Source organism: Tympanuchus pallidicinctus, unplaced genomic scaffold (assembly GCF_026119805.1).
Source record: "Tympanuchus pallidicinctus isolate F22 unplaced genomic scaffold, pur_lepc_1.0 scaffold49, whole genome shotgun sequence".
NCBI lineage: Eukaryota > Metazoa > Chordata > Aves > Galliformes > Phasianidae > Tympanuchus > Tympanuchus pallidicinctus.
In genome coordinates this window covers 439,367-676,288 of record NW_026294768.1, presented here as the reverse complement: position 1 = coordinate 676,288, position 236,922 = coordinate 439,367, and the positions used below count along the sequence as shown (strand labels likewise).

The 236,922-nt window shown below is 39.2% G+C and overlaps 1 protein-coding gene and 2 long non-coding RNA genes across 4 annotated transcripts; 1 reads left to right on the top strand and 2 right to left on the bottom strand.

Annotated features, from left to right (window-relative positions):
* Nucleotides 1-20,832: 20,832 nt before the first annotated feature.
* On the bottom strand, nt 20,833-147,446 carry GLRA2 (glycine receptor alpha 2). Of its 2 annotated transcripts, none has more exons than XM_052703154.1 (9): nt 146,978-147,446; nt 144,621-144,754; nt 126,658-126,725; nt 119,702-119,925; nt 105,639-105,721; nt 104,254-104,391; nt 101,330-101,544; nt 48,483-48,632; nt 20,833-21,851 (listed from the first exon to the last, which is right to left on the bottom strand). In XM_052703154.1, exons 1-9 carry the CDS (start codon nt 147,043-147,045, stop codon nt 21,573-21,575), a joined length of 1,359 nt encoding a protein of 452 aa, XP_052559114.1. In that variant the 5' UTR covers nt 147,046-147,446; the 3' UTR covers nt 20,833-21,572. The 2 variants fall into 2 exon arrangements, with proteins under 2 accessions (XP_052559114.1, XP_052559113.1); XM_052703153.1 differs by lacking the exon at nt 126,658-126,725 and adding an exon at nt 126,822-126,889 and having other exon boundaries at nt 146,978-147,443.
* Nucleotides 147,447-168,946: 21,500 nt separating this feature from the next.
* On the top strand, nt 168,947-187,066 carry LOC128090684 (uncharacterized). The gene is made up of 4 exons (XR_008211058.1): nt 168,947-169,040; nt 169,324-169,391; nt 182,995-183,184; nt 186,676-187,066. It is a non-coding gene; the product is annotated as an uncharacterized LOC128090684 (long non-coding RNA).
* A 12,816-nt stretch (nt 187,067-199,882) lies between these two features.
* On the bottom strand, nt 199,883-201,550 carry LOC128090680 (uncharacterized). Its single transcript, XR_008211056.1, has 4 exons — nt 201,525-201,550; nt 201,407-201,446; nt 201,193-201,335; nt 199,883-200,519 (listed from the first exon to the last, which is right to left on the bottom strand). It is a non-coding gene; the product is annotated as an uncharacterized LOC128090680 (long non-coding RNA).
* Nucleotides 201,551-236,922: the final 35,372 nt, after the last annotated feature.

Genomic DNA, 236,922 nt, shown 5'->3' with positions numbered 1-236,922 from the left:
TTTACAAGTCTTATCCTTATTGCCTTATTGCAGGTGATGTGCATTGATTTACATCACCCTTGTGCTGGAATCCCTTATCAATCTGTTCTGAATCTGAGCAAATCTTATCTTGTAAACTGTACTGAGCTTCTGTTTGCACCATACTGCAATTATAAAAAAATAAAAATAAAAATCTACAAATCTGTATTTGCCACAGGAAGAAAAAAAAGGCAGGTTTAACTTTACTCCTCTTGTCTTGAAACCGTACGAAGGGTTCAGAGGGTTTCTATGATGATCTTTTCTGAGAGTGTTTATCAATAGTGTAGATAAAGGCGATTTGATCTCACACAGAATGAAGCCAAAAGCACAAATTCCAGAAGAGTCATTGCTCAGTTATGACCTCAGACAGAGGTGTGGAGGGGCTGGCTGGACTGCGCCTTTGTTAGCCCACACCTAATTGCACTGCATGCCCTGGAACACCTTCCCTGTGATGCAGGACTCAGTGGTGCTTTGTAGACTCCAGGCTGTGCAGGCCTCGGGTGCCTCCATGTCCCAGCCTGCAAAGAAGTGGACATCGGTGGCTACATGTAGTGCTGAAACGACAGCACAGTTGTGCTTTTCCCAGCGTGAAGTGACAGAGTCATTCCCAACAGTGCTGCTGTTGGTTCGATGTTTGCAACCGTACTCTTCCACCACGGCCAAATGCCACCTAGTGATTAAAGCAGGGGTTGCACATAATCACAATTTTGTAGAGCACGCAAGAAACTCCTCCTAGAGCAATTCTTGAAGAGATCAAATTTATCACTGTGATTTGAGAATTCTATTATAAAAGTCTTATCTATGCTAACTATAAGTTAATCAATCTTTAATTCCCTAATTGGAGCATCATGCAGTTGCAAAGAATCAGTTTATTATGATGAGATGCCTTTTTCCAAAGACAACATTTCTCATTCAGTGTTGACAATCGTTTATATAAACATTATACACAGTGAGCATTTTTCAGGCTATCCAGCTGTCTAGCATGTTATGTCTTCCACACACATAACACAGGTCACATTTTGCCACTCCTGAATAGCCACACAAAATACTTTCACTAGAGATCATGACATTCCTGTTGGTTTAGGTCTGGGTTATTTTTTGTGTTTTAAAAATACTCGCTTTTTCCTAATGTTGTGCAACCTGTTTGCAGAACGAAAGCAGAACCTGTTCTACAGAGACACATTTCTTTGCTTTCTCTGGTACGACTTCACACCAACAACTTTCATTTCAGAGCTACCACACCATTAAGCTCTGCATGTTCATAGCTAGTTATCTACTGCCTGATGGTACTCAGAAGCTAGGAGTATCTCCCACAGGGCTTACCCCATGGTTGTGGTGTCTGCCTTCACAGGAAGCAATATGGGAGCCTACAAGGCCTGCAAGGTGCTGAACCACCTTTGGGAGCAGTGCCCATAGGTAGGCTGTGCTGATGAAGCAGATAATGTAACTTTTCCTCCCGTATGTAGCTTCCTATGACACTTTACTGGTCATGACTAAATGCTTGCCTTGACCTAGCCTGAAATACAAATTTAATGTGCCCTGCATGACTAATGCAACATTAGCAGATCCAGTGCCTCTCCAGGCATAAAATATCATCCTTAACCTTGGCTTTGCATGAGATTTGTTTATGTGAACTGCACCTAGTTAAACTTGCATCTTTACTTGCTTGGTCACTCTCAATGCATCATAGTTCCTGATATAATTTCCTGTCTCTCTGCACTCATTTCTCTTGTGCTGACCCACAGAAATTTGTTGAGAAAGGGAATTTTTCATCCACCTTTGTATGAAATTGAACTCTGAATGGTAAAGATTGTAAACAAAAATAACAGTTTCTGAAAATAATCCAATACTCAGAATGCAACAGATGGTCTCCAGACACAAAAGAAAGTGCATGACCTGAAAGTCATAAACTCCTCAATTAAAGAAACAAGAGTGAGAAACATGATTGTTCAAGAATTTTTTTTTATGTTTACACAATTATATGGAAAAACAAACAAAAAGAAAAACAGACTTTGTGACTAAATTTTTTTATGCAATATTCTCTGGTGTCAGTGGAGTTCCAGGAGAAAATTTTTTGGCCTTTCATTTTAATTATGTGAATGTGCTGGTGCAGAAATAGAAAATTAGTTAAAGCTGACCAGTATAGAGCATGTGTATTTACCTGTTCTTTGCCAACTTTTTTTGTTTTGTTTTGTGAGGACATCTGTGCACAAGACTGAAAGGCCATTTTGATAAAAACTGCTGGAATGCAGGTATACCCTTAAACAATTCAGTAAAAAGCTTAGCAAGGAAAAACACCCTTTTGAAAGGACTCAAACATCATTTATAAGGGAGCTGATCTTACCCAGTAGATTTATAAGCTGATAATTAGCCAGAAACACGAAGGTCCATCATTCGGTAATTTGATGAATAAAGGCTGCCAACCAAAATCTCTTGGCACAGCGCATCAACCTGCAGAGCTTACTACAGATGGTATAACAGTGCCTGACCATCTGATTAAGTCAGGAAGTGCTGATGAAAAAGCAGTATGAGCTCCAGACAATATTTCCTAATTCTTCAAAAGCTTTAGAAATGAACAGTAGATCTCCATATCCTCCACCATGAATTTCAGGAGATGGAGAAAAACTCGGTCCCAGGCCAGTGTTAGAAGCAAAACACAGCATAAAACAACAAAATTACATATGTATTATTTAACGCCATTACTGGAGAGGATGAAGTGGTGAGGAAAAAAGCTACTATAAGAGGATGAAGTGGAATCCCAGAGCATTTATAGTATCCATCTTCCCTGTGGCACAAACTGGCACACATACAGCTAGCTGTTATTTCTTGCAATTTGTACAATTCAAAGCTGTTTTTCACCCCTTCTTAAAAGGCCTACCCAGCGGTCTTTACTCAAAGGAAAACTGTAAATAATAGCTACTGCATGTTAGATCTCCATTCACTCAATAATACACAGCTAAGATGTGTGATGAAAATCGCAGTTCTCCAAGTCCGTGTAGCAGTGCTGTGGGCATTGCAGATGCTACAGCTTTGCGGAGTTACAGGGTACCACTTGTGTGCATAAACACTGACTGGGTAGAAATACACAGTGATAAAGAAGCACATCTTTTCTCTTTCCAAGCAGAACCACACCAAACCACGCTCTGGGCTTCATTCAGCCATTCACCTCAGGGTGAACACTGGCTCTTAACTCAAGATATATTGCTGTGAGCTTACTCAAGGCAAGACAGTAAAATAACCAAAATCAGCCACCCTGGCTATAGGCAAGCTGGCTGCATCAGTTTGGAAAAGCAAAGGTAGCTGTGTGGCTTCCAGGGCCATCTTCTCCTTCTGGGAAGGAGGCAGTGAGAGGATTTCTCTGTTATTAAGAAACCTCAACCAGCAGAAAAATGGAGGCGTGGGTTGTTATAACAAGCCAAGACACCCCGTATATGAAAAGCCCCAGCCCAGTCAACTCTCCAACACATCTTGTAATAAGAGGATGGCGGCGTATCACATATAACACACCACATATGCCTTTTCCTGTCAGACTATGAGGAAGATAGGTGTAGAATATCCCGAGTTAGAAAGGACGTATAAGGATCATCAGGTACAACTCCAGTATTTTCCAAATAAGGAAAAATAATCTATAGTCAGCAATCTAACCTAAGAACTAGAGACCTGAAGTCAGTGCAATACTCAAATTATGGACCACTCCACAGAAGCTGATGGCTGCCAAAGGACATGAGAGATATATCAAAAATGCTTTTTTTTGCAGTATTCAGGATGAATCCCAGTGAAAAATGGAGGACTGATAACTCTTCTGGATGTTGCTGGAGTATGAAAGGTAAGAATGATGTCTGTTGTTCATGTTCCACAGAATTTCCTAAGAGGGGGCTATCAGCAAAATGTTAACCTTCTGAATACCATAATGATCTATAAATATTAAATAATCTCTTATGAGTTTTCTTCTTTTTTTTTTTTTCATTTGGAAAGTTTCTATCAAGAAAAGACTATTTCTTTATTATTATTATTATTTTTAGATTTATTTCAAGGTAATTGAAACTAATGTTTGTTACTCTGCTGCCATCACATATGGAACACACGACTGCTGCAGTGACACCATCTGTTCTGAATTAAATTTAATGCGTGTTTCATACATGCAGAAGAAAATGATGCACTAACTACATTATTTGGCAGAGCTCATGAACCATCATTTTAGCTGTGCTTTAACATATTTTTGGGCATTAGAGATAGCTTAATTATAAAGGTTAGGAGTAGTTCCACAGGCAGGATTAAAATGAATTAAGGATTGAACTAAAATCTAAGATTATTTTTCTTAGTATGTGCCTTTCCCAAATGACATCAATTGCATTTTCTAAGGGTTTATAAATTAAACACATTGATTAGAAATTAAAATTAATTCATATTAGTATGCCAGAGCACAAAACATCCAATGTACAAATTCTTTTTGGTTCTCTTTGTCTCCCTGGCAGAAGCACATGGAACTATATCTTTTTCTTTCTACAAAGCAGCAACATTATGAAAGTGCTCCTTCTTCCACCTCCCTGACAATCCCATTTTAGTCAGAAAACAGGAAGGCTGTGAGCTACACAAGCACTCTCACATTACCTGATCTCTTACATACGGAATCAATGCCCTGTTACAGGGACTGTAAAGAATGGTGCTATTTTCAGCACAGTGCAGAGTCTCTAGAAAGTTTAGGAGAAATTTTAGAAGGAAGGTTTTCACACAGAGGGTGGTGACACACTGGAACAGGTTGCCCAAGGAGGCTGTGGATGCCCCATCCCTGGAGGCATTCAAGACCAGGCTGGATGTGGCTCTGGGCAGCCTGGTCTGGTGGTTGGCGACCCTGCACATAGCAGGGAGGTTGAAACTGGATGATCATTATGGTTCTTTTCAACTCAGGCTACTCTATAATTCTATGATTCCAATACACATCAAACCTGCAGAAGCCCTCTGAAGGCAGTATTTTCCTGTGTTGCATGTCCTTTGGAAGGAGCAATAGTCACTTGTAAGTGTAACAGTAGAGTTGGTTTCCTCAGTTGGTTTCCTGTTTCCTCAAACATCCTCAAATATCTATTTTCTCTCTCAGCAGAGATGAGGTCATACAGGTATGAACACTGGCCATTTCAAGGGCCATGTCTCTGCTGCCATTCTGAGTCATGACTACAGAAAAAGCCTGTAAGAGCTTGCATGTACCAACAGCACTTGGCGTGCAGCAGATAAACCTGCAAAAGAAAAATCTGGTAATGTTGATAGTGATGACAGTGAATCAACCTTCTTTGTCTGCCTAAGGCTGAAATCAAAGATAAATCTACAAGAAGAGACTTCTATGGTATGTCACCTCTGCATCACCTTGGGATCTTTCCTTGCTCTCCAGGAGCCACAGCAATTGCTCCTAGCACAAGGGAATTAAAGGTTGACTCTTCCAAAAAAAGAACAGATTTTTACTGAAAGGTAATTTTCAAATGTAGAAATTTGAAACGAGTGTTGATCAGAAAACGATAAAAACGAGTGTTGATCAGAAACATTATTTTGAAAATCTTAAGATACTTGCTGTATCTACTCCAGTGGGAAAGAAAAAGAGGAAGAAAAAGGTGACTACTGATGTAGGGGTTGTTTTCAGGAGAAGCAAGGCTTAGCAGAAGCTGTTTGGCAGGAATGGTGCTATAAAACCCCACATAGCCATGAGCTGCTTTAGGAAACCAGGCAGCTGTCTATCCGGGTAGTCTTGTGACTCCTGCTCCTTTAGCACTGATTTGAAATGCATATAATGGTTATTTATTTTTAATGTTTTCCCCTCAAGGTGTCACTGCAGGGTAGACTTTAGGCTATTTACAAACCTCAGCTGTATACTTTCATTCCTAAAAGCATTTGGCTTTCTTTGAAATGCAACCTCAGCTACAAACACTTTGAGTAAACACCACATGGATTGGAGGTAATGCAGCATCTCCATAATGGCAGTCTAACTTAAATTACTCTTCTTTGGTTTTCCTTTTCTTCATCTTTGTGTAACTCACCTGGGAAGAGGCGTGAATGGCTAAGGCATCAGATTTAAGTCCATTCAGAAGCAGCTGTCTTGCTGGTACCAGAAAAATACATATTTGGGATACCAACTGTCATTCCCACCTCTGCAGAAAGGCTTCTACCTGCAGTAGTGTCCCATTGAAAGACCTTTCTGGGAATCATGTAGTTTTCTGTACAAGGCTTGAATCCAAGTAACTGTTAGCACTTCCTGACACTTTACCTGGCATCTTACATGCTGAAAGGAGTACAGAACAACAAAGGCCTACTTAAAGTGCTTGCTACCTTGTTAAACAGCAATCGGGAGGGATTCTTTTTATTATTTGTTCTAAAATGGTGCAATAGTAGTATGTGAAATATGAGTATCCACTGGGGAGATAAAAGGGTGATTTTTTAAATCTGTTTTCTGTTGCTTAAAAATAATAATTCCTGATCTTGACTTTTATATATCTCAGGGTATTTTGAATGTGTACCTCACCATCACACTTGGTTGCAGCTAGCCAGTAAGTTCAAGGTTCATAAGCACCACTTTTTAGGATATCAAGCTTAAAAAATAACCAGTAGACGAACTAGGGTAATTTCTCCTACTGTGACTCAGATTCAGCAGTATCACTCATCTACTCATGAAATAGTTGCAGAAATGAGTGAGATGATGTAAGCATACTGCATTAAAGAGTTAATACTTTGTATAAGCATGAAAGAGGATGGCTAGAACCTAATAACATTTGGGTTGGTATCTTCTTGTAATGCATCCAGCCACTAGTGGTGAGTGTCTTCTTCCCAAAGAGTATCTGGCAAACAATGCAAAAATTGCAAGTAATTTACACTTGAAAATAATGTTCACTTCAGTCTTAGCAGATACGAGATCACGGTGGATCTGATGAACCACCTCATCTTATCATTGGCTCATCTTAGCCTGGAGTGTTTTATGCATGTCAAGTGTAAATATGTCTTATTGGGAGCAGATAGCTCTCCGTGATAGTCCTCATCATTTCACTTCTGTCTTGTAGAAATTTTGATTCCAGATTTTTCTTGATTTTCTTTTTTTTTTTTTTTGCTGTCTCATCTGCTTAGCCAAGTATTTAATCAAACATCCTTAAAAAGAAAACCAAGAATTGAGTCAGCAAGGGGCTTCTACATTTCCTCTTCCTCCACCTTTATTTTGTATCTTGCCCTCCATCTCCTTCTTGTGACGTTTTCCTGTTGCTGACAACAACAATGTACCAACATTTCCATTTTTGCTGTCTGCAGCAGAACATCAGAGCTACCTCTCAGAAAACAAACTGGGCCACAGTGGATATTATGAAGAGATCCTAAATTAAAGCATGCCTGGCTGAAATATATAGAGATATGCAATTAGGGGCCATTAAGCTGAGCATCTCTACTTGTGATGCAGTTGTGATGATGTTTTAAGTCAGCCTCTGCAGTATAATTAAATTCACTAACTAGATCAAGAGGATGTTATAAGGATGATAATTCAATCACTCAGAAGTTAGAAAATACCGGCGTTTATGTTTCATCTGTGATCCAAAGAGTGTATTAAGCAAGTCTCCTATTACTTTCTTTCAAATATATTTGAAGATCCCCTTCATAAAACAAAATCTAGATCCACAAGCAGAGCTTGGGAGCTAAGTGTGGGGCTGAAATCCTCTTGTGACTATCCTAGCCTATCAGGATATGTATGATTAATGAGAAGTTGCTCAAACCAGTGAGTTCACAGCACTGCTCACACTCTGATACCAGAAAGGAAAAAGAAAGCCGCCTCTCTGCTGCTGCACTCTTAAAATAACTTTGCTTTTTTTCTGTAGGACTGGTCTATTTCGTTAAAGAAATCATCTCCTGCATCAACATCATCCAAATCATCAACAGAGAAATTGTGATTTCTCTGTTAATGAACCCTCACCAGGAATTTTCCCTCTGCCTTTGTCATGGAGTGATCTAAATCAATCTATGCCTGTGACAGGGGGCTGCAGGCCCATAGGCCCTTTCAGCCCAAAAATGGGAAGGGAGAAGAGGAAGGGTAAGGAGATGGGAGTTGGACTTCAAAACAAAACAGTGGCAACGATCTAAGGAGGAATTAATTTTACTAAAAATGTTATTGGAATGCAAGATGATACAATATAATACAACATAATTGTAATTGAGGCTGATAAATCAAATAAAATGAGAGAGAGAGTGTCCGAAACCAAAAGCCTTACGTTGAATTGAAGGCGCGTGGCTGGGGAGCACACCCACATGAAATCATGACAGCCTTTATGCATGCTGGCACCTTCCATTGCAAGTGAACTTCACAGCTGTCATTTACCACTGGGATTCTGAGAAATTTTATTGCTGCCTAACAAAAGGATAGAGATGAGGAGAGCACACTCCATGGTGTGCAGATCCTCGACTAGCCCAGAGTGGATAGTTTGGAAAGGCATCCACTATGATACCAAGACAGTGGCTATGTGCATGGCGTTCAGAAGAAAATAATTGCAGATTACTACTGCTGAATCCACAAAGGTTATGTCTACACAGCAGCGAGAGATGTAATTGTTGCATATGTTAGCACATCCAAGTAGGCTTAACCTCTCTAATTCAATTACAGTAGCAAGCTCAAGCAATTCAATAACATACAAGCTCAAACTCAGAAGCAACAACAGTGAAATTATAACCAAGGAGCCTTCCTCTCCATGAAGTTACCTGGGCAGCCAAGGTCTCAGATGACTTGGACACCTTGAAGATGTCATGTGCGTTGTTGTCACCATGCCTGTCAACAAAAATAAAGCTAGCTCATTTGTGTGCTACAGCCCATTCCTTGAGTTTCGTCACAGATATAAGTAGCAGCATGCCTTAAGAGTATAGTATATCTATTCGTCTGTCCCTGGCTGTATCATAGTCAATAATCAAATGTGAGCCTTGATAATCAATTAGACAAATTGTGATTTAATTTCGTCAGGCACAGATGCACCTGATCTTAGTAAGATATAACTATGTGAAAAATATGAGGATTCTACATTATTACTTTATCAAGATCAGTACAGATAACTAGAATGAATTTATTCTTTCGGAATTAAACCAAAAATAAGTTAAAAGTATTCACTTGCAAGTAGAAAAAATGTCCAAACCCATGAAAACTCAATATTTCTCCGGAGAGAAAATGTGCTGTATTTTTTAAAATAAAATTCATCTGAGTATACTGCTTCTGGACAGCAGGGGTACAAAGTTAGGAAGGTTTTTCATTTCAGAAAATAGAGGCAGACCACTGAATTACTCAGACTCATTCAGCTCTTCAGCATTCATTAAGCTGCAAATGTTGAGGTTCAGAGAACTCAGCAGTCACCTTGTAGTCTAGGATGTATAATTGCTCTATCCAATTTTATTTGCCCTGCTTAATGCAGTATGTCAATTCATGACATATTGATTCAACTTATGGAAGTAATTTTTTTTTCCAGCTCATTTAAATTATAGTTTAGACTGAACATCTTGAAGATGTCTATAAATTATGTCAGCTTTCAGTGAGACTACGTTCAAAAATACAATTCAAATAAAAAGTGCTAACCAATTTTTTTTAATTATTGATTTAAGCCTACCGTTTCTGGAAAATGTAATTACCAAAGTTGAATTTGGCCAGATCCACAGATGATTATATGGATTCAAGTATTAATAGAAGGAACTCTCTCTCCTAGATCAATGGTGGAAATGTATTCTTCAGTAGTGCCTGCAAAGTAGAAGTCCAGTAGTGATTCAGAGTATTTGTCCTTCTAACCATCCCCCAAAGGACAGAAAGCATCACTTACTTTCTGGACCCTTTCCAACATGGTATCTCATTGAAACATTGACTGGAGTGATGCTCTTTAAGTGAAGAAGGATCAATTTGGATTTTAAGCTGAAATGAGTGTCTGCATAAGCGCTTGCTTATAAATACATTTTATACCTTCCCAACTTCTCTCTTCTCATCTTTTCCTGTTCAGGCCAACACAAAATAAAGCAGTAAAGGAGAGGTCTTCTAGGGAGACTTTCACGGTACAGTCACTCCTGGAAGCTTCTCCATCAGCCTCAAACCTGTGAAGCAGAGGATAAAGTCCCAGACACTGGCACTAGAAAGTGAGGATAACTGCGATTATTTGCATCACTATTGCTTGTTGCCCTAGAAGGAGGTGACTTCTGAGAACACCTGAGGATTCAGGTATTTTACAAAATTTCTTCTATTGACCTTACTATCAGATGACTTTGCCACACCATCAGGTTAAAAAGTTGTAGTCTGAAAGTTTCTATTGCAATATTTTTGTGCTACTAAAACACAAATGCTTTTGTCTTTAATGAAAACTGTAATACTCCTGAAGGTTAAATTTATTAGTTCTAAAAGATTTCATCACTGATCAAATAAAAATTTTTGCTGATACATTCTTGAAGGATAGCATTAAGTTTGTAGGATAATTTGAAAAGTTATGTGCAGGATTGTGAAATGGTTTCAGGGTAACCTCAAACTCATGTTTTTGAATTACTGCAGAAATCACTGTGGGAGTCTTTGCTTCCATTACGAATCTTCAGCCTTCTTTCTATCTAACATGAAAATGAGAGGCTCCGAAAGCCTTTCTTTCACAAATAATTTGGGTATGTTGGAAGCACCCCTTCCAGTAGAAGCTGTTAGTTTTTCATTGGTTTGCATTGCTGAGCTATTAGTGGGTTCAGAAGTGACTCAGGACAGGTGAGGGACCCAACTGTTCTCTTTGTGCTTGGCTTGCCCAGCCTTCGCCAGACTCAGCAGTGAGCAGATCAGTAGTCTTTAGACAAGGATTTGAAGGTTGACAAGGAGAATTAGAATGGAAGAAAATGTCAGGGCATGGGGATTATTTGCTGATAAAAGAAGATCTGTATTGATTCAGGGCTGTTCAACAACAGCAGCACTCCTTGCAAAACCAAGATGCTGAGATCGGTGCGTTTTCAGGACTTCATATTTGAGATCTTTTCCCTTTGAAAACCGTAATACTGGGAAATAGATTTTTGCGAAGAGCTGAGATAAAGTTGATGTGATTTCTATGGGGATTTCCCTGCAATGAAAGGAAACCCATGGTACTGTGCTGCTTGGTCCCAGGTCAGGAAAGAGGGCCCAGCTGGTCAGGAACTCGGGTCATGTCCTGCTGTGCCTTCAGCCAAGGAGAAACAGCTTGCAGCCCATGTGGCACTCTGGGGCAAGCAGTACATACAGCATTAACAACCATCAGGACCCAATGACCTGTCAGTGCGGGTTTGGCAGAACTGCCTGAACCACCCCAGCATCTGCTGGGAGCGTGTAGGGACAGCTTGCCCTTACACTTTCTTTTTTTTCCTGTTGTTTCCTTGTTAAGGTGAATTCTAAAGTCCCTTAAAAGTTTCCCACTGCAGAGTGCAACACACTATGTATTCAGGGGCTTCACACCCTTGGGAAAAGGCCAGGAATTGCTATCTGGGAGAAAAGGGATTTTGCATTACAAGTCAATGACTGGGAAAAATTCCAGGTGAAAGAGTTGGTTTGACTATAATATGTAAGGCAGAGATTTACAAAAGCACTTAATAATTTGAGTGCCTCACTTCTTGTGAGAAATCTTTGAGGCCTTATGTTCAGAGAATAAGTGCTTGGCATTTCCTGAAAATTATGTCTCCGTTAACACACTTCAAGTGGTGCATGAAGAAGGGGAGCTATTGAAAATCACAAGGCCAAGATGTTCTTCACCAACTTAAAATGGTCAGACAAAACATGTTGTCACGCTGAGACACAGCTCTTCAAGGATTTTGAACATTTTTTCTCTTTCTCTGAAAGAGAGATTAAATAACGATGTATCTGAAATCTTACACTGCACTTCAGTTGTGTCATGAAAGATGGAATTCCTATTTGATATTAATGGAGCAGGTGAAACGTGAAATGATATTTCTTTAATCTTTAATGAAATTTCTGGTTTTAGCATTTAGCTCGTCTGTTCAGTGACACAGAAGAGCTAATAATATCACTGTTTTTGAAGGATTTATTCACTACAGGCAGCCTGATTTTCTGAATCTGTAGGAGGCTGCTTAGGTGCTCCAATGATGCATGAAAATAATAATAAAAAAAAAATTCTGTGTCCTTGAAGCCCAGTAAGTAGAGTTAGAAAGGTATAATTAAGAAAGAAAAAAATCTCCCAATAAGCCACCACCCTGGAACAGTAACGCAGTAGTTCAGGAAATAACAGTTCTTCAGGAATTAAAGAGAGTATTGGCTTCTCAAGGAGCTCTATAACTCGGATAAACACCTATACATTCAACAACAAAACAGTGAAGGGTGCTTCCTCTAGCATACTGTTTCTTTGCCGAACTACATCACTGATTTGAAAATGAACAGTCGTTTTTGTGAAACATCGCGAAATGAGAAAGGTTACTAACAAAGCCGCAAAATATAGGAGGAGGAAGTAAACTTTTCTCATGAGGGGTAGGATGTATAAAATAAAAAATACTGTGAAACACCGAAAGTTTTCTTTCAGTTTTGTTGATGCCTGCCTGCTTCTCTATTGCATCTCCAGGTGGATGGAGATGAAATGGCCTCTGGAAAAGCCTCTTGGCTGAAGAGCAAAATGATGGAGTAGATGCAAGAGGACATTCTCTGGTCATGTGGTAGGCTCTCATGGCTACACAACCCAAATCCTCACCATGAACAGCTTTGAGGAGAAAGGGAGCAAATGGGGCAGAGAAAAATGGACACAACCTCCCATGAGTCCATCAGATGGCTCCATAGACTCTTTCAAAGCTCTATATTCACTGATATACACCCAGTGTCCTTTATCCAGCGCAGCATCTTTGGTATGAAGTAAGGTGTATGACCTCTTGAAGTTATCCCCATTTGATTTTCCATGATTGTAACCCAAACTTTTCCCTTTTTTTAAAAAAAAAAAATATTTATTTATTTATTTTTATTTAGGTTTCTTTGTAGAGGGGAGGCTGACCTTAAAACAGAGGAATATTGCAGAGTTATCCAACACATGAAATTATATTTCCAAAAATCAGAGATGTTCTCCAGTACTCATTAAAGCTAGCCAGAAGTGGAACTAATATAAACCTTGGCCATTCTCCCAGCAGTGTGTCCTAATAATAGAAATGCCCCTCTGACTGAGTAGCTGATACTGGGGTTCTGCCAAGTGATTTCCATTAAAAAGAGCCATTGGTGACAGACGCCCAGTACAATATCATTGGTGGAGTTCTGCTTGTCTTTCTTAGTGCACCGCTGGCATGAGCAAGAGATCCATTTTCCATTTTCCATGTCCTGTTTTCAGTTTTCTTTCTGTAATTAGCACTTTCCTGATGTCTCTGCTCTTCATGAGGTCTCTCCAAAGCCTGCTTCTCCCTACTTTCCAGTTACACTATATCTGTGCACAAACACTACAAACAAATTCACCCTCTCACCTTTGTAGTAGCTCATAGGAAGCCTTCCAATCCTATGTGACTGAGCTGGGGAGCAGGGCTGTATGCAACCCAATGCTGGTGGGTAAGTTTTTTCCATATCTATTATTTTACAAGGGTCTCTTCTTCCATCTAGCCTAGAGGAAAAACTGCTGGTGAAATTAAGGGCAGCTAGTAAACCTATCAGGTTGTAGTGGCTAGAGATGAAAGATATGCACAAAGAGGTCACAAAAGCCACTGTTACTTGGCCATATTGCCATTTAGCCACTGTTAGAAAGCACCACTGTAAACACAAAGGATCCAAAAACTTCTAAAAAGTGATTTGCACACACTATGATAACAGTATTCAAACGGCTGTAATATATGTCATTTTGAACTACTCCAAGGATCAAAGCTGTTCACAGCTTAATCTAGATATTCTCGGACCTGTGCATTTCTGCAAGGCAAGACTCCTTGTTCTTTAGAAGAAACCCGGGAAGTTGGGTGGCTTTTCCAGACATTGGTGCCATAGGGAACCTCCTTGACCATGTCTGGGGTTTTTGGAACCTGTCTGTGTCATTGTGGCTCCTTTGCCAGCAAAAGGTGCAGGGAAAGGCTGAAGAGCTCATCATTCATTTTTTTCCCTTCTATTTTACAAATATCAGCTCAGATTTTAATTTGCAAAGGAGATGTACCTCAATAGTACTCCCAATCACATTTTATGCCAGGCTTTTCTGATGTGACCCAAAAACCTTATCAGAGAGCACTGGGCAGAATGCCTGCTTAGCAAAACTCACCGCAGATACGTCTGAGTGCTGCCATTTGCAGGATACCAGGTCCATGCCTAGTAGATGACATATGTGTTTAATCCAGGGCAGTATATTAGCAGATCAGACTTAGATTAATCAGGCTGAAGATAACTTTTGGATCTTTTCCACAATTAGGTCAGAGATAAATATGGTAGATTGTTATGCGCCACAACACAAGCAAGCACTGGGCAGCAGGTGAAATTTTCAGGGACATCAGCCAACGAGATACTGTGATGAGATTAAGGGGAGCAAAGTCAATAGCGTCTGTGTGTATCTGAATGTGTGTGCACAAATGTGATTTGAGCTTTTGAATATAAAGAAACCATTAATTAACACTGAAATTTTCTCAGCTGTTATGGCACCAAATATGCAAATATCCTTTATGCTAAAATATCCTTTTATATTTCCTTAGTGTTGTAAAACAGGTCCTTCCCACTGATACTGATAGAGAAAGCTGGAGCTAGAATAGCAACACAGCTGTTCAAGGGGAAGTCCTTAGTTTTGAGGCTCAGTAATGCTTGAAAAACAGCAAACAAAAGGGAATTAGAACCTTTAAAATGCAGTTAGCATGTCCAATGTAAAATGTGACAGTGAATATTCGTGGGACAATTTTCTGCAAATTAAAAATTGAGCTAAGGGTAATAAATCAAAGGAAATATTTAAAAGCTCTCTAGCCTCTACTAGTGCTCCTTGGAAAAGGCTTCTAAAGTACTATCCTACACACAGATTCTGATGAGAGAAAAGTTTGATTAAAATATTAAAATGTATTTAGGAAATTTTTCAATTTTGTGCTCACTTACTACACTTGCAACACCTGGAGGGCAAGTGGTGAAACCTCCATTACACTAATTCAAAGAAAAAAGATCACTGGTCTCCAAAGTGAAAAGCAGATGCACTGTAACAGTGGAAAGCTGAGATTGTGCTGAGATCTTGCTCACAATGAAGCTTTCTAAAGGATTCTTCACCTTCAAACTGCAATGGTTAGGATTACATCAGTTCAAAGGTCAGTACAGAAGTTTTTACTTGAGTTGCAATAAGAAAACAAAATAAAACAAAGCAAGAAAGAAACATGTATATATACATACATTATTTTTTTTTTGCTTTGCTCCTTTAGTGCTTCCGTTTGCTTCCGTTAGTGGACAATTCTGATACTTTTCCAAGCAGGGAACATACTTTCAGGGTCCTGTAGCACTGCATGTGATACATATGAAAGGGGAACTCAACTTTCCTGTGGCAGGCAGCTCCTGCAGATAAAAGCCTTTTAAAGTTAATGCCTTGGTAATAGTCCTTCTCCTCAACCATCCTCTGAAGAGCATCATTGGCAAGTACAGTTAAGTCCCACACTTTTCTCAGAAGATGGTTCCCACTAGTTTATTACCAGAAAATTATACTCATTCTCCTTTTTCAAAGGTTAACTAGCTCATCACAGGTATTTATCAATTCTGTTCTTGTTGGCCTCCCCCAAAAGCAGCAATCCATGTCTGTCCTTCATACTTCAAGCGATGGTCTAGAGTACACCTTTCTCCACACAGTGGCAGTCTTCTTACAGACTCTCAAGCCTCTTCATACCATTTCTGCCTGCTAACGCAGAGAGAGAGGAGGTAGTAGTGTCTCCACTGTGAAATAAATGTCTAGTGCTCTCATCTTCTCAGTGGAAAACGCTTGTTAAATGCTCTCTCTGGCTCTACACACAACATTCTTATTTGGAGCTTGTGTCCTATCAGGCATTTTGCAGTGGAACCCTCAGTTTTATTAGCAGGACTGTACCCAGGACAAGAGTGAAAGTAAATATGTATTTTAGAATCAACTCTTCTTTGATGAATTGTCCTCCTTCCTATTAGGATTATCTGGAGGGAGTTCAGCTCCTGGCCTCACCTCTGCTTTGCTTTTGGCTCTTTCTTGTCCATTTCTCATCTCTGATAGTGGCCTTTCTTCCATTCCCCCTGACAGGTTTTGCTCAGGGATGCTGTGCTGAATTGATACATGCACTGACTGACTTTTTCCCTGACCTGCTGATTGACAGCACTCTGGAGCAACCCACTGAACATCTGGGGGTGGGATAGGCTGAGTGTGCTGACAAAGTTTTCTCCAAGCTGTCACCCCACAGCACGCTTAGATTCAGAATATGCTGCAAGCCTCAGAGGCCTTATGAACGGCATGTCCTAGGTTTGGTCCTCAGGAGCACAGTGAAAATCTGTGTATGTGGCCTTTCTCCCCCACCAAACACTGGTGTTGCATCTTCCCTTCTCTGTTCTCACTGCCCCACCCTGGAGCCACGGTGTTCTGTGTAATGACCATTAAAGTTGTTTTCCAAGGGCATATCCAGATTGCTCTGGATTGTTCCCTCTCAGGGGCCATGTAAGGCAGACAAAGGGCACTTGAAGCTCAAAGACGAGAATTTCCCAGGACCAAAAGTGCAAAGATGGCATTGATTCTGCTACAGTGTTGTCAAGATTAGCATTCTGAGTAGCCTGGGGGAAAATGAATCCGTTTTCCCTGGATCCATTTTAATTCATTTGCCAAAGAAAAGGCAAAGCAGAAATTTGTGGAACTTTCACCTTTGTGTCAATGCACTGTCACTAAGAGCTACTAAGGAACATATTCCCCCTCTGGGCCCTCAGATGTTGCATAGCTTTTCACAGACAGCGGAAAGAGGAGCAATGGCTCCAGCTGCCATCATCCTAGAACTTTGCTAAAAGTCAGATTCAGATCTTTTCGTTAGCAGAAAAAGCTGTGGTTTTGAATCAGTTATATAGCTGTTCAGATGACGAGAGAGGATTTTATATCATTTGTATCAGTAAAAACATAGTGTTTAGCACAAGTAAAACACTGTCAGGATCCCCAGAATTCACTTCTTTTTCATTTATACTGCCTCATGGGCTTTCTCCATAGCAAGAATATTAATTGAGCACTTTTGTTTCAGTGGGAACTCATGGAACTAAATGTACGCTTTTCACTAAGTCAGTTTTCTTAATTATTACCTGAGATGCATGTTTTGACTCAAATTTCTATTCTTCCTTAGAGATACTGAAAAGAGCTAATCCACTCTGAATATTTTCCCTCCTAGATTATTTCTGCTGCTTAGCATTGGAAACTTATCCTTCATTAGGGAATGATCTGGAAGCTGGTGAAGTCAACGAAGCACTTAAAATTTTTTTTTTCCTTCAGATTTCAGTCAGCACTGCATTGGAATTAGAAGCAAATTGGCTATATAAGTTTGTCTGAAACTGGTGAAACTGCTCCTGTTCTGCTGTTTAGCCCTAAATGTGATGACATTTCACATTTTCCATGCAAAAGTAGGAGAAGTATCTTCAAATTGCATAAATATCTTCCTTTTCTCTTCCTGTCAAGCCAGAGAAGATTAATTTTTAAAGTAAAATCTGTAGGGGGCATTTATGGAGAAAGCGTGACTGCTCAGATTACTCTTCTAGGCAGGAGTTCCTTCAGGCAGCCTTGGTTTTGGCATTCCAGTTCTCAAAAAAAGTTTAAGACATGAACTTCTACGTCAAAAAACATTAGAATAAATTACCTTGAAGGTCTGGAAGAAGCTGTTATTTTTTAAGATATTGGATTACAGATAATGAAAATGAATAGATTCATTAAAATATTTCCATGCTATTTTTTGTAATGGTGATCTCATCCTATAACTTTCGTTTCTTTGTACCTTGCTGTTTTCTAATTTTAAAGAATAAGGATTAGAAAGCTATACATATTCTCTTTATGCCCGCACATTAAATTTATTTCTCTCTGTATTTAGAAATATATTTCTAAACATAGAAATGTCAATATTGTGCTGAGTCAGATCTTTTGAATATATTCATGAATTGTAGAATCATAGAATCATTTCAGTTAGAAGGATCCATTTAAGGTCACCTAGTCCAACTCCCTGCAATGAGCAGGGATAGCTACAGCTACATCTGGGTGCTCAGAGCCCAGTCAGCCTGACCTTGACTGCCTCCGGGGATGGGGCATCCATCACCTCTCTAGGCAACCTTTGCCAGTGCTTCCCCAATCTTATAAAACACTTCTTCCTTATATCCAAACTAAACCTCTCCTCTTTTAGTTTGAAACCATTTCCCCTTGTCCTAACACCACAGACCCTGCTAAAGATGCTGTCCCCTTCTTTCTTATAGCTTCCCTTTAGATACTGAAAGGAAATGTGACTTCAGGTGATGCAGAACCCTGATGCTGAGATTAGGATACTACTTCAGCACAGTGAGAGTCCTTTGCAGGAAACACCAATGTCTGCAATTGCACAGATTACTTCCACGTTCCTCCAGAATGTTTTCAGTAACATCACTTATTTAAGGCTGTAAGTTTTGGCTGCTGCCTCACCTTTGCTCAGCAGCTCCTGGGCCACCAATATCAATAACAGGTTTGAAGAAAGATGAAGGGCTCTGGCAGTTCAGCCTGCAGTAGCTAAATATAATTTTCCCATCAGTTCTTTCCTGTTGCCTATTTCCTACTGCATCTCATGCTGGGGAAGAAGTGAAGCAGGGCAAGAAAGTCACAGTGCCTGTGGAGGAGTGGGGTTGGCCTTTACTCCTCGATTCTGCAGCAGGAGAAAAAAATCTGTCCCCAGAGGCATCATATATCCCTGGATTTCCCCCCCAACAGTTATAAATTGTCAGTAACTCATGTGAGACTCTAAAAGCTTCTATTGCTATAACACCTATGACCTATGATTCAGAGCATCATAAGTGATGGCTCTGAAGCCTGAAAAAAACATGGAGAAAAAGTACAGAGAAGCAAAAAGAGATCTCTCATATTGCACATTTTTGACACTTTCCTTCTATGGCAATGAGATTTTTCTTAAAGATTTTTTTTTTATTGATTTGGCTTTATCATAGTGCATGACAGCATCTATCCAGTAGAAGATGACTTAATCTTTTTCCTCAAGTACTGAACCAGTCAAGTCCAGCCAGTCACAACAGCATGCCAAAGAGCTGACCTGATGCTACAGTCTTGAAGACCTGCTTTAAAGACATGTTTTCTTGATAAATTAGAAGTCATTATCATTGTTTTACAGCTAAATGTGAGTAGTTTAAATGTCTCAGGGATTCATTTTGTCTTACTAGCTAGAATTTTGTCCTGCAGCTTTGCCAGTGCATTTGCACACTCTTCAGAATTAATCCTGTATCTCCTTCCTTCCATCCTACTGTATTTTCTACTTCACAGACTTTTTGTTTGGGACCTATTTTCTAAGCCATTCTTTTTCCTCTTACATTAGTGACTTGAAATGGAACTACTCTGTTATTTTAATCTACTACTTCTCTGAGTGCGAGATGACTGCTTTCTTCAGTCCTTACTTCTCTGGTAAATCTACTCAGCATTCATTTAGGAAAGCTGTGTCCTTCTGCAAGGCAACCTACCATTGTTATTTGACTTTTTATCTGAAGGCAGTTTTGCAGCCAGTTTAAATCTTCTTGGTGCCAGTCATGCTCTTTGAGGGAAAGTTCTCTGATACCAGCCTGCTATCAAATCCCCTCTGAGTGAGATGGTTCAGAGGAACATTGCACAGCACAACAAAGAACTCTTCTGTATCATGATGAGTGTTATCAGCATACCTCAAACTTGATCAGCAGAATGTATTTTAGCAAACTATTTAGTTGATGCTTATAGCCATGTGCTGCAAAGTCCACATCTGGATTCACAGTCTCAAAGACATGAAGCAAGCTATTGCAATTCAGTCAGAAGTGCAAGTGATGGGGATGTTCACAGATGAGTAGGGTAAGGGTAATGTATACAACTTTGGCTTTCTGTCATAAATTTACATAACTGCTTGGGAATTAGCGTGTCAAGACCTCTAGATTCCCTCCCTAGTTATAAGAGGTACAGCTGGTGGAAGCTGCTCAGGTTGGACTCAGCCTTGCATGACTTGTGGAATATGTCACATTCTAGCTGCACTTTTGAGACATTCGTTGACATCATCCCAGGGACATCAGCATTTCTTTTACTGTAGGATTGATACAAAATTAGGCAAAGTAGACCAGATCAGCAGAAGATTGCTTTTGACCATCTTGTTCTTGACAGAGCAGTGGAACAGTGGAAGAGCTGGGCAGTGGAACAGTGGAAGAGTGAGAACAGTTCTATTGCAAATGAAGAAAAGAGCATAGGAAATGATAGTAGCACATTTAGCTTTATTGGAATTGAACAAATACCTTTTATTTTTCTTAATAAACCCTTTTACAGCAAGTGTAAAATTTTAATGTTTGATTCATTTTATGTTACAGGTTGTCTTCTTCTGTGTAAGCAAAAATACCATCTTTTTTTTTTTTTTAAGTTTTATTTTCTACTTTAAAACATGTAGCAAGGATTTGAATAATGCAGATCCGGCACCAAAAGGTAACAGGTTCTGAAAATCACAGTACAGTTTTAAAATTCTTAGGTTAATTATGATATTTAAAATGATAGCCACTTTGAATAAAGATATAAATTAGAAGTCTGTAAACAAGTTGTGTTTACCTATAGAGCTATTGATCGCAGCTACAATGAGAGCAATAATAGAAACTCAATGCTAAACTGAGCTACACCTTTGAGGAACCAAGTTCTTACTACGTAGTGTGGTACAGGGTAGCACAATAGGTAAAATACAATTTGGCACCTCAAGTTGCATGTAAAATTAGCAGAAATAAAATGAAGTAAGTGCACTGTTTTCCAGCAAAAATAAACTGGGCAGTTTCACTGGTTTTGGAGTGTCAACTATCAAATAAATTACACAACACACAAGTTCAACCCCAAAATTACAATTCTAGTAAAGCAAGATAATATTAAAATGCACACCCACAAGGATAGTAAAGTATAAATCTATTTGTTTTTGTTTTTCCTCTCCTTTGTCAGTAGAAATAATTTACAACCCACAAAAGGACTCCTTGGTGAAACCACTAACTACAGACATGGTCATGGAATGTAGCTCAGTAGACTTGTTTCAAATAGAAAGGCAACATTATCCTGAAAAAGTTTGGTCCTCTTATAACTCACTGCACTGTAGCCACCACAGTCTCTTGGTAGATGTTTTAGGAGCACTGTTTGTTTTCTGATTCTCTTTTGTTTCAAGCAATAATATCTTGGTGATAAAGTTGAGTAAAATTTGGCCCCTTTTACAGATGTCTGGTCAATGCTGAATCTGGCAGAAGAACACTGACAGTATATAAGGGGAACTCTTATTGACTGGTCTCAGGTATATTGTTTCATGCAATCAATTTTCCTTCTATAATTCTTTTCCTTTTTCATTTTCTCTTCAGAGTCCTGAGGGGAAAAAGAAACCCTTTATCCAAATAACAGAGAGACATTTCATTGCTTATTTACATGTGGTTCACTTTGGCTGACAAATCCTGGCACACCAGTTTCCTACTTCTTGTGAATGTCCTCATGACGTATAATTTTGTATGTAATCCAGTAAAAGATGTTGAAAATGAGGAAGGCGAGTGGGAATGCAGCACGAGATATTGTATCAATCCTTTTTGCACGGTCAACAAACTTCTTTTTGATGGAATCTGAATCCTTTGGTGGTGCTGGAGGTGGGTTTGGTGGAGTAGCCTTGACTGCTGCGCCGTCTTTGACTTGGAGACAGTGACCCATGCCATAGCCACTGAAATTGAATCGACTGTCACGAGCAACCTCATCTTCCTGGGAGAGAAAGAAGACAAATGAGAGACACAATCACCTGTCTGTCAAGCATGCCATACACTTGAGAAGTTGAGATGCACCCCTCCAAAGCACCTAAGTAAAACAGCTGATTAATAGAAAATACAGGTTTAAGAGACAAGTAATTAAAGCTCAAGCAATAAGGCAAGGAAATAAGGGGACTGCCAATGTTTGTGAACCTGAGCTTTTCTCTGTGACCAAGCCAACCAAGTCAAGTAGCCAGTTGTATCTCAGCTCCATGACTTCACAGATTCTTCATTTCCTTGGACTTGCTGCAGCAAGCAGACCTAGTTATGTTGGCAGCAGAGTGTCTGCTCTGGCAGTGTTGATTTGAATGGTCCGGGCATCCAGGGGCCAAAGCTCATGGAAGAGAATATCTCTGGCCAGTCTAACTGCAGTCTTGCACTTCCATCCCAGATCTACAAAACAAGGATTGATCATATCGTCCCCCATGCTCATAGGAATGCTCTGAGAATCAATACTTTGAAGGACACTGAATGCTTGGATTTAGAGGTAACAGGAAGTTAGGTGCAATACTGCAAGCTAACATAGAGCCACCTTGCAGAACTCCTTTCTTTCTCTTGTCTAAACAGGTAATAATTGGTTTTAGAAAGATGAGTATCTAGGACTTAACTTCATCATCATGACTGTATGATGAAAAGTCTGAGGCTGTTTATGCTGGTAAAATCTCACAGCCACATCTCCTGTCTGATGACACAGTAATATAAGAGTTAACAGCCACTTGAAGCCCTCCATAAAGGAAACAAAACCGGTTTTATTCTTTTTTATTTTGGCATCCAGCAGCATGCCCTAAACACTTTCTCCTTCACTGACAAATACTTCATTGTTGAATTTAAATGACCTCTTCTTGAGATCACAAGCAGCTCACTCACTTGGAATACTCCCTCATATTTCTCACTAACCCAAACCTTCTGATCGTAACAGAGAATAAGAGAGTGCAAGAAAAAAACATCAGAGCTGTAATATACTGAATAAAGAGCATGTTTGCTGAATTTGGGATAGGGATTGACAACAATTTACTCCAAACCAGGATGTAAATAATTGCTCCTTCATAGCAGCACTGCTTTCAATAATTTCATTTTTCTCTCTTCTTGTCTATAGCACTGGATTTAGCTATATCATCAGGTTTACTCTCCTTACTTCAGAGCTAACATGCAAATGAGAATAACCAGAGGTGAGATCCAAAAATATCAAATGAGGATATTTTTCAATTCACTTTGAGGTGAATTGAGTGCTTATGGAAGGAGAATAAGCAATAAACAGTGCTTTTGAGACCTTGTCACTTCAGGCTAAAGACTATTCTACAATTTACCCATGAACAGGTGCATTACTGTAAGGCTGTTTGAGCACCTATCCAGGATTCATATCTCTTTCATCTCCGAAGACCACCATCATTAAGAAAAAGAAGTTTAGACTTCTCCTATTTCAATTTTATCTATATACAGTTTGCAGTTCCTCTGTGAAAAAACCCAAATTCTGCTTGTCTAGATGCTTATAAATATATAGACTATTCTAAGGATAAAGCCACTGATACCTAAGTTCTGGATAGATTTATGCAAGACTTCTCTTGCATGATTCAACAACACCACAAAGTCCTCCAAAAATACAGGGAGCTGCCTTCACTGCACTTTCCCTTTTTACTGAATTTGAAGGATAAAATGCACACCCAGGAGATGAATGGTGATTAAAAAGATAACAGATTTTGAGCAGCTGTGTTACCATATGTACTTTATTCACCTTTTTTAAAGTTTGATTTCTGTTACTAGGGAGGGACCTATGGGGTAAGTAAAATATACTTTGAACCTCATGCAGGATTTGGAAAGCCAGACTTCCATGCCTGCTGAACCACAGCTTTATTTTGAGGGGCTGAGCAGTTCATCTTCAATATTACAGCCCTATTTTTGAGCTTACATTATTGTAACCCTAGTGAGAAGTCATTTAAGATTAGGGAAAATTACCTTTAAATTGTATGCTACCAGTTCTTCAGCATAAAACCTTTAGTAGTAAAAAGCCATCTGTTTCCCAACAGTATTCAGAGCCTTACATTTCCTCCCAGCAGACGGTTGACTGTATCAGTTCTGTCTCTTAAAATCCAGAGGAAAGTTTCCCCATGCTACCTTTCTATTTAGGACTTTCATAGATGCCAATTTACATTGGATACAAGAGGTACAGTATTCTTCTGGGATATGAGGAGTGTGTGCTCAGCTGCTTTTTCTGCTTGAGCAGATTTCAATTTCCTTCTCCCTGATGAAAGTTTGAATCAGCTTGTACCTACTCTCCCAACATGCTGGTGTTTGCTGGTTGCAAAAAGTGTGCATATCAGTAGCTTTTATATTTACCAGAAAAATTCATTACAAAGCCTAAATAACTAATGAAGGAAATAGTCCTGAGTTTCCACTCGGCTACCTTTTTCCAACAGAAAATTGGTAATAGTAGCACCTAGACTCCTCTTGTGCAGGGGGTTGGATGAGAAGATCTCCAGATGTCCCTTCCAACCTCAAACATGCTGTGATTCTGTGATTTATGTCCTTCTGTAAGCAAGTAAAACCACAGCCCTTACAAAGCACAGCTGGTGGCCCTCAGCTCCATCCCCATCTCATGGTTTTCAACAGTAAGGCCCTCCAGGTGTTGAAGTGGCTTTGCAGTCTGACACTTGTTAGCCCTCTAAGCATTGCTAGCATCTGCATTCTCACTGACAACGCCTGACACCATCAGGGCTCTCCCATCTGACCGGCATAACCTGAAAGACCTCAATGTAGTGAGGAGGATATGTTTCCAGCGCTATTGGAGTGAGATGTATGTTCTGTCAGTCCCCTAAGCCCTTGAACCTGCTCCACCCAAAACAAAGCAGGAAGGAGTGAAAGACTTCCTCTCTGCTGCTCAAAGAAAGAGAGATGGAATAAACCCTAGCACTGGAACCTCAGGGTCCATGCTGCTTACAGGTTTTCTCACTCTGGTGTGGACAAAATGGGCAACTTTTCTTCAAAATATAACTTCTCCACTGAAATCTAGCACTACACACTGTGGTCATTAGCCATGTGGTGATACCTCATGGCCCCAGGAACAATTAAATACCCAATGTGGTTTATTTTAGCAATACAAATATGGTTAAAGAGAGTATACTTAAAGCACTTTTTATTACTGCAAAGCTACAATGTGACATTTCCGAGTATCTTCCAATATTCTGTCATACATAAAAGATTTTTGGGAGGAGTCGCGGAAATAGGATACCAAGTTTAGTTTCTTTGACAAAGAGAACCTTTTTTTTTTTTCATGTTTTAGTGTGTGAGATGAAGAATTGACCTCAGGCACTTTCCCTTAACAGCCTTCTTTTGCCTGGAGGCTTGGGGAACTACTGGGCATACTACCTCAGGTACTTTACAACATGGATACAGAATCGCTCTTCATTCCCAAGATCATATTCAGTTTCCACAGTCTCAAATACCCCACTGTGTAGTCTCATCTGAAGACAGTCTTCTGTTTGTATTTTTCACTGGCTTAGTCACTGGTAAAAGTGCAAACCTCATTGCAAACATTTCTATCTTTGTTTTCATCAGTCGACACACATACAACATTCATTTTAAACAAAACAGCATCTTGCTTGCTTCAATTCTGGGTTATTTGTGTTTTTACAGATTTTGAAACTGAAACCAAAGAGTGGTTAGAAGCCACTGAAACCAGAGTGGCAGAATCCCAGCTATTAAATTGACTTAATCCTTCTAAAGGAATGTGAAATAGTCTTGCATAATACATACCCACAACTCAATCTGCCCTTGATAAAGACCTGGGGAAAAGAGTCACAAGTTGGATGAAAAACAATAAATAAATAAATAGTAAAATGAAAAGGTTCTTTTACTATTTTTCTCTCAGATGTTCACATTCCTGAGTGTATTATAATTATCTTCTGAAAAGCTAATAACATTTCCTGGGAACAGGGCAAATGCTTCCTACAAACACATTTTCAACACCACCTAAATAGAGTTATGTGTATTATCTTATGGTGTTATACTGAACATATTTAGATGTTGCCTTTAAACAATTTTCCTCAAGATAGAATTTTTTTTTTTTTTCCCAAATTGTTAATTTCCTTTTGTAAATTGAATCGTTTTCATTTGCTCTGCAATGTGATGGCACTAGATTCTTTTGCCTTGGCTTTACAATTGACAACATCTAAATCTAGGGTTTGATATGGTTTTCCTATTCATCTTCCATTTTTGTAAATCTTTAATTTCTACTCCATCATGACCGGAGTGTAATTTAAACCATCAAATTCAGGCCAAAGCAATCAAGAATGGGAAAAACAGTTTAGACAATCAGCCAATTCCCTGCCTTGCATGCATCACTTTCTCTACAATGTTCTTTGTCCAGACCACTTTTAAATATTGTTAGCACTGACTCATTTTAACAATGAGGAAAATGAGAGAGAGGCTGGTTTCAAACAGTGTATTTAACTTTCTGATGTGATTTGTTCTTTTAATTTTGCTACTCTTTTTGCAACATATGGTGGGCAAACAATTTAAATGACTATCTAGTTTAATCAAATTTCAAGGACTTAGAAGATTAATTTTAGGTGTAGGGTAGAAAACATCAGGGAAACTTTCCTTTTGGCATTCATAAACACAAAGTTAGAAAACCACAATAAATTTAGACTTGAACACAAAATGGAATCAACAGAAATCAGACAGCAACATAACTTTGGAGAATTTGTTCCTAGATAATCTTTATGATTTTTTAACACCTCTCATCTCTCAGCACCTTACAAAATTCACAGGGTGGTTTTGCAAAGACAGTCTTGCTTACATGAATTCAGTTCTCAGGAGTCAGTGAGTATGTGGAGGAAAGTAGTTCAAATGAGAAGCATGGCTGGGTTTTCAAATCCTTGTTGGTTCCCACATAAGATTCTAACAAAACTAAGTTGTCAGGAGACAAGAAGGAAGGTCCTTTCATGGATTAACCATTAAAAAGCAATAACAGAGTCTGGAAGTGAAAAATCAGTTTTATAACAGAAATTTTCTGGAGAGGTTCTCCTAAGCATCTGCACTAGAGCTAGGAATATGGAAGAGATTTTAAAATAATCTGAGGAAAAGGTTCCCAAGTAAAGGCGGCTGGAAAAAAAAAGGCTATTCAGAGTGGACAAATATCAACCAAACAGAAGGATATCTAATACTTAGTGACTATGTAACAAAATTGTAGTAGATAAAGTGCAAGCTAAAGTGCATTGCAAAAAACCCTTTTAGACATAGACAGTAATATGCTCAGAAAATTGGCTCCTTCTTGGGTGATCACTGTGGGAATTACCACAGAGGTGAACGAAAACATCAGTCCACTGCTAAGTGGAAGTCAGACAACAAGCAAACAAATCAGAAAATCTTTGCCACTTCATCCACCCATGTTGAGGCCAGTCTTTAAAAATGAGGAGCATTTCTGGTCATCCAAAAAAAGGAAAGACATGACAGAATTAGACAAAGTGCCAGGAGGAGCAGCAATAATGATAAAAGACTTTTTATGCATGAGGAGATGCAAAGTAGTTGAGGTCTCTTCAGCGCAGAAAAACCGTGCTTTAGAGATGGAGGATAATCACAGAAGTCATAAAATCATTGTGAAAATTAATAAATGGAGAGAAAATGAATAGGTAAAGGTATTTCTTTTATTTTCTTTCTTTCTCTCCTGTGCAGGAAATAGGAATACAATGACACAATGAAGGAGAAAGGGAGAATTTATTTTTCAGAGGAAACTGTCTTTCATTTACCTGTGTAAATCATTGTGTGAAATGTTTCAGGGGATGAAAACAGGACAATGGCAAAGATTCACTAATTATAGGCTAACGTGTGGATATTGAATATGTAACCTTAGCTCATGCAAAAGTACATCCTCAATTGCTTATTTTCAGAAGATAGAAAAGACCTTCTGGATTTTGTATGGAGCTTTGAAATACGACTTTTCTAAACATCCATGCCTGGCCACTTCTGGAAGAGAAGCCACTCATTTTCACCCTGTATAACATGGCTTAGAATTCAGATCTTCCATCTCTTAGTAACATACAGGGAGCTGGAGATAGTATTGAAATGTCCTGCATTTCCACTAATTTGTAGTACTTTGAGTGTCATTTTTCTTCTCTTCACATGGTTGTGCCTTCAGGCTAACTCTTGCTGATGCAGAGATGACATTCCCATAGCAAATCTATGTGCTGCAGTTCTTCAGAGGGTATGGTGGGAAATAAGGATGGAGCAAGTTCTGCTGGCATTTGGCAGTAAAGCTGTCATCGACAGATTTCTCTGGTTTGTTCCTTCCTTAAAACTGCATGATCTCAGTTCACCTATGCCAAATGCTGTTTCCTCTCCTCCAGACAACAGAGAAGCAGAAAGTGATGTAAAACTATCACTTTGTCACCTCAATCCTGCCCAAAGTACAGATCAAACAGAGCCCAAAATTTGCCCTAAGAACTCTTTTTTCCTAAATATTCATCTATGTGTTTCATCAAAAACATAAATGGTCTTTGGCTGACCCTACAGAGTGATGTTGCCCCATCAGCATTCTGTGTGCCATAATGGTGGCTATCACAGTGGCAGCCCTTTTTCTCTCTCTTAATACCAATTTTTCCAGTTCAGCGAGGCTTCTTTTTTCTCTCATTTGGACACTTGTGCCTTATAAAATCTAAGTAAAATAGGCATTTCATAGTAATTGGCATCATTTTAATTAATGGAAGAGAAATTGGTCATTGTCTTCAGTAAAGGTTTCCAATTGACAAATTTAGGTTTGTTTTACAAAACTGTGCCTAATCATACCTCCTATCTCCAATAAAGAGCAGAAGAATCTATGAAGCATGACTGATTTACTTACTCTTTCTGTAAGAACAGCAAGTGAACTGTTGTTAATAGAATAATGAAATGGTAGTTAATGTGGCTTTGCCCTGAACATTATCCAGCTGAAAGAGTAACATAACTTAAACATGCTGCGGAGCAAAAACATTTTCCTGCCTTGGAATATCTGTAAGTGGTATTTAAGTTTTTCAAGAAATTCTTTAATAATTGAGATTATTCAGTCAGTAAGGATGATAAGTTTATTATTAAAAAAAAAAAAGGTTTTCCTTCTTTTTTGGTACAGCAAGACTTGTTTCTCTCAATTGTGTAAATGAAGTTAATATAAATTTCTTATTCAACTTCATGTTTTATATATAATATGATTAATATTTTAATTGTGAGGAAGGGAGGGAGAATTAGAGGAACTGCTGTTTCGCAAAGCATCATAGATGTTGCGATAGAGAATTATAGCTCCTAAATAAGAGCAGAGGTATTCCTAACAGAAAAACTGCCTCGGTTTACCTGATTTTTAAATGGCAGTGTACAAACTCAGTGCTTTGTGTTGTACAGCCTGCATATTAAATCCTCCGAGGACAGTGGCATTTGAAGGCTGCTTTAAGTTAGCTCTCCTGCCAGTCCCCTTCTAATGACAGCAAAGGCTGACCGGTTCAGCAGTGGGAATGTCACATCAGTCTGTTTTACATCAGACAAATGCATAGTAATGACCTAGATTTTAGGATAATCTGCTTTGACCAGAAGGCTGGTGGATACAGGGCAACCAGTTTGTCACCCTGTCAATGAGCAAGGCTGAGTAAACTGCAAAGCCAGAGCTCAAATGTGAGGCTACTCTGACATTTTACCCAGCTGTGAGACAGCCCCATCAAAGCACAGGAGGGAGGGCAGTAGGGTGCTGTGGGTGGGGGAAAGCACGAGGAGTGTTGGATGGAAAGCGGGGAGAAAAGAAGCACTGAGCAGCCATTGCTTTTGCTACCACAGCACACAAGAGAGCTGAGTTCACAGCCCCCAGCTGTGGGCGGGGGGTACCTGAGTGCCTGCTTCCCCAGGAGTTTCCCCTGAGGCTTTCCTGGTGCTTTTCTTCAAGCAGATTTAAATTTTCTGGGGGGAAGATGATGGTTTCTATTACACTTCTGGGAAATTTCTCACTGCTGACTGCCTCAGCTGAAATACTTTTAAAATCACTTTTTTTAGAGCACCCCTGTGCCCTGACCTCAGCATCTCAGTGTGTTATTTATTGAACAGCTGAGATTAAGAAAGAAAAAGGAAAAAATAAACAAGTGTATATCTGTGTACAAGGCCTAGAAATGACTCTTAAGTGATCTGATTTATGCAGGTTGCCCTCCAGAACAAAATGGAGCACTAGCGACTTCTTCAGGCTTTGGTTTCAATTCCCCCAGCTCCTCAGTTTTTGCAGACAGGCAAACAGTCAGCCTGCAGCAGGGACAGCGTGTTCCACCCTTCCTGCCTGGGTTGGTGTTAGAGACAAAGTACTGCTGCCTGTGCCCATGACTGAGGGTTAGCAGCAGCATCTCACTTGGTGTATGCTTAGAGTGGGAAGCACCTGCAGAATTGTGCGGAGGAAAGGGGAGGAGAGGCTCTTTCTGCAGCCCTGCATGAAGTGGATAAGAGTAACAGGAAGGAAAAAAGTAAAAGGTAAAGGAAATAGAAAGGGAAAGGAAAGGGGAAAGATGGGGAAAGATGGGGAAAGACAAGAAAAGAGGCCTTCTTTCTCTTTCTGTGGATGCATTCTTTCCTATGAGCCCTTTGCGACCAGCACAAGCCTCAGCAAACACTTGGAGGGATTGCTAGTGCTTTCTCAGACAGATTTCTTGCATTTAATTTATGCAAATACCACACAAAACAAATTAAATATTGCAAATTATATTAATAATTTAAATTCTGTAGCTAAAATTAGTTAGGAATATCTGCATCATCTTGAAATGTTCACATGCAAATTTTATAAGTTTTGTTATTTTTTTTCGCTGAGAAAACAAACCAACTGATAAATCAATGCCTTCCTTTCCCAGTTATCAGTTCTTAGCATGGGCTCCTAATAACAAATGTTTTTGGGGTGGGTTTTCTTTTCTTATCTTCCATTACACAAATTATCCATCCTGGATTTGCATATAATTTTGTTCTTGTTAGCCAAGATCGCAATCTGCATTTCTCTAGCTGTTTTCACATAGCTCAGAAGCGTGACTGGGTTAAACAAAGCACTTGCCAGCTACCTGCACTCCAGACTTTGTTACTGAAATTAAATTGTTGTGTCTTAGAAACATCTTGACTGTTTGAATATATTAGAAATTTGCTTCACAAATCCACTTTCATAGTTTCACTTTGTTTTTCCTCTTCAAGGGTTATTCTACAAAGGTCTGATATTATTTATTTATTCACAGCAAAAAAACCATTCATCATGAGGTAAAAATCAATGGTATTCAATACTATAACAACTTGATAGTACAATCTTTACACAGATGGTTTATTTTTTCCTCATCTGGTTAGTAATAAATCCCCAAATCCTACAAGGCCATTGGAAATATTCATCCAATAGAAGAGAAATAAGATTTCATTTAAAATGAGGTAGGTAGCTTTTCTTCTGCTGTATTAAGCACAGAATTACATATATATGCACACATTTTATTGGTATGAGTACATATAAATGCATGTGTGCATTCTACTTAATTTAGTTCTCTAATGCCTTTTGCATTGGCTAAAGGAATCTATTAGTAAGAAATGCACAAAGCTAAGGTTGATATTTTCCAGCTTAAAGTTAGGAGCTCTCACCAGAGCATTTCTCAAGCTACAGCCTCCATTTTGCAAACTTTTCTACTAGCTTCCCCTTCAAATGTGACTGTGGTCCTCAGAAGCAAAGATACAGGATACACAACCAAGGGTCATTAAACCTTCCCAATTCTCTGCCATGAACAGGCTCACTGGTGGGATGCTGGCACCTCTCCAGAAAGACCATCTGCCCAGACCGGTAGCTAAGCAATAGATTGCCTAGTTGTGGACTTTTATTACTTGGCAAAACTGATTAAAAGATAAGCTAAAATAGTAGATATATAACAGTATATAAAAGGCGATGGCGGATGAAATGTGGCAGAATTACTATAGTGTGAGGAAAAGGTATCCTTGGGAGAGGATCTCAGTTGTTCATCTGAACTCAAGTCTTGCTCAAGATGACTAAAAAACATGCATGAAGTGCCCCATTAATTTAACTAGAAGAAAGAGTACAACAATAACATCACTTTTCAAAGACAAAGAAACAAACGGAATCACTAAAACCTGTCATTTCAGCAGCCTTCCCCAGATGTGTATATTGCATGCTTCATCTTCTATGTGTTTTGAACAATAAATTCTAAATCAGTGTTTCCAATGCTTATCTTTGGGTGCACTGAAGAGGTCGGGACTCACTTTGAGAGACTATGGCCACTTGATATCAAGGTGCTACTTTCAATATCAGCTTCAAGGGATAACACCTGGGGGAGGAAGGGTTTTGCACAGAAAATGTGCCCCTTAGTCAGAGCACAAAGCGATGCAGGAGACCCCGCAGACAAAGGCAACACAGGTTTCTACCTCACTGGACCTCCAGCAGGCTTGTGAATACCAGGTAGGAATGCTCTGCCAGGATCAAGCAACATGGTGGCTCATTCTCAATGAGTGAACATCAACCTGACTTGTTTGTCCTCTGAACTGAAAACATGGCTGTTGTCTTAAAACCACTAGTGAGAAATACAAACAAATTAATTAAGGAAATTATTTTTATAGCCAATCTCAGGTTGTCTCCTTCCTCCTACAGCTGTCACTTCTCTGTGATTCCTTTTCCACTTTTTTCTACTATAAATTTTGAATCATTAATTCCTGGTTCTGCTCCTGCCTAGTTTCTCTCTGATGCTTTCATCCTTGCTGATTTCCAAACATGTGACCTCCATCTTCTACTTACAACATTCGGTTCCTTCCTCAGCCCCTGTCTGCTCTGGCCTCTGCAGAGCTTTCTGGGCTCTACAAATAAATTCTCTTCCTTGAGAGAAAAGACAAATCATTAAAATAGAGCTCAACCTTGCCAACACCACTTCTGACCTGAGAGGTTTTATTCGACCTTTTAAGAACAATCAGGAAATGGTTTACTTTTTAAAAATAGCTTACTTCCCCCTATATATATGTACACAGAGCTTCTAATTGCTCAGAGAGATTCCAATACCACAAAGTATTTTGAAATGTATCACTATGCGTTTATCCTCCTGTTCACAATGCACAAGCTGTGATACCAGTGTGGAAACCTGGAGATCACTGAGCAAGTTGTCACAAGGAGCTTTCTGTGCCTTTGTTCTGTATGTCTAGGGCTTGCAACAGGAATCAAATGGAGGCTTCAGAAAATGAATATAATAATTTCAGCAAAATCCAAAAGTGAGATTTTCCTTTCATTCTTGGTTTAATGTTCAGCAAAGAGAGTTATCATTTGTGCATTCTACATGTTGTTCCAGCCTACAGAAAAATCAATAATGAGGAAAAGTGTTCAAATAGCAATAGATTAGAGATTTGGCATGCTCTAGAGTACTCCAATGACAAGTCCAATCACAGCAGTACAATCTGCTTCTCCTTATATGTGCTAAATTTATAGCACTGTGCTAATTTCTAAATCAATTTACACACCACCTACAGAAAAAAATACTCAACAGAAAAGTAATATTTGGACTTCGTGATTTATCTTTAGCAAACAGTTCGTACTTGTAAATGTATCTCCAATTACTCTCCACTCTCTTTTTAGAGAAAATAGTTTAGAAATCATTAACACTGATTATGTTCTTTTTTAAAAAAAAACAAAAGAATATCTCTGATAAAAAGTGTCCTGCGATTCAGGTGTTATTTCCCTAAATTATTGTTCATTCATGTCTGACTAGAATTTTGAGAATATATGACAGACTGAAAGGTGGTCAGACTTCCATCTGGAGTCTGGACACCAGGACAATAGAAGAACACTGTTTTTTAGCTGTATTACAAATAATATATTAAAATGAACCTCTCCTGTGGAGAGGAAATTTTGCTATACAAGAAAGTTTAACTGTGCCTTCTCTTCAGCTGTCATTCAATTTATCTTTATAGAAAATACCACCTTCTCTTACAACATCATAAACACACCTACAATACATGTTCTCCCCACAATTTGGAAAGGAACGAAAATATAGAACAAGACCATGGCCTATAGAACAAGACCAAGCCTGCACAACACCGGAAACATCCTTCTCCTCAAACTTGGCTACTGAAACACTGAAGCATAGGAAGACAGAAAGCTGAGCCATGCATGCTCTGTTCAATGGCTATTGGGGGTCTCTACAAGTCTTCATCAGCATTGTGGTAGGATGGTTTACTGAAGATCCAAGAGCTTGCTCATATGTAGTGTCACTGCATGACATCATGCTGAATGATATCTTATCATCAGATGAAGGGCTGAGTTACCCTTCTCTGGATTTGAGGGAAGAAAATATTTCAAAGAATGAGACTACTGAAGCACCTCCTGAGGGGAAATCTGTGTAGAGGATATTTTAAATGTGTTTGCTGCATTTAAATAGATGGTTTCAGCTTGCCAGTCTCGGAATGGCTCCTAAAATAAACATCAGTATAAAAAATAAGGCTATTTGTTTTGGATGATTAAGAGAATCTGACTCATATATCTGGGGTGTGGCAATTCCAATCATATCTTCATTTTAATTTACAGGCAAAGAAATAAACGAGGCTTCGTTACTGTTTGTGCTGCTGGTACAGTGTATTTGGGATAATAATCTATGGTATTAGTAAATTGACTCACTGGACTGCCCTTGATCACGTTCCATTTTCTGTTTAGTGGGGCCTTCTCGAACAGCTATATATAACCAGGAATTAAAAAAGGAGAGACAGCTTTCTCTTAGATCATTACAAGATGATGTTGTGTTCAGTTTTCCTCTTGCTTCAAAGGTTGCAAATGATGTGATCTTTCCACCATCACAGATAATATATAGCTGCTGTTTGGCTTGTCACCTCCTCATGCAGAAATCCAATACTCCCCTCTTGTCACATATTCGTCTCAGATGCATGTTCTATTGCAGAGCCCCAAATTAAACACTTACTGTATGCCTTCCTGCCAGTTTTCAAGTCTTGGCTTGTGTGGTTCTTCTCTGTCAAAACCCGTTAGCAATCCACATGAGCACTTGCAGTAAATATACAATCTCCTGATTGTAATTAAAATGCTGCATGCTTTTCTATTCAATAAAGGAAACTGTTGTGCATCTTAATCCGTAGCTCTGCTCTTCTGCCACAGTTTTTAAATGTCTGATCACTGAACTAGTTGCACAGGCAGGTTGTTTTGAGGCTGTATCACACATCTATTAGTTTTATATATCTCAAAATAAGTATTGGGCTAATTTTGGCTCTACATGATTGTGTTGAAAAATTGTTTTCTCAGTCCAGGCAGATCTTAAAATTAGGACTGACCTCTACAAGGGCTGGAGGATGAAGGGGCAGTTCTCTGGAATAGGAAAAGATGAGAGCAGAGGCTCAGAGAGCAGACAGCTCAGCAGGAGATCAGCACACGTTACAACATATAAACTTGTGTAGCTGTATTTTAGCAGCACATCTGCAGCTGTGCTATTGATGAGGAAAGGGGAACTGCAGAGCCTTGGGGACAGAAAGAACCTATTGTTATTCCTGTCCAGAAGGGTAAATAATTGTTCAGAGTCTTTTTTACTGACCTTTGTTCCAGGAGAGCTTGTGAGTCAAGGAGAATTACAGGGTGTAAATCAGAAATACTCACTTACAGGTCAGCACATTCACCAAGAGATATAATTCAGCTCACAGTCTCCCCGTGGAACAATCCCTCACAAATCTCTTTTAAACTCCTGCCTGATGTATCAGGCACATTACAGAAGGAACTATTTAAGAGCGCTGATTAATATTTTCAGCCACTGTAAATCTCCCAGCATCCTGCCTGGTTCTGCCTGTGCCAGCTGGCCCTCGAGAACCCCTCTTGCTCCTGTCCTCTACCATCCTCCAATTCTGTGTGTGTAGTTAAACAATAGAAGTGGAATCAATAACTGGCCAGCCCACACAGCCATCTCTACATTGTAATGCTTTAAACATGCAAAGAGGCTAAAGTCTAAGCCTCTTTACTTCAAATGCCACTGGCAGAAGAGATCCCTGAGTTCATACAAATCTGGTACCAGTTCCTAAGAGATCTTGACTTTCATGTGGAAGACAAGAAGAGAGGACTTGTGGGGAAGGAAAGGCCAACCTTCACATTGCAACATGTCCTGCCAATCAGTCTGGAGTGACCCACCTTGAGATTACAGGTGTCTATCTTAGGCAAAGACAGCCCAGAGCTTGCACAAGAGGCAAGGAATGCTACACCCCAAAAACGTTCTTTCTACTTTCACTCTGATGGATAGTACCTCTCCTACAGGTGAGCTAGTTCATGTTTAATAGCTGAAGGAGATGTTTGACAGACTCATGAGAGTTGGGTTAGGCAGCAAAGAACACATAGCTGTGACAGGGGAAAAGTGAGACTGAAAGCACTGGCTGAGATGCCATGTGCAGTAAAGTCATCTGTTAGCAACACATGGTGTGGGAAAAATATTTGGGAAATAACAACTGTTAGCATCAAATCCAGCAATGAAAATATCATGTCATGCTACAAGTCAGATATTCAACTGCAGCTGTACAAATACCCACAGGATAACTCAGCATAAAAAAGGGGGAAGAAGTAACTGAAGAGAGCAGGGTGACAAATCACTGGTCCACACTTGTCAGTAAAAAAAAATTCCAACAGGTTATTTCTGCAACAAGATAACGCAATATAAGCCACAAGGGAAAATGAACAAAGATCAAAGAGCTAATAAGAGACAGACAACACATGCAACCCCAACCCCCAGTATCTGGAAGTAATAAAAGAACCACAGCATCTTAAATGAGCTCTCTGTATTTTGGGAAATACATCTTTTGTACAAACTTGGGGAAAAAAAAGAGTATTTACAGTTAGAAAGCAAGACATCATTTTTTATGCTTGCAAAAATTACCCTCCTTGGAATTTGTATTATTCTCTCTCACACTCCTACATGGTTCCTATGAAAAAGTACATTAATATCTCACAGTGTGAGTATCCAGCACAGGTAACAGTAAGGGCAGAATAATAAAAGACCAGCTCATTAGTGACAAATACAGAACTGACTCTGCTACAGCTCATGACAGACAAATCTAGGACATCTCTAAAATAAGGAGCAAAATGACAGTGCTCAAAAACATTAAAAAAAAAAAAAAAAAAAAAAGAATTATAACAACTAGCTAATTGATTTGTTTTTCTGTAGGATCTGAAGCCAACTTAAAAGATAAAGGCATGGTACAACAGACGTGACTTAGTGTTTCATTATATATTTTTTTTAATTGTGGGAGCACACAATTCTGTTTTCCCCCTTTGCATTTTCTTCAATCCTTGAATGGACTAAGGACCACTAATAGCTCACCAACCGCCATCTGAGAAAAGTGGAATGGTGAGATGAGCCACGGCTTACGCTGAAGTCCTCAAGTGTGCTAAAATTGTTCCTGCTCTTGTTTGTATTGTTTTATGAACACAAATATATCAGAGCAAGGAAGAAAATGCAAATACAGAATATGCCTCATATAATTAGTGCTTCTCCTTTTTCTTTTGGCTCCATTCTCTTACAGGCAAACCAAACCAAACTCTGTATTACTTTGTTTATTACAAATACTAACTGTATCCTCTAAATATGCATTGCAATTTGCAAAACCATTAGCAATCCTATTGCCTTTCATCTTATATGTAGCTTTGGTTATTCTTACTTCTTCATTAACCTCAAAAAAGTTATTTCTCCAGTGCCAGTGCCCTTTTCAGTCCACACAATCCTCGCTGTTCCAATGGCCACACGTACTTCTAGTTGCACAAAAGCTGAGGAGGTAATAGTAACAACTCATAGCAAGTTTATGAAAAGTGTTTTAATAATTTATAAATCATCACAATTGAACTGATTGCTCTATCCATAAATAGTAAAGGCTACTCGTCACAAAAATACCTCCTCTGGCTTAGAAAGACTTTGAGTTGCAAAGTCCTAGGGCCCGAGAAGAAGTATTGAGGACATGTCCTCCTTCCGCATTGACCTCAGGGCCTCCTCCTTCAGCAGCAATCACAGAAAGCATCCTGCATTAGACAGAGCATGTCCTAACATAACATGCCTTTCTGTTGTTATCTTGTGGATCTTGCCACAGTGAAGTAGCTGTTTGCTAAATAGCTCCCTCATCTGTTATAAAGATCTATTATTTCTACCCTTACTCAGAAAACAGATTTTTTTATAGCATGGTAAGAGGCTTGACTATTGCCAAGTTGACAGGGTAAGCTGAAAACAAGTGCTACAATGAAGTACACATTGACTAGGCTGAAAAGCTGAAAAGCAGATTTGAAAACTGGGTTGGGTTGGGTGAGCAACTAAGCTAACTTTGGTAGGCCAGGGCTGAGAAGAAACAAAACAAACAAACAAAAGCAATCCGTAAGCTATGATACTTTTGAAGAAAGTAAGTAACAGAGAAAAAAAATAAGAATCAACAAATACATGTTAGTTTTGTGTGGGAAATCATTACTAGTAATGCTGGTGAGGCTCCCTGGATAGAGTGAGATGCATGTTAATAGGCTTAGAGATAGAACTAAAATGAATAAACTCAGGCAACCTGAAGCCCAGGCATGACAGGACATACCAGCATATGAGAGCCTGGGGAAAACTGGCAATTACAAGGTAGACAGGCACAAATGAGATCCAGTGACCTGTGCAGGAATTACAATGAAAGGGAGAATAATATCTAAAGTATGTTATGCCACCTCTGCTTTTTCCCTTTAGACACAAGCACTTACATATACAAATGCCTGTGGAAGGACCTGTCTGCTAGAGTATTATCGGACTTTATGGTCTAATAAAAAAGCAGCAGTTGAATAGCTGCCTAATTTGCCGCTGTCTCTCTGTAAAAGATAGGACAAGAACTTGAAAAACTTGAAGAAAGGCAATTTTATTCTGCGAAAGCCTCAGGAGGGCTACAGAAAATACTGATGCAGTTTGTGTGGAATACTTATTCATTGTTAGCACCTTCATTGCATATGCAATTAAACACATGGTAGCACACATTTACAACCTAATTAATGTAATTAGGTACAAAACAGTTAAAAAATAGTATTAGACCTCAATATTATTGGACTTGAAGACCATGAATGAGGCCATACTTTAGTTTTTTCAGTCATATCTACTGTACAACTTTTGCCTGTGATAAAGAAAGCTAGCGTAATTTAACAGAAGGTAGCTAAATGTAGGTCTTGGAGAGTTTGTGCTAGAGAGTGTCAGGGCTACCTCAATGCAGCTACTGATGTGAGGCTGAAGAGAAAACACACAACTTGCTTTCCTGAATAAAGTTTAAGAGCTCACAGTTGTGCAACTCAGATAATCCCTAATGAACACAGTTTGTGATCTCCACTCTTAATTAGCTATTCATTTGACAGATGAAGATTACAGAGCACCCAAAGGCAAGTCTCTGTAACCAGCCAGCCTGGGAAGGCTGAACAGAAAACAAACAAGCCAGTAGTAGGCAGACAACTTCCATGTGACTAGCAGAGAGAATCACTTCAGAAAACTTTACAGACAGCAAGGTGAAGAGAGTGAGGTGAAATCAAAGACTTCCTGCCTCCTTGGATTTCTGTGATGATATCATAGAGAATTTAAAACCTTGGCACAGTGGCAGAATAGCTACATTTAAGCAAGTGAATTGTACGTGTGTACGTACAAATGCAGACACAGTGTTTATGTGTTTTCAAAATTATACATATAGGATAGAAGTTTAATGATTCAAAGAGTTATGCAACCCCTCAAATGAAAGTTCCAGGCTTGATGCAGAAATTCAAAGCTACAATTCTGAACTTCTGTTGGTCCACATGTTTAGGTAATCACAGCAGCCTTTCCTGACCTTTCCAATCTGTTAACCTAAGAGCTAAAAACATTCTGGCATTCAGTATGCCAGATAAACAAAGCCAAACACTGGAAAACCAAGCTTACCAATAAGAACACCAAGAACACCAGCAGTCCTTCTTGGCATTAATCTTGAAAGTAAAGAAGTGTTGGGTGGGCAGAACAAGGGCTGTGCCATCTCTGAAATGTCATGAGAACATCCCAGTAGCAGAGAATGAATGGGTAAATTCTTAGTGATCTTTGGCAGGACTTGGCAAGGAGTTTTCAAATGCTTCTGGTTTGAAATGGATGAGGATTTGGGGCAGGCAGCAAGCGCTCAGACTATTTGTGCCTTCCACTGTATCTCTTCCTAGACCCTTCCTTGAGCAGTAGCAAAGAAAGTTTCATTTCCTACCACCCTCTCCTAGTTGGACAGTTACTTCTTTTCTGCAAGATGAGAGATTAGTGTTACTGAAAAGACGATAAAGAACAAACAACAACAAAAAGCCATTTGTGAGAAGTACCCAAATACAGATCACCATGTTTACGCTAAATATAATTTTTCTCTAGCAGTGGGTCAAATGAAATTAATATCTCTGATCATTACATCAAACTAAAAATGCCAGTAACTGTCCCTGAGCAATCAGTTTGCTATAAGTAATGATTATTACCTTTAAAAAGGAATTACAGTCTAGTTTAAAAAAAAAAAAAAAAAAAAAAAGTGTGAGAGAGAGAAAGAGATAAATAATGTACTTCAACACCACTTTTCTAGAAGTACTATAAAAACTGGATTTTACTGGAACCCATTAAGATTTTCAGACCTTGAAACAGCATGAGGTTTCAACAGTCTATTTAATACAATTTGGTTTTGCACAATGTCATTTGGACAACATCATTACAGAATGCTTCACAATTAATTACATTCAAATAGCAGCTTCTATCCCCAGTGGAGAACAGGATTAATTGGGTCAAATGTAAATATGCGTTTCGTGGATCCTACTGAACACTTGCCCATCTCACCAATTTACCATGTAATTTGATGCAACTGGTGTGTTATGCTCTGGAGATGCACAGAGCAAGCACGGTTGCAAGTTAGATTGGAAATACACTGATACAGCAGTGTTGATATTCTTAGCCAATATTGTGTTTGGCTGTAAAAGTATGACCCTTTCATTCTCTTGCAGAAACACTAATCTGTATTTATTCATGTTGAAATTCTTTTCTGTTGAATTTAAAACTTAGGATGGAATTCAGAACTGATATAAAGTATTGTGATCAGCAAGGGATCAGAAGTTGTTCCCCTCCCTGATATCTTTACCTTCCCCTTGGGAAGAAAACTAACCATACCTTCAGTGAGAAACCCTGAGATTAGAGCCTTGTTTGGTCTGGATTCTGGGCAGAAAAAGACTAAATATAAGCTACCCGTGTGGGATGAACAAAGTAGCCAACATGGGACAAAATTTGGCCCCCTGTTGGCAAACCTCTTTTCATGACCAAAACCTTGGGACTATGATGTTTTTTTATTGCTCTATGGAGTCTCAGGAAGGGACAATTTAAGTATACTCCTTCAGTCTTTTTCGGTTTTGATCATCAAATGTTTTTTCAACATTTTTTTCACAGAATTTTTCATGAAATAAGGTAGCCCAGAAAATACTCAATGAAAGAATCACTGTATCTATAATAATCCAGAAAACAGAAGTTTGTGCTTACGTCAGATAGCTTTTGAAAAAAACACATCTTGTTGCTTTAAAGCATCAAAAATAAGAACACTAATTCCTGTCTCTTTTTTTAGCTTCCTCTGCCCTATTTTCGGTTTGCACTCTCCCCTAGGTATAATAAAAAATGAGACATTTGCACCCAGCCGGGGAGTACCTTTCATGAGCTGGAAAACTGCAGAGTTCATTTCTGGCATATTTCCTGCTGTTCTTGAGTGACTATCAGGACAAACTCACTCCAGTGAATTGCAAACTTCAGTCCCCAAGGCTTGTCAGTTCCAACCTGATCTTTTCAGCCACTGCATGCTGAGTAGGTACAAGAGCGGACTTGGAGCTTCTAAAGCAAGAGTAACACTACTGAGCAAACAATAAAACTCTATCAGGTACACCTTCAGGCTTCTCTAGTCTTATCAGTCCCAGGTGGCACAGCATACAGCTATTTCATAGTTCCAAATCTGAAATCTTGAGACTATTATTCTGCAGCTCCTTTGAACTTAGTTCTCTGACCCTTATGTCCTATTCATATCCTAATATTAAGGAATCATGTATTTTCAGGCTGGTCAGTGTGAGTCTTTATGGTGCATAATGTCCTGGCTGCTGTTTTTTGGAGCAGCACCTGGTCCCTCCAGTATGATTATCTTTCCCTTTCTTCCAAAGGATACTCTGTGTTGCCCCGTTCTGATCATTTCAATAGATACTAAGATTCATCATTTTGCAGTCTTACCAACTTCCCATTGGTTCTCCGCTTATCTGGTGCCCACTACTTATAGTCTGCCTTTAATTATAGAATGTTTAATGCACCCAATATCTGAGACCTAATAGGGTCTCTGAGTTCTCTCCTTGAAAGTATGGCTGTCCTTTTTTTACTCTATGTCTTAGTTTCAAGTGAAAAGAAAACAAAACAAACAACAAAACACAGTTCATCATCATATATCATCTGAAGCTATATTACCATTAATCACAAATACTTGTTCTTTGTGAGTTTTCCTAGCTTCCCTTCTCCTACACAAGAGAAACTTGAATTCCACTTTTCACAAACTTATAAACTTCACAAACTTATAAACATTCCCTTACAATCAAACAAACAAACTAGTTCTCTATTCCACTTTGCCTCTTTGTCTGCATTTGTTTTTTACTGGAAAATCTCCATTTCCAGTAAGCTTAGTCTGTTCTGCTGATTACACAGCGGATTCCCAAGGCTGAACACCTTCTTTCCCTACAGATTACTCTTCATTTTAGGACTCACTGTGAGTCTTGGCTCGTGCCCAGAGCTAGTCTAAAGATTTCTATCAAGGTGTTCTTCTAGTTCAAAATGATGCTTTTGTTTAAATATTTGAACTCCCTAGGCAATTCCATTCAATAAATAATGAAGATACTTAGACCTATGTTAACTAGGGTCATTACTAGCCTATTCATGCTCACAGTACAAAGGCAAACAAGGACATTCAGATGAAGCTGCAAGGAGACACAGCAACACGTTGAAATGTATTGTGCCTATTATTTAACTGGTTCTGTGCAGTCGTACAGACTACTTCTTCAAGCTAAATTATCATTTTGGTTTCTTTACCTTCTGCTGTATTTTTTTTCCATGCATTTACATGAAAGTGCTGGTGTAGTTGCCCTGGAGAAAGGAAAGTAACCGCAATATCTTGAGGGTGTTTATCTACAGCAAAAACTACCTGCTCTTTAATCTGCTAAGTAAGCAAGATGTCAGAGAGAGTGGAAGCCATTCAGGCTTGGATTCCTATTTTTCACAATGAAGCTTGTGTGTTAGAGCTTGCTCTGTGTGCACCAAAAATAGCTCAGCAAGAAGGGCTTTCCTTGAGCACTTCCATTATTCACATGATGCGGCATCTTACATAACGCACACCCTGCACGTTATCCCACCGAGTGCTGTACACACAGATGCTAGCGGACAAAAATTTCCATTGGGGACAGTAGTACCAAGTGTTTTAAAGGCAAAGGCAGGCTGTGATTTTCTTAGCTGACAGGTCTGGAAAATAAAAAATAGTCTGGGTTTCTGACAGTGGGATTTCAGTGCGATTAAAATGACAGCCTTTGAAAATCACAGTTGTTCAATATGTATTTCTTCTCCCTTTCAAAGATGGAAATATTTCATCACCTAGATGTGGCAGCATTTTTTTGGTGGCTACCTGCCTGCCCATGGGCAGGCTCTGTCCAGAGATCAGCAGTTCTCTTGACCATTTGGCCAGGTACCTCCTCCTTCGCTTAGCAGAGTTATCTTTTGCCATTGTAATCACTAAGTCTCAGTCCCAGCTCTGTCATTTGAAAACACCATTTGTGCCTCCCTCTGCTAATCTGCATGCATCTGAGCCCCCCTGGTTGCAGCACTGTTATTTGTATTGCTCCATGTTCCCTACACATGAGATTAAATTCTGTCACAGCCTCCAGCTGCACAATTTTTTTGTTCAAGCTGCCAAGTATTGCTTTTAACACTAACATTCCCAAACTTAACCCCCACTCTTGGTCATAGTGTAATTCAGGAAATCATATTTGAGACACTGGTATAAATACTCATGGACTGTGACTCATTTTGACTACTGATCATGTAACATAATAATTACTGTTTTCCAAAAGAGATGATAGAGGCTGTGTAAATAGAGCTCTGCTTCACTAGAAACCCATCATTTTGAAAAATAACCAAATCTTCTGTGATTATTACAAATAATATTTTAAAAAGAAGTTGTTTTTCTTCAGATGATCTGGCACTAAGCAAATTTAGACTTTAATATAGTGCAACTGTATTACATCCTCCATTCCACCAGAGTCATGGCTTTTGCAGGCTGCACTCTCCCTACACAAAAAGTAATATCATATTGTACAGCAAATCAACAACCGTTTATTTCAGCAGTGAGATATGGCTACTGTTGAGTGCATTTCATTGTGAGCAGGAAGACTACACAGATCTTTAGGATGAGCACTGAATATTTCCTCCAGCAGAAACAGTATGGAGAATGCAGATAGGCTGAAGGGCTGAGGATACAGAGTTTCATTCCTTATGGAAAGTGGCAACAGGTCCTGAACTGGACAACAGTTCAGTTGTTTCTAACGCAGGGATGGGTCAATTGTTCAGCTGTAATTACAAATTTTGGACAGTCAGCAGTACAACCTAAACTTTCCTGGAGAAGCATTAACCTTCCTGACTTCTGATAGTCTCAGATTTCTCGTGCTTTCATACAATGCTGAGGAGGTCACACCACCATGAGGAACACAACACAGCAGTAACAATAATGAAAGCAGGGATGAAGGCTTACAATACTGAGAACAGTTTTGAGGATCAATCTGCTTAATTCAGGAATCTTGACCTGGCATGTCTTGGTGTCTATTTCTTCAAACTAGCTCTGAATAATGCAGTGTAAGTACTAAACGACCTCCCTTTTCTTCTGTGTCTTCTTGACTGTGCCAGTCATTCACCTTTTTTGTGACTTTTAGGTTTGCATTCTCCATAAGCCCTTAGCTTAGTAAGCAATAACTCAGGGAGCCACAAACCCTGCTTGGGAGGTGTCTTGTGGGACCACGGGATGTATTCCTTTCTGCAGATAAATGTCCTTCTCTTGAGCAGAAAAGTACCAAGCTTCATCTATGACAACACTGCTCCAGGAATCTCCACCTTACTAGAGCAAATCACTTTCGTGGTGGGAGTTCTCTAGGGGAAATCAACTCCAGATACCATTTTCAGATCTCAGGATTTTGCAGCAAAAATAGTACAGAGATGTAGTCCCTCTTTGTGTAGTGCTGGATGTGTGTGTAATACACGATATTAAGAAGTAGAAGTGATATTTCCACCAGTTTTCTGCAGTCAGAGAGTAGCTGGGTTTTAAATGAACCTAGCTGGACTAGTAGCACTATGTGACTGATCAGACAGACAATAGCAAGTCTTTGTTTGTACTGTTTTTTTTGGAGTTATGACATCAGCTTCCCAGTGGCAGCATAGTAATATCGGCTTTATCCCTAAAACTTTCGTGCTTATGTTCATTTTTGCCTATGGGTAAATGTGATTATTTCTACAGTAGAAAGAATGCAGAAATGAAGACTCTCTTCTGCTGTTTGCTATTGTTGCTCTTTAAGTGAATGATTTATTGCGTTGCAAGCCCTCTAACATAATTTTGCAGTGTAACAGGATCTGTGTTATTTGCTTTGATTTTGAAAGCCAGTAATTCCCCTAGAAGTGAAAAAAATCCACTAAAATAATCTACATCTTATAATCACATAACTTTACAAACCTTGATCAAAGTAAGAGGCCTATTACAGCTCAAAAGCTATTTGGGCAATGATGTTTTAGTTTTGGAAAACCAGGCCCTGAAAAATTTAAATTCTAGTCCTTTTTTATTTGAACAAATGGATTTCATTTCTCTGCCACCAGTAGCAAGCAATGAGGAGAACACTAAGCTTGTTTCTCTCTCCATCACTGATTTTATTACTTCCACAACTCACCCATAATCTGGATCTATCAGTGGCTATCATATTGCTTCAGATCTACTACACATCACACTGTGTACAGAATTTCAGCCCCATGGCTCTTCTCAAAACAAGTTGGAAAAAAACAGTGAAATACATTTTTTTTCTTCATACTCCACTAGACAATGTTCAGGACGTGACAAGAAGGTACACCACAGGTCGACAGTTGAGAAATAAATACCATACCAGTAAAATGCATTTCATTATATGTACCTAGTTTGGTTGGAATGCAGTCATCTGAAAGATGACACAGTGTGGTATTTTCTATGTCAAAGCACTTCCTATGCTCCTGCACCACACTTGGTCCCCTAACTCCCATCCTCCCCATATATATACAGGGCCAGGGTACAGAATACACATACACTTTCCTTAGGTTTGGAGAAGAAACAGCACAATCCAACCATGGAAAAAAGCAATCATAAGGACGGGCTACAATAACATGCAACATGAAATTGCTGTTCATGCTGGGGACAGTACTCCATATATTGTGTGGGATATTTAGAAAAGAGAGTGCAAGAGGCTACTGGCGATGTCATGAAAATCATCCATTCTGCTGATTTATGACATCATTGCACATACTAAAGCTCTCTCTTGCTTTCTCTTTCTTACTACAGTTTTACCCTCAAACTTGAATTGCCGATCTGATTCACTGTCCCGTAAGCTGATGACTCTTTTCTTTGCAAGCCATTCATGCGCCTCACGGAATCGACGCTTTCATTCCCAAAAGTCATAGTCTGTGCCTGTCCCCAGAGTGTCAGCATACATAGCAGCAGCAAGAATAAGAACAGCACAGTGGCAACACAACAACACATACATAACACGCAAAGAGAAGAATTGGCTCAGTTAGAGAAGACCGTCATGCAAAACAATGTGAACCACTTTCAAGGCAAAACAGAGAAAATCGTGAAATACAAACTCAAGTAAAGAGACGCAGAAAATGCTTTAAAAAGTGCTCAATATCATCATTCCCTATTTCAAAATTTGTGCAACCAGATTCACAGAAAAAATAATAGAAACCCTGTGCAAAAGGATAAGTGTATCTTACACCAAAAGAGTGTTATCCAGTGCTTAATTAGGGAATCGTCCATTTTGTGTAGAATCAACTGACTTGCTTGAGTGGTCTCTTCAGATGATCAAGTTTCAAGTATCTTGCCCTTAATAGTCACCAAAATAATCATTCTGACGGTAGGTGAATGACTAACCAAAACCAAACCATAATCAAAATCTCATAATTTTCAAGTGACATTGTTGCCATACTATTACTTACCAGTAGTGGCGTCTTGGCAACTAGTTCACTTCTGAAGAAGACATCATACCCAAAACTGAAATTACAGACTCCATACATCATCTTCTGCTGTTGCATCGTTACTGGAAACAAAGGTTTCTAGTGGCAGTGTATCTGCCATGTGTGCCTACAGACAGGCAAGCATTTCTATTCCCTCTCAGAATCTGAATCAGAATCTCAATTCATCTGACAACAGCATTAAATCTGAGGACAGTACTGGATTGCTTCCCAGAGCATCCATCAAATATTCCATTAGCTACAGAATAATTATTAGACAGACCTGTCAAAACACAAATGCCCTATGCCATTCTTGTTATTGCTAAAGTAAGGATACCATTATTAGCAACTTGAAACTCGCATGTGACTCAAGTGAATATTTACTTTGCCTAGCAATTGTTTCTGCGGAGATACAAGCCTAAATGTTTCTGCTGATACTGAATTCCAGTGAAACAAATACAGGAAGGATGCTATAGCTGTGGGAATTCATCATAAATTGACTAAAATTCAGTTTGATGTCTATTCTTGCCTTTTCTTTTAAGAAATAAGAAATCAGGAAACACTGACAGACTTCTTAAAAATATTTCCAGACTGATTTCGACATTAAAAACAAGCCTCTCTTCTACATTTCGGTTGGTATAAAATTATATAATCATAATCCTCACAAAACATTCTTTTGTTAAAAAACTGAAGTTAGTACCAGTAATAACATGTGAAGTTGCCCTAATCCTTTTCTTTTTTCCCAGTGGTTAGGTTTGCTGATTTCAGGAGGGAAATACATTGCTCAGTGCTGGTTTAGAAGTGAGGGCAGAACTGCTCATCACACCTACAGGGGACTATGTTAGAGAATCTCCAATTTTAGCAAGAAAAGACACTAGAAAAGACAGGTCTTAAGCATATGCTTATGTTAGCATTTCTGGATGAATTCAGAGAAATAATAATGCTAGTATGCTGTCTGTATCATTGTGTCCTGTTGTTCCTTATCTGTTAGTTGGCGCCATATAATAACAGTATTTGGGGATTAGAAGAAAACCTGAGGTCAGTCTAGCCTAAATAGCTAATAAGTGTATGGGTAAAGGTACAGCTGCCTCATCAATTTTGAGAATAAAATTTTTGGAATCAGTGACCAGTCTATTGACATTTATTGATGTCTTTATGAACTGTAAATAAAGCCAGCAGATAATTTTCAACATCTTCTTTAAGAATAAATCACAAAAAATCAACATTATAAAGACACTGTCCATCGAGGGCAAGAACTGAGGTGAGAAATCAACCTATATGTCAAATATGCTGTCAGGGTAAAGTTGGGCACCTAGAGTAAAGGGCAACTATACCTTGTTTTGTCTTCTTTGTCTTCTTCGAAGCCTCAGAAACTCCTTGTGCTGCCGTGAAACAAAGTTGACTGCTGCATATTCCAGTAATGCAGCAAAGACAAAGAGAAGGCACACGGCCATCCAGATGTCAATAGCTTTTACGTAGGAGACCTAGAAAGGAGTAGAACACAGCATATTTTGCATTCCAAACTTCTTCATAAACTGATGTGAAAAAGTAAGCACATTTCTGCATGTCATGAGATTCAATTGTTTAATGATGTGGGGCTTTTTGTTTTGGTTTCTTTTGCTCGTTTTGGTTTGTTCCCTTATGTGTGGCCACATGTACAAACAATACACAAATTACGAGCAACTGCCTTGCACAAGAGAATCAGAGTTTGTCTAACAATCACAGCTCCTCTTATATGCCCCAAACCCCAGTTTATCAGAAAGAATATGAATATAAGATCTATTGAAAAACTACCCTAGAACAGTTATATTTATTGCCTTTTTTTTTCCTCTTTCATGGAACAATATTATATCCATCATCATATTAATTGGCTACATTTGCTATCAATAACCTGAAAGTAAACTCTGTGTACTGTATCTTAACAATTGATCTAACTTCATTGATATATGTGCTATTAAATATTCAGTCACAATCACTTGATCTTTATCCAATAACTCTATAAGTAAAAATAAAGCTTCACAGGCATTATCTAGAGTAGAAATATCTAAGTACTATATGTCTTTGTTATAGTACAAGCCAATTCTGATTTGAGTTGTCCACAATAAAATCAGATGTATTAAGCATTGTAACGCCACAAGATTTTTTGTCACATTACTCACAGCAGGCCAAGTATCAACCAATTAATGAGCTGCACACTATCCATATCAAAGGTATGTCGGCCTCCACAGCTACGTTTGGTCTCTGTCTTTCTTTGTAGTCTTACAGTTTTTAAGCAAAGATCTTATGATTAGGAAACAGCAGGATATCGCTTCTGCTTATCAGGTACTCTATCCAGGGTGGAATTATAATTATCTGACTTTTGTGTTTGCAAAGTACATGTGAGCTAGATACCTAAACTCCTTTGATATAAATAAATCAAGGAATGAAGAGCAGTAGGCATTTCTAGGATGCAGTACATCTGAGCTGTTTTAGATGTGTACTTCAGGATGAGATGACTAACACCTACTAGCATTTTTTGTCTTCAGGTTGGTATGTATGAGCTTAGAACCTCATGATCTCAGCATAGATGTGTGGGGCTTTACGCAGCTGTCTAAATAAAAGCATCACATACTTCCATCAGGAACTTAGCCATCATTTCCTAATCCAGCAGAGCACAGATCTCTGTTATCAAACAAGCTGGCTCTCTGAAGATGGTTCACATACCCAAAGCATCTCAAAAGTCATCATCACACTACTGAATTAAGATAAGAAAGATGGACAGCACTAAACTCTGAAAAACTATAATAAATAGGTATATGATGTCAGTGTAGTACTCTGCGGAGCAAACAGTTCAATGCTGTCAACATACACAAGACTCAGACATGACAGAAGAGAACAGTGTGTTCTGAATCTTCTAGTCCAATATATAGTAGACACAGTCTCCACCAGAGGAGACTCTCCTCTCACCGTAAGATGTTTTGCACACTCTACTAAAAATGATCTTGCTTTCATGCTCATGGCTACCATTTAATGATGAAGAGAAGTACCTCTATCTCTGCAGATTTTTGCTCATTATCACCATGTGCTGGAATTGCACTGTATTTTTAAAGACTGTAGAACACTTTTTGTTAACGCGTAATGAAATACACTGCACTATGTGCTCCAGCAAGCAATATGAGAGGAGAAAGTAACATTCGAAACCTTGCAGGAAAGATACACAGCTCCATTTTGCAGATTCTGAACACTGAACAGGATATTTCATAGGAGTCAAGAAATGCTATTCACCCTGCTTTAGGGAAGCACACACTGCTGCCAGACTATAGTCCATCTCTGCACTGTAGTTGGTGCCCACTGCAAGGTTCATAGGATCACATGCCCAGGCTGAGATAAAGAGGAGCATTTAGCAGGCAAAGGTGATACTATGGATCTGTGCCTTTCAATTAGATTCACCGCAGGCATGCAGTTTTCTCTCACAAGCACAGAAAAATCTTACAAGTTACTTCTTGACTGAGCAGCTGTGAAACCCAATGAAAACTCTGCAATATCCAAGACATTCTGTGCCACAGGCTGAAGCTCAGTAGGAATCAACTCACTGTAATTTCTGTAAAATGCAGCTGAGTTTATGATGTTTGTTACCTTCCTTGAAGGGGAAGCTTGTTTTCCTTTATGAATGCCTTGAGGAGACATAATAGACATGCATAAACAGCTGGACTGTGATGCCAGAGAAAGCACAATGCAGGGAGCTGAAACCATGAGAATCAGCATTTGTAACTGCAAATCCTGTCCTGGTGGGTTCATAGCAGTGATGGCAAAATAAAAAAGGGAACCGTGAGTTAGACTTCCAGCCACTGACAGCACTGCCATAAATGGCATCCACATTGCTGAGCTAGATGGATTATTTTAACTCCAGGCTGCTGGTCTGGGATCACGATATACTTGGCAGGTATGTAGCTTGTTTTACTGTTTAGTCATTGCTGCACCAGAGAACAGCTTTAAGCAAGCAAACAATGAAATTATTTTCAACAACGCTATAAAAACGGAAATATGTAAATTCTATAATAAATGAAATCTAACTCCTTCAATTCAAATTATTTTTTTATGATTTTATTTGTATGTCCTTGATATGTCCAAAATTCTGCTGCTAAAAGCCTAGAAGTCTATGCAGCACTCTGAAGCAAGGCTTATTTCTAGCCATTCCTGTGCCTGGAAAACTGTGGATCTTTCACATTAAGGAAGTCTTCCTCTGGTGTACATTTCCAGGGAAGAATTAAAGTGGGTGACCAGATTTAGAATGAACACTTTGGTATCTAGAACATGAACAAAGTAAAAAATCTGGGTCTCTCTCTGCTCTAGATGAATGTCACCTATCTTCCTCCCATCTGGAAAGGGCCACAGCCACCAGACCACTTACCTTTGAAGTGGGCTTCAACCAGTCACCCCTGCTGAAACTGCTACACTTTGTATGAAAACACATGGAAATACGTAAGTTTAGGAACTGGAAACAGAGCGTTCTCTTCTGAGATGTAAATCTTAACCTCTGGAACATTAAATCATCCTCTATCTCTGTCCCAAACACATGCAGGAACTGAGAGGGCCCTATCATAGAGAATTTCATGGTGGCTGCACAATTTCCTCTGGGATATGAGCACCGAAAGGTTGTGAATTTGATCTGCACACTCCAGGTGAATGCTATAACCAATTGCCTACCAGATGCTGCTGCTTCTCACTGCAGCTTCTCACATGTGAATGAAATGCCCTTTTCTGGGAACTTCTCAGTATTTCCCACTTATCTCCACAGGAAACTCTACTCAGCAGGCTCTGCACTGTATCTCACTCCTAGATGCTTATTTCTCCTTTGCACTGTAGAAAGAACATTTCACATCTAATTTTCAGTTAAAAAATACTGCTGAGTGACACACTCTTAGAAGCTGGGGTCTGCACAGTCAAGTGCTTTGTGATATCACTGGCACTTTCATTGCTTTGACAGGTTCTTCCAGCAAGTCCAAAGAGAGTTAGCGCACTGTTAGCAGCTATAATTTTTCCCAGATTACAATCTAGCTTGATATATCCAACCAAAAAGCTAACATCATGTGCTTCAGTAAGGACCTCATTGAACAATACTGCATCTCCAGCTTCCTTAACTATCTGCTTGATACAGAACTACAATGGTAAGAAAAACCTTGAATCACTTCTGTAAGGTTGTATCTCAATGTAACCCTGATAGTACACTGGCTCCATTTACTTTGCAGTAGTTTGAGAAACAGTTGTTTGGAAAATTGGTGCCATTCAGCATTGTCACATTTATAAAGCATATTAAGACTTCCTTGCCCTTTTCTTTCTTTAAATAGCTGCTCTGTTTATTTTATTCATTTATTTATTTATTTATTTATTTATTTATTTATTTATTTGGAGGAAGATGTGGTTAGTTAGGGATATTTAGTGGCTCCTACTAATAAAAACATGAATTATTCCAATTATTCAGTTGCTCTAAATACTTTAAAGTCAGATGTTGAGGATATTTTTCAGAGTGAATCTGTCTGCATCGTGAGTCAAGCTTGATAAGATTGAGCACAGTAAATGTTACAAAGAGACTCCCTTCCCTTCACGTTTTTCCCCATTTCTTATTCTGCCATGTCCACTGTGTAAATAAAAGAACAGTTGGTGCTCTGTAAAGCACTGCTGCATCTCCAATGACCTCATTGAAGTTCCTGGAAACAAAAGCCAAAGGATTACATTGTTCGTGAAGATCTTGAAAAGATTAAATCTTCCACTCTTCCAGGACCTTTAATTGTAACACTGTGAATCTCTCACGGCTTCTCTATACTTTCCAAATATAGACATGTGTCAAAAACAGAATGAAGCACTCTTCTGTGGAAAGAAGCTGAGGGAAAACACGGTCATGAGTCCTGCAATTCGGCAGCTGTCATTTGTTGACATTTGTGAGTCAACCGAAATGTGAGCTCTATTTCTGCTGCAGCAGAAGCCTCTAGATACAACTGCTTTATCTCTCTGATCCAGTTTAACAGGTGTGAAACAGGAATAAAGACAATTCCATTCTCTCCCACTGTTCTACACTGAGAAAATAAATTCAATAATCAATGTAAAGTGTTCAGAATGTGAAAAGAATCATACATTCACTCATTTTGTTTGATAGGATCTGACAAAAAGAATCTTCGAGATGTGATATGAAGACCAAGCCCTGTATTTTGTACAAGGCAATGACATCAACAGTGGGATCGAGCACACTCTCAGCAAGTTTGTGGGTAACACCAAGCTGTGGGGTGTAGTCAACACATCAGAGGGATAGGATGCCACCCAAATGGACCTAGACAGGTTTCAGCAGTGGGCCCAGGTGAACCTCATGAGGTTCAACAAAGCCAAGTACAAGGTCTTGCACCTTGGTTGAGACAATTCTCATTACCAATACAAACTGGGGGATGAAACAATTGAGCATAGCCCTGCCAAAAAAAGATCTGAGTACCGGTGAGTGGGAAGCTGGACATGAGCCAGCAGTGTGCTCTCACAGATGAGAAAGCCAACCATATCCTGGGCTGCATCAAAAGATATGTGGCCAGAAGGGTGAGGGAGGTGATCCTGCCCTTCTACCCTGTGCTGGTGAGATATCACCTGGAGTACTGCATCCTGATGTGGAGTCCACAGTGCAGGAGAGACATGGACCTGTTGGAGCATGTCCAAAGGAGGAGCACAAAAATGATCCAAGGAATACCTCTTCTACGAGGACAGGCTGAGAGAGTTGGGGCTGTTCAGCCTGGAGAAGAGAAGGCTCTGGAGATACTTGATAGCGGACTTTTAGTATCTAAAGAACGGCTGTAAGAAAGAAGGGGACAGACTCTTCAGCAGGATATATTGTGACAGGACAAGGGGAAGTGGTTTCAAACTAAAAGAGGAGGCATTCAGAATGGATACAATATGGGTGGTGAAGCATTGGCACAGATTGCCCAGAGAGATGGTGGATGTCTTGTCTGTGAAGACATCCAAGGTCAGACTGGATGGGGCTCTGAGTACCCTAACGGAGCTGTAGGTGTCCCTGCTCATTGCAGGGGGTTGGACTAGGTGGCCTTTTAATGTCCCTTTCAACTCAAATGATGCTATGATTGTGCAATTTTTCAAATAAGAATTTTTTTTGCTACTGGGAAATCTACAATTTTGAAATACATTTCTCCTATGTATTAGAAGAATTTGTTGGAAAAAGAGTCGGAGAAGTTTTCAGATTAAAAATGTAGAAAGTGAAGAAAGTAATTAAAAAAAAAAACAAAACAATCTGAAATAAGAATTAAGTAAAAATTCCTTCCAATACTAGAAATTGATGTTAAATTTCATTTTAGTTTTTCGAATCAAAGAACTTTTGTGAAATTACGTTATCACAAAACTTGAATTGATAAAGAAATAGATAGCTCTTTCTAACATATCAGTTTAATATAGCTGAAGCTGGAAGCACCAGCCCTGCTTTTGCCACATTTCACAGGCAGAAAAGTTTCTAAATGAAGAACATGTTGTCTGTATCTTCTTTTTCTTTCACTGTTTTTATGCATCTTTCTCTTCAAGCAAACGTTTCACTACCATGAAATATCATCATATGTCACATGATAACAAAAATTCATTTCAGAAAATGTGAATTACTTTTCCAGTCCTAAACTTTCAGGAATTTTGTACTATTCTGTTGTTGCAATGCTTTCTGGATCATTATCCTTTACACCCTTTGAATTTAAAGGGTGATAGTCATTGTGCAATACCTTGTCTGATGAGATCAGCAAGAATTTCTAGCTAGTGAATAGCATGGGATAAAAGAGTCTATCAACTTTAAAATCAATGGGATAGAACTCCCTGTAAGAAAATCTTCATGAAGAATTCAAGCAAGACAGCTGCCCATCATGGCTGCCTTTCAGACCTGTACTCAAAGGCATAGGATTCTGGAGGACAGTAAGAAGACAGATCATCAGTTTTGCTGCTGGGACCTCCCTCTTCTACATTCAGTGATAAACAAGCATGCCTGGAAATCCAGGAAAAGTCCTCCAGGCCAAAATAATATGCCTTCCTTTATTTACCTTCTCTGTGGAACAACTGTGTGTTCAGAGAATGATAGAAACTAGGCCAATTTTTCCTGTCTTGTTCAGTCTTCGGCTCTAAGCCAGAGAGTACCTTGAGTTAGGAATTGGAGCTCTGCCTGTGCTTGGGAATGAGTTCATGAGCTGCAGAAGCTGTTTGACCTCTTCTACTTCATCAAAAATAAGGCAGAAGGTGAGAACAGATCAGTAGCAGGAAGAGAATGAGACCATCTTTGTGATGCTTACACCCACTGCAACACACTAATTAGCAACAGGTTTTACTGCAGAAAGGAGTACTGCAGAGACCCTAGAAGATCAGTGTGGGGAATGGAAGAGGAGAGAACGTTAATAAAAGCTGACATCTGTCAAACTGAGACTCGTGGTAACTGTTTTTTTTTTTTCTCATCTTCAAGACTTCAGCATTCACATTCTTTCACTTATGTACTTTGTAATGAGAAAGTTTCAGCCATCAGAACATTAACTATTGGGTAAATGGAAAATAAGCATTTGTACTCTGGGCCTGGTTTAAACAGGTTCACTGATGAATGAACCCTGTGGAAGGTGTAGGTGTCTGTACTGGCTCTGGCTGGGATGGAGTTAATTTTCTTCACAGTAGCTCATGTGGTGTTATATTTCAGATCTATGGAGAAAAATATTGATAAAACATTGATGTTTTCGTTATTACTGAGTAGTGCTTGCACTGAATCAAGGACTTCTAAGCTTCTTACACTGCCCTGCCAGTAAGGATTCTGGCAGTGCACAAAAGTTAGGAGGGGATAACACCAGCACAGCTACCCAAGCTGGTCAAAGGGACATTCTGTACTTCATGATATTATGCTCAGAAATAAATGCTGAGGGAGGAGTCTGTAAGGCTCTCATTGCTTAGGGACTGGCTGAACGTCAGTCAGAGGGTAGTCAGCAATTGGGTTTTCTTTTTCTTTTTACATATGTGAAATGGGAAAATCAAGTCCCAGATGTTCCACTCAGGAAGCCAGCTACTAGTCAAATACCTGGTCAGAGAAGCTCACAGAAGTTTGGTTGGCTTGTTGGATGAATGAAAAGAAAATGGCAGTGATCAGTGAATGTGAAACACTCTTCTCCCAGTTATTTTAACAAAACAACTCTACTAATTGAGTTTAATTGAATAATTGAATATAATGCCTTGTATGAATATTAATGAATACATTTAATTGAATAAAATATCTTGTTCAATTCTATTTTTTTTTTTCAGAAACATCTTCCTCACCTTCCATTTTGAAATAAAAGGTGGAAAACTTTGAAAACAATAAACAAACAAGAAATATGTAAACTAGATAACATTTAATTTCAAAATCTTTACACTCTCCCTCCATTATTCAAATTCCATCTGAAACTATCCACCAAACTCATCAGGAATTCTTAAGTCATTTCAGTCACCCAAAATTGCCTTTCTTCAGTCAATAAACTATTCATCCAATTTTTTTTTGCTCTTTTCTGTCACAGGTTCTGCCAAGTCATGAGATACTAAACCTCTTGCCTACCACTGATGCAGAACTAAATGTTGACTGTATTCTAGGCACAAAAATATGGAAATATGGAAATGATGTTTTTTTAACGATGGTAAGGGAGTTAAGGTTTTACTAAGGTGCTGGGGAGGGGCCAGAGGAGGTGATCACAGATGAACAAAAAAAGTTCAATAATATGGCCAATAGTTATTTTAGTGCTGCTTACCATCCCAAAGAACCACAGACCAGGTATTTATTTGTGAGTGGTAAATGACACCACTACACATTCTACTCCCCTGCAAAAGAGAAAGCAAAGTGCTTTTACCTTCTGTGAGAGTGGGCCTGGCTGCTGAGACACTACAGGTATTTGACACATTCAGAACCTCTCCAACATAAGGTTGACAGTTGATTCAGATGACATGAGATTGTATGATAGTGCAGTGTAGTGCACTATCTGCTGGAAGTGATAAAGGAGTACAGAACAGCAACTGCACACTGGAGACCCTTATTTCTTTAAACTGTGTAGCTATATTTTACATGACATATTACAAAAAAGTAAACTAGTGTTCCAGGTAAAGACAAGCTATTCTAGAGAGGCAATAAAATATTTTGTTTTATCATGAGTTGTATCTATACATACTGTATGATCTTTCTTTTCAAACAGCATATTTCCACATTTGGAAAATGTAATTCCATAAATACAGAATCAGTTATCAGCTCAGTGAAGCAAGATTGTTTGTTTTTCTTCCCCAAGGGCACATGAAGTATTGGCATATTCATCATGTGTCATTTTCTGTGATCTTATGGTGTAGTTCCCTCTATTTCCCATTCCTGGCAATTCATTCTTTCTGTACAGGAATTTTAGACAAGATGCACCATTTCCACTTCAAAGACTCTTTACTTCCTTGAAAATAGTGTGACTATTTTTTTCAGACAGCAAGAAAAATATACAAAATTATACAACAAACAAACAAACAAACAAACAAACAAACCAGCACAAAAACAAAAACCCTGAACAACAGCTTAAGGTATTTTTTCAAACTCAACAGTTTGCAGCTGAGAAAACAGAGGCTTGTGGTGTGCACAGATAACGATGTTGGCAGTCAGTTTGGGATTAAACTGGTGATTTCATTATGCAGTGATGATGCAGGAACTGGCTGGTGTCTCCTAGTGGGAATGAAGCAACACTCTTATTGGAATTTTGACTATGGTCAAAAGAACAACCTTGCAAAAAAGTGTCCAACTTTGTGTTGCATCATTTTCCACCAAGATTACACTAAGCTGGGAATGTCAGTTGCATTAAGGCCAGCTCAGGCTGCTAAATAAATGGTTAACTGAAAAGCTAATATGGGAAAAAATGAGTTATTTGGAAACAAGAGGTTCTGGTGACCCTGCTGTGTTGAGTTTATACCTCCACAACAAAGTCGGAGTGGAACTGGGAGTGAACGGATCCACATCATCATCTGCAAAGTACAGACACGTAGGACTGGTTACTTCTGACTTATCATGCCCTTGCAATCCATGAAAGAGAGAGAGACAAAAGTACAGTTTCTTCTGTTCATAATCAATTAGGACTTCTGTATCTACGAGGGTATTTCTGATTCTTCTCATTGCCCCAGTTCTGAAAAACACACTGAGCAAAAACAAGTCAGGGGGTTCCATCTCTCCCATCTACTCAGTCACATCCTGAACACTATGTGGAAAGAGGAAACTTTGGTGCTTGTCACTCTCCAGCCTGTTTGTCTCACTCTGCACTCTTGGTGAAAAGGCTTCTGGTTTAACAGGCCCAAAATACCGTGCTTTGGTAGTTGGGGTGTAGAACAAAGGCAGCCAACCCTCACCCTGATGTCACAGCAGGAGGTGATACAGTTCTATCAGATCTCGGACAAACCAGTAAAATCCACAGTTTGTGCCTAAGCTGCCTAAGACCTGCAATATCAAGCAGTTCTATCCACTGATATCCCACACAGTCTCTGCTCTTTTCCTCAGTCTCATTCTGTGTGATTTGTTTGGTTTGGTTTGGTTTTCTGTAATCAGGAAAACAATATTGAATGAGAACTTACAGCTATCTGACTAAGTCATTTTCCTTCCAAAGCAACCAGTTTTACAATAAAGCCTTCTTTAGAAAAAGGCAAAACTTTCTGCCCCCACCAAAATACATGGGACTCTCTGCATCCATGGACTCCCCAGAGATTGCTGCAGCATCTCAGCACCCCAACAGTTAAAACTTCAAGTTTGGCTTATGAATAAAGAAGGGCCAAAAAGTAAGTTTGTGTTGCCAGAAATAATGTAAATAATATGAATATTTGTGACATTTCTTGTGTATGCACAAAAAACTAAAAACATATCAGTGGAGCAATGGTGATCAGTTTATGAAGGTGACAAATAAAGATTGATGTCTCTGCTGCAAGGAAGCAGCTTCTTATTTCTAAGTAACTGAAGGAAATTTATCACACAAACACCCCTGGATCCAGCTGAATCGGTGCAAATTGAGAACTATGTGTGGCCAGACTGAGACATGGGCAAATAAGCATAAACGCAACTTTTGTAGATACATGACAATGCTGGTCTCAGGTCACATTTTCAATAAAAACTTCTGGTTCTTCCTTTCTGGTTAAATCAAAAGAAAGTATTTTTTTAATGTCATCAAATGCTCACTTGTCTTCTTGGACTCCAAGTGGTAAATTCTCTAGTGCATGCAAGCATGGATAAAAAAAAAATCACCAAGGGAAAAATTGAGGAAGATTAAAGTGGAGATACTAAACCATGATTGTATCATAGCTGGCAAGAGCTTCTTGTGGGATTTTGAAACAAAGTCATGAAATTCATTAACAGAGTACAATGCTGATACTTACCAAAGAAATATTTATGTTTAAGATTCATTTGAAATAAGAAGGTGATATGGTAGGTGTCTGAATACAGCTAGAGCATCTTGCATGGACATGCCAGGTTCTCTATTGTAATTACAGTTTTCTGAAAGATTTTTTGTTCGTTTGTTTTTCAAATAGATCATTCAAATGGAGTATTAACTCAGGTTCAGAAAACCCTTTCTGTTTCCTCTCTAGATCTCAAAATGCCTCAGTCACCTCAGGTGAAATATAATTGTCATTCAGCACAGCCACAGCCATTTCAGTTGCAATTATTACATCTGCCACCTGATTAGGAAGAATTGCACCAAATTCTATTATTCTCTGACCTTTGAAGAGTTAACTGACTCAGTACATGACCGTTATAAAATAATATTCACAATGTTATTTTTGCAGCAAGAGGAAGGAATCCCTTCCTTTCACACAAAACCAGATAAGAAGTATGCAGCTGATTGACGCCACTGTGGCTACTACGATTGCTACCAAGAACATTGGGATCTGTGCATACGTACCCATAATTTTTTAATTGGATACTGCAAAAATTATTCTAATGCTCAAGTAAGTGCAGAACATACTACAGTGTCCCCTCCACACAGTATTTCCTACTTTAGTAGGAAATCCTTTAGTTAGAGAAAATTGCCTTACCAACGCTAAATACATCAGTCAAAAACAACTGAGAATGGCATGGTTTATTACATTACTCAGTTTCCACATATGCTTCTTTCTTGACTATTTCTTCATCACTTATTTACAGTTTCTGAGCCACATATCATTCTTAATGAATCTTCAGAGTCTGTATTCTGCATTTCTATTTTCATCTGATCAAATTGAAATGGAGAGCAGACACTTCTTGTGCGTGTAGATAGTTTAAGCAACAAGTAACTAATAATGGTGCAACAAGCCAATATATATATACAGTTCACCAAACTATTCACTTTCTATTACCTTTTTTCTATTCACTTTTTTTTTTTTTAAAAAAAAAAAAGGATTTTGAATTAAAAATAAGTCTCCCTAAAAGTAGATCCCAAAGACGACATTGAAGAAAACACAGGCTCAAGAAAGATAACACAGCCCAATTCCAATTGTAAGTGGAAGTGAGTCATATTTCATGTATAGTAAAGCACTTAAGGAAGTGTAGAATTGAAAGAGGATGTACAATGGGAATAATAGAATATGACAAAGGTGAAAATGCGTGCAGAAAGAAATTGATGGTCTAAATATTAATAAGTAGAAAGAAAGAAAATGGGATGAAGAGTTCAGGTTAAAGGAAAGGAGGAGGAGTACAAATAGAGGAGGATTTACAGCAGCATTTAGCAAGTTTCAAACAATGACATTTTTTTTCTCTCTAAACTTCGGCTGTATTTTTTTCCAATGGATTCCTCCAAGGCAGGACTTGCTTGATTCACACTGCCAGCTCCAGACAGGAGATAGGGATCCTCCAGGCAACCTACCCTATGCCATCAGAAGAAAAAAATCTGAGTCTGAAGGTTCACATTATACAAGGTTCTGTGATAGAAGCAGCCTCAAACAGCAGGTTTGAAGCTACTGACAAATACCTTCTTTCCTGTTTTTCCCTGTTTTCATTCTTTGGAATTCAGTGATCCTTTAAACAAGATTTATCAGTCCTTTCCATTGTAAGATGTCTGACCAACCATCTCCTGAATTACAGTATTTGTCCACTTGGGAAAGACCAGATAAGGAATGAAAAATCAGGAAAAAAACAGCACAGGAGCCATTATTGCAGGTTCCCTTTTAAGTTCTTCTGGACCCATCAGGAACACTTGTGACGACTCACCAGATTATTCAAGCACAGAATCCTGGTGTTCAGATGGAACCACCTATGTTCCGTTTTGTGCTCATTGTCTCTTGTCCTGGCACCATCAAAAAATACCTGGCTTGATCCTCTTTGCATCCTTCTTTCAGGTGTTTGTACACATTGATGAGATTTCTTCCCGACATGCTGAGCCACCTCTTCTTCAAGCTGAACAATTCCAGCTCTTAATCTCTCCTCATGGGAGCTTGTATTTCAAACCTTTGACCATCTTGGTGGCCCTCCATTGGAATTCGAAGTACATGCACGTCTCTTTTGTACTGAGCTGCCCAGAACTCAGCACTCCAGCTGCAGCCTCACCGGTACTGAGTAGAGGGACAGAATCACCTTTCTGGACCTGCTGGTAATATTTTCCAGCAGCAAGGTTATGCTGCTTGCTCATGTTCATCTTGGTGTTCTCCAGGACCCCCAGGTCCTTTTCTGCAGAACTTCTTTCCACCTGGGTGGCTCCCATTATGTCTCAGTGCCTGGAGTTTTTCCTCCTAAGCTGCAGGACTCTTGTTGAACTTTATGAGGTTTTTGTTTATCCACTTCTCTATCCTATCAAGCTTCAGAAGAGACCTTGTGACCTTTCATGCTTGCTTTCTGCTGCTTATAATTTGTAATAGCTTACTGACAATCTTCTGACAACGTAATTCAGAATAAAATTGCCTCCTCATCAATTCAAGAGACAAAATATTTTGTTGATTCACAGGCCTCCAAATTCTCAGACTTTGCTTCCAAGTGTAGTCATGTTTTGTTTGCAGCTATTGTGTTCTTCATAGAATTTCATTTTCACCTGACCTGTAAATCCACTTATTTTCTGAATTATACTGTAATGTTAGATTGTATCCAGGACTGTAATATGAAGAGCTTTGTTCAAAACCTTGCCATTGCTCAGGGAGGCTGAGTGAAGTAATTTTCAGCCACAACATATATCACACAGTTAGAAATCTAGTGCAAATATATATTTTAAAAAAGCAACAGCAAGGCACATCATTGCTTCTCACAGAAAGATGTTAGTGCAGATGCCTTCTAGTCAGGCATTCTTGTGTTTGGGGCACATTTATTTTCACTTCTTGGCTTAGGTCTGAGGCGAAGTACTGGAATTTCATAACACATGGCTCCTTTTTCTGAAGGTTATTTGATTGCTTATCCTAAAATCCAATGTTTACTCTTACAAAACCCTCTTTGTTCCTCATCCATTCTCTAATTCCAGAGTAGGTGCATTTGTTCTGCACTGTCTGCAGCTATTGTTAAAACATTTCAAAACTCTCCAAGGAGCAGAAAATCAAAGCTGCACATGGCTGAGCACTAGAAGTGCCACAGCACTCAGTACCAGTGGCTGAGGCAGCTTAGAGTGTGGGTGGAGAGCTGTAAGCAGGATCATGTAGACACATCTCAGAAAGACCGCCTGGAGGTGCAAAGCACTGCAGGATAAGTAAAGAGAATGGTTTTCATGTGACTCTGATGCCACATGATGCCATGTCAAGAATTGTTGAAGTCCATTGTCCCATAGCAGGGAAAGTCTTGCTGGCTGCTTGCAGAGTGACTTCATGATACTGACAAATGAGTGCTCACCTGACAAACAGGCTGCAGAAATCCTTTAAAGAGCTAGAAAGTCCATATCCACTGAGCATATCACCACTGCCCAGTGAATATTCACAGTGAAGATTGTTCATCTTTGCTGGAAGTAGGGAAAGTATCATTTTTGGTTCTGTTATTTCTATCTGCAACTTTTGCATGGGATATATTGGGTTATGTCCTCCCTGAAAGCACAGCACTAAAATGAATGTCATCACAGAATCACAGAATCACAGAATCACCCGGGTTGGAAGGGACCTCAAGGATCATGTAGTTCCAACCCCCCTGCCTAGCAGGGCCACCAAACATACACATTCAGATAAGATTGCCCAGAACCCCGTCCAACCTGGCCTTAAACACATCCAAGGACGGGGCATAAGTCATAAGTCCCTTTACTTCATGGTTTCATGCATTCCTGATTTGTGTCACATGCAGTGTCTGCAGAATACTGAATGGTAGACGTAAAGCTATCTGCGAGGAGGGGACATCCTCAGGGATTGTGTTCAAACAGAGAAGCTTCAAAAGGCCTAAAGATATGGGGTCTGGAGAAACTGCATGGAGAAGACAGACACACCTCAGAGGTGATGGACACAGTAATTCCCTAACACCCAGAGGGGACCAAAAATATGCCATCCTGGTTTCAACTGAGACAGTGCTGGGCCCTTGGCATGGGGCCCAAAGAGTCGAGATAACAATAACTCTGTCCAGAACATGTTAAAACAAAATTCTTGTAAGTGCTACAGTAATTGATAGTTGATGATCACAGTGTTATTTCCTTCTATTTTCAGAGATTTTTCTGAGTTATTTATCTGATTATCTGCTCCAAGGCAGGATAGTTCTGAGTGTCAGGAGATGTGCAATGATATGGGCAGGCATCTAGAACAGTGTGCACCTCCAGTGTTTTGGAACCTCACTCCCAAACAACTGCAGAATACTGAAAAACTTGTAGAATATTTGGAAAAGACGTTCAGTAACCCTAGCAATTATGGAGGCACAAATTACCGCAATGTGCTGGGGCCTAACCCATGCCTACCAAGCTATGTTCAATGCTATTCAGCACTCTAAAGCGAAAGAGGTCTCTAGATTTGATGACAGCGCAACGGTCCCTGCAGTTGTTGCAACCCTTGCAACAGACCTTGCAGTTCAACCAGCACTGAACCAATCAGTGTCAGAATCAGTCACCCCTACACAGAAGAAAAAAAAAACTGGCTGCAAAAGTCATTTCATTTAGTGAGGACAGAAATTCCTACTAAAATGAGGATGGAAGAAGGAGATGAGGATGAAACAGGGTCATCACAAGGATGCAGGAGGTAGAGTCAGAACTCACAGCGATCCAACACTTAACTCTGAATGAGCTACAAAATATGCCAAAAGACTTCAGTCATCATCCAGGTGGGCATATTGCCCCCTTGCTGCCCTGATGCTGGAATAACAGGATACTCAACTTAATGAGTTAGGATCCCTTTCTAGACAAAAGTAATTGGAAAAGGGACAGAAGCTTTCATTCTGTGGAGCTGACTCTTGTGAGCCATGAAGGTAAGATATTCCTTCAAGGAAGATCTGGCATGTTTCCTAGACAAGTAGACCACCATGGAGAAAGGTATTCAGTGTCTGAGGGAATTAGATGTGCTGGAGGTGCTGTTGTTTTACCTGCGTGACCATAGAGAGGATATGAGTAAGTGGGATGGAAAATCCACTTCAACCCTAGAGGCGTAGGTATGAGATTTACAAGGAACAACAATTGAAAAAGGAGATTCTTCCAGGAAAATAGCTATTCAGTTTCCATTGGACAATCTCAAAATCAGAGAATATGGTCTGATCCTATTTCTGAGGTTGATAATGAGCCTTCTGGATTGCAGTCGTGAGAAGTGAGTGACAAATACAATAACCAGGACAAGAGGGGACCTGCCTCCTGCCAGGTGGAGAAAAGGAACAGTCAAGTTTATTGGATTATGTGGTCTCAGTGGTCTGGCACAACAGAACCACAGAAACATGAGGCTCTAGTGAGCATCAATGTGCAGTGCAATATAACGCCATCAAGTTAGGCTCAGTCTTATGTAGTCGTTTTGAATTTTCTTTATGTAAAAAAAAAAGAAAAAGAAAGACAATATTGAAAGATTATTGAATTATTGAAAGATGATTAAATAAGCATGAGGAATTCTGAAGTTTAGAAAAACTTTTAATATCTTGGGACACCCTGCTACAAGCAAAAGATACAGGTCTATTCACTCCAGATCTTAGGTTGATTCAGTGTCCTGACATAGACACTATTTCATGAGACAAAGACACTCAGCACCCTTTAGCAGACTGCCCTGCCTTTCATGTGTCAGGCACTGAGTTGGAGGGCGTTTCCTCTGGTACTCCTCTCTGCACTCCCAGGGCTTCAGAGCAAGAAGCAAAAGCCAGCTTGCTCACCAAGAGCATAATTTGTTGCTGCCCTGCAATGTCCCCATAAAGGAATTGCCTAGCAGCTCAGGGGTCTCTCACAGGGATTGTTCCTTTAGTGGAAGCCATCTAACATGGACTTTGCACAAGCCAAATTTTTCCAGATCAAGCAGGGTGTGTGTCAAAGGCAGGAGAGGAAAAAAAAAAAAAAAAACCAGCTTTTCTAATTTGGGGGAAATTCTGACCTGTTCAGTTGAGTCATGTGGCATGGAATAACTTAAAAGAAGCTGCAAAACTCAGCCAGCCCACGCAAGGGAAGAAAACAACCTGTATATAAATAACAACCTATATAACTTTTCCCCTGTTGCTTCTATAACAACGTAGAGATGAACAAAGCTTTGAAGTGAGTCATGCTAACTCGATTTCTCTCTGTCTCTTTGTCTCTGTCTCTCTTTTTCTTTCTGAATGCTATAAGGAAGTTTAGAAAACACATTGGTCATAACTTCAAGTCATGAAGATGATGATCAAATTATAACTATTTTAGGAGATTTTAATAAACTGATAGTTAGTAAGTAGTTAATTCCAGCTGCACAATTGGGAATGAACAAATATTTTCTTTAAGGCTGGGTGGAGCCATTAGACAGCCTGATCTAGTGAGAGGCAACCCTGACCACTGCAGGGTGTTGGAACTGGGTGGGCTTTAGGGTCCCTTGCATCACACGCCGTTCTACAATTCTATGACTCTTTAAATCATTTTGCAGGCATCTGCCTTTCTAATAAGTCTAAGGTAGTTTCTTTCCAGTACTACAGTGCTACAGTTTATTCTATCATGAATCGTTTCCTGCTACTAGCATAAATGACTACACAAGGAGCACACACCCACATCCTTTATACCCATTCTGTTATTACAAGCTCCATTTCCATTATTCTATTCTATCACTCAGCAGAATCAACACATAATATAGAGTTTTGACTCCTATTAGATTAAAAGAATAGTGTGACAGTCCTGTATAGAAGCCCAGACTGCGCTGCTCTGTTGTTACACAACATTTGCATTCAACGTTAATAACTGTCGCTTTTGAAAAGTCCTCTCTCTTAAATACCGACCCCGCTAGCAAGTTGCTGAGAAGAGTGACACATGGCTAGAAATACAAAGAGACACACTTCATTTTATATTTAAGAACTATCTTTACATCTGATAAGTTAATAATAGATGCCAGAAATTTCAGTAACACTTGCCCTATCATTGCTAATTAGACCTGTTGTGAAGTACTTGCCTGGCTAGTGAACCCTGGTAAACATTTCTCACATGAACTGACATTTACACACTTGAAATTAAGCTTGAAATGAAAAAGAAAACAAACAGAGAAGTCAGACAAGTGTTCTTCATGGAGCAGTGCATGTTTGCATAGAGTAGACTGTACCTAACAATACTCAAAGACTGCAAAAAAAAGCTCTCAGTATTTTTCTGCTGTTTTTATCTTAATGAAGAGTCTTAAACATAATCCACCAAAGAGTATATCAATGCAAGGAAATATTGCCTTCTCCATTTTACAGATAGGAAAGCTAAGGTGTGCCTACAGAGCCACATTTCCACTGTAGAAGCCAGTGGTAGAGCAGTAAACAAAATACAAATCTTTTGGCTTAGAGTCCATGCCTTAGTGTCCAGATCACCCTTCACACTTGCCTTTGAGAGGAATTCACTCTCTAACCACTCCACAGAACTGCCTAAATCTACAAGAACATTTCAGGGATGATTTGGCATCACCATCCCTCTACAAATTGGATTTTGCCAAAGATGTTTATTTGAATAGGTGTTGAGCGTGTTAGGAAGAGAATGAGAGAATGATAGAGAAGAATATTAGATTAATAATATCCGTTCCTTGACTGTTGAAGGCAGCATGTTTTGGACATAAGAAACAGTGAAGAGAAATTTTAAAAAGAAAGAATTTGTTTCTTTTTTAGTAGGTTATACTCAGAGTTGAAGTGTCTTTCTTTTCCCAGTATATGCAGCTGCAGGAGAGATATTGCTTAAGTTTCTAATGTTTCTAATACAATGTTTATTTTGTAAACATATTTGTCAAGTTTGCAACACTTTTGCTGCCTGAAGGGTGCCTTGAACCTCATCTTATTCCAACAGCCATGATTTTGATTGCACATCAGGAAACTTAAGTGCAGGAAACTCCTACACAAAATCACTTTAAAGCGTGGAAATTAAAATACAAAGGCTACTTCTTTAACATGCTTCTTGTGAACCAGTGTAGCCAAAGCCTCTCTGAAATATGTGGGCAGAAGGGGTGAAGGGGAGTACAGATTCTTAGCCATAGCTCCACATGTCAAAGACACAAATATAAGAATAAATGGTGTTAATATGGGAGATGAGCTAACAAAAAGATTGTCTGAAGCCTCCTATTTCTGACAAATCCACATACGCTTTAACACCCATAGCTGCCAACAAGCTACAGAAGAGCTTAGAAAAAGCCACGAGGTCTGGTTCTCCAAGAAACATGTCCTCAGTATCCCTTTCATACACATCCCACCAAATATTCCCACCCATATGATACTAACATGAGTTTACCACTGTGAGATGTGCGCACAACATCCTCAGGCAAAGATTTCTTATCCTTGAAGAATATATTCAAGCCTCCCAGCAGCTTCTCCTGCACAGAGTGGTCTCCATAGAGGATCTGCTGAGCTCTTGAAGAGCCCTTTACATTTTTTTTTTCTGAGGGCTGTTAATTTAATTCTCAAAATATCTTTAGAAAGGCTTCAGGCCAGTGTTCTTTATGGCATTGATATTGCAATGCAGCAGGTGCACTAACACTGATTTTCCATTGCTACAATAAAAGCTCACAATCTTATTCCTGTGGAAAATGTCTCCTTTCTCACAGGACTAGTGAGTTTTCATGACTGCGTTAAGACTGATTGCCTGTGAAGTTGCATTCTATTTCCTCCAATGTTCTTTCTTTCACCTGACACAATGTTTACATCTCCACCTTTCTTAACAACCCAGTTCCACTAAGTTTTTACTCTTTTCTGATGACAGTACAAAGGAATAAAAATTATCAAAATGATGAGTGTTCATCTTTCCACTCTGTCCAATACCCCTTTTATCGTAAACAGTTAAAAGATCTGGGTGCTTACACCCAATAACAAGTTCAAATACTTTTCTTCTGCTCAACTGCTGTTTAACTTTAGAGACAACCTAAATTCAGTGGGTCCTTCTTTACTTGTCTTCAAAATCTTCTGGGCAGCTGAGTTCTGCTCATGCCCAGATATCTCCAGCTATGCATGGGGAGGTATCTAACTCCAACCTGGGTCCAAATATGATTTTGGAGTTGTAGTGAGAACATACTGAAAGAGTGCAGTGGGCACTTATTCAGTGTCCACCTAACACATGCTAACAATTTCAGATGTTTTACAAAAGACCTTCATAACTGCAGAAAATTTAAAGTAAAGCATAGCCAACATTTCCATAGGAGGCTTTGTGGTACCAGCATTAATCAAAGAAGAAAATATGTCTTCCATACCTTACCAAGCCTGAGAGAATACTGATGCACCTCTTTTGCCTCCCATGGTACCTATACCAGGCCATGGAGGCCATGGACAGTGTTGGGAAGACGAAGGGCTTTAAAGCTCAAATTGGAGTTTTCTGCTACACAGAAAGGAAAGCAAGATTCACAGATTTTGCAGTGAGGAAAAAGAGAAAAGGAGTCATCAGTTAGATATGGTATGTTGTCATTAAATGACCATAAAGAAGTGACTTTTCTGGTTAGAATGTTATTCCCTCTATCCGTTTTGAAATTATGATACTCTTATTTATGGCCAGAAGAACCGTCTTCATCAATGCGAATGATGGAAGTAGGATTCCGCTCACCATCAGAACAGACAGGTAGACCCTGTGTAGACTTCAATCCATCTACATTAGCTGTTTATTGGCTGTAGGAATTAATTTTCTCTCTAGAGATATTAATTTCCACCCACTGAAGAGGGAACATAGATAAAGAATAACCACTGGCCAAATAAACCTAAGCCACGTTCAGGATTCTGTGGTGGGATGGGAATTTGAGAAATATAATGAAGAAGAATAGAATTAAGGTGATTTGGTGTTTAACCTAGAAACTGCAAAAACATAAGGTTCCCTGAGTTATTGTATCCTCTTTCTTGATGCAGTCTTCTAACTGGAGAAATCATTCTCTTGTTTTAAACTAGTTAGGCTAGTGAATTTCAAGGCTTGACAAACATGGTCAAAACATAGTTTAGAAAAAACCTTCAACTCTGTAATTTATATTAAATATTACTGTTCAATCATTGAATTCCCTGTGGTAATTATACTATGTTTAGGCCTGGGGATTTTTTAATCAGTGTTTTCCTGTAGCTTGGGTGTGATTCCTGCAGAAGCCTTGTAATAACCAAATAACTAGGACAGCCTAATCTAATAATTTGTGCATGAATAGGATGTTCAGAGGGATTATTAAAGTTATTTTCTCACTAAAATGTTATCAGCTTAGAAAGCCAAGCTGTTCCAGGCCTATGACTTTCCATTGCGACAATGTTTAATACAGTTGTATGAATCAGGCTGCAGCTGCATATGTTAATGCCATTTATTCCATTGATTTTCCCTTTTGAAAGCATCCCTACTACTCTAATTTTCACTTAAATAAATGTTAACAGCCAAAATAATGTTGCTTAAGTGGCAAATATTTTCTTAAACTGAAAGCTGGAATATTTTTCTGGAATAAAGCTATTTTCAAGGCTTGGATATGCTTTAATTTGACAGAATTATTTATTAACTTTGGACATGAGGCCTACACAATTTCTTCCTGTTTTAATAGCATTGTACTTCACTCCTCTTTGAACAGTTAATTTAAATGGCTCCACAGGTAGAACCTTATCAATTTTGCACACCAAATTGGAATTCAATCCCTTCATATTAATTTCCCTGCAATATAAAAACAGAGATAAGAAAGAAAGGCAAAAAATAAAATGAACTAGCATGAATGCAAGTAGCATTACTCAGACATTTTGTTCTACCAGAGCAATCTGAATTTCAAAGCCACCTCCTACACATACACTCAAATGCAACATTTTGAAATACAATACTTTCTCAGATATTGCATTCATTGTCATACAGTTTATTGCTAACTATGAAGTATTTTGATACAGAAAGCAAAACTACATTGGTACTTTTCTGCTCTAATGGTTTATTATGGACACTGAAAGAAACACCTAATTCACAACAAATTCAACCAAAAGCACAAGAAAGGGGAAGAGATAAAGATATAGGAAGACAAATGTCAAATATTATTCAGTGGCTTGGGCTGTGATATGCACAGTATGCCATGACTCCACAGTCATACGTGACTCATATTTCTCATTTGAATGACAATTATTCTTAGCTTAATTGTAACACTGTATTCATGATCTTTTCAGTGAATTATCTCAGAATTTTTTTAAGTATCAGAGCTCACTGTCTTTAATCAACTAGTGAGATCATAGAATAAAATTGGGACAAACCTTAGTGACACTGAAGAAAAGGCTTAGGCTGCTGTTTGTTTATTCGTTTCTTAGCCTTTATTATTCCAGAAATAATGTTTACCTAAGAAAAATTCAAATAAAGAGCTGCATTCTAAGGGTTGGTTATATCTGAATGTTGGGTCATTATTTCCAGTGTTATGCAAAGCTTCTTTTTCAACAGGGATGCTATCAGATGTGGTAGGGAAACCAAAGATGTTGCCAAGACCATGGGGCCTCCAACAAGTCTTCGTAGTCCTGACCATCCTCATTTGGGTGCTCAGACAGTCTTTCTCTACTCATGAGCCCAGATTTACTGTGTGAGATCGAGTCTGTGTCTTCATTTAGGCTGTGTTACAGGTAGACTGTGCCCAGCCAAGTCTTCTGCCTAGACCCTGGGTTTGTGTTGTAGTTAGCTCTGCAGCCAGCTCTGCTTCCAATTGTCTGAACTGGCCATCTGGGCTTCTTGGGTGGACCTTGGAATAATCTGGGATCTCTTCCTCGCCTCCAGTTCTCTCTCTCCTGCCAGGTGAATCCCAGCCCTTGCTCATTATCTCACCTCAGCTGGGACTGTCATTGCTGTATTCACTGGGTCATTCATTCATGACCCAGTCTGTGCCATAGGTGCCCTTTCTCCCCTGGCTTCTTCTCCCTAATGCAGCAGCCCAAATTAAGCTTCTCCCTAGCAGATATCATTGTGCTATTACTTCTACTACCATGGTCATTTATGATTTATTTCATTTTTTGTGGGTCTTTCACACTGCTATGGATTTGGATTTGTCTCTGAAGACAATTACTGTGTAACAGTATATTGCTAGCACCAGTATGAAAGCTACAGAGCTTTCAGATAGTGATCTTGTGAAATCTCAACTCCACTGAAATATTCATTTTGGATGTTAATTTTATACATGTTTTTTTTTTTTTTTTTGTTGTTTTTTTTTTTTTTTAATCAAACCTGATGAGGAAAGACAAAAAAGGTAATAAATACTTAGTAATTCAAGACGGTGGATAAAAGCTGCTGATACAAGACTACGAAGCTTCAAGACGTCCTTCCCATTCTAGATCTATCCAGAAATATCAGACTTCACAGAATTCCCTGAACTTTAGTGTTGCTAGAGTTTGGGTAACAGATCTAAACAGGTAGGAATGAGAGGACAGAAGGCTTATTTGGGGCAATTTCTGATATTCTCTTCCATATCTGCTTCCATCATTCTACGTATGTATCCCGGCTTTCTACAGTCACAAACAATGAGTGACTCTCTGCTTACTGGAATAGTCTTATCTGCTTCTAATATTGTTGTTTTTTGTTGAGGTTGTTGTAATGGAACATATTTGATCCCAGTAATCCAGAAAAAATACCTGAAAAGTTGAAAATGGCTTTACAGTTTTAAGAATTATATTTTAGTATTACATGCCACTTTAGCAATCGTGGTCTTCAAATTATTACTCTGAAGCACTGGATTCCTGTATTATGCTTCTCAAAACAAGAGGATACAAACCCTTATATGATATAATTAATTAGTTCGGGTGGCTTTTGAAATGAACAATATTGAAATCAGAATGAAATTCAAGAGAACAGGAAAAAGAGATGAACTAATGAGTCCCCCTCAAATGGGGATACAATCTCATAAATGGGCATACAAGGAGTAGGGATGACCATTTATATCATGTATAATCTTTGCTTTAACTGAGCAGTTGAACAACAGCACAGAAGTGGAACATTACCAGTATGTTAGGAATATGACCATTGTGTTACTAAATGTACATTTTCTGTCATGAATTTGAGTAGAATATAGGTAGGCCCCCCAAAAGAACTGTTTTCAATCCTTATTTACGTTTTCCAGTGACCTTATGGTGACAGAAACTTCTACTGTCAGGTAGAAACTCTTTGCTTTACTCTTCTACTAAACTTCTGCATGTGCACAGCAGGGATTTTTCTCTTTGGTTTCATGAGCCTGACACAAAATACATGTGTGGAAAAATGCCTTAGCTGCAACTTTTAAGAATCTACTGTGGTTTCTTTACATGACCTTACATCATCTGATGAACAGCTCACTGAAGTTCACTTTTGATCGACATCACTGCCATTTCTAGGCTCATCTTCATTCATGAATAATGTCAGAATCTCCTCTATCCATTTCTACTCTTAGCTAATAGCGTGACACTCGTGGCTTGTGGGTGGACCATAATTGCCTCCAGTGACAAATACAACATAATATGCGCATCAATTCTTTGGTCCTGCCAAGACAAGTGAAACAACATAATGCTACCTTGGCTTCTGAGAAAGACTGATGCTATGGTAATTTGCCACATGAAGCATGCTTAGGAAGACCCTTTATCTGCAACATATGGGAACAAACTAAAGTCTCCAGCAATATGCAGTCTCCACATAAACATTCATTGAAACCTTGAATCAGTGCCCAGTTGCACTGTAGAACTCCAGCTCCACCATTCATGCGCTCCAAAGAAACACACATTGTTAAATCAGGACGAAGAAGGAGTACTAAGCACCTGACAGGAGAAATTCTCAACAGAGAGAGCAAGGTGACTTCTAGTAAGTGGACATAACTGCAGTTTTCCCTTGAAAACTACTTTACGTTTACGTACTTTACGTTTTCAATAAATAATGACATTCTGAGAAATTTAATTCACAGTTGTATATAAGTACACAATTTCAAACCAAACCAAATATTTTCCATGTAAAACACCTAATTACTCTGCCAAAATGAGATATGAAGAACTTGAATCCCTCTTAATCTATATTTGGCCAGCAGGAATACATGCTAAACCATTTAACCACATCCTGTGTTCCACCAGAACTGCAGATTCTAAGAACCTGTATGCTACATATAAGGATTATGACATCATGGGCTATAGAAAAACTTCGACCCACTTTATACTCCTTGCACCAAGACCCAGTGGGATGAGTCTTGCAGATATGGGGCCTGTGCAGATGTGTTTGGCCATTCTCAAACTTGCTTGACCAAGTAAAGCAGAATTCTTGTGCCCATTATCAAAAGTCTTTTTCTCACTTGAAAAATGAAATCCAGCTTATAGATGTGATGCATTGGAATTACTCATTGGTCAGCAAGCCAGACTAAAGTACTGACACACAGGCCTTTCCATCTGGGTAGAAAGGGCCATCATGAAACATGATCTGAGAAGGTGCACATCCATTCTCCTCCACGCAAATCAAGCAGGAGGGCAAGGTGCATGCTCTGTTGGCACACAGCTACTGTCTGTGAGCAGTCTGTTCACCCTTTTCTCTGTCAGAAAGCCCAGGAATGTGGTGGTAAATTAAGGTTCTTATAAGTTGTGATCCCCTGGACTCTTCAACATCCAGAGGTGTAGAAGGCAAAGACAGTGTGTTAAACTGTCTGTAAAATCCCCTTCTAGCCTAGGTGTGCACGGAACAGCAAGCACAAGCTCCTATACAATGTCACAATTTCACACTGCCATGTTTCAGGAACATGCATTTTCCCTTGCGGCTAGTGATTTGAAAATAGTTGAAAAGCATTTGTGTTGTGTTCAGTCTCCTAATTTTCACATCAGGGAAGAATGTCATCATTCTGCTGTGGTTACGGCTAGAGATGAGAGGAAGAATGCAGTGGAAATACTAGAAAATCACCTGTCATCTTCATCGGCATGTTGTGCAATAACACATCAAGCCAATCACTGTTCTGTGGTGCATTCTCTCATCACAAGACGAGGATTTTGTTTGAGCATCAAAAGATATGGCTGTACAGGCATACTTGTGGCTGTCCCTCCTCACCCTTCTTCCTTTCCCTTTTAGGCAGTGTCAAACTTGTCAGGCAAATGGGAAAGCAATGGTGTCACTTGAGAATGGGCAAACTTGCTGCCGTGTCACAGAGTGTTTTTTTGAAGGTTTATTCTTTCCAGTTGGTAATGTTTGAGAAACAAAGCCATAATTTTTAGTGGAATAGTGATGAAAGTCTAGAAAATTCCTTCCCTTGTATTCTTTCATGGTGCAACACAACTTGAACGTCAATGATATCAGCCACTTTATTTTCTAAAGTACAGCAGACAGCTCCTCACTTAAAATTTTTTTTCTGTCTGTATTATTAAACTCACATTTTAGAAGGATTCTTTCAAAGAAGCAAGCTTCATTTTATTATGAGGACAATAGAATGAAAAGTGCCCTTGCAGAAGTTTTTTTCTAAAAAAGCCTGATAAATTTATAGCATTCACATTAAAGTACCTTTGAAATACCAAGGTTCGCAGGCAAAATAAAAGCATTCTCTCAGTTTCTTCAACAAAAGGGTAATCACATTAAGATTCACAGCAGGCCTTCTAAGTCTTTAGTTTTTTACAGAACGGCATGCTGAAACATAAGATCAATCATGATGGTATTGCTGCATAATTTGCATATGGCTTTGTGAGATGTATGCTGCATTTAGTGCAAGAATTTTAATATGACTTATGTTTTCAATGTGGCTGAGTTGAGAAAAGAGAATGAGTATGTCAGCTCCATTATTTCCATACAAAGATAAGAGAAACAGGCCAATATTAATTACTCATATCCTGAGAAAAGCAGCTTATTTAATTTTTACATGCCTGATTCAGTGCTTTTTATTTTATGAAAAACGTCTGTCTACCTGGAATCCTTATTTAAATTATGACATTCTTACCCTGATGCTGAAGTTAAAACAATACAACACTAACAAAAGCACATGATAATCTGCTGTAATTTTGCTAGTTATCGCATTTGTTTATTGCCATTTTCTAGAGTGAATTTTAAGAAAATTGCAGACAGTCAGACTACGGAAGAGTGTATGTTCAAGAATCAATATAAGCTAAATTTCAAGAAACTAAAATTGGTGACACCTCTATGTCTGACATTCATTTCCAGTTCATTCTCATTAACACCACCCGGACAGAAGATTGCCTGTCAGTTCCATCATTTGGTGGCATACACACTTGATTTACATACTCCCTTAAAATGGCATCTAGTTTACCACAGTCTGATGACTGATGCCACTGACTGGCCAACAGTGTTCAACATTATCTGATAAAAGCTGCCTCACTGTCAATTGTTTGATCATAATTAACTGACATGATGGTCATCTGACATGAGGTCAGGTTCCTCAGAAGAGTCAGTCACACAGAGCATTGTGTCAGCTAATTTGATTTTTGACTTCTATACTCAAAGGAAAACTGATGCCTCATGAAGACAATACCTACAAAGTTTCTCCCATCTGTCCTTTACATGTTAAAAACTTTCAGACTGTCTAACATACATTCAAGACCAGTCTAATCAGCACACTACTGAATATACAGTAAAAATATGCAACATGTCTGAATGGGAATTATGGCAAAGAAGAACATTATATACACTGCAACAATTAAGAGTCCCAGTTTATGAAGTAAAAACACCTATAAAAAACGATTCTAGATTTCAATTTTTTTTTTTTTTTAGCCAGTTTAACAAGGGAAAGATTCCTGCACTGTTGTACATGTCCATCCTGCATATATATATGCCTGTATCTCTGCCAGTTCTCATCAAAGAACCTCAAAGAAATCAAGCAATTTGACAGCAGGAGAAAAAATCAAATCCCCAAAGCTATTGAATCAGAAAAGAGACCTAGATCTGTTTGTCATCCAAAGGACAGTTGTACAGGAAGTATAGCAAATCCTTGGCTCCCTGGCTTGCCAACCAGCACATGTATGGCTCAGTAAGAACACAGATATATCTGGACTGGACAGGATATTCTATACTGAGTAAATCCAACACTGCAGATATGGGAAAGAGCTAGGAAGGCAATTTGAAACAGATTTTCTTATAGGAGACACTCTCAAAAATAATAATTAAAAAAAAAATCCTGAAAAAAACCTAAGACTCTTAAAATCTCCATTAACATCTAAAAAGTAGTAAAGATACAAATATGCTTCTAGCTGATCATTCAAAGCCACGTAAGGAGTCATTCAGATCTTTAAAATGAAACAAACTGAACACTACTGAATGGATAGCTTTCATCCTACTGTTTGCAAAAATAATAACATGAAGCTTGCCTCTTTCAAAGAATCCTTCCTACCTGTCTAGCACCAAAGAAGAGAGGGAATTTTCTAGACTTCCATCACTATCCCACGAAAAATTACAAATTTTTTTCTAACACATTCTCAACTACAAATCCCTTAAAAAATTCCTCAAAAATTTTCTAGCATCTTCCTCCCATCACCTCTAGCTGTAACCACAGTAGAATGATGACATGCTTCCCTGATGTGAAAATGAGAAGGATAAACACAATACAAATGTATTTCAACTATTTTCAAATCACTAGCTGCAAGGGAAAATGCGTGTTCCTGAAACACGGCAGTGTGAAACTGTGATATTGGGTAGGTGCTTGTACTCACTACGCTGTGCAGACCTAGGCTGGGAAGGGATTATACAGGATTTCAATGCACTGCCTTTGCTACTACACCTCTGGGTGTTGAAGGCATCTCCTAGCCCTTCCATCTCTGTATTTACTTCATTTTCATTTTTGAGGTATGACTATTGTATATATATATATATATTTCTTTTAATTCTTGAGGTTAAAGAAGAACATTCTGCATATAGCGTAAATCATAAACTGGTGAAAGAAGAAGGGTTCCAAGAAAAGTTTCCAAATAGTTGTCCTTTAATTTGTATAAAAAACATGATTTAATCAACGCTGATGTCTGGAATAGCCAGAATGTGGTACCCAAAATTTATTTTTAATTTTACTGTGTCTTAAATATTTGAATACACAGGAGAGAAACATAAAACAAGGCCTATCTTTTTATCATATCTATCGAATTTCATAACTTTGTAATGGAAAATGCTTGTAAATATAAGATAAAACACAGGAGAAAACATGAATTAGCCCTTCTACATTTTTGTGTCAATCATATTTTAATAGGACAGAAGAATATACATACTTTGCATGTGTGTAGACATTCAAGAAGTGAGGCTTTTTCTGGCCTTCCTGTCTCATGGTGTTAAACAAATCTGCAATACCTTGTTCTCTAGTTCCATACTATTCCTGTTCTACAAGGTGATCAGACCAGACATACCTGGCCACAAGTGTTTAAGGAGCAGAAAAACTTCATCAGATTTAAGAAGACTCATGATCTAAGAATACTTCTGACTGTGAGTACAAGATGATGAGGAACAATACCAAATATGCTCACTATGTTCTTTTGGGCAACATTATTCATCTGATCTTTCCATCCAACAGAAAAAATGCTTTAGAGCTCTCACCATGATGGGCTACTGCATAGAGAACCCAGCCTTTTGTCCAAATCTAAGCTCTCCTCACTCCACTATTACTTTCAGTAATGCCAAGTGAAATAACACATTTTTTTGCATCTTGACTGCACATCTATGTTTGAATGGATTTACTCCAGTTTCACAACCTTCTTCTGGACCATCACATAAACACACATATCTTGGGCCACGTGGTGGGAAAACATCCACAGTATCTAGAACACATGTCTAGTCTTTATTAATAGGGGAGGCTGAAACACAGACAAGAATGTACGGATTATGTTTTCTATCAGAGCCTTCTCGCATGTAGGACATTGGTAATGCTACATGGCAGCTATAACAAAGCATCACAACAACACTCTGGGTCTTAAGATCTTACAGAGCTAGAAGGCAGGATGATCATCTCCATAATGAGATAGGCCTCAGCTCCATGGGACATGCTTTAGGTTCTGCAGTGTAAAAACACATGGAGAAGAGGAAATGAAGAAGCCTCTTGTTTGAAGTAAGTTGTGACTGACCTCTTCATCTCCCATTTGAAGCTTGGAAAATCAAAGTTTATGGAGTCCAGTGACTTGAGCAGAATCATTTGGTTTGCAACACACAGAGCTGGTCTCAGACATATGGATGACTTTTCAACAGACACAGCAGATTTTATATGACAGGTGCAGCAAATCCATTTTCAGGAGATGCCCTCACCCAGCTGTGTGCCACATGCTTATTAGGTCTGACATCACCTCTATTGCCTATTGTAATCTGCCTCGTTCTGGACTTGAGCCATGCTTTACAACCTCAGAGAAGCTGGGAATAAAGCCTGTATCCGAAAACATTCAACCCAAGGAATTCTTATATTCCTCACACATGGAGGAATTTTTTGTTTTGTACCTCACAGTGAAGAGTTGTCCCTAATTAGCAGTAACAATATGTTACTTCAATTCCCGAACAAAAAAACATCAGAAAAAGAAGTAAATTTTGACAGGGATTTACTGTGAACACCCTTGAACCCCCAGATTGCAGACTGCTGGGTTCAGGGCCATTTCTGAAGAAGCATTTGTTCTCCACTGGCTGATCAGTGCTGAAGCACCTCCATTGAGCCTTCCTTTTCTCCTTCTCAACTAATTAATACCTGCAGTGGGGAGTAAGCTGAATCAACCTGGGATTCATCCTGACTCCCACTGTCCAATCCCTGTTATGTAACTACCTCTGTTGACTTTTTCTCTGCTACTCACAGACAACCCCTTTTCCCAGTCTCCATTCATTTGCTGATTCCCTGCTGTGCTCAAACTCTCTTCAGATGCTGAACAGTCCAGAAAAAGGCTCCTGATTTTCAAGGAGCAATGCAGAGTGAGCAGGGATTCCTCCAAATGGCATTACATGCGTCCTCCTTCCAGTCCCTGCAGCTGAGCATACATGCTTGCCATTCTCATTTGGCTACTCCTTCCATATTAACATGCAGCAGATGTTTGATGTTTCACTCAGCACTAACTAGAGATGCATATTGTTTAAATTTGCTTTAGTGAATTCCCAACATTTTCAAAGTATTTTTTATATATTTTAATACTTCACCGTTATTCAACATAGAACAATTGAAAACTCTGTCTCAGAGATAGTTCAAAAAGTCTACAATATATGTACTGAAACGTGAATTTTCTCTTCTGAGACAAAGTGATTTGACTGACTGTACAACCTACTGAAGGACTGCCTTGGCTGGTCAGTTCTTTAATACAAAACCTGCTGTCATTGCAGGTTTGGTCAGAGCTGCTCCATGATATGATTCCAGTGTCACCCAGCAGGAGTTCAGTCAACGCTGATGACAGCCACACAGCCAAAATTTCTAGCACTGTTTTTAGCAGCCAAGACCTAAAATCCACTGCAACTCAGCAGAATGCAAATGAATAACAGCCCCATGATGGGCTACAGTTTTAAAAGAACATGGTTGGATGAGGTAAGTTCAGTTTTTTTAAAGCAGTTGATGTTTCTGATAATAATTCATTTGGGGGCAATCAGAGACCATTTACAAGCATAATTTGGATAGAAAACATAACAACCCATAGAACAAGCTAAAGGACAACAAAGAAGCCTCTGAAGCCTTTCTCCCTTTGAGGTGACTCTCTGCTCTTCCCCCCCTCCCTCCCCCCCTCCATCCCATAGGTCTGACCCATAACAGGCTCTGGTACCTGTCTTGGGGTCTGTCTCACTAGCTCAGCTCTCAGCTGATTCTTTGGGATCATGAAGGGGAAGACAAGGAATTCAAGAGGATGAAAGTCACACTAAGGTATAGGAGCATGTGCTTCTCTCAAATCTTTGTCTCTTGCATTGCCACTCTACCCTTCTGATAGCAACAGTCAGCAATTATATGTCTTTCCAGAATAGCTTTAACTTTCAACTAGAAAGAATTTCAGCTTACTTGACACTTAAGTGTGGCAAGGCATTGGAACGGGCTGCCTTGGGAAGTGCTGGAGTCTCATCCCTGGAGATAACCAAGAAATGTATAAATGTGGCACTGAGGGACATGGTTAGAGGTGAAATTGTTAGTATTAGGTGATGGCTGGAAATGATGTTCTCATGGTCTTTTTCCACCTCAGTGACTCTGTTATTCTGCTATGGCTCAGTACTCCTTTTGCAATCTGAAAGGCTGTCACTTCCACTGTTGTACCCAACTTCTGTACTGACACATGCAGCACTCAAGCTTTCTCTTCCAGAATGATGTCTGAGTTCTAGGAACCAAAATAAACTCCATGGTAAATATTTATTTTGATTCTAAGTGTGTAAGAAAAGGTATGAAGTGTTGCTAAGGTCATTATCTGTAATCAGGAGGAAATACTCAAATGTCCTTATGTATCTTTTCTATTCTTAATTCATTAACAGAGAGCCAAGTCAGCAGTAGATATTCAGTTTGATTTTGTCATTTTCTTGAGAGGGGGCAAAGTGTAACTTTTACTCTTCAGTTTTCATTAGGACTTGTACACTTATAAACATTCATATATGCAATTGTCCTAATGGATCTGAGAAGGCACAGACCTGTCTGACAAGCAGAAAAATGTGACTGATGCTGCTCCTAATGCTCACATAAGATCCTGCCTCTCTTATGGTGTTTTCTTCCTCAATTCTTGCAATTAGCTTCCCTCGTTCTTCAGACGTGGGAATGCATCAGCTAAATTTTTTTTTCACACCTTTATAAAAGTCACAACCAAAAGCAGAAGGACTTCTGCCCTTGAACAGGAAGGAGGACAGGCATGTAATAAAATACTTGCTCCTTTTCTCTAACAGATGATGTCACCAATTATTCTTGTCCCTTCACACAAAGCCTCATTTTCTCAGTAAATTTTAATTACTATAATCTAAACCTTGGTTTTTGTTGTCATCTTAGCTACCTGCAGTAGATAAGTTGTCTTCTTAGGCATTTCATGAGAGTGGGCAGGACTGACTTCTTATGCACACTAAAAATATTTGCTCTCATAATGCCATGGAAGGTTCTATCTGTAAGAGGATTAATTAAACCATGGCTGTGAATATACAGATATCACTGTTCTCAACTGCAGAGTGCACCTGCAGCCTCAAACAAACAGCACAGCACAATGATTCAGTGCCTCCAGAAAACCCTGTCTCTTGATCTAACAGCCAGCTTCTCTGTCTGGGTCCCATTTGGCTGGCTCTGAAATGGATGGGTAATTCAAGGGAGCAAGAGACCTCATCACAGCTTTGTGTCCTTCAGGCAGGATTGAGTCCTAGCACACAGCAGGCAGTAGAGAATGCATCATACCCATCCACAGACCGAAAGGTGCTGAGAGATGTCTGTTAGAGACTTCCCAAACATGGCCTACAGGAGGTTGCATCTCACAGGACAGGATTAAATCCATACTTCACTAAGGAGGACTGCAAATAACTTAGCAAATTGGGAATACCACCATATGTATATCATCCTAGGAACAGGTGTCTTTGTAACTATCACAACATGTTAATAGAAACAGATTTTTTTAATAATGATTTTGCAACAGCAGGATGCAGAGCAGAGAGCTGTTGTTTCACTGTCAACTTGGTCAGCATGTAAGCACGTTATTTCACTCGTATGAAGCTCTGAAGTTACCTTCTGTGATGAATAACCTAAAACAGCTCCAATAATCCATCAGCCATTTTCCTTTTGAAGTTCAGGGCTCCTGCAGACCTGGGCAAGGCCATGAGGACCTAACAATAACAGTGGTAACTAATACTTGTGTAAATTGCAGTTCCATTCCCTGAAAAGGCTGAAATGGCAACAACAAAATGGGGTATAAACCAACCTCAGGACAAAACATTAAGGGATACACTGATCTTGCAGTGGCTTCACTGAAATTGTGCTACACTGAATTTCTGTTACATTTCTACTAAACTTTCTGTCTTGCTTTAGAAAGAAGTATGGGCAAGGCAAGCAGGCTGTTAGCCCATGAAGTTCCAGGGATTTGTTATGATAGCAGTAAGTGTCATTCACTCACTAGCCATCAGTTAACTATTCAGATGAACCCAGAGGGTTCACTCTATATTTCCTAGGGCGCCCTGAAGCAGAAGGGTCTCCTGTCCTGTCTTCGCTTCTCTCTCCTCTTCCTGGTCAAAGCCAGGCTTGCAAGCAGGAGACCTTCAGGGACCAAGCTGAGGTACCACAAAACTATTCAGCAGTGAGATGCAGAGAGAAGGAAAAAGACTTAGACACCCAACTGTTTTCTTGGTGCAGAAACAATCATCCTCCTTCAGATTCAGATGATGCAGTCTATTTCTTCTGTCAGCACTGAGAGAACCTGGAAAGAGCCAGAGATTGAATAGTGCCCAGCCTACAGTTCATCAGCAGCAGTGTTGCACTGCCACTGAAGAGCTCTGCTATTCTCCAGACTGACAGCCAGGCATGTTCCTGTTCTCTTATTGACCAAGGTAGGTGAAGACTGAGACATAAAGGTTGCACAGTCGTGTTCTACATGATTCAGGAATAAATATACACCAGCTGAGAGACTTACTTCCCAGTGGCTGCCTATTGTAGGAGATAGGAACAGTGCCAAGAGACTGGGAGGAGAGAAGGAAGAGAGGAAAAGATAGAAGTTTTTCTCTATTACACTGCCAGTAAGAATGCACACGGACCCCTAGATAGCATGAGCCATTTGCATTTGATTTTAGATATCATTATGAAATTTACAATATGTTGATGTGGTAAGGAAGATATCTTTTCAGAAATGCAAATAAATTCTCTGTTGATTTGCCACTACACCTTTCCCATATCTAGTCATCATTGCAAAATAAATGCAAAACACATTAGATAGGAATTCAGTGGTGAAAGTTTTCTACTATAATTTACAAATCACTTGGGTGTATTTCTAGGCCTGTGCCTCTGCACCACTGATTGTTTGATCCCGGTATCCATACAGAACAGGTATATGGTAAAATAGTCTTTCCATTCTCATTCACAACTGACACACCCATGGGCAGAATCAGTCCCTTTGCATAGCATCTATATGTAGTTCATGGATGAATGTTTGTCCACTGTAAGTTTTTTGGGAGCTGCTGCTCTTCAAAACACGTTTCCTTAAGTGTGATCCATATACATGTGATAGTATAAAACTACAAATTCTATCTTGAAAATATTTGCAGTTTGATATTTTTGTTATTATTCTACCATTTTAAAACACAATGGTGATCTGTCCACATTTTGATAAGGCACTGTAGAGGAAGAAGGTCATAAAGTAAAATAGCTGGCAAAATTATGGTTACTGTACTAGCTGCAGATATGTATGATGACAGGGAGTAATTTCATATAACTGCAGCATCTTTTCAGCTATACATTTGTCTTGTTATTTCTGCAATAAGTGGAGAGGATCAGACATCTGTGTAATTCAGCTCATCTATTTGATTCGTTTATATTCAGTTGGTTTAGTTTACCCCCACTCAGAGTTAAAATCAGACGCAGTGATCCCAATTTCCCTAGTTTTTGCTTCAGCCTGCTAGTTACCCTGTAATCATAAAATGTCATCCTGACACTGGAAAACTTCTCTGAATTTGATGAACTGGTATTTTCAAGTAAAAATTAAGTCTGTGCTAAAAATCCCTCAATAACTAATTCTTCAACAAAGACCTTAGGCATTCAGCTACTCTGATGAATCCTGAGCATCCCTTGGACCTCTATGCACTGCTGGAGAGTACAGAGTAGTTAATGTCAGCACTTTCCTGCTGCTTCTCCAAAAACCAAAAATGCTGGGTAAGTTTAGCAAGTTAGCTGTGACAAACACACTAGAAGGTGAAGATCTCAAGAGGCACAGGTGCATTCCCATGCATCTCCCAGAAAGAACTAAAGGAATTGCCTCTCTTATGTTGCCTCTTTTACTGTGTTTAAATTCTGCTTATTTGCCTAGCCTGTCAAGGAGAAGTGAACATCCCATGGAGAGAAGCCTTTTTCAAAGCAATCACACCTCCATATCTGGTCACAGAAGGAAGCCCTCTGAGAATGTTTTTCACAGCATCCCGGCAAGTCTAGATGAAGAGTGCTTGTATGTGTGGGAAGAGAGATAGGAGGGTGAAGAATGTGTGACTGTTTGAAAGGATTTGTATAAATATGTTCATTTCAAGTTCTTTCCTAGGGGTGCCATAAACAGTACAAGGATGGATTCATTTGTATGTTGTTTTTTTTTTAAGTGAGGCTTTGTTTTTGTGTGAATCCACCAATATACTGATTACAAACTAACAGCATCAGAAACAACAGTTAAAGGAAGAAGTTTGCAAGACACTTTCCTCAAATTCCATTCTAACACTCATAGAACCATAGAGTCTCAGAATGGCTTGAGTAGAATGGGACTCTTAAAGGCTATCTAGTCCAACTCCTCTGCCATGTAGGGACACCTACAGCTTGATCAGGGTGCTCAGAGCCCCATCCAGCCTGACCTTGAGTGTCTCCAAGGATGGGGTATCCACTATTCAAATCCTAGTTGCATTGCTTGTATCTTTTGTTATATCTGCCATTTATTACTGACTACTAGTAGCAATGGTGAAATAGCAATGGTGAAAAAGGTCTTCTACAGAGGCTTCTTGTGATGTAGTGAACCTGCACAACACCCTTGATAAAATTTTCAGAAAAGAGGAATGCTCTCTGCAATTGGGAAAGCATGCACTTGTAAAAAGTAATCTCAGTCCTGGTTTAATCTCATCACAGTGCAATTCTTGCACTTCAATCCATTTTGAGAGTCTAAATTAGAAATATTCTGATTTAACACCAAATTCATAGAAAAAAATGACGTCTTAAAATCTTAATAATTGCATCTGAAAAGCAAGGTGCAATGGTTTGTAAATCACTGCTAGTTTTAGGGCTAAAAAATAAAAATAACCCACTGAAACATACCTAAAAAAGCAAAGATTTTCACGTGATGGATATATCAGAAACTAGTTAGAGTTCCATAGAATCATTTTCCTTAATCAGAAGAACTTCCTGTTGATTTAGAATCCCATTATGTTCAGAGTCTAGAAATAACCAAGACAGAACATTGTAGGGACATAATAAATCACATAAGGAGGAGTTCAGGTGAATGATGTTGAAATGTTGTAGCAGCTTCTCTTTAGTGTTCTCATAGCATTGGAAATGGCAACAACACACACAAAAGTGTACTTTTGCCACTTTTCAGTTTGGAATAAAACAAAATCATTCAATGAAGAAGCTCTGCTGTGTAGTTGCTGGAGTCTAGTTTATTTCCTTGTACTCCAGCAATTTCCATGGGTCTTTCTCTCAGCTTAGACGACATTTCATGAGATGCAATCTCTTGCAATGAGGATGTATTGCATTATGGAAGACAATATAGCATCTCAAATGTCAGGAAAGGACACACAAGAAAGAGGAGTATGATGCAAGTGATTCCCAATTTTCCAGAAAACCTGCAATAAATGTATCCAAATGGAAACACATCAAGCTTTATCTGGATGTTTTGATTTTGAATCTACAGAAGAAAAAAAGATCTCTAAATTTTCCAGTAAAAGATTTTATCTACAGATGTAATTAATAATATAAAAAAAGAAAATATTATGTAATCAAAATAAATGTAAATTAGCCAGAGGATTCTTGTCAGTTCAAAGGAATAAATTCAGCCTCCTCTTTATGGAACTGATCTCAGATGCATAGTATGTGCTTGCATCATGCACATGAGAGATCCATCAATCTCATGATATGAAAGAATTTATCCAAGGAAGTTCAGCTTTTTGTTTACTCTAAGAATTTGGAATCTCTCTAAATAGCCTGCTGGATGCACTAAAGCAAAAGACTCAATTAAATATATTAGATTCTGAAACACACTTGTAACCTTGTTCATGCGCTGAACTCTAAATACGTTTACACAAAAATAGCAAGTACATTCTGATCCCAGTGGGAAACTGGCTCTGGCATTATGGACTAGACTCGAGCACTGGTCTCAGCACTGAGGAAGATCCAGTCTCCTGAGCTGGAGACTGACATGTGCCATGCATTTTCCTCTCCTTCCTACAAAGACATGAAATAACAACAAAATCCACAAAAGCCTGAACATCCAAAACATGAATAAATGTAACTCAGAGAGTAAGAAACATTATATAAATTGCCCATGCCTAGCAGATCTGTGCACAAATGGAATAGTGCCACTGGTATATCACTCAAATAGTATAAAAAATCAATATCAGTTCCAGTAAGCATGCAATGACACCAACTTCTATACAGATGAATTTGAAAGGATTAGATGATGACAATATATTCTTGACATGCTTAATCATTGTTATCTAGAAATACTTGCACTGAAGAAATGTCAAATATAAGCCCTTTCCTTGAATTTCCTCTTAGAAGGCACAAGACTGTGCACAAATTTATCCTGATAATTGATTTTTTTAATTCACTCTGAAGTTACACGTCTACTCTTTAATTTACTTTTACTTTGTATCTCTTCAATTTTCTTTTCAAATTTACAGCTCCAGGAGTCAAACAGTGTCCTCGTGACTGTGCATTTCTTTGACTGTAAAAATGGTACTGCAGACTGACTTACATCCTGTGGTCAGCCCCACTAGCTCTATGCAGGGCCTTAGAATCATCTCCTGTAATACATTTGTCTTAAAGATTAACAGATATGTAATGCTCTGCAAGGAAATAATAATTTGGTTACCACCTCACCCACACTTCATTCATCCTAGTCTGTGTCCACATTGCATGTGAAAAAGAATGAGGAAAAAATGTATTTATTTTCCTAAATGCAGCAAGTTTGACCTTAATCATACTAAAATAATATATAAAGGTAAAAATATTTTTATATAGCCACTTGTCTAGGCAAAAAAAGAATAATAATAATTCCGAAAAAGCTTAATGCATCAAATTTTTTCGTATGATGATGCATATTTTACAGTGTTCACTGTGCGTTTGGGATGGGATTTCCCTTGAATAACTTCAGACATCCGACTTTCTTGCTAGTCACCTTGGCTCCCCTTGTCAACTTGCAGAAAGAAGAATTTGAAATAAGCAATTCATCTGACCTATCCTGTATACCTGCCTGGGTGCCAAAAGACATGCTGTGGAGGTGTCCCTTCCTCTCTTTTGAATAGAAAGGCAGCCTAAAATAACTTTCACCTACCTAAGCATGGGCAGATGAATCTCACTTTGGGGGTTTATGAGTTCAATATTTTTGTTCTGATTTAAAGCTGGTTGTGAAATACAGATGTGCAGAGCAAAGTAGTCATGGTTACTGTAAGTGGAAAAAATTGTTATGTTTTTCTCTAGAAAACTTCAGATATGCAAATATCTAACATAATTTCTTTCCACTATGATTTGTTTTAGTCTTTCCTCATTCTGCTACTATAAAACAAAGTTGAAAATACTCCTTTATTCATATTCTTTGCACACAACTACATATGAATAATTTCACTGTATATATATCACTAGTAGATTTTAAGTAATAGCTGTTAGAGCATTGTGATCTATTTCCTCCTCTCTGTTTCTCTTGCCTTCATATGATGAGCATATTTTTTACATTTCCTGTATTTTTTTATTTTATATAGTGGGAAAAGAAACACTTCATATTATTACAGTTTCTCAAATACAAAATCAAATTAATGTCCTTTTATTTTTACTATTTTTAAGGCTGCTTACTTTAATTAATGCCATAAATGATAACCATTGCCTTTCTGGCTTTGCTTATGAAGAACATTTCCTTCTCTCAAGCTAATGTTGCCACTGGCACAATAAGGTCTCATAATTAAACCCATAAACTTCTCTTTTATGTGTTTCACCTTAATCCATATTCTTTATTTTTGGTGCTAGAGATATGAGTTCTTATGAATTTTTATTTCACTACACCCATTACACATCAACCATAACAGTTTGCCTGGTTGGGGTTCTAAAGTGTTTGAACAAACACGCTCCTCTGAGCTTCCCTAGACTCTATCACTATTTAACTGTCCAAATGGACAGGCCATTTTTCACCATATATTCTTACAGTACTCATAAGTTACCACTCAATTTCATCTCACATTTCCATTTGGATTTCAATTTAGTTCTCAGCACACCTCCTTATTCCACAGTGATGGAAGCTTTCAGTGTCCTCTTTTTTGTCCATGATTGCACTCTTATATTTCTTTGCAAGTTCTCTGTAAGTGTCCTCCCACTGAGTATTAACCACTTATAATCAGTTGGGTTTCCAGAAAGTGGTAGCTCGGTCTACATTCTATGAAACAAACACAGACTATAACAAATGTTTTCTTTTTTACTAGTACTAAGTAAGCTACAACCATTGAAAAGCTAACAATTTTTATAGCTGTGATACCTCAACTACCAAACAAGATAAGTCTGGTTTATAAATACCCTTTATGGCATTAAAGTAGGAATAGAAAACTACATTTGAAAAAAGCTTGTATGTATATGTATATTTATATATTTACATAGAAGAGAGGTAACTTGAAGGAGAATGAGAAATCCAGAAACACAAAGTGTCAGATGGAAGAAACACTGGTAAAACTATAAACAATGTCAGCAACAGTATAAATAGGACCACTGGGCAATTTCAAATCACATGGTTTTGAAGAAAACCCAAAATCAGGTCACATGCCTGTAAGAGGAGTCACCGTGCCTCTCTCCAAAAGTGGTTCTGAAAAGGGGAATGACAACAGAGCATCAGTTATGTGAAACTGTGAGTAAAAGTTGAATATGACTGCTCAGACTACACACAGAACAGAGAAGAAGGAAAGCCATATTAAGAGCTTCTGCAGTAGTGTAGTTGTGGCTGCTATATTTAATATTGTATGTTGTCACAATGAAGAGGAAACAAGGTTGAAAGCTGAAGAAAATGTTTTACAAGTGAGAGACGTAAGAAACTCAATCTGTTTAATATACCAAACAAAAAAAGAGATCACAAGATTGCCCAGTTTCATAATTGGATTTCTTGAATAAGAACAGACATTGGGTCTAAGAAGGCTTTGTAGGCCAAAAGAGAAACGCACAGCAAGAAACACTCTGGAAGTTTAACTTCTCTCTGGAAGTTTACCTGCCAGAGCATCACAGTCTCTAAATATGTTTATCTTAAAAACTGAAAGTATTTGTGTAGCTGAAATAAACATCCAAATATCATTTTCAAAACAAGGCTGGATTCCTTTCTTTAAAATATCCCTGAGCCAGATATACAGCATCTACAGAACCCAGCAATTAGATTTCAGAAAAACAAACACACCTAAATGCTTATTTGAAATGGTCATTTTGTCACTTTTTACCTTCTGGACTTGGAAATGAAAAAATCATCTGTGATTTCTAGAAGCCCATGAAGCATATCAAAATAGAAACAAGTGGTAATTGTAGCTTCACATGCTGGCTACAGCGAGCACAGCTGAAGCTCACTAGCAGGCAGAGCAGTATTGATCTCTTCTCCTCAGAACATTTCAGTGCCTGAGCCTGCTCCTGCGGCTGAAGAAGGGTTTTAATTAGAACAGTTTTCCTCTGAATCCTTAATATTACTAAATAAACTTGAAAAGTGTCTACCAGTATCTCACTAAATGATAGATACAAATGAATGAGGTTCTTCCGTTCCTTGAGATTTTTAACATTTTGGAAATGTCTTTTGAATTAGAATAAAAATGAAAATGTTAAAAAAAAAAAAAGTCTCAGATCACAAGATTTATTTTATTAAATTATATCAACTGAACCATTTTCATTATTTCCATGCTCATGTCAAACTTTTCTGATATTTTTATTGGTGAGTTTTCCATTTCCAAGTAACAAGGCATTTTTGATATGAAAAAATATGTTGTGGAGAAATGCAGCAGTGGTCATTGTAAGTCAACAGAAATCACTTAGGAAATTTTTTGAATATATGAGAACATTATTTTTAAGTACCTTTTACATAGCTTCAAATGATTTTTTTATTTTTTTTTTAAACAGAAGTCAGTTCCTCAGAGAAAATGCATGGCCCCATCTAAAATGTATAACACTGTTGGAGCACAGACCTAACACAGTGTGTACAACATAGACAAAGAGGAACTGGGAAGATAGATATTATTTGTTGAAGCTGAAAATAGCTGAATTTGATTTTAAGCTGAAAATGTTATTGCTGAAAATTTAGTTGTCTTTCAGAATGACTTCCCAAAGGATTATGAATTACAAAAAAATCATGAGGCCAATGGACAGCTCTGGCAAGCATATATTTTAAAAGCCTGTTTCAGAGATAACAAAGTTGCAGGATAAGAGATGTTTGCACTCTGTGATCAGGAGCTGCTTTTCACGCTGCCTTTTCTTAACTAAGATGGGGGTACATCTGGAAGAAGTCAAGCATCATTGTGGAAACAATGAACGAAAGTGGCCAAATGGCTTGCCATGAAGTGCATTACCCACATTCCGGCAATCCCGATTCTTGCAATTAGATATGTCTTTCAGTTTGGGAAAGGCTTTTACTCATAAATGTAAGAAACAAATCAGCTCTTCCAGCTGCATTCACTGAGACCTCTTTACCTTTAAACAATTCACCATGAAATCCTTTGCCAAGATACAATCTTGCCTGGAATCGTGTGTTAGTAAAAACTTTTTTGACTGGTTGCAAAATGTCTGTCTCCTGTTCCAGCCAATGTAGAAAGAGATAAGTGGTCACCTCTAAACTTGGTAGTTGGCACATATTCTAGTTTGAACAACGTCATGTTTATTCCCTTTCTAACAGAGCATCGGAATACTGTAGAAAGTAAACAGTTAACACTTCTCATTTATCAAAAAGACAATGCCACCCACTTGTAAAATCAACACTGCACCATTACTAATGAATGGCAAATATACCAACTTTAGAGAGAATAATTAACCAATTGAGAAAATAATTACGCATTATTCTTCCCACTCACTAGATGGGACAGATAAAGAAAACAAGATGTAAAAAAGACCACATTGCTCTTCTGTGACACATAAAAGCAAGGTTATCTTTGTTTTCATATCCAGGGATAGATATATGCATAACTAATTCGTTCTGTGCTGCTTTCTTTGAGGCATAACCCTGTCATCTTTGACTTTGGGGAGCCTTGGTAAGAAATAGCAGCGATCATACCCGAGTTTCTAAATGTTTCAATTTAAGTCATTCTCAATGACAGCATTTCTTTTAATTCAGAGTAGATTCTGATTCTGCTAGGAGGTTCAGGAGACAGCAAAACAGCCAACATCTCATAAAATAAATCCTGTCAGACAACTACAGCTTATTTAAAAAAGCAAGCAAACAATTTGATTGTTTGGGAAAGCAACAGAATGCGCTGTCCAACTCTGTGAGTTTTTGTCATAATCCTGATGTTTGGGTTTCCTACGTTCCTTAACTGTTTTTTTTCCTTCCCAATCTTCAACTGTTTTTCATCTACTTTTTGATGCACAGAGCACACTCAGTCAATGCAGATAGGGATGTGTTACTCTCATTGCTGTCCATGAACACTGACATGGAAAATTAAGAGATGTTTTCAAGTTGTTCTTACCCCACAAATGGACAGGCAACAGTACCTCCTGTCTACAGATACATTTTAAATGTAGCACTGTTCATCATGTTAAGATACAAAAGTCCTTAAAGTGTTTTGATTGCCAATAAACACAGGAAAGATTACGTACTTCTGCAGAACAGAGATTAAAAAAACGAAATCATTTATATCAGTTAAATACTTTAAATGATTTTTTAATGTCTCAGCAGACCATTTTTAATAGAAACATTTTCTCCTGCATATGACAGATACTGATATGTTCTCATTATATACACCATTACTGGTAATTATTTAGAATATAACCTGTGCTATTGCTGTGAAAACATGTATAGGCAAACATTCATTATATGTTGTCTTTTTTTCATAACTTACATTTTCTGCTGTGATTTAGTCACTAAAGTTTCTCTCCAGACTCATTAAAAATTTGGATTCATTTTTCCAGAGCCTAAACCTTTGGTAGAATATATACTTGTGGTGCTATTTACATGAGGTTGGACATGAGGAAACATATACTTCTCATAAACAGGTATGTCTAACACAGGATAAAGCTTCTGTGGATCAAAGCTCTGCTCTCACACTCCCTTCTCTTTGAGACAAGACATTCCCATTAACCCTTCTAGGCTTCTAGTAAGAAAAAATAAGGAGAAGAAGAAGTTACTTCATCAAGGTTTTTAACTTTACTACTAAGGACCTGTGAATAATGATGTATTCTAGCATACATGACTGTATTTCTATGCCTTAAAAACAAATTATACTCTTTTCTTGCCAATGGCTAGTTTTAAATTGTTTCATTTCAAAAGCTGGTATTACCATGACAAACAGTAGAATACCTCACTACTTGCAAATTAAAGCCATAGTTATGTAATATCACAGGTATAAAAAGAAGATACTAAGTCATTTAATAGTTCCTCCTCCTGCAGAGGTTTGTTGCATCCATGAAGAAAAGTAGAATCATAGAATCACAGAATCATTAAGGTTGGAAAAGATAGAAAAGACCTCTAAGGCCATCTAGTCCAATTGTGAGCCCATTCCTACTACGTTGGCTAACCTCGTCCCTCAGTGCCACATCCACATGTTCCTTGAACACCTCCAGGGACAGTGACCCCACCTCCTCCCTAGGAAGCCTGTGCCACTGCCTCATCACTCTTTCAGAGAAGAAATGTTTCCTCATGTCCAACCTGATGTAAATAGCTTCTCTCTATTTACTTTTTTTTTTCCTTTTTTCCCTGTGGAGGGGAAGAGCTAACACTCCTACACACCATATATATACATATATGTATATATACAAAAATCCAAATAGAAACATTTCCCACATGAAAGAAAGTCTTTTCATTCAAGCTTTTATATTTACATTACAATCCAAATGAAAGTTTGGGAGACTAAAAAGTCAATGGCCCAGCTGCCACAAAGCAGTGTGCAGTTTGCAGTACTGTTCAGACTAGAAGGTACATAGGGTCCAGGAGGCCCCAACAACACTATATCAAATTGAATTCTAAAAGAAGATTTTCACAAGCAGTACTTCTAGATGATCTAATGGAGTCAAGGCCTGAGATGATATGAAATGATTGAGCCACAGTAGTGCATGTCACTGCCTCAGAGCATGCTTGCAATGCTTATCTATGAGAAAGAGCAGCACTGCACGCTCCTTAGAGAGCTGCTAAAAGCTGCTATAACATCCTCGAGGGTATAGGAACAAAGCTGGAGAGCCCCTGCTTCATACCAAGATTATGAAACAACCAGCAGAGTGATGCACACAGCAACTCCAGCTCTTCTCTGACGCATGAAACTAGCTCTGCTCAACGCCAGCCGTCCCAGATGACTGCATTATGAAACCTCTCCAAGAAGTGCCAGGAGTACTCAAACTACATCCCAGAGGTATTCTAACACATCAAATATTTTTTTCTGTCACGCACGTTGGCAACTACTCTTTCTGTAGTACAGTAAATAACACTATCTTCACTATACAGGAAAGTAAATTATGAAGTTTAGACTAGTAGAAAGGAAAAAATGATTGAATTAATCAGTCTTTTGTTTTTGACCTTCACAGAGTAAAATCTGTTATAGAACTTAATGCATTAATATTTATCCAGTCAGTATTTCCTCAATTGACTTTGCACAGAATCAAAGGCCGCATTGAACTTCATTGGAAATTATATGTAAACAGTTTGAGACCCAATGATTGACCAGTACATCTTTTCTCTGTGACCAAGAGAAATAGAGTTATGTGGTCTTTTCTAGGTGCTCTGGGTAATATCTAAATCCTTTTTCCTCCCACTCTCTTCCAATTCTTGCAAGATGCACAGTGCTACTCTCTTTTGTCTTCTTAGCCTTGCAGCCATCCCTAGTCTTTGGTCTCACAGAACTGGAAGTCGTTGTGGAATGGAAGAAAAATTTTCTTCCCATGAAGAATGCACGACAACAGCACACATACCTGTGCCAAAGCATATCCACCTATAGTTTTAACTGAGGTACTGCTCCCAGTGAAGTTGTAACTGCACAGGCCAGCCATGTAAGTATCTACCTAGATCTTAAAGGAGCAAGCCTTGAAGAAAGGGAAAATGTCTTTTACAAACTGATGTGAGTGGCAGAAGCAGAGAAGTTTCATCAGGCCCAAGGATTTATTATCAAGCTGATACTAACATGGCCACATTGCTATTGATGTTCTATCTGGTACAACACCTTCTATCGCCTCCTTGTATCACATCTTCCCCTGCAGTTCACACTCTCTTTTGCACTCAAGCACATATGCATCTTGAGAAAAAACTACTGGTATAAAATATAAGCGGAAAGAAGAAAAAAAAAAAAATTACCTATGTAAAAATGTAGAAGAGTATCAGAAAATATTTATTTTGAGACATGAGGTGTGAGTAGGTCTTTTTAAACAATTTGACAGGAATTTATAGTATTCTGTGGCATTGATTTCTTTTTTTTTTTTTTTTTTTTGGTACATAAATCTGTATTGAGGGACTATCAGTAGTTTAAAATGAATAAATGTCTTCAGTAAGTCACAGCAAGAAAACACATACTAATGTACGACTCTTGTTTTACTTTGGAATATCTGTTGAAAAAGTGCTTCAGACTATGTGAGTTCCTTTGTTAAGCAGTATAGAAGAAATCGCTTTATCCAAATTCAAATACTGTATGGAATTTAACAAAGGATATTGAAAATACTGTCTGAATATAAGATTTAGTTTTATCCAGTTTTGCCAAGCTCAGATAAAAAATAAAAAGAAAAGAAAAGAAAAAAAACACAAGAATAGCTAAAGCAGCTTTCATTATTCTCTTAATAGAAATAAAAGAAGGAAGAATATACATTATATTAGGAATATAATGGGATGGAACAGAAAGCTGTATGAGAACACTGCAAGTGACCGAAGCAAATGGCCATGTAGATTTTCCTGTAGGCACATGATTGAAGAGCAAATCCTCCTGTTTACCTGACTATACAGCCTGACTTCCTAAGGACTTAGATGACATGACACATTTTATTGCAAGGAAAAAGAAGAAAACTGACAGCCATTAGGTCGTCACACTAGATATTAGGAAGAAATTCCTTAGAGTGAGGGTGGTGAGGCACTGGAACAGGTTGCCTAGTGAGGATGTGGATGGTCCCTCCCTGGAAGCATTTGAGACTAGGCTGGAGAGGGCTGTGAGCAACCTGATTTAGTGAGAAGTGTCCCTGCCTATCACAGAGGGGTTGGAACTAGATGCTCCTAAAGGTACCTTCCAACCCAAACAATTCTATGATTCTGTGTTCTCCAAGAACTTTTTTCTAAATCCACTCGAGATCCCTGAACAGATTTTTAGAAAGTGGAGACTTGTTTGCAGTTTCCCCTCAGAAACAATAAACATGTTTCATAAAGCAAGCATATTAAATACCGTGGCACTGTTTTAGGACCATCATGCATCCAACATGATATTGTAAATAGCTAATAAGGTTGGCCTAATTCTTTAAGCAGTAAGTCAAGCACTCAGATACCCTTTTACATATTAACATATCTCATGATCATTAAATTACTTCTGAATTTCCTCCTCAGACCCTGAAACTAAAGAAGAATGACCTGTTAAAAGTTCCTTCCATTCAGTTTATCATTGTTTCTTAACATACTGCTGCACCAAAATCTGTCATGCTATCACCATAGACACTTCCTCTGACAGCAAAAGAACAAAGGACAATATAACCACTAAGAAGAGTAAGAAGAGCATCTGTTCCTTTTTCTTTATTGTTATTTCTTATTTGTTTCCTTTTTTCCTTTTTTTTTTTTTTTTTTTTTTTTTTCCTATTAACACATTATTTTAACTTTATTTCAAAATAGAAGAAATGATGTACTCTTGGAATTTCTTTACTTGATAACTTTTGGCAGTAAATAAAGGAGAGGTTACATTCTGAGACTGGTCTGCCAGAAGACAGAGAATCTTGAAAAGACTCCAAGGACTCCAAAAATGGCAGGGATAGTGAATGACACATAAAGTAATAACTTACTGCCAAAGGGGATGGACTGTGATGCCTTTGGTTTTGCAAGTCTCTGCATCTATTAGAATACAGTGCTTTTATTACAATTGGTAATGCACTCAGTGATCCGAAGCAAAATGAAGTGAATGGAAGGCCTGCCAGTGGTTTCAGTGAGTTCTGAATGAGATTTTTTTCTACACCAATTGCTGCAACGGCATACTACAGATCTGTTTTGTGATGCCCAGAAGTTCTTCAGATCATGCTTTGAAAAATACAAGCTGCCATGTTTGTGCAGTCAGATCCTTCCAGAAAACACTATATTCAAGGATGTGCAGAATTCTGCATGGATATATAGCAGATTTTTATTTATTTATTTATTTATTTTTGCAAAGGTCAAGTCCAGCAAGGCAGCTCCAGGGCTCATGCATAGGACTTGCAGACAAAGCTCAGAGTTTCTCAGTTTCATTGTGAATACAAATACACAGCCAAGCTGACAACCACCATCCAGGATTTTTGCTCCTTTGGTCAGTCAGCAAAAGTTACTGCACAGACATTAGTCTAGCCAAATTTCTAGGTGGAAAATGATGGCTTGAACAGAGGAATCCAGACACAGACTATCAGATGTGGGTAGGGCTTATAAATGTGAATTTGGAGGAAGGAGAATTGGCCAGAGAAACCATGTCATTTTGGATCAGTGTTCCTGATTGTCTGCGGACTGGATTGACCAATTGGAGGGAAGGTAGTAGCCCAGTTTTCTAGATGAGTTTCTTATCACCTCTTAACATGGCCACTGATGGTAATTCTGGCCATGTGAACACTCACCAGTTTTCTGTAATAAACACACAATAACTTAGTTTCTATAAAAGAGGTTGAGACCGTGGTGAAGGATTCTCTGCAGCTATTCTTTGTATAGAAGATCAGTACTTCATGCCCATGAAGGAAACAGAACTTGATATTGTTTACCTTATGATAAAAAGTAGAAAAGAACATTTATGTTTTCTGAAACATGCACTGCAGCTCCTGCCTCCTACATTAGTAGTTTGCTGGGACTCTAAACTCTTGCATGATTTATTTCTGTCTTTTTTAAGAAAGAAATCAACTCTGTAGAAAAATAAATGAAAAAAAAACCCAACAAAACAACATAGTGATTTTTTCACTAGTTTGTTATTACCAGAATTTGACCCTGTATTTGTAGGCAGAATTACAAACGCTATGAAGATAATAACTGCACAGAAGGACTATGAAAATTTATCACAGAAATATAATCACATTTCATTTGAAAGAAGCTATCTAGATTTTTCTCTTCAGTGTGTGCAAACACAAATACCAGCTGGAGTTACATGAGTTTCTCTGATAGTAATGCGTACTATTTATTTCCATGGAAAGTACAACAGCTAAAAAGAGTACCATAACACTGCTTGACAGAGAAAATTCTCAGATATAAAACACTGTTTTTCAACATAGTCACCATCAAGAGCCATGCATTTTCACCAGTGAACAGGCATGCCACACTTGTAACAATCTGTACCAGTGGAGATGACCCACTGCCATTGTCACCACTGCTGAAATGCCCATCCATCACTGTGCTCACATTCAGTGGTTGGTCTCCAGAAATGTTCAGCAAGTGTCAATGAATGTCAGTGGGTGCCATTTTTTCAAGAATTTAATGACACACCTTTGCTTCCATGTCAGATGCCATTTTGGAAGATTGCTGCATCTCTCACATGGCAGCAACATGTAATGGGATACTGTTGGGAAAGTTCAGCCTCTACTGCCATACCACCAGTATCTCCCTCTGACATCATGAGTCAACACAGTAAAACAGGAGGCGTGACATTCGGAGCTGCCCCTGTATTTTCATTCTCTCATTAACTTTCAGTTTCTTTCCTTTTCTTTTCAGCAGTCTTGAACTTACATTTAATTTTCAATATCTGGAAGCCTAATATCTATGCTTCTGTGACCTAACATTATGAAAAGCTGTGTATCAAAATGAATATTGGTTTTTAATATGAAAAAAAGTGATTTCAAGGAAGTAGAACTTTATCACATCATGTCATGTTGAGGTTGAGAACAATGTGTGGGTAATTACTTCTAAAATGTTCCACTTGCGTCATTTTGATAGTAACTCAGAAACTGACCAAAAAAAACTAACAATGATTCTTCTGAGCACAATTCTTCTTCACTTTTTTTTTTCTTTAACATAAAGGAATTACTCATAAAATTGGTAGATGTTGATGCTTTGCTTTTGTTTTAGTTATTTGCTTATTTATTTTTGGTAAAGTTCTAACAAAATAGTTGAGAAGAAAGAAGAAAGAATACCCTTAATTTATCAGCTTGGCATGAGCCAGTGAGTAAATTCAGGGTAAGTTTAAGTTCTATAAATATGTGTTAATTGTGTGTTAATAAGAATAGGACACAAGGTAGAATGGGGAAGAACTCAGCTCTTGTAATCAAATATAGTCTGTTCTCACAGAGCAGTTGCATCTGTTTTTTCCGTACTCTTGCAAAAATAACCATCCTGTCATGTCTGATTCTCTTAGATATTCATGCTTGGAGCAATTTTAAAATGAATGTTTTATTGACAGCCCAACTTCCTGCGTCTTGGCAGTATGTAGACAGAACTTAGATAAACACTGCTTTTAAGGAGCCATTTGGGGACTTCAGATTCAACACTATTTTGAAGTAATTATTTTCATATTTTTATTTCTAAATGCATTTCAGGTGGACAGATTTTATTAAGAAATACAATTTTTGTACTAAGCTACAGATAGGGCTTTAAAATTGCTGTGTTCTTGCAACAGCAACAGCAAGAAAAACATTCTCCTTCCTTTTGTAAGGAATTGGATACTGCTGACAGTATACAGCAGGGACCTGTATACAGACATGGGTGTTCTACTTAAATGTGTACAGAAAGTTTATTTTGAAGTGTTGGTTCATGTTGGTCCCAAGATTCTTCAGACACGGCTTTGGTTGAATTCACAGAGTGGAAATGCAATAATGAGGTGCAGCCCCAGTGAAATAAATGTGCTGGGCTCTCTTATGGGGTACATGTCTTCTGACAAAGGAACAGCAGAGAAAACTAGGAGAGGATGGGATAGGGCCAGAACGTCACCTCTGACAGATGAGATAAATCTATTTAATTTTGAAGATAGAGAAGGACATCTCCAATAATCAAACTGCTACAGTCAACATATTCTGGATCTTCACATTTCTTCTACTCAGAAGAAGCCCAGAAACTTATCCAGAGAATGCTTTTCAACTCAAACAAGACAGAATTCAGGAAGGATAAATGTTTCATCTGGATCAAAGGCATAAGATGAAGTATTTCTAAATTATCTTTATGGATATGCTATCACTGCAGAGCTTCTTAGTAGGGTATGTTTTCTCTGTTGGAAATGTGAGTGGAAAGCTCCACTACAGTGATTGTACCACTTCTAATTCTCAAGTCAGTTAATTTGGAAGAAAGCTGGAATGTATAATATTTGGAAGAAATCATGGAATCAAGTTGTACCATCTAGACACAGTCTTCAGTGACTATGAGCTTGCTATCTACAGATCCTGCATGGTTCTTGCCAAGATTCTCTCTTTGTTGACTTTCTTCTCAGAGTGTTCATTTGGTAATATTGACAGAACAAATGTTAAGAAAGTTTAAATTTGAAATTCAGTGTTAATATACAAAATATTTTTAGTTTTTCATGGAAAATTATACATAGTTCCAAGTGAACAAGTGAAGCTGAACCAACTGTTGTAGACACCGGATTTTTAAGTGATACTTTCTCAATACCAACAGAAGAGTAACACAATCTGTGCAGTTTTTAAAGCTGGTCTATATATGCTCAATTTTAACAAACTACAGTACTTGGAATCAGACTGAATATGATACAGAGGGTAAAGCAGAAAAAACACAGCATGCCGTTTGGAATTGATTGTATGCAATACAAGCATTCAACATTTGTGCTTTCCTTACAGTTAGCATAGTTTTATGATCCCAGTCCTTGTGATTCTGGGCAGCTGAAAAGAGGATCATATCTCATGACTCCACAGACCATTGTTAACTGATCTACCTATGAGTTCTCTTCCAGAAAACTGCACAAAACCTGAGCATGCAATATAAATTCCACTGGGAATGCTATTGACAGAAGCATTAAAATGTGCCCATGCTGAACAGTGTTTCTATGTTGTCTAATCAAATAATATATTCTGTAATCTGTATTCTCATCTACAGCAGCTGTTCTGTATTAAAAAGACCAGAAAATTCAAGTGAGAGGATATTTTTGTGTGTAGACTGAAGTGCAGGCATCACTTGAATAAGAACATGGATTGATCCTACCGCGAAGCAGAGAAAGACATCAGGACTTCTCTGAAAATACTGTCCAGAGATATCTTTTAGGTGTATATATGTCACATATATGTATTTTATATATATATGTATGTATGTTTATATATCAATCTGATTGAGATTCATAACTAACCATGCCATGATATTTGGGAGTCTAACAGTCCAGAAAAGATTAGACAAAGTCCCCAGCCAGATAAAATGTTCAGTTTTCAGGAAAGTGATTTCAAAAATCCAGATAAGTACCTAGATACTTCAGAAAGTCTATTCTATATCCTGATGCCTAAGTGACAAAGCTAGCAGTGAATCATTAAAAATCCATAGCTTTGAGCCCTCTGGCTATCCCATAAACCAACAGAAAACACTAATCCAAATGCAATGGTATTGCAACAGTTTAGCATCACATTGACAGTACTTTTTCAGTTATTCTTATTAGATATTCTTACATAGATTGTTGAGAAACTTCAAAATTACTGTAATTTTTCTTGGTGATAACAAACCAGTGGTACAAAATAATTGCCTTACTTTTGGAAGGGAAGCTCTCGATCCTGAACTTTGAGTGGTCATTGTCAAAACTGTAGTGATACCCAATGCGACTCTTGCTGGAGCAGCATCCATGTTGATCCAGAAAGAAACCCAGGACAAAATGACAATCAGCAGGCTAGGAATGTACATCTGGATTAAATAGTATCCCATCTGACGCTCCAAATGAAACTTGACTTCAATGCATGTAAACTTTCCTAGAACATGAAATTACTTTCATAAATGCTTTTTGCACAGTTTTATCCTGCTTTCTGAACATAAACTACGTGTGAACGTAAAGCTATGAGTCAGCTACTTGTTGAGCTTAAGAGTGGGAGGGACACGGAGTCCCTGAAACAGACTGTACTCAATTCTTTACATTATCTGAGAAAACAAGTATTTGTACAGTTGTTTCACCTCTAGAAAAAAGGATGTTGTTTTTTCTTCCTAAAATTTAACAAGATTTTGTTTTACTCAAATACAAAGTTTAATGTTAAAAGACAACAGAATTTTGCTCTTTTAATTGCATTAGATAAAGCAAACGTAATTAAATGAATTGTAAAAAATTAGTCTTAATGTCCTATAGTAGATTAAAATCCTTTTCATTCTGATCACATCATTTACTTGAGCCTGCGGGTTACTCCTTCTAGCGGAATCAATTCAAAGCTGACTGAGTTTCACCAAAAATCTAACTCTAGGAAACACCCAAGAATCTCTTGTGGGAGGTAAGTGATCCTTCATATAATAAATACCTACTTTGCAAGAGTGGAGGAAGACAGAATTTTAAGAAAGTAGAGATAGCCATGCTGTGGGGAATGCAATGTCCTGAGTTGCAGCAGCTCACCGGCCATTAATCCAATCACTTTTTGCTGCTCTCCAAAATGGTGTGCCTTGGCTGGGGTTTTAGTTCTACGAAAGCTCACACTCAATGCTAACCCAAATAAACGAACATCTGTCATTTGTGAAACATCATACTAATTATTTCAAAGACCCTCTGTTGTGTTAGTTGGGCAAAAGCACTGACATGCATTGCTCCTTCCTCACGATTTGTGGATGAAAGGCAAATTTTTCTCTCTCTTTTTTTTTTTTTTTCTTTGTGATAAACATACTTTTCTGTCGATGTACAAAGCTGAGTGGCAGGTTCAGACAGGCATGAGAGTTGGCACAAAGTACAATACAGTGGAAATTTGGCAAATTGAGGAGGGGAGAAAAATTGAATACTCTGGAAAGACAGACGTTGTGATATCAGTGAACTGACCCATCATCCCAAAGACAGACTAAGACTCTGAGACCTGTGCAGTGATACATCAGGACTGCCAAAACAGAAGGGATCTGGTCTTTTAAAAGATGGGGTTCCAGCCATGATTGTGATGGTGTTAGAATAGCCCAAGCTGTGGAACACTCTCCACATTCCAATGGCATAACCTGGGCAGAGCTCCTTGCAGCATGGGTGGGATGAGAAAGCTGAATAATGTAGCTTTCATCTATATTTTGATTTCACCTCAAACCTGAAGGAGCATACCTCAGAAAAGACAGCAATAAACACACGTAGGTGAAATTTTATTTCATCTGAATCCTGCTCTTCATTTCCCTTTTTCAGGGTACATTCTTCAAGATTTAGTTAATTATTCACATATTTTGTTCAAATACACAAAGTGGGAGCTACTAACTGACATTTTTATCATCCGTGGGGAATCTCAATGAGTACATAAGAAAACAATTGCACATGCTCTCCTTTCTCTCTTACTTCACACTGCAAAATGGCTACCTGGGAGTCAGCAACTAGAAAAGCAGATTAATACATTTATTCAGAGCTTGAATCATGTGGCAGGAGACAGCTGAACTTTGCAATGGCCACATTGCAAGTACTTTAATTATGTTGATTGGAATTTACTCCCAATTATCCCTTTAAAATTTGAGAAAAAAAATAAAGTAGTAATAACACTCCTGATTTCCACGTATTTTGGACTGTGGAACCAAAAAAAAATCCTTTGCTGACACTTTGGGATCCCAAATGAGAAGTTGCATTAATAACAAAAGTAATTTTCTCTTCATGAGAAAGAAATGTGACTTTATTTTGGACAGGAGAAGAACATCTCATGTTGTTTTATTTCACAGAGTGAAACAAATGTCTTTGATGCAAGTGAACTGGCCCTTATGCTGAAATAATGAAAAAAAAAAAAAAAAAAGATTTTAGATGACAGGGATTATATCTAATCCTAGGAAGCATCCAGCAAACTGTTCTCTGTCCTTACTAATTATACTCCAAGCAGATAAATCCAAATTTAACAGACCTCTCCCTGCTAGTATAGCTACAGAAAGAAAACACACTTGAAACTTTTCAGAAAGTAAAGTAGGAAAACAAGGTTATTAAACAACTTTCCAACATTTTCTGTTTGCACTCTATTCAGATCAGCAGTGAAAGCATTGCCATTTCAAATACTACATCTCTGAAGTTAAACCTCATACAAAAGTTGGTGAAAAGTTGGTATTTTTCCTCACTGGCATTTTAATACAATGAAAAAATAAATCAAGCTAAAAAATTACTACTTTAAAACTGATTTATCAATATTAAAGAGGATATTTAGTTTGTTCTAAAATCTTCATTTTGAGGAAATCAGACTGACAAGATTTTTACAATTTTAGGACTCTGAAACCATAATGATTTTAAAGATTTTAGAATATTAGAGCATGTTTATTAGAGTATCCTTAATGATGTTTAAGGAAATTTGGGGAGAAAAACAAAAACCATTCAAGCAAATGAAAATAAAAAGGATATATTTTTCAGATTTAAAATATTTGTGGCTGAATCCAATTTTAATTTAAAAATAGATGTTGTTGTTGTTTTAATTTTACCCCTCTTTTCCCAGTTCACAGAGAAAAAAAAAAGCAAACAAAAAACCAAACAACAACAGAATAATGCTTACCAGTGTTGTAATGTTTTGTGCAATAACCAAGTTCTTTATCTTCTTTCAAAATAAACTGTGGCAAGGTTAAACCTTCTGCAACTTGCACAGGTCCATCACTCAGCCACTCGAAAATCAGATCATTCATGGTGTAGCCAACTACAACAAAGAAATCAGATTCATTACAAAGTAATGAAAACCTTGAAGGCAAGAATTACTATGGCTTACAAATATGTCAGTTATTCCAGTAAAAGTTAGCTATAATTTTAAGCCTTCTGATTAACTACAGCACAATTGCAATTAGTTGCTTGTTACTAATATTGCATTACTGCTATGTTAAAAGCAACAAATAAGTAAGGTAATTAACTTCTGAAATAGTGTCTTGGTTTGCCACTAAAAATAATATTTATGACCCATGAAAGATACTATTTACAAATGAGTTAGCATTTTTCTTTGCCTATGTATCAGCCAGCATTTTGCTTACTTTTTATCGTTCTTTGACTGTATAGTTGTTGGGCAGAACAAAACCAGGATTTCTAGAATAGGTGATAGTGCAGGTTTTGTAAACCTGTGATGTACCGGAGAGGTGTGAAGCTGTAGAGAGAAGCTTGGACTTTCTGAAGTATCTTTGCAACTGCAGTTTCCACACAGCTAAGAGGAAACTAAACAATCTGTGTCCAAGCTCCAGCCTCAAATACAAGTAGTAACCTTGACTTGCAGCTCATACTTATATAGATAAACCCATTATCTCTTCCCCACAAAACAAAACAAAACCAAAATAAAAATTCAAAAAACAAGGTGGTTTGACACATACTGTCTGTGCAAAGGACAAGAGGCAGTGGGCATATGTTGGCATGCATGAGGTTCCCCCTAGACACCAGGCAGCATTTCTGTGTTGGAGATGATGGAGCACTAACACAGGCTTCCCAGAGAGACACTGAAGTCTCCTTGGAGATTTCCAAAAGCCACCTGGACAAGGGCCTGGCATCCTGCTCTGGGTTGTACCAGATGAACTCAAAGATCTCTTCCAATCATTCTATGATTCTGTGAAATCTTTTTTCAAAAGACCGTGACTCGTCTTGATCAAACATAACATCCCTGGCTGTGACCTACTTGTTCTTACTTTCTTGAGATTTGTTTTCTCGGGTATGGCACTGCTGTGGTTATTCCTGGAAGTGACACAGCCCTGATTGGATAGGTGGGAGAATAAAGAAAGGAGCTGGAACAGCATGGAGTAAGGAACAACACTTCAGTTAAAATACTTTTTCTCCAGGAGTACCCCTTACAAAAGAGGAATATTGATTCTGACCACACACATATAGCAATGTAAATACTATCAAACCACCAAAATTATGGTAAAACTTGTTTTGTTTTGTTTTTACTAGGCAAAGCAATCGGACACTCACAGCTCTCTAGCTGCATTGTGCATGTCTGTACATCCATAGGAAAATTCTTCAAGTCCATGGGACATGATAAGGTTAAAGTAAGCCTAAAATTGGAGGGAAAAAAAAAAAAAAAAAAAAAACACTTGTTAGAAATATACAGATTTTATTCAAAGCCCCATATTTATACTTTGAAGGATCAAGGCCAAATCTTAGAGCCTCAGAAGATGGACTCCTCATCCCCTCTTAGGTTTTAAGGACAAAAGAGACTGTGAAGATAGAGCGTGTAAAGCAAAACAGGCTCTCACTGGCTGCACTGGCTGGACAGAACAGAGGCAGAGGCAAGATAGCAAGAGATGCTCCCCACTAATGTACCACTGAATGAATAACAGTGAACCTAAATAATGCAAAACCTAAAATGACTGATTTTGAGACATACATTTTTAGGTTTTGTTTTGGAACAGCAAAGGAAGAAAACATAAAAATCAAGGGGTTTCTTCAACAGGGAGTGCTTTTTTGTGTATGAGAGCCAGTTCCAACCCTTCATTCTTACTTCTTAGCCATTAAAAGAAAACAACAACAAAAACAACAACAAATACATTAAAAGCCACAATCACATTGCATTAAAAGATAGAGAGTTCAGGAACAACACAGTAAGCCTAAAGGAGCGTTATCATAAAGATTAAATTTCTCCTTATTTTTCATCTGTTTTGTCCCAGATAAGGCATAATTTTACTTGGACAGGCATACGCTTATTGTTTCTTTCCTTTCTTTTTTTTTCTTTCTCTCATTATTTTGGGTTTAGTTTACTTTTCTACATTTGATTAAAATTTATGTTTCAAGTCTTCTTCTCCACTGTTTTCTTCTTGTTTCCATGGGGAGAAGGAAATGCTTTTAATAAACAAGATATTGGGTTGACAGACTTACAAATAACTATCTTCTTTGAAAAAAGTACAGAAAAAAATATTAAGAGTTTGGTTTAAGTTATATTTAAAGAATACATGTATTATTTCAGATTACTTTCAACACTTCAACACAAAGAAAGCAAATAAACAAAAACCTCAGTGTTCACTTGTCATCAAGTACAAGAACTAAATTGTCTCACTTGAAAGTACACTGAAGCATTAATATGGTACAATGAGAAGACGTTTTTAATTATGCCAGTGAACAAATGTGCCAGCTGCTAATCTGGAAATTGTGTTGTCACAAAGTCAAATGTAATTTATATGGAGACATATCTCACTCAACTCTGTCCCCTGTAGTGATTTTGTTCTCCTCAAGTCATTCGTGTTTCTCAGTACATACACAATCTAGTTCAGTCTGTTTCTTTACCATGAGAATTTTATGGGAAGGCCTGACTGTACTTTTTAGTCTTACCATCCTGCAATCAAATCACTATGATAAGAAGATGATATTTAGGTAACTACAATCAAAGTGTAATCATTTTGATAAAAAATCCTACTACTCATCTCTGTGCTTTTGCTTATCCATGAGCTACATAGAGAATGTACCATTCTTGTCCTATCGACACAGGTTTCAGTGCGCAGAATGTCAATATCAGGAAATCAGAAATTGGTTATTAGTGGCACTAAAGTGCATTGTGATGAAGAAAATCACCCAGCAGTCCTCTCTACATCACAGTAAATAAACTCTTACTTAACCTTTGAGAGCACTTAGCATAAGCATTAAAAATATAAGCCATCTAGGGGGAAAAAAAAAAGAAGAACACATTTAGTAGAGGTATGAATGCCTTTGGAAACATGCCCCTTACCACTGTAAATATTTTAAGTGTCCTGCAAATGTTAATTGGCCTCATTTTACTAGTTTCCTGGATTAAAGATTGAACTATTTAAATTGCTAATCCCCAGTAGTGACAAAAGACTGCTTCTGCTTTTTTTTTTTAATTTGAAATGTTGACATACCAAACTCCCTTCCTTCTTTGCAGTCATACTCTGAAAATGGGTTAGATTTTTGAAGTTCACTTCAAGTATGTCTTTATGCAAATGATTTTCTAAAGAGATGCAAAATACATCATTATATTCTGAAGAAGATATAACCTATACACTGTTTAGATTTTACTGACCATCAGTCGTGGACTGTACACTCACTGTGTTTCCTCTCCCCTTCATCCCTTTTCTCCACTCCAGAACCCTCAAGAAATCTGAGGGTTTAACTATATACATGGGCAGGGGTATCCAATCTATTAGTTCAGTATGAAACTCATGAGTAATCAAGTGCTTCCAAGTTTCTCAAGGATGAAGTGATCTATTTCCCCTGGTGGCTAGATGGATGTGTCAATTATTCATCTGGAGGTGAGTTGAGGAAATGAGCATTATGCTGTTTCACACAAAGGTCGACATCTCTTCTTTCTCTCCCTAAGCAACGACGTCTTTCAAAAAGCCTAAATTATTCTCTGCTTACCCACACAATTGGAAAATAACTTTTATTCAATGATTGTTGAGGCAAGCACAAGAGATCATGCCCTTTTAACTTGTTCTTCATCTCAGCATAGTAGTCACTCATAGTTAGCATCTTTTCTTCTGTAATCCCTTTTATTGGGATTAACAAAAGTATTAAATTCAGCACTTATTGCCTGGTAAACCTACTGATTTTCTACAGGATCATTACAATCTAATGTTTGGCTACTGGAGTCTGAAGTAGCTCAAATGAAGTCCATGGTGGTGGGGCCATAGCATAGGGTTCATAGCAGTTGACTCTTACATAGTAAAAACATCATTCTGCAATTTTTTTTACCAAATCCATTGCCATGTCACTACTTGTACATTTACTCCAATAGGGAAAGAGGATCAGAAATGGTTAGGCAGCTGTAGCTACCCACACTGCCTATAACAACGTCATTGACAGAAAATATATTTAAAAAAAAAAAAAAAAAAAAAGAATGAATGTCTCACACTTACTTGGCAAATTCAAGAGGAGCCCCTGGAGATTTGGTACAAAGTGCAATTTTAACTGGCAATTACATTGATGAATACTGTAATCATTAATACATCAGAAGAAACTGCTATAGAACAATTACTTTTCAGCACCCCGCTATCAAGGCAGTTGAGATGTACAAACAACATGTTTTGTAACCATCCCCTGTTACTCAGGCTTGGGTTACACAGGTAGCTCAGGAGGAGAGCTCTGGGGCTTAACAGAGCAGACAGGGACCAGAAGAGAATTGCTGAGCTGGGGATCCTTCTGTTTACATCAGGCACAGTGCCAGGTCCAGCAGGACACCCTGCAGGCAAAGCCAAGTGACTCCCGGCTTTCCCTCATCCATCCCAATGTCAAGGAAGAACTGAGCCCTGGGATTTGAACAGAACAAAATGCAGAAGCGGAGCCAGAAAGCAGAAAGTGAAAAATTAGCCATCACTGTGACAAAATAATAATGAAAAAGAAACCACTACTGAGCAATACTGTAGCAGAGGCAGGGCTGTAATTCAAATACTCTAGGGACCTACTTTGTGAGGTTTCTTTCATATGTTAGGTCTGTCCTTCTGAGCAGCATCTCTTGACTCCTGTAATGCCTTCAAGGTACCAAGGGCACCGCTGGTATTTCTTCACCTAGCATTTCACTCAAGATCCCCTCTTTCATCCCTGGGTTTTACCAGAACATCCTGAGAAATTGTTCAGACCCGGGCTGTGGGCCTGTCTCTCTTCCCACCCCAGCTCAGCATCATTCATTTCTGATCACTTCAGAAAGATACCTTATCAGTATCATTCAAAGTTCTGTGTTTCCTACTTCTGCAAGCAGGGGGACAGCAGTTCTGAAAGCTGTGGCTTATGTTACTGTAGAAGCCAGAATAATGCATCCTGTCCACCCCACATCTCTCCCTTTCTGTATTCATCCATTTTAAAACCCCAGCCTCTTTCCTCTGCATCCTAATTTATTGCTGCCCTTCTCTTTCCCCTTGTTCTGTTTTTATCCCAGTTCCTGCCACATCCCACCCCCAGCTTTCTTTGGAGTACTAAGGCATGGGGTCAGTCCTTGTTTTGACACATAATTGCCAAAGTAGCACCATCAGTGAAGATTACTCAGACGGACTCTTTTCATACCAATAAATAAATGAATAACATAAATCAATAATTCTTCAATATTTGTGAGCAGATTATTCTCAACATCATCTCCAGTCTCTTTCTTCATCTCAGAGTTTTTGAATACTAATGCTTATCATCATAATATTGAATATCTGTGGCTCCAGCCACAGGTATTACTTCTCTGATAATCCCCAAATGCTAGAAAAAGTTTAGAACGTTATGCATATAAACTTCTTGTGAATGGTCAGAAACGTAAAACTGAAGTAAAGAACTGCCAGTACTGGGTTAGGCCCTTAGGGAACTGGGTTTACATGTTACATAATCCAATATTTACTTTCATTTTTTTAGAAATGTAAGAAAATATCTCATTTGAGCTACAATTGCCTGATCCACAGCAAATATTAAACTGTACTCCAACGCACTTCATGCTTACAAGCAGCTAACAGCTGGTGTGCTGTGACTCCCCCAGAACCTCATTTGATCTATGCAATAGCTCTCCCCCAGAAAGAAGGCCTTTATCCCACAAGATAGTCTGGATCTCCAAGCACCAGGTGTCTGACAAGAAGGGAAATGACATTTTCATGAAAAAACCTGCAAGTGTTTGTGAGCAGGTTATGGTACACCAGCTGCCTCTGTATCGTTTTTCCTAATGAGAAAATACTGGGATCAGACTCTGGAATTTCAGAGGTACTGCTGGAAATGTAAATAATGCATATTAGGGCACAAGTCTTTCCTATCTCCTACAAAAGGCATGATTGGCTCCTCACACATGAAAAGCAGCAAAAGCCTCACCATGAGTGGGCATGATATGAAAAATAACTCTTGGGTTCTATTCTTATCCCTTCATTCTTTCAAGTGACACCCATCCACAGCTTAGTTGGTGGGACGGGAGTTGGTGTTAGAAACAACATCTTATCTTCTTTTTTTTTTTTTTTCTTTTCTTTTTTTTTTTTTTTCTTTTTTTTTTCCTTCAGAAGATTAGACTTTTGATTCTTACAGCTGTTGAAATAACATAAAAATATTGCCTAAGCACAGGCAGGCAAAGTTCCCCATTAACTGGCAGGGGAGATGGAGTTGCACAGCAACCATGACAGCATTGCATGACACAGGAGCAAATGCCATTCAGACTAGTGGCACTGAAATAGGCAGCAGAATGTAAAATCTCTTTATATCCTTCCCATCCCCCTCTCCTGGGGATCTTGATCTGTGCCTGAAAGGGGAGCACACACACTGCTCATACATCAGAAAGCAAAAAAAATAAATCCCAGTGACATTCCTCTTTTAAAGGGCTTTTCATTTTGTAGTTCGTCTCATTATTTTTTCAGAGACCTGACTCATCATTTTGAATGTCAATTCTGGTAATTTTCACAGTCTACAGGCTTTGTCCTGTTAAACGGAACAGTCAAACTGTCTGTTTTTTCCCTTATGTTTGAGGAGCCCTGGAATCCCTCTCTAATGTTTGTCATGTTCTGCAGCTTCATTTCTGACAGATGGGAATGGGCTGAAGTTGAGCTTAGAGGAGATGTGGAGCATTGGCAACTACTGTGAGAAGAGATGCAGGCTGGAGTAACATGTTCTGTGTTTAGGATCGTGTTGTCTCTCCCTCCAGTGTTTTACTTTGCTTCGTGCACTGCTTAAAACAGGAGCTGGCAAACAAATGAACAGAGTGGTGGATTCTTATTATGGGCATCCCACTTCTCACTGTAATGCCAGCATTGTCTGTAGGTACGCAATGCCAGCACATGAGTTGCCAGCAAATGATTTCCCAATTTATGTTCAAGCAAATCTGAGGAATTAAACTCAAGTATGATTTTATGTAGCAGCTAAATTCTGAATTCCATTAAAAATGCAGTTTAATCTCTCCTTTCCCTCTGTTATTTTCTATATTAATTTTCCTGCAGTGTGTGCTTAGTGTGCTGTTTCTTTCCCTCTGGCATGATGACATCCTTGTTCAAGTCATATATTGTAATGCAATTGGCAAAAGACCTCCATCTCTGTGAGGATATTACAGGAAAACACACTTTTTATGCCATTCAATTAGAAACGGATCCTGAACCTACATTTTTTCTGTCAAAAATTTAACTGCTCTAATGTACATTCAATAGATAAATGGTTACCAGCAGTCAAAGACAGACATCATTGTTACCTGGAAGGAGAGCAGGTGTGCAGATACATCGCTTGCTATGCAATCCTATTGGATTCAGAAGTAACCCCTGCCAATTTTTATTTTTATTTTTAATCCTGTCAGCCAAGAACAACTGTGTGTATACAAATCATTTTCCAAAAACAATTCCCACTTTCTTTAACTTGGAAAAATAAAGCTTTCTCTTTGTGTATTTGAGCCCCGTGCATTTGAGATGCAAGAATATAGGGCTATAGAAGGTAACATCTTGGGCCATCAAATCTGATAATCCATGAACACATGTAGGCGTTTCATCTAATCCATTTTGAAACTGACCACGGCAAGGTGTGAGGAGCGGCTGAGGTCCCTCCGTTTGCTCAGCGCAGAGCAGAGGAGCTGAGGGGAGGCCTGACGGCGGCTGCAGCTCCTCACAGGGAGCGGAGGGGCAGCGCTGAGCTCTGCTCTGTGTGACAGCGACAGGGCCCGAGGGAACGGCGTGGAGCTGCGTCAGGGGAGGGCGGCTGGGGGTCAGGGAAAGGGGCTGCAGCACAGCGCGGTGGGCACGGCCCCAGCTTGTCGCAGCTCAAGAAGCATTTGAGCTGAAGAGTTGCTATGTAGAGCCAAGGCTTGGACTCGATGACCCGCGTGGGTCCTTTCCAACTCGGGATATTGTGTTCTGTGATTCTGTTTAAGGATACCTTGTTCCTCTCTATGCCCACCACTATTTCTATTGGAATACTGTTTGGGAATTCAAAGCATAGATGAGTGGAAACACTGTAACTTCCAGTTTAAATTTCCTTCTGACCAGTGTAGAGCTATTTGTTGATGCCAGTTGTCCTGGCAGCATTTCCTTCAGTTCGAGTAGCTCTTCTGTTGTGTTCATATTTACTTCACACCCAGTGTTTTTTATGTAAGCTAGGGACATGCACAGCATTAAAGGAATTAGTGAGGTAGTGCATGTTCAAGTATAATGTTCATATCCCTACATTGCTTTAAACGTCCGATGAAGCGAATATGCAGCTAACTTTATGTCATTAAAATGTAAATTATTCTTTCCTTAAGCAAGATGATCAATAGGATTTTGACAATGGCTGTGCTAGTTGCATAACAATACACCTGTATTAGGCTTTATTATTTATTTAGGAGGTTTTATTATTCTTTATGCAAAACAGGTACTTTAGGCACAACAGAAAAATAAAGGTATTGGAAAAACAGAGCTAGATCCTCAGTATGGATTTGTACCTAAGCTGTGAGGAAGTGAAAGATGAGAATGGGTGATGGGAGGGCGCAGTTGAGAAGCTGTTGGGAAACCATCCCAAAGGATGAGAAGCATCTCAGCACATTAAATTAAAAGACCACAAACCGAAGGGATATGGTGGTGGATTAGAGGCAGGAAAAAGGGCAAGAAGAAAAAAGATGTGTGAATAGTAGGCAGATAATAATAAGTCAACGACGCAGAATTCAACTGTAACAAGAATGGCTGCTTTTCACATAAAAGGCTGCAGTATTTTAGCCTCTGAAAGCATTGTTATTATTGTAATCATGCCCATGGGAAGACAAATTTGTCAAACTCACTGTATTCACATAGCATGCAGTTACAATTTGGGAAGTCACTATGTCCCAGTGTACAGTTTAGTAAAGTCTAGTGATAATTGCACTATTTGTTATACAAAGTCTGTAAGGCCTCTGCATTTATATATTATAGCAGCCAAATCCAAAACTACTTTATTTTTGTGCTCTATTTCAGCTAGTAGTTCAGCATTGCTTATTATTAAAATCATTTTTTATATACATAGACATAGATCACTCCAAAAGTAATGCCTCTTATTTATTTCCATGAAAATTACAGCAGCTAAAAAGAGTGCAATAACACTATTTGATAGAGCAAAATCTCAGATAGAAAACACCATTTTTCAACACAATCACCTCCATGAGCATTGTCACCAGTGATAAACAGGAGCCTGAGTGCTGTGCTTGTAACAGTCTGCACCAGAGGAGGTGACTCACTGTTGCTGTCGCCACAGCTGAAATGCACCACCCACTCCTCACTGTGCTCACATTCACTGGTCGGTCTCTATAAACATTCAGCAAGTGTCGATGAATGTCAGTGGGTGCTGTTTTTACAGCAGAGGAGCCCCTCTGCTGCCATCTGTCATATGGCAACAAAATGTACCAGGATGTTGGCGGGAAGATTCAACCTCTACTGCCATACCACCAACTTCTGCCTCCAACATTGTGGGCCAGTATAATGAAACAGAAGACATTACTTTTGGAGCAATCCTCGTATTTTCTTAAGTGTGGAAAAGTTATTTTAATGCATATGAAGATTCTTTTTTGTTTGCTTTTAGAAGATCAGGGAAATGAGCATGGACTTGTTTTGCCATTGGTATAATAAATAATGTTCTATGAATATGTTCTTGTGCTGATTAAGATTCAGTTCCAAGGGAAAAGCTTCACCTTCATCAGTGCTGTTTTATAGGAGTTGAGAAAATAAATATGAATGTGAGCTAGGAGAGGGGTTCTTACCTAGCAAACAGACATACCAATCATGGTAACAGTCTCTCTTCTCCCTCTCTTCTAATCTGTCACATGGAAAGACAACGCTGATAGTAAAGTCCAAATCCTCTTAAATACCAACACTAGATTGCAAATAAAACTGAAGTCATCAAAGTTAAGCACAGGATGTGTGCAGAACTGCGGAACATAACATTTTCTACCACTCTGTTAGACTAGACTGTGTCACGCTGTTGTTGATTTTCACACAACAATGTAATTAGGTGTAAATGCCTTATTGGGTAGCTGATATGGGTTATACTCTGAAATTATTGTAGATAACCCTTGCCTGAATTTACTGTAACAAGGCAAAAGATTTTTTGGTATCGCTAAAAATCTAAGATATGGACATATACATTTTTTTTCAGGAATATTATAGAATTTCTTTCCCACAAGTAGTCTATTGTGAAGAGAAAGCCTGTGTTAATTATGTTTCTTTTAAGTTTGCTTTGCATTTCATAGAATCATCAAGATTGGAAAAGACATCCTAGATCATCTAGTCCAGCTGTCCAACAACCACCAATATTTCCTGACTAAACTATGTCCCTTAGTACAACATCTAAATGTTTCTTGAACATCTCCAGGGACAGTGACTCCATTACCTCTCTGTTCCAGTGCCTCACCACTTTTTCCATGAAGAAGTTTTTCCTAATACCCAACTTGAACCTGCCAAATGAGAAGGGAAAGAATCTTCTATCCCACAGGGCAAAGAGCACAGTGACAAAGCACTTGACAAAGAAGACTAGAAAGCACAGGACTTTTGCTCAGAAAAGCTGAACAATACAAGTGCTATATATTATTTCTGATGATTTACATGAGGGGTATGGTTACCATAACTTTTAATATAACCTAAGATGGCATGTAGAGTAATGGGCATCTAAGGAGGTTAGTGTTCTGTGAATTGGCACTACTGCCACAGAACAAAGATTCAATTTTGGTAACTTGAGTAATGTGGCACAAGAGACGGTATTGCAAGTAAATGTGCTGTCTTCAGGCAGGAGACGGCTGTTGGATGTGGCAGCTCATCCCCTCATCTACTTGTTGTCATATGGAGGTCCAGTGATCACCTCCAGAACAGCTGCAGAAAGAGACCAGTGCAACAGCTTGTATTTCCTGTTTCATGGTGTCCAACCAAACAGTGCTGCTCTCTGGTAGATACAGCTTTCATCCATAATAACATTTAACTACCAAATCTGGGTCAAGAGTTGAAACATAGAGAAGCAGTTTCCTAAATTACTGCAAAATTTAATATGCTGTGAAAATAAATGAAGACCAAAAAAATGATACTCTGAAAGACTTGGGGAATTTCTTCCTAGGTATTTAATTGTTCTTGGAATATAACGAAGAAAAATAATTTGTGAATTTGTTCAAATCAACTCCCTAAAATTCCACATGATTCTCTCATCAAACTACGAAAAACATTTTCTAAATTCTTTACATGTTTTAAAAATGTGAACTAATCTGTTTTGTAACTCTTTCTGGCTAAATGGAGTGTCCCTACATTTCAGAGGACAGCCTCTCTTTTATATGACTACTGGGAATACAAGGTGCTTAGTGGAGCAGCTGATAGAAAAAAAAATAGTTTCAGCCTCTTTATCTTCCTGGCTAGTATAACGCAGGTGCAATGCCATGGATCAGTGCTACAGTACTGCCTTCTGCATCAAGATCATATGACTAAGATGCACTGAAAATATTAAAAGGAGAGGGAGGCAATGAATGTATAATAGAAAAAAAAAAAAAAAAACACCTTCCACTTTCCATCCACTTTGCTAAAATAAGCTTTTCAGCAGATGCTAATGTTCTGGCAGCCTGAAATGAGTTTGTGGGAATCGGGTACCACAAATGTGTGTCTCAAAAAGAAGGCAAAGCCTCCTATGAGGGTCTTTAGCATTTTGCTGGTGTCCCAGCCGCCCAGAGTGGGACAGGGAAGATATGATCCTTGCCCTTGGAACATAAAATCAGTTCAACAGTGTATACAATACAAAATCCAGGTGTCATACAGAATATGAGTGTCAGGAACAAGACTGTCAGTATCATCACATAGCACTGCCATTCTTTCCAAGTTTGTAGTCCTTCTACAAAATCCAGCCCATGCAGAGATCATTCAAGGGTTGTGAGCTCAGAGGAATGAGTCACAGGCATCTGGAGGGTGACACTGTGTGGGCTGAGATTTAGACTCATTGTTTTTCAGCATTCAGTATATACACAACATAAGCCAATTATATTGAACTCTGCTATAATGAACCCCTCTCATTGAGCACTCTCTGCAGAGAGCTTTAAAACAAAAACTATAGTTATTTAACAGTGCTGTGCAGCTCAAAGAGTGCCACTGAGACTTATCTTGACTGAAGTGCAGTTGCTTGCTGAATATAACTTTACTGTAACTGCTGACTTCTAAAATGCATGCACCTCTAAGAGCTGTTGTCACCTCACTAGGGACAAAAGTGTATATATCTGTGATATTGAGCAATGCCGAATTCCTTCCCAGAGGTTTTTGGCTGCTCTGCAGTACACAAGGACTTAGACTAGTTTTCTCTAAAGACATGGGCTGTGTGCCATTTAGCTTCTAGGTCTGGAGCAAAATGTCATCCTCTACCTTAAAACTTCAAATTTTCTTCAAAATAATGAAGATTTTATTGTGAAAATGGATTTAAATCACTATAGCTCCATAATCCTTCATGTTCCTCATATCCTTCATTTCCAAGTATTGTAAGCTCAGAAGCTCTTTCTCTGTACCAGTCTTGCCTCAGGTTTTATATAGCATATATACCATGATATCTGAGATTAAAACAAATACCAAAGTAGTCATCCGAGCATGCAGAAAATACCTAAAAATAGGTTTAGAATCCTAAACTTACTTATATGATTCATAGGTGAGTACATCAGCCACTCTGGCTTTAATTCCATAACAACTTCCAGAGAATAGATTTAGTAGACTGCAACCATGATCATAATAGCTAACAACGGTGTGGAAAACAGTGACAGAAATCTATGTCATGCCTATCATCACCAATGAATGCAAGATGGATAATGCCTTACTAAAAGAAAGGCAAACAGACTCTTGCTTATAATGGGGTGACATGAATGACATGTGTTAGTGGGCATGGTGCTGATGGGTTGAAAGTTGGACTAGATGATTTTAGTGGTCTTTTCTGACTTCAATGATTCTATGATTCTACAAAAGAATTCCAAAAGCAATGTGTTGTGGTGGAGGTAACGCAGGTCTAAACCCTCTGTGATCCTGCAGTAAATTACCTGAGCACATATATCCTACACCAAATGTAAAATAAGGATCATATTAGGTCCAAATTCTTCTCAGAAAGGGCAGGATTTGCTTTTCATGGCATTTAGCAGCATAAGCCACGCATGCCTCTAAGAGAGTATATTTCCACTTTCAGATGAAGTCTAAAGGGAAGATGAATGCTGCTGCTGTATAATACCCGCACCCCAGTTCTTACCCAGTTATTGCAGGGAGTTGTTCTAAACTCATTTAGTAGAGACGGTGGTTTACATGTATACAAGACAAATTTGCCCTTGCTTTTATTAAATTTGAACATACGACAAAATAGACCACAATGTTACTTCCCAGATGTGTGTTAAAAGCATTTTAAACATTAGGAGCATCTAAATGTTAAAAGTTAAATACCATTACGTCAGGCTAGGTCTGGTTGGTTTGTGAGTGAAAATGGCAACATTTTACCAACCTTAGTGCACTGAAACAAATCACTAAAATATTATTTGTTTCAGCATAACACAACTAAAAGAAATTGACAAACAGCACATAGAGAATTTTTTCTAATTACTTCTAACTTCAAAGTTCAGTACTGGAGAAAGTTTTCTTCCCTGTAAAATATTACTCAAAATTATATGCCATATTAGAGGCACCAGGTAAGAATGATTTTCTTAGACCTTCATTGGAATATTGCTTACTCTACTTCACATATTTGTATTTAGGAGTGGAAATTTTACAAATGTGGTATGACAGCTTGAAATATTATTTTTCCTGCATGAACAAATGTCAGGGAAATTATCCATCTGTATTCAGAGCAGCACTCAGCTGCGCTGTTGCCTCCAATAAGATGGTGGCTGATGTCATTCAAACAAACAGTTGCATTAATTTCTTTCTGAGAAGGAAACAAGAAATATTTGTAAGTGACAGCATATTTATCACTCTGCTAGTGCTAGTCTCACTCTTCTGTGCTACTATTTTTCTCAGACTGTTCAGGTATGTTAATTTGAAATCTTGCTCAGTAAACACTTATGTTCCATGCTGATTGATCCATCCAAACATAGTTAAGTTCTTATCAAGGAATTTCCAAAGGAATTAAGTAAATGGAGGAAATTTTATATTACTGTTTATTAATATAGCATCCTAGAGAACTCAGTTGTCCTTAAGCTGGATCAGTTATAATTCCTCAGAGAAAATTCTGGTCATGAACCAGAATGCCTGATGAGAAACTACAGTCTTAAGAGCTGATTTTCCTTATAGGTGAGTAAATTCAATAAACAGATCAGTTAAACAGGTACTACCATGTTTACTTTTCACCATGCAGGAAACTGACTGCAAAGCATCCTAGGAAAACACAGAACACAATATTATCTTTCTAAACTGTTGCAATAATGCAGTGTTTTTCACCATGATTTTTTATACTAAATTAACAGCCCACAGTAAGCTGAATATTAAACAAATATTGCAGATTTGCTGTTCTTGATGCTTTTGCAATGCAGTTGGTTCTTTACATATGTCCCGTTTCATCAGATAATATTCAATTGTATTTTGTCACACTGCATTTATCCATTCAGCCTAAATCCAATCACATGGCACACACTTCAGTGCACTTAGTATAAAAAAAAAAGCTTTCCACAATTCCAATTATTTTTATCTGTGAACAGATACGTCCAATTACCCTGAGACTTGTGTGTCAAATTTGTTGTGTTTCAAGCCAATTTTTACTTCAGGTTTTCAGTAGCCACTTAAGATAACATTACCCTTTATTTTTGAATTGCAGTTGACAAACTATGGAAGAGTTGGTATTTTTTTTTTCTTTGTAAGAGGAGTGACTTCAGCTAATAATGCTGATGGGAATTCCTGAGGCATATCAGTAAAGTAGTAGACAACATAAAGTTTCCAGCAAGGCTAGAAAGTACCACTGTGCAACTTACTATCTTGTGAGAACTAAGAGACTTAGTAAAGGAATGCAGGCAAATTTTCCTTCTATCCTGCTGTGATTAAATCTTGTTTTGGTTGTACACATGGATAATAAAAAATTAAATATGTAAATTGTGTTCTCCAAGCCTAGCTACCTCTAGAAAAAAACAGGGAGTAAGAGGAAGGAATGGGATGAAGAGCAAATAAAGTTAACTGGTTTACCTGATACTGTACAACACTTTTCCAGTCTTAGAAATCCTTAGCAGCTTATTGTCTGTTGTGACATCATGGAAGTTTGCTCCCTTTTCATTGGCAAAAAACAAATCTGGTTTCCAAATAGAGTCCAGCATGGAGGGATCCAAATCCAGGGAATCATCAGGATATTCGCTGTAAGCCAGGCGTGAATCGTTCCACTGCTGTCTCAAAAAAATGTTCACTCTGTAGTCCTACAGAAATGCCATGTAAAGAGGTTATTGAGCCACTTAGAAAAACTGGAAGCTCACTTTAGCTTTCTTTATGGTTCAGACTTATTTCAGCATTATAGTAAACATTTATGCCATCCTTTGGATGCAAGAGTTGTCATTTGAAAATAAAGCAGTCTGAATATCATACTGAACCAAACAAACTGTTACATTTTCCAAATCAAAATTACTTCAGTTATGAAGAAAATATCAACTGCAACCTCCATTGTTAAATATAACTCTCTTAGAAGTACAATGTTTTATCCCAGTGGTATTTGGAAAGTTAAAAAGCACTGTGGTTAGCTACATAGAATTTCAACAAATTTGTTATAAAGCTGCTAATTCAAATAAATTATTTCCAATACGTAAATCAATTATTTCTAATGTACTTGTGAATAGTTGTTAATTTCAGCAAAGCCAGATTTGTACAGAAGAAATTAAATCAGCATTTCTTATTTACTGTCTCTGTCTTTTTTCCATCCACCATATGCTTTTCTCTGTACGTTCTTTCATTTACTTCTCTCTCCTGTATCCTCTTAAAATTGTTCTAATTGCATTCTTCTGCTCAGTGGTCTGTTAGTCACAACTGGGAAGACAGCAATTACATACAGGTTCATTTAGAACCAGAATTAACACCATGTTGAGAACTGGCTATTAAAAGGGTGTGTGAAAAGAGCTTTTAGGGTCTAATCCAGAATCCAGTGGAGGGAATGGAAAACTGCTAGTGCCCATTCTCCTCTGTATTTCCAAAGTCAGCAAGTAAGAACATAATTTCGCCTATCTTTCCTTGCAATTATAGCATACATTTGCCTTACATTACCACAGTTAGATATTCTGTGAATATTCTCTTAAAATACACCTACTATTACTCTAAAAGGAAAGTATTTATTAATATTTATATAGATTATATTGCCTGAAAAATTACATTAGCAAATAATCCCATCAACTGTACAAAGCCTCACATTTAGGATTTGTCTGGGGGTAGCTGCAGTACATTAAAATGGCAAAACTACGCTTTTGACTTGGAAAATGTATTAGTTCACACTCGTTTAGATAGGGCACTGAACTTTATCAGTCTAAAGAAATGTAAACAAATAATGTGAACAGATATAAAACACCCTTGAAATGTAAACAAATATTCTCACTCTGATTAGAGTTGTGGAATGAGGCCCACCAACCTTTGGTTTTCCCACCATTCACTTGGTAGATTCACAATGAAATGTGCTGTTGCCCTGGCAGAATATTTCTAACATATAAACTAATACAGTTTTTGAGACGTATAGGATGATGTTTCACAATTTCACTAGTAATGTGTATTCTCTTGCTTTCTTCATTATTTCTATTTTGCTCTTGGGTAGATGTGAATCAAAACATCTAATCAGAGCAAGACAGAACAGATAGCAGCCTATATGAATGGCATGCTTTTTACAGATCTTGCAAAAGCTCGTAACTATTTGTCACAAGCCATTGTGCTCTTTATGATGGTTTTGTTTCATAACAGTTTAAAATCAAGTTGTTACTCGCTGTACTGAGCTTATAAAATATCATCAAATCTTGCAAGAATGCACCAACCCTGAGCATATTTGCCTTTGTTTCCTGATCTTAGAAACTGTCTTACAAGTTTGTATAGGACAGTTTTAGTTATGAAGACAGGAGAACTTTTTATTTTCTCTCTACTTAAAAGAAGGCAAGAGGTGTTATCAGTAAATGAAATTATACTATATAATCATTATAACTAGTCATGTAACACTTTTTCATGTTTATTTGAAATAAGATACGTAACAAAATCCATGGAAAGCAGAGGTATTTCTTCACCCATGACACAGAAATCATAAATCAGTCAAGTCAGCAAATTGCAAAGAAATATCTAAAAATAAATATTCTTTCATGAACTCCTGCAGTTGGTGATTTAGCAAACAAAAGCGAGTCAGGAAAATCCTTATTTGTAGGAGGGCTTACATATGATATATATTATACCAAAAGCATAAATAATGCCAGTAGGATTGTATGATATTTTTCAGCATACACCTTCATAAATATATTAGAGCCATCATACCGATACACTTCAAAGAGTTTTTTTCACTACAGACTGTGCTGTTAGAAAGAAAACAGCACTGAAACATTTGTTGCTCTCTGAATGGCTTCACTATCTATAAACATATGCTTATTTATGTATATATAAAAATATGTCAATAAGAAATTAAAAATGGAAATATAACTTTCACACCATAAAGCCATGATTATATTTTTCCTCTTCTGCTTGTGGAATAAGCAGCCAGGAGGGACATGCATTTACACAGTCAGATGTAATCATGTGTAGAATTTTGAATTTACTTTTCCTGTGCTAACACTTTAACTATCTCCCAGAGAAAAACTCTCCTGAGGATGATATCTCAACATGGAGCTCAGGCAGCCTATGGTGTGTGTTTTGCGAGTTCCTGAGGGTAGGAGTAGGAGGACTGTAGTAATGCACTCCTACACTACCACAAGTACACCTGCTCCACAAATCCTTTCTGACAGAACCACTGCTCTGAATGAGAAGTGTGGACCTGAATTTTCAATCTCAGTTGCAGTACTGACGCCAGTGATAGCTCAAGGCAACTCAGATAAAGAGTTTTCCTCTGTTCTCAAGCCATAAGACCAGGACAATGCTAATACACTAAAGAAATATTCTTCTGAGCAGTTTAATTAGATTTATATGAAGATTTAGGGACTCAGTCCACATATACTAAGTTCTGTTACAGAAGTCTAGAGAGAAATGTTTTCTATTTTCCTCAGGCTGGGCAAAGTTAAGGATATCAGCTCCACAGACCCCAGGTTCCCCCTCCAAGCCTCCAGCAAAGCTCTGTGGTCCTTTAGCCTCAGGCACTACTTTGACAGGGAGTGCTGGGAAGCCCCACTCCCCTTTCAGTGCTGTTTTCTGTCTCCAAACATGCTTTGGACTTACTCCTCTTTGATTTTATCTTTCTTCCCATCCTCCCCTTCAATCACATTAGTACCCCAGGTGTTAAGTCAGATGCCTGATGCTAACAGCAAACTTAGCTGGTCTTGCAGACATAGGAGTGGCTGACCAGAGAGACTATTTTCTCTCCAAGTGCAAAATATGAATGCTAGCTGAATAATAGTGTTCTAATAATCTATTTCAAGGCCATAACAGAAAAGATCTTGCTTAACTAGACACCTGAGTATGTCGGGTGTCCCTAGTGACATCAGTGGGAGTCCTTTGTGCAGTTTAAACTGTGTATGCAAATTGCTCATTTGCTAAAATTGGGATCTAATAAATTGATTTGCAATGTATGTTTTCTAATGGGAATATCATTCACATAGCCACAGCTAAGATCTTTTCTCCCTAAAATGGAGTTTGATATGTTTATCCCAACAGAGAACCTGCTGCATACTCAGTCACTGATTACAGGGCGTAACTACAGTAAAAATGTCCCCACAGTTAGTCATTTCTGTAATTAACCATTAGCTCATGAATGTAGGAACTGCTCTTAGCTTCTCCTACAGCTGATAGCTAAAATATCCTGGTCATTAGTGACACTGGACATTTGAATATTTTGGGACTTTGCCCAGCCTGATGCAGATTACTCATCTGTGATATTCAACAACACGGAATTTTCTGCTGAATACTGTGTTTATGAATGCTTCTAAAATTAGATATAAAGCTTACTGGCACAATCACTTTATTCTGTGAAGTTACACAGGAATGTCTTTTTTTTTTCCCCCCTTTCTTTGCAAATTAAAGTTTAAATGATGACATGTGGATCAATAAAGAAAATTTCCAACAGTTCCATCTTGACTCTGGTCTGGCCTTTTAAATATTTTGGTTTGGTATAATATACATCATTTTAATGTGGAAGAAACTTGCTTTTGGAACAAATCAAAATAAATCATGATACTATCCCACCTGTATATAATAGTGCAGAGAGTCTCACACATTGGCATTTTGTTTCTGTAAATCTTTGGGAGCCAAACTCATGAAGACAGTGGTTAACCTTTTTGAAGAGAGTCAGTGCACAACTCTGTTTCTTTCCTCAGTTAAATAGGTTTTAACTTTTAGAAGAAAATGCATGAGTTGTGCTAGCTATTCACACAGGGATAAATGTACTCCTGGTGTCTATCCTAACAAGAAAACAGAAGATACTCCTGCTAACATTATTGAGAACTGAATGAATTTAGTAGGTATGGGACTGTAATCCGGTTTGCCATGTTCCTCCTGCTGAAAGCCTCTCTAAACAAGTTTTCATTTCCCAAGGTTTCCAGTGAGCTATTGCAGCTCTTCAAAGTTATATCTTGACAACCTCCCTTCAGTATATATACGCAGTTTCACTAAGCATCCCTGTCCCCTGAGGCTGGAATGTCCCTTTTTGACTGACAATCCAGGGTTTTAATTTAATTTTTTATTTATTGATCAAAATGATCAAGTGCATTTTATAGGGAAAAAGAATCCTTGAGGTCAAACAAAACTCACTGTTTATCACAAGGGATGCCAACATTTTTACCACAATTGTATTTATTTCAGAAAAACAAAGTAGCTGCAACAGCAATTGATGTCTGCCTCTCGGACCAGTTTTTAAACATCCTAAAACTAGTCACTTTGTCTCTAAAGAAGTTACAGCATTAAGAAAGTGAATATCAAAGTACCAAACAATATCTAAGAGAACTTTTTCCACACTTTCCAGCATCACGAACAAAGCGAAATAAGAAAGCCAACAGTCTTTGTTTTTATCAACTTGAATGTTTAGCTGTTTTCAGCAGAATGTGTTAATGAACATTGAAAAGGTGCACATTAACATATTTGATAGACGGTAAAATGCAATGAGGGGATTTAATCAAAGCAATGAAGGAGTCTAATTAATGCAATCAGCATTAGGTCGTGCAAATATTTTCATTGAATGCCATCTTGTAAAGCCAGTGACGTGCAGGATTTTTTTGCTACTTAAAGCTATGCTAATGTCTTTACATCTTAAGATCAATAGACACAGCTAGATAAAAAAGTCTACATTCATATCTGTCTTTTCAAACTCTTTAAACATAGGAAAGCAAAGTTTTCAAAATTCTGTCTGCTGATAATTATTTTAAATAAAGGTTAAGGGAGTTTTCATATAAAACTTAACTTGGTTTTAGTTCTATTTTAAGTTGTTTTTAAAAGGCTATGGTTACATATTCTAAAACTTTGTTCTCTGTTTACTTGTTAACTATGTATTTTATAGCTGTGTCATTTATAGAAGAATCTTTCCTACACTATTTAAGAAAGCAAATTGTTTTAGTAACTACTTGCCTTTTTTCCTCTAGAAAATATTAAATAACTGCTGTAGATTTTTTTCAAGCAATTACATATGAATAAAGTATTTTAATGTTAAAATGCCTGAATTAGACAAAATATCTTTTCTTCCTTCAGAAGGCAATTATTTCAAGCCAATATTTATCTTATTTTATAGTAGGAAACAGCTCTTTGCTGTAACTTCAGTAGGTAACAAGTTTATTTTTCTTTAACAAGAACTCAGTCCTGCAGTCCTACATTTATTGACTCTGGCTTTAAAAGGGAAGAAAAAAAAAAAAAAAAGAAAAGAAAAAAAAAAAAAAGAGGAAGGCCTGAACATTGTGCCCTGAGGCAATGTGCATAACTCTTGCAAAATTTCAGTGAAGGTGGCAACTCTCTGTTTAGATTACTTTATGGAAGAGGAAACTTAAAGAATATAAAGTAAAACTGGGATCTGTTGCGAGGTCTTTTAGAGAATGGATTTAACACACATACACACGCACCTGGTAATTACTATATCTTTATCACATTATATGAGAACCACAAAAAAAAAAAAAAAGTTCTTAGTATTAAACTCATTAGTCAGGTGCATGTGTGCCTGAGTAAGTAACCACTCTTACATGCACTTGGATTTGCTTTTCCTCAGCAAGTATTAAAGAAAATGAAAGTTTAGCTTTTTTAGATTTCAGACTAAAAAAGAAAATTAGACAGCAATTGTCACCACCATTCTTTTTCTTATTATTTCTTTAATCCTGAACTTCAGCAATTTTTAAAAATCTTATCTCATATTGAAATAATAATTTCAATTGAGAATTTTAACTATTTAGCTTCTTAAATATTAAAATGAATTTTTGACTTTGGTAGTTATTGTATGGCTGATAGTGTTTGAATTCAGTCAAAATAAAAATTTTCATCATCTGCAGTCCCAACACTTTCTAGTATGATTTTGGCCCTGCAAATAATGAAGTCTACTCATAGCTATATTGTGCATTTACTTGAGTTACCAATGTGATTTCTAAATTCAGAGATATAGCTAAGTTAAATGAGACGGTTCAGGTATTTCTGTCAGCCCAGTCTGCAGCAGCAGATAATTCAGCAAGGATTGTAGAACCACTCAAACACTGAGCCCTTGGCAAGCAGCCCCACAGCTGAATTCCAGCAACTTTTCTGCCTTTGCAGTGCTAACATCTGGGAAAACTGCCTTGGGCATGCCTGTAGTTACTGCCATCACAGTCAATACAGACTATGGGCAACTACAGATATATATTAAGATGTGATAGTTGAGTTCAACAGGTTTTTATAAATAAAGTTATTTTATAAAACTTATATTTTAATTTAGCTGAAATTAGTATATTTAAGAACTTAATAAGCGTTCCCACATCTAGAGCATCTCTATTCTACATCACATCCCACTCCTTCACAAGATGGCTTCAATGACCAGTCCCACTCACCATTGTAGTTTCTGCTATTGAACCAAAGCTGTTGATAAATATGTTGCAGGTAACATTTACAGGAGGACCTGCAAGTTGAACAATAAATAGAAAAATTGACAGGTTGTGTTCATGACATATATTAAGTATTGTTGTTCTCTTGCCAATGGCATCATAGCACTTACCATTGTGGTTTCTGTGACTGATCCAAAACTGTTGATAAAAATATTGCAAGTAACGTTTACTGGAGGACCTGTGGAATGCAATAAAAATGTTGCAATATACATTGAAATAAAAGTATAGATCCCTCAGCCTCCGTACAATCTGGTACAGATGTGGCTGAAAACAAGCAGAAAGTGAGTTTTCCCAAACAGATCATGTAAACATCTATCAAAAGAAAGAATGTTATCAACACTGAATTAGCTGTACTGGTTTCACTGGAGGTCACTAAATAAATACTGAGGACTGCATCCTTCTAGGGTTTAGGAGAAATGTTGTGTGAGGGCATGGCTGTAGCAGCTCTTTCTTAATCTATAGCATCAGTGCAGGACACACTCCCTGTAACACTGCAACCACTATCTCCCTGTTTTCTCAGACTTACAATTGGAGAGATTACCTATCCCACTCTCTTCATCTCAGTGTTAACTTGAAAAAGTAAGATATCACTACACTAATCTTTTTTTCCTGATCATTTGTATGTATAGTTATTAATTTTCAATGGTGTAGCAGGGGAGTTATAAGCATATGAAAACAAATAATCTTAAAAACCAACTTCATATAATTTACTGATTCTGAGCAAAGAATCCAATTTTATCTTAGTCTTCTAATGATGAAGTTAGTAAAACGTATATAGGAAATCTTGGCTAATTGTAGCAGAAAATAAAAGGTAACCAACTGAGCATCAAAGTTTGCAACAGTTCTATTCTTTTTTTTTTCTATTGATTTTTTTTTACTAGGGAAGTTGATGTTATTATTCCAGGGAAGGAATTGTGTACGTATTAAACATCTTAAAGAAGTGCTGTATAAAAAGGGCACACCCCATTGCTTTTTCCAGTGTATCATTTCACATACTCACACTTCAGTATAGCCAAGGTTTGTGAACATAATCTAAAACTCTTCAAAAGTAAAAAAAAAAAAAAAGCATTTAATTAGATTTTACTGCCCAAAATCTAAAAAAAAAAAAAAAAAAAAAAAAAAAAAAAAAAGTATTATCTCTAAAAACTTAAGAAATAATTATAATCAAATAGTTTTTTCACCTACAATGAACAAGTAGGCAGTCCAGGTGCCTTTCAAGCACATCTGAGACTGCCAGTCATCTTTAGATCATGAGGAAAATGCCTTTTTCTTGAAATACTTAGGCCAAAACAATAAAAAAAAAGAAATATAGGGAAACAAAAATACAAGTAGCTAGTGCCCAAATCCATAAAAAAGTAGATGTTTGACATTCTGACAAGCAATAAAGATATCATTTACATTCCCTGCATCTCACTTCCCCCTGGTTCTTCATAGTCTGTTGCTGTGGCAGCCAATGGGACTTCCCGATAAATTGTCTTCTTAGACAGGCCTGACGTTATAATGTGTCATACATCTCCTGTGACTTCGAGGCATTTACCACTCATGGGAAGTTCTCAATGCTCATTTACAAGAAGCCCTGTGTATACTGAATACTCCTTTATATTTGCTGTGGCATATTGCCTCATAGCTGCTGCACCAAAGGTGCACAGCTGTGACCACCTGGCTGGAGAGTTGTTACAGTTTAATTCAACAGATGGCCCAGCTCCAGTCATTCGCTCGCTCCCTCTTCCCCCCCTTTCTGAGTGGGACCAAGGAGAGAACTGGGAAGAAAAATAAACAAAGTAGAAGTCATGGGTTGTGATAAAACTATCTACTAAGACAGAAAAAAGGAACAGGAAAATAAATGTGACAGTACACAATATACATATGTGTATAAATACATATGAATGCATACAGTAAGTGATGCACAAGCAACTGCTTGCCACCCCCCAGCCAATGCCCAGCTAGCTTCCCATGAGCAGAAGAGAGATAAACTCCCACCCCCTTCAAAACTCCATTCGCATGATGCCATATGGTATGGCATATCCCCTTGGTTAGTTTAAGTCAGCTGTCCTAATTCTGCTCCCGTTCAGCACCTTGGGCCCTTTGCTGCACATGGCCTTGGCTCTGTACAACTCTGCTTAGCAGAACTATAAGCATTGGTGTGTTTTCTCCTAGAACCAAAACATAGTGTCTTATCAGACACTCTAAATAAAACCATTCTATCCCATCTGACACTAAGATGAGTGAATGCTTTCCTTGTCAGTTGCCAAAGGGGGTGAATCCATCTCAACATCTGTCGGAGCCCCCGTGCTGAGTAGTAAATGTTGAAAGATGAATGCTGAACCAAGCCCAGCTGTTAACTGCAGTTCTTGATTAGTAATCTCCAGTTTTGATAACGTGGCTTCAAAGCTTCCTTCATTTGGCAAGGTCGTGAAAAGATTCACTTGTACTCTTGCGCTGGAGATCATTCTAACTGCAATTAAGCATTTCTACATTCTCTTATCTAGCCAGCTCTGTGATTTTCGTGCATTATGTCCAGACTGCATCTGGCAGCCTTTTTCTCTTCACGTTAATTTCAACCATGTAGCTAAAATGTCTACAGTAGGAATATTACAAAAAATATTGCATTTGGAAAAATGCATTTTGGGAATCATCAAACACAGCATAGCCTACCAGTCAAAAGAGGTGATGCTCCTGCTAAATTTAGGGTTGATGAGTATTGTGTGCAGTTCTGTTCCCCACAACATGAAAAGGATGTTAATGTCCTTGGAAGCATTCAGAGGATAGCAATAGAGCTGGTAATAGGGCTGAAGTCAGGTCTTGTGAGGAGGGGTTGTGGGTGCACTGGGCTGTTCATTCTGGAGGAGGCCGAGAGGTACCTTACTCCTCCCTGCAGCTCCCTGAGAAGGAAAAGCATAGGGAGGTGCTGGGCTCTGCTCCTGGGAATCAGTGGCAGACTGGGAATGGCACAAAGGTGGGATCCAGGAGCAGGACCAAAGGACAAAGTGAGAGGACAGTGATCCCATTAAAAACTGGGCATCCCTTCATCTATGGAATGGGGATTTCTCATCTAGGCCTAAATGAAGGATGGCAGTGAAATGTGGGTGAAGGCAGGATGAGGATTTGCATGCTGACATGAGTGCTGATAACACGGATCTCAGAACAGCCGGGTAGGGCAGCAGTACTTGGTGAAGCTAGTATTCTAGGTTGCAAATTCTTGAAGTATTATCATCCATTTCTTTTCCAACAACTCAAAGAGCCTCCAATATCCAACACAGTTCTCACGAGACCTGACACAGCTATCTCCCATGGAGGACTCTGGTTTTTCAACTGCAGTACTATACATACCCAAATTACCACTTCAAGAGCTTGCCAGTGCATCTCTTCACGGCCCTGCAGGCACATCCCTGAACTACTGCTGGGTCACCATAGCTGCCATGGTCGTTAAGCAGAAGTAAGTTATTTATTCTTCTAGTTTCCTCCCTCCTTTGACTGAGGCAAGCAGGATAAGGGCTGGAGAGGTGCTATCAAATGCTACCTGAGCCAGTCCTGTATTGAGGAACCATGGATGCAGGACCACAGAAAAAAAGGGGGGCTTTGATGCTCTGGAAAACTTCCTCCAAGGCACAGGGCTCCTACAACTACTCTGGAAGCAGTGAGGTTTTTACATTTGTTTTTTTTTGTTTGTTTGTTTGGTTGGTTTTTTAATGCCTAAATGTATTATCCAAACTATGGTGAGAAAAAGCTCTTATTTTAAGAAGTTTACTTAAGGTCTTGGTATGAAAACAGGATCCTCAATACAGGTAGTGCTCATTACATGTGTCTACATGAGCCTTCTCCTCCCTTTACCTTTCTTTCTGCCTTTAGACAAAATAGACTTTTTTCTCCATTTTTCCTTCATCATCTTCTCATGTGTGTCTCAGCAACAAAGGAAATTTGTCAGTCACAAGAAGCAAAATAAATGATGCTGGGACAATGCAGTCACACTAAGGCTTGAAAATCCAGGTGACACTTCCTGTTGGGGAGTGATGCCTTTCATTCAGGACACTGATTTTCTACAGGATTTCTGAGGATTACATCATTCTGATTCCCTAAGCGTGACTATGCTCAGTAAACTGAAAATTCCTTGTTCTTTGGAAGTATTCTCCACAATCTAGCATAGCAATGTTTCCATCGCTTTTATTTTCCACTGATGACAATTGTACCTACTAAAAGAAATAAAAATAAAAAGAATCTCACAAGGGCAGAGATCTCCAGAACCTCTGAAAAACAGCAGTTGTATGGTAGTTTGCACTGATGTAACTTACTGGGGAAAAAAAGCCAAATAAAGCTGAAATTATTGTTCTGCTTCATCAAGCTAAAACCAACATATTCGGAAAGATCACCTGTCATGTACAATAACTAAGCTTGCTGAGAATGTCATATCTTCTGGTGGGAATATAGCAGCAGTTTTGGGTGCTCACTGTTGCATCTGAGACTCAGAATCATATTCTATGATGTCAATATATATTTATGAACAGCAGAATAAGGCTAAGAGCCACAAAGGCACTCACAGAAATAGAGCCAAATCTGCAGTGATTTTAGCTAAATCCTACTTAGGAATCTCATTCCCATGGATATCATTGAGACCAAAACTATCAAGTAACTAAGGAATCTACTTAAGTATTCTATTTATTGCAATGAAATCTGTAGAGTGCTCTGCACAAACTAGGTGACACTGAACAGCCAGCAGGAGAGCATTACGGTTAGTTTTCCCCCTAGTTTTCTTAGTTCTGCCTATTTCCAGAAGAGCACTTGTAGGCACACATACAAATATAAATAAACAAAATGACATTAAGCAAACTTTTCCTTTACATCAAGATTTAAGCTGCTTTCTTCATTTGTTTCACTTCAAAAAGCAAAAATGCAATCTTATAACATGACCTGAATGTAAAAAGGACACATTATATTCCAAAGTTGAAAGCCTTTCTTCTGCAATGTACCACTGGAGATTTACAAGCCAAGTACTCCAGTGATTGTCAGATTCAGGTGACTGCAGAATGAGTCAGAGAAAGAAAAGGTCTCTGGGGTAAGTACAGCTAAAGCCACCTATATATGCATTGACACAGTCTGAGGTCAAACAATGAGTAATCAAGTTCTGAAGTGGTGTGTGAGTTTTCAGCTGTGGGAGTTTTGCTGAATGTAACAGGAGTCATGCTGTTGAAATCCTATCAGAGCCTCACGGAATGAGAATCCCTGCTAAGATGCATTTTGTGTGCCTGAAAGTGCCTGTGAAAATTGTTGGATTGGTGTGCCTCACATTCAGTGAATGCCTCTGTCCTCAGACTGAGCACTTGAGGAGGAAGGTGAACCTCACACTACAAAACCTCTTCAGCTCTGCATTTAGCATTATGGTATAGTTCATACAACATGTTCATTCATTCTTGCCTCTTTCTGCTAAGGATGATAACAGAAACGTGTATTGCTGCCAGCTCTGGGGTGCAGTAAGATATCTCTACAAAGGTTTATCTAACAGGCACTGTACAAGAACAGTTTTCAAGCACTGTTTCATTTCAAACTCCAAACCAGGAGCTCAGGAATGAAAATTCCTTTAAACAGTTGATATGGTCCTGATTTACCCAGCTAACTTGAGCTAATCTACAAAGAGCATGTAACTAATGACTGCATAAAGGCACTGGGGCTGGCTCTCACATAGGTGGTTTGAGGGCTGCTGCCGGCATAGTCATGGCATGTTGGAATCGACTGGAGTTACAGCTCCTGCTGAGTTCTATATTGTCTCTGTGCTGCACAAAGAATCTGCAAGCAAATTACTTGAAATCTAGCTGAGATGCTTCTACACAAGTCTCAGCCGTACCTTGTGGCAGAGTGCAGCCAGCCCAAAAACTAAAGCAAACGAGCTTGTGGAAATAAATTGAAAACAGAAAAACAAACAAATGAAACAAACAAACAAACAAACAAAAACCATTGAAAGAATTCTTTAATCCAAAAATTTCCTGTTGTAACTAGAAGCTATACTAAAAGTTACTTAGGAGCTATGCGAACTCTGAAAGTATTCAAATAAATGCTTTGATTTTTCACATGTTCATCAAGTCAATATATTTTTTGTTTGAGAACTCCTCTCTTCTTCCATATTTTTCCATTTCAAGCACCTCACTATGAGGCATTTATATCTGAAATCTTTCTCCGTCCAATGCCAGAGGGCAATCAGTACTCTTTGGTGGAATTGAATTGTTAGCTTTCCTAATGACACGAAAAAAAACAGGCCCTACTTGTTTTGCGCTGCTTTTTTTATTATTATTATTTTTATTTTTTATCACCAAGTAATCTTCAACAAAGTGAGCAAATGGAAAGGCTCTCAGGCTCACTGGGAGCAGGTAGCAGTGATGCTCACTGCATACGATTCTGAGAAACAGGTTGCTTCGCATTAATGAGGGCCGAGCTCTTTGCTGATGATCAGCATGTGAACTGCATAACATGTGCAGAGGTCTGGGGCGCATTTTAATGTGGTTAAATAAAATATGGTATTACATTTCTAGTCATGAAGCCTGCACTCCAGTGTAGGGCCAGCCAAACTCCTCCTGGGTAATCTTACTTTTAATAATATTTTATAAATTCAATGTAGCCAGCTCATCTAAGAGACCGCATGGAACCACAAGATTAAAAACGTTCACCAAAAGGAGAAGTCAGGGGAAAAATCTATTTAATGAAAAAAATAGTATTAATAATAATACTGAAATTCTGTTGGCTCAGACCAGGCTTTTATTTTCAGTAAAAATGAACTGCTTTGTTCTGCACTGCATACTCATCTCAAAACACTTGTTTAAACAACAAAACAAAAACAACAAAACAGAACTGGTGCTCTATTCCTTTCTCTTGAAATTTTCTTACTTTGTTCCTTTTCTATAATTCTGATCTTGTACCACTGGAACTGATGGAAGCTGAGTGTCAGTAGGTATTATTCAAAAATAAAGCTTTGTCAATACTTCTCTCTGTGGCCATAGAGAGACCTCAGAAATTTTAACTCTCTTTTTATTCCTCTGAGTTTTGGACATTATTTCCAATTCTGTCATCTTTTCCCTTAATGTCTCCATAATGTTCCTTGCTTCACTGTCTTTTAAGGTATATGCAAGAGTTCAAGAAAAAGAGGAGTTTGAGTGACTAACATAACTGGTCAGACATTGATTTATGACTGCTAAGGAATTATACACCACATGTATAGGACACATATGAACAGTGGGATTTAGACAAATGGGATGGTTCAGGGATAGGGAAAAGAGACAACAGAAAAGGTCAGGAGCTGATATAGATGGCAATCTGCAAATGGTCAGGGACACAAACACATACTCACCACATCTAGCACTAACATTTATCTTTCTATTTTTACCCATTTCAGCTGTTGGGAACTACCCATTTTGGACCTCCTTATAGTTCAGCTCATTTCTGTACAATCTATGCATAATATTACTCTGAAATTAATTCCTCCTTCCTGATCCATCAGCTGTTCTGTTGTACATTTAGCTCAGTATCCCATCCTCTCCCTTTACAAATCCCCTCTCCCTCTGGGAGCCTGCTAAATGGTCTCCCATATCCTAAATACCAAAAAGAATCCATCTTTTACCTGTAATATATCCTTAAGATATTTTTTGGATGTCTTTCACAACCAATTTTTCCATCATTAAGTCTCTCTGTATATAAAATGGCTGGAAGAAGGGGAGAGGAAATGAGAACTCCTACAGAATAACATCTTATTAACTAACTGGCTTACTTTTTTGTCAGTATCAAATCACTTGTTGTAAGGAAATTACAAGGTCTTTGATGCAAGATGCGTTCCTGAGAGGAGTAACACATGGGCTCATGGATTTCACACAGGCTCTAAGCTCAATCAAAACTGCAGGGTCAGGGCATACAGTCTTTTTCTGTCACCAACAGTCCTGCTGATTAGGAGTCTACTACAAAATTTTCCATATGGGACTTATCCACACTTAGGAGCTTATTGGCCTGAACTGAATCCATCCCTAATTATTTATGACTTCGATAGGACAATTAAACTTGTCTTCAACAGGAAAAGGAAAAAAAGGAAAAAAAATAAATCATATTATTTTTAACCAATAGTGTGTTCTTTACCCCCTGTAAAACTCACATCAGAATTAGGAGACAAAGAAAAATAATTCTCGAGAGTATGGAGCCAAAGAACTGTGAAATTATTCTCAGGAGAATGGAGCCAATTATCTGCAAAATTCTTGCAGGTGCTTATTTTTAGGATGGTTCCTATAACTAGAATGGCCAATCTCAGACTACTGTATTTGATAGGGTATCACTGTCTTCAAAGAAAAATTGCTGCAGTCTGAAATTATTATTTGAAGTAGCACATCTGCTTTTTTGGCACAAGGGAGAGTTTGCACATGCGTTTATGCAAAAGCAATGGGCTTAATTCACATCTAGCAAAATAAGTAGCTTGTACATACGTTACTAGTTTAGACCCACGCATGCCATTTGCATGCATCTCTTCAAAAGAGTGAGATACTGCTTCAGACTGTAGTACGAGATGTTACAGCTGCATTCCTGCCGAAGAGTTACTATTATTGTACTTATTATTTAGGATTTATTCTTTATTAAACACACTGGACAACATGAGAAGAAAGAACAGCCTTCATAAGACAGGTTTATAACCTGAGATGAAGACATGAAGGCAGCATGCATTGGGAGTACAGTTATCAGAGGCAGCCTAACATAATGAGTATCTATCCAGTGAATTTTAATCCTGTGTTTTCACTAACTATGCTTGTTAAAGGAAAGCATATAGCCTTCTCTCAGCTGTATTTCCTGAAGTACAAAGGAGATAACATATAAACACATTCCTGCGGCAGAAAAAGTGTATCAGTTGAATATCACTTGCTGCTCTTCAAGGGAAAGTGCTGACAACTCAGCTAGCCTCAGATGTGCTCAGTGCTTTCCATATATCCTGGAGCTTTGGAGTGACAGAAACACCCGGGAAGGGATACTAGCTTTCAGAGATGAGCATCATAGCACTACTGTTCTTCCCAGGACCAACGACTTTTTTCTGCAGGCAACAAAATCTTTGTCCTGTGACAGGTAGAAGCAGCTGCAATATTTGCATTGAGGGACCATCTGACCCTCTCTTTCTCAGTAAGGTTCAGGTACCTCATTTAGTATACACAGTTCTGAGCATTACCCTCCAATACATTAAAACCTAGAAAGAGCAAACAAAAATTTTAGTCTTTTCTCTAAAACACAACCAGATTCGCAGCCAATATCAAAACACTGAGAAATTCTATGCAGAAAGAATCCTTTCTAGGATATTCCATGCACACATCAGCTTGAAGGGATGCAGACTTACACCTCCTGGGCTACAAGGCTATGATTTACTTGGGAACTGTGGAGTGAAATCTCTCAGTGCCATTTCATATTCAGAGAGGATGGGTTCCATCCTAAAGTGCAGCTATGGTCACTTTTTAAAATAAGTATGTTGCTCTGAACATGATGCCTCCTATTTTTTTTTCCACAGAAATTACAATAGCTAAAAAAAGCACAATAACACTTTTTGATAGACCAAATTCTCATCTACAAAACACCATTTTTCAACATAGCCAGCATCATGAGCTACACACTTTCACCACCGATGAAGAAGAGCTTGCATGCAGTGCTCAGAAAAATCTGCATCAGAGGAGGTGACCCAATGTTGCTTTCACCCCTGCTGAAATGCACCACCCACTGCCTCACCATGCTCGCATCTACTGGTTAGTTTCCATAAACATTCAGCAAGTGTTGATGAATGTCAGTGGTGCCATTTTTTCTGCATAGAGGAATTCAATTCCACCCCTGTCCTTCATCCACATTTCCAAGTCAGATGCCATTCTGTTAAATTGCCCCTCTGCTGCCACTGGTCACATGGCAACAACATGTAATGGGAAACCAGGAAGGTTCAATTTCTACTGCTAAACTACTAACATCTGCCTCTGGCATTGTAGGCCACCATAATAAAACAGGAGCACTACTTTTGGAACATCCCTCGTAATAAGTAGATGAAGGCAGAATCTGTACTCATCTTGTTAATCAGCAAAGCATTTAGGATACAGTACTTGGAGAAAGATAGAGAAATTTTGTATCTTAGCAGTTAGAGGACTTAACAGCATGAATGCAAGAAGTACTGGTTCCCAATCCCTGCACTTTTGTGCTTTTCTTCAACAAGAACATAACCTGGCCCTAGCACACAATGGCTGCAATATTCACATCTGTGCACTACACCAGAACTAAAGACCTGTTACACAACCAGCTACATTTCATGGTTAAAAATGCCTTATTTTCCTTCTATCTTCTGTCTGCCCTAATTAAGTTTCAGCCCTCCGGAGAAGGACCTGGGGGTTCTGATAGATGAAAAACTTAACATGAGCCAGCAGTGCGCTCTTGCAGCTCGAAAAACAAATGGTCTCCTGCGCTCCATCAGAAGAGGGGTGGCCAGCAGGGACAGAAAGGTGATTGTCCCCCTCTACTTGTCTCTTGTGAGGCCCCATCTGAAGTGCTGTGTCCAGGTCTGGAGCCCCCAGTACAAGAAAGACAGAGAGCTGTTGGAGAGGATCCAGAGAAGGGCCACAAAGATGATCAGGGGACTGGAGCACCTCCCCTATGAAGACAGGCTGATGAAGCTGGGCTTATTCAGCCTGGAGAAAAGAAGGTTGCAGGGTGACCTCATTGCAGCCTTTCAGTACCTAAAGGGACCCTACAAACAGGAGGGGGACCAACTCTTTGAAAGGGTGGATAACAAGGGGAAATGGTTTGAAGTTGAGGGAGGGGAGATTTAGGTTGGATGTCAGGGGGAAGTTCTTTACAAAGAGAGTGGTGAGGTGCTGGAACAGGCTGCCCAGAGAGGTTGTGGATGCCCTGTCCATCCCTGGAGGTGTTCAAGGCCAGATTGGATGGGGTCCTGGGCAGCCTGGTCTAGTGTTGAATGTGGAGGTTGGTGGCCCTGCATGTGGCAGGAGGGTTGAAGACTTGTGATCTTTGAGGTCACTTCCAACCCCGGCCATTCTGTGGTTCTGCAAGTTTGAATTCATTGCTGAAAAATAGGCTATTCAGAGTCTTTATACTCCTTTGGATCAGGCCACCTTTTAAGATGAGGGGGAGCTGGACAAAACTTGTCTAAAGAAAGTGGGCCTTCTATGGCCACTGTTCTGTCTATGTGTGTTATTTAAAGTGATCTCAGATTCACCCTGAGAGGAATCCCTTTCCTCTTGAATATAATGCATGTTTGGAGTTACCTGCTCCCTGCTGGGCAATGGAGGCGGAGGAATGCCTCATCAGAGAGCCCGAATTTGGTTAAGGCATAAGGTAGTTTCTAGCCAAGTCACATCTAAGCACACTCAGGAGCCTTTTTGCTTCCACTCTTTCATGCTACTGACATGTAGCTGAGGCAAAAAGAGTAATCAGAGTGTCTTCGTGCCCTTGTAATACTCGAGGATTGCTAGGAGCTGGCATGCTAACTGAATATTTGATGATTGTCATGCTTTCAAGAATCTTAGCCTTTGTATTTCTGTATATTTCCCATTTTATACCATGGACTTGGTCTTAAAGAGATTGGCAGGTCACTATTTATGCCAGACATTGTGCACCTCTAATTTGAGAGATGTTATAGTCTGTGCCAACACGTCTGCATAATTCAGGGGGCTCTTAAAATCACTCATTTCTGTGAAAGACTGTGAATTGCATATTTGGAAGCTGAAGCATCAAACATACATTTTCTGATGACTTAATCAGAGATTTATATTCATATTTCCAGAGGGAGGAAAAAAAGATAATGAATCTGTCTAATAAAACAGCACATTCTGCTTTATGTATACATATTCCTTGTTGCTCTATAACCATATGTAATAGGTTTTCACTTGATAAATGTTATGCTTATAGTAAACTATGTGTACATGTTTTCATACATTCTGCATATAAATTGCATGTTTCCTAAGACAGGCAAAACATAACAAGACACATAATGAGTGACCCCAGGGCATTGGACTCGACTGTATAAAATATTTAAATCTAAACATGACACTGAATATAATGGAAATAATACAATTAAATTAGAACATGGTCAGAACAATAGAGTCTCCTGCTTTAATATCAGAAGAATTTGGATCTGCTTTGGCATTTGTTCTTTGTAAATTCCCTTGGCATTTCATGCAGCAGCAGACCAATATTCCATGACAAGAGCCAAATGCATTGATATATCTTAATTACATCACTTGTTCTGAATAAAAGCAACACACCAACGTGACATGGATTATTGTGGCTAACTTTGTAATTATAAAAGAAGACCAGGGACAGATGAAGCCAAATAGCAATTGTGTTTACACTTCCACAAGCTCAAAGCCTTTTTGAGTTGCTTTGTAGGGAGCTGGTTGTAGGAAACTCAGACAGAGATTTGTGGAATGAAAAAGCATATAAGCAGTGTAGGTAGTCAGGGAGTTCACCTGAGCTAGCTGTCTGGCCCCACCTGTCTAGAAGGCTAGACGTAACATAACTGGGCATGGAGTTCCCCTAGCCTGTTGATGCTCTGTGTAAGAAACTAAAATTAAAGAGGGATGGTGGGAAGGACATGTTCCATAGACCTCTTTACCATCAATTTTAAAACACAATGTAAAGGTTCCTTGCATACTTGCAGTAAGGTTGCCTGAGAACATGTACATCTAGGCAAGGCAGAAGCAGGACATCAATTTCTTAGCCACATAGTTAAAGAAAAATAAAACAAACCAACTAACAAAACGCAAAACAAAACCCAACAACAAAAGCAAACAAACAAACAAACAACAGACAATATAATATGTATAAGGTATCTTCATGTAGCATACACCTTTGCAGTGAGATGCCTGTTTCAAAGATAAAAGCAAATCGGAGCAATACCTCCCTAATAATGGTATGCTCACATTTCAAGAAATCTATGTTTAGTGCGTATAATGGCCTAGTCACTGACCATGTAGCTTCTTTCCTCCAAAAATGAAGCTTCTGTACATAATTTACCTACGATGTGCACTAGTTTCTTACTACATGCTGTCTTTACTTGAATGGGATCTCAGCGCCTACTGGAGAAAATACACTGTTTTGAGCCTCAAAGTCTGTGGAAAATAGCCCAATGTAGAGTACTGGCTACATCTAACATCATGGGCAGTTGTTGTTACTGACCGAAGTCTAACTTTGGGAAGGTTGTTAAGCACTGGAGAATGAAACACATCAGCCCTGTGTCTATGTCACATATGCTATTCAACTTTTCAATGCATTCGTCATTTATTTTTCAACAGGTATTTATTGCTAAGTGTTAAGTCTAGATTAAAGTACACATCTGCAGACAGTGCCTCTTAGCCTGCACATAGAAGCTGCTCTTACATATTAAGTCTGATGCCTTTCATTTAATCTCTGGGTGTCATTCAGTAATTTCTATTCATACCTTTTTAAGCAGTTCATTACTGGTCTACTCAGGGGCCAAATATGTAAGCGGTGGGCTTGAATACATGGGAAAAACTGACCCTCAGTGCCAAGGAGTTACCATATTAAAGTGCCAAATTAGCCATTTCCTGTAACAGTTTTCAGGCTAACTTTCAGTAAATGACTTTGTCCATGTGTTTATTATTCAGATGTAAACCCACTGACTTGGCATGAAAATGACATTACAGTGCTGTAATCACAGACTAATCTTCTACAGCGACAACCACTACATGCCCAAACTGTGTCCCTCTAACAGGACTTCTCCACGTTCAGAAGCAGCAGCTTGTGAGCAACTTAATTCAAACTGTGTTACGTCACCCACTGCTGAGGGTAACACTGACAGGCACTGTTTCTGAAAATCTCCATGCAACTCCATAAAATTCAGAGCGTTTTTTACCAAATGATGACTGAATGGGAAAGAATGCACTGAAATAATAGAATTGAACTCAATACAAAATAAAATCACTCTTATCTTGATTGCTAACATTCTCTGTATCTAAATGTAACATACTCCTCGAGGTCTTCATAGATCATAGAATCATAGAATCACAAGGTTGGAAACGACCTACAAGATCATCTAGTCCAACCATCTCCTCATCACCACTGCCACCACAAGCACTAAACTTGGGGACAAATTCCCCTTCTCTCCATTCAGTGTGTGATAACCGTATTTTATTGCATCTGTTAAAGCATAAATACTGTTGTCGTGCCTATTGATAAACAGTTTTCTCTATCTGATCAGACCTACTTATTTTAGATTGCAAGTGGTTTTAGAAGATGAAGATCTTAAAACGTGAGAGTAGCTTAGTAACTTGTGAAGGTAAAAACCCGCCAAGAAATTTGAAATTCAAGCTGACTTTGTCAGCCTCGCATCTTGTGTTCTGACTAAGTTGTAGGTTGATCTTGTGCACCATGGCATTGCTTACAGTGTTCTTGAGGAATCCTGAGGTGGAAACAAAGTAACTTATGATATCACTTCACTGTCTCTGGCTTCTATCAGCACAAAACTACGTTTTTGGCTAGTGTTATAACACAGGTGCCCTGAACTACTTTTGGCTTTTCTGAGGAATCAAGCTGATCGATGGAGAAAGCACAAGACTTCACTCTTGATTTTTGTTATTTTTGTAGCTTTTCATCATTAAAAATGTATATCGTTAATATTAATCACAGAAAAAGAAAATCCTGTAGGTTTACATTTTATTATTTTATAGAAGCCATGCTTAACTGATGTTATAATTGAAAAAAAAAAACCCAGCAAATCAAGTCATAGGATCCCAAGCGTATGTTTGCTGTCAACAAAGTGACAGCAGGACTCTCCGGGACTTCAATTAGTATTAGACTGTAGTCTTCATATTACCATTTAAAAGTATTCCCCTCCATGTCCCCACATAAATTATTAAGCTATTCATATTCAATAGGATAGAAGTGTGAGATGGAAAAGTGTGCATTAAGTATCTGACAAAGTGATCAAAGAAAGACAATTCTGAGAGATGTCACTCTGGCTGATAGGCGGGGGGGCTGTCTCTCTAAGTGCCTGGTCATTTTGTATCTGATCACTGCTTGTGTCAACAAGAACCAGAAATCTTCCCTTCTCTATTCCAATGATTATATAACAGAGAACGATAAGAAAATAATCTTTCAGTACACTGCAAAAAACAAACAAGCCCAACAGAAAACCTAGGAACTGATGTCTAAGTGCTTATGTATTCAGCTGTTGCTCTCCCAGTATCTTCCTGAATGTTCTGCTTTGCAAGAGTCAGTTAGGGAAAAGCATGTAACTAATGATGAAATTCTTTATCTGGATAAAACACTTTGTTCCAGTAAGCAGCATTTTCCTCTCTTTTTAGCTTTTATTCCACAAATTAATCAAATAGCTGCTGTTTTCCAGCAATTCAGACTTGTCATATAAATACATTTAATTATTGCATAGTTAGCTGTATAAGATAAAGGAGTTCTACTCAACTGCCTTTCCAAGAATATCCGAATTTTCTAGCATTTTAAAGTGCCTATTGAACTAGCAGAAAGCTAAGTCAATGATCTAACGGAGAAAAAAATAAACAGAAATACATGAGTAGTGGTCCAAATTCACACTGTATTTTCTGAAACACAGGAAACTAACATTAACTCCAGATTATAAATAAAACCAGGTAGCTGATTGCTTGTCTGATTGGTTCTTCCTGTGGGCATCTTTCATACTTAAAAATTCTCGCCTTAACATATAAAAAAAATATTCTGAAGTCATTTAACATTTCATATATCAGTGCAGCTATGACTTAAAACAGTAGATTATATCGTCAAAAAATTGCACCAATTAATAAATGTTAGAAATGGAAGCAATTTGTATTGAGGTCATAATAAAGATTCAGTACACAAAAAAATCTTTATATGACTTAATTCCAAGCCAAATAGATTTCTTTCGACCTCCTTGCAGCTGTACTCTCATTCTTTAAAAGGAAAATATATGCTATATAGAAAAATAACTTCTTTCCATTCTTTGAAAAAATTAACAAGATTTTGGCAACGGAAGCATGGTTATGCATCATAATGACTAATAAAAATGGTTATCAGCAGAAAAGGTTTTCACAGGTGCAGTGAAATTCAAAGCCACGTGACTTAATTCTCTGCTCCATCAGAAAACCTCTGAGAGATCAGAGATATGAAGTTATGAAAAAATCCTGAAGATCTGCTGTAAATTCAAACTGCTGCTCCGGAAAAAGGTTCTTTGCTTTTAGGAGCTCACATGTGCCAACAGGAAGCAGCTTCACACTGGGAGGAAACCATGAGGCTTTGAGGGAAGCAGTGTCTTTCAGACACCTCAACCTTGTGTTGTACACACCATACCTGCTGTAACCACAAAACTGCTAATCTGTCTCCTTCTGCCTTTATCACCAAATGATTTTAGACATATACTGAGGAGAAGTAAAGAGTTCATGTTGTTATGTGAACAGGGACTGGTATACTTCACTGATGTTACCTGAGCTACAAGAGATGAAGCAGAAGTCTTCCTTTACTTTCCCTCCAACATCAAGGACACAAAGAAGTTCTTAACAGTTGCTACCCTCATTCAATTCAGGCAATTCCTGTCTTTATTTGCATTCTCTAAAACTTCTCTGATATTCACGAATACACATCAAATGAATACAAAAGCCTGACACAGTATCGCTACAAGATAACATGGGCTCCAGCTCAGGAAATTAATAAGCATTTTGTAAACTCTTCTGAAATTAAAACTCTGACTAGAGTTTTATTAACTTTAAGACCTTTGGATCTGAAAATCAAATTAGATTTCCCCTCACCTAGTAGGGAAATCTACTCCTCTCACATAGTAGGCAGTCAAAAAAGACACTTCATTCCATGTCTTGTAATTTGTACTTGTGGAACAGAGAGAAGAAAACGATCGTTGATCTAAATTAATTAAACACTTTTCTCGTTGACATGTAGGTGGCTTTTTCCCATCAGTTCATTTGCTGGCTAAGAAATTATTGTTTGTTCCCCTCGTTATCAACTTTCACAGCACCACTAACAAGGAGCAGTGTAGAAAATCATGCATTTTGGTCAACAAAGCCAATAGGTATGAGTGCAAATGTACATTAGCATCAGAATTGTTTACGAAGGAAGAGTTTTATTAATTTTCAAAGTATAACTGCATTCCAAGCTTTGAGCTGGGTTGAAGGGCCAGTTTTGGAGGAATTGGAGAACTCTTCAAAAGAGATAAAAATTTATCTCTTCCCTCATAGCTGTCTTCATTTGAAGCCAAAAGACATTTGTGTTCATTTCCACTAGAATTTAAAGATCTATAACACGGAAAACTTGTTCTGATAGCAATAATTGCAGAAGAGGGCAGTTCACAGCCTTCTTTGTGCTGGAATAGTGGTGGTGATTCTCCACAACTTGGTTCAAATTTTGAAAGAAAAGAAGAGAATCGTAGAAGTGTCAAACAGAACATGTTTTTGTAGTTTTTGTAAGGATCATGGGAAACTGATTCTGAGAATTCAGTCAACATTATCAGGATAACTGCTCTGTGCATACCTCGAGTCCTATCTTCCTTCTTCAGACACTGCTATAGGAGAAACCACCATTCAGCATGGAAGCGTTGAAAGTTCTCACGGCTTAAAAATTTCAGGAACAGGTTATCTCAGTTACTTTTAGAGGGAAATCCTATTTACTTTTTGAAATTATGAAGGTCTTTGGAGACAACATCTGATAGCTAATCGTTTTTGACCTATATAGGTAAATTTGAAGAGAGGGTTTTCTGTACAGAGCTCTGTACACTTACTACCTGCACTGCTCCTTTAGTCCTCCCCTTGGAGCAACTTATCTGCATGACAAAATACCCTAGAAAGCCGAAGTTATTGTAAAAAGAATAAGGAATCAGATGTGACATCCTTAAACAAAACAAACAAAATCATTAATTTATCAACAGTCTTAAAAAAACTTACCTTTAAAATTTGGTCTGATTCTAGCATCATACCCTGATGTCCTCCCCATCAGTTTGTCCAAAAAATCTGAAGGAGACAGGGTCTGTGAGGGGGATTTTCCAGATCTTGAATCATGTTCTTTACAGAAAGTCGTCCTAAATAAATTATTAGCCATCATTAGTTAGTATTTAGCTAGTAAATACAAAATTTAGCTAGCTAGTATTTAGCCACTTAGCTAGTATTTCATTCAAGTCAGGGAAAAAAATTATAACAATGAATAACATTGTCTCAATTAACTGAATGCAGCAAATAAGATTTTTATAGAATGATATCATATATTTTTCATTAGAAAACTTTATGCTAGAAATAAAAATGAATTTTGGATAGCATGCATGCACACATTTTGCTATTCAAAACAAACCCCTTCCACTTTAAAAATAAATGTATTTTAGCTTTAAAAATTTAGAAGACTCAGTCTATTTTTTTAAAAAAATGTGTAAAGAAATCTTACAGGAATTTTGATATCTAACTCATATCACTGATTTAATTAGAAGTATATTTTTAAAATTTATGCCTTTTAGCACTGATTCAAGGTGATTGTAAACTTCCAAACAATAGGAGTCATCACTCATCCAGGAGATCTGCTACATGTTGGTTTTGTGAATATTAGAAAGGACGTAGATGCAAAAAAATGTTCTTTATAGATGCCACTTAAAGAAGATTGAAATCATGCTAGTGAATATCTGACTTCTTCACCAGGAAAAAAGGTTTCAGTCAGTCATACATGATCTTAGTGATTTGTTTTGGTCTTTTTTTCACCAATTAACATCAAATAGTAAATGATCAGTATTATCACCAGCTGGTATTTATATGCAAGCTCCTGAACATATGCCTGTTTTCAGATTTGAAAAGTAAACTTCTGGTACCAGACTATGCATATGAAACTTCATATAGATAACAAATTACATACTTCAAGCACAGTAAGTATTTCAGAAAAAAAAGAATTTAACAGTTCCCTCAGGTCATTCTGTAGGGAAAATAAACTAGTAATGAAATAGTCGTATTTGGTGGGCAGAGGCACAGATTTCATCACAAGCAGCACTATCTTGGTTCCTAAATAACCAATATCATGGTATCTGTGCTTCAATATATTCATTGAGCTACTAAAAGTAATAAAAGCACTGTCTTCTTAACTACTCTCTATTTAAATATTTGCCCAAAGGGAACCACTTCATTTCAGGAGTCTTGTTCTTTGTTGTGCATTTACATGTAAGCATATTAAATAATACTAAATAACACTAAATTCTTTCTCTTTTTATAAAGCCATCCAAACTGCTAAAAGGCAATGTGACAGTAAATCTTGTAATGCTATTCCCCACTTTTTCAGTTCCATATATGGGGGAGGAGGGAGGGAGTTGTTTTTTTTTTTTTTTTTGCTTTTGTTGTTGGTGTGACACTCTTTTATCTCTAATTTTTAATATAAAATAGATGGTGTTTGCCACTTAAATACTAGAAATGTTCAGATAAGATAATAAAAACTTGAAAACTAATCCAGTCTAATTATTTTGGATGATACTCTACAGTCTACTTCTGTCTCCTTTCAGTGTCCACTAGTGATAAGTTGTGCTGTCATCTCACGTGTGCAAACTCGTGAATACAAACATTTTTTTTCACTCAGACACTGTATACATACGTTATTACACATATAAAAGCATTCTGTATGTTTACATGTAGATACATGGCTTTGTACATGAAGATAAGGAATCTCAGCTGAAATGGTGTTTTGGTGAATAGCAATGACTTGTTTGCCTTGTATCGCAAGAAGTCAGCAGCTGAAGCAAAAACTCATCAAGCGTTAGAAATAAAATAAAAAGAGAAAATAAAAATTAGAAGCAATAATCTGATGTACTGATACTTTATATTAGCATAGTACTGGTTTAATTAGGTATCTTTCCAAAATCATAAGACTGGATTTCTAATTTCAAATAACCACATCCCTGACAAATCTGGTTGATCATTTCCAGAGCCTGAAGAGGAGGGAACCAAAGCAACTTCCTACATAAGCTCTGGAGGGAGTACAAAGATTAAATAGCATTTGGAAGAAAAACTGAAGAAACTGTTTTCAGCTATATTGATAATCAGTAACAAAGCATGTAGTTGAATCAGAGAAATGGAAAATAGATCACCCAAACTTGAATATTTTTTGGTGTTTGTTACCAAGCAACGAGTCTCTGAGTGTAAAAAGGAAAGTCTATATAGAATGAACACAAAGCACTCTCAAATATAGCAAACAAACTAGGTAACGTGATATAGTTTCTCTACAGTTATGATGTCCACATTCTTTGAGAAATATCATTACAAAGAGCCATATCACCTACCTGAAATGGTTTGTCTCTAAGAAAAATGCAAACAAGGTTGTCAAAATTTTCACTAGCTGCCGGTTCATTCCTCCTGCTTTCTGTGTTGATTTGGAAAATATCCCAGAAACGATTCCAGAGAGATGCAGGGAGAAAGTATGCTGGTGCTGCCTAGATTCCCAAATTCAGCAATAATTTATTTTTCTTGACAATCAGGAAAAGAAGGTCTGGATCTCTACAAACTGGGGATAAAAAAGAAATGCCAGTCCTTGGAATCATGGTCAGGTCAAGCCTAGGCTCATCTCCAGCAGCCAACAGAAAATATACAAAGCATCAGACCTGGTTATTCCCCACCTTGCTTTGACTGGGTGATGAAGAAAAAAAAGAAAAAAAGAAAAAAAAAAAAAAAAGAAAAGGAAAAAAAAAAAAAAAAAAAAAAAAAAAAAAAGAAGAAAGGAAGGAAAAAAAGAAGAAAAAAAAAAAAAAAAAGGAAGTAAAAAGAAGGGAGAACCCTACTACCCAAAGAGCATCACCCAAAGGGGAGTAAGCATTGAGAGCAAGCAGTCTGTTGCCGGTGTGTTTTTTATTCCCCTTTTGCTTTGAAAAGTAGCATTTAGGAAGGGTGGTGGGGCTACTGGCTCGCTCTGTTCCACTCCCCCGTTGGCAGGGAGGTGTCTGCGCTGCCGTGCGGGAGTGAGCGGGCGGCGGGGGCTGCGGGGAACCCCAGCGCCCGTGCTGGAATGAGGCGGGCGGGAGCGCACCGCGCTATAAATTCAGCACTCGGACAGCTCCGCGCCTGCCGCTGCGCATGCGCTTGGCGTCCGGCGTCTGGGAGGGGAGAGGCGCGCGTGTCTGTGCGCGCGTGGGGGTTCTGTGTGCGCGCGTGGGGGGGGGGGCGCGCCCAGAAGGCGAGTGGGAAGGTTGGTGGCACGGGGTGCGTGTGCGAGGACGGCGTGTGGCATTTTGTGCGCCTGGGTGTACCTGAGCTGCGAGAGGGGAGGCGCTGGGGGTGCGTGTGAGCGGTACGTGCTGGGGCGGAGAGGGGCTGGAGCCTCAACCCAGTGGCTGGGGGAGAGCGGCCCCCGACACCTAGGGCACTGCGGGGTTTGTAAGGAGTGGAGTGGGAGTGCAGGGGCGAATGGGATCTGGGGAGCCCGTTTGCAGTTGTCCTGTGGTGTAGAGAAGAAATTGATGGCTTTGAGCTTTCATGGAGGTGGCTCTATCCCCGCACCCTAAAGTGCTAGTAGCATCATGCTTTTCTTTTTACACCTAAGGAACTGAAGCACTGGCAGCTGAAACAAGGATCACGGTTACCTGAGGTTCCTTGGGTACCTTGCAGACCTTGTGTACCCTCCTGCTCCCCAGCGTCCCCATCCTTTATCCTTCACACAGCACTTCCCACAGCCTCCACTGCTCACCGACAGCTCCTCATGTTCAACCCAGACTGATGGTGGGGTATCACATTGTTTGAAGGAAGTCAGGGTGACTTGAAGCCTCTGAAACACATACGTTGGTGGGTGGAAACTCTGTTCAACCCTTAAAGTGTTTTGTTAACATGATTTTAAATGGGAAATCTCATCTAGTGAATTTTGGTGAACTAAGTGCTTCCCTCTGCCATCCTTGTGATTTCTCCTCCACTCACCACCTGCTCTGTCTGGCCAGCCTGACAAGAATCTGGACGCTTCCACATTGGTGTAGTTGGCCTGTTGGAAAATCCTAAACTTTGTGAAAATAAGAATCAATTCCATTTCAAATCAAATCCATTTCAATATTCTGAAATCCAATTCAGACAAAAAACAAAAACAAAAACAACAAACAAAAAAGGCAGTTTTCTCCCAGTGCACACACACATTCTCTTATCTCCCTGGAAAAAAACTGACACTTCACGACAGAGACTCTTACCACATTTGTAGTAATATTCAAAAATTCCTTCTGAACTTTATTGGTTGTTTTCCGACATTACCAAGAGATCAAAGCCACTTACCGTTCATTAAATGAAACTCTGTTAAAGCATTTTGTTTATTTTAGCTTAACACAATAGGATATATCTGAAAAAAACCTCCACATCTCACTAGCTATTCATAGGTGCAAATGGTAGATATCACAATTTAGGCACAGCAAAACAAAGGAAGAAGAAATTAGTAGGAAAAGTCCAAACGTGCGAACCTACATCAAATCCTTACTGCCTTGCCTGCTGAGTCTGTGTCAGTAGCACAATGAGAGGTCCAACAGAAGAAAGGCCACAGACTTTGCCTTTATTGAAATTATGAAAGTGTTGTGGTAAGAACTGGGAGCTGGTGCTGACTCACGGCACTACAACATCCTCCAGCCTCACTGGAAGACAGTTCTTCCTGCTAACATGGTATTAAAGAAGAATTATGTATCTTACTGCAGTCTCATTCTGAGAAAGAAAGCTCACAAAGCCACATCTGGAAACAATAAAAGAGTTTTGAGTCAACAAAGACATACTTTCCAAATTTTTTCCTAACCTTATCTAGGCAGGAACCCAATAAAAGTGCTATATATTCTTACCTTTCATTAAGATAAATGGAGAGATTGGAGAGCAACAATTTCTATCTGCTGCTGGAAAAACTATGTCTTTTTAACCGACACTGCCACCTGCTTAAAAGAGTGGGGAATCTCAGGAATGCTTGTACAGTTCCCAGTGCAGAAATCAGAGCAGGTATCTTTCAGATGATGCTGTTCACATGGATTTTGTGATATTGCATGCTTTTAAAGGTCTGTAAATGCTCATTACCTTTCTTGTTAAAAAAAAAAAAAAAAGTAACTAAACATTTAAAAAGTTTTCTAACTAGAGAAAATCTTCTTGAAAGTTTTCCTTCCAAAATTTAGCTGCTAGCAGCCATTTCCTTTCACAGCTGTTTGAAATGCTAAATAACTACAATTCTGAGCTTAAAGAAAGCAAAAAAAAAAAAAAAAAAAAAGGTTGCAGGAAGTACTTTAAAATAGCCTGCCTATAATTGCCATGGGGGTTGTAAAAACATGATAGGAGATGTAATAATAAGAATTTTGGGTATCTGCTCCGTCATTCATAACAACCTCCAGAGCCCAGAGACTTCAGTAACATGTTAATCAGCACAGCAGTTATGTGGAAGTGCTAAAGAAAACTTCATAAGGTCTTGAAAAAGGTGATTTACTGATACAGACTTCAGGTACAATCTGCTCAGCCTGGAGAAAAGGAGGCTCAGGGGACTCTTTCGGATGTCAATAAATACCTGAAGGAAGGGTGCAGGGAGGATGGAGCCAGGCTCTTTTCAGTGGATTCCATTGGCATGGCAAGAGGCAATGGGCACAAACTGGAACACAGGAAGGTCCTCCTGAACATCAGGAAGCATTGGTACATGCTGTGCAACCTCCTCCTTGGAGATGTCCAGAAGCTGCCTTGGCTGTGGGCCTGGCACTCTGCTCTGGGTGTCCTGCTGGGGCAGGGGCTGGGCCTGATGTACCCAGAGGTACCCTCCGACCCTGACCACTCTGTGATTTTGCAAACTGCAATTTTCACCTGAATAACTCTCTTCTTAAAACATTCAGGGCTCAGACAAGCTATTTTTTCTAACCAGAGGGCTCCAGGTTTCACTCCCCTCTGTAGATTGGCAGAATGATTTCTTTGCATCCTTTACCCATTTTCCATGAACTGGAAAGCATGCAGAAGTTCCTTCAGTCATTCTTTCAAAAGTCTCTCCTTACCCTCTGCCTATTTATTTATTTATTTTTCACAATTGCTCTTCCTGGTGGAAGCCTCTGTAATCTCTTTGTTGTAAATCATCCACAATCAAACACTGTCTTTAAAACGTATGGCCAATCGTGAGGAATGAGCTACAGCTCTGTGGTTCAGGGGAAATCATTTGGAGGCAGTGTGCCTGGGTGTCCACAGCTCTCTCCTCTGTCCCCCAAGTGTTCAGGAATGGGAGATGCAAGTAACACAGACATCAAAATGCAGCAGTTTGTGCATGAGCTGTGTAGGTCCTGATGCACAGATGCAGTTCTTTCCAGTGTCACTCATCTGTTATCTCTCACAACACATTTCTGACAGCTAAAGTGTGACAAATGGCAGTCATGGGCTCCTGTACAGGATGAGGTGGGGGGCTTGCGGTAAAATGGTGAAGGAATGTGGAAGAAGAAGAGAGAGAAATGCTTTTCTTCCAGGGAAGAGACTAAGTAATGTATCCTTACAGTTCTCCAGGCAGATACCTAAGATTAATAAGGGAACTAAATATGATATATTATGCCAAACATGGATTAATTCAGTCATCTCTCTATTCTACTTGATTTTCTTAAGCACTAACTGCTGATCAGAAAATAGGACAGAATCACCCGTTTCCATGTAAATAATTTTCTAACAGTTAGTTGATGGCACATGATTTATATTTGCATTGAATATGCACTTTTGGAAATTCAGAGAAATGGAAGAAACAAGGTCATACCACTTTCCCAAATTATGACAAATAATTTATCAAGGAGCACACCACTGAAGAAACAAAATCCATCACTTCAAGTATGCAATTAGTGTCCATAAGAAGAGAAAACTCAATATAACTTTTGGCATGTCAGGTTATGATAATTGTCAGATGCTTGTAAACAAGGTCAAGTGCATTTCAAAATACTGCCAAACATACAAAAAATAGATGGAGTACAGAGAATGTAAAAGGCCCAATTATATTGGAAGTAAAACAAACAAAAAAGCCCTGAAGGTAATACAACATGACCACATGATGAACTAGGGACAAGAAACTGATTGGACTGTCTGCTTTTGGAACTGTACTACAATAAATTATGTAAAAGATAAAACTGTTTTTCTTTAAGTATTGTGTTAGTAAGAAGTCCCTTGTCAATAAATGAAGTGATGCCATTAGCTATGTCAGGACAGTACAATAGCTGGGTCTTCAGCTGAACAATATAAAATAAAAGTATGTACTTCAAGTATTTTTATACCTGACATTAACAGATACAACAAAGCATTTGTCAATACAGTTTGGTTTGGCATGTACTTCAAGTATTTTCACATCCTTGATTCTTTTTTTCTTATTAATTACCTGAGTGCCATTAAACTTTTAAAAAAATACAAAGTTCTCATTGTTCTCTACTACATTTTTTTTCTTTTTAAATAATAATAAAGATTGCTGGAAAGAAATTATAGTAAAATTGTATTAAATTGAATTATGTATAATACATGCAATTTTGTAGAGTACACCTCCTATACATGAATTTTGCTTTCTGAAAGTTTGTGTGTATATATATATATATAATCATAAAATCACAAGGTTGGAAACGACCTACAAGATCATCCAGTCCAACCTTCTCCTCATCACCACTGCCACCACAAGCACTAAACCATATCACGCAGCACGTCATCCAGACGCCTCTTGAACACTGCCAGGGATGGCGACTCCACCACCTCTCTGAGCAGCCATTCCGGTGCCTGACCACTCTCTGAGAAAAAGTTCTTCCTTAAGTTCAACCTAAACCTCCTCTGATACAACTTGCAGCCATGTACATACGTATGTATACATATGTATGATACATCATAGATAAACATATTTATATACAAATTTTATACCCTTTCATTACAAGATCACCTGCTGAGTGGAAGAAGGGAAGGTGGTGGATGTAATTTTTCTGGACTTTATCAGAAGTCATCTGGACAAACTGTCCAACTGTGAGCTGAACACTACACTAGGGAAAGTACAGGCTGAATGGCAGAGCTCTAAGTATGATGGTGAATGTCACTAGCAGTGTTCCCCAGGTCAGTTCCGTTCAACATTTTTATCAATGGTATGGATACAGGAGTGGAATGCATCTTTAGTAAAATGTCCTGACAGCGTTAAACTGGGAGGTACTACTGACTCTCTGGATGGACAAGAGGGTGACATAAGCATCCAGATGCACTGGAGCTTTGAGCCATCAGCAGCAGCATGAACTTCAATGAGAACACATTGAGCACTGGTGGAGGCTCACCTGGAATATTGTATGGAGTTCTGTTCCCCACAATACCAAAAGAATGTTAAGATCCTTGGAAGCATCCAGAGGATGGCAACAGAGCTGGTAACAGGGCTAAAGGCATGTCCAGCAAGGAGAGGCTGGGGGCATTGGGCTGACCAGCCTGGAGGAGGGCTTGGTGAAGGGAAGAAGAGGGAGATGCCAGGCTTTGCTCCTGGGAACTGATGGCAGGGTGGAAACAGCAAAGAGCTGTTGGGGCAGGGTCAGACTGGGCATTAGAAGACACTTCTTTTGCATGAGGGTGTTTATACACTGGAACAGATTTCCTGGAGATGTGGCTGATGCCCCACGCCTGCCAGTATTCAGGGGGCATTTAACTGTGAGACATCTCAAAAGCAGTCTGACAACTGGATTCAATATATATGTCCCTTCCAAATGAAACTATCCTATCCTGTCCTATCCTATAATCATAGAATCCTTAGAGTTGGAAGGGACATCTGAGGGCCATTTAGTCCAACTGCCCTGCAACAAACAGGGACACCACAGCCAGATCAGGCTGCCCAGGATCTGATCCAGCCTCACCTTGAAAGTCTCCAGGGCATCAGCCACAACACTAAGTCCTATCCTATCCTATCCTGTCTTATCCTATCCTATCCTGTCCTATCCTGTCCTGTCCTATCCATATCAGTTCCTGGTGTGATTTTTCTTGCACTGCAAAGGTAGTAAAAATAGAATACACCAGATCTCATTTGAAAACTTATTCTCTCCTCTGCTCAAGGTGTGACAGTTCAACAGTGTCATTAAAAGGGGATTTACATGTTTTATCAGTCAGCTCAAGCAGATTCAGCTCTTGTTTTTTTTGGCATTTCTATCAGATTCCTGCTTTTCTCAAGAACTTCCTATGCTACAAAGCCTGTTTAAGTGGTTGATAATACTTTGCTTCTAGCAATGTACCAGTGAAGCCATTAAAATATACAAGAGCATTTCATACAAATAAAATGACAACATCTAGTATTTGGAGTAGAACAAAACTGGAAATAAGGACGGATATAAGTACAGTTACATACATTAACCAATCCAGGTCTTATTACCTTAGAGAGTAGTAGGAGGAAGAAAGGCTAACATGAGCTACTCATTCAGTCCTTGACCTTCTCTTGTAGTTCATGCTAGGATTCACTGGCAGATGTCCAAACAGAAATAAAAAATACTACTCAGAAATATCACAACATCGATCCTTCTCTACATTTCATACTTCCTCCTGCCAACTCAGACATGTCTCTGAATCACTGATAGCTCTTCGATGTCATTTATAGCTTAAATTACATACATATATTATATACCACAGGCTCCAAGAAATTATTCAGAGAACCCATTCACGGCAAAGGCAGACTCTACTAATGACTGAAAATCAGTCTTAAACTTCATACTGGTGCCTTGGATTTAGAATCTTTGCTCATGAAATTAGAATCTCTTTAGTTGGTAATACCTGATGGCTTAGTAGGAGGCACTTGAGTAGCCAGAGGCTTTTCCAGGCTCATTCCAGCTATGAATTTCTTCCTCCATGCTGTGCCAGGCTGTAGAGAAAGTCACCAGAATTGCTATCCATCATCTGCCAGGAAAAGAATAAACAGGAAACCAGTCTAAAACACTTCCCATACATTTTTGTTTTAATCTCACTTGACTGGATACATCCTCAGTTAAATTTTCTACAAAATGAAAACTGAGATTACTAAGTGGAGGCACTAAAATGAAAAATCAGTGATGTGCACTGAATTTTTTTTACATTTCATATCTATTAATCCATACACAACAAGTTTACTGCAAATACACTGTCCTGCCAACATCCTTTGTTTACTGCATCTGAGATAACCACAGCTATGAGAGACAAGTATTTGTAGGAAAGCAACAAACCACTCATTTCTTAGAATTGTGTGGCTGATGAACATCCATTCAGACTTAATATTGCAATTTTTAAATTATGGTAACAGTGGCAAGAAAGCACTGTCCCATGGATGTCTGGTAGCGTGACTAGCAAAGAGCACTGTTAAACCACGTTATTAAGATGATTTATCTAGCGAATACTTGCTTCCAATATATAGAAACATAAAAGTTCTGTCACAGTTCTTGATTTCATCTGCAGCAATAATTTTGTTCCAGATGTTATATGTTAGCCTGATGAGCAAAATATGTTACTTCTACTGTAAAACAGAGACTTCAGCATGCAGCGGAATTGAATAGTAGCAATGAGTAAAGCTGCACATCGCAATCAGTTTAATCGTATCTTCTCTTAATGCTTGTAGGCTGAATTTGCTTCTGTTCTGATGGTATTATTCTGTACATTTTGGTCTTTGATATTTAATCAAGTATGCATTCTTCCTGGCTTGCAACAAAACAAATTTTTACCCCATTTAATGCTTATCAAGCTCATTCAAAATAACATTTTTAAATGGACTTTATGATATGGCATCTGATCGAAGCATAAGGATGCAAAGATCCGGAACGGTGTAATCATACGGGCAGAATGAAGAAAGCTGTAAAGCTCAATTTATTTATAATGGATTAAAAGAGTTACTCTAAACTGATGTTTTAATTTTATATGCCCGGTGAAGAGCATGATAAAAGCAATCACAATACAAAATATGAATAGTTTAGATAATCACATATCTCCTGCTTGTGCTGATTAGCCATCCCCTAACAAAGTGCAGACACAGCCATTTTTGGTACCATAAAGGAAAACAGAACTATTCGAAAGAATGCAAAAGCAAAACAAAATAAATGAAATGATAAAAATAGAAACATAAAACGACTTTGTCACAGGTGATATTTGGACACCTACCTGTGGCATTTGCAATACAAAGTTCACAAGTAACAAAGAAACATGCTGTGACAAAAGCAGGCAGCATGCAACAGGGTAGCAACGTGATGAAATGGATATTTCTGTGTGCTCTGAGAAGTCTCCTTTGTCATTTTTCACACTACAGACATCTCTTCTGTTTTTCCTCTAGATTTTACTAGAGGTGAATATCAAGAGCAAGTGTGTGAAAGTGTGTGTGCATAAATGCCTTTTCCCTTTCTTCTCCGTGGTTCTAGATACTGGGAAAGAAAGCGCTTCTACCTTCTCTTACAACCTGTTTGGTTTCTCAGTACAGCATATAAAGAGGGAGGGATCTCAGCTTCTGCATCCTAACGACTTGCTGTTAGCTCTGCCGGCAGAATAAGAGCATTCCTGTGAGATGGAGCCTGTTTAACTTGAAAAGCAGGGGAAAGGCCCTAGAAGACATGTTGCCTACAGACTGACAGGCTGCCTGTTACTGGTGTGCGCCTTCATACTTAGCTTTCTTTATGGCTACTGGTGATCTGTACAGTACCCTCTAAGTCATCAGTAAATTTAGAGCCATGATTAGTTCTGAATTTGAAAGCATCTGTTTGTTTATGACAGGAATATATCCTGTGGTGAGGTCAGGTGCCTTGACCTGGAGGAATCAAAATGCTGCTGAGCTCTGCCTCAATCACCTTTCTTTAGGATTAACCCTTCTGTAAGGCTGTCTGAGATCTAAAGACAATTGGTCTTCCACCAACTGCAATTTTGGATGTTAGGAAAAACTTCTTTACAGAAAGGGTGGTTAAACATTGGAATAGGCTCCCTAGGAAGGTCGTTGAGTCACCATCTCTGGCTATGTTTAAGAGCCGTTTGGATGTGGTGCTCGGAGGTTTGATTTAGCAGAGAGTTGTTAGAGTTAGGGTACTATGGTTGGGCTGTGGTTAGACTTGATGATCCTTGAGGTCCCTTCCAACCTAAGCAATTCTATGATTCTATGATTATTTATAAATTTCTTGAGTAACATGAGCATGCTATGTGAATTTACATTAAAGACTTTCATGAATTCTTCCTAGCATACACTGAATAATACACAGTACTAGAAAATTGCATAAACTAGTATTTAAACTTGTTGGAAAAAAATATTATTTGTGACATAATTAAAGGATGTAACATAATGCACTACTTGTTGTGGGGTAAAATGAAGATTGCCCATACATTTCCCAACTGGAATGCTTAACCATAAAGTTTTGTTTTCACGTTACTGTTTGTATGAAAAGCAATACATATTCAGATTTAAAATGAATAAAAATTGACTACTCTTCTCATCTCCCATGGTATTCATTGCCAAAGCCAGTGTTGAGTGTTAGAGAGAAAACAGAAAGAAAATCTATCACAAAACATGTATTTCAGCTAAATACTTTTCTCTTTAGAAAGTAATTAAGCAATAAATTTATATTAAACATTTCACCTATATTACTGCTACTACTCCAAAAGGAATTTGACTTTTGGCTTATTAACTAACTGTATTGAACAGTGGCCTGTGGAGCAGCAGTAATAAGATTTTACGAAATGCTCCAGTTTAAAACTTGTGTTCCCTCTCAGTGCATGTGCATAATTACTATCGATGCCAGTGTGAGTTATACATTCATTATGCAGTAAGTACCAAGAGGAGAAAATGCTCCTACAGAGAATGTGGATCTGTTCATATCTATCTCTCAATTGTTTACACTCTAGGGAATAAGCAAAGGTCATTTCTCCCAGGCTTTTCTCCTTGCCTGCCAAAGTATGAGCCAAACTAAAGTCAATTGGATTTTCATTGGAGCTTTCAGACACTGTAAGTATTCGGCTTGTCAACCAGGTGTCTCGCTCCAATTTATAGGAGGGAGAGGAGGTTCTTTTAATATCTGTATACCCAGCGTGACATTAAGAAACAACGGTTCATATGTTGGTCCAACCAGTTTATTACAAATCCTGATCAGGGAGTCAGGGAAGGGAAGGAGGGCGATAGGTAAGCAGCAAGAATCACATAAAGCAGGGATAATCACCACCGGGATCCAGCAGCGTCCTGTTGTACAGCGTTTGAAGGTCCGAGGCAAAAGCAGCAGGGGGAGAGCAGCAGCAGTGTGGCCGGCCTTGGGCAGCGAGCAGGTAGCAGGAAGAAGCCACAGAGCCAGTCCAGGAGGAAGCAGCAGGACTCAGGTAGCAGGCCCAGGAGAGTCCATCAGCATGCAGGAATTCCATAGTGAGGAATCTGATGGCAGACACCTTTGTTCTTTTTCAGCATGCTGGTAGAGTGCAGAGCAAGTACAAGAGGGAGAGAGGGAGGTCGTGAGGCTTCTCATGGCAGAATCCTCTTCTTCATGAGCAATCTGTTGCCAGAAAACCTAAACCTCATGACTGTAGGTCCCCATTTTATCTTTCTTTTTCTGCCTTTGTGACATCCCATTGTGTTTGAGCAAGAGTCATGTGTGTAATCCCCTGAGATGGCCATCTTCCTTGAGATAAATCCACACAAAAGACCACTTCACGGCCATTAAGCTGCAGCTTATCTCTCTCGTTGCCCCTGGTCTTGTCCATCTGTGTCCCTCAGACAAAGGATTTTGCAACCCTTGCCCAGGACTTGCTCATCTGTGTCCCCAGCAAGCTTTGAGACAATGATGTAAAAGAATAATCTCTTACACCAGGTTTATTTCAAAGCACTTGTAAATAAAAAACCCTGCTTTTTCAAGTGCTTTCCCTAATGCCTGCTTATGCCAAGGCTTCAGTCCTTTCCATAGTTACATTTTATAGCCAGGTAGTTAATGCCCCTTTTAAAATCATCTGGCTGGTTGTGTATCCTAACAACGACATTCTAGAATCTGCACATTCATGAAGGAATGCACTTCAGCAAAATTGGAGTGTTCAGCTTTTTCTGCTTCAACAATCATTAAAATACAACAGAACACACACATACAAAAAAACCCAAACCCTTCTTAAAAACTAGACAAGATTGTCTGGCATCTGTTCATGTGTGTATGAAACAAAGACAAGAACAGGAATTATTTTTTGAAAGATATCAGCCACTCACTAGTGAACGTGGTGCTATCGCAGAATTAACCCTGGTAGCAGAGAAAGACTGATTCAGTGTATAGAGGCAGCCTGCAAGCTTGTTTAAGAGAATACTGATCTGCAGTAATCAGCACACAAAGCAGAGCTACAGGTTGCTAGAGATACACTCAGACTGTTTCCATGGTCCGCTTGGAGACGCAAACCTGGAATCACCAGCATTTCCAGTTTTTGTCCTTTTCCTTTGGATTTGATGTCTGCCAAGCTAGAATACACGGTTTTCTGTATCATGGAGGATTGTACAGGTTTTTAAAGTCATGTGAAAATGTTAAAAAATAAATAATAATTAAAAAAGGTTATGTTAATAACCTAAAGGTGCTGTTAATAACACTGAGAAGAAAACAACAATAAAAAAAATAATAAAAAACATTAAAAAAAAAAATCACTCAAGCTGGATCATTTCCTATCTTTTTAGCAAAATCCTTCCTATAATACAAACAAATGGAATGCAGGGTGTCCTCTGAATTTGTTCTGGCTAAACTAGCTGCAGTAAAACTTAAAAGCCTGTGAAGTTTTCACTGAGGCTTGGAAAGCAACAGGTATCACCTGGGAAAAGGTCACAGCAATCTTCCTTCTTCTAAACTCTCGCCTGTGGTGGAACCTGATCTGATACTTCAATATCTCTTCAGCAGTTCTAACTCTGCTCTTTTGGATGCCAACCTAAAATTAGAAGCAGAGTCAAGAAAAGGACATTTTTTACTATAAATGCTGATGAAATATCATCAGCACAGCAAATATGTAGATCTTTCACAGCATTTCCTTGAGAAGAAATTGAAAGAGGTGGCTACACGTGTCAATTTGCACAGCAGTTAAGGTCAGAATTGCAATTTATTTACATGTGAACCCTCCAGGCACCTGAAGACAATCTTCCAAATAATCTTCAGGTGACCCAACATCCATCTGTCTCACCTTTTCCCACATAAGCCATTGCAAACAGTGAACTCCGACTATCCAATGTAAACTATCATGCAGTCCAAAATGTAGAAAACTCAACCACATCTATACATCTTCTACAGACAACCACTATCTTGGAGCTATGCAACCAGAAATACACATTATTTACTGAGAAAGCAATTCATGTCTTTGAACAAAACCAAATGTTCATATATTTCAAATGACTGCCTGCTCCTTCTCTTCTTGAAGAATCGTAAAATCATAGAATTGCTTAGGTTGGAAAAGAACTTAAAGATCATGAAGTCCAACCACAACCTGACCATACTACCCTCACTCTAACAACCCTCCGCTAAATCATGGCCCTGAGCACCACATCCAAATAGTTTTTAAACACATTCAGGGATGGTGACTCAACCACCTCCCTGGGGAGCCTATTCCAGTGCTTAACTTCTGTAAAGACATTTTTCCTGATATCCAACTTAAACCTCCCCTGGTGCCATTTCTCCTCATCCTGTCACCTGTCACCAGTGAGAAGAGACCAACCCCAAAGAAAATACTGTGAATATTCTGATGTCTTCCTGTGTGATTATTTGGAACTGTTAATGTGGGAGCGCCCTCCAATATCATTAACAGGGATAATGTGAACTAACTGAAAATATATATATATATATCTTTAATTCAAGATAAATGGTAATCATAGCATAATTAGTGAATCATCTTCCCTACCTTTAATCGACTACACATTTTCACTGATAGATTCAACTCATCAGTGTTGGTCCATATCATTGTTACTTCAAAAAAAAAAGTTATGAGGAATATATTTTAAATCTTCTGTTTACTCAGTTTTAAATCCAAATTCTCTTCCCTGATCTGCACGACCGATTTCTACGTCTTCATGCAGACCTTATATGGATATCAAAGGAATTATGACCATTGAAGATTTGATTTACCTCCTACTGTAATCAAACAAGTGTTTTCTGACTTCATTTAGAACTCACGTTCACTGGAAAAGGCTGAAAAACTATGCAGACAATGGAAAGGGAGAGTCCAGGCATTTGCTTCCTTTATTATCATAATTGTTTTTGAAGCAATACTTTAGAAATATAAAAGTGGCATTTCTCTGAATAGGAATGCTAGTTTAGTCTTTTCGATTTAGCAAACACTGTTTTGTCCTGTGTTGTTTTTTTTTTTAAAGCACATACTTCCTTCATTTACTTTCATCTTGTGACGGAACATTTTTCATGATATTATCAGTCTTTTGCTAAAAATTCAGAGCAGCCTAATCTCTTCCACATTATTTATCTGCTTTCATTTGTTAGCTAACATCCTCAAAGTAACTTCCCACTTTGTCACATGTTAAACTTTATTTCAGTCCCACAAAAAGCACTGCTCCTGAAATAAACTGCTTCCTGAACAGGAAAGAGAACCCAATTACTGCATGCCCACCAACTTCATCTAAGTTTCCTGCCCCATTAAAAAATTTAAGAGGTTACTGAAACGCTGCCCAAGTCCCAGTGTGATATCAGTAAGTGGCAGATACCTGAAATAAGATGTCCTTCTTTGCCCAGTGCAGAACTACAGGATATGTTTTAGGATGATTCTTCATGAAGACAAACCCAGTCTAAGCCTACAAGAAAAAATAACCAAAAATGAAGACTATATTTAGTCTAGAAGGGAGTATTCCTATTCAGATAGTATTTTAGTATCATTTTTATGCAGAATGTCATGTAGGCGTAGGTAAATATGAAAAAAAGTTCATAAAGAACTACAGAAATGAGAAATCAATATGCAGAGGTTCACAGGCATTTAAATAAACTGAGACTGTGCAGTAAAGATCTGTAAGTGTTATTCATGTGATGTCACTGCTAATTTTGAGCAAAAAAATTGACTGAGAAGCAATGCTTCAGGGTTATTTGTCCCTAATATAGATCTTATTTCAGGGCAGCTGCTTGTGAATACTGAGAAATCCAAACGTGTTGTGTCCATAATGCTTGAGAGTCACTGAGTCCCTTCAGTTACTACAGAGCTGACTCTGAACTCTGAGAGTTCACCTGAAGTTACTTGAGAAAAAATGTTATCTCCCAGTTGACTATTCCTTCCTGGGAGGGGGGAACAACCACAAAATATCTGATAAAAGTAATGTTTCTCTTTTCAAACCAGTAAAGCAGCATTTCACCTTTTCTTGTAGGTTAAAAGAAATACATTTTGAACAGGGAAGTAGATGCTATTTCTTTCCCTCTTTCATGCATTCTTGCCTTGAACCAAATACACATGGAGGTAGAGGGTATTACCAGGAATCCTTGTTACCGTACTGGAACAAAACAGCTGGCAAGCAGCACATCCATCATCCTTGTTAAACAACCTGAGCAAGAGGAACTGGGGAACAGCTCACTCTTAGATGGCTAGGCTCATAATATTTCTAGTCTTATATTACTCAGTAAAACAAGATCATGAAGACTTGAATGCAGCTGATTCCTATAATAATTCTTCTGGATCTTCATTTTTGATCCACATTCTGAGAATCTGTTGTCTAGAGCTGCTTTGCAAAGTTAAATAGTTTCATATCACAAATGTTGGAAACAAAATTACACATAAAATGAATAATGCCTTTTGTATCTTTCCAGACAATCACGAGCATCAAGACTCCAGGCATTTGTATCATACATTTGCATCACACAAAGCTTTCATATGTCACCTAAAAACTATGTAATATCATAGCCATGAACACCACAAGGTGACATTCTCAATATCTGTTCTGACGACCAGGAAAAACTGAGGCACTCAGTTATCAGGCAGTCAGAGCCCACACCAGCCTGGCACCAGAAGACTGCGCAGAGCTTATGGAGCCCATTAATATCCCCAGCTGTGAGCCTCACTTGTTTCTCTGGGAATTATTCTTAAAAATCAGCCTCTAGAACTAAAGAGAAAACCAAGTAAAATTTTTCCGATTTTGAGATGCCTGGTTTTATTTCAATTTTCAGACGTCTTCTGGATCTTTACTCTCCCACAAGCCATGTTAAACTTAGCTGCAGTTGTAATACCCTGTGGATATTCACCTGGTGGAGCTGACGAAATACCTCTCCTTTATCACTGTATGAATAGATTACATGTTGTGCTGACTAACTGACAGCCCTTCCACAGAAATTTCCACTTGAATTCCAGTCTCACCTATGAGAGGAACACACTCAAGCCACTGGAGACACCTGGAGGAAGAGAATTAGAAAAGCTCAGAGAAAAAGATCTTCAAAGATCACCGCATTCAACGGCCTGACCACATCAGAGCTCACCAAAGTTACCAGAGCACGGTCCAGAGGGCACCGACCAGATGATCACTGAACACTGACAGGCACAGGGCATCAACCACCTCTCTGGGAATCCTGATGCAGGGTCTGACCACCGTCCCGCTCAACAAGCATCTTCCAACGCCCAGTCCGACCCTCTCCTGGCAGCTCTGTGCCATTCCCATCCTGCTATCGGTTCCCAGGAGCAGAACACAGCACCTCTCTTTGCTTCTGGCTTCTCGGCTGGGCGGTTCTCGAGAGAGCGGCTGATGGTGGGTCGTTGCCAGGGATGTGGGCCTGGCAAAGAGAGGTGTCAGTACCCTGAACTTTGGAAGAGCAAACTTTAAGCTGTTCAGTGGACTGTTGGCCGAGATCCCCTGGGTCTTGTTATATTTTAGAGCCCAGAACTGCACACACTGCTCAAGGTGAGGCTGCACCAGCACTAAATATAGCAGGGACATCATCTTCTTTCGCTAGTTGGCTGTGCTATATTTAATGCGCTCAAAAATGTGGCACTTGTGGCAATTTGCCACTTGCATGTCAGGACACACTGCTGGTTGCTGATGAGCTTTCCATCACCAGCAAGCCCAGGTCCATTTCTGTTCAGCCACTTTTCTCCCAGTCTGCCTGTGCTCACCTTTGCTCCATACGCAGTGCAGAACCCAGCAATCACCTTTGTTGAATGTTGTGATGTTGGTGATTTCCCAGTGCTCCACTGTATCCAGATGCCTCTTCGAGGCTTCTTGTCCCTTTAGGAAACGAACAGTTTAGTGTCATCAGCAAACTTGTGAAAGATTCATTCCACTCCTGCATCCAGATCATTGATAAAGATATTGAACAGAACAGGTCCAAGTATTGAGACCTGGGGAGCACTGCTCGTGACTTCACTGTCATACTTTGAGCTCTGCCATTCATCCCGTTCATCTCCCAGAACACTGTGTTTGTTCAACTTGCAGCTGAACAATTTGTCCAAAGTGATATTGTGAGAAACAATTTCAAAGGCCTTTCTAAAATTCAGAAACGATTACATCCACCACCTTTCCTTCATCCACTGAGCAGCTGACTTGACTTGAAGGATATCAAGTTACTAAGAAAGGATTTTCCTTTTGTGAACGACATTGACTATTCCTGACAATTGTTTTTTTTTTTTCTTTAAATACCTGTCAATAACACCCAGAACTCTTCTCTAAGACCTTTATAGGGACAGAAGTTAGTCTAAAACGTCTTCTTGGGTCTTCTCTCCTGTCCTTCTAGATTATCAAGCTATGATTTCCTGAATCAACTACCTGACTTACAGTGAAACGCAGGTCAAAGTTTCCATGGAAATGATATGAATGAGATGAAAAATGATGCATAACATCAAGTAGATTCTAGATTTGCTGAGTTTTCTATAGAGTTATAAAAATAAAACATTCAAAGCTTAATGAAGTTTTTATTCAGCTTTTTTTATAGAAGCTGACATTTACTGCAAATATTTTGGAGGTATTTGCCAGTTCCACTTTGTTCAGTTTCACATCATGTAATCAAATGTCTCTTAGAATTGGAGAGGGGGGATTTAATACTGCCTTCAGAGCAGGAGGAGGCAAGATTTCAAGTGAACGTTGTAGCTAATTAAAGGAAATTTAGATGGCTTATTATTAAAGAGAACATTATTTTTCCTTCCTGATAGAACCTCATTTTCATTTTTAAAGATTAGCAGTCATTAATCTGAAACAAAATGGGAAGAAAGCTGCAAAATTTCATGTGTAGTCTATCTAGTTTCTGTAGGACATGAGTGATGCTTGCAGTACTTTCAAAAAGGGGAGGGCTGTATAATCACTAGTATTACAACTTGTCAAGAACTGTTTCACCCATCAGATGAATTTTTTGAGTCCTCACAATGCCTGTACAGCAGTGAAGTGAACCTCAGTTATTTCAGGGTATCATAGGCTGCATACCTGTTTGTCATTAGAATATAAAAGGAAATGTAGAGGCACTGAGGAAAAAAAGAAAAATAAGCATCTGGCTTCACGTAGGAAAGATAAATAAGCAGTTTTGTAGCTGCATACTTTATTTGATGAAAGATATTCAGATGGCATTTCCACATTCAGCACAGGTGAAATTTTTAAACCAATGGATAATATATATGTGTATATTTGTGTTTTAAACAGTAGTATGTCAGAGTTTATATGTTAAAGTTTTCTATTTCTCAAAGAATAATGTTCATTTTTCAAAATCAGAATGCAAGGAATAACAGTATTTCATTCTGGGTGGATTTTGTGCTCTTTTCTGCTGCTTTTCCATGCCCACTGCTAGATCAATCTGCATATGTATTCAGCTAATGACATTGCCAAATCCACATTCTCAAATACTAACTTAAAAACTGAATGCTATTGTCTATCAATAAACAGCATCAAGCAATGAAATCAAGGGAGAGAAAACGGCTGTCCTGCTAAGCTGCTTCAGACCTTCCCTGCCTGTAGAATATGATGTTTGCAGTGCTTTTCTCTCTAAAGCCTTCTTCACGTGAGGTGAGCAGCCTCACCTCCTGGCTCCTGGGCTCTCTGCTGCCCTGTCTTTCCTCTCTTGACAATCCAATTGCATCTCGCACTATTCTCCTCAGTAACGATTTCTGGCTTACTTTGCCCATGAGCATCTCAGAATGAGATATTTTCATATATCAGGATGTTGGCCCTCCTTTTACCTGGACCCTGAAATGCTCTCTAGTGGCTGAGTGCTTATCATTGCTGAAAGAGTAAATTACTACAGCTGATGATATGAATCAGTCAACAATTGAGAGGTAAGAAAATAAATAAATGTGTGCACTAGATTTTTTATTTAACACTTGAAATGATCGGTGAAGTTAATTCTATGTACAAAATAAACCCCAATAACGTAAGCCAATCTAAAATTATAACATCCATTTTATTTGGTCATAAATCCTGGAAGCTATCTAATCCAAACTGTTCGTATCGCTAGTGGAAAATGCCAACACTGTGACAAACGTTTGTTCAGATGAAAATTTTAGTTTGCTTTTTATGCCCATAAGAGACAGCAAGATCTCTGTGATCTAAGTCTCTTTCTACGAATGACTGCACAGTTGTAGTCCACAGCCCAGTGGTGTCTGTGAAACAGACCCAAAAAAACTGTTTTCATTTAAAATTTTGAGACTAGGAATGCCCAGCAGTTCATGAAAGTGAGAATTGGCAGTAATATAATCAAGGACTCTGAGGACCGTCATAAGATGGAATCTGTCCTTCTGCCTCATGTTTCAGTAGGATGTGCACAAGATCTGCATTCAGGCCAGTTGATGACTTTCCCATTCTCTTTCACACAGCTTTCTGCACACCTTAGTAACACTGTGTGCCTAAGCATAATGTTGTGTGGCATGTCTGTTAGCTTTATAATCACATTCTGTCCTTCTGTTCTTCAGCTGAACAATAGCTTTACTCCTTTCAGACCAAAATTCATTAGATGTGCCCAGTTCTGACACAGATTTCCTGCAAGCTGGCTTCACAATTCCCCCTGGTCTCAGTTTTACGCATGGAGGAAAGCATCCAATGACTACTAATGGATTTGAAAGTCAATGTTTTACTGTTTTTAACACAGTTTGAGGTAGAAAGAAGTTTTCCATGAGGCATCATTACTATAACAAATCTGAAGTGATCCATCCAGAGACACTATACTTGAGGCATTCCTAGAAGCATTCATTTAAGTGGTAGTGTTTTCTTAGAAGGAAAGGGAAAATTTCAAGACTTCCTCATTATTTTCAGATGTCCCTCAGAATTAATTATTTTGTTTGGTTCCATGAAATGTAGCTAAAAAAGCTGAAATGATCAGACCATTCCATTCTGTTCAGCAGTGGCAAGAGCTCATCTGAAAGGCTGGGCCCAGGCTGGAACATTGTTTTTCTGAGGTGTGCTAACTAGAGAAGGTCCAAAGGAAACAACCTGGACAATCCTGCATCTGTACATACTGTGGGATGAATGGATAGAAAGCAGCTACATGGAGAAGGACTTAGGGCTCCTGAGGGATGAGAACTGGACATAAGCCAGCAGCATGCACTTGTAGCTGATAAAGATAATCGTATCCTGGGCTGCAGAAGAAGCAGCACGGCCAGTAGGCTTACAGTGATGATTTCTCCCCCTCTCTTCTGCCCTTCTGAAGCTCCACTGGAGTACTGCATTTAGCTCTGGGTCCCTTATTGTAAGGAAGATGTGGTGCTGTTGATGATCAGAGAGCTGTTTACTCTCCTATGAGGACATACTGAGAAAGTTGAGGTTGTTCAGGCTGAGTAAAAAAGGTTGCAGGGAAACCTGACAGTGACCTTCTAATATTTAAAGGGATCTCGCAGGAGAGATGAGGATAGCCACTTTATTAGGGAGTGTAGTGACAGGACAACAGGTAATGGATTCAAACTGAAAAGAGGTAGATTTAGATTAGATATTAGGAAGAATTTCTTCACTATGATAATGGTGAGGCATTGGAACACCTTGCCCAGAGAAGTTGTTGATGTCTCATCACCACAGGTGTTCAAGGTCATGCTAGACGTGGCTTTGGGTAACCTGTTGTAGTAGACTGTGTACCTGCCCATGGCAGGGAGGTTGAACCAGCTGATCTTTAAAGGTCCAACCAAACCTACGCTGTGATTCTGTGCTTCTATGAAGAATGATCAAATGTGTAGGCATCCTGTAGACTGAAGAAATGTAGGTTCCTTAATCTCAGAAAAAGAAGATCAAGATCACATGCAACTGTTTTCGTCTATAGAAAAGGTAGCTCCAGAAACAAATTGCCCCTTCATTATAAGCCTTGGAGTCAGAACAAAATGTAATGGGCTTAAATTACACTGAAGAAGATTTGGATTTAAAGAAAACATTGCTATCAGGAAGTGTGTTTGGATGCTGAAACAGATTTCCTCACGTTGCTCAAGTCCCTCAGGGCACTAATTATTTACTCCTTCTGGAAGAGGGACGTATTCGTCATGATTTGTGTTGTCTTTTCTGTGATCATTATTCTATCTCCTGTTTTCGTCCTGAATCTTCAGTAACTCACAACAACAGCCTCTCCCACCAAAAGGACAGACGTCTTTCACAATCCTTATATGTGGATACATAGATGCATTTTCAGATTCACGTCTGCAGGAACAGCAATGGACACTGATGCACACACAGAGAATTTATCAAAGAGCAATCAAATGATCTGTAGAAACAGTGTTTGAAATCAACACAGATGTGGATAATCGTTTTTCTGAGTAAATCTCATAATATCTGTGTCTTTAAACCAAAGACCACAACCCCAACAAGTTGCCTCAGTGACCAGTGCACTGGTTTTCCCAAAAGTGTTACAGCTTTTTAGTAACAAGTTTATAGATGCATTTTGTCTCTCCCTTGTCTCCTGCAACCCCATTCCCAATAAATATTTATAAGCAATTTCTTTTATGGAACAGCTGACATTCTGGGGAATTCCTAGTTTCCAGACTGTTTGCTTGATGAGAACAAGAGTGGCTAAAGGAGAGACATCCATTGCTGCTGAGTTTCAAACACTGCTCAGACCTGCAAGCACCAGCTAGAAAGTACCCAGGAACACTCTCCTAGTTTACCCTGTCCAAAGTGTTAAATTACAGCCAATAGAGATAATACAGGTTTTGTCTTAGCTGTGTAACTTTCCTCCACACCAGCAAATAGTTTCTCTGAGCTTAATGGTCAACTCGATTGTAGCTTGTAACTTGAGAGTCTCACCAATAGTACACACAGCTGCCATAGAGCACCCAAAAAGGTTTCCTTACTGTTTTCCAGTTCCTTTTAATAATCTATGTAGTGTAAATACTAAGAACATGATGGAAAGTAAATGTTCAACTATGGGGATTTTCAACCTTGTAACGAGAACACGAAGTGTATGAGAATTATTTCTAGTTGGATAATATCTTTGTGCTTTAAAGATTATTTGGACTAGGAATTAAAGCTTTTCATTTTACTTCTCACCTTAAGAAGTGTAATGGCTCAGATTTGGGTGTAAGCAAGATAAATGTCAGTTAAGAATGACAAAGGTGAGAACTTTTTCCTTAGTCTTTGAGAAAGGGATTGAGCTTTCTGCCTTTCAAGTTTTTTATGATAGCCTTAATGCATTCAGATTTGTTTTAACTGGTATTGCTTCCGTTACTTTATTGAAATAATTATCGATAAAGTTATTCTGGAATTTTCTGCTCCCAAATTTAATGTGTATCGAAGCAGCTCTTCAAAGTAGACCTATCATTACTATTGCATCTTTTGTAGAATTATGATCTACTCTCAAATAGATTCAATTTGAATGTGTTTGTTCTTAATTTGCAGAATACTGAATTTATGAAGAACAGTTTTGATATTCTGAAGGAACTGGAGGAGTGCCAACATTAATGCTAGTAAGATTTTTTTTTTTTGCTGATTACTATGTTGAACATAGTTAATTTCATACCAGTCATGAGATTTTACAGTAGAGTGTAATATACTGTGAGCCTAAGCTTCCACATTATCTCAAAATCAGTAGCATTGTATCATACTACAATAATGACCCAATTAACCTATCATACTCTGCTCTAATAGATCCCAGTTTGATGCAGCATCTTTGTCTAGTTTCAAAAAAAGTAGATTGGGTTCACTGTAAGCACTAAAAAAAGATTTAAAAAAAAAAAGATATTTCCCCTTTTTCCATGCCAGAAACAGCATGAAGTTCTAAAGGAAATTATGTTTTTTTCCTACATTCTGGGCTGTCCAAGGAAGAGAACATCTGGGGTATTCTGGAAAAATATAAAAGGTCTATCTGGGATGAGGATGAAATAATTACATTGAGAAGACTTGCCAGCAGCCTTCCTCATATTAATCAAAGGCTCATACCAGAGACAAAAATGTTGATATTCTATAGTTTTGACAAAGGCAATCTTAATTTTCTGTCTCAGTTCCTCCTCCTGAAACCTGATTTCTGTAGACTTATTTCTTGCCATCTTCCTCTTTTCTAGCAATGTATTTCCCTGTTGGAATTTCTCTTTTTTTAAGTACGTACAACAGAACTTATACTAATTTGAGGTTCTCACAATCTGCTAGTCCTTAGTGAACCATGAGCAATGTCAATCTCTCAAGGGTGTTCTTTGAAAGCGCTCCCACATTCCAAGGCTAAATGAGAGTTTGTGGAATGCCTCACTTATATAAAATTACCTTAACTTTTCAGTTAGGAACCCAGTCCTACAGCCATGTTAGGGCTTATGTAGGTAAAGGAAAAGGAATGACTTTGTAATGTCCTTTTCAATACATAAACATAAAATCAGTGAGCAATTCAGTTTGAGAGGAAAAACAGATTTCAATTCATATTATTGAAAAATAATATATATATAAATTATATATATATTATACTATATATATATACTATATATAAATAAAGTCATTTTATAGAGTTAAAGTCAAGAGAGAAAGACTGATACAAGCACAGTGGGGATAAGGAGTGGTGATCTCAGTATCCTTCCCATGATTGTCATTTCTTAGCTCAATTCAAGGTTAAACTTAAAGCTATCCTACCTGACACCCTTGAGGAAGAAACTGAAGGAGAAAGTCTTGCTCAACCAGTATGACAAGCACCATGGGGGGCATCTACTATTACAACTATTACAGCTGTTTTATTCATAACTCACACTTCCCTCCATACAAGGTATGGGTTCAAGAAAAGGCTTCTAAAGCGCTTCTTTTTTCTCTCACAGGGAGCTGCAGGAAGGGATGGTGGGAGGCTGTGAATGAATTTTATGGAAAATAGCTTATTAGTTGGTTCTTGATATAAATGTGGGTCTCCTGGAGTTATTTGAGGGTGCATTTTCTGTTTCCAAACCTAGAGGAACATAGGAAGACCACAGAAATAGTTGCTATAAAATGGATGAGAAATCGTTAGGGAAAGATGGGAGCTTTTTTGTAGGGCAGAATATTAGAAAATAAAAGTGGCACACACTCTAAACATTTTAGGGAAGAGTTACCCAGATAAAACAGAAATGAATGGGAAAATAATTAGGAATTAAGGAGATCTGAAAATGTGAAAATCACTGCTGTAGTAACAGAAGAGAAGTAAAGAAATATTACAATGTTTAGGACTTAGCAATACATACTGACTTGAACTGTGGAAAAACATTTTCTACAAAATAGAGATAGTAAATCTGTTTTGCTTTTCTTTTTTTCTTACCAACCAATATACAAAGTCGAATTTGCAGAGTGTAATTGGCAGTTTTCCATTTATGCCAGTTTCTTGTTTCCTTTACATTTCTGTTCCTGGTATCAGCAAAAAGAAGTGTTAATTAACCTTTGCAGCAAAGCAATGTAAGCCTATGTTCAGAATTCAAAACGTCTTCTGACAGGAGACTGCAGTCTGCAGTAAATTGTAAGTAATGCTGGCCTGTCAATTAAACAGGACAAGATAGGGAAAAAAGGACAGAAGATCATATTGTATTCTTGAACTGAAAAGAGCAACAAATTGGTCAGTCAGAAATAATTGTCTGCATCACTGACTGCAATTACTTTTAATGGGACTGTGGTAGTTTCAGCACGCTGTTCTTAGACACTGCTTGTGAGCCAGGGAGATGAAACTGTCCAGGTTTTTGGAAAACATGACTGAAGGAATGGTGTTTCACTGCAAAACTGGACCTGATTCAGAATGAAATGCATAGAGTAATGATGTGCTGTAAATTATCTGAAAACAAATACAACAAACTTCTGAAATGAGACAAAATGATTCAGAGTATAACACCAGGTTTGGATAAAGCAGTAACGCTGTGCGTGCATTGGTCAAATGAAACTAACTTAATTGAAGACATTTCAGTAGGGATGGGGTTTTTTTTTTGTTTGTTTTTGTTGTTGTTGTTTTTTAAATTATTTTTGTAATTCTAAACCTTCTTACATTCTTGAAACAGTCAAACCTTCCTAAATGGAAAGAAAGGAGTGCCATGCAAAAGATGCACTGTGGTTACATGGAAAGTGCAGCTCAAGACTTGTTTCTCACCAGCTTCTGAAGGTGCAAAAGAGCACCAAAAACAGGCTCCACAAGTAGTTGCCAGATAAAGAACAGAGGACACAGCAAAGAACGTACGTAGAGGAAGAAGAAAGAAGGACCTTGATGCAGAAAGCATAACTGGTCTTGTTTTTCCAGGTTTTCAATTCGTGTGGAAATCTTTTGATAGGATAGAGGCAAAGGTTAGTTTTTGATAAGGTGGATGAAAGCTGATAAGAGCCTGTATGTTTCTTACCTGTTGTTTACTTAGTAAAAAATGTTTTGTGCTTTTCTCTATTTTTAAGGGAATCAGATTTTCTTTGATTCCTTTTCAGTTTTAATTTTTTCTTGATATCTCATTACATTTTTATGTGTTTTTCATAAGTAGTCAATCTTTGTTTGCTAGTCACTTGCTTCTGTGAACTTTATACCAAGCAGAAAGTGGAAAGAATAATATTTCTAGAAATACAGTTCTGGAATTCAAATGATATCTTCAATATATGAGATCAAGAATGATTGGGGGATGAAAATTTAATTTGTATGGAGTATATACACATTTAATTTATCGAATTAAATAGACAATAATTAAATTGAACAACAAGCTAGGAAAGATGATTAACACCGCAGGCCTCCTTAGTTTTCTAATTATGAAAGTTTCACATATACAGATAAAAATGTATTCAAAAAACCACATGTGGAAAAGGGAAAAATGTGGATAATTATCAGTGAATCTTAAAAAATGCCATAATGAGTTTCAGTTTCATTGGATCTATATTTTTTATCTGAGGTATTTTCTAATTTTTATCTACTGAGATCTTAGATGAAGAATCTACTGCTTCTTGTTGAAATCACGTCATGACTGCTAATTAATAATGAAAACTTTTCTTTGTGTCTAGTAGAGAAAATGTTCTTCTGAAGCTGAAAATTATTAGTTTGAGTTCTACAGATGCAAGTTACTTCAAGAAATTAAAAAAATCCCAATTTTCTGACCGCTGGACTCTTGTCTCAAGGCTTTTCTCTACTTACCCTCAAAGTCAATTTCTTCTGCCTTGTACTATAAGAAACATGTTTTGTTCATTAGGAAGGATGCCTGGTTTAAGCACAGTCTACATAATTCACTGAATTTAAGATTTCTGCTGAGAAAAAAAATAATCCAAGATCCCTTGTACAGTTTGCCTACTGACAATACTTTACATCTCAGTTCTTATTAGAGGTGCAACGGCAAATGTTGTGCCATACGTGAACTACAAATAAATACCTTCTGGCATTCACATGACCACCCCAATATCTTACCTTTCAGTAACAATTTGCTTACACGTTTTGCAGAAGCAAGGAAGCATGAAATGACTTGTCCCTCGTGTTATAGCAATGTCAAGAGAGTTCCCAGCTTGTGCTAGATCTGTGATTTGTATTTCTAATTTAAGCAGCTGAATTCCAACAGCATCAACTCTTCCTCTGAAATAATTTACATTTGTCTGCAAACACTTGTGGTTTTTTCTCACTCTTAATATAAAACTGGACATTCAGCTTAATATGATTTCCAGGTTTTAAGTACTGCTCTGTTTCTCCAGTCATTAGGGTGCTATTTGAATAACACTGTGCAGCAGCTGATGTATGCTTATCTGGGAAAAATAATAATAATAATAATGAATTGCTGCACCCTAGCATCTCAAGACGACAAGTTATCCTGGGCTGATCCTTTTAATTACTGATGGCAGGCAGGGGAACTTGCCAGCACCACCTCCTGGTAAGCAGGTACTGCTCAGTAGCACCTGTCCTCCTGCAGCACACTGAAGGAAGGAGGCATCCATCCATGTCTGAGGAAAGATTAATTGCTACTTTATATTCCTCATAAACTGGCACACTGCCATCTGTTTTCACTACAGTGTTCATACAACAGGACAGATTACTGCTTTATTTTCAACTTCCTTGCACTGCTGTTTCACAGAGGCTCTTGGAACTTTTTGGTAGGGCTTTTGTATGGAGGTGTGGAACTGCTCTGCCTTTTAACTTGACTTCTGGACTCACTGCTTTTAGCAGAGCTGATGTGAGCGTGGAATTTTGCTCCCTCCTGATTGAGCACCCTGCCCAAAGCCCTCTGGATCCCCTCTGTCTATGATCTGCTACCTCTTTCCCTGCAGTCACAGAATCATATACTAACCTGAGTTGGAAGGGACCCACAGGGATTGAGAAGTCCAAACCCTGACTCCACACAGCACCACCCAAAATTAAACCCTATGTCTGACATAGAGTTCTCCAAACACCCCTCAAACTCCGGCACTTTGGGCCATAGCCTGGGATAGCCTGTCCCATGCCCACTAGTCTTTGGGGAAGAATTTTTTCCTAACCCCCAACCTGAGACCTTCCCCAAAACAGCTCCATGCCATTCTCTCAGGTTCTGTTGCTATCTGGAGAGCAGAGCTCAGAGCTGCCCCTCTGTTCCCCTTGTGAGGAGCTCAGCCTCCTCTTCTCCACACTGAACAAATTAATCATTTATCTGCACTTCAGTAAGGCATTTGATATGGTCCCCTCTAACATCCTTCTCTCCAAACGATATGGATTTGATAAGTGGGCTGTTCTTTGGAAGAGGAGCTGGTTGAGAGATTGTACCCAGAGATGTGACCAAGGGCTCAATGACTGAATGGAGTTCAGTGACAAGTGGTGTCCCTCAGAGGTCAGTACTGGGACCAGTGTTCTTTAGCATCTTTGTCAATGGCTTTGACAGTGGGGTCAATTGCACCCTCAGCACATTTGTGAATGACGCCAAGCTGCGTGCTGCGGTCAAGACACCCAAGGGATGGGACTGCATTCAGAGAGACCTAGACTGGCTCAAACATTGGGCACAGGAGAACCTCATGAGGCTCAACAAAGCCAAGTGCAAGGTCTTGCATCCGGGTCATGGTAACCCCCACTGTTAATACAAGCTGGAGGATGAAAGCTTTGACAGCAGCTCTGCCAAAAAGGACCTGGAAGTACTGGTGTGTGGGAAGCTGAACATGAGCCAGTGATGTGCCCTCACCACGCAGAAATCCAATAGCATCTTGGGCTGCATGAAAAGAAGCATGGACAGCAGGTCAAGGGAGGTGATCCTGCCCTTCTGCTCTGTGCTGGTGAAGCCTCACCTGGAGTGCTGCATCCAGATGTGGAGTCCTCAGTACAGGAGAGACATGGACCTGTTGGAGTGCATCCAGAGCAGGGCCACAAAAGTCATCCAAGGAATGGAACACATCCCCTGTTCGGACGGGTTGTCAGAGCTGAGGCTGTTCAGCCTGTAGAAGAGAAGGCTATGAGAGACTGGAGAATGGCCTTTCAGCAAAGGAGGGCAATGAGAAGGAAGGGGACAGACTCTTCAGCAGGATCTGTTGTGATAGAACAAGGGGAAATGGTTCCAAACTAAAATAGACTTAGATTGGATATGAGGAAGAAGCTTTTTACAGTAAGAGTGGTAAGGCACTGGAATGAGTTGTCCAGGAGGTGGAAGATGCCCTGTTCCTGAAGACATTCAAGGCCAGGCTGGACAGGGCTCTGAGTAGCAAGATCTTTCTGCAGTGTTACTGCATTTTCTGTCCTACTTTACTGCTATTTGATGGACTAGGATGATCATTTTTTGAAATAAAAAAACCTGACACTTATTTTTTAAGAATTGAAAAGCAGCAGTTTCATCAAAGCACTGAGTATGACAAGTACTGAGATTTTCTTGAACTAAAAAGACACAGATGGTCTGGGCAAACTACTTGGCAGTTATGCCTTTTCTCTGGCTAGCTGAGAAACTGATCAAATGGCTCATGCTTTAATTACATCCCTATTTTCAAACCCCTGTTCTAATGCTTTTCAAGGTTGTAACAGGATGTGCTATTAATTTTTTTCCACAAGTGAGTGGGGAGCTGTTTGTTTTCCTGTACTCAGATTTATCATGATCTCCTCTATTAAAAAACATCTCTAGCATTGAAATGAAAGCAGCAAGTATTCAGAGTGGGTCATGTCCAAGTAGAAACACAGAATCATAGAACATCCTAAGTTGAAAGGGACCCACAAAGATCATCAAGTCCGACCCCTGCCTCCACAATGGACCATCCAAAAATCAAATCGTATCTCTGAGAGCGCTGTCCAGATGCTCCTTGAACTCCAGCATTCAGGGCCATGCCCACTGCCCTGCACAGCCTGTCCCATGCCCACCTCCCTCTGGTGAGACCCTTTCCCTAACAGCCCACAGACACTGCTCTGTTGGACATCAGGAAGATGTTCTTTATCTTTTCTTGTATTTTATTTTCAAGTTGATACCACGCTATAGAGATGACATTTAATTACAATCAAAAATAAAAATAAAAATGAAAATTCAACAGATAAGTTAACATGTTGCATGTGTCTTTAAGTAAGGAGAGGGCATGGGCAATCCATATAGTTGCTCACCACAGAGTGTCATACAAATAGTAGAACAAGCATTGCTATTTAATACAAAATAAATTCAAAATTAGGAGCAGAAACTTGGAAAAAGACTTGTGAGAGGCTCAACAAAACATGTTCAAAACACTCAGTTGCTAATACTACATTTATTTGATGCCTGCAGATGCAAGAAGCAGTGCTTAGAAACAGATTAGCGAGGCCCATCTTTTAGGAGTGTTTTGGGTTAGAGGAAAGAAGGATCTATTAATACAAACTGCCCTATATAGAGAACTTTGTTCTCTCTGATTCTTCCCGTGTTGTTCCCCCTCTCAGCTATTAATTTAGAAACAATTCTTCCCTAAGTGGATTTTTACAAGTTTCCCTAATCTCCTAAATTTGAATATAGGTGAAATTTTTTCCACACTCTGCACCTAACTCCAGATATCTCTATCACAGTAACACCCAATGGCAGCTTCAGGATCTTTCCATTCACCATCAACCAGTTCATACCACAAGGCATCAAAATGGACCACCTCCTTAAGACTTCATCTTGTGCTGCCTCCCCTTATCTTATTGATGAACCCAGGGTGGTTAATTTGCCTTTTTTCCTATGATGACCACTCATTTGAGAGACTGGAAGAGAGACAGCCTATGCAATCTAACAGCATCATTCCTTTCCCATTCTCAGGACAAGAAAAATTATTCAGAGGAGAAAAGCAGATCTTTAAGAAAGACAGGCCTGAAATGCAGGTCGTCAGGCCTGAGCAGAAGTCTGAAGCTAGGGAACTACTAGCAGTATTTGTGCAGGGAAAAGCTGTTAAGATTAAACATACTTATAAATAAATCCTTGGTTGCAGAAGTAAATTTCACCCTTTTCTATCCAGTGATGTAGAATTTCACTTCTGCTGTACACAGGAGAAAATAGCTATCTGTACATTCTACTTCTAACCTACAAATTCCTAAAAAATAACACTGTCTCCACACTGCATAGAGAAGTATTCTGGCTTACACTTCTCTGAACAATGCTTGTCTGTTAAGTAGCACTAACAGTGCACATCTACCCCAGCAAACAAAATGGACAGCTTGCATCTCTGCAGCTAAGCTTTCTACCCCATAGCAACAGAACAGCTTTACCCATATCATCTACTAAGAATGGTCCATGGCTAATACTATTCCCTAAACACCTTTGGTCTTACACACAGAGTGCTTGTTGACTACAAAAAATGCCCCAGAGAAAGTGCTGATGACTCATTAGGACTGGGATCCACTTAACCTACCTCCTAACTTAATGAATACCACCATGGTCATAGGCCCAAGATCACAATGTCCATCTGCTTCCAGAACACAGCAATTGCATTTTACAGGGATTTTATCAAACCAGTCACCATTTTTAAAAGAGTGTGAGCTTTTCTCTCTCTGATGCTGAAATGACCAGAGCCCTGGAGTAGAAAATCTGTCTCCTCAGAGCATCCCCCAAGGCATGCAAGATCAAGACATTTATGACCAGATACTCTTTAAAGTGGAAAATCCAAAGCCTAAAATTTGAAAACAGGTCTACAGCCAGCTCATGGAAGAAAGGCACGTCCTTTCCTCTAGTCCTGTTTTCCCAACCAGTAACATTTTACAGATTCTCTGGCATCCAAATCTCTTTCTTCCACCATCTCTGAGGCCTATCCATGCATCTGTACCCTACAGAAAGCATCTGAAGTGATTCTTTCTTATAATTTGTGCCTATGCTACAGGTTTGCTGTCAACTCTTCCTCCTCCAACCCCACCTCCCACATCTTGGCTCTGAAAGCTTCTGCCAGCAGCTCTTGGTGGAGAGGGATTCTCCTCTCCAGCAACTTCAAATTTCAGCCAGGCTTTGCCAGCCAGCATGAGTTAATTAGGCAGCTTTATGCTCTTCTGCTTGTCTACATGCTCTTCAAGAAAATTAGTTAGTATAAGTACTGACACAGTAAACATCCATAGCCTCTGTTTTGTGCTGCCATGCCTCACCTGCAGTACTGCTCCAGATCCTCACTGCTTTCCCACTTAATTGATTTCTTCTTCTTAATCAGCCCAAGGTTCATTTTTGGGCAACCCATATCCTATTGTTATTTTTGGGATTATGTGCCAAGTGGTGCAGAAGGGCCAGGTACTGGACAAAACTCATTTCCCAGAATCTCACATTGCCTAGAAAATATCTGGGTGCTATGGAACCACTGTTATCTTGTTGCAGTGATTCCTCATCATTTTCCCACCAATCTCTCTGAATTTAAAATATATATATATTTTTTTTAATAAGTGAAATCTTTTTGTGTGCATGTGTGTGAAGTCATTGAGATTTCTCACTGGCAAATCAACCTTTGAGCTCAAAAGCAGTATCTCACAGCTAGGTATCAACTTGTGAGCTATGGCAGGCTCTGTACAGAGTGGCACCTGACAAGGAAGGGCTAGTAACCTCATATGTGAATTCCATAGTGTAGATCCACACAGATTTACTACCTTGGATTTGGAAATAGTATACAGGCTTTTGCATAAGTCAGTGTCCAGTTAGTGAAGGCTACTGTGCCCTAGATGTCCATAAGCAGCAGGAAAATCCACCCTGTCTCTTTTCAATATCAAGCAAGAACAGTAACGAGACCAAATCATTCATCCTTTCATCTCTTCAGAGAATTTCAGTGTTGAATAGGAAAAGGTCTGTCTATAATGATGTCCTGAAAAAGAAATACCATTGAAACCACTTACTCAGAGTAAGCTTTTAAATGATTTTAAGCCTTATTGCAAATTGCCCTAAAGACATCTTAGTATGACATAGCATAACTGCGTTGTCTATGACATTTATTTTACTTCCTGCAGCATGACAGCTTGCCTTAGTATCTGCAGTGTGACTCGAGAATGGAACAAAGCGCAAGCAAATGTTAATGTGCCATATGCAAACAACAGTTAAATTCGCTGTTGGCAGCAGAATTCAGAGCATTATTCGGGAAAATTCCAGCCATGACCCTTATCAAAAATGTCAGCCTGCAGTGAAGAACTTGCATCTATATGAAAATAAATAATTCTGCAGGCTTTTTAAAATTAGCTTTTACTGGGACATGTGTTTTCCTGTTTTTGTTCTGTTTCAGTTTTGTTTTGCTTACAGCCACTTATATGACATTGAAACATATCAGATTTATTAACAAAGTACTGAATTGTATATTTTATACTGCGACCAAGATGGATTTCATCCACTGCAATGATTACAGAGCAAGAAATTAATTTCACTTTTAATTTCAGAATTTCTCATAACATATGAGACAAATTCTCTCAAAGACTAACCCTGGTAGGGTAGAATCTTTGCTTATACAAATGGACTTTTAAGTAGAAGTGAATCTATTCACCAATTTTTTAAAAGTGAGACTTTTTGGAAGGAGTGAGTGAGTGAGAGGAGAGCAGGGAATAGTGGGGGCGGATTGCACCAAGAGGGGTGGGCTTAGCCACAGTCCATGTAATCATTCTATGTAGGAATTGTTCTATAAGAAAAATCAGATGAATTAACACACTGATTGGCAAGTCTGATTTCTGATGAAAGTTCATTTCCAGGAGAAAATCTGTTGGAACTGCAAAATAAGTCTTGAAATAGAAGATCTGTTATTGTAATATAGCCATCAAAATATACAGTCCCTAATTTTTTCTAATAAGACTGAAGCAATTCATTCCAATAACCTGAAGTAACATCATCATCCACCGTGTTCAACGTACTGAATGCTGAACTAAGACAGCAGATTCCTGGGGAAACTGTGGATGAGGATAAGCAGCTGTAGCACTCTTTTCTCATCAAGAAGCAATAGAGAGGTCCCCCAAGTAGCTCAGCTCTGTCTGTTCTCTGGCAGTGAGAGGATATTGCCACACCCCTAATGTGTAGTTCTACTGGGTGTAACCATTATAATACACCAAAATGGTCAAACACTAATCTGATGACATCAGAACAAAAGCTTGCAGTCTTGTTGAAACAGAGGGTAAACATTAATGCTAGGATCCAAGGCATCAGCATAGAGCTGCATCAGAAGAAGTTCAGACTAGATTTTAGGAAAAGGTCCTTCACTTAGAAGGCGGTCAGGCTGCCTTGGGCACTATCATGGCACCAGGCCTGCTGGCACTTGGACAACGCTCTCAGACATATGGTTGAATTTTTAGGTAGTTCTGTGCAGAGCCAAGAGTTGGACTCAATGATTCTTGTGGGTCTCTTCCAGCCCTAGATTGGTTCTAGGATTCTGAGATTTTTCGCATTGGCTTTTTGTGCTGCTGTATCATTTATAGCTTTTTGATGATGCAATATTGTCAGCGCTACCTATATGTGTGTGTGTGTGTGCCTGTGTGTTTGTGTGGCCAGAAAACTCTTTCTTCAAAGGTTTTTCAATTAGCAATAACAGCATATAATTACCTCTCTTTCTAATGTTTTTTTCCTATCCAAAATAAAATGCAGGCAGCACATTTAGTTCCATAAATATTCATTACCGGTATCTGTATAATGTTTATTCCTAACTGACTGTGCTGGGGAGAGAGATATTTACTTACGTGTTCTGTATTCTTCAGTGCTGTGGCGCTATAAACTAGTCTTTAAAATGTGGAAAGTTTTCTATAGTTCAGGTGGATTTTGTTCATATTGATGGAAGTCTAATCTCATTTTATTTTTTTTGCTATACTGGTTTTACTACAGTGATTTTTGTGTGAGGACAAAGATGGTATATCAGTGTTCAGTATTATCATTCTAGGTAAAAGCATAACATCCTAGCAAATACAGCCCTTGATCTTTAACTCTATGGCTGATGAATTTGTTTTCATGAACCAGATCAGCACAGCTGAACACCAGATGACCTGAATTTATTGATTAGAGAACCTCAGAGAAAAGAGATCCTCACAGCTTGCCGAATTTAAAATCCTAAAGATTACCATCAAATAATTTTAACTTTGCCTTTTTATCACAGAAAGAGGGCAGGTCTAAACTCTGTAGAGAAGTACGCACGAGAACAGCAGCAGGGTTCAGGCACGACTTCCAGTACTTGAACTGATTCTGCTGCCTTCCCACTGACAGCAAGACAATGACAGCACTTGCTAGGCTTGTATAAGTCCCAAAAAATAAATCCTCAGGTCACTGCAAGTGAAATTCTTTCATTCTCTGAAGAAAAAAAAATACTGAAATAATTAACACATGACTTGAGGATTGATACTGCAAGAAAAGCTTTGGGACATTCAGTCACTGAAAATCATCCATAAAATATGGCTTCTTCAGTACATATCTGTAGATCTCATTCTGTCTGAGATTGAGGAGATGATCGCCTGTATATACTGAGGCTGACATAAATGGAAGGGCCTTAAAAAATGAGGAAGAAGGTTCACATCTAGCTATCTCATTACCACACTTGGTCTGAATATACACAAAGTAAATCTAGTTCAAGTGAAGGTGATAAAAGAGCATCAAAAAACTCTTACTTCCTGCAGAAAGAAGCTGGTAACAGTGGTTAGAGTTTTAGTCAAATGTGCAGTCTACCCAGACAGTTAAACACAAAATATTGTAGCTCATTCACATAGACTTTGATTTAAAATCAGAGAGAATTACTTTATGTGGGAGCTGATCCCTGCTTTACTCCTTTTCCTATTCACAGGTGTGTCACTTCATGCACTGCTCAGATTTGCCTTGCTTGAAACTTGCTTGGGAGTATTGTGCTACTAATTTCTCATGGATTTCACTTGACATTTATCTGCAACCACTGCAATCCCTCTTTGCTCATCATAGCAGGCAACTCCATTTGCTCTGCATGTAGCACCCACCATACATCCAGACACAGTCACTCTGACAGCAAAACTCTGCCTGATCTCTCCTGAGAAGAGCTACACATCACAGCTTTCAGGCCACCTAGCAAGGGCTTGAACAAACTTTAGATATACTAGACTTTAAAGCAAGAATTGGAGGGAGTGTCAGTGAAATGGATGAAGTGTGATTTCCTCCAGTTTCTTTCACACTGTAGGCATCGGGCCAAGACCTGTTCTAGCCTTGCAGCATATTAAAAATAAGTAGTTCAACTGTTGCTTATGATGATCTCAAGGTGTTTATATACGTTGTTCTTGATGTGCCCCAAAACACTGTGAGTGCTGCAGCATAATCTGTGCTTTTAAGATTTATTTCAAAAGTCTGCAATGTATCAGCTTTTTATTGCTCCAGTCAAATAGGAACAAATAGCTGAAGCTTGCAGGAGTTCTCTGTTGTCTTTTACCCAATCAATATCCATCAGATGTCACCACATACAATCTAGTAAAAAAGCATCACATAGCACAACTCTCTTGTATGACTGTAAATCCCAAGTTTATTAAAATAGGTGAAGAATAAAAACCAATTATTGAATTCACAACTCATATCTGGCTGCAATTAATTTTACATCTCATGATATCTCATGACATATTGTTTTTACTAAGTGATCTGAGACCCCTGCACATGAGAAACATGCCTGCTCTGTGGTGCCTCAGTCTTTAGGAAGACTGTTCAAGCAATCCTTTGGACAGTGTGCAAGCAAAGTGTTTGGAGAGTCATCTTCCATTATGAAAAGAGGGAAACTGTCTCCTGTTCAGAGAGTCACATTCTCCCCATATATCTTTCACAGAGCTCACCTTGAACCATGTGGGAGCTGAAGGCACAGAAGGCTGTTCCTGTCACCTCAAATAGGGACATCAAGGGATGTACCTTAATACCAACCTTCGGCTCATCAGATGTATGCACAGACTTGGAGATGAGTGACTTGGATCCTGTTCTCACAGGATGTATTTGTCTTTTGTACAGACCTTGTGCTTCTAGTAAGTGCTTTTGTTTGCTTATTTTTAACACTGCCATTGATTTTTCAGATTCCATTGAACTTCACACTGAACTCTCTCTGCACACGATTCTATCTTCAGTTTCTTCCTACAGGATGTATAAATTGGTGCCTTGATCAGGGAGCAATCTAGCAATATGGTACCTGGTCTTTGTGATTAAGGATGGAAGAAGATCTCTGAAAGGCTTACTTTTGAGACAAAAATAATCAGGAAGATAACCTTATAGTTAACGAAGGTGGGGAAATGATGAATAAAACTAGTGAAAGCAAGGGAAATCTATTTCCATGGACAGCTGCATCTTTGCACCTCTTCTCATGAGACACTTCTATACACATATTTTTGTGACTGTGAGGAAAAAGTGGTGGTTCAAGGATTTCTTCTCAGATAGGAGGATTTGTTATTTTATGACAAATGAGCAGAGAAATAAAATTCTCTGCTTCTCACTTGGTTAACTGAAGAAAACATCTTTGAAAAGTCTATTTTTGGATGTGACCAAATCCTCCCTAAAACTATGAATCAGTCAGAATCAATCTTTTTTCTTGAATTGCAATTAATACTTTCTGTATTTAAAGAAAATGTATTTAAAATTATTTCACCATCTCAGGAAAAAAAAAAAAAAAATCTGAGGTTTTGGGGATCACAGAATCAGAGAACTGTGGGGGTTGGAAGGGTCTTCTAGAAATCATCTAGTCCAAACTCTTGCCAAAGTAGGTTCTCTGCAGCAAGTTACTGTAGAGGAAAGCACCTAGATGGATCTTGAATATCTCCAGAGAAGGAGACTCCACCACCTCTCTGGGCAGCCTGTTCCAGTGCTGTGTCACTCTGACAGTAACAGAGTTCTTCCATGTACTAGTATGTGACTTCCTGTGTTCCAGTTTCTGCCTGTTGCCTCCTGTTCTGTTGTCACTCACCACCAAAAGGAGTCCACCTCCAACACCTTCACTCCAGCACTTTAGATATTTATAAATATTTATGTGATCCCCTCTCAGCCTTCTCTTCTCTAGACTGAAGAATCCCAGGTCTCTCAGCCTTTCCACATAAGGGAGATGCTCCTTGTCCTTAATAATCTTTATGGCCCTCTGCTGGACTCATTCTACTAGATTCCTGTCTTTCGTGAGCTGAGGAGCCTAGAACTGGACATGGTATTCCAGACGAAGCATCACGAGGGCAGAGCAAAGGGTCACCTTTCTCAACCTGCTGGCCACACTCTTTCTTACACCCCAGGATATCACTGGCCTTGTTTCTCACAAGGGCACACTGTTGGCTCATGGTCACCCTGTTGTCTACCGGGACACACAACTCTTCCTCTGCAGAGCTTCTCTCCAGCAGGTCAGGTCTTCTACACTTCTACCTGCAGTGACAACACAAAGCTAGAAAATGATGTCCAAGCCCATTCTCAATAACATTTGAAAAGGAAAGGTCTCTAGTAGCTGTAAGAAGATAAAACATGGAAAAGCTGATTCAGCTAGCAGAGAACCAGTCTGTCACTATTTCCAAGCCGATTTCTATCTAATAACAAGATGCTTTCTAAAGAGAAATTCTACCAAATTTAATAATATTGTATATATTTATATATACAATATATATAAGTGTATATATTTAATATACACTTCAACGCAAAGCTAAAAATTGTCTGCTTATGGAATTTCTTCAATTTCCCTTTTAGCATGCCCTGTTCCTTTATTCGTTCATTACGTAATTTTGTCAGACTGCATGTTTTCATTTTCATTCTTCAAAGGAGAAAGACTGTCATCCTCGTCAACCAGAAGATCGTTGGATCTGCTACGTCCTGCCTCATTAAAATATGCCTAGTCAGTTACATCCAGTCTAGAACCTTTATCTTCACTGTTTTCTCAGTTTCCCATAAGCATTTTTAAACACCTCAAATTATCTTATATTTAATAATAAGAAATCTACCTTATGGAGATAATCCAGCAAAAGGATCCTAAATGTAATTTGGGCTTCTTGCTCCATCCACAAATCTTGAAGCATTCGGTTTCTTCCCCAGGTCAGCTCCCTCAGTTCCTCCAGCAGGTGAACAACTTGTTCCATTCATTTTCTGTTGTGTGCTTGGTGTCACGGAGTTGACCAGATCAATCTATGTCCGTGACAGGGGCGACAGGCCTCTGCCCTCCCCCCCCCCCCCCCCCAGTCCCACAAAAAATGGGAAGGAAGGAAGGGAGGAAAAGAGCAGCGGCAACAATCTATGGAGGAAAACTTATTTTACTATAATATTGGAATACAAGATAACACAATATATATACAATTTAATTGAAATTGAGATTAATAAATCAGACAAGATGAGAGAGAGAGAGTTCCCAGGACCGATTCAAACCTGAAAAGCTTGGAACGGCCAGGAAAGCACCCTCCAGCACCCACTGCCAGGCAGCAAGAGCGCCCCCCCCACCCGGAAGGGCCAGATCCCATGACTGCTGTAATGTACAGGGATAGGTAGCTGGGATTGGGGCAGTGACACTTTAATGCCCCGTACACTACATGATGTTTTGATGTGGAATACTGAAACCCAAAAATAAAAAAAACAAAAACATAGAACCATGACAGCTTGGAAATCAAAAGGAATGGTTTTCTGTAAGGAAGCTTGTTGTGTATGCATTAATCATAGCAGTTTGTGGGGAAATCTCCTCTGAGGCCATACATGGAAAGAGAAAGAAAGCATCTATTTCAGGATGTAAGCCCTTAGGGACAAAATGCAAACACAAGTCAAGGCAAACATTAGCCTTGCTGGTGAGTGTGGGCAGAGGAGGATCCTGCTGTAAAACACCCCAGCAGTGGGACATGAAGGAATCTGTGTAGGGCAAAATTTTTCAGAATATTTCATCACGTAAAGATGCAATCAGAGGTCAGTGGGATTATAAAAAAGAATGGAACAACTTGGGTGCTTCATATCTGCTTACTGGAACTCCCTATCTCGTGCTTGTTGTGCTTCAGTGCTTGCAAATTGGGCTAATCACCTAAGCATTAGCCACCCAGAAATATCCAGAGTGAAGTGCAAAAGAACTGGTCTCATAAACTTTCCCTCAGTGCAAAGCCCAGGTAACTGGGGAAACTGCAGCTGCTGCTGCAAGGCAGCCATCTCCATCAGGTTCCTCTTCTGAGCCCATTGCCACAGACTTTATGTGTCGTGGCATGAGGAGATGCTTGAGAATATTTCAAGAGGTACTATCAGTCACTGCAAGGAGTGAGGGAGGGCACAGCAGCAGAAACAAATGTGGTTCTAGAGCAGATCTCAGTGACCCATAAGCCAGATATTGCTGCTAAATTAAAATCTCAGTATGCCTCTCTATGCTCAAGAGATCTTGGTTTTCCACTTCACATGCACTGAACACAGTGTATCTAAGTGATGATGGCCTCGTCTGCCCCTAATTTTTACATTCATTCCTTCATATTGCTGTTATGTCATTGTCGCTCACCTTTATTTTAACCTCTGGCTTCCACTCATGCTGTTTTGATAGCACCATGAAACAACCAGAAGACTCTAAGCTCAGAGTGATGAAGTAAGTAGTAATAACAATAGGGGCTGGTAAAATGATGCCTCATGATATGTTCTCTGAGAGCAGGAAGAGATAAATCAATCTGCCATCATCAAAACTGACAACTACTCTCACCCACAAACTCCTGACTACCAAGAGAGATGTCTGCACTCTGCCCTGTGGAGTCTCCAGTCCATCCCTCCACAATCCTGCAGCCACAGAAACCTGGGATTTACTAGGATTTTGAAATAACTTCAATTCATCACAGCTGCAGCCTGGAACTCAAAGCAAATCAGAAAATGTTCCAGGAATTAATTTTTAAGAGAATCTCATCTCGCTCTTCTTTTTTTTTCCTTTTTTTTAAGAGATTTGTTTGAAGGTGCCCTTGTAATTGTACATGGTCACATACAACCACTGTTTCAAAATTGCAGTGGTTTTGTATAGCCATTAATCAATAAAACACATATTAATTAAGTGCTTCATTGTGCTCTCGCATGATTTATTAGGCCTTCCTTCATTAAAGAGTTTGATCAGAAAAGTAATTAAAGAGTGAACTGTGGCATCAACGCATACTTTGCATCAATTATTAGAAGCATGTATCTTAGAACAAAAACGTGGTAATGAATGCTTGAGCGGCCATGGGTTACACTTGATGTCAAATGATCTGAACTGTTAATACCAATAATCCTTGGCTTTCCCACAGATGAACAAACTGGATATGAAAGCAGTGAAGGCAAGCATGCCAAGTTTGTTTCCAGAGCTGCTACTTTAAATAACAGCAAATTAGGAGTGAGTTCCGAGATCTGAAGTACTGCACATGTGTATTCTATACATTTGTACAAGTTATTAGAGAAATATCAGGCCTTTTGTTAGCTTCATCATCAATCATTGAGAATACTCTTAACATCTGAATTTGATGTGTTGAACATGGAAAATGTTAGTAATGTCTCTATGGATAAAGAAGATTTAGATTCCCTATGTAGAATTTTAATCTAATAATTTTTAAGTACTTTCCTTATTTGTTCTTCAAAATGCATAGTTCCTGTGCCACTGTGGTTCGTTTTCCTGTGTTTCATTAAGCCTGCTTTATGCCAGTTGAATCCTTAGTTCCTTAGCAGACAACAGCGCTGCATACCTGGGTGAATCTCACTCCACACATATTCCACTGCAAGATACTGAGGATTATGAGAGCTGCTCTGAAGGTAATGCCTCCTGTTTTATGATGCTGGCCCACAGTGTCAGAGGTGGATGTTGAGGATATGGCAGTAGAGGCTGAATGTTCCCACCAGTATCTCATTACATCTTGGTGCCCTGTGACAGCAGAGGAGCAGTCTGACACAATGGCATCTGACATGGAAGTGCAGATGAAGGAAAGGTGTGTCATTAAATTCCTCCATGAGGAAAAAATGGCATCCAGTAATGTTCATTGATGCTTGCTGAATATTGATGGAGTCCAAACGGTGGATGAGGGAACAGTGAGGCAGTGAGTGGTACATTTCAGCAGTGGCAGCAGTGACAGAGGTTCACTTCCCCTGCTGTAGATTTTTATGAGCAGGCCATGCAGGCTCTTGTTCATCACTGGCAAAAATGTATAGGTCATGGTGGTGACAGTGTTGAAAAATCATGCTTTGTAGCTGAGAATTTGCTCTATCAAATGGTGTTGTTGGTTGGTGCAGGGTCAAATAAATTATGTTTGGCTTTGGAAGCTATTCTGGGTTTCTGGTTTTAGTTCTAGTCTAATAGGTCTTCTGATAATGCTCACTTTTGTTTGCTAGGCTTTGTTTTCATCCTTTGTGTTCTCATTATGAGAAATGGCAGAGGGAAAAATGGTTTTCTTGGAACAAACTTTCTTGAGTCTTGGCAATATTGGTTAGAATGAATGCTGGCACTTCCATTTGAGAAACAAAAGTGTACGTTAATCTTCATTCCATCGTGGTAAAGAGAATGGGTTCAATACAGGTTCAAGTATACAGCACTACTCAGAAACATCTGCCTTTTGCCTTCATTGATTCATGATGAGTGCAGGGAGGAACAATGATTTGAAAAGTAGGAGATCTGATGTTAGTCATGTTTTGCAGTACAAATGCTTAAGGATGATTCAGTGTGTGAAAAAATGCTTCTCTTGCAGATTATCAATCCTTTCAAAAAACAACAAAAAAACACAACAACAGCAAAGAAAAATGAGAATTTTTTTTCTTTCTGTAGCACACTGGGATGTGGGAACTAAAGGAAAGACATAAGCAATCCATCTCAGGCTTCTCAGCATGGAATTTCATAACAGTTGCCCAGTATAGAAGGAAGAAGAGCTCTCTGAAGGCTGAAATATCAATGTTTAGCACATGGATTAAATCTACAGAATTTTCTTTCTCCTACCAATAACTGTGCCATAAAAAATCAGACTTTTTTGTTATTTTTAAATGAGCCCCTGAGACTTCTGTGCATGACAGAATGCTGACTGTCTTGGTGAACAAACTATTTTGTAGTAGAGGGAAAAAAGAGTACAGACATTTGCCCTGCCATCCTGATGCAATCTGAGGACCAGACTGCTACATGAATAACTCTGAAAAGCAGGGAGACTACTGTAGTTTTGAGCTGCCTGCCTTCAGAGACAAAGAAATGCCTGATAGATGTGCATTTACAGTACGATGACAGCTCCTTCACTTCTTGCTGAAGGAAGGGTATGGGAGATCCTTGCGACCCATAGATCGTCGGCTGTGCAGTTAATTGGGCATCCTAGAGAGACTGCACATGTTTTAAAGAGAGAGCCTTAGATGAGGTGATTTATAGATTTGGAGTTATCAGTGGCAGTGTACAGTAGTTTAAAACCTCTCCAGCAAATTCCATGTGGAAAAAATGAACTTATCATGCAGTTATCTGAGAGCTATTGATCAACAGCTTCTGTTCTTTCTTTTTAATAGCTCTCTCTCCAACTACTCTTGATAATAAATGGCTCTTAAAACTCCGCTTTCCTCTGTTTCACCAGCCGAACAGCTTCAGCTGCATTAATTAGAAAAATGCAATTAGAAATGCAAGCCACATTCCACTTGTGTTTTTCTATCAGTGAGTTGGATACTTTTCTTTGAGACGACAGGGAGAGAAGTAACCTAGTGGTTTTGAGTGCTCAGCCCTTGTATGGTCAGCTTGGGTACTGACAAAGATGAAAAAATCTAGGTCAAAACACCACTGAGTCAAAATAACTTTGTGAGGAAAATGCTTTCATGGACATAAGCTTCTGGAATGAAGCTATTCTGGGGAAACTATAATGGCACAAGCAATCTCCTACCGTCTGATCTGAGTGGGATTTTCTCTCTAGGTGACTACATTTTTCCTATAATGTCATTCTCCTTCCCATCTATAGCTTGAGATTTTGTTGCCAAATCCTGAAAAGAGCATTAAATTTTCAGCATTAGGAATTTCCTTTGAATGGAAAATGCTTTTCTTATGAATGAACATGCCTTGGACTGCAGTGAAGGCAAAACAGACATTGCAGTAAAGCCGTAAATGCTCGAATCTAATCTAAAGCAGACTCCAACTTAGCCTCTAAGCTAAGGCACTATGTAAACGAGCTATAGGACATAACAAGCAGGTCTGAGAGCTGTGTAGTGAGTGCTTGATATAGCTAAGCTGGCACATGATAAAACAAAGCATTCAGTTTCCAGTGCCCACTTGGGAAAAGCATCTGCAATTGGACTTTCACAAAGCGTTTGAGATAACAGGAGGCAACTTTTTGAAGTATGACGCCAATGGTGTTCAAACAGCATGAGAGCCTGAAAGCTCAGCCCAAGGTTGGGAGCTGATAACGCAGAACAAGGGGGTTAGTGTCTCAGCAAGTCATGGGGAAGGTGAAACAAGCGAAAGTGCTGTGGGTCAGGTAGAAGTGTGTCTGCTTACTTATCAGAGTTAATTCTTCATAGCAGCTTGCTGTTTCAGTCTGTATTGCAGATAAAGGCTTGTGCTGTCCTTAAATTATCTTTTTGTGTGCGTGAAAGGATGGTCTGTTTTGCAGGCAGAAAGCTTCTTTCCCTATCTTTCTCTATTTTTCCTACAGATAATGTCTTTTTATTCAAGTCATGTTTTATAGCAACTCCTAGAATATGCGAAATCAGGGAGCTGATTTCAGAGCTTGTGTCAAACTCTGGTTAGCCTGAAAAGCACAGGTAGTACATCTACCGTGCTACAGGTTGAGTATTCTTTGAGTTAAGCTGACTACAGTGAATCTTTCTGTCTGAAACTGTTTATATCTTCTATCATATAACTTAATGGGAGTGGGTAGACAGAAAGGTGATGGGTTGATGGTTGGACTGGATGATCTTAGTGGTCTTTTCCAGACTTAATGATTCTATGATTCCAAGATTAAAGTTAAGCATGCTATACTGTAGTATCAAAACACTATAAAAGATCCTGGTATTGTCACTCTGTGGTGTAATGCAAAGAAATCTGCTAGAGAATTCTGCATGAAAGCCTGTTTGTATTATAATGAGAATTGGACTGGCTTGTGGCATTGTTTGCAGCCTGTTGAAATTTTAATGCGACACTGGGAGTAGATGTGGAATGTACATATTTGTAAATTCACAGCAGAAAAATTCTTAACAGCTGTGGGAATAGCGCTGAAATGAATCAGTGGATTTCAGAATGATTTTAATTCAAAATCCTTCCTTTATTCAAAATGACATCTTATTTCTTTTTAGTGCATCCAGAGCAGGAGTGGCCTGTTGTGTCGTTCTGGCATGTGTAGGGTATCTGTGCTCTGATTTCTGCATAAGTCGCAAAGAAGAACCTTTTTCTTGGTGAGAATCCAATTTAAGAAAGGAAAGTGTGAGCTGATAAGAGTAAGGCTGTTACAAGGAGCAGTTACGTAGAGGAGGATCGTTGCTCAGCTGACCACACTGGGTCTGTTTGGGAAAAGAGAAGTACTAAGGAACGTATCCTGATCATGAAAACCCTTGATTTCTTACTGCTCATCATTGCTTTCCCTCAGAAAGCAGGGATTTGCATAATGTGTAGTTGTCAGCTAGATGTGAACGATAGGTGCAGGCAGATGACTTACTAACTCATCCAGATGGAAGCAAATGTGTCTTTTGTAAGTCAGATGGCATGGTGTGCTGTAAGCCAATTTTATGAAAAATGGTAAACTCCCACTCATAGAAACATTCCTCTCCTCTGGCACAAGCTGAAGCCCATTATAGAAATATGTTCCTCCAAATGTCCTGTTGGTCAAGAAGCTAATCAGCTTGTGGCTGGCCACGTCTGTGTGATGATCTGAGCGATATATGAAACTGTCACTGAGAAAATTAACTCCAAGTATTTTATGGTGGTGCAGAAGGCGAAGCTAGAGTGTAATTAACAGGGAATGAAGAGGAGACTACTTCTCAAAATTGTGCATTTTAATAAGATACACACAAGTATGAATGCGAGGTTTTGGAATGTGGTTTTTCTCAAAGCAGCCAAGGTCTAAGATTTGAGGAATCTATGAAGCTTATGAAATAAAGTGGTTGATCGATTATTGTCTCAAGGCCAGATTATGATAGAGATTGTGATAGAAAGAGGAAGTTGTAACCAGCAGTATGTCTTCTGATTAAAGGAAGTACTGGATGCATCCCTCTTGAAGATATGTGCTGGTTGCTCTTTTTTGTCTTCTACTTAAAATGACAAATACATGAGATTTTTTTTTTTCCTCAGGAATAACCAAGAGGGAAACAAATATGCACTGAATATATATAGGTTGCTCTGAAAGTACCATCTTCTATTTATTTCCATGGAAATTACAACAGATACAAAGAGCACAATCACACTGTTTGATAGAGCAAATTCTCAGCTACAAAACATGATTTTTCAACATTGCCACTACCATGAGCTATGCATTTTTGCCAGTGATGAACAAGAGCCTGCATGGCCTCTTCATGGAGGAATTTAATGACACACCATTGCTCCACGTGCACTTCCACGTCAGACGCCGTTGTGTCAGACTGCCACCCTGCTGCCGTCTGTCACACAGCAACAAAATGTAATTTTGGTGATATTGGCGGGAAGGTTCAACCTCTGGAATAGCAAGTGAGGGCATTCCTCCTCCTTCTCAGCCTGCCCTACACCTCTGCAGCCCTGCATACAACCACCTCACACCAGCTGTTCCCCAGGGGACTGCGATGCCAAATTCAAAAACGAAAAAAACCAACCATCTTTCATGTTATCATCATGTGTGGTCTATTGTGTAACAGCAGAAAGGACAAGCCTGGTGAAATAGAAGCTGATCCCAAGCTTGCTGCTCGTAATAATTTACTGCATGCTTCATATTAAATTCCTTCCATTTGATTTGGAAGAATCTGTGCCACATGAAACAATATTTTGTTCCTAAGTGCAGTTATTTGTAACTAAGTGTAGTTCAGTTGTTGTTTCATAGGTGTACAGGAGGATGTAGCCTTTTTCCTACTACCGCCTTTAACTGAGTTTGTATTACTAGAAAATTTCAAAGTAAACGTAAAGTGTCAAAGTAATTGGCCACATATTTTTTTCTGTCTATTTTTTTTTTTCATACCTTAGGGACAAATACTGCATATCTAAAGCTCATCCAAATAATTAACTCCAGTTCCTTTTGCTGGGTACTTGTAGGCAGTACTTCAAATGTTTTTTTAAATCCCAGACTCAGAGAATTCTTTGCACAAATCTCTTCACATTCGGTGTTCAGGAAATCTGTATTTCCTCTGAGTGTTTTACTGAAGATGTATCCCTCAAAGGAGGCAAGGAATCCTTACAGGTCTGTCAGTTAGGTGCTTATGGTGTTAAGTGCTGAATATTGTGCTGAAGTAGCACGAAATTGGGAAAAATAAATATTTTCCTTGTTTTTTTTTTTGTTTATGCCTATGCAATTTTTACAGTTTCTCATAAATTAGTTCCTTTGGCTTTGCCCACTCACCTTCTTTTATAAATGCACTATAGTTGCTATAACTATAGCTACTTTTACAACTCACCAAAGAGCAATGCAAACACAGATTAAGAATAAAAGTTCCCAATGAAGTGTAGCATCAAGTGTTTCTCATGCAAGCTGCTGCCAAAAGTAATTCTGAAGCTCTTTTGTCAGCAAATGCTTCACAGCGTGATAAAATGAAATCATTTAAGGCAGGCAGTCACAGACTGTAAAGGATATCACATGTAACACAATGACATTTCAAGAGGCTTCAGAAGCTCTGTAAGTGCAACCTGTATCTGAGTCAAAGCATTGTGTCTCAAACTTACAGATGTACGTTTCAAAATTTTGCTTCCGTGTGACATTCACTCCCTTTGGCATCCTTCGAAATCATAAATCCATAAAAATCAAAAGTTTAAATATTGTCAATACAAATATAAATGTAGAGATGTGCCTGGAAGGACTCTTAAGGTCCCAATTCCTTTTAGAAACTCCATCATCAAGTTGAGGAGAGGCTGGAATGATTTTTCCTTCTTCTGGTGGAGATAACTCAATGCTGAATACTGCCAGAAATAAAACAGCAGAAATCACAAACGCAATGCTGGCTTTAATACTTTGCTTAGCTCACTGTACATAATTCTCAGGCCCCATTCATCTCAGCTACTTTGTATTATTTGGATGCGCAACGTTCTGAGCAAAACAACAGAGAAAGGAATGAGAAACCTAATGAGGGTGTATGGGAACTGCTGAGTCACGGCCTGAATCTCTGATTGATCACCTGAGGCGAGCCATGAGTCAGCCAGAGGAGCACAGGTGAAGGCAATTCACCTGTGCTGCCAGAAGGGATGGAGCCTGGCTGCACCCCTCCTAGACCCGTTTAAGAGCTGGCTACCAGTGAGGAAGGATCTCTTCTGGAGATTGCCTCTACTGGTGTTTTGTAGTGAGCCCAGCATAAGGGTAAGCCTTCCATTTATTCTCTCTTGTTATCATAGTCTACTTTGCCTTAACTCTCTTGTTTATTTTGTGATTATAGCAACCTTATATTCTTTGATTATACGCTTGGCGAGCCAGGCAGGCCAAATATATTAAAATTTACATCATGTCTTTTCTCTGGAATTTCTATAAAGGGGTCAAGGGGGAGGACAATACTCCTCTAGAGAAAATGATTCCAGGGCAGATCCTAGGATTTGAGGGATCCCCCTATTAAGAGTTAGCAGTTACCATTGAAAAATGGGGTTCCTTACACGTTATGGGCAATATCTCCCCATACTGCATGGTGAATCTCCCCATATCGCATGACAAATTACTTTCAAGGACTTAGCAAGGATGTGCTCATCACTAAAGAAAGATGTCTGGCTGCCTCCACAGTGGCATGGCCACTATTAAGTGCCTTAAATCATGCAGATATAAGAAATAATACTTTAGAAAATGAAAACCAACTCTTAAAAGACTGTATTGAAAAACTGGAGCATGAACTTGGCGTATTAACAGGGAAAAAGCCAATTCTCCATCTTCCCATAGGCCAAATTAGTAACATTTCAATAAACGATCACCAAACAATGAGAGAGAAAGAGAGAGAGAAAGAGAGAGAGAGAGAGAACAACTCCAGAAGATCCTAGGCCCAGTTACGTATCACAGTGATGCACCAAAAGAAATACTGGTTGCTACACCAGAGAAGAGTCCCATTCAGGAGGGAAAATATCCTATCCCTGAAGATGCCTGGTACACAGATGGGTCCAGCTAGGGCAACCCGAGCAAGTGGAGTGCAATAGCATACAATCCTTCCACTGAGACAATCTGGTTCGATGAGGCGGACGGCCAGAGCAGCCAATGGGCAGAACTGCAAGCCGTGTGGATGGTTATAACCAAGGAACCCAGTGATGGTATCCTGAACATCTGCGCAGATAGCTGGGCTGTGTACCAGGGGCTCACTCTTTGGATTGCACAGTGGATGGACTATCCACGCCTGATCAATCTGCGGCAAAGACATGTGGTTATATATATGGAATATGGTCAAACACAGGACTGTATGTGTCTACCATGTTTCTGGTCATCAGCCCCTACAGTCACCGGGAAACAATGAAGCCGACACACAGGCCCGAGTTCGATGGATTGAGAATTCACCATCTGAGAACATCGCCCGCTGGTTACATCAGAAGCTACGGCATGCTGGACAAAAGACAATGTGGACAGCTGCTGAAGCATGGAGACTGCCCATACAACTATCTGATATCATCCAGGCATGCCAAGATTGCAACGCTTGCTCCAAGATGGGACTGAGATCGTTGTCCGAAACAACAGCCCATCTTGCTAGGGGACACAGTCCTCTCCAGTGATGGCAGGTCGATTACATCGGGCCCCTTCCTAGTTCTGAAGGGGCAAGATATGCCCTGACCTGTGTCGACACTGCAAGTGGGCTACTGCAGGTCTATCCAGTACCGAAAGCAAACCAGGCAGATACCTTCATGGCACTCACTAAACTGATGTCTGCCTACAGGACACCTCGAGTCATCAAGAGTGACCAAGGGACTCATTTTACTGGTGCAACGATACAGCGCTGGGCAGAAGGAGAATAACATCGAATGGCGATTCCACCTGCCATATAATCCAATGGAGGCAGGCCTCATCGAACATTATGATGGTATTCTTAAGGCTGCCCTGAAGACAGATTCCCAGTCCCTGCAGGGGTGGACAAAAAGACTGTATGAAACCCTGCAGGACCTGAATGAAAGACCTCGAGATGGCAGACCCAGTGCCCTGAGAATGTTGCAGACGACATGGGCCATCCCGCTTAGAATCCAAATTACGGGCACTGATCATCAGGTAAGACTCCAAATTGGTAATGAAAATAATCTTCTGCTCCCTGTCCCTGAGAACTTAGATCCGGGTACCCATAAAATAAAATGGCCCTTGAAGGTGTGGGTAGGACCCAAGTGGTGTGGCCTACTTGCACCTTGGGGGAGACTATTGGAGGTGGGAGGCTCAGTAGTCCCTCCAGTAATAGGTACATGGCCTACTGATATTGTGGTCAACACTCCAATCTTTGTTGCTAAAGGGACCCCCATCGTGTCCCTGTGGCAGATCAGGACACCTCCTTTAGTGCCTGATATCGTTATGCAGCTGCAGACATCCGGCCAGAAGGTGTGGTACAGGCGGCCAGGATGTGCCCCAGTACAGGCGGAAGTGTTGACCTAGGATAGAAATACGGCCTGTATCTTGCCCTGGAGAGCAGACCTTCCCCTCCTGGTACCTGTGAAACATCTGTATTACTCCCCGTGAGTCTGTGAGCCTTCAGGACCACTGGGAGGAACAAAATGCCATCAAGCATTCCAGTGTTGCTGTCAAATCATGTACAACACCCGGTGATGGTCTGCATGGGACTGATGGAACATAGAACGGACCTGCACCTCAGGACCTCATGCTTCCAGTCACATCATCGAGCACTGGTCCATAGAAGAATATGGACATCCACTGATCATCATGTGTCATAAGATAATATGTTGGCAGATCATATTTGGTGGCAGGCTTTAATTTTAACAGTCTTTAAACCAGAAGCTGTTTAGCTCAGCTCTAGATTCAGGCACTTAAATTTAGGCAATCAAATGTAGTTGCTGTAGATGCCTTAAATTTGGAGGCTCCTCAGTTGTGGAGTCAGACATTAGCACCGCTGAGAGAATCTGGACCATCTTTAAGCTGTGGGTGGTTCCTCACTGAGTGGCTGACACTCATTCAAAATGCAGCAGCATCTCTTGGCAACTCAGATGGCCAAAGAGATATTTACCTCCTAGCCCTACTTATCTTGGCAGCAAATCTGGAAATATTTAGAAGTGTACAAATAGGAAATGAAAGCTAGTTTGTAATGCTTGTGCTTGAAACAGGTTATTTTATATTAAATGTTTGACAGCTTTTAAGCCTCATTTATTTTTCACTTAACTTTTCTCTCAGAGTCATGAAAATAATTAGTGGCACCTGAAATGCTTATTTTTAAATTTCCAATGTATTCAAAAACAATTGTTTGGGAATCTTACAAATACTGAGAGAACTCAATTGATTACACTCAGTTTCTTTTAGATACCTGTGCTGAGCAATCTGAAAGCTGTATTTCAGTTGTCTCCTGTCCAAACACTCCATCACTGGCCACCTTCACTGATTCAAATTGATCTTAGAGCCGTCAACATCTGTGATGAACTTTTCTCCCAGAGAGTCGACCTTTGCTTCTGGATACATGTAGCTCAGAAAATCATCAACAGAGGAATGGAAATGTAAGGCAACTGAGCTGCAGCCTCCATGAGACATCATGGAATTACTTTTGATTTGAAGAGTTCAAATCTCTTTAATGATTTTTTTTTTTTAATGTGAACATTTTCCTTGAAATAATAGCTCAACACTGCTCAGTTTGCATTATTTTGGCAGCAGCATGAAATGTGTATCAACAGTAGTAGAAGCAATATATGTCATCCGAGAGTAACTGACAGCAGTAGCCAATTAGCTTTCTAAGAAAGTGCAACTTTTTTACACCGGCAATGGAACAAGAACTACAAGCAGCCATGGAAAGCACAGAGCCATAGCTATCGCAGCTATAAGCTGTATTACAGCTATGTTGTCATGAGACTTTAAGCAGCATCACACTGACCAGGGTGACACATGTCCAACGTTCCCACTCACTTGCTTACTCCTTGGTCCATACTGCAGCTCTGGAAGTCACCAGAAGCACGTGCACATGCAGAACACCAGACGTATTTAGACTGAGGGTGGAAGAGACCACTCTCACCAGTGGCAGATGGGCTACACAGCTAAGGGTGGAACTAGGCTACAAGTTCACGTCTCTCACAGCTATCCTGTGCTACTAGTCAGATTTAGTGGGTTTACAGCCTTCCAGAAGCACAAAGCAACTGTCAGCCATGCTTAATTAGACAGGTTTGCAGATATTTGGCCTCACTAGAACATCACAAAGACACAGGACAAATTCAAAGATAGCCTCATCGATAGTATTTCTCACACTGGAGAAGAGTAAAGAGGTTGTGGATGCTCCATCCCTGGAGGTATTCACGGCCAGGCTGGATGTGACTCTGGGCAGCCTGGTCTGGTGGTTGGTGACCCTGCACACAGCAGGGGCATTGAAGCTAGGTGATCATTGTCCCTTCCAACCCAGGCTACTCTATGATTCTATGATTCTATGATACATTTCATTCACATACAAAGGTCACATGCCTTGCTGTACTTTGCAGAAAAGCATCATGAAGAAAAAGCACAGGTCCCACTGTTGGCCCAGGAGCAGCATGTAGTTATTACGGTAACCCCATGAGATGTACCTGGATGTTCTGGCACAGTTCTGATTGCTTCTTAAGCACAGATCAAGAGCCTACAAGGACAGCTCTACAACTCTCTGGAGAGGCTCTTACACCAGTGTGCATTGCATGCAAAACTGAGGACAGGGAGTGGTATGAGGGTATTTTTTCCCGAAGGCCCAGTCCAAAACTGACACACAAGTTGTTTAAAGGCACTTCTGTCTACAGATTCTGAAGACTCAGGGCCTATGTCAATGAGAAGGATGCGCATAACAAAATCCACATAGCTGTCATGGCTGTAATATCTGCCTGTTCCTCTGGAAGCTGGGTAATTTTCTCAGCACAGAAATACTAAGCTTTCAACCTCCATCCACTGCACCTTTATGATCTGTTGATTCATAAACCTGCCACTACAACTTACTTCCATAAACTCAGCCTGAAATTTCTTCAGTGTAATCACGTCTGACTATTAACTCACAAATTTTCCTGATCGTTTGAAGATGGCAGCAGCTGCACGTCCTCAACATAGGACAGCAAAATATAAAAACAATCCTCTCTATTCTTGCACACAGTATCTGTTAACTTGCTGCATGGGATCAGATACAAACTCTGCAGCAGAAAAAAAAGAAATGTGTGTTCGGTCTGTTTGGTAAATAAACCCAGAGCTCAGAGCATGGCTGTGTCACAGGGGCAGGGTTATGAGTCAACAGATCATAATGTTTCAGGGAACAAAAATGCCAAGCTTGATGATTATCTGATGAGAAAATTACTTACGGAGGGGAATTTAAATCTGCTTTAAGTGAATGCTTAAGCAAGGAAGTTTTTATTTCATTTTCCATAAATGCCTATGGGAGAAAAAAAGAAAAAAAAAAAAGTTTACCTGCAGAAAGAGAAAACAAAAGAGATTAGAAGATATATATATATATATATTTTCCTGGAATTGCAAATTAAGAACCAGAAGATCTCTCGGTACAGACTTTTATTAGTTTATTTCCTTCAGTATCTGACCATGTCCTACTTGAAGACACACAGTAGGAAAATATTTAAAAAAAAAAGGAGTTCACATACACTTACACAATCTATTCAGAGACCGTAACAGAAGAAATCAAACTATCATTTTCTTTCTGTAATTTCTAAATGCAAGTTTTGTATTCACAGTAGGAAACAGAGCAAGAGAGAATACTGACAATCACAAGGTGGAAAATGAGATGCAAAGATTCACCATTGGTAATACAAGAATACTGGGAAATTTTTAAATGGTTTTCAGTGTTGCAATTCATGGAGGAAAAGCAAAAGCGGCCCAGTGCCTCTCCTGGAGACTGTGCTCTGTTACTTACTCATGTAACTTGTTCCCTCTGTATGTCATGTGTAAAGAGAAATGAATCTTTCTTCTTGCTCCATAGGCCTACAGATCGTTTTGCCCACAGTTCCACATCAGGGAGACATACAGGCTTTTCTCTTGTGACAATATTCAATTTTCATCCTTCTTTCCGCCGCAAGGCAGTGAGTTGAGGCCAGGCTCCTCTTCTCTTGCAGCAGGCAGCACAACAAAACCTCAAGACTTTGTGTCCAATCCTCAAGCACTAAGGTGGCTCAGCCTGCAGCACTGCCTGCCAATAGACCAGGAAGGAGCCTCACTGAGGTGAGAGAGTCACAGAATTATTGAGATTGCAGAAGAACAAAAAGATCATCAGCCCATCACACGGTGCCCACTAACCATGTCCCTCACAGCCACGTCTACAAGGCTTTTGAACACATGCAAATGGTGACTGCCATGTCTCACCACACTTTTGGAGAAGAAATGTTTCCTGATATCTAACCTGAACCTCCCCTGGAGCACACAGAATCACAGAATCACAGAATCACCCGGGTTGGAAGGGACCTCAAGGATCATGTAGTTCCAACCCCCCTGCCTAGCAGGGCCACCAAACGTACACATTCAGATCAGGTTGCCCAGGACCCTGTCCAACCTGGCCTTGAACACGTCCAAGGATGGGGCATCCACAACCTCCCTGGGCAGCCTGGAGGCCATTCTTTGTCATCCCATCACTGTCACCTGGAGGAAGAGGATGACCCCCACCTCACTACAGCCTCCTTTCAGGCAGTTGTAGAGAGCAATGAGGTCTCCCCTGAGCCTCCCCTTCTCCAGAATAAACAATCCCAGTTCCTTTGGCTGCCTCCCTTCCCTCTGGATTTGTGCACCAGGCCCCCTCACCAATTCTGTTGCCCTTCTCTGGGCACACTCCAAGGCCTTAATATCTTGCAGCATTGGACTGAAAACTGAAAACAGTATTCAAGGTGTGGACTCACCAGAGCTGAGTACAGAGGGATGATTTCCTCCCCGCTTCCGCTGGCAGCAGTACTTCTTGGCCACCTGGGCACACCACTGCTTTGTGTTCAGCTATCAGCTAACACCTCCAGATCCTTTTCCTCTGCACAGCTTTCCAGGCACACTGAAGACACACTCTTTGGACACACAAGCAGAAAGACAAAGCTCAAAGCATAAACACAGAATAAAACTCACCAAGTTAGTTTTGTCCAGCAAACAGGATAAGAATTTCAGACTGTAAAAGATGACAAAGCTGTTTTCTTGTAAAAAGACATTACAAAGCTACAGATTGGCATTAAAAGGTTAGACATACCGTTTCACAGACCCTACAGAAGTAGGACTTTCAAAAATAACGTGACCCATTGGCAGCTTTTCAAAAATGGGAACTCTGACTCGTCACAAGTTAACTATTTCATTTCTCCATGGTCACTGTTTGTTCTGTTTTTTTTTCTCAACGGATAATCTGATAGAGGGGCCTGGCATCAACAAGGCAGAAGAGATAAACTTTGTAACAGCTGCCTTAAACAATCTCTGTCATCACAAAAAAAGAAAAAAAAAAAAGTAAAAAAAAAGTAAAAAAAAAGGGACTTCATTTTTTTTTTCTTCTTTACTCAGACTTTCTTTGCTCTCAATACTTTGGCCAAAGATGAAGCCTGCAATAATGAATATCCAGGGTGACTCTTCTCAGCACTCCCTAAGGCTTTCCTCGCATCCCCTAGATGCTTATTTCTGACTGTATTTATTAACTGCCTTCAAAGAACCTCCACAAACCTCCCTTCTCAGCAGGATCTAAAGTCTTTTATGCAGCTTCTACAGTGCACTGATGAAATCTAATTCAAGACTGTCTTCAACAGTTTGTGCAAGCAGTTTTGGTTCACAAATTTCCTCACCAGTTTTGAAACTTCAGCAGTAACTTTGGTTTTATTCAGGATGAACTCATAATTAGTTCCCTCCTGGTTCTTTTTGCCTCTCACTTCCAGGCAGAAAAAAGTCACTTGGAAGCACTCTGTTCTAATTTAAGGGCCAGGTTCTTCCAGATGACCTGGAAGAGTCGCACTGAATCTGGGTGAGGCTACCTTGGCTCAAAAGAATCTCCAATTTTTCTTTCATCACCTTGCAAATTTTATTCTGTGCTCTTGATTGCTTAAATGTGAATATCAACTGATGGACTTCACTGTGTCAGAGATGAGTTCCCAGTTAAGCAGTGATATTCCAAGCTTCCACACAACACCCTCAAACATTTCCAGCCAGTTGGAGTTGCGGGACATAACTGGAGCACTCATTCCCACCAAGGGGAGCAGCATTCTGTACCTATAAATCTGCTTACCCAAGTGTGGAAACCAGACATTTCATTTCTTTCAGGAAACATCTGTTCATGTGAATGTTAGATGGGTTGCAGACCAAAGTGCCTAGCTACAGAAACAGGGCTGCCATTTGACTCTACACGATGGCCATGTATATAGTGCAGCAAAGCTCTTGCAATAAAAGATTTTGAAGAATCTGTCATCCTGTTTCGAGACACATTGATAGCAAAGAATTTTACTTGAGAAAGCTCACGTTTGATATTGTTTTTTAGCTGTGTTTTGCCTAGTGTAAGGAACTTACAGAGACAACAAAGACCAAAGTATTTCTGGCTGAATTCCCCTCGTTCCTTCCACCTTCTTTGAATAAATGAACTTCCCTACACTCTGACAGAGTGGAGAGATTAACTCAGAATATGTGTGCACAGTACACCTGGCAGACCCGATAAAGCTTGGCTCAAAGAACAGAGATGAAACAGAGGCATAAATAAAACAGTAGAAGGATTTACAAAAGGACAAAATATGGGCAGCCATTTAAAGGTGACAGTAATTACTTAAGTAAATGTCAAACTCTTCAAAGAAGTAAGGGGGATAATATTCATGAATATTTAAGGCTGAAACGTGAGCATGTTGATTTGCCACTTGGAAGGTTGTGTTTCTTTCTTATCTTCTCTCTGATAGCTACAATAATGGGCAGTAAAATTTGTTCCTGAAAAAATGCAAAGAAATCACTCAGTGTTTGAGGACCTATTGATTCCTAGATGTACGGAAATCAATGGTCCTTAAATTCACTTGGAGCCCCATTCCTGAGCCTACACATGATGTTGAAAATGAGAAAACAGCAGAAAGAATTTCAGATCACTGTAAATGTGTAGAGACACTTTTTCCGCTATAGCCAGTATTTCCTGAGCACAGTGAGACAACAGAAGTTCACCAGATCTTTCAGCTCCTACCCAGCTTTCACCATCACAGGCAGAGGAACTGACAGGTTATCATACAAAAAGTGACAGCACCCAACCAAGCATGGGAGAAAATTTGGCACTGTTCTGCCACATACTTTCATCCACTGTGAAATGCCTACTGGGCACCTACTACCCAGCTACCACTGTCTGACCCCAAACATGGGCACACATTAACACACACTAAGCAGCTGCAACAAAAACTTTACAAAGACTGATCAGTATCACCAAAGATCTGCACTAACTATCAAGATTGGCAGAAGAATCTTATAACATTAAGTGATGGCAAATAAAATGGTAAATGAAATTCAGTGTATTGAATTCTATATTCAAGAGACACATGTCGGGAAGGATGGGAGGAAGGGAGGGAGGGATCTTGTAAGATCTTGTAAGTTAGATTTCTTAAGCATAGTAATGGCTGAGTGGAATATGCACAATCATGGCATGGAGAGAGTAAATGGTTGATCTTCACACAAATGGTCTTTCAGATGAGGAGAATGTCATCAAAAAAACTGAGAAATCAAAGATTTTAAAGAGACTCAAGGGGATAGGAATGAAAATGATGAATCAGTACTGGAAGAGATCCTCTGAGGTAAACAAAACATAAATAACATTATGTATAGAGATTTCCTGAGCAGGGAAGGGTCCAGAGTCAGAAGAATAAGGTGCAAAGGGTTGCATGAACCAATTTTCTCTGACCTGAATACATTCAGTCACTTTTTGCTCAGCATTTTACACAAAATGTAGCAGCTACCAAAGTTACCTCACTCTTTCTTGTCACATTCTGCCAAGAACATACCTATCTTCAATCCAGAGATAATCTTTAAATCCAGTAAGTTTTAGACTCCTCTTTACTGCAGGCATCTTCTAAAATATGATGTAGACCATGCTGACCAAAGAGGTATCCAGCTAGTTTTCTTTAATACAGAGATTTCTGTCAATTGCCACTTGTATCTAGACAAAAATTAGGTAGTGAGCTAGCACTCATTTGACGTAGCTTTTATGTTCTTGGTCAATGCTGAACAGCAGGATACAGCTTCTTGCAGTTATCTAGGAGATCTCTTCTTTGTTCTCACATCTGATTAATCTGGGTTTGACACCAAGGGAAATCAGTTAAGCTGTTCTGTGCTGGAAGAAGAGAGTGAGTTTTAAGTAAATATGAGCGGGAGAATTTAGCATAATGACAATTCATTATCCTTCCATCTTACAACCAACAACACAGGAGACTCTGAAGAATATTTCACTCTGAAAAACAGTGAGACACGTTTGTTCTAAATTATTACCAAAACTGAAGGAAATGTGGTTAAATAGCATCAGTACATGTGACACTAGCTTAGGATGTTATTAACTCTGATCACATCAAATAAAAAATTTACACCTTTATACAAAGTTGATGTAGGAATTCTGCTGTGCAGGGGAAAGAAATAGTATAAGGCATCACAGATAATGGGCTTTAAAATATTTGTTCAGACAAGTTATTTGCTCTCTTGTCATGAGCTACATCCCAGTGACACTCAAAGGAACTCAGCACAAGAAGGGCTGATGTGATCATCAACAGCAAGGACAGTTCTGTAAGTATCAACAACCATTGAGTACAAACAAAAGGTATCACAGCACATCTGCTCACTAATTCCTTGCTGTTAAAACACCTCTACCAGCCTGTATTAATCCATAAGCCTTCATACTCCTTAGCTTCTAAAATATGTCATTATGAGGAGATGTTATATCACAGTAACAGATCAGTTAAAAGCATAAGAATAGGAACAGTCTGATTGCAGAAGGAAGAAGCCAGTCGTTTTGAGAAGAAAGTATTTTGATTTGCCATTCTAAAAAGTCCATGTTCACAACTGAGATGGTAAATGCCTTTGGGAATGAGAAGCAAGTTCAGCTCGCATCCATTACAGAAGGAGCAGAAGTCCAACTGCCAGCTCTGTGCATGGCACCAGCTGCTGCTTCCACCTCCAGGATAATTCAGAATGCTTTGTGGCATTCTGGCAAGATCGAGCACGAGGTGGGTTATTCCAATGATATTGGATAAATGGTGGCTTTGATTTCGAATATCTGTAGTCCCAGGTTCTTCCAAATGCTGCTCTTTCAATTTCAGGAGAAGACGAATCCAGTAAGTTCATAGCCAGGCTTACTTTTGTATATATGGAAATGCTACTTAATCCTTTGAGACAGGAGCACAATTTATGCTTTTAAGCTAATGTGAAGTCTGTTCCCTTTACTTTATGTTATGAGACTGTATCTCAGGGCCAGCTGTACCTCTGGCTATTTCACATTCTACTGTTCAATCTGCAAATTTCCAAGTGGAATCTTCAATTACCATGGGAAAAATATCAGAAAATTTGCGCTAGTTCCCTCACCTTCCAATCCAGCATAAAAGATTCCAAGTCAGCATGACATCATTATCTGGAATCACTGAAAATCACTGAATTCCTGCCTTGTGTGTCTGAGCTCTTCTGAAATTAGAAGATAAACTTCATTTTAAAAGTAGCAGAAGACTGTTTGTTCAGGGACATTACAGGAAGTGCGCACATGCTAAGAACAATCCTCAGAGAAACTGAAGCTCCGAGGAGACAGATTTCCATGGAGGTATGAGAACCATCAGAGGCTTGCTTAGTCTTAGAAGTGCTTCTATGTTTCTGCTTCTCTACCAGAAAAGACAAGTTTACTCCACAACTCCAGGAAATTTTCTTCACATTTAGAGCCAAACTGAGCCGAATCAGTGTCCACCTTCCAATCTAAGGTCTCTCATGGCTCTTATTAACAGCTGTTGTTGTAAGTCCAAGAGTGCATTTCTATTTTATACTGAGAACCTGTTCATTTTGATCCAGAAAATGAATTGCTGCTGTCTTGTCTTCTTAGCCATGCACTGCAGCCTCAGGCATGTTCTTCATATATGTATATGGATGCGGGAATTTTTCTCCATGTTAATCATATTCATTAAAAGTTCAGATGTGTTACTAATATTCTGCCTGAATGGTAACAGATCCTTTCTTCACAGGATCAGGAATTCAAAATTACTTCTATATGCCTTTGTAAAGACTCAAACAAATGTAGTCATTTAACAGCCCATTGGATGGGCTTATTAAAATTAGAGCATTAATGTCTAACTATGCCAAAATGCTTCATTTTACATTCTTAATGCAGAGCAAGATTAGGATTCTCCATGATGAAAGGTGGCGATTCGTCCTATCGATGTTTAGAGTAATAGCACTGTCATCAGATCTGAAAGGAATTTAATTCTTTGGATGCGTGAGGTTACCATTCCTTTCACTCAGCTGTCTCATGCTGTACAGTCACCTCTGAAGAGCACATCCAGCTTTATTTGATCTGAACTTGTGATTTTTCCTCTGGGTATAGAACAGTGCTCCAGGACATCCAGTGAAATTGTTCCCAGCAGCAGTGGTCTACCTCAACAGCTACCACTGCTTTTACTGCTAACAAGAATTCTAGTGCTCCTTCTTTTTACACTTCGGCTATCTCTTTCAGATGGCAAATTTTTGATAACTTCCTTGTTCCATAGAATGCATTACAGCCTTTTAAAATATCAATTTTATATCAGTATGCATGCACATATTTATTTTGCTTCTCTCTCAAAAACTGAAATTTGGTACTCTATATAGATTCAAAACATCTATGTTGAAAATCATGTTCACTCATCAGAGTTTAATGAGCTTTTCTACACTCCAATCTATGTATTGATTCCATCAGCTCCTAGATCTTTTCTCACTTCCACATTTTCTCCCTTATTTTTCACAGTAGCAATTAAAAGTGTACAAATCAGGCTCTCCCTGAAACGGGAATGTACTAAATCTTCTTTTTTCTTCATTCATTTTCATTCTTCATCAGAAGAAAGTCTCTACTACACTGCAATTTCCAGAACAAGATGTCTTGCGATGGAATAATGACATCAGGAGTGGTAAAAGCATTCTAAAATATGGTGCATGTTAACAAAGTAATGACATGGGTACAGACAGGCTGACCCCATACATAGTGCAAGAAGCAAGGGCAACAGGCCGGGGATAGTTTATATTACATTAAGTTTAAGGTTATTCAACAGAGGAACAGGCTAACAAAAATACAAGTACGGCTTAACAAATGGTTACACAGTATTTTTTCTAAGATCAATATAGCATAGAAGGATGTATGGTTGTTGGCAACTGTGGCTGTTGTTATTATGGGACTAACTTGTCTTTCAGTAGTGATGAGAAAATAAAGGCACAAGGAAAAGATGTTAAATTGTAGAACCAGGTGCTACACTCAATAATGGAATTAAGAGAGATGATGAGTGTGTGTTTAATTCAAATCTGGAGTGACAGGAAGAATCCTGTTATCTGTCCCCAGTGCTCATCCTGCTGTCTCACATGTGTGAAGTCACAAGCAGAACTGAGGAAGCAAGAAATGTTTTCACTACGGTTGAGGTTTGTACTTTCAAAGGTCTTCGTAGGGGATGAATGAGGGAACATCTTCAGAAGCTCTACATTTGGCAAACTGTTTGGAAGGCTAAGTTTACACAGTCAAAGCTGCCTGAAGCACAGTGGCAGATGGCGTTACAGACAGACGGTAGGAAAAAAAGTGTCATTTTCTGCAAACAGACACAAGCACTGAAATGCTGCTTAGATGAAAAGGTTACTGCATCATGCACTAGTTGCTTATTGCTTTGTCAAGAATGAGAAGCACAAGCTTGAACTTTTTTCCTTGACAAATGGCTAAGATAAAATAAAACTATGTTGTAATTTATGCTAACTAGAAGAAACACTAGGGCAGCAAAAATCACAGAATCACAGAATGGCCAGGGTTGGAAGGGACCTCAAGGATCATGAATCTCCAACCTCCCTGCCACATGCAAGTCCACCAACCTCCACGTTTAATGCTAAACCAGGCTGCCCAGGGCCCCATCTAACCTGGCCTTGAACACCTCCAAGGACGGGGCATCCACAACCTCTCTGGACAGCCTGTTCCAGCACCTCACCACTCTCTGGGCAAAGAATTTCCCTCAGATGTCTGACCTAAATCTCCCCTCCCTCAACTTAAAACCATTTCCCCTCGTCCTACACATATCAACCCTTTCAAAGAGTTGATTCCCCTCCCCTCTGTAGGCTCCCTTTAGGTACTGAAAGGCTGCAATGAGGTCACCCCGCAGCCTTCTTTTCTCCAGGCTGAACAAGCCCAGCTCCCTCAGCCTGTCCTCATAGGAGAGGTGCTCCAGCCCCCTGATCATCTTAGTGGCTCTCCTCTCCAACAGCTCCCTGTCTTTCTTGTACTGTGGGCTCCACACTTGGACGCAGTATTCCAGATGGGGCCTCACAAGAGCAGAGTGAACAACTTGGTCTTCATTTGTCTTTTCTTTCTCTCCCTTTCCTTTTTAACCTTAGAATATTATATGGGGAAGAACCACTGGCATCCCGAGTTTAACAGTACTAGTTAATGTCTTTTTTTAAGTCTGCCAAATATGCAAACAGAAACAGGCTAGACTGCTAACGTTGTAGAATATTTCCCTTTCTAGCTAACAACTCCATTAATCACATAACCTCATCTACACGTCAAACAGTTCATTGTTTTTCTTCTGAAAGAGACTTTACAATTAAAATCATACTGAAATGAGAGCCATAGTTTTCCAAAATGAGGACTCAGAATGCCCTCAGTGAAAAATAATCTATTTCTTTCAAAAAAAGATTGTTCATTTGCGCCATGGCTTATTATACATGTATGAGTATGTTAATTTTGTGTGCGTCTCAAGTTTACCATTAACACGCAGCATAAAAAATGCACACTTTTTTTATTCTAAATGAAGTTGAAAGAAATTTATTTTCAAAGATTTCTTAATAGAATCCTTGTGAAAATTCTGTATTTAAGAATCTCTGTTTTCTCATTGAAGATGGTTCCATAGTGCTGCTCACTGGACAGGATGAATAATTTATTGCAATAATTTGGTGGCTATTTTTCACAGCCTGCTGTTGAAACAGCTGGCCTTGTCCTGCTGAAAAGCATGCTAAATAAATAAACAAATAAATAAAAGTGAATGTACAGACAGAAACTTAATTTACGCCATTAACTTATCCAGCTCTCCAAACTCCATTCAGGCAAGAGGTGATTTTAAAAGCAGTTCCTCCCATGAACTACAACTCTGACTCTCAAACGAAATTATTTCTGTTTTCAACAGCCATGTCTGTAAGTGCAGCCTCACCAGAGACTTCTAATGAAAACTTAGGAAAACTTGCCTCCCTCACTTTCAAGATCTCAAATCTTTCTGCTCCTCCTAACTTTAAGTCTGTGTAAGCATTCAGTTTTTGGCTACTGCCTGTTCAGTGAAAGAAAGCCAGCAAGCATGTTTTAGTTTGTTTTCCAAGTTTGCCCTTTCACAACAGAATGATGAAAATACACCAAGTGTCTCCAGCAGGTTGCTGATTTTAACACAAGCTGAAGAAGTACAAATGGTTTCCCATGAGGTAACTTGGCAATGTAATTATCAACATGCATTAGTTGTGTTTTCTAGTTTCAATTAGTAGGAGAGAGAAAGCTAAAACTTCAAGTAAGTTTAATATGCTATTAAGAAAGACACTGGATCACAGTGCTCCTCATTAGTAAGAAGTATCACCACCTGGGAGTTTTTTGTATAGTGAAAACCCCCAGCAGAAAAGTCAGTCTGCCCTTCATATTCACTTCCTTTATTGGTGTATTTCAGCATTTTTTCTTGTAAATACCACTGCCAAAAGAATATTTAAGGCAGTTTCAGCATATGTGGGGAGTTTCAAGTCATTGTTCCATCAATCAATGTCTCTTACTCTGCCAGCATTTGACAGGTGATAAACCAGTCTTACGTTTTTTCTAGGGTAAACACCACTAAGCAGTGATAAAGAGGAATCAATCCCAGTACAATTAAGAAGAGAAATGTATGAGATCTGCTCATTCTGGGAGTGAAGCAAGTCTTGTGGTCAGCAGATGAAAAGGTGATTCAGAAATACAGAAGATAGATTTTTAAAGCAAGTTCTGTATGTCAGAAGCATAGCTAATGAAAAGAGATACGAGTTAAGTGACAGGTAACCGTAATTTCAGTGTTAAAATGTCAGTTTGGGTTGTTGTTAATTTGCTTTAATGTACTCAGCAGTATATTAGCAGAAGATATTTTAAGGTAGATATTTTAGTGTCTCTGTGGCAGATGTTTGGTTTTCATAAACCACACACATATTTTACATTTAAAATGAAAGCAGGGTGTCTCATCCAGAGAGTAATTATACTGCAAAGCAAAACCAGCATGTTCTCTACATGGGATTACCAAAGCCATCCTCCTTGAGCTAGATATGGCTACTTAATAGCGTTCATTAGCTGGGAACAGTTTCCAAAGCACTCTGTCAAAGCCATTCCCAAACCATGTTGTCCTGGATCAGGAAGAAAAATTAGCACACATCCAAATGAAAATTGCAACAACTTTTTTGTTCCCAAAAGAGAAATGGGAAAATTTGTGTTTTCTCATACCTGACATGAGAATACAGTACAGCTATAAGAGAATAGGTAATGAAAGCTTCACTGACCATAGACCATTCTGTAATGAACAATACCTTTATTTTTTTGTTCTATCAGATAGCAAACCCCAGAATAACAAGTGTCCCACTGACTCTGTGTCAGTGTGAGGATTAGACAGAAGAGTAGAGAAAAATGGTTTAATTGTACTTGTATGAATAAATAAGATTAAATCATTTAATCAGTATTTGTAACACAGTTTATTGCTTTCAAGTAACATAAGCAATCTCCATTTTAAGCAGTACCTCTTGACCTGGGGAAAGAACATCCAGCAGATCTGAAGGCTACCATATACTATGTAAGTGCTCTCACAAGAAGTTCTGGTGCTGGGATGAGCTCAGTCTTCTCCTCTTTCATGTCACCAGTCATGTAGAGCAAGGGGCAAGTTTTCAGAGCACACATGATAAGAACAATCCATGCACTGAAAGGCACACTCATGCAGTTCTATACAATGCAAAACAGTTTTCTTATTAACAGTGACAGTGAACATAAGAGCCAACTTACCTACAATCTACAGAACATGTTCTACCAATACATATATGTGAACCTCCCTTCTCTACTCTTTGCCCTTTCCTCTCAGACACAGGGCACTCACCTGAGAAGCAATGTAGACAGGACTCTTTCAAATAAACATAGGACATCTAACACCAACTAAGCCTCCCTAGCTTTTCTCTCGGCCTATAACTTTCTCTCCAGAAGGATACAGATCTTCCGTAGGATCCAGGGCTTTTCTGCAGGCTTTTGAATGTTTCAGGTGCCCCAAGGCATCTAAAATAGCACTGGACATTCATGCATAAGCACCTGAATTCTACTCAGAGATCTGCAAGGTGAAAATCTCCAGAGTAACACGAGAATACTTTGTTTGCAGGAACATCATCTGCAGGTTTTTGTTCCTTCCATTACTGCTTCCTACTTTCATATTGCCAAGGAAAAACAAAGCAACAGAAAAAGGGAACAGTGATATACATCCTTCATTTCTAAGCCCTTTGAGAACTGAATTTCCCACACTGTCTAGAGATGCCTCAGCATACTTCTTTCCAAATCACACCCAGCTGCACTGTGCCAAAGGGCTGCCATTCTGTAACCAATTGCTGTCAGAATATGGAAGCATCCTACGTGTACTTTCTTTCCATTAAGCCAAAAATGTCCTACCTTCCAAATCACAATGCTGGTAGAAACCAGAGACAGTGCTTACAGCTTCCAGGAGAAGCAAAGCCATATAACAGCAACTTCAATTAAGGAGTAAAAATTACAAGAGATAGGAAGTGCAGCTGATGTTCCCCTGGTACTGTAAATAAATCTCTAGAAATGGGAACAAAACACTGCTTTTAGCAATATTGGATGTCACACAAGGAAAACTGTAATAAAGTGTTTTTCAGAATTTGCTCTACAAATTTCAACAAGCCAAAGTGTAAGAAAAGTAATGGACTCTGTTTCTAGAGAACTCATTTTCTAGGTCTCATTTGCACTATGTTCATCCTAAAATATTGAGTTATGAAAACATTTAGCTTTGTACTTTGAAATTCATTTGCTTAAACTATGCACTGCTATGAATGCACGTAATATAAATCAAGTATCATTGAAGCAGCAGATTTTCAAGAGGTAATCAGTATTTTTTGCTGAATGTGCAAACATACTCCTATGATTTCATCAGTTTTCAAATTACTTTGGCTTCGAAATGTGGAGTACTTCCTGATTTGGAGTATCAGTGTCCCAGCTCTCTTTCTTCCCATTTCATGCTGCTTTGTATGATTCTATTGTATCATTCTCTTTGGATTTGTTTGCTAAAAGTCCTTTTTTCAGCCCCTTCTTTAATGGTTAACTCCAATGAGAAACAGAACGTGCTTCTTGTTTGTTACCTGAAACGGCTAGCTTAGTTGTTTATAAGTGTGTTCGCTAAGAATATGGTGTGTGCTACACTGCTAAGAGTAACCAGGGACTTGGAAGAGCAGTACTAAAATATCTTGTAATTTGGAATAAAGTCCTAGCCCCAACTTTTGTACATCCATGTTGTGAGGGCCGGTGGATCAAATCAGACAGGCTGAAGATTCCTGCTTAAAAGCATGAATGAAAGGTTCTTTCTCAAAATGCTTCTGGGCAGTTAGCAAATTGAGCAGCATTCAGTTTGGAGTGGGAATTCTACCTGACACAGGCTGACCCTTCATACTGCACTTTACAAACTGTGCATGTGACACACAGAACAAACTCACCACAGCAACTTAAAATATTAGAACTAATGGGATTTGTGGAGGTTGAGCATTCGCTCTCAAAGACCTAGCAGAAGGAATATTTTAATGATATATTTCAAATGTTCAGCCCAGGCAAGGCAACAAGAACCAGTCTAGGAGACATAAGAACTGAATAAAAAACAACAACCTAAACCAAACGAAATAGAAAATGTTGGAAAAAGCAATTGCTTGTAAGATATTTCTTAGGGATCATCATCTATAATTATTTACATATTATATTAGAAAAAGTATTTTCCCATTCATACATAAGTGTAGTCCATATTTCTGTCTGCAGACTATTCCTGTGTTTTTTGTGTTCCCTTGAATTTCTTTCTTGAAACTTGGCCTTTTTGTCAACGTATTCATAACTGTAAACACAATTTTGCTGTGAAGTATGGTTTTGTTTTCTGTTGTTTTGAAAGATTCATCTCTAAGGTTCATGCTTGGGCAAGAAACACAGCTTGGATGTGGAAAGTAGGAAACAAACAAAAGCTGAACACAATAATAATTTTTAAAAAGAATGAAAGAGTTCTCTGCCACACAGTGACACAGCATGGGAAGATGGGCCAGGGGCACCTTGGTAAGACCAGAGTGCTGGGGGCTCCCATGGGGAGCTCAGGGCAGGCCCTGGCAACCTGATCCCATCCTATGTTCCCAGCCACAGGAAGGCAGTCAGGGACAGCGGTGCAGACCTTGGATGTGGAGTCTCCTTGGGGATGGGGACAGGCCCACAAGTCGAGATGGGTTTGGGCCCATAGATGGGCTCAGCTGGGCAAAGGACATGAAGCCCAGCCTGCTGTTGTCTTGCTGGGAAAGGGACTCGCAGCCCCAGGATGGTGGGGGCCTGGGCTTGGGCAAGGGGAGGCCCAGGGGTGGGCATGGACAGGCAGAGCTGAATGAACTCAGTGGACATTTGTTGTACATTTTACAGATGTTACACAAGGAATGGGTAGATGTACTGAAGGTGAGGTTGAGAAGTACGGCTGACAAAGAGGCATTAGATAGCAGGGCATTACTGACCGTGATGTAAACAGCATGGAAAAAGGGGCAGAGATTGAACTGAATCCGGCTAGGATGGGATGAGTTTGTAATAGTTATTATGGGGCTTTACTTTAGATTGGTGGCCAAGAGAGTGGTGATAACAAACCAGTGTTTTAGCTTTTGCTGCCTTGTCTTTTTTCCCCTTCTGGCCCCACCGAAAGTAGGCTGGAGAGACGGTAAGGGGTTGGGAGGTGTCCTGGACACAGGCAGCACAGAGTTAATATTCTTCATAGCAGTTCAGGTGTTCAGGCTCTGTGTTTTGAATTTGGGATGAAAATAATGTTGGTAGCACATCAGTGTTGATTGCTACTGAGCAGTGCATATATCAAGTCATGGGCATTTAATTTCCCATACTGCCCTGCCAGTGAGGATGCTGTGGCTGCAAAAGAAGCTGGGAGGGGACAGCTGACCCCAGCTGAACAAAAGGGTATCCCATATCATATGATGTCATGCGCAACCATGAAAGCTGGGGATACATACAATGTCTTTGTCTTGAACCATGATCTTTTCTTACTCTTGCTCTTCCAATTTTTTCTCCCAAGTACTGCAGGTAAGGAGTGAGAAACTGAGTGTGGACTTAGCTGTCACCTGGAGTCAACCCACCATGGCCATAAATTTAAAGGCTGTAAACAGAGAAAAAAATATATATTAAAAAAAAAAAAACAAAACAATCTTTCTTGTGATGTTTCTTGTGATATTTAAATAATTGTCATGAATTTGAAGGGAGGAGCTGTAAGGTTCTTGTTTGCCTGTGTGATGTTAAAGATGCAGTGCACTGAAGAAATATTTCAACACTCCGCCCATGCTGATAAGCAACTGTATTGTACAACAAAAGCCAGATTCAGTAACACCATATGTGAACGTTCAAAACCCATTTGAGTCAGTCACAGTGCCATCAGGTCACAAGTTACACATGATTTCCTCTGGATAGACCACTGTTTGACTAACCTTGTAAAGCTGTTCTTGGTAATTGAGGACAAAAACTAACCACCCTGAAGAATGCAATCTGCTCAAACATCCCCGGGAAAGCTTGGAAGGACAGCTCTCCCCATCTGCAGGGACTGCTGTGTGCTTCAGAGGTGACGCACAGGACACGTCAGAAGGCACCAAGGGATGTCTGGGGAGAAGTGTTCTGCCTCCACTCAGCAAAGAGGGAGCAGAAAGAGAAGTGCATGAAGCTTTTCCCTGCTAGTTCCATCAGGAAAATCTATGGTGGGTGCTCCCCTCCTCCCTGCCCCAGGCTTCTTGCTTTCTCTAACTGAGGTTTCCCTTTTCTACTCTCAGCCAAGTATTACCGCTTCCCTAAAGATGGCAGAGGTTTTACTAAGAGCATTTGCATCAGAAAATAAAAGTTCCAGCAGTTACAAAATAATAGAAAAAGAATTCACAGTCAGATCTGTTTCCCATCTTTACAGGGACTGCATTCAGGAAACAGCCTCTGCATTGGCAAGAGCCTTTCACACCTGGTCTCACTGTGGCAGCATATCTTTTACTCCCTGACACAACTCAAAAGCAGCAGAAGTGTGGCAGTGGAGCTGCATTATTCCATCCTTTCCAAGGGCCAAAATGTGGCATTGAAAAAACTTTGAAAAAATCAGTTTTAGTTGAACCTAGTCACTCTTTCTATGGAACAGGCCAATTAGAACAGTGAACATCTACACAGAAATACATGTTTTGCTGAAGACCAAGATTTGGGCCATGTACAACAGAAAATGCAGTGGTCCTTTGGATCAGAGAGGGAGAAAGCTTGGTAGAGTAAGTATAAGGGAGGGGAGTAAGGTATTGCTAGTCAAGAAAAATGTCAGACATAGTGCCAAAGACCAGAGCTATATCCCCCCACTAGAATGTGTAATTAAACTGTTTGTTCAAAAAGTGTTGCAGAAGGCAAGTATGAACTAGCAAGACATTGACTAAGGCTCTCCTAAAATAGAATATCCAAAAATAGTTTAACTGGTGGTAGGTGAATGGTTGACTAGATAATCATAGTGGTCTTTTCCAACCTTTTAATGATTGTATGTTTCTATGATTCAGGCACAGTTCTTATCTTGCATAATTGCTTTTATATGCACTGTTGTGACTGTAGTGGGAAAATCAGAGTCTGGAGGTGATCCTTATCTTTAACCTGAAAAGAGTTGCAGTGCAGTTAGCATTCAAATCCCAATGAGGTCCCCAGTTTTCTAGAGTTCAAACAGAATGAAAGGACTTACTGCTGGCACATATTCTTTTTGTTTATTCCTATATAATATTGATTTTATCCCTCACTGTTACACAGCTTTTTGCTTCAGTGTAAGTGAGCACAGGACTCTGTACCTTTTTGTGACCTTGCTCCCTATGAGGAAATTTTGCCTCTTGCAGATTATTTTAGCAAATCAGATTTTGTTATCTGATTTTTTTATTTTACCACTTCAGTCCAGCAATTCCTTTTTTCTTTCACTGACTTTGATTAACATGCTTGTAGACTTAATGAACCAGTACTGCCAGTTTCATTTCTTGTCAGTCTGGATCACCACCTTGCCTGCACTCTCTCAGCTCCTGAAACAGGATTTGTTGCTGAGATTACTATTTAGAGTATTTATCTCCAACTTGACTCATTTCTCAGGAATCATTTTCTTCCCACTGTGTTTATAAGCTTGAAATCCAGTTGAGGACTTTTAGGTCACCAAGCAAATTTAAATTTAATTGTTTCATGAAATAGAGCTACTCTCTTGAGAAAACCTGGCTGAAACCCTGCCTGTGATATTAAAAAAGGATTTGGTTGGAAGATTCAGAAGCATGACTGCAATATCATCTCAGTATTAATATAAATAATTGTTAGGCAAAGGAGGAAAAATTACACTAACGTCAAAGCCCAACCATTAAGCATGAGATGAGGTGAACTATTTGTGTGAAAACTTCTTTCATCAGCTGTCTGGAATTATCCATTTCCGATTTGATAATTCTTGCTTAAATTCCCCATTAATTTGCCTCACATTTTTTTCAGCCACCATTTTGAGCTATACTACAGGCCAAACTCAGCATAGTTACAAGCAGCACTGCATGCATTTTGTAAGACTCCTGAGCCCAGCTTTCCCTATCCGGATGCTGTCCTTGGCACCACATCTAATTTTGAATGCTTCACTCACTAAGGAAGGAAATGTGATCTTTCCAGCTGTGAAGCACACTGCACACTTTCCTTTGCAGTGAAATCAAACTGTGTTTTCCATAGTTTGAGAAGTCTCCCCATATATACCTGGATTATTTCCTGAAAGGTAAAGGGGTCCAGAAAATCTGGTCCCTCCTGCAAAAGCAGCCTATCCCCCTGAGCTGCAAGATGAGCCTGTGGGGAACAGTACCAGCATGGATGAACAGGACCTTTTCCAGAGGCTCCAAGAGAAAAAAAAGGAACTTATTCCTGTGGAAGAAGGGATGGGAAATTCAGGGAGAGTACAGAGAAGTTGTTTGGATATGCAGGGAAAAAATTAGAAGGGTAAAAACCCAGCTTGAATTCAACTTAACCTCGGGGTGAAAGAGAACAAAAACTTTTCTACAAATTTATTAATAGTAAGAGGAAGACCAAGGAGAATCTCTAACCTTTAGTGAATGCAGCTGGGAACATGAACACTGAGTAAAAGGAAAAGGCTGAGGTTCTCATTGCCTTCTTTACATCTGTCTTTACAAGTCAGATCAGTTATCCTTGAGGTACTCTAACCCCTGACCTGGAAGTCTTGGATGGGGAGTAGAATAAACTCCCCATGATTCAGGAGGAAACGGAGACCTACTATTCAAGATGGACTATCACAAGTCCATGGGGCTGGATGGGATCCATCCAAGCCACTTTCCATCATCTATCAGAATTCCTGATCAACTTGGAGATAACCCAGAAGACTGGAGACTTGCCTGTGTGACTCCCATCTACATGAAGTGTCATAAGAGGGATCTGGGTAACTACAGGCTTGTCAAATTTCAGCAAAGCCTTTGACACTCTTCTGGAGAAGCAGGCAGCCCATGGCTTGGACAGGAACACTCTTTGCTGTGTAAAGAACTGTCTGGATGGCCAGGCCCAGAGAGTGATGGTGAATGGAATCAAATCCAGCTGGTGTCCAGTCATGAGTGGTTTCCCCAGGGGTCAGTACTGGGGCCTGTTCTGTATCTTTACTGAGGAGCTGGATGAAGGCATTGAGCACATCCTCAGTAAGTTTGCAGATGACACCAAGTTGGCAGGAAGTGTCAATCGCCTGGGGGTAGGAAGGCCATACAGAAAGGACCGGCTGGATAGCTGGGCTGAGGCCAATGGGATGAAGTTCAACAAGGCCAAGTGCCAGGTCCCACACTTTGTCCACAACCCCAGGCAATGCTACAGGCTTGGGGCAGAGTGGCTGGAAGACTGTGCGGAAGAAATAGACCTGGAGGTTTTGGTCAATGTTCGGCAGAACATGAGCTGTTAGTGTGCCCAGGTTGTTAAGAAGGCCAACGACATCCTAGCTTGTATCAGAAATAGTGCTGCCAGCAGGAGCAAAGAAGTGATCGCCCTCTGTTCTCAGACCTGGTGATGCCACACCTCGAGTACTTTGTTCAGTTTTGGGCCCTCACTATAAGAAATACATTGAAACCCTGGTGTATGTTCAGAAAAAGGCAATGAAGCTGATGAGGGGTCTGGAGCACAAGCCTCATGAAAAGCATATGAGGGAACTGGGATTATTTAGTTTGGAGGAGGCTCGGGAGAGTCCTTATTGCTCTCTACAACTGCCTGAAAGGAAGTTGTGGTGAAACGGGGGTTGGCCTCTTTTCCCATATAACTAGCGATAGGACTAGAGGGAATGGCCTCAAGTTGCGCCAGGGGAGATTCAGGTTGGATGTTAGGAAAACTTCTCTGAAAGAGTGGTTAGGTGCTGGAACAGATTGCCCAGGGAAGTGGTGGAGTCACAGACCCTGGAGGTGTCCAAGGAATATTTAGATATAGTGTTGAGGTTTAGTGGGAAATCCTGGTGATATGTGGATGGTTGGACTGGATGATCTTGTAGGTCTTTTCCAACCTTGGTAATTCCATGATTCAATGATTCTATGTGTTCACATCATTCAAGTGTTACATTTAGTAGTATAATGCTTTAGAATACAATTGCTAAAGAAGCATATACAGACAGAAGAAATTCCTCCTTAGCAAAAGAGTAGAAGGGCTGTTGCCATTGCCTGACTTCTAAGACCTTCAGTGCCTGAGTCAGAGCACAACTCCCTGCATACACAGCTACTTCAAGTTTCTGCTTTAACCCTATTCTGGAACTTTTCCACTGGGGTGTTGACGTGACTCAAATGGGAGTGAGAGAACATTTTATGTCAAGAGAACTCAGCTCTACACAACTTCCTCTGAAGTTCCTCCATGTAAGGAAAGACTTTCTAACCAAAGAGAGAATGGATTTTGGTAACCAGGACTGCTGGAAGCACAGATGTGAAGATGCTTCTTAGTCTCTCATCACTTCTAATCCTGCAGCAAAGAACAGACATCTATGACTCTCTGCAAAATGTCCATTTACACAAGTATGGTTATCACAGAACTGGCACTAGCAAAGGTTTGCAGAGCACTTTGCATTGTCTCATGAGAAGAGGAGACACAAATTGTCTCCTACATCCTTTGGTCCAGCACTAACAAGCCTATCAGCTCTTCCTTAGATCACAGATTTTATCTGCCATGAAAACAGGTACTTCCCCTCTGTGAAGTGAGAAACCAAAGCACAGAGCTCTTATCATAGTCCTAATCACAATGACAGAAAAAGCTATTCTGAGTATCCTCATAAAACTAAGCTTTGTTTATTTTTGCCTTTTTATTAGTGTTTTCAAATTGTTACTCCACAAGGGAGAAGTCAGTATTTCTGAGTTTTCAAACAAGTTGCCTGCTAAACTCAGGGCTTCTGAGGGCTTTTCTACCATCACTGTTTATATATGTTTTCAAGTCTCAGCACCTCCTTAATCTGCATATTCTCCTTTTACCAGCAGTCGCTGCTACACATTATCACAGCTCAGTTAGGTGTAGCTGAATAAAAGGCATAACTAATTATTTAACACAGCAAGTGTAACATCTTATGGTGAGTAATGCACAAAGCCAATTGTATGTCAGCAGTCTGTAATGTGAGCTTCTAGTTTTTCACATAAGAAGTTAATCAAGTACATCCGTTACATTCTTGGATAGCCAGCAATTTGCTAGACTAATCTCTGAAAGAGATGCTAGAAACTGCATAAAAATAGAACTTGATTTCTACATGGGGGATAGAGTTGTGACAGAATGTGAACTGGCAGTAAACCAGATATGAATGCAGAGTTTAGCTCAAAAATATCTATGTAAAACTTCCCTTGAAGCTGACTGTGGGGCACTCAATATGGAAAAAAACCACAATATATATGTTTAATCTTTTTCCTTCCCTCCCCCTTCCCCTCCCCCTTTCTCTTTCCCTTCCCCTTCCCTTTCTTCTTCCCCTTCCCCTTCCCCTTTCCCCTTCCTCTTCCCCTTCCTCTTCCCCTTCCCCTTCGCCTTCCCCTTTCCTTTTCCCTTTCCCTTTCCCTTTCCCTTTCCCTTTCCCTTTCCCTTTCCCTTTCCCTTTCCCTTTCCCTTTCCCTTTCCCTTTCCCTTTCCCTTTCCCTTTCCCTTTCCCTTTCCCTTTCCCTTTCCCTTTCCCTTTCCCTTTCCCTTTCCCTTTCATTTCTTCCTGTCTGGAAATTAGTATCAGTTCACTATATTCATGATTCATGTGAGGCCAAATTGTGGCTGATAGCAGCTATATCTTCACCCTCACACCATTTATTCTGACTTTAAAAATAAATTATGGGGACCATGGGGATAAGCAAAGGTTGTTGGGATGCAGGTTACAGATGCAAGAGTAGATGTCCACCTCTGTAGAGGACACTCCTGTTTCTTAGTTTTGCCAGAGAATAATCTTATCTGTTTAAAATCCTGATATCCAGATGTAATGGAGAGTGAGAAACTGAATAGATATTTGAATCTGAAAATGTTTCATAGAATCATAGCATAGGTTTAAAAGGAATTTGAAGACCACCTACTTGCAATCCTCCTGCAATGAGTAGGAACATCTCTAACTAGATTAGGTTGCCAAAAGCCCCATCCATCTTTGCCTTGAATGCTTCCAAGTATGGGGCACACACGATTTCTCTGAGCAAGTTATTCCAGTGCCTCATCTACTGTGAGGAAAAAACTCACCTGACACCTACTGCAACATACTGAATATGTCCCAGACCTCTTGTAGTCTGTACCATTTGGCAAAGTGTGTACTCTATTTGGAATCAGCCTGCCAGCTCTGGGAAGTGGGGTGCAGACTCATTATCCTCAAAATTGGATTCACATATTATCTTCTGCCCTTCTGCATTAGCATCAAGAAAATTTCCTTGTTTTGGCTCGGGAATCAGCCATCTAGAGACAGGCCAGACCCTTTCAGAACAGGATAAAGAAAGGCCACTTCAATATTTATTTAGAAGAGAGAGCACAGCTATTTAAGCATGATATGTGGGACATTGATCAGAAATTACAGTTTAACCCCATGAAAAAGAAAAAGAAAAGGAAGAGGAAGAGGAAGAGAAAAAGGAAAAGGAAAAGGAAAAGGAAAAGGAAAAGGAAAAGGAAAAGGAAAAGGAAAAGGAAAAGGAAAAGGAAAAGGAAAAGGAAAAGGAAAAGAGGCTGCTTGCTTGCTTTCCACTTAATTCTGCATAAGGAAATGGAGAACATGAATTATTTCATTCCTTAATATTCATTCCTTATTTCTGAGATATAATCTGTTGCCTTCTCCAATGTTTTTTTCTTTTCTTTTTACTGTCTTCTTAGATTACTATGAAAGCAGCTTGTGGAGCTTTGAGTTTTCTCATGCCTTCTCTGGAAGGTGCTTAATTAAGAGTCGACAAAAACAGATGAGAGAAAGAGTTATATGCAACCTACCTAAAAGCTTTGTCCTCCTTATTTCTCACTTTTCACTGCTCTTATGTTTCAGATGATATGTACTTGTTATTTCTTTAATCTCTGGGAAAAGGAGAGTAGGCAATGTCTATATTTCTGCTGGGAAAGGAAACTGGAACAGGAAGGAAGGATGAAAGGAGCAAAGGAACAAAGGAACAAAGAAAGAAATAAAGTATGTTGCCTGACTGCAAAGCATTATTTCTGCACCCAAAACTTTACTGTTTGCTAACTTGAAATCTTATGATTGTTCTCCCAGCTGAATGCTGTGTGGACTGGCCATGCACCATTTGGCTGTCAACCCTTTTAATATCATACAATCATAGAATTGTGAAAGATGAAAGACCACTAAGGCCATCTAGTCCAACTAGCAACCCATCACAGCATGCCTACTAACCATGTCCCTCAGTGCTACATCTTCATGGCTCTAAAGCATCTATCTCCAGGGATGGTGACTCCATCATCTCCCTGAGCATTCCAATTCCTCACCACTCTTTGTGAGAATAAATCCATTCTTATATCTAACCTGAACCTCCCCTGGTGCAATTTGAGGCCATTTGTTTTTGCTGTTACCTGGGAGAAGAGCCTGATCTTCATTTTGCCACAAACTCCTTGCACACAGTTGTAGAGAACAGTATCATTCCTTTCCCCTCTTGAAATAAGTAATGTGGCCGAAAGGGTTACTTACAGAGAGCTCAGAAATTGTTTTAGACAATATGTGTTATGGCTGACTACATACGCAAGGCCTCCAGCAGAAAAACTTCCTGGAAAATTACAAGGAGCAAAACTATAAGAAACAATTTTTACTTTGACTAATGAAGTAAGCACCCTGATAGGAGTGCTGCATACTATATTTATTCCAGCAGTGCCAAGTTATCTTCTTTAATACGTGAGGCACTGGGAAAGAAGATAGCAGATAATGCTGGAAATGGTAATAGGATGTAGAGTCAATTGACAGCTGAGCTCATGATATTCCTCCCGCATCAGCTCAGATCAGGGGTCTGTCTGACAGGGACATGGGCAGAGATAGTCATCAGTCCCCTTCAAACTGTAGCAAGAATTTTAGAAGGGACATGCAATCATAGCCAGCTCAAGTCTTTCACAAAGATAATGAGGTTCTGCTTCTCTGCAGCACTGCAAATCATCAGATGTGTTGAGTCTGTGCACTGACAACTCAGTGGGATACCTGTTGTTTTGTATTCTCCCAGTGCTAAGACACCAAGGTAGTGGAGGCTGAGCACAGGACCCAGGGGCACAGTCTGCCTCTGAAAACCACCAAGACTTTCTTGGACAGTCCAAACCACCGTGGTTGCCCCCTTATTATGCTGAAGCTCTGCTCTTGCAAGGTAGATGAAACGGGTTCCACCACCTTCCATGTCTGCCATTGAAATCAGTAGTAGAACACGCGGAGTAAATGAATTGTTCACAAAAAAGTGCACCTGAAAGGGGAAAAAAGTAGAAGGTATAATGACATCAAGTCTGTGATGATGGTAACCCTGAGGTTTAGAAAAAGCTGGGATGCAGATCAAGGAAATCTTGATGTCTTCTTCATAATGGACTAATCCATGTGTCGTAGCCAAGCATGAGCCAGGGGCCACACAGAAATAGAAAATGGTTTCTATTCCAGCACAGTGAATGTCTCAAGAGGCTTTTGGACAATTCCATACCTCTCTTCTCTCCAAAACTCAAGTGAGCTGCTGACCCTCAACAACTGCTTTCTGGAGAGGATGTATGAGCCATTCCATAACATCTTGACATTTTTCCAGGCATCTTCTTCATCTTTCACATATTGCATATATGTATTGGAAACTGTAAATGTTCTAGTTAGTTTCAAGGTCAGCTTTTATTTCACATCATTACTTCTGAGAGGCATTTCTTAGACAAATAGTATCCTCCTTTCCAAAGAAAAGACTTTTATCACAAGGAAGTGTACACGATCCTACAGAGAAGGTGGATTTATTTATCACTCAAGAGATACACATTAAACCTCCTCACATTACTTATAGACAGAAAGATAGATTATTGAGGCTCTAAAAGAATAGTAGCTCTAATGAAAGAAAATGAATCTCCAGCTGGTTTGTTCCAGGCTACTAACAAAGGCAAGAAAGAGATCCTTATTTTATTGTAAGAAAAAACCCTCCCACACATTTGCAATATAATTCTTCTATTTTATATGCTTTCAAAAGGTTTTTTCATTTTATTTTTTTTCTCAGAATTCCCATGGACAGTGTCACAGGAAGAGATTTTGTGTGATTTTCCTACTGACTTCATTTTCCGAGAGCCCCAGCATTTTTCTGAGAGCACTTATCCGTCAGTATTTCTTTCTTCATATTTCTTGTCCCCATCTGGGGCTAAAACATGCTGGCCTCATTCAGGGGCCACAGCTCTGATCTGCATTTGATTTATGAGGTGTTCATAAACAACTTCAATGGAAGAATTGGGTGACAGTCTTCTACCTCTCAGCTGGCTATATGTAGAGCTGACAGAGATTATCTGATATGCGCTTCTTCCAGATCTTACTTTTGCCTGAAAAGATTTGCCCATCCTGGGTGTGAATAAAAACATACGACAGCTATCCAAGGTGTCTGAGTTGGGGAAATAAGTTGTTTATGAAAGTTCTCCATGTGGTGATTGGAGATGGAAATAGTTGAAATCTCACAGTGTGCAACGCTTATTAGAAGCCTCACAGCATAATGTAGATGTCTTTTCCAAACGCAGGCTCCACTGTTGCAATTACTCAGACAGCATGTCTGCACAACTGTACAGAGAGAGAGAGTGAAAAATAAATCTTAAAAGAACACTAAGCTATGAATTATGGAGATCTATATTTGCATTTGAGAAGAATGCATATGATGAAACCTGCCTGCCGTCCTCCTTCCACAGAAGTTGGATTGCACGTGACTGCACCCCCTGCTGTGCTACACCATAAGTTCTACAAGAGTGCTGCTGCTGTTATTTTACTCATCTCTGAAGTTTCCGGGCTCTCTGTAATTTCCTTTATGGATCTAAATCTATAAAATGATTTGTACATGGAACTGCACAAATTTGTTGTCTTAAGGCTGAAGTGACAATGAGAAACAGGAAAAAGAAAACGGCAGGGAAGCTAACTTGGAGAGTACTAAACACTCCCAACCTGTTGTAGGGTTTAAAGATGCTTTAAAGAGAGTGCAAAAGCAATCTGCCCTCATTGTAAAGATCCCTTCACATCCAACAGCATTATCACAAAGGAGAGACTTAAAAAAGTGTTGAAGTACTCATTAGCCATTTGTCTAATCAGTCTCATAGAATATGTACCAAGTTGGATGATCCTGCAGGACTAGGGCACATTTTCTCAATGTACTGCAAGCAACTTGGCTCTCTGTACTCTTTTTCAGCAATGCAGTGTGCGAGGAGGTTAAGATTGTTTGAGCTTTACATGAAATCATGGAGTAGAACAGCCTTTAAGAAACACAGAAAGCATGTAAACAGGACAGACCCCTTTGGTGTTAAAGATATGCATATTTAGGGCAGACTTTCACAGAATTTAGAATTGAGTCCTTTCAGATGGTGTTCTAACATGATTGACAGCTCCTGTCATCTGGCAGAGAACCTGATTCATAAGATACTGTTCTTATTCCCATATTTGAAGATAAAGAGTGTTGAGAAACAAATAGCAAATCCGTTGTCTGTGGACAAATAGGCAGTTTCACATTAAATCTGTATGAAACATTTCCCAAATGATACACAAATAAAATCATATTCTGTGCATGTTTGCAAACAGAAAGTTGCCTAACGTGATTGAGCCTGGCAGCTATCTGACATTCAAGGGAAGTTGTTACAAATTATATTTTAGGTTTAAAAATGCAGTTAAAAGTGCCAGAAGTTGGAAACTACCCATAGTCCGTGGCTTCATCAGCCTCAGTTCGGAAAAAAACATATGGTAACACATGCTTAGCTTAAGGCCTACCAATGTCTGGGCCGTAGACATCTGTAAAAAGATGAACTTGCTATGATTCCCTTTTCATCTCTCCTAAATAAATCAGGCTTAGGAATTATATTGATAAGGTTCCAACGTTCAACAGAAAGGCATGAGAGAGCAGAGGCAGTCTAGACACCAGCTGCTACTCAGAGAGGTTTTCCTCCAGACAAGATTTCTGTACAGCCTTTGATAAAATGAGCATTCGTGTTTTGTGTGATCCTGACTCCTTATAAATTTCTTACAATAACTTAATAATTACTAAATTTCTTGGTTTTGATCTTTAAGTATAAATTTTCTAACACATCATTTCAAAACGTTTTGAAAAAGAAATTACTTTTATTTGTATGCAGCCTTTCCCACTTTGAAAACAGTCTTGGATTTTGCTTTGCAGCTCAATTGCTGTTGAACCACATACAGTGACAACTTGTTATCCCTTGCTCAGGGGACATAATCTCCCTTTTTGCAGCCTTCTAATCCACCACTGAATCACTACTGAACTCCTTAAAGAAGAAAGCAAGAATTACCTGATCCTGTCTTTAAACTGTTGTGTGGAATAAAAACAAACAACAACAACAAAAGTGTAAAGGGTAAATGCCACATTGTACAACATTATATAGAGAAATTTTATATTTATGTTTGTACAGAGTTTGATAGAATTATTAGGGAATCATCCAGAATAAACAAAGTAGATTCATGGATGGAGACTTCTTAATGGCAAATTACTCGTGATGGTCAATTACCTAAGAGGAAGAAAGTAGTCATTGCTACACAGAATACACCTAAAATAATCTTCAGCAAATAATTATTGAGGCCTGTATATGGAAGAATGATCAGGCAGGTTCCATGCTCCTTTTAAATGCCAGGTTCTTCCAAGATTTTTAGAAACTTTGAATTTGTCTTACATCCTGCTGTGTGTTTGATGGTCAACACGGAGTGCTCAGTGGTTTCCCATGGAAAACACAGGACTGTTTGCTACCCTTTAGTCTTGGAGAAAAATGAGAAGATACGCTTCCTGAACTAACGTGGACAGAACACTGCCATCTGTAAATGTCATGAAATTGGCTGCCTGACACCTTCCTGTAGTTTTCTTCTCAGGTAACAGCACCACAACAGTTGGCAGCCCAGTAACACCTTCCTTCAGCCCATTATCTGACATGTTCTTAGGCCAAAGACAGCACAGAGATCGGCAGAGAATGTATTACAGTGAATGTATTATCTGTGGGAGTTATTTTTTGTACTGACAGGACAAAAAGGCAGCAAGAATGGTTGAATTCTGGGGCAAATGTTTCTCTACATACTTTCCTTCATCATCATTGCTTTGTATTCTCATTTGTGAATATCAAAGATGTCTCTCAGCAGCTGACTGTTTCCACTGATTGGAGTTGCACAATAGTGCAATATTTCTGTTGTTGCTCAGTTTTCAAGTAGACAGTGCTTCTTATTTAAAGCTTGGACATAGAGAATTGAGCTGATCTGAACTGAGCTGAGAATAGAGCTTGACACTAATGATCCTTAGGTCAATATATCTTGATCTGTCAAAGAGAGATTTCAGATCACAGAGATAATAGCGATGTATGGAGATTTTACATACCTTTCTTGTGTGGTGTCAGTGATAGCAAGTCCACACTAGAAGCATCTATGAAGAACTTCCACTTTCTAGTGTTACTAGGATGCTTTATCTGCAGGGACTACAGCACATTCTGAAGGTTTGCAAAAACTTCAGTCACTAGGGGCTGAACTTGTGCCTTTAGCCTCATTGTGCTCTTGTGTAAGGATATAGGTGACAGATAAGCAGCAAAATCTTGTTTCTTTGCAGTTCTGCAAAAAGCGGGAACAGATCGATGCTCAGTGACTATAGAGCTTTGAAGAACCATACTTGCAGATACATTTGAGCATGTGTTCTGTTAGAGATATTCACAGAAATGAGACAAGGATCCTCCATGATTTCTGCTGAACACTGCTGCATTTCTTTCTGAACTCATCAACTTATCCAGCACCTAATTCCAGTGCATAACATTACAGAAGGATTAGTGCCTTGCTAAGCGCATCATTGCTTTGCAGGTTTCTTCTTTGATATATTTTTGTAACCAGAAGAAAATGACCTCTGAATTCTGCTTCAGTCAGCCATGTTGTCTCACTTGAGAACTGTACCAGTTACACTGCTATATGGTTTTCAATCCATTCTGATATTGTTTGGGATGAGATAAGTTGACCTTTAGGAAATACATCTACAGCTGAATGTGCAAGAAATGACAGCCTGAAACAGTATGTTCTTGTCAGGATAATAAAAGCAAGCTCCAAAAAACATCTAATCTATGCACACTTCTTTTCTTTCAGTAGTGACTGCAATTTCAAGGGGAAGGTAAGCAGGTGATTGATTTGTTTATAGGGAGTCATGAGAGCACATTGGAGGTGAATTTCAAGTGTGCTCTTGAACTCTGCATTATCTGTGGAATAATGCATGGATTAAAGGTTCAGTCATAGCGCCTGCAGCTCAGGTGTTGTCCTGGCTACCTTTCAGGCTTTATAAAGATGGTTCAGTTAAAAGATTTAAGGAGCATTCTGGGAAACATCCATGAACCCATGAGACCTGGGAAAAATGAGTAGTTAAAATTTAATTATCCTTTGGAAAATTTTCAATACCAGTAATTAAAAAAAAAGATGAGATGCAACTGCACCATCCAAGTTTGATGATAAACTGTATAAAGCCACAAGAAAGGTGAGGAACTCTTCACTGTGATAAGTACTCAGAGATTTTACAGTGAATGCCAGGGATTCTATATGTTGTGTGGCTGCTTTTGTTGATAGTTTCTTCTATTTGAAGAATTTGTTCTTCTGCAGAGATTTTCCCCATCTACAGTGCAATCATCTTGCTCTTCAATGAGTTCTTGTTCACACGTCAATTGTAATGGCTTTGGGTTTGTGTGTGTCCATGGCACTGAGAGACGGTGAGTGAGTGTATTGAGAGCTGCCTTGGAAGTGGAGCATCCGATGCATTTAAGTCAGCCAACACTACCTTGGTCAGCTTAAATGTAGGTTTTCCTTTTTGGTTCTAGAAATTATTCTGGGAATTGGGTAATTCATTAGAGATACTAGCCTCTGTTCCACTGAAAACAAACAAACAAACAAAAACCAAACAAAAACCCATGACTCAGGGCTCAGGCTCCCTCCAGAGGAGAAATTCAGACATTTCTTTTAATCGCAGATAACAAAGTTTTCACAGAGGATTCCCATGAAGCATGGACCTTTCATGTTTGGTCACAGACCACCTGAATGGCACTTGCTGACATGCAGAAAATGAAGGAAATGAGAAGAATTTTCTAGATTTTTCTGATGCATAACAATGTGAAAATGGCATAGTGGCACATCCATTTTTGAAAACCATCCTTATACAATTTGTTGAATGTCAAATGTTCGTGTTGGACAGGACCATAAGTACAATCTATTATTAATTCTGTGGATTCTGCCCAAATAATCCTCCCAGGCAAATAATGAAATAAATTGAAGACAGGCAGTGATTCAAGCACAGAAACTGGGAGTACTTATGGATATTCATGACCTTGTGATGGAGTCCTTCTACAGCACGGACATCCTCTTTGTTTGTGTCTCTTGATAACGTTTGTAAAGTGTTTCTCTAAGACAATGGGGATGAGTAAATTATTCATTTAAGAGGCAGATCTGCTTGTAAAATTCTGGAATGATGACTTACCCCTAATATCAAATAAAGTACAGATCTTTTGTCTAATTGCCATCTCAAAACAACAGTGAACTAAACGCTTGGTAGTGGGCTTGTTTATCCAGCCCAGTTAAATGCCAGTTTATCTTTTTAATTTACACCACAACATCACAGAAGGAGTCATTCTTAGGGTTCAGCATGTTGCTGTGAATTATGGAATGTGAAGCTGCCAAATCTCTTTGCATCAGATTCATAGTACACTCTTGGCATAATTCTGTATTCATTATTGCCAGAAACAACAAGATATAGAAATTAATTGGATTAATCAAAATCAATTTGCATAAATGAAAGATGACCTTTGTTCTCTTTCATAGTCTTGGTAATCCTTTTGAATATTTCTGAAAAACAAACAGAAACTCTCATAAAGGAGTCCACACTTACTGCATACTGATACTCACAGAATCCTACAATACTAACGGATTTTCTCAGATTATTTGCCAAGAAAGACATACTATACTACCTGGAGCTGATGTTCTCTACAGGTTGTACCCCCAAACATAACCTATGCAAAGAATCATGCAAATACTCAAGCAGGTACTTGGTGAGGAAAGATCTACCTTTTCCCCATCCCCAACCCTCCACACATTTGTGATCACATATTTCTCAAGCACCTATACTGTGAAATGCAAGAAAGAAGATGATCTTCACGGAAATTGAGCATCTCAGCATTTATTTTGATTACCCTCATGCTTTTCAGCTTGATCCCTAATTTATAAGCACTGGCAATAGGATATGGCAGATGCTTTCTAAGTAACGTCGTTTCTGCTACATTCTCAATATAGTTAACATCTTTCTGACCACAGGATAATTTCTTATGTTGGCAAGAAAACGCAGTCAGTGTCGTCATCTCTAAGCCTCGATCAAGGAGGAGTTCTGCAAAATCACATAAAGTCTTGGTTTGAAATTCTGATCTCAATGTGAGGGCTGAAAATTGAATTTTTCCAAAAGAAAAACTCTGTCTGTCTGTTTGGTCAAGTTGTGCAACACATCATTTCAAATAAAACATGTTTATGAGATACATCAAAGAAGACTTAATCATTCAGGAAACAGTGTCTGACTGACATACATAGAATGTGCTCTTTCTGTGCTTATTCTTATAAACATTAGAAATAATATCCTGCATTCAGCACATCAGAGTTTGCCTTATTTGTGGAATTTCCAGTTTGGAATACATTATTTCTCTGGAATCCGTCCATACTGCAACTGACAAGGTAAGGAACAAGTTCAACCACAAGCTGAATCACACGTATCTCAAGCAGATGATTTACATGTACAATATTTTGAGAGATGAAGGATAAACTGAGATCTATGAGGTTCCCTTATGAAATATAGTAACTGTAAATGCAAAGCATAAAAGCATAGAGGCTCCTCTGTTTCAGACAGATTGGAGAGCTAAAAAGAAGAGAAGCACAACTTCCAGCCCCTTGTACATACATGCAGCCTCTTGGTTTAAATGAGCTGCAGAGTTTTATGGCAGCTGATGCATACTGAACCTGTTCCCTGTCAAGGACTCAGCATCCTGGGGAACAGACAGAGCCAACATCATGTCTGTGCTTGGGAGCTGGTTTATCTCCTCACAGATGAGAAGGGCCATCTGCAGAGCTCCCCGGGGCAGAGCCAGCTTGCGAGTACACTGGGATCTCAACAAGATGATTTTTCTTCCACTCCAAACACGGTAGTAGCACAGAGTTGGTTTGCATCCTTCAGTACACAAAACATCTCTAACTATATATTTAAATAAACAAAGCACGGGTATTTGTACATATGCCAGGCCTGCTGTCTGACTTTTCCAGCCTGAGTGCCAGGGAAAGCATCTGTGCATAACTATAGTAGAGATACCATGCCCTGAGGGCCAGAGGGCTTAGTCTTGCTGTGTCTTATGCTGCTCCTTTGCAAGAAAATTCTTCAGCTCTACTAGTCTATAATAAATTCATAGACCCTATTTTTCTCCACCTGTAGTCTTTACTGGTCCTCTTTCCATTTTCTGAAGGAAGCCAGACAAATCAAATCTCTCATGGATCAGGAAGGTCACTGTTTATGACATGCTTGATCACATGAGGAATGGGCATGTGATCCGAGACAGCTGAGGCTTCAGCTGAAGAAGGTCATGCTTGACTAATCTGGTGATCTTCTGTGATGGAGTGACAGCACTGGTGGACAAGGGTAAGGCAATTGATGTCATTTACCTGGACTTGAGCAAGGCCTTTGATGTAGTCCCCCACCACATCCTTATCTCCAAATTGCAGGGATGTGGATTTGATGGCAACACCAAGCTGAGTGGTGCGGTCAATAAGGTTGAAGGAAGGGATGCCATTCAGAAGGACCTTGAGAGGCTGGAAAGGTGGGTCTGGATGAACCTGACGAGATTCAACACAGCAAAGTGCAAAGTTTTGCACTTGGGCCGGAGGAATCCCAGGCATGCATACAGACTGGAAGGAACAGTCCTTGAGAGCAGCCCTGCAGAGAAGGACCTGGGGATCTTGATAGATGAAAAATTTAACATGAGCCAGCAGTGTGTCCTTGCTTCTCGGAAAGCAAATGGTGTCCTGAGCTCCATCAGAAGAGGGGTGGCCAGCAGGGACAGGGAGGTGATTGTCCCCCTCTACTCTGCTCTTGTGAGGCCTCATCTGGAGTACTGTGTCCAGGTGTGGAGCCCCCAGTAAAAGAAAGACAGAGAGCTGTTGGAGAAGTCCAGAGGAGAGCCATGAAGACGATCAGGGGACTGGAGTACCTCCCATATGAAGACAGGCTGAGGGAGCTGGGCTTGTTCAGCCTGGAGAAAAATAGGCTGCAGGGTGACCTCATTGCAGCCTTTCAGTACCTAAAGGGAGCCTACAAATAGGAGGGAAATCAACTCTTTGAAAAGGTTGATAATTGCAGGAAAAGGGGAAATGGCTTTAAGCTGAGGGAGGGAAGATTTAGGTTGGATGTCAGGAGGAAGTTCTTTACTATGAGAGCAGTGAAGTGCTGGAACAGGCTGCCCAGAGAGGTTGTGGATGTCCCGTCCCTGGAGGTGTTCAAGGCCAGGTTGGTCTAGTATGAGATGTGGAGGTTGGTGGCCCTGCATGTGGCAGGGGGGTTGGAGATTCATGAGGTCCCTTCCAACCCTGGCCATTCTGTGATTCTGTGATTCTGTTTAGAAACCTAGCTCTTCGAAGAGCTGGTTGTTTGTGCCTCCCCTTACTCCTGTGCTGTGGCAAAGGTGTATTTCTGGGTGCCTTCCTTCCCACAATGCATTCTCTCCTATCATGTCTTGACTCTTCACTGAATGGCAAAACTCATGCTGATCTCCAGTTTGAAACCTGCAACATAGCCTACATCTTCCTTTCAGACTTTCCCCAAACCCACTTCTTGAACTCAGCTTTCCACTTCCAGGCCTCCTCTTCTCCTTGCAGACATCCACAGATCGCCATGCCCATTTAGTTTAAGGCCATGTGCTCAATCCCTCATTCAGAAATCACATGTAAATGCTTTCCATGATGGCTGGTGGTGTTCAGTCTGTTAGAATGCATCCAACAATGGCAGCTTTTTCCACAAGGTGATCAACTCATCTGGAAGTTGAAATGTAACATAGGAAAGTGTTGGATACAACATTATCAGTAAATAGAATAATGCTTTATTTGTTTGGGACATGTTGTAGAAAAAGAAGCAGAAGTCCACCTTCCTGGAGATAGACTGAATTGATCATACTTAACAGTTCTGAAACTGGGGAATATCTGCCTCTCCTTTCTCCTTGACCACATGCTAAAGAGGCTAAGAGCACACTGAAGTAACAATTATCAATCTCTCATAGGGACAGGTATCAGAAAAACTGTTTGAGATGTCCTGCTGCAACATATAGTACTATGAACAGTGCAGTCTTTGCAGTTCTGTCTCACAGCTCTGAATGACTGCTGGCCACATTCTCTGAAGTTATAGCAATCATAGTGTGCACTGAGGGCAAGAAATGAAAAGTAGAACAAGAAGAGTGAAGCTATGTCCATAAAGCATGAGAAAATCAAGAGTGCTGATAGAGGAGGAGGGACACACAGTAAAGTGAAATACTGATATGAAAATGAGATACAGCCTCAGCAGAGGGAAGTATGATACAATTTTAACTGTGTGTACAAAGAAAAAGAATTCAGGTTCCTTCGTACAAATATGTTTACAATTTCACTGTTTCTGGATAGGGATGATTTGAAACTTTCTTAGCTTTTGTGTGAATCAGTAGGTTTAGCCTTTGTTTTGCAGCATGCATTCTGTAGAGCTCACTTACGCACAGTGACAGCGTGGCATTCGGTGAATTTTAGAGTGTCCGTCTGGCATGAGTGCTCTGCATTTATTTGTGAGCATCACCAACAAAGCACTCAGGAAACTGTCTGTTATGTGTGCCAGGGAACAGCGAGGTTCTTTTATTCCTGTTGGCAGGACAAGCCAGTCCAAGGGAAGAACAAGGAAAACAAATGCTGTCTATAAAGTTGGTACTATTTCATGATTTTTCCTTACTCAGAACTAGCAGATTTCTGAATGCAAGCTGCTGCAAAACACAGAATAGGGAGGAGAGCTCACTGTCTCAATTCCCAGAACTTTTAAGGTCAGGCATATACTGAAATGGTGAATCTTTAGATTTAATGTTGAGTGCACACATGCATTTGACTGGACCAAATGGTGTCCACTTTGGTTACGCAACTAGTGAAATTCCACTGGGATACTGCCCAAACTATCAAGATGTGCCAGAACAGGCCTTCTGTTACTAAAGGAAAAACAAAAACAACAGAGGCATAAATGACAAACAAAGTCAGCCCCAGCATTTGCCTACTGGCGCAGCTCATCCCATGCAGTATGTTCTTGATCAGAGCCATACAGTGAGTTATAGATACATGGCAGCTAAAAAATAAAAAATCAGTAATTATTAAATTAGGAAAATCAGATTCTGGGGGTTACAGAACCACTAATTACATCTGCCCAGAGGGAAAACAAATAACACTTAGAAAGCATTGAATTAAGTATGCTCTTGAGGCTGCAGTTGTAAGCCCTTGCTCTTACAGAACGACTTAATTAGTTGCATAAAAGCTTATCAGCTTCTGTAGGATTTTATTTTAAACTAAAATTCATTTTAGTTTAAAATTTAAGACATCAAGCGCTAGAGCTGCTATATTTACCGGTAGTAATTTTAACTGTTATTAATAAAGTCATGTTATCTGCTAGGGCCAGCAGTTAATTTCTTACTCATAGCAATCTCTCAGATTTCTCATGCCAAAGCCGCACGTCAGCCTGGCACCGAGGCCTGCCGTTCAGCTGATAGCAGGGCCTCCACAATCTGTTCGCTCTCTGTTTAGTTCAAAGGGCTGGCAGCAACTGCAGCCAAATCTTGAGCACTCATGCTTGCTCCAAGACCTCAGGCCCATGCCCTCTGCCCAGAAGTCAGTAAAGCAGACCGGGCCATCAAAAGGAGCTTTGGTGACAGCAGTGCCTTCCTTAAGTGGCTGTGGATAGCATAAGTCCTGGTTCAAACTTCTCACTTGGAGAATTAAGATTTGGATTCATACTGATCACCGAGCTCAGAGCAGATCCAGCAAGTATCCCCAGGCTGAGCAGTGATAATGTTGGTAGGCACTACAAAGAGTTGCACAGAATCACAGAGTGGAGAGGGTTGGAAGGGACCTCAAGGTTCATGAATCTCCAACCCCCCTGTCACATGCAGGGCCGCCAACCTCCCCATTTAATATAGAACAGGTTGCCCAGGGCCCCATCCAACCTGGCCTTGAACACCTCCAGGGACGGGGCATCCACAACCTCTCTGGGCAGCCTGTTCCAGCACCTCATCACTCTCTCTGTAAAGAACTTCCCCCTGACATCCAACCTAAATCTTGCCTCCCTCAGCTTAAAACCAGAGTCTCTTTTTGAGGCTATTGGGCAAGACTTAGGACAGTGGCTGGAAGGATTGTTTGGATGAGTGCTAAAATTCCCAGCCCAGAATTAAGGTCGTTTTTCCTTATCAGAGGAAACAAATAGGTAATCACGTCATCCCATGATTTCTCAGCGTCATCCCATGAAAGCTCACTACAGAATCTGCAGGAATTTTGCCACTGACTTCAACAGCATCTGGGACAGCCTGAGTTTCTTGTCAAAACTGAACCATTGCTCTGTACAATGGGTAATTCTGTGTCTCAGAACTCTTACTATGCTAATGTTTCCATTGACTCCTTGATAAATCAATAAAGTCAAAAATCCTCAGTAACCCTTCCCTTTTAATTATCAGACAGAACCATAATGTATCAAGTCTAGTGACTCGCAGTAGCATGTTGCATAATAGAAATGCCCTTGGGTGTGCCTGCTTTTGTATGCTTCATGTTTCCCCATTGTAACTGCACAGGTTTATATACTGTCAATGTGCTATTTTGGGCTAATGCATTGCAAGGGCATTGGAGTGGCAACATTTTATCAATGACATTTTGTCCTCTTTTTTTGTCATTAGTGCTACTTAAGAAGGCAAGCTATTTATCTCAGGACCTCCCTCTAAGCATAATGAATTTTACAAGATGGCCATACTAGTGCACTGTCATGCCTGTCCCTTCCTTGTATTAATTATGATCATATCAGAATTCAGGATGCAACCTTATCTGAATCCAGTGCAAACTATTGCCTTTGAAAGAGAAGGTCTCTAGCAAGGGAGTTGTTAGACCTGTCCTTGGAGGTCATGTGCCACTACTGCATGTGTTACCTAGGGCCCAGAGCAGTACCTTTCTTGGTCCACACAAATACACTTCAAAAAATTATTTGGAAATGCAAAAAATATTTTGTTGTGTGTTTTTTTTTTAGCCTGTACATTACTCCACTGGCATTCAATCAGTGTTGTATGAGACCATAACCAGGTTCACATCAACCCTTTTTCTAATGGGTAAACAATCCATTTTTCATACATCCTACTTTCACTAGAGAGATTTAATTAATTAATAAAACAGCCAGGTGTTCTTCATCCACTTACCTCCAAAGTGACAAAATAAGGCTTTGCTTTTTCCTGGGGCTCTACTAATTTTAATTACATTTACTAA

Bases quoted from the DNA above. Each gene is read 5' to 3' on its own strand.
- GLRA2 (XM_052703154.1), bottom strand. From the start codon at position 147,045: ATGAACCGGCAGCTAGTGAAAATTTTGACAACCTTGTTTGCATTTTTC. The intron at 119,926-126,657 runs GTGAGTGGGACT...GCATTTCTGTAG, and splicing joins CAATAGCAGAAACTACAATG to GACTACAGAGTGAACATTTT. The intron at 48,633-101,329 runs GTAAGGCAATTA...ACTCCTTTCTAG, and splicing joins CGAGAGCTTCCCTTCCAAAA to GTCTCCTACGTAAAAGCTAT.